Source organism: Chelonia mydas, chromosome 9 (genome assembly GCF_015237465.2).
Source record: "Chelonia mydas isolate rCheMyd1 chromosome 9, rCheMyd1.pri.v2, whole genome shotgun sequence".
Taxonomy (NCBI): Eukaryota; Metazoa; Chordata; order Testudines; family Cheloniidae; genus Chelonia; species Chelonia mydas.
The window spans coordinates 79,222,286-79,482,798 of NC_057855.1; the positions used below are offsets into that span (position 1 = coordinate 79,222,286).

At 43.4% G+C, this 260,513-nt stretch overlaps 4 protein-coding genes and 1 long non-coding RNA gene across 16 annotated transcripts; 2 read left to right on the top strand and 3 right to left on the bottom strand.

Annotated features, from left to right (window-relative positions):
* Positions 1–49,706: 49,706 nt before the first annotated feature.
* On the bottom strand, positions 49,707–56,878 carry LOC122461796. Its single transcript, XR_006283983.1, has 3 exons — positions 56,592–56,878; positions 52,409–52,535; positions 49,707–52,296 (listed from the first exon to the last, which is right to left on the bottom strand). It is a non-coding gene; the product is annotated as an uncharacterized LOC122461796 (long non-coding RNA).
* A 1,839-nt stretch (positions 56,879–58,717) lies between these two features.
* MTMR8 (myotubularin related protein 8) lies at positions 58,718–227,654 on the top strand. 8 transcript variants are annotated; one of them, XM_027822609.3, is made up of 15 exons: positions 190,403–190,502; positions 192,079–192,140; positions 195,498–195,620; positions 196,551–196,723; positions 200,752–200,909; positions 202,462–202,590; positions 205,483–205,617; positions 207,757–207,889; positions 209,825–209,934; positions 211,191–211,316; positions 212,572–212,621; positions 218,568–218,768; positions 219,199–219,327; positions 220,312–220,438; positions 221,375–227,654. In XM_027822609.3, exons 4-15 carry the CDS (start codon positions 196,660–196,662, stop codon positions 221,666–221,668), a joined length of 1,656 nt encoding a protein of 551 aa, XP_027678410.1. In that variant the 5' UTR covers positions 190,403–190,502; positions 192,079–192,140; positions 195,498–195,620; positions 196,551–196,659; the 3' UTR covers positions 221,669–227,654. The 8 variants fall into 8 exon arrangements, with proteins under 8 accessions (XP_043378839.1, XP_007060242.1, XP_027678408.1 ...); XM_043522904.1 differs by lacking the exons at positions 190,403–190,502; positions 192,079–192,140 and adding an exon at positions 58,718–58,968 and having other exon boundaries at positions 196,551–196,713; XM_007060180.4 differs by lacking the exon at positions 192,079–192,140 and having other exon boundaries at positions 190,314–190,502; positions 196,551–196,713.
* C9H8orf48 (chromosome 9 C8orf48 homolog) lies at positions 76,156–114,384 on the bottom strand. 3 transcript variants are annotated; one of them, XM_037909156.2, is made up of 7 exons: positions 113,877–114,384; positions 109,538–109,601; positions 103,126–103,394; positions 100,004–100,129; positions 82,416–82,648; positions 79,622–79,774; positions 76,156–76,956 (listed from the first exon to the last, which is right to left on the bottom strand). In XM_037909156.2, the coding sequence occupies exons 3-7, from the start codon at positions 103,337–103,339 to the stop codon at positions 76,852–76,854; spliced, it is 831 nt and encodes a 276-aa protein (XP_037765084.1). In that variant the 5' UTR covers positions 103,340–103,394; positions 109,538–109,601; positions 113,877–114,384; the 3' UTR covers positions 76,156–76,851. The 3 variants fall into 3 exon arrangements, with proteins under 3 accessions (XP_037765084.1, XP_037765083.1, XP_037765085.1); XM_037909155.2 differs by having other exon boundaries at positions 109,538–109,681; XM_037909157.2 differs by lacking the exon at positions 109,538–109,601.
* Positions 157,938–160,314, bottom strand: LOC119567013 (protein shisa-1-like). The gene is made up of 2 exons (XM_037908092.2): positions 160,047–160,314; positions 157,938–158,626 (listed from the first exon to the last, which is right to left on the bottom strand). The coding sequence occupies exons 1-2, from the start codon at positions 160,312–160,314 to the stop codon at positions 158,133–158,135; spliced, it is 762 nt and encodes a 253-aa protein (XP_037764020.1). The 3' UTR covers positions 157,938–158,132.
* Positions 227,655–232,474: 4,820 nt separating the features above from the next.
* ASB12 (ankyrin repeat and SOCS box containing 12) lies at positions 232,475–243,025 on the top strand. Of its 3 annotated transcripts, none has more exons than XM_027822610.3 (3): positions 232,475–235,184; positions 237,780–238,624; positions 240,590–243,025. In XM_027822610.3, exons 2-3 carry the CDS (start codon positions 237,835–237,837, stop codon positions 240,721–240,723), a joined length of 924 nt encoding a protein of 307 aa, XP_027678411.2. In that variant the 5' UTR covers positions 232,475–235,184; positions 237,780–237,834; the 3' UTR covers positions 240,724–243,025. The 3 variants fall into 3 exon arrangements, with proteins under 3 accessions (XP_027678411.2, XP_037764189.1, XP_037764190.1); XM_037908261.2 differs by having other exon boundaries at positions 232,475–235,160; XM_037908262.2 differs by lacking the exon at positions 232,475–235,184 and adding an exon at positions 235,191–235,259.
* Positions 243,026–260,513: the final 17,488 nt, after the last annotated feature.

The window sequence follows — 260,513 nt, forward strand, 5'->3', positions numbered from 1 at the left end:
AGATTGTCTTTTTACATGGAGGAGTGTGGTCAAATCACAGGCCTGTTGGGGTCAACTCGTCAATGTTTACAAATGGCACATGAATAGTGCAGTGCTCTGTCCACTGGACAGTTATTTCCTTCATCACGTGCTTTTTAGTAGTCTTTTTGAATGAAATGAACAACAAAAAAATAACCAGATATGATCCCATTGAAACCAATGGTCTCAATGGGATCAGGATGGGGCTTAAAAGAACAAACATAGACGCCAATAACAATGCAGCGACATACAAGTTAAACATGGGTCAAGTAGGCTGTGTTCAGATCGGGGTCGGGTTTTGGCCATGGACTGAATTGGAGTCTGAATCAGGAACAGACTTTGGGATCAGATTCAATATCATCAGTGCCTTGCATAATGACAGGTTTCAGAGTAACAGCCGTGTTAGTCTGTATTCGCAAAAAGAAAAGGAGTACTTGTGGCACCTTAGAGACTAACCAATTTATTTGAGCATAAGCTTTCGTGAGCTACAGCTCACTTCATCGGATGCATACTCTGCATGTTCTTCTGTATTTTCCACAGTATGCATCTGATGAAGTGAGCTGTAGCTCACGAAAGCTTATGCTCAGATAAATTGGTTAGTCTCTAAGGTGTCACAAGTATTCCTTTTCTTTTTGCGAATATCATCAGTGTACTGTTCTTGCGAGATCTGGGGTGATTTAAATGCCAACATGGTGAAGAACGGGACGTTTCCTGCCCCTCTCTCTCTCCCACCCGCCCCCCTTTTTTAAGAGGGCAAATTAAATTCAAAGAGATCTGGGCGTTTCATGAACTATGAGACTGTAGTAGGGGTTAAGGTCAAAGAACCAAGTGTTTTTTCTAACCATCTAAATTTAGCTTCCAGGGCCTCTCTCCTACACGTCCCTATGTCACTGGTACAAATATGTACCATAATCACAGCCTCCTCCCCAGCACTTGCTAGAAGTCTGCCTAGATGTCTTGGGAGAACTGTTGCTTTCACACCCAGCAGGCAAGACCTTGATTGGTTCTCATAGCAACCACACACCCATCTACTGATAGTGCTAATGACTGAATCCCTTCTCACCAAAGCCCATCTACAACTCACTACTGTCCCATGAACTGCTTGGTGCAATAGGAATGGCCAGTCGCCTCCAACACTACTGGAATGCAAACCCACTAAGGCTCTCTCACCAGAGCAGTGTGTGGGGCACAGAATATATTGGATGGCCTGTTAACATTCAATGGAAAACCAATATCCAATCAATAAACTGTTGGCTGCATTTCAGAGACTGAATATATGATACTTCAGTGGTATGCACATTATAAATGTAATAGATTAATTTACCTATGAAAAATCCTGTTTTGTACAGCCTATCCTACTGCACTGATCTCCACAGTAGCTTCTTTCACACTTACCTAACACACAGCCTAATCCTGTGAAGTACTGAGCATCTTCAACGACCTCAAAGGGTATTTCTATCGCAATAAAACACACATGCTGGCCCATGTCACCAGACTCAGGTCGGGGCTGTGGGGCTATAAAATTGCAGAGTAGATATCCAAGTTTGGGCTGGACCCTGTGACGGAAGAGGGTCCTAGAGTCCAGGTTCCAGCCCAAGCCCAGAGATCTACATTCCAATTTTATAGACCCGCAGTCCAAGCCCAGTGAACCCAAGTCAGCTGACATGGGCCAGCCATGGGTATTTTATTGCAGTGTTGATATACCCAAAGGGCGTTGAGGGAGCCTAGCACCTTGTAGGATCAGGTCTTTCTTAAAAAAAAAAAAAAAAAGGACACAAGCAATTTTCTAGTATTTATTTTAAATCACCTGCTAGTGTACGATACTTAAAGGGCAGCTTCCAGCTGAGAGGAACTCAGCACGGTCCCTATTGTTTGAAGAAGATGCCCCTTAGTTCTGCCTATGGACCACAAGGCTCCTGCTTTGAATCTCATCTGCAGCAACATGTAGGATGAATGTGCAGCATCCATTGCTGTACGGCTTGTTTGCTTCATGTCTAGCCAGCAGATACTACAGCTGAGTATGCTCTTAACACAAACAACTGCAAATGTATATTAACACAGGGAACATGCTGTGGCAGATTTTCAAAGATACACTTTCCTTGCATTTGTAAACTGCACATGAGGTGCACCCAGGGGCGGCTCTACCAATTTTGCCACCCCAAGCAGTCGCCGCCGAATTGCCGCCACCATAACAGCGGTGGAGCTGCCGCTGAATTGCCACCGCGGGACATGGACTGCTGCCCCATTCTGAATGCCACCCCAAGCACCTGCTTGGAAAGCGGGTGCTTGGAGCTAGCCCTGGGTGCACCCATAAGTTCACCTTTTGCACAAGCAAATGAGCATGATCCTGGGTAAAATGGTTAACTGCACATTGCATTGTCAGCGTTACATGGGTGCAGCAGATGTGCATGCAGATTTGTGTAGAGACAGCTCAGATACCTGCACTTGAAATTTTGTCTCAAAATTCAAGTGACAGTTCCTATTTTTAAAAATCCTATATTCACCTACCATTGTTTAAGGGCCTAATATCGAGCAGGCTATAACACCTTAAAGAGTTATAACTGAAAACGTTATACAAAGTGGTTATCAGCTAAAGTAGATTATGCTACACAGATGTGGTCAAATGTGCATTTTTAAAGGACACTGCCCTTATGGTAAAGTCCTATGCAATTTAGTAGTGAATAAGAAACTTTCTATAGACTTTATAAACTAGCCTACAGACTCCTGTACCAGGTGAGCTTTATGTCCCCTTTCCACCCTCCATGCCAAACTACACAATCTGCTCTTAGGCTGTATCTGAGGATCTAAGCCTATGAGGCTATAATACAAACCCAGTCACATCTGTATTGTCCAACTGAAAAAAAAAAAACAACCAAAGAAAGAAATTGGAACTAGTTAGTATTGTAATGTGTCAGATGTTAGATTTAGTGTCATTCAAAGACCACAGGCAACAGAAGAATGAAGAAAAATGAAGCAAATTTGTGGCTTAGTATTTATTAGCATTTAGATAATGTGCCCCATCCATCATACACAAGGCATGTTTCAAAAGTACCAGTGCCCCTGTGTTCTGAGTACTGGGAACCCTTGCAAATTAACTTGCTCTGCTCATGAATAAAAACACATTCATCTGGATGCGATCTCTGCAGGGGATGGGACATCTTTTTCTTTGTAATGGATATAAAGATAAATCATACTAAGGAGTCTTAAGAGTAAGAGGCTGCAGATTAAGACAAAGGAATTCACTCCTTCCCACTAACATATAAACCAACAAGAACAGCCATAGGACAATGGGAATAAAACCACTGGCTGACATTGACAGGGTCTATTTCAAAGCACCTAAAAACATTCAGCCATATGGATCGCTCTATTAGCTATGTTATTTTGCAGCGGTGGGGAAAGCCATCTGGAACTATGCAAAGGTGCTTCTATAGGGGTCCCAGAACATTCTTTCAGGAGTTTGATTCCTGAAACACCTATACTCTGGTCTCTGTAGTATTGAGGACTGAGACTTTAAGGACTGAGCTTCCCAGAGAGTTTGTGTGGAACACTGTGAAGACCGTGTTATGTATAGCCAGCTGGCATCGGACACAGAATGAAGCAGATCTCTTGCAAGCACCATAATCACTGAACACCACAGTGCCTATCAGTTTAGCTAGGGATCAGAGGCTGTGTATTGTGGAGTGGAATTCAGAGGACATTCTAAACTGGTCTAGCAACAAAGTTTGGGGCTTCCAGATTTGCTCCCAGGTGATATAGCCAGCCATTATGCCTAAACTTCAAAAAGGTCTGAGGTCACGTCTGTACTTCAAACTTTGGTGGTGTAAATGTGGCGTCAAATTATGTTGGCATAAATCTGCCAGTTAATATGTTGCTCTTGTGCATGCATTCTTGGCTGCTTGCACTGGCACTTCACATACTCACCAGGACTACTAGTGTCGATGCAAAGTGCAGTGCACTAGGGGTAGGTATTGTATCACAATGCCTTTGGGGGAATTTTAGCAATGCACAGAAGTTGTGCAAGGGGTCAAGTTCCCATCATACAACTTTCTCTATTCCTTAATGCTATTCCTATTGCATAATTCTCATCTTTTTTTAAAATCCTACAAATGCACACAGTCCTTGCTGCTCTCTGAAGAATGGAGCCTGTACAGCTCTGCACAATTATAATGAATATTGCAAATACAGGACGAATGATCTGGTATTTGCAGAGCTGCAGAATGTATCACAGTAATGGGGGACATGACAACTTATTTGAGGACAGTTTGTTCAGGGACAGAGGAAAAACCAGTTCAAACTTGCTGGTGACATTCATGGTCAGCAGCTGCCGGTGGTGGAGCACCACTTTTGGCCCAAGAAACGAGCACTGACTGGTGGGATTGCATAGTAACGCTGAGCAGTGGCTGTAGAATTTTTGATGTGAAAGGCTGCATTCCTGGGTTAATTTAGGCTTGAATAGAGACTGGGAGTGGATGGGTCATTACACAAAGTAAAACTCTTTCCCCATGTTTATTCCCCCCCTCCACCCCCCACTGTTCCTCAGACATTCTTGTCAACTGCTGGAAATGGCCCACCTTGATTATCACTACAAAAGATTCCCCCCCCCGTCCCCCCACTCTCCTGCTGGTAATAGCTCACCTTAAGTGATCACTCTCTTGTGACAAAAAGAAAAGGAGTACATGTGGCACCTTAGAGTCTAACAAATTTATTTGAGCATAAGCTTTCGTGAGCTACAGCTCACTTCATCAGATGCATTCAGTGGAAAATACAGTGGGGAGATTTATATACATAGAGAACATGAAACAATGGATGTTACCATACACACTGTAACCAGAGTGATCAGGTAAGGTGAGCTATTACCATCAAGAAAGCAGGGGGAGGGGCAGGGGGAGAAACTTTTGTAGTGATAATCAAGGTGGGCCATTTCCAGCAGTTGACAAGAATGCCTGAGGAAGAGTGGGGGGGGGGGGGAAATAAACATGGGGAAAGAGTTTTACTTTGTGTAATGACCCATCCTCTCTCAGTCTCTATTCAAGCCTAAGTTAATTGTATCCAGTTTGCAAATTAATTCCAATTCAGCAGTCTCTCCTTGGAGTCTGTTTTTGAAGTTTTTTTGTTGAAGTATTGCCACTTTTAGGTCTGTAATTGAGTGACCAGAGAGACTGAAGTGTTCTCCAACTGGTTTTTGAATGTTATAATTCTTGACATCTGACTTGTGTCCATTTATTCTTTTACGTAGAGACTGTCCAGTTTGACCAACGTACATGGCAGAGGGGCATTGCTGGCACATGATGGCATATATCACATTGGTAGATGTGCAGGTGAACGAGCCTCTGATAGCGTGGCTGATGTGATTAGGCCCTATGATGGTGTCCCCTGAATAGATATGTGGACACAGTTGGCAACGGGCTTTGTTGCAAGGATAGGTTCCTGGGTTAGTGGTTCTGTTGTGTGGTTGCTGGTGAGTATTTGCTTCAGGTTGGGGGGCTGTCTGTAAGCAAGGACTGGCCTGTCTCCCAAGATCTGTGAGAGTGATGGGTCGTCCTTCAGGATAGGTTGTAGATCCTTGATGATGCGTTGGAGAGGTTTTTGTTGGGGACTGAAGATGATGGCTAATGGTGTTCTCTTGTTACAGTGTGTATGGTAACACCCATTGTTTCATGTTCTCTATGTATATAAATCTCCCCACTGTATTTTTCACTGAATGCATCTGATGAAGTGAGCTATAGCTCACGAAAGCTTATGCTCAAATAAATTTGTTAGTCTCTAAGGTGCCACAAGTACTCCTTTTCTTTTTGCGAATACAGATTAATACGGCTGCTACTCTGATTCCTGGATCTGTGTGCTGAGCTCACCCCAGGCCTCCAGCACGTAGCTGAGAAGAGAGTGTTGATTGCTCTGTGGAACCTTGTAATGCAGGACTGCTACCAGTCTGTGGGAAATAATTCTGGAGCTGGAAAATCCACAGTCAAATTGTCATCAAAGCGTGTAGGGCCATTAATTGTATCCTGCTGCACAGGACTGTGATGCTAGGCAACATGGCTGGATTTCCAGCTATGGGATTCCCGAACTGTGGCGGGCAACAGAGAGTAGGCGTATCCCTGCTTTGGCCCCAGCCCAGCTTCCACAGAGCACAGGAAAGGCTACTTTTCTTATCACATCCAATGAAGTGAGCTGTAGCTCACGAAAGCTTATGCTCAAATAAATTGGTTAGTCTCTAAGGTGCCACAAGTCCTCCTTTTCTTTTTGTGAATACAGACTAACACGGCTGCTACTCTGAAACCTACTTTTCTATGATTACACAAGCATCAGTGGATCACCAGGGGGGCTTTACTGATATCAGTGTGGCAGGTCAGAGAAGGTGCATGATGCTCACATCTTTAAGAACACAGGACTGTTCAGAAAGCTGCAAGCTGGACATTTTGTCCCCGACTGGCAGATTACCATTGGTAATGGTGAAATGCAAATAGTGATCGTAGGGGAACCCAGAGGACCCTTTGCTCACGAAGCTATACACTGGCCCCATTGGCAGCTGTAAGAAAAGATTCAACTCCTGGCTCAGCAGGTGCAGAATGACAAGTGAAGGTGCTTCTGGCAGATAGACGGGGCATTAACAGTGTTTACACACTAGATTAGATCTCAGTGAGAAGGTAGCCCAGTGGTTATAGATGACTGTTGTGTCCTGGATAATATCTGTGAGGTAAAAGGAGAAAAGTTGCCACACCGCGGGCTGACTGCTGACTTTCACCAGCCAGACACAAGGGCCATTAGAAGAGCTCAAGGCAGAGCTATGTGGCTGAAGGAGGCCTTGAAAGAGCACTTTAATGATCAGCCACTGTAATGTCCTGTGCTGGGCAGTGCTCTAGGGCATGTCTATGCCACAGTTAAAAACCGGCAGCTGGCCCGTGCTAGCTGATTTGGGTTCGCAGGCCTTGGGCTAAGGGACTGTTTAATTGTGGTGTAGATGTTCAGGCTTGGGATGGAGCCAGGGCTCTGGGACCCCCATGAGAACGGAGGATCCCAGAGCCCTGAACATCTACACAGCCATTTTTAGCCCTGTGGCCAATAGGCGGTGCGTAATAGAGGCTAGGGGAGGCCAAGCCTCCCCAAACCTTGTGCCACTAGGGAGGCGGGGCAGTGATGGATTATGGCATGGGCCCACAGGGCTCAGGCCCAGGGGCTCCAGCCAATTTGGGGGCCCTAGAAAAATCTCCTCCCACCACGGCCCTAGGGCTGGAGGAGCTCTCGCTCCCTGCCCTGGCCCAGGGCTGCGGTGGGAGCACAGAGCTTTTCTGGTCTCGGGGCCGCAGTGCTGGTGGGGTGGGGGTGGGAGAAGGGGATGTGGAAAGGAGAGGGCATGGGGCCTCGGAGGGAAGAGGCAGAGTGGGGAAGAGCCACAAGGGAAGGAGCAGAATGGGGTGAGGCCATGGGTGGGGTGGTGGCCATGGGGTGGCACCGTGGTCCTGGCCAGGGCCAAGAGCTGGATCCCAGCCATGGCTGAGCTCTCAGTCCCCTTCCATGGCCGTGACTGAACTCTCACCACCACCACCCCCGCTCTGGGGGGAGGGACCGACCTCTCAGCCGTCCTTCAGGGCCACGGGGGTTGGGGGGTGGTGGTTTGAGAGCAGCAAGCAGGGGTGTGGCTCGGCTGAAGAGGTGGGGCAGGGGGGACTAGCCTCCCCAAGGGGGAGCTTCACCTGCTGCCCACGCTGAAGCCTGAGCCCTGTGAGCCCGCGTCAGGTGACCCAGGCCAGCCACGGCCATGCCACAGATCTTTTATTTCAATGTAGACATACCCCAAAAGTCTGCAACATTTGAGTTTGCTGCCTGAGAAGCCCCATTACGTACTGATGCATCTCCCTCTCCTTTTGCAGCTGAGGATTTCTCCTGTCCACTCTTTCCTTCTCCAGGCTGTAGCTAAGGGCATGGCTACCCTTGCAGATGTAGAGCGTTGTGAGTTAAACCTGCCTTCGTAGAGCGCAGTAGGGAAAGTGCTGCAGTCTGTCCACACTGACAGCTTCAAGCGCACTGGTGTGGCTGCATTTGCGGCACTTGCAGCGGCATTGAGAATGGTGCATTATGGGCAGCTATCTCAGCATGCAAGTGACTGCAACGTGCTTTTCAAATGGGGTGGGGTGGAGTGTGACAGGGAGTGTGTTGTGTGTATGTGGGAGGAGAGAGAGTGGGTTTTTGGGGTGCTGAGAGTGTGTCAGCATGCTGTCTTGTAAGTTCAGACCCCATCTCCCATCCCCACACCACCTCTCTCTCACTCACTCAAAGCAAACAGTAAATGGTTGCTTTTTCTTGGAGCTGATAAGCAGCCGGCTTCTGCGAAATGGAGCTTCAATGGGCATTTTCGCATTCCTGCAGTGGATTTCACATCAATGACGAGAGTGGCCAGTTGACTTAAGGGGATTATGGGATGTTTCCAGAGGTCAATCAGAGCGCAGTAATGCAACACCTCGTCCACATCGGCGCTGCGGCGCTCCAGTGGGGGCGCAGCAAACGTTGTTCCACTCGCCGAGGTGGAGTACCAGCAGTGCTGTAGCTGCGGAGTCAGAGTGCTTTACGTGCCTTGTCAGTGTGGAAGGGAAGTGAGCTAGGGCGCCCGGGGCTGCTTTAGTGCGCTGTAACTCGCAAGTGTAGCCAAGCCCTATATTCACCCTCCAGGTCCTCTGTTCACAGTCTAACGCAGCACTGGCATGCAGGATCTCAGTGAACATGTCCTCCCTCGTCCACTGCTCTCTTTTCCTCCTCTGAGCCAGGCACTCCACAAGTGTGGAGGGGGCACCCCTCAAAGCTGCAATGGCAGCAGCTACAGATAAAACAGACATGTATAACTGTAAAAAGAAAAGGAGTACTAGTGGCACCTTAGAGACTAACCAATTTATTTGAGCATAAGCTTTCGTGAGCTACACGAAAGCTTATGCTCAAGTAAATTGGTTAGTCTCTAAGGTGCCACAAGTACTCCTTTTCTTTTTGCGAATACAGACTAACACGGCTGCTACTCTGAAACATGTATAACTGTATTTACAGTCACAATGGAAAGCGAGAGTTAAGTTTCAGAACTTCCTTCCCTTATTTCCATAAGAATTATAAATAAGATATGCTTATTGACACTTCAGCTTCAGAGTGCCTCTGCATAGCAGCGCTCTCCAGACACAGCCATGGTGAATATGGCCCTCTGAGGGGGTGTGGGGAATGAAGAGGGAATTGTTCAGTTGCATACATCAAGAAGATTTCAGCTCCTGTTTCCATGGGTATGAGTACAGGGCAAAGGCACGGACTACTGGAACTATTTTCCACAGGTGGTGGCGACTGTAGCTGATCTCACTCCTGAGGGTCACAAAGGCACAGAACATAGCTGCTGTTGGCATCCCAAAGCCATCTTTAGCCACATGCCCCTGGCCTGTGCACTGCAACAGTCCCTGGTGAAGTGATTGCAGAGTGGTATGGGAAAGTGTCCTACCACAAAGAAATAAGGCAGCCATCACCAGAAGCCGTCAGAAGAGGATTGCAGAGTACTTCCATGAAAGTTTCATCAAGTTCTCTTAGGAGGATTCAAGGGACATCACTATGTACATAAATTGCTTCGCATGCCTCCCTGCCTCCACCGCCTAACCCTAGAGGGGAATGAAAACCAGGTAACTCTCCCTCTGTTGTATCTCTACATCTTCTTGCACAAGACAGACAATGAAAAGTAGATATCTGTGTCCTGCTAACTTGGGGTTGGGCTGGGCACATTATCTACATTTAAACATTTAAAGGGAGAGTGCATACACGTTTCCCTGACTTTCCTTACCCTGCATCAGGCTTGTCTGTGCTCAGCTGTCAGTACTCACTAGACCAGGGGTGGGCAAACTTTTTGGCCCAAGGGCCACATCGGGGTGTGAAACTGTATGGAGGGCCGGGTAGGGAAGGCTGTGCCCCATAAACAGCCTGGACCCCGCCCCCTATTCACCCCTCCCACTTCCTGTCCCCTGACTGTCCCCCTCAGAACCCCGACCCATCCAATCCCCCCACTCCTTGTCCCCTGACTGCCCCCTCTTGGGACCCACCCTGTCCCAAACCGCCCCCCTGGGATCCCACCCCCTATCCAACCCCCCCTGCTCCCTGTCCCCTGACTTCCCTGACCTATCCACACCCCCGCCCCCTGACAGGCCCCCCGGAACTCCCACACCCTATCCAACCCACCCTGTTCCCCAACCTCTGACCGCCCCAGAAACTCCACCCCATCCAATCGCCCCCTGCTCCCTGTCCCCTGACTGCCCCCTGGGACCCCCTAGCCAACCTTGCCACCACTGGGCACGCGTGCGTGCCGCCGCCTCCTTACCATGCCGCTTGGAGCGGCAGGAGCTCGCTGCCCACACGGTGGCATGGCTGCGGGGGAGGAAGAACAGCGGGGGAGGGGCCGGGGGCAAGCCTCCCGGGCCAGGAGCTCAGGGGCTGGGCAGGATGGTCCCGCGGGCCGGATGTGGCCTGCAGGCCATAGTTTGCCCACCTCTGCACTAGACTATGGTGGAGTCTTGAAAAGATCCTGGCTCACTACATAGCTGGACCCTCCTTTTGTCCCCCGCTGCATGTCCCTTCTCCTCCTTGATGTTCATGGCAGGGGTCTTTGTCAAGGGCTCCACTGAGGTATCCATGGTTGTCTGCGGGGTGCTGGTGGGATCTCCACCAAGTGTGATGTACAACTCACTGTAAAAGTGGCAGGCCTGCGGTTTGACATCAGATTGACTGTTGGCCTCCCTGGTCTTGGGATATGTCTGCTGCTGTTCCTTCGTTTTCACATGCCACCGTTGCTGATCCCTGTCATACCCTTTTGCCTGCATCCTGTGTGAAATCTTTTCAGAGATGTCCACATTTTTATGACTGGTCCGTAGCTGTACCTGCACAGCCTCTTTTCCGCATAGGCCCAAAAGATCCAATACCTCCTTTCTACTCCGGGCAGGTGCACCTCTAGAGAGTGTAGCTGGCGTGGTCGGTTGGGCAGTTTCAGACAACAAGGGAGTGATGTTAGGTGTACTCACCAAAATAAGCAACCAGGAAAAGGCATTTCAAAAACATTCGGTGGTTTTAAACAGGGAAGGGGTTTCTCAATTGGTCAAAAACAATTTTTTTGTGGAAAAGGATCACTTTCAAATTTCCTGTCTTGAAAAAAAAATGAAAAAAGTTTCAAAGCTATTGAAACATCCCATTTTGATGTTTTCTAAACAAATTTTTCCATTTTTGGGGTTCAAAATGGCTTTTTGTTTTGAAAGTTAGCTTAGAGTAACATTAAAAAAAGAGAAAGGTCAAATTTGAAAAGAAACATTTTGAAATCATGAAAACAAAACATTGATTGACCTGAACTGAAGGTTTTCTGGATTTTTAGTTCACAGAAATCATTGTGATTTTGAATTTTTGTCCCAATTCAGAATGAGAGAATTTCTCAAAATCCCAATTTTTTCCACAAGACAGGGAAGTCATTTCCTGTCCAGTTCTAATTAAAATATTTCAGCTGTGGCTCCAGACTATCTCTCAACAAGAGGGAAGTTGGTCTACAGATTGGTCTAGCAGCCGTTAGCTTTAAACAAAACAACAAACCACAACCCACTCTCTATTCATAATCAGCATTTATCTATAGCGGTTATGTTGTTAATTGATTAACAAACACCTGAGTTAATATTTCCAATACAGGCACATAATGGCTTAAACTATTTATTTATTTCATAGAATATCAGGGTTGGAAGGGACCTCAAGAGGTTATCTAGTCCAACCCTCTGCTCAAAGCAGGACCAATCCCCAACTAAATCAGCCCAGCCAGGGCTTTGTCAAGCCTGACCTTAAAAACCTCTAAGGAAGGAGATTCCACCACCTCCCTAGGTAATGCATTCCAGTGCTTCACCATCCTCCTAGTGAAAAAGTTTTTCCTAATATCCAACCTAAACCTCCCCCACTGCAACTTGAGACCATTACTTCTTGTTCTGTCATCTGCTACCACTGAGAATAGTCTAGATCCATCCTCTTTGGAACCCCCTTTCTGGTAGTTGAAAGCAGCTATCAAATCTCCCCTCATTCTTCTCTTCTGCAGGCTAAACAATCGCAGTTCCCTCAGCCTCTCCTCATAAGTCATGTGTTCTAGTCTCCTAATCATTTTTGTTGCCCTCCACTGGATGCTTTCCAATTTTTCCACATCCTTCTTGTAGTGTAGGGCCCAAAACTGAACACAGTACTCCAGATGAGACCTCACCAATGTCGAATAGAGGGGAATGATCACGCGTCCCTCGATCTGCTGGCAATGCCCCTACTTATACAGTCCAAAATGCCATTAGCCTTCTTGGCAACAAGGGCACATTGTTGACTCATATCCAGCTTCTCATCCACTGTAACCCCTAGGTCCTTTTCTGCAGAACTGCTGCCTAGCCATTCGGTCCCTAGTCTGTAGCAGTGCATGGGATTCTTCCGACCTATGTGCAGGACTTTGCACTTGTCCTTGTTGAACCTCATCAGATTTCTTTGGCCCAATCCTCTAATTTGTCTAGGTCCCTCTGTATCCTATCCCTATCTTCCAGCGTATCTACCACTCCTCCCAGTTTAGTGTCATCTGCAAATTTGCTGAGGGTGCAGTCCATGCCATCCTCCAGATCATTAATGAAGATATTGAACAAAACCGGTCCCAGGACGGACCCTTGGGGTACTCCGCTTGATACCGGCTGCCAACTAGACATGGAGCCATGCTTAACCTTTGATGGTAGAGTCAGTTCAGATTATCTGTTTCTGAACAAAAGAGCAATTCTGATGCTAACAGCAGACACAAATATTCAAATAAACACTCTGACAGAAGAATTAACTCATATTTGACAAACAGAGGATCCTCAAACCCTCCTGTGGCCTCAGAGGATATGTCTATGCTGCAATTAGACACCTGGAGCAGGCCTGTGCCAGCTGACTCAGGCTGACGGGACTCAGGCTAAGGGGCTGTTTAATTGCAGTGTAGACGTTCGGGCTCAGTCAGATGTTTGGGAGTGACAAAATTGCACTTTCAAAAACTATCATGAGATCTTCAGTTAGTGCAAGTGGTCAGGACCTTGATTTTATGCCACATTTGAAGGACAGTACCTCTCTCTAACCAGTACTTCTTACTTGCATGAGCTATGAGAATAAACAAAGATTGCTGCCAAATGAATCGTCGGTACTAGTTCCTGAAGTCCCTACATTTTTCTTGGCAGTCTGCCACTAAGAACTGACTGGGTCCATACCTTCTGAGCTATTATTATTAGTGTTATTAAGAGGTGATGTGGCTCCCATCTCTGAGGGTGTGGATATAGGACACAACAGTGTTTTATCATCTCCTAGGACACCTCCATCTAGGGCTTATAACCTAGAGGACAGAACTTTATTCTACCCAGTCCTTTGCCTCCACCAAACATGACTGAACCTTTGGATCCGTTTTAAGCGTTGGCTTATCCCTGTAACATCAACTGACTCCTGACAATATTGGATCATGTAACTTTTTAAAATAACTAAGTGACTGTAAGGCCCCTAGTCTGGGCCTGAATACTGACAGTGAAACAGGGCTTTTTGTCAGGGGATAACCAGCCCTTGCCCTCCTATGAGTGGGGCACAGGCTCAGCTACTGCTCCCGAGATCAACAGACTCTGAAACAAAACCAAAGAAAGACGTAACTGGGAGCAAAAAACTGTTTCCATATGCCTAGCACACAAGCAGCTATGGACACAATCACACAGAGGTACATACATACACAGTCCAATACACGCAGACACAAGTAGACATAACAGCATACACACAGATGAGTATATGAAATTAAACACACAGATACATACCCTGCTCACAAACACTGGACAAATACAACCACACCCAAGCAGTTAACATACACTAGCATACATAACAACATACACGCAACCCCTTCACCTCACCCCCAGATCCATATGTTGGTGTAAATGAAATGATTAATGATTAAAAATGATTAAAAACAAGTTGGCAGATGGCACTTCAGGTGTTGTGCAGAGATGGCAACTCAGGGACCATACCAAACCAAGTTTTATATTTCTTACACACCACAAATTAGCAATTCAAACCAAAGCAGTGGATTAAACAGCTGAATGAAACAAATGATGATTTGTAATAGGCTTGAAACTAACAGCAGGCCCATTGCCAAGGGCAGCCTATATCAGAGGGGGAATGTGAACATTACAGATGAATGCTCTCTCCCATTCCAAATACTCCTGCCTGCTAAATAAATTAGTAATGTCATCAATAACAGCTGGAGCAGCAGCAGGGCCTCATGTATTCAATGTAGGGGCTGGCTTAGGGAGGTAAGAGTGCCTGTAGCAGCTGGTCTGAGAGCAGACTGGGAGGAGAAAACATTGCTGCCGACAGTTGCTTCATCCACTGTTCCTGCTCCTATTCCTACCCTTGCCCATGCTGTTGCTCTTTCTGAATATATTTCTGCACTGCTGCCACTCATGAATCTGCTCCTGGCTTCTGCTGACATTTCTGCCCCTCCGGCTGCACAACCCCTCCATCTGCCCCTGCTGCTTCACAAGCAGCTACACACACAGGTCAATGATATATTGTTGACATGACAAGCTACACAAGTATGGCAACTTTCAAGAGAGAAGCAGAACCTTCAGGAATCTTTCAGTTGCAGGTTCAGTACACTCAGGATAGGACTAAAGGAGTCTGGTGCATATTATTGTAATATCATGTGAATGTTACATGTAATGACACTAAGCAACAGAAAATTCCGTTTTCCTGGATTCTCAATTTCCTTTTTAGACAAATCTGAAATGGAACTTGAAGATCTTTTTAAAAATTACTTTTTGTTTCATGCCTTCCCTTACTCTGCATTCATTGTGTAACTGTTCATTATATGCCCATCTGCAGACACGTCAGCCTTTCTATCTCAAGTTTTGGAACCTAAATTTAACTAAGCCTCATCTTTTCCCCCCATGAATGAGTGTAGCTTTGTGTTACTCCTTTGAAAAAAGAAAGGCGATGCAATGCATTAAAGGCATTATATTAGCTTGAGTTATATTATACTGTATCAATTCAGGAATCTCATCTAATAATCATAGTTTTTAAGATGCACCTAGGAGATACTTAAGGAAACCCGTATAGGCATTCCAGACAGTGTAATTGCCTGGAACAATTCTATATACCTGCTGCATTGATAACCAAACATCAAATTTAGGGTATATAGGCTTCCTATTTCCACTCAACTGCATCTGCAAGTTATTATTTCAGAAAGAAGTTTATGGTTCTTCCTGAATTACTATATTTTTATTTATACACAAGTGAGAGTGACCAACCAGAATGAGGCTGTGAGGAGAACAGAGTGTGAAGGGGTCCCTTAGGGAATGCAGGAGATGTTCAAGATCTTTTTATGATGGAGGTTTAATGGTCCACCCTCCTGCTGATGGTTTGGGGATGGCAGGAGGCTGCAGTAACATGTCTTTACAATAAGAGAATACTGTAGCGATTTTGTCTAAATTACTGACGGCTCTTTCAATGGAATTAGCATTTAACAGACTTGATGAGTTTATTGTCCCTCCCACCTCTTTCTCTTCCCTTCTCTCTTTTCCTCCCTATTTCTCTCTCACTCACTCTTTCTATGGGTGAACAAAGACCTCACACAGAGAATTCCACGTTTCTCCTGAATCACTGGCCCCAGGGAAGGATCCAGCAATAATGGTACAGTCCTCCCAAAGGTGAACTGCTCTCATAGCCCCTCCATCAAATTAGCAAAGCAATTAAGCAAATGCTTAACTTTAAATCCATTTCAAATTAATGGGACTATTCCTGTGCTTAAAGTTAAGTAGCTGCTTTAAATGCTTTCCTAGATCAGGTCCTTACTGAATTTTGGGAATGTGCTTTCGTGTTCACTGACATGAATTCACCATACAAATCTTCATTTAAAATAAGTATCACAATTAAAGTCATTCTGAACAGTGTGGGACCAGTACTGCAGCGCTCACTCCCATGGGAGTGGCCTTGTGTCTTGTATGGAAGTGGGGTGCTCTTTAAGGAAAGGAAATGTTTTATTAAAATTAGCCTGTATAGTGAGTTTCCACTCTGAATCATTTGTTTTTGGAAGGTAAGGGGATGCCCTCCGCAATACCTTCATTTCCTCCCACTTTAAAAAGTCCCTTTCAAAGGCTTTTCATACTGACCTTCCGTCCTTCCTATTTGTCAATAGAGTTCTTCATCAGAAATGGCTCCCCCTCATGGAGGACCCCAGGGATTGAGGCCTAACGGTACAGGACATCAGGACCCAAACTCAAATCCTGCATGAGGGCCAGATAAATCTTTTTCAGAGCCTTTCTTCATGATGAAATTTGTTTGGTAATAACACACAAGCCCAAGGAAAGGATGATTAACACCCTTAAGAGGATGGAAAGGACTTCAGAAATCCCTTAGCTTTGAATAATGGGTCTTTTGAATATGAACCAAAGTGCACTTTGTGACAGACATGGCAATGTCCTGCATATCCTTAGGACCTTATTGAATCAAGTTTAAGTATCTCTAGGGCCTAATCTATTAAATGCAAAGTTTATGTATTATTGTGGGAGGGGATTGCATATATCCTGTCTAAGGGGAAGATGTGATGTGAGGTCTGGGAGTTCAAAGGACTATACTGAAAGTGGGCTAGATAAGAATAGACTTTTGGGACAATAAGTATGAAGTGGCTTTCCGGACAAATACCTAGGGAGAGATTAATGCAAATTCCACACCTCTGGTTATGCAAAAATCCAGCCTTTTGAAGCTATGCCCTGAGAAGTGGATCACTGTCTGCTAATTAACTGTTCTCGGAGACCAGAAATCAAAGGCCTGAGCAGTATAAAGAAGTGGCTGAACTGCCCAGCTTGTGTTCTGGTTCTGAATCTGAGATAATTATGAACTTGTAATCATGGGGAAAACTCAGTTGCGCGTTTTGAAGGACTGACATCTACCAGAACCTAAGGTTGGAGCTGGGGTGACCTCTGCTAAGTTTATTAGCATGTGTGTATGGTTTTATTATTTTTAATACATTTTCTCTGGAATGCTTTCATTTTAAGAATAAATGAGCTTACTTAGAAAGAGCTGTGTGGTAACTTGTAACTGCTGGCACTTACACAGTTCATACCCTTCAGAGAGAAAGCAAAATATAGATGCTGGCTTCTTTAGGCAGTTGGACTTGCTGGGGAATATCTGTGTCAACAGGAAACTGTGCAGCCTTAAAGATTCCCTTGTCAGTAGGGAGAAAGATGTGGGTTTTTCTCCCATGAGAAGTGATGTCTTGAAGCCAGAAGTCTAAAAGTGGGTGCCCTGGGTGGACTACTGAGGGGGAATAAAAATGCAGTTGCCCTGAATTGTGACACTTGCACCTACTAGTGAACACTAGGACAATTAGACAGGTCCAGTAAGTCTCCTGGTCCATTTCTGCTCCTAGCAGTTGTCTGATAATTGAAGGTGACAACCTGGTTTTGGTCCTTTCCTAAGCACCATGAGCAGAAAATGTCAGCCAAGACCTGACTCCCCTCCAGGAATGAGGGGAGAAGACAACAGGGCAGGAAGAAGGCAGACACTGAGGAGAAGGTGGAGGTGGCCAGATCCCACAAAGTCAGGAAAGAGATGGGGTGCTTGGCTTTGCTTAAAGGGGAACTACATACACCCGAGACTAAGGCGGGGAGCATAACCCCACAAACCTGACTAAGAGGGGGAACATTCTGGCCCCTCCCCTCAAACACACCCACCTGGCTATGAAGGGTCATTCAGCACATAAAAAAAACAAAAAAAACCACCTGAGCACTACAATATTTACAATTGTTTTCCATTCCCATAAAGTCCCTCTGTCCTGCTCAGCAAATCCTAAATCCCTAGACCAGTGGCTCTCAACCTTTCCAGACTACTGTACTGCTTTCAGGAGTCTGATTTGTCTTGTGTACCTCCAAGTTTCACCTCACTTAAAAACTACTTGCTTACAAAATCAGATAGAAAAATACGAAAGTGTCACAGCACACTGTTACTGAAAAATTGCTGACTTTTTAATTTTTACCATATAGTTATGAAATAAATCAACTGGAATATAAATATTGTACTTACATTTCAGTGTTTAGTATAGAGAGCGGTATAAATAAGACATTGTCTGTTTGAAATGTTAGTTTGTACTGACTTCACTAGTGCTTTTTATGTAGGCTGTTGTAAAACTAGGCAAATATCTAGATGAGCTGATGTATCCGCTGGCATAGGCGGCGCGTTATATGGGCTCGTGGAGCCCTGGCACCAGGAATATTCAGAGCCGGGGGCCCTGCTCCACCAATATTTGGAGCTGGGTCTCTCCCACGGCCCTGCTGGAGTGGGCCCTGGCCCCCACCTGCCGCCCGTGGCCCCGGAGCGCCCCGCGCTCCTCCCCGAAGCGTCCCTGCCGCCGGAAGGAAAGCTTGCCTGCCTGCGCGCGCAGCTACCAGCTGCTGTTGCCCCTGGTAACAAGAGACGCCGGCAGCAGTTTAAGGCAGGCAGCTGACTGCTGCACCAGGGGAGGGCTGCCAACCACCACGTGCTTGGCATCCCTCTTCCTCCCCCCCCAGGAGGAGACACCGAGGGGACTTCCGGGAGACCTGATCATCCTGAGGGGACCTAACTCACCTGAGCAGCTCCTGGGGCTTCGGTGAGTATTTGATCCTGTGATCTGCCCCCCCCACAGCCACCACTCCTGCCCCAAGGGGCAGCCCCATCCTCCACCCCCAGTGAGGCTACGGTGAAGGGCAGCAGGCTGCAGCAGGGGAGGAAGGAAGCCACATGTGATGGCAGTCCCCTCCCCCCCTCCAGCACTCACCCACCCACCCACTGCAGGGGAGACGGGGTCGGGGGGATTCCTGAACCTGAGCAGCTGGGGCTTGGGTGAATTTTGAGACACCCCGCTCTCCCCCCACCCCGCCCCGCAGCCACCACTCCTGCCCCACACTGGGCAAGGGGCAGCCCCATCCCCCACCCCCCGTGAGGCTACGGTCAGGGGCAGCAGCATAGGAGGCCACACATGATGGCAGCCCCCCCGCCCCCCAGTACCCACCATAGGGGAGGCGAGGGGGCTTCCTGGACCTGAGTGGGGCCCTAGGAGCATGTGCAGAGTGAGTGTGCTGCGGGGTGGGGGAAGAGTAGGGGTCCCTCACCCGGAGCTCTCTGCTGCCAGTGGGGTGGGGGACGGAGGGGGGGAACAGTCCTCTCTGACCCTAGCCCTGGGGCAGCCTGTCTGCATCCCAAGCTCCTCGTCCCCAGCCCTGCCCCACCCCAGAGCCTGCACCCCCACCCTCAGTCCCAGCCCTGAGCCCCCTCCTCAGTGTGAACCCCTCATCCCCAGCCCCACCCCAGAGCCCTCACCTGAGGGGAAAAACACGCAACTTAAATTTGGTTTCAGAGTAACAGCCGTGTTAGTCTGTATTCGCAAAAAGAAAAGGAGTACTTGTGGCACCTTAGAGACTAACCAATTTATTTGAGCATGAGCTTTCATGAGCTACAGCTCACTTCATCGGCATCCGATGAAGTGAGCTGTAGCTCACGAAAGCTCATGCTCAAATAAATTGGTTAGTCTCTAAGGTGCCACAAGTACTCCTTTTCTTTTAACTTAAATTTGGCAATCAGTTTGGGGTATGATCGTGTTTAGCACAATACTTGATTATTTTACACGCTTTAAAGTATATAATTGGTTGTATACAGGTGTTATGAAGTGGGAATGTTCTTAATGTTTTCTCTGAATACTGTGTGGGTGCCTCAGTTTCCGCTATGCACTTCTTAAGGATCTAGGTGGTGGGATAAGGGCGTGTGATTGTTGTAGAGCCGTAGAGGGCCAGTGTGATGCTATCTACAGAGAGAATGGCCGACACTCTGTCTCCTGGCAACTGATGGCCTGGGCCCCTCCCCTGCAAGGTGCCAACTGAAAGTGTTGGAGAACAAAGAGATCAGGTGGCCTCCTTGTCCAGAAAAGACACAAAGGTCAGAGGAGGGGCCGGAGGCAGTGTCAGTTTGGAGCTGGCTGGGGAAACGGGGAGAGGCCCAGAACTTGGATCTGGGCTCCCCACCCCCCAAAGTTGGAACTGACTGAGGGGTCCTGTTTTCTGTAACTACAACAAGCTCTGTTTTATACTGTGTTCCTTATGTTTTACCGGCTGGCTGAGAGTCACGTCTGACAGTGGAGTTGGGGTGCAGGGCCCTCTGGCTTCCCCAGAAGCCCCGCCCGGGCAGATTCGCTGCAGGGGGTGCACGGTGTGGCAGACAGCATCACACACCCTTATCCCACCACCTAGATCCTTAAGAAATGCACAGGGAAAACTGAGGCACCCACACAGCATTCAGAGAAAACATTAAGAACATTCCCACTTCGTCACAACAGGTACAACAAAATATAATATATTGAAGCAGGCGAGTGCTGCTTCTGACTTTCCACTTTTAATTGACTCTTGAAATCTTGTGGCGCCGGCATGTTGTAGCTTCATTTTATCTCAGCAACAAATTCTTGATTTGTAGGACCACTAACAATCAACAACCCTAACCTTAACCCTATATTTGTTTTACTTTTAGAAAGTATTTGCTTTTGAGGGTTGTTGATCAAAGAGTGCTTGATGGTTTCCGTATTCAAAAGAGTATTAATAACGTTGATATTCTTAAATAATTTTTTCTTACGATGGTGATATTATGCAATAAAGGGAAACTGTTAAACGCTTACAGTTTCCAGTCCGTTTTTACATTATTTAATAAAATACATATCGGCTTATAGGGCGGGTGGGGAGGAGGGGGGGACTAGACCCTTTCTGGGCACCACCAAAAGTTATACAAACCTGCCGCCCCTGCCCATTGGAAGACCTCAGCGTACCTCGAGGAGTACGTGTACCCCTGGCTGAGAGCCACTGCCGTAGACTGTATCATTCTGTGAAACAGTGTTACCACGGGGCCAATGCTGATGCATAGAACTGGCCCCAGAGGGGCGGGGGGAAATCAGGGAAATGGATCTTTGCAGAATGTGTGATTTTAAAGTTTCTATTGAAGTATGGAGGCACAATAATCAGAGAGAGATCCTGAAAGGAACGTTTTACAGTGGAAATCCTAGCACAATCTCAGCTAGAACGATACTGATTAGTAAATTGTGTTTTAAACCAGCATTTACCAATTTGTATTCTGTTATCATGCTTGTTATCAAAATGTTTGGACCCTGATACAATATCCAAAATGACCTTTCATGACATCAAATAAAATATTTGATGACAGTGTTTTCTAATTAGCAGATGTAATTCAGATGGGAATACATCTGCGTGGGCTGTTTTCCCATCAGAACAATAGGACCACTACACAGCCCCAGGAAAACACTGTGCTTCAGTCTGGATCAGTTTGAATTAAAGTGCCTAAAACCAAGCAGAAGCGAAGAATTTCCCATTTGGTGTGTGTGTCTCTCTTGTTTTAGAATCTAATATAGCTGCATCTGACTCTCCTTGCTGGGCAGGTGAGTGAACTTTAGCCTCTGTTACTTTCTGAGGATGAAGCAATTCATTCTATCCTATCCTAATGCTTTGTAAAGGTTCATTGGCTGCTGACAGGTTTCAGAGTGGCAGCTGTGTTAGTCTGTATCAGCAAAAACAATGAGGAGTCCTTGTGGCACCTTAGAGACTAACAAATTTATTTGGGCATAAGCTTTCGTGGGCTAAAACCCACTTCATCAGATGCATGGAGTGAAAAATACAGTAAGCAGAATATATATCATAGCACATGAAAAGACAGGAGTTGCCTTACGAAGTGGGGGATCAGTGCTAACGAGGCCAATTCAATTAAGGTGGAAGTGGCCTATTCTCAACAATTGACAAGAAGGGGTGAATATCAGAGGGAAAATTACTCTTATAGTGCTAACAAGGCCAATGCAATCAAGGTGGATGTTGCCCATTCCCAACAGTTGACAAGAAGGTGTGAGTATCAACAGAAGGAAAATTACTTTTTGTAGTGACCCATCACTCCCAGTCTTTATTCAGGCCTAATTTGATGGTGTCCAGTTTGCAAATTAATTTCAGTTCTGCAGTTTCTCATTGAAGTCTGTATTTAAAGTATTTTTGTGGAAGAACTGCAACTTTTAAGTCTGTTATTGAGTGTCCAGGGAGGTTGAAGTGTTCTCCTACTGGTTTTTGAATGTTACAAAGGAAAGCCCAAAGGAACTTTCCATTGGTTGGAGATCCCAAGAGTACAAAGTGCTGCAGCTCTAGCCCTGACATGCCCTCTTGTGCCCAGGAGTACGTGTTATAGAGACAGTTAGAATGACTTTCTGCTACTGGGGATTCCCCAAATGCCCCATTAGGGTAACTTCCTGACTGCTTTGCACTGCAGCTGGGTAGAGGGCTGAGAACCAGGTTACAATCATGGTTCTGTGATGAAATGAGGATAAGATGAGGCTTTTTCACACAACCTCTCAGGAAATGAGAAACTGAGATACAACCTACAATGTTCCCTGACAGTGACACTTTGACAGTGGCACAGGAGTGCTTGGTCCATGTTAAAATGTACCCCACTGCAACAGAGCAGCAGCTGCAGTTTATCTTGATGAGCACCTGAAAGAGGCAACCTGTAATTGGGGGAAAAAAAAAATCTCTCTGCTATTTTATGACATTAGGTGAACCCTGGAAGTTGCAGTAGCATATAAGGAAAAAAATTTAATAGAACTTCTGTGTCTTGGCTGGTGCTTGCTAAAGATAACAGGCAATGATGCCACATTCTTCTGCTCCTGTGCTTCTGAGTAGTGGCAGAAGCAGTCAGGCAGAGGGCTGATGCAGCCATTTGTGTCTCTTTTCTGATAAGATCCGACAGTGCTAACAAGACCCAGGGAACACTGGTTATGGTGGAAGATCAGAAATGGCCTCATTTGACTCTTTAATCCTGACAGCAAAAATTGTAGAAGTGGCAAAAGTATCACACCAGACCGAGGGGTGGTGGCAGGAGATCTAATTACAATCCACTGCAGATTTGAGACACTTCTTTACAGGGACTTGCTATCACATTGTGGTCAGACACTTCATCTATCATACACTGTCTGATTAAACAGTGATATTCTGTTATTAATGTGTTGTCCACTAGTATCTACTAATCAATATCTCATGCTCTTAATGCTATATGCTAAAGCTTTAGAGTCCCACAGAATCCTCACTGAGGTGATATTTCCCATTCTAACTGCTTTTTTTTTTTTTTTTTTTTGGTTACTGTGTTGAGAAGGGACTCAAACAGCGAGTGTTTCTCAGTAAATCCCTTCGAAGTCGATGATAAGGCTATCTGGGATCCTAATGGTACATCCTAAACTTAGATTCAAAAGCAGAAAATCACTAATGGGCTCCTGTGAGCAGAAGAGACTCGGCTCTTTTTAAAGGCTTTAAAGCTCCCTGCAGTGGATTGTGCCAGTTTGGTCCTTTGACAGGCAGAGGCTGTCAATCATCTCAGTCAGTGCCCTCACTAAGCAAGGCGTTTCATAAGCAACATGACCCAGCCAGCCAAGACATGGAACATGGAAAGGCAACAAGTTGCTTAGATCTGCAGAGCTTTATTAGGTTGGAAGTGGGAGCCTATAGGGTTTTACACACAGTCTCTTTTTCTGCCCTCACTCCTTCACATTAGTGTGAAAGGGAATATATCAACAAAGGGAAACTTTAGCAAGACTTTAAACAAAGCTGCACACAAAAGAGGCTTGAAGTCAAATCGTGTCCTGTTAAAATGTTAAGGAAACTTTAAGGTCTATTGCCTGACTCACCTGGAACTCATTTCAATATATTCCAACCTCCTTACCAGGCTAAAATGATGGGCCCAATTCTCCAATGTGCCAAGCCAGTGAGAGAGGAGAGTCAGTGTCAATGTCTAGTCCTTGTTTCAAGTGGGATATGCTGCCATTTGCTTCATTATTTCAGTGCTTTGCTCACATAGATTTGCTCTCTGCCCTTTACAGAGGAAAGACAAGGTACTTTTTCTTGCCTGCAAAGGGTCAGAGCCAAACCAAAGGCAAGATTTCTCCTGACAAAGTAGTTGTAAACATCAAAGAGTGCTTGTTGGTTCTCTCAAGTTCACATCAAAGCAGAGAGGGAAAGAGAATTCTTGAGGGCAAGTCTGATGTGCCTTATTTTCCAGTCTTTCAGTTATGAGTTATACTCGGCAATGAAAAGTGTAGGAGGTTGGGAGTAAAATTGTTGTTTAGTTCTTATAATGCTTTTACAGCCAAGGATTCTAGATATACTGGATATAGTATTGTTCTCCATGTGGACACACCAGAAAGCAGACTCAGTACTGCCTTTCTAATGGCACCATAAGAAATGGAACCAAGTGACTTGAAGTATCTGATGGCTGCTCAGTGGCCCATGGGAAGTGAGTGATGGATCTCAGGCCAGTTCTTAGAGAACAAAGTTCTACTTCACAGATTACAAAGTTCTACGTCACCATGATAATCATCACTAACCAGCTCCCTGGTTCGCAGTCTCATCAGAGTCCAAAGATGGGGCTGGCATGGAGCCTGAACTCTGTTCTTACCCTCTCTAGCCAGTATGACTCATCCTTGGCCTGTCAGGGGATGCGAGGAAGCGTGTATAACCCACTGGTGAATAAGTGTTACAGGTCGCCCTCAGTGCCCGATCCATACAGGATATGAGTTTGTTACATCCCCAGTTAAGGAGCTGTGGCTTTTTAGCTCAAATTGTAGCAGTGTTTAGCTCTGGAGGTCCCTGATTCAATCCCTCATGTGTTGGCCAAGAAGACGGCAGCATAGGAGTGGAGCTGCAGGGGTGGAGCCCTGGGGTACCCCAATGGCCTTGCCTTGCCTTAATCTGTCCATGAATTTATGAGTCTGAAAGCTCCAGAATTAATATTGTACTCTAGCCTGACCCCTGCTCTCGTGCCACAAAGAGGCTGGTAAGCAGGCAGGTTTCCCTAGTTGGAGATTACTCATGTGAAGGGAAGGGGCATAGGCAAGTGCACTGGGCTCTGGCAGTTCCTATATGGCCCTTTGGAACCACAGCCAGTCAGTTCTAGTTCATAATGGCTTCAGTATCAAGGAGCCACAAAGGAGCAATTCCTTGAAGCAGCTGAAGATTGAGGCCTGGGGTTACTGTGTATCCCTTTAAGGCTAAGCCATTTTCATACATAAGCAGTTCACCTTTATGGCATTAGTTACAGGAGAAATCTTGAGACCAAAGAATCTCTCCGATTATGCATATCTGAGATGAACCTGAAGCGAATGATACTTCCTTCCAATGCCACTATAATAGCACTTTGAGAAAACATTTCCCACAGAAGCACTCCATGTAGAATTTATCAGCCTTCCCAAGGGAGGAAACATCCATTGCTCTGTACATCCAACACTCTCCTTCGCTCAGTAAATCAATAAGACACCAGGTTTGGCAGAATTAAAGAGAAAAATGGGCTGTTCATATGAAAGGGGTTCTAGGTGGATAAAAAAAATCTCAGTGAATAGGAATAAAAAAAGCAATACATACAGAGTCTAAATATAAATGAACATTTCATCACCACTAATATTGACACTGAGATTCAAGTCCAGAATCAGATACAGACTTAGGCCATAACTTGCTCTATATCCAGACAACCACACATAGCTTTAGCTTTTCTCGGAGAGGCAGGGTTAATAGTTTGGTGCCAGAGAAGCCGCAGCATGAAATTCCTATTGAGAAAGAAAGGAATGAGAGGGGCAATGCAGAGAGCACAAAACCCTACTGACTGGTCAACAGGATGAGCTTGAGGGGTACACCATTAAGGAGGGAAGTGACAGTTTGGAGGACAGAGTGTCTCCCTTCCCCAACCTTCTTTTGTTTTTCTAACCTATTGCAATATAGCGTGTCTGTGTCGTAGCCTTTGTGCTGCAGAATTAACAGAGATTCTCCTTTAGATCAAGAGGTAGGTGTCTGAGCTTATCTGACTCCTATCCTCATCAGTGCCACAAAGTTACAAGTGGATACAGTGCTTGAAAAATGGTGAGGCCTGTAGAGTCCCGTATATCCATCGATCTACTCCAGTGCAATTTTCCTGAAAAAAAAAAAAATGTTTTCTGGATGACACGGCTCCAGTGACTCACCTCCAGTCCGTTCTTTGGCCCTTAAGTGCTGGAGATTCACCATCTGCAGATCTTCAAATGCCTGTGGACGCATCCTCTCTCATGATGCTAGAAGAATCCATGTCCCTTTAAACTGATCCAGACAACAGTTTGGGAACAACTTGTCTTTTTACAACTTGTAACAATTTGTAAAGACATTCCTACAAACAATGGGGATTTTAAAGAGAAGCTATTCATTCCCAAATCCATTACCAAGGAAAAGAAACAAAATCTAATTTCACCAAAAACTCCTGACTAGAGCGCTCATGGATTTTTTGACAAAACATTTTTTTGTCAGAAAATGCTGATTTTCCAAAACTTAAACTTTTTATGGGAAAGTGTCAGTTTCAATTAATTTTGTCCTGAAAAAAAGTTGTTCAAATGAAATGTTTTCACATTATCAAAATGAAAAATTCTCATTTTTCATTTCAGAATGTTTTGTTTTGAAATTTAAGCAAACTACAGTAAATTTTAAACAAATTAAAAATGGTCAATATTTAAATGAAACATTTAAAAATTATCAAAATGAAATGTTTTAATTAAACCCAACTATTTTTCTTTCTTTTTTGATTTTCAGTTCATGAAAATTTTTCAGATTTGAACTTTACATTCCAATTCAGAACAGGAAATTGTTTTGATATCTCAAAGATTTTCACAGGACGGAAGAAAAGTTGCCTGCCCAACTCTTCTCCTGACAGACAGATAAGGCAGGAAAGAAAAGTTCTGCTGTCAGGACTCCAGGAGAACTTGCAGCAGCCAATCAATATTTTTTTCTCCTTTACTAGAGAAAGTTGGAACAGATCCATTGGGAACAATAACTAAAAACAATGTGCGATTCTCAGAAAAAGAGCGCGAGCTCGCTCGCTCGCTCTCTCTCTCTCTCTCTGAAGACATGCCTTTGATCTAATGGAGTGTAAGGCCTAGGTAACTATTGACTATATCTGCTCTCCAATCCTGTATAGAACATTCTCAGCTGAGGGTCATATTAGGGATGAGTCCAATGTGGTCTTCCACCTGTAATCATTATGGTGGTGGGAAGCAGATGAAATTTCAGAAAACAAAGATTTATATATATATAGTAAAACTATCATGCTGTTTTGTTACTTTCCTTGATAGCTTTAACTTTTTGCCCTTCCTTTCTGGTCCCCTAAGAGTTTCATGGAATGTTGCAGAGAATCGAACTGTCATTTGAATAGCAAAGTGTCACATCCTTCCAAAGGAAAGTGATGAAAGGAATAAGATGGAAGGAAGGGAGGGAGTGGGGAAGGAAGTAAAACTAATTATGCTAAATGGCAATGTTTGCATTCAGACTTAGTTGAACAGCAACATCAAAGAATTTCAATCTCAACTGTTTACCCTGTATAATATAGATTTAGCTATATAATGGGCTCATACCCATTGATGCGGCTACAAACAGAAGTAATCATTACTAAAAGTGGGACTGTACAATGCTCATTTCTGCAATGCACTTTGGCAGAGAGGATAAAGGCACACCAAGCAATCTGGAAAGTATAAAACAACAAAAGTGCCATGTAAATGCTTATAAAAGATGAAATAATGTAAATGCTTAAAAAGAGCTCTGCCAACTGCTCAGGCTGCTATAGGTTGGTGTTTGGTTTCTTTGCCTTTATATCTTTCAGCATAGTGAAATGCTCTTGCATCCCCCTGATGTCAAGTCCAATAAATTAGTAAGCGGCTTATCAGGCATTTGCTTTGTTATGTTTCAGCTGATTGCCAAGGAGTGTGCTTCAAGTGGCAGGCCAACCGGCCCTGGAGAGAGAACTGCATTCAAATTTATAACACACTTTTGGTGATGAGAGACCCACATCTCCAGAGTGCTATATGCCTGTTCTCTTTTAGTGATGAATAATTTGTACCAAGGAAAGAGCAGAAAGTCAGGAATCACTATTTTTTAGAAGCTGTTTGTGGCACTTGTGAAACTGTGAAATGCTTTGGTTTTGAATACAGCACATATAGCAGTCCAAAGTTAAGAACATGATCCTGCCAGGTGCTGAGTCTCGCTTTTGCAAAGTACTGGGATTCTTCCACTCCCAAAAAGCCCTTCGTGAAGATGTGGAGTAAAATGTAGAGTTAAGTACAGTGCCACTCAGACAAGGTATTTCACATAGTTTTACATAATAATGAGTTAAATATCAGCAGCTCAATGACTGTGCAGGCAGTTCGAGAAACTCTGACGTGCTTAGCCTTCACTCAATCACAGATATCTTGAACATTAGAACCCATTTTGCTATAACTGGGGATGATGGCCACATTGGCCAGGACGCTGAGGTTATCCCCTTCTCTCTTTAAATGAGTCATGGGGTTTCTGACTCCCACCTGGAAGGGCCAGGAGAGACAGACAGATGTGAAATTGAGATTCCTTCGGTCTGATGGGAGGACAGTACCCAGTGATTTAATCATTGGTGTCATGTGTATATTTTTTTAAAACTAGCAGTGAACTGGAGCATTTCACACAATATGCTTTCTGTGTGATTATCTGTACAGCACTATAGGTGTGCATGGCAGGAACACAGGAGTTCCTCAAGGAGTTACAGATAGACAGAACATAGCAAGGAAAGGCAATAGGGTAAGGGTGGATGGGAAGACAGGGATACTGCAGTGAAAGATCACAAGAAGCTTTGCTTATTTTCTAGGCATGTTGGTAGTTCTTTAAGTATAATATATTAAAACATAGGACCTAAAGCTGCTTGAAACTCAGAAATTCCATTGCATGGGAAATTTTGACATTTCAAAATTTTCTTTCATCCTGGATCTGAATGAAAAATTGAAATTTCAAAATTTACTGCAAAATGAAAATTCAGAAAAATTTCATTTAGGAAATAGTGAAAGGACCTTATCAAAATGCTTTGTTTCAACTTTATCATTTCTTATAATAATATAATCAATACATAGTGAAATCAATAAAATTGAAATGAAGTCGTTTGACTTTATAGAAACAAAATGTTTTGATAATTTTTCATTTAAAATTGAAACTAAATTGATACAATCTCGTAAAATGGTTTGATTTAACTGAATCAGCATTTTCTGACAGAAAAGTGTTGGAAAATTTTCAACCAGATTGTAGTGGGGTAATTACCCTGCTCCTAGGGGAAAAGGGAGGCTGACTGGGGAGGCGGCCACAGCTGTGGCCTGAGTGGGTGTAGCCACAGCTGGCCCTGATATAAGGGCTAAGGGAGGAGCTAGGTCAGGCTCACCCTAGCCTTGGAGTGGGAAGGACTTGGCTGCCTGGGAGCACAGGGTACCAGAAGCAGAGCATTGCTCGAGAAGGGCAAGAGGAGTGGGGCAACTCACCAGGCTGAGGCCTGGCTAAAGGCCAGGGGGGGTACTGCGGCTGCAGGGAAAGGCAGCAGGTCCAACGTCCTTGCCAATGACGAGTGGCCATTACAGACTGCAGTTTGCCCCAGTGAGAGGGGGCTAGATGATGACTGGCAGTAGCCACTGAGGCAAGGTGGGCATAGGAGGAGGGGGTTCCCCTTGGAGGGGAGACCCAGAGTGTGGGGGGTATTACTGCAGGGCAGAACCCCAAGGTAAGGGGCACCAGGGTCTGGGAGGGACACCGGCCAGCAGGAGGCTCTCTGAGTGCTGGAATGGAACTAATTTCCAGATGACCAGCAGGAGGTGCCACGCTGGTGAGCTACACAGCTCTATTAGGGTGATCTCCAGAATGCAGATTATCAAAGAGTAGGGAGACAGGGAGGAAATTCCAGGAATAGGATACTATTTTTCATTATGACAGGTTTCAGAGTAGCAGCCGTGTTAGTCTGTATTCGCAAAAGAAAAGGAGTACTTGTGGCACCTTAGAGACTAACAAATTTATCTGAGCATAAGCGTTCGTGAGCTACAGCTCACTTCATGCTCAAATAAATGTAGAAATCTATTAACTTCATGAAAAAACTCGTACAGATACAGACTTTTTTCCACTGAATGCATCCGACGAAGTGAGCTGTAGCTCACAAAAGCTTATGCTCAGATAAATTTGTTAGTCTCTAAGGTGCCACAAGTACTCCTTTTCTTTTTCATTAGTAGAACATATGAAGGAGAGAGGACGGTGTTGTGATCAAAGCACAGGACAGTCAGGAGATTTGGGTTCTATTACCAGGTCTGCAACAGACTCACTGTGTGACCTTGGGTAAGTCCTTTTACCCACACATAGAGGTTTGTGTGCTAAGTGGTAAGGTTTGCTTTTGATGGCCAAACAGCAGAGAAACAGAAATGAATTGTTACTGCCCTGCAGAGATGGGTCCAAACCAGAACCCCAGGCACAGAGCTGTTTTTGGAGGCAAGTTGGCCACTCCAGTGAACAGGTGCCAGCTTCCTCTGGGTCCCAGGGGTGCTCAACTTCTGCCCCAGCCCCATCCTTTGCCCCAAGCTCCTGCCCAACCTCTTCCCATTCCTGCTCCACCCCTACCCTGCCTCTTCCTGCCCAGTTCCACCCCCTCCCTCAAGCATGCCCTGTCCCTGCTCTTGCCCCCCTCCCCCCAGCGCCTCCTGCACCCCACGGAATAGCTGATTGTGGTGGATGGGAGGTGCTGGGGGGAGGGGGAGAGCTGGCTGCCGGTAGGTGCTCAGCATCTCTATTTTTTTTCCATGGGTGCGCCGCCTGTAAGTTTCTGGCTCTTGACTCTGGCTTGACCCCTGGCTACTGACTCCAACTTGACCCTAGACTCCAGCTATTGACCTTGGTGTGGCCTTGGCTACCTCAAGTCCCACTGCCTGTGGTTCTAACCACTGAACCTGACCATCCATGCTTCAGTTCCTGACAGAAGGCCTCGCATGTGCTAGAGATGTCATTGGCTGAGGCCTTGTCTACACTGCCACTTACAGCACCGAAGCTTTCTTCGCTCAGGGGCGTGAAAAAACACCCCCCCTGAGCAATGCAAGTTTCAGCGCTGTAACGTGGCAGTGTAGATAGTGCTCCCAGCACTGGGAGCTATTCCCCTCACGGAGGTGGTTTTATCACAGGGCTGGGAGAGCTCTATCACAGGGCTGGGAGAGCTCTCTCCCAGCGCTGGAGTCGTAGCTACACAGCCATGTTAAAGCGCTGCCACGGCTGTGTAAATAATACTCTAAGAGTAGCTCCATCTCCGGGGCCCATTCTGTTCAATTTTCTCTTGAAACTGCCAAATAAAGGGTCATTTGTAATGAGGACACCTCAGGAACTGAAGAGAGATCAGCCACTCATTGCACATAAGATATCCACCAGCCACAAAATGGTAATAAGTTTTACCTTCTGAGGATTTGTTCCATAATCGATTAACAAAGCCCTGAATCAACCAATCTTCCCCAGACATCATAACTGAGCTTTGGAAGCTTCTTCCTTTGCCTAGTGTTTTACAGGGAACCAAGCAGACATCAATCAGTCACATTGTCCTTCCTGCCGAAGGAACAATCTGATTACTCAAGGAAGAGAAATGCACAGACAACTTCAGATGCTGCTCTGAGGCACTTAGCAGAAAACAAACTGGTTGGAGCATTTATTTATGAAAATTCCACCCCATTGGGATAAGCATCTTGAGATGTCCCATACTGCAACTGAGAGGGGTCCCAAGCAATTAAGTCAATCACAGTCACAGACATGTCAGGCAGACCTAGCAAATGCATTCTGCAGGAGAAAAACTAAACACTTCCACAGTGAGACACTTATCAAAGCCCAGTGGACAATAACTGCAAAATGGCTGTGACCTGCTAATGGGATCTGTGACTGGAAAGCTGGTACAAGAAATTATGACTCAGAAAGGATGTAGCTAAAAGGCTAACGCAGGGGTGTGGAGAAGGAGGAAAGACAGGTTGGATGGTTCCAGCGAATCCTGTCCCCTTTGAATGTTATAGGAATGAGAGTCCATTTACTCCCATTCCCAGGGTGCAGCAGGGCTGCTGAATCTCCCTGATTTGGTGCCTTCTCATTTCTGCTGCCTATGGAGAGCACTCCTGCTATGTCTGCCTGTTAGGGGGCTTATTCCTTCACCCCCTCACTTCCCTGGTCCTTCTCGCATGAACAGAGAGCAACAATACCCAAAGACCAAAGGTGCAAACAATTCAATGTTTATTGGGGTGAACTTCCAGCAAGCATGATTCCAGTTTCCTTCCTTAGTGTCCCCCTTCCCAGCTCTGACACCACAGAGCCTTACCTGTGTCCCTGTTCCCATTCCCCCCCTTAGCAAAACATGATTCCAATTTCCCCACCCTCATTCCCTGTTTCCATTCCCCCCCCTTCCTGATTGACTGCAGACTATATAGTAAAACTTGAGTTCCGCTTAGCTATACCTTAACCAATCATTTTACTGAAATTTAACTAACCAATCTTAACATATTGTAACATGATTATTTAACCAATTATATCCCACCACCTTAATTAGTTTACACCCAGCAAAATTAATTATACAGCAGACAGAAACAATCACAGAACCAGACAGAGACCATACAAACAAGCAATAACAAAGTGGGAACTATAATGACAAAACAATACAGAAGTGGGGATTTCACAACTACATCTATAAAGACATAAGGGTTTCCCAGCTGTGTCTATTGATAAGTGAGTTGTTGCCAGACAGGATGCTATCAAACTAAGTTTCCTTTTACATCTTCTAGGCACTTCCCTTTCTCTGGAGGCGATAGGCATTATCAGGACAGGTTTGTATTCCTAACAGCCCAATAGCACCTTATTTCAATGTGACTAGTTTGGAATGTGAGGATATGACCCTTCGCTTCCCAGCTTATGGCTGCCTCTGCTGCTTAGCCAAAGGCCTTAGCCTAAGAACAGGGCCTCAGACTATCACAGTAAGAGAAGGCCCTTACACTGGCAGACAGTGATTTTGATTCTTTCTTTTATACCTCTATAACTAGCTAAGTGATAAGAATACACCTAAATTCTTAGAGTATAGGCCTTTGCAGACAGGCTTGAATATCTATATCCTAACACTGCCCATGGAGGAAAGTCCTGATTGTGCGAGTGTGCAAGAGTGTAGTGGATGGGGTGGGGAGAATGCTTAGCTCCCTGCCTATGGAAAAAGCTAGACATACTTTTGTAAATCACAGAGGGAAAGAATCATGAATAAAATATGCCTACTACCTTCCATCCCAGGATTTCAAAGTACTTTACACACTTCAATAAACTGTACCTTGCAACACCTCTGTGACACAAACAAATATTCTTTACCCATGGGGACACTCAAGCACATGGAGGTTAATTTACTTGCTCAAGATAAGGCCAGTAGTATGTGACAGAGCCAGAGTCATCACTCTCAGCCTCTGATTCCAGGCCTGATGCTTTAACCACAACACCACCCCTTCCCCTACTTAGATGTATGCTCCTGATGTGTCTTGGCGGATGTGGACGAGGGTATGCATGAAAGCTTGGGAAGTGGCAATTAATTCCTCTCAGCAGGGTGAGCTACATGTCTGCGGAGAGAGAGTGGAGCTGCATCGCATTCACTGTGCACATAATCTTGAGTCAAAAGTTGGCAGGTGGCCATTTCCCTCGGGGATGTAATTAATGTTATCTGAACTGTGTAAAGAGCGCCACAAAGTGCCAGGTGTCCCCTCTCTGCAGCCATCTGTGAGAAAGCAGGATACATTTGATGCCTTTCCCAGGAGCCAGGAAAGAGCAGAATTAAGAGGAGGTAAGAGAACCCTTAGGTCTGTCTGTAAGGGCTACGGAGATGACAGGCACAATGACCAAGAGACAACTGTGACCTTTCAAAATCTGCTGTGATTTAAGATGTTTTACATAGATGAAAGAAAACTGATGTCCCTATGAGGTGGAGGATTCTGATGCCCAAAGGAGGGGAAGCAGCAGCAGAGCTGGCACTGGGAGGAGACAGTAACAGTGGGAATTCTCAGCAAATGGAGGGCTCTTTCCCTGCTGCCTGTGCAGCTGCACAGGAAGCCACCTGCCTCTTCTCCTCCATCATTCTCTTCATCTCATGGATTGCTTCCCTAAGTTCCCCTCCCACTACCAATGTAGGTGTACCTCAATAGCACAATCTGCCCCTACAAAAGATTATTTGCCCTGGAAAAAGCCTGGGCCTGCTAGAGACCCTGCATCCTCCAGGGATTTAGGATTTCCCTCCCCCCAAGTCTGTCCATAAGACACCAGGAAATGCCTTTGCTACTCACACACCAGCAGGCAGAGCTTGTTCACTCCTGACTAATCCAGCAAAGGGGCTCAGCCACCGGCTTCCTCACCCTTGCGTGAAAGGAAATCATTCTCTGCTCCCTTTATTGGTGTGACCACAAAGTGCTCCACCGAGATGGGAAGAGCCAGAGGACAGCTCACATCCATTTCAGATCAAAGCAAATGGATCAACAACACACTTGATATCTGAAGCTAACAGGCTGAGCTCCCTGTTATGCTGCATGGGTAAACAGGCTAAACTATAAAGTGTACAAAGAAACTGATACTCTTGGATAGCAGGCTAGTTCTTCACACACAAAAGTGCTTGAAAGTAAACTTGAAAGGATTTGAACCAAACCCCTGGGGTGTTTGTGTGTTGTGTCCTGCAATCACTAACACCAAAAGCAACTCAGTGAACTGCACTCCTTCCTCTGAAACCTTTTGTTCCCCACTGTATAACAGAGCGATGAAGTTAGGTCTAAAGTGGTGACATTTCTGTTCCATCCCCTCAGGGAAACCTGTACTGCATGGATGCATTGCACACTACTGTGTACACTAGCAGCATGGCTTACAGAAAACAGGAGCTCCTGAATTGCCACTAGGACTTGTCCAATCTATCTAGACCCATTTATCTGTGGTTCTTAACTATGCCCATCATCATGGTATCTGAGAGTCTGTTCTTGCTCATCTCATTGCAGGGAGTGCAACAAAGACTGTAGCCAAGGGGTAGAAGTAAGTAGCATTCCTGCCCCCAAAACAATAGGATATTTATACTGATGTAAACCTGAAGACTCTGTTGAGCTATGGGCCTGATCCTGAGAGTTGCTGGGCACCTAAAACTCCTGTTAGCTAAAGTGGGGATTATGGATGCTTAGCAACTCTCAGGATCAGGCCCTAACTAAGCTTTAGCTCTGCAGTATGTGGGACAGAGAGATCTAATAGCAACAACACAACCATAAAACTCTGCAGAGTCAGTGGTGAGGACCCTGGCTGTAAGGTAACACAGCGTTCTCTTTTCTGACTTTCCCTTTCTCTGTGTCTTTTGGACTGTGATTCACTGAACTTTGGTCCATATTCCAAATCAGTAAACCTTTTCCTTCTGTTTCTCTCTCTACCTGATGAAGTTCAGATTTAGGAAAACAAAATCACCTCTCCCCATTTCCCACCTCTCCCAGGAAAATCAGACATGAAAGGGCTGTTTTTTTCCTATGTTTAAAGAAGTGTGTATGGGGAATCTTAAAGGTGTCTGGTTTTCTCTGCTTGGATCAGGTCTCTGGCAGGTCATGGAATAAAAGGAATTACTGGGTAAATAAAAGGTCAGCCCTCATCTCCATTCTTCTGTGCTTTTCTCAGGGGGTGAGGGTGGGTAAAAACTTAAGTGTTGTTTTGGGCTTTGATTTCTAGCCACTCCTGCAGCCACCCCGATGATTTCTGGAGAGGAAGCTATAACAAAGAAATAGGCCCAAGACTCTTATTCTGGATCTGGATCCAAACTTGCCCAAAGCTCTGGGATATTTGGCTTGGGGGCCCAGTCCAGCTATGTTATTCTGACAATGTTATTTTAGGAATCAGTCTGTGTTCTATCCATCTCAGACTTTGCAGGGGAGAGAGAACTTGTAGGAATGTCTCTGTACTCCTGAGGCTTCACATTTTTGGAAAACCCTGCCTTAGAAAGAAGCTCACAAACACCTGGTTGATACGATTCTTACAGTTCTTGGATTTTACCAAACTGACCAGCAAGGCCAACAATTCAGGAGTGAGACCCTTGCTGAAAAAAAAATTGGACATAGTGCTCATGTCAGATAATCTCACGGCCTAAAGACTCATTTTGTATTCCTGTGCCTGTGAAATGAGGATAAGACTCTAATATGTACAACAGAAACATGGTGTAATGATGCTGGGTCTGGCGGGACTGTCAAGATTCCTTCCCCACTCTGAACTCTAGGGTACAGATGTGGGAACCTGCATGAAAACCTCCTAAGTTTACTTTTACCAGCTTAGGTTAAAACTTCCCCAAGGTATAAACTATTTTACCCTTTGCCCTTGGACTTCCACTGCCACCACTAAACGTTTTATCCAGATTTTATTTTATTAGGAAAGAGCCCGTTTGGAAACGTCTCCCCCCCCAAATCCTCCCAACCCTTGCACCCCACTTCCTGGGGAAGATTTGGTAAAAATCCTCACCAATTTGCATAGGTGACCACAGACCCAAACCCTTGGCTCTTAAGAACAATGAAAAAAGCATTCAGTTCTTGAAAAGAATTTTAATAGAAGTAACAATAAAAAGAATCACCTCTGTAAAATCAGGATGGTAAATACCTTACAGGGTAATTAGATTCAAAATGATAGAGAATTCCTCTAGGCAAAATCTTAAGTTACAAAAAGACACACAGACAGGAATATCCATTCTATTCTGACAGGTTTCAGAGTAACAGCCATGTTAGTCTGTATTCGCAAAAAGAAAAGGAGTACTTGTGGCACCTTAGAGACTAACCAATTTATTTGAGCATGAGCTTTCGTGAGCTACAGTGCACAGCTTATTTTCTCAGCCATTTAAAGAAATCATAATCTAACGCATATCTAGCTAGATTACTTACTAAATTCTAAGACTCCATTCCTGTTCTGTCCCCGGCAAAAGCATCACACAGACAGACCCTTTGTTTTTCCCTTCCCCCCAGCTTTTGAAAGTATCTTGTCTCCTCATTGGTCATTTTGGTCAGGTGCCAGCGAGGTTATCCTAGCTTCTTAACCCTTTACAGGTGAAAGGATTTTTCCTATGGCCAGGAGGGATTTTAAAGGTGTTTACCCTTCCCTTTATATTTATGACAGGGACTCAACTGAGAGTGCTAATTCAGGACAAATTGCTTAAAGCAGGGAAGTTACAGCCCAAGGCTGGGGTTTCTGTGCACACCAAGGAAAACCAAACCAGCCAGACAGAGAAGACTTTGGTTTTACCCCACTGGCTAACCACAAGTCACACAAGCAATTGCCTTAGACACTCCAGTTTCCCAGTATCACCACCAGTGCCACTCATAATGGGGAAGATGGTTATGAAAACCAATACCCCAGTAAAAGAAAAAAGGTTCTCTCGATCCCAAAAGGACCAAGCCCCAGACCCAGGTCAATATACAAAATCAGATCTTACCCACAAATCACACTGTTGCCAATCCTTTAGAATCTAAAGTCTAAAGGTTTATTCATAAAAGGGAAAAGAGATAGATGACAGTTAGAATTGGTTAAATGGAATCAATTACATACAGTAATGGCAAAGTTCTTAGTTCAGGCTTGTAGCAGTGATGGAATAAACTGCAGATTTAAATCAAGTCTCTGGAGTACATCCACAGCTGGGATGGGTCATCAGTCCTTTGTTCAGAACTTCCATTTGTAGCAAGGTTCCTCCAGAGGTAAGACGCAGGATTGAAGACAAGATGGAGGAGCTGCAGCAGCTTTTTATAGTCTCTTGCCACATGGTCTCTGCTTTCTTTGTCCCAAAGACAAGCTGTCCATCACATGTCATGGAAAAACCTCAGAGTTCTGTCCATAGGCATGTCCCTGCATACCTTGCTGAGACACAAGGTGTATCTGCCTTTTCAGTGGGTCAGTTGTATAACTGATGGTCCTTAATGGGCGATCAAGCAGGCTAGGCAGAGCTGACACCAATTTTTCTGGGGTGTTGCCCAGGTTTGAAATACAGACAGCATAGAGCCAATATTCATAACTTTAACTACAAAAATGATACACATATACAGATAGCATAATCATAACCAGCAAACAATAACCTTGCCTTAGACACCTTATTTGACCCCCTTTATACAAGATTTGGTGCCACTACAGGACTTTAGTTGCAACAATGATCTATACAGTCCCAGTTCATGTCAATAACGTCACACACGGGAGGTAGGGATGAGTGGTAATCCTTGGGTTTCTTAAATTCCATGCAAATCTCCCATTTCTTGGATGAGGGCTGCCCCTTGCTGTTCAAAAAAGCACTCTCAAACTCAGCCCATGCTTCCTGCATTAGTAGAAGTTCTGAAGCATGGATCGGAGAAAAGAATTCCATGACTAGAACATGAGTCAACAGCACCATTTTCAATGCATGCTTTACCAGGCTGCTTTGTTAAGGGTTGAATATTGCAGCTGGGAGAAAGTGAGATCCCCATCTGGGTGACTTGTCAGAGTGGCGAGAAGCCATTTCCCCTTTTCTCTTGGGCAACAAGGGGAAACAGCTTCTTTTCAGGAGTGCAGAGCATCCAGTAGGATATGGAATTCAGGTAGAAGTTGGAAGCTGGCTTAACTCTAAGTGTTAAAATCACAGTGCTTAAACTGGGCCTGATCTCTGTAGTATACAAGATCCTATTTGTTGGCAAGTCCAGCATTATCTGAATAGTTTATCACGAAGCCCATGTTAAACTGTACAAGATAAATAACAGATGTGTCTTGTTAGAAGACACTGTAGTGAAAGCTCTGTAGTGCACATACTTAATATGGCTGCCTCAGTACTTGTTAAAATAACTTGGTATAACTTAATGCAACAACAAATTATATAGGAAACAGAGGTGTTGGCAGCACAGTGATTTGAGTCATCCCCCTGTGGTCACATTGAAAAAACAGTAGTTTAGGAACACACATGGCACAAACGAAACCTTGATTTCCTAATAACACTGTGTTTCAGTGAAGGTATCATTAACTTATGCAGTGATTGGCATCATGTGGAGAGAACAAAAGAGGGGTTCTGTGCCCATGAATTGCATTTCTGCTGCTTGTTAATTTGTTGCCACAATCCTGCAGTAATGTCAATAATGTAAATTTACTATTACTTTCAGTCTGTAAAAGACGGGGTCCCCTCATCTCTACAGCAGCTTGTTTAGCCAAACTCTTTGAGGGCAGCCAGAGCATAGCTATCAAAGGAGGATGCTCATTACGACTGACCGGCTAATGAAACATTACCAAGCTACGATTTTTTTTACTGGAGTGTCATTACATTCTGCGGGCTGCAAGGGTGCTGCCTCAACATGTGCTTTTGTCGGTCGAGCTGTTGCATAGCAAAGAGGTCATTGATTACAAATACCGGGCACGAGCTGCCGCTTGTATCTCTTTGGGCCCAAACCTGCACCAGTCTTACTGCAGATTTCAGTGACAGCAGAATCAGGCTTTGCACATAGTGTGTAGAGTTAAATCTGGGTTATCTGCTTTGCCGTAATTGGCCCCCAAGTATCCAAACTATCATACATCTGCTCTATTGGCAAAATAATTTCATTGACGAGGAGACAGTATCCCTAGCCAGCTGCCCAGAATTCCACTAGCAAGACTAGCCTGACTAGGGCTGGTGGATTGGATAGGTAGTGCAAATGCCTCATGAATTAGGGCTTGTGTACACTTAAAAGGCTGCAATGACACAGCTGCACTGGTGCTGCTGTAGCACTTCAGTGAAGATGCTGACAGGAAGGTTTCTCCTCTTGGCGTAGGTAAGCCACTTCCCCGAGAGGCAGTAGCTATGTCAACAGAAGAAGCCCACCTGTCAACATAGAGCTGTCTACACCAGAAGTTAGGCCAGTGTAAGAGCATCACTCAGGGGTGCGGATTTTCCCCACCCCTGAGTAATGTAGTTATACTTGTGACGGGTTGGATCCCCATCTGGGATGCCACCTGATGTACTAGGGTTTCACTGAGCCTCTCCTGCTCCACCAGTCTGGATTCCCTCTCTCTGTTTTGCTGAATTAGGCTCTCCAGCCATTTGCAGCACATGCATGCACACACGTAGGGCCACACCCCACTGCAGACACAGACTGAAGTCAGTTCTATGTGAGAGGACTCACCCAGCACTCACATGCACATCCCTTTTGGGAGATAAATCCGTATACTGTCTTGTGCTGTATACCAAAATCTACAAGGTGCAAACGCATAAAAATTCGCTCTCTTCCTCAATGTGAAGAGAGAGATGCATAACTTCTTCCCCCTCCCATTTAGAAATTGCACAAACTGGGTTTAGTAATAAACAAAACAAATTTATTAATTATAAAAGGCAGATTATTAAGTGAATATAAGGGATAGCAAACAGAACAAAGCAGATTATTAAGCAAATAAAACAAAACACGCAAACTAAGCTTGATTCACTAAAGAAATTGGCTACAAATAGTAATTTCTCACCCTAAATATTGTCACAGGCAGATTACAGAGAGTCTTAAAGGCAGCCTTCAGCTTGAAACTTCTGGTATTATTACTAACAAGCTAGATGCTCTTCCAGCCTGGGTTCAACTCTTCTCCCCTCAGTTCAGTTCTTCTTTCCAGGTGTTTTTCAGTGTCTCTTTGGGTGGGGAGGCAGAGGAGAGACAAGATGATGTCACTACCCTGCCTCATATAGCTTTTGTGTATAGCAGGAACCCTTTGTCTTCCAGTGGAAAAACACTGGCATTCCAATGGGGGAAGGGGGCGGGTCCAGTACCAGGTGGCTCAGTCACATGTCTCGGCAGGGTCTTAGCAGCTATTACTCGCAGGCTGTCTGGAGTGTCCATGGGAAGACTAAGCTCTTTCACAGTCCATTGTCTTTGCTGATGGACCATCAGCCCTGTCTAGCTTTTTCATTGTTGTACCTGAAGGGCTAGTTGTGGGTGTCACCCAAAGTAACACATTTGAAATACAGATACATGGTCAATATTTCTAACTTCAGATACAGAAATGATACAGGCATACAAATTAGATAGTCGCATTCAGTAAATCACAACCTTTCCAATGATATCTTACACAAGCCATCTTGCATAAAGTATATCTGTTATGCCATATCCATACCATAAGCATATTTCCATAAGGAATATGGAGTGTAATGTCACAATACCAACATAAGTTGCTAGTGTAGCCCAAGCCTTAGGCTTTCCATCCCTGAAAACGTGGATTCAGATCCATCTTAGGTTCCAGCTAAATTCATAGATTTTTACAGCCAGAAGGGACCATTATAATAATCTAATCTGACTTTCTGCATAACAGGCCACAATTTTGCCTTCTATATATGAATATAGGGCCTGATTCGTCTCTCACAGTGGTGTAAATCATCTCTGTTAGAGCTGTAAAACCACTGTGAGAGGACAATCAGACCCTTGCTGATTTCATACTGGTCTGTCTACATCACACAAACCACCAACCCACCCGGTCTTTGCTTAGGAAAGGCATAAAGCTCCAGTAAAAAAGGATCAGAAAGTCAGAATTAAGATGCATTTCCACCTGTGCAGGGAAAACTTGCACAGCATATCTGACCACATCAACTGTGGAAACATGGTCCAGCTATAACTGCACAAGATTAGAGCCAGGACTCCTGGGTTCCATGGTTGGCTCTGCTTCAGTGTGTGGCCTTGAGCAAGTCGCTTGGATACTTTTGAAAATATTGGTCTAGTAATCATGGGTTCTTCTGTTTCTGATGAGCAACTTTTAGACACCGAGGATCTGATTTTTAGAGACACTGCAAACCTGCAGTTCCCCCTCAAGTGAATTGGAATTGTGGGTGCTCAGCATCTTTGAAAATCGAGCTCTAGTTTATTAGATTGAGCACCTAAAAAGTGAGAAACCCCACAATGAATGTGCACTTTGATAATGTAGGCCATAGTCTCCCTGTACTCTAGTTCATTTACCTGTAAAGTGAAGATAAAAATGCTTGCTTCATGGGGCAGCTGAGGGGCTTAATTAATGTTTGTAAATCACCTTGAGATCCTTGCATGAAAGGCACTATAATATTAATGGATTTTTTAAAAGAAGAAAACTGACATTCTTGTTTCATATAAAGTAAAATTGCAGTGTATGGGTTTGAAAGTGTGAAAGAGTGTCTGGCCCCTCAGAAAGTGACAGTGAAGCTAGAAGCAATGTGCCCAAGCATTCAGAAGAGAATGGACTTTTGGTCAGCAAGGGACATCTTGTTCTCTATTCTATTCCTCCTTGATGCAGTAGACTTTCACATCAGGCACTCAGCACCCAACTCCATAGTAGGCAGATGACACAATGTGAAAGGTTTGCTGGAAGAATTCTGACAGGTTAAATTCCATTATAACCATGTCATGTTACATTATGTTGGATCCCATTCCAGACAGCGCAATCAAATGTAACCCAAAGTGACAACCTGCACTGAACCGTGACCTAACTGAGAGAGACAGAAATGCAAAACTCAAAGGGACAGAATCCAAGAGATAGTATTGTGGAGAGGTGGGAGGAGCAAGGTGGAATTAGAAAATATGCTACTCAACATAGGCATGGAATGCTCAGCTGTCATTCACTCCCTCCTGAAGTGCTGCGGGCTGCAGTTTGTGTGAAATGTGCTTTTGTGAAGGCTCCCCTTTCCTTCCCATCGGGGACTAGAACACAAGAGAACTGCTCATCCCCAACCAAGCAGCTCTAAACCTACCCAGATTCCCAGTCGAACATCAGCTCACAATCAGCATGCTGGTGCAGAGTGATCCACTGAGACCTAGTGAGCTCCTTCCACTAATTTTCTTTCTGGGCCTATTTTCAATCTTTTTATAACTAAAATGTCTTTTAATTTCTTTAGTAAATACGGTACTGGTAATGGTTACCAAACTGAGAAACCTCCAATTATCTGATCGAATCTATCAATCCAATTTCTAATGCACCCTTCACATGGTATCTAGGCAACATTTAGCCACAGAACAGTTGCAGTATAGGCTTCAGCAATGCAAGCTCTCCTGTTTGGCTTGCCCTTGTGACATAGGGCCCTTCTGATCTGGAGGGACTCTATGAGACAAGCAGAAGAGCATACAAGCTCAGTTGCTGTATGGAGCTTGATGAGGGAGGACTGGGTGCCTAGCTGGCCAGATGAGCAACAGGACATAGACATCTCACTACACAGAGCTCACCAGGCAGAACTGAGCCCAGGGAAGGCTGCTAAAGACCAGATGCCTGGCTGGCTGGATAGATAGAATAGTAGCAGGACCATGAAGAGGTCAGTGTGGGCAGGGTGAGCTCAGGGGACTGAGCCTAGGACCTGGCCAGACCAGGCAAGGGTACTGAGATGGGCCCTGCTGGTATGGTTGCAGACTGAGCCAAGGGAGGGCTGCTGAAAAGGACACCAGTGGAGGGTACTGAGATGGGCCCCAGCTGGGTGGTTGAAGAAGGCAGTGACTTGGGGAAAAAGCCTAAGAGCTATGGCCCCATACCAGGGCTGAGAAAGAACGTGGGCTGTATACCCTGGAAGGGGGGACAGCGTGTATGGCTTGGCTGGAGGGCTGAGGGGCCAAAGACCAGCTAAGAGAACCAGCAGCTTATGAGAGGCAAGTGCCACCCTGATGTAAGACCAAAAAAATAAAAGCAGGTTCACACCTAATCGAGAAAAAGGGGGCCTTCTATGAGAGATAGGTGGACCCCCTGCTGCGTGAAAAGAACTGTTTGCAGGCACGGTTGGCCAGGGGAAAGGGCACACATGAGAGGCAGGTGCCACCCCATTACAGGGACAAAAAGCTAACAACTTTTTCAAGCTTAAAAACCATTCAAGTTTGAATTAAATTTGGGACAAAGTCTTTTGAGCTTATGCAAACTGGTGTTCTCATCCTGAATTACACAGTGCATCTACTGAACTGATCCAGTGATTCACAGACAAACAAACCTCCAGGTCCATTTTATGTCTTCTAATTTTGCAGCACTAATAAGCAGGGCAGTCCATGTCTGCAGAAGGAAGCTGTTGTAGCTTCAGGCAATTGAAAGAAGCAGGAGTTAGTACATGCAATACCTGTGTTGAGCAGATGCTCTTGCTGTACTGCCAACTCCCACAATTTTATCACAAGCTGTGATCTCTGATTTTGGGATATCGGATATTTTTCTTAAGGCCCCAGATGCTGGAGTTGTGAGAATCTCATTTTCATTTTAAAAAAAGTGTTTCTAGCCCTCATGGCTGTGGAGAAAAATCTGGGAAACATGCATTTAGGGGTTTATAAACAAGACGACAAATAAAAAGAGCACCAAACTTATTTTAAAAATCTCATGATTTTTGAATGCTTGGGATTGGCAAGACTTATTGTTATGTACATATGTGAGGTGTTGTTGCAGAGACCAAAGGCCATGCCTCCATTTTGGAAGACAGAGCTTAGGACAGAAGAGAGCCCAGAGGATACAACCAACACCAGTCTCTGGTTGCTACTGTTTTACAGTTATGTAATGTTTACAATAAAATAATCAAGTGTTAAATATAATCTCTCCCTGCATTAATAAGGAGGACACAAAGTGTTTAATAACATAAGCTGCTTGAGAACACTAGTAGGAGCCAAGACAAGAGAAAAGATGGAGGCCCAAAGTCAGGATGGAAAGTCATTACAAGTTTTGAGTTAGCCTTAAGTCTGGTTATGACACTGCACCCCATATTCCTCAGTGATATTATGATAGGATTAAGCATAATTATGATGTATTTTATGTAAGATAAGTCATGTGAGGTGTCATTGGAAAAGTTATGATTTGCTGAATATGAATATCCTATTTGTATACATGTATTCTTCTTGTGCCTGAAGTTATAGATACTGTGTATCTGTACTTCAGATGTAGTTACATCGGTGTAAACCCCACTAGACAAGATGCTTTCAGTCTAGACAGCTCATTGGGAAGGGCCAATTCACCATTTGGAAAAACAATAGGCCTTAGGAGAAGCTTATCTCCCACCTGGGGAGCCTTCCTGAGAACACTCCAGACAGCCCGTGAGTAATGGCTGCTATGATTCTACAAGGACATGTGACCAGGCCACATGATTCTGACTCCATCTTGGGATGTCAGTATTTTTTACACAAACTGGTCTAGGAACCAAGTTTTGAAACAAAGGGTTCCTGCCATATGCTAATGCTATATAAGGCATGGAATGACATCTGTGGTTCTTCACATCCCACACAAGACAACTCCTAGAACGATCTGAAGAACAAAGACTGACCTGGGTGAAGCGTTGGACACAGACTAAAGGGATTTCTAGCCTGTGTATGAAACATCTGGGGATTCAAAGCTGCAAAACAAGTGTAGCTTGTGCCTTAAAAATCTACAAGTCTGCCTGTACCATCAGTTTGGATATGAATAGCAGACTCACACCCTAGCTATCTCATATATTACACTTAGGTTACATTTTTCTTTATTTGCTAAGTAATCTGCTTTGATCTGTTTGCTATCACTTGAAATCTACCTTTTCTAGTTAATAAACTTTTTGCTTTATCTAAACTAGTAAGCTTTGACTGGAGTGCTTGGGGAAAATCTCAGTTTCGTTACCACAAGTGTGCATTGTTTTCTTTAGATTGAGGGAGCGGCGGACCGTGTATTAAACCCATATACTGGCCAGATTTGCCCAGGACAGGATGGTTCTGCTGTAGGGTCCAACCTGAGAAGCTGGTGGTTCGAGATCCTGTGTGTAATTGCAGATGGGTGTGTCCCTACCTGTATGAATGCTCATGAAAGTGCAGGCTGGAGGCCTTTGCAGCTTGTCACAGCAGCACAGTGTGAAAGGGAACCCAGGCTGGTGGGTCAGAGAGCTCAGTGGTACCCCAGTTCAAGGTGAGGGAACCTATCACAGTGGTTCTTGACTGAAAAGTGGCTAAAAATGTCATAACAGGCTTTTTTTGCACGTTGATTGTATCTTGTGTTACAAAACATGCTCAGAAAAAAATAAAAATGCTGTTTTCTAACTCTGTAAGGTATCAGAAAGAACCCAACTCAACTCTCTCACATATTAGCAGCAGCAGTAAAGGTCCTGCAGGCTAAATTAAGCACTCATTCACAGCTGGGTAAACACATTGCAGTCCATGGGTTTGCACAGGTGAATCAGATTTGAACTTAGTATAATGCTGTTGCTCAAGAAAGAAGACTATCCAGCTCAGTCTCCCAAGGTGGCGCTGGCTCATTAGGGCATATGAGACTATAAAGCAGTAAAAAAGTTATTTCTGTCAATGAATGAAGCAGATATGACTTAGTATGCACAGGGAACAGATCTGCCAGGCTTGGCCATTTGTACACTGTCACTTTTGACATAAACTGCATTAGAAATAGAATGCAGTACTATCCTTCTCATTACCAGCTTTCTTCTGTCAAAACACAACCACAACATATCCACGGTATGTGTTTTTTTTTTTTTAAATAAGCAGAATTCAACACAACATCCCCCACCCACCCTCCTGTTTAATTCATTCTCTCTCATTTAAGCCTTTAAAAGTTATTACATTATTAGCACTTCAGGATTCATTTTACAGCCACTTGCTTTGATCCTCAGCTTATTCAAGTCAGTTCACACTGAGCTGGTTCATAACTTGTTTAATAGTTAATTTGTTTGGACTTCATTAAAAGCACCATAGCTCCAGGCAATGAGGAGGTGCCGATTAACTTGTCAAGTGATTTAAAGTTAAGAGGGGAAGTGGGAAGAGGTTCAGAGTCTTGTAGCTCTTGCAAGGGAGAAACATGAAGAGAACAGGCTACTGTCTTCCTTTAAGCAACAGATGGTCTAGAATCCCACAGATACAGCCTCAAAGACATGTATTTGTGGATCATTTATTCTGGGTGTTCAGCAGTTGCTGAGTGTCTGGGACCTGAAATGTGCATGTGAAATATCAACTTTAAGCAGTTCTGTCATTATGAAGACAGATTTAGCTGCTAATAAAACTTAAGCCACTAAAACAGAAGGTTGGAGAAACAGCCTTCTGAGAAGTGGCATATTTGACAGGGTTTTTTTTTTTTTTTAAATTATTAACGGTCTTTTGAGGGAGCTTTCCCACATTCCATGTACAATACAGAATCTACAGCACAACATAGCAGAATTTCACAGCACTTTTAATCATACCAAAAATATTCTGAAAAATTGGGTTTTAGGCCTTGTCTATAATAGGAAGGTTTTATGGATATATTTATATATAGTTAAAGCAGCAAAACTCTCTAGCATGAATGCTGTTACAGCAATATAAAAATGCTTATGCTGGAAACCAGCATAAGCTACGTTGGTGTAAGCACAGTTATACCACAACTGCATCTATAGTAGGGTTTTTACCAGCATGGCTATATGAGTTAAAAAAAAAAAAAAAAAAATCACACCTCTCACTGACATAGGTATGCCAGCAAAACTTTTAAGTGTAGGCCAAGCCTTTGCTGATGGCTATAGTACAGAAAATGACAGCTACTGAATGGAGGGTTAAGAGAGCCATGAGATCCAGTAGCAACTGGCTGGTAGAAAGAAGGGAACAAAGCCCTCCTGAACCAGTTGGAAGAGCAAGAAATACTAGGGTCTTTGCAATGGGAAAAGTGACAGTGCTGTGATCACATATGAGTAAACAACTTTTCACAAGTCAACACTAAATCACAAGCTGTTTTGGGAGCTAACCACGTGATCTCTATTTTTTCTGGGAGCAAATTCATTTTATTCACAGGAAGGAGTTATGATTCTGACTACATAGACCAGGGCACATATGTGAGCTAGGTTCAGTGTACTGTCAGAAGAGTTTAGTTTCTCCTTACTTAAAGAGCATCCTCAGTTCTGGGAGCGGTTGAAACTCCACTAATAATGGAGAAACTAACTGCTAAGACTTAACCAACTATGTACATCCACTATATTGGGAATTATATACAAATAACAGAGAAACAAAGTCCATGGAGAAAGCTTGCAAGAGCAAGGAGAACAGTTTCAGTGATTATCATGGTTGGTAAGTAGGAACTGAGGGGCCGTGGAGTTAGCCAGGCTCTTTATACTGGTGCTATGCACATGCAGGACCAGAGGGTGCCAGAGCCAACATGATGGATACCATCAGAGAAAATTTTCCTGGGACTGTGCTTGGGACGTGCACACACCTACATTGGAAAGGATATGTGCAATCACTTGAAGAAACTCTGTGACCTGTATATAATGTCAGGAAAAATAGGCCCAAACTAAAACTCAGGGTCCGACCCCCCATTGCCAATATTCAAATCGAGATCCAAATTATCCCTACCTTTATAATGCGCTGAGCCAAAATCCCAAGACAAGATACTAAAGAACTTCAGATTCAGGGGTGGAGTGTTTGAAATCCAGATCCAAATTTTACAGCTTGAGTCCAGCTAGGAAAATGCTGAAATGCCATGGAATCAAAGCAGCAATAGAGGATTCCTATAACTGATACAGCTATTAGGTTAGATGTATTAGGCTATGGAATAATCTCCCAAGGGAATCTCTGAACGAATCAATGCCTGAGGCTTTTAAACTAGAATGGACAGAACACTGGCACCTGGGAGTGGACTGGATAATCTAATAGATCTCTTCCATCTCTAAATTCTGCCATTCAGTAGGCCATATAATCGGTCCTCAGGTGTTTAAGTACAGGATTGTTCTCTGCAGTATATTCTCTAGTGCTCTGTCCAGTCTAATGTGTGATAGGGAACTTTATTTCCATTGTTTATTACGTGGGGAACGTCTGGTTCATTAGTTGAGTACTCTTCAGATGGATGGAGGTTAGACCAGGCAAAGTGACTGATTTCTGAGAGAAAGAGAAATCACAAGTCATTCTGCAGTCCTGCCATGTTTTCTTTATTTGGAGGGAGCTTTGTTTATTCTGCCTGTATCAGAAGGCATGTGTTATATTTGCTGCAGGGTCTCAAAGTGTGATACATGAGCTATTTGCTGTGTAAGTCTGCATAGTCAGGAAGTAGTCCCTAACATCACTAAAGAGGTACCTTAAAATGTGGTTCTGCTCTGAAGTGTAAGTAAAAACCACACTTTCCTATTCAAAAGGCCTATTCCCGGTATGTATTCAAACATAGATTTGCTCATTTAAATAACTAGTATACATTTGCTATTTTTTTTTTTTAAATTCTAGTTAGCAATGCAGAGCCCATCCAGAAATGGAAGAGGAAGCTAGATTGTATTCTGGCTCTAGCATTAACAGAATAATTTTAAAAGATTCTGCAGTCAGAACTTAGTTATTGGTGATATGTGACAAAGCAGAGCTCAGCTTGACTCTCAGATCCCATGCTGTGTTTGCAGCTGGCAGTCATGAAGCGGTGGCAGGGGGGAGAAAGCATCTTTTTACTTGTGAACTGGGCACATTTGATAGAGACATCAGAGACACATTAACCACAAAACCCCACTATGGCATTTTTAGAGTCACTTGTCAGAATAGCAGCATACCTCAGAGTGGGTTTTTTTGTATTTTGCTCTATAAAATAGAGTGGAGAAATGGTGGGAGGAATCCAACAGGCCAACAAAGATTCCATTCTGTGTAAATATCTCACTCTACCCACTCAGTCCCTAACCTTGAAGGATTCCAAAGTCCATAGCTCATTTTAGCATACCAGCTGCTTCCACTTTGAATATGGTGACAGCAGGCAGTGTGAAACTGACATGATTTGGAGACAAGCCAGTTTTATTATAAAACTATATATATACACACACACACACGGAGATATTAACAGAACATTATTCAGGTTACAAATTCAAGCACTCAAAAAAATTAGGAAATGCCATAAGTTGCCTGTGCAAACTTAATTTGACCCCCTTGTGCATATGCTCTGTGCTACAGTCTTTAATTATATGATTATACACTTTTCTCCCCCACTGAACCACTGTATCATGCAGTGCACAGAAAGGGAGAATGGGGGACACATGATGCCCCTGACAACTGGTAAACAGGCCCAACAAGTTCAACCACCTGAGTAACTGTCTATAGATCAAAGACCCAAGGATCTCATTAACACCTCCCAGCATAACAGTACCCCACATCTCACCTCTGCCCATTTTCCCAGTATAGTTTAAAAGTTGACACCCTGAATGACTTATCTCCCAGACTAAAAGAAAATAAGAAAGGTGGTAGGAAGAGGGAAATGAAGGCACATGGAACCTCTGCCCTGAGGGGGAAGAATAGGGGGATGTGGGGAGTGAGGACGGTCACAGCCACTGGCATGTGGTGGAGGCAGGGCTGGGAGGGCACAGAGAGCTCCTGCTAGGGTAGAAAAGGGGGAATGAGAAGGCACAAGGAGCCTCTGACATGGGGGTGGGAAGGAGAATGAGAGATCCTGGAAGGGGTGAATGGGGGGGACACAGGGAGAAGGGGGCAATGGCAGCACACACAGAACCCCTGGCATCAGGGGAAGAGGGCAGAGAAGGGTACAGGGGAAGGGGGAATGTGGGACACAAAGCCCCAGGCATGAGGAAGGGGATGAGGTGTGGGTTGCAGGGAGTCCCTGAAAGAGGGGAAGGGAGGGTACATACAGGAAGGGAGCATACAGGAAGCTGGGGGTGGGGGGGGGGAGATGGAGGAACGTAAGGAACCCCTGGTGTGTGTAATGGGGTTGGCCTACAGAAGCAACTAAGTGTTTGACCCTCCTATACATGCACAGGACAGGAGTAGTCCAGAGTGGGGAGGCTAAACTGATTTTAATCCACTTTTGCATCCTCCCAAATCTAGACTGTTCTGGGAGCTGGTGTGGCCCTCACTGCAATATATGTAACCCTTGCCCAGCTGCACATAGGTCACAGTACTACTCACAATCTCCACTGCACTATGCACTGTAGCCCTCTCCCTCCCATCCCCAACAAGCATCTCCTGTCCTTATGCCTGTCCCTCCTCCCACAGCACACTACACCACCTTAAGTCAGAATCAGCAGAAAATAGGTGAAAATAAAAGTTTGTTTTAAAAATCAGGATTTCATAGACACTCGGGCTTTCTTCCTGAACCACATTAAATTCAAACTGGCTGCTATCAGAACCAAAGGGGTTTAGATTTTACTGGGTGAGATGGTCAAATCCAACCTTGAGTTTGGGATTCTATATTAAATAAAATGGTTTCTAGTAGCTATCAATGTGTAAATCAGAAAATAGTGTGAGGGTGGAGCATGCATCTCTATCATCACATATATAGAGGCACAAATACACACATAACAGACATTTTATTAGCACACTACTACATTTTGCTTTGAGTAGGTGTATATGTATATGCACTCTGAGAGCAATAATATTTGCATGTATATGTTGCAAGTTTATCTAAGGGCATCAAAACAGGTTACAAACTTTAATGAACAGTCTCAACACCTTGTGGAGTGGATAGAAAATGTTAATTTCCCTGCAATTCTATCAGACTCTTGCATCTACAGTTTCTATTTTATTTCACAATGCAGTTGTAGACAAGGTATGAAGTACTCCAATTTCTAACTGACCACAAAAATGTGTTAGAGAACACATAAATTGCTGATGGAAACAGAAGGCTGAATACACTTCAAAGAGCCTAATTCTCAGAAGGACTTTACTCTTCAGGTAGCTTTCTGGAATTCAGTGAAACTACTTGAGAAGTATGGTGCTACTGAAGGTAAGTCTTCACTAGCCAATTGCAAATTAACTCAAGATATAGTTACACATTTGTACCAGCTAGTATGGACATACTCCACACATTTCATCCAGGCTACAAACGTTTGGGTTTTTTTATGCTAGGGATCATCATAGGGTAAAGAACAAAAGTTTTTAGTGTGGTAGACCAAACACGTGGGGAGTGTCCACACTAGCTTTTACAAACATGTTAACTACCTTGAGTTAACTGGCAGTCAACTGCAAGTACAAAAATCTAGTGATGACGTACTCTATGTGAAAGTGTGGCAGAAGCGGGCCCAGAGTGTTCTAGTTCTTTTGCTAAATGTGTGCATCACAGGCACTCAAAAAACATGGCTGAAAGGTCTAAAGTACACTCTATGGCTGTAAATTGAATGTTCTTGCTGAGAATTCACTAACAGGCTGATTTATGTAATGACATCACAAGCTGTTCATGAAAAATGTGGCTCTCTAAAGAGAAGTGCAATCCAACTATTTGCTATTGCCTTCCAAAAATTCTGGGTTGTCAACACAAGCTGATTTGTGTCAGCATGACACGGCTGACGCCACCAGATGTTATGGAACATAATGACGATGTGTTAGCCAAGACAAAAATCATACACAAACAGTCTGTAGCTTTTGAACAACAACGATACGCTCAATAGGGAGTTTTACAAAAGTATTTCTTTTTGATCCAGGGGAAATGAATGGGTTGTGTCCCATGCTGAGGAGAGCATATAACAGGTCAGGAAAGCCAAGGTCAGGTAAAGAGCAAAGAGCCTAGGAATCTGGGGATTCGAATAAAGGAAGTCAAAATGTTGACCCCTTGCACTCAAATACCATGATGGGTGTGAGACAGGTAGAAAGACAGATAAATGCAGACCATAGCAGCAAACTTACCAGAGCTTCCTTCTCCTACAGGAGGATCAGACTAGGTAATTCCCTGCAGAAAAGCTCAGGCACATTCCTCCATGGATAAGCTTCCAAGCAATCCCTGCAGTAAAGACAGGCAGTTGTTGTAGCTTCCCTATTGAAAGAAAATGAGTCTGTTAACCTTAGAGCTGCCAACTGATGGATGGGCCCTTCCTCCCCTCTGAAAGCTTCTGATTTTCATTTAAAAAAGAATAGAGAGGAAAAAGTCAACTGCAGATACAAAACAAATGGATACGTACAGTGCCTGAAGCTTCATTTACAGGAAAATGCTTTTACTTCTCTGTGTAAAGTGAGAGTTGCCATCCAGAGATGATGAAGTGAGCTGTAGCTCACGAAAGCTCATGCTCAAATAAATTGGTTAGTCTCTAAGGTGCCACAAGTACTCCTTTTCTTTTTGCGAATACAGACTAACACGGCTGCTACTCTGAAACCATCCAGAGATGTGATCAGTGTTTAAATTTAACTGGCTCTCTGAGAGTCAAGACAGACAGCAAAAGAACCTCCAAGAAATGACAAGGTTGGTGCTGGCAGATATCTATTCTGAGATCACTGGGGGTTATTTTGAAAGCATGTTGGATTCTTTAACAATTCTGACCTTTGCAATACAGCAGTGTAAAACAAGACATACCTATCTTACATGGATTAGAATACTCTTATTAGATTTCTGTTTTCCAAAATCTTAAAAAAAACTGAAGGAAATATCAAATAGTCTTCCCAAAGCAGCATTGATTTTGTAGCCAATAATATCGGGCTAGAAAATTATGCATGTGTACATTCATACAGTTGCATCCTAGTATTTGACTGCAATGGAGTTACTCAAGATTTATATGGATGTAACTGAGATCAGAGTCTGTACTTTTGTCTGGGAGAGGTGACAGGTGATGCAATAAGGAGAAGCCAGAAGAACCATTTTTATGGTAGGCACATAGGAATTGACTCAATGGATCTGACTAGTGGTCCGTCCAGTCCACTATTCCTGATGGCCCATCTAGTCCATTGGCCATGAAACAGGCCAGTTTGACACTTCAGAGGAAGGTGAATTAAACCATCTAATGGAAAATTAAAGACTAACCGGCTCAAAGAGGAGATTTCCTTCTAACCCTGTCAGGTAGTGGCTGTAATATGGCCTGAAGCATGAGGGTTTAGGTCCCCTATACATTTTTTTTTTAAATTACCCTATCACATTATTATATTTAACTATGGATGCTCTCATTCCCCTATGAACGTTGAATCCTACTAAGCTCAAGACCTTGGTGCTATCTTTGTAGCAATGAGTTCCACAGGTTAACAATGTACTATATTAAAAAGTATTCCCTTTTAGTTTTAAATATATTGCCTTTCAGTTTCATTGAGTGCCTCCTTGTTCTTGTATTCTGAGACGGGAAAAATAGGAGCTCTTGATTTACCTTCTCTATATAATTCATTATTTAATTTACCTCTGTCATGTCCCTTTCTCATTTGTTTCCTTTCTGAAGGAAACAGTTCCCAACTTTTCAATCTGCTGTCATACAGAATTCTATGAATATCCATGTACAACATTCCACCTGTTGGTAGAACAATTTGCTGATAGCGCTAAACAATTTATTTGAAATCTACTTTCAAACCTCTGTTTTATGAGCAAGTTAAAGTTAGTGATAACAGTATGTATGGTGAAAGCACTGATGTGAGCCAGTTTTGTATTATGTTCTCTTCCAGGAGTAAAGTATAAACTGATTTTTCAATAAAATAAATTTTATGTCTAATAAAAATCACACTTTTTTGTATGGACAGAAAGAACAAATATAAGTCCTTAAAGCCTTTTACATAACAATGAAATAAAATCAAGTTTGGCAAAAAAATGCCTCTTTTCATGCAGTCAAGTTATAACTTCACCACATGAAGAGGAGATCTGATGGCCTGTTTTTGATGAGAAATTTAGCTTTTAATCACTATATTTAAGTCTGTTAAGTTTTAGATTCCAATAGTTTCCATATTAAGCAGAAATCATAAGTAATGCTACATTCCTCTCTCTGTAGGAAGGTGAAACAGTAATCATTACACCTAAAGGGTTTTCTGCTGAAATTTTTACATAATGAGATCACCTTGACAACAAAATAAGTGCTGAAGATAAGATAGGTATTGCTTTTGAGGTAATGTTTTACCCTATATAACTTACCTATGCCACACAGGCAGCGTCAGGCTTAATGTTTATAAAGCACTTTAAATCCTTACATAAAAGGCAATCTAGAGGTGTGAAGGATTACTAATTATAATTTAAGACATGTAGCCAATTATCCATTTATTCTTTGACGTTATGATCAATCAATATGTTATATCATATATCTTCATTGTATGTTAATTAGAATGAATTTGTAGAATTTCAAGAGTATAAGATGGTTCCTCTAAATACTGATCAAAGTATTAGACATGGGTAAGACAAGCTGAAATGAAAGAATCTATAGGTTGAGGCCTGCAAGACTTTAGCTTAGCTATTTTAGGCCTTGGAGACAAGAAATGATGACATAAGTGACCAGAAAATAACCTGATGCCCTAAGATTATGGGAAAAGAGGTACCAACTGGTAAGATTGCAAAAAATTACCTAGAAGATAATTACATCATAAAGATACTGTAAAGTCACATCTGTCTCCGACGTGTGTCTTAACCACAGGATACACAGTCAATGCCAATGAGAATAAAGGGAACTTACACAGCCTATAGAAAATTGGGGTCCCTTGAGTTTCCAGGGGACACAGACCAGTAAGAGAAGAGAGGGTTGACACTTTTATGGACATGCATGGAATGTAGGTACAGACAGAAACATTATAAAAAGGGGATGCCCAGAACGGGAAAATTGAGCTCCCTATGGGAGACTCCAGCAGGAACCATCCCTCTACTGATGATCAAGCCATGAGAGACCCATCAGACCCTAATGCTATTGTTAAGGATGTGAGTATAACTATATTTGTAACATGTGCATAGGTCTATATAGAATTTCTATATGCTTGGGTAATCATAACTTCAATTGTAACTTTAATAAAACTTGTAAAACAGTCTAGACCTTGTACTTGTGAATGTATGTGTGGTCACTATCTTTGTTCTTGATGTTCCTAGAGACTAACTCTGAAGCAAGTAGCAGAGGTGACTTTCACTCTGTTAAGCTTGAAACTGTAGCCGCCAGAGCCAAAACCACAGTGGTGTAATACATCATTACAAAATTCACTTTGAACAAAATAAAATGCTACAGACACAATGAGCAGTTGAAATGTCAATAATTTGATTGGGATGCCAAAGATTTGCATGATAAACAGTATTTCACGGCAGATTAGGAGAGACGCTCTCAATCCATTTTTCAGTGCCTGAAGATCTTGTTAAGCTGTTTGTTTTCAAGCCTTCATCTGTGAGAAGAGAATATGGTCTTTCCCCTGACTTCAATGGGCTTTAGATCAGGCCCATGTCCACTGTGTCTTGTCACAGGCACAACTATGATATAGAAGATTTATTGCACCTTTGGATTTCCTAAGATCATCTTTCTGAAGGAGACAGGGTGATGCCACACAAATACCTTTTCCATATTGTTCTTTTAGTGGGTCGATAGTCTTTTACACAGTGATATTCTTCAGGTTGGCCAGATACATGACTTGAAATAAAGAAAGTTCAGCAAATAGCAATTCTGATGGTCTGCAGACCATTTTAGCTTGTTAGGCATGTTGCTAGACTAAAAACAAATGTTGTAGAAAATAAGATTCTATGTAGTATAAAAATAATGAGAATACTTTCAAACACTCCCACAGATACAAGGATCTCCTCCCTTTGCCCAATAGTATTCAGAGGCAAAAAACCCACCTCTTTCAAAAAAGTGCATGAGGGGGAGGGAAGCCTATAAAATGGAGAAAAAACTCACTTGCATTAATCCAACCTACTAGAAGCTTCAATTGTTACAGCTTTGAAGCTGGTCACACAGCTCTTTCAACTGAAAGAGACGTTTCAGTATAAGGTGTGTGTATAACAATAATTTGAAAAAGGGATTAGTCAATGCTTCAGTGTAACTGCCAAAGCTGGTTTATTTTCTGCTTGTAACAAGCAGAACTCACCACCACAGCACCTCCTGCTGGCCATCCTGAAAATTAGCTCTCAGCTCTTCCAGTCCACCTTCAGCTAGTGGCATCACACCTGATGTTACTGCTGTCTCCACTGTTTGGACGCACATCGCTCCCCGGACTGCAGCATCCTCTTCTGGGCACTGTCCTCCAGCTGTGCCCCCACTCCAGTATCTCTCCATTCTAGTGGACCAGCAGTCCTTAGTCCCACCACTTGCCTCAGCATCCAACTGCAGTTCAACATCCAGCCCTTCATTTCAGGGGTAAAGTGCAGTCTGGATACCAGCCACTCTCCTCATTAGCAAATGGGGTGCAAGGGGGTGGAGGACCCAGGCCCACCCACTACTCTGGGTCCTGACCCAGGCCACCTATAGCCAACAGCCACCTACTGCCCCTGCCCCTGCCCCTGCCCCTGCCCCTGCCCCTGCCCCTGCCCCTGCCCCTGCCCCTGCCCCTGCCCCTGCCCCTGCCCCTGCCCCTGCCCCTCTTCTTCAGGAAACCAGTCCTCCTCTCTTGCCTTCTAAGGAGAGACTCCCCTCTGCTTTGCTGAGCAGCCCTTTATATATGGCCCTGGCCGGCCCTGATTGGCTGGTCCAGCAAGCCTTCCCCCTATTGCTGGGCTCAATAAGCCCTTTCCTGATTACTGGGCTCTGTGCAGCCTCCCTGGTGCTGCTTTTAACCCCTTCTTCTCCCTGTGTAGGGCAGACGCCCTGCCACACGGCTAGTTTGGAAGAAAGAATGCTACTCTGTGGACAGTCACACTCTGTTGGTTGGCAGAGTCATTTTTTGATGTTTGGAGTGCATAGCCCTTTCCCAAATAATTTTATTTTAACAGAATATATGCTGATCATTTTGGCTTTATGGTACATCTTTATGGTTAACTCCCTGAGTTTCACCAAAGCCTGGTTTAATATGGGGGCAGGGGGACGGGGGGATGATCAGGTCTCAGTCCTACATATCCATTCCCTTACTGATTTCCTGTTGTCTGTATTTTGTTTTTAGAACCTGTTTGGGACAGGGAATTTATTTCAGCACACAAAAATGTAGCCTGATTTTCAGAGGTGCTTAGCACTCTCCTTTTCCATTGAGTTTACAATCTAAAATAAAATGGAGACAAAGGGAAGGTGGCATGGGGAAGGGTGCAAAATAAAAGCATATTGAAAAAAGGAGCAACAGTTACTCAGCATCTATAAATATCAGGCCACTTACAGAAAGCAGGTACCTAAATATGTTAGGTTCTTAGGTTCCCAGCTTTAGGCATCCAAGTTTGAACATTTTGGCCACTAAGTTTAATTTATCTAAATGCAATTTATTTAAGTTCATACTAGATTGTGTGCGGTTTTGAATGTGTATTTGGTGGTGGAACAGACAAGGCAATGACATGTCTGATCATGCTGTTACAAATCCTTTAGAACTGATGGATAGCTCTTTTCCTAACTATGCTCCCATTGAAGTGTCTGCAGTGTCCTGTATAGAACAATGGCCCATGGCCACCATCTTCCTCCTCCTGTTGACTTCAATGGGAGCTTCAGCCAATGGGACAGTGTGATCTTGGCTATCAGGCCTCTCTCTTTTGTTTGATCAACAGATGTAAATTGGGAATTGGAATCACGGACACCATTGTAAAAATGATATTATTCCCTGTGGGATTTTGATATGTTTTGGGGGTGTATCTGTGACTAGATCATACAGGAAACCCTCCAAATATGCAGGATACAGACAAAGGGATAGAGGAGGTAAATAATTTTGAGTCCTTGCTTAAAAAAAACCCCTGCCCAAAATAGAACAAACCAAACAAATAAAACCTGTAAAAATCTTTAACTAACAGCCAGTAAAACAAACAAACAAACAAAAACCAAGTGCCAACAGCACTTGGAAGGTGAAAACAGTTCTTTCCCATTCTAATTTTATTTTTAACTAAATGAGTAAAAGTCACCTGTTAAAAAGAGCAATAGATTAGCCTGATAAATGACATAGACACGAGAGGAAAACAGCGATGCTTTTAATTCCTGTGAGTATCTCCTGGCTTTGTCTCAGCCTGCTTTATATGCCTGGATTATGCTAACACGATTCATCTTTGTGTCTATGACTAAGTCCTGGCTTTTGATGTTAGTGACCTGATTTTGCACTACCACGCTCCTCCCAGCTTGGGGAAGCGCCTCACGTGATCCATTCTCCCTCCTCAATAAAGTTGAACATTTTGGCTGGGCTCCGTGAGTGCTGCTGGGGTGGCTGGTGTCGTGGCAGCGATTCCAGCCTGGCAGGCTCTGCAGCGCGACCCGCCCGCGCACTCTCTGCCTCTCCCTCGGAAAGACCGCGGCGGATGAGCATGGTTAGTGACCACTGGGGCAGGCGTCACGCGTGGGGCTCCGTTTCGCCAGCCCCACAGCCCCTGACAACCCTCCCTCTCCAAAGCCGCCCCGGGTGCTGAGAAGATGGGGCCGGGCCAGGTAAGTGCTGCACGGTTCCGAGGAATCCAGTTGTTTCCTGCGGGCGGCGCGGCGGGTTCAGTGTTTGGGGCTGTGTTTAAACACGTTCTAACCCCTTTATTGTCCTGTTGTGCCATCCGGGCAGAGGGCAGGGGTGGCCTGTGCCCGGGAAAGCTGTCTCAGGGGCTGGTTTTGGGACCACCTGGGGATTGAAGAAGGGGGAAGCGAGAGGCGATGGGAGCGCTGACCGATGCACGCCCCAGCCGTGCCTTGAGTCCGGAGGGGCAGGCGGCTGCATCGCAAAGCGAGCGGCGGGCAGGGAGTTGCAGTGTTGCGTTTTGCTTTAGTCAGCTACCGCAAGCCGTCGCCGCTTCGCATAAAACCGGCTGGAGCGAAATTCAGCAGCTGGACAGCTCCAGACCGGCACGGCACAGCCCTGCCCTGGCTTGGAGAGACAAAACGCTTCCGATGATGGCAAAGCTACGAGGCAACCGTGGCGGTTTGCTGCACTTTGAGCGGTTTAGTGGACGCCTTTTATGTGACCCAACTCTGTATAAACATACATGATGCATTCACACACATGTAACGTGCAGTCCCTTCCCACCCACATACATACACACACAGAGTCCCTTGCCCATTCACAGACAACATGCACCCCTTTCACACATACATGCCATGCACACGCCCCTTCTTTACATACATATAACAGGCACCCTACCCCTCCCACACAGGTAATTGTCCCCCCACCCCTTCCACACACATGCACTCATCAGGAACTCCCTTCCACACATGGAACATGCACCCTTCTTCCACACACAGACACATGTAACATGTAGCCCACCCTTACACACACACACACCATACCTTCTCTTCCGCACATACCTATAACACGTAACCCTCCTTTCACACGCCTACACCCATACATGTAACATGTAACATGTAACACACACTAATATATGTCATGCCCACTGATCTGTAATGCAGTTCATATAACTTCGCAGTTCTCTGACTGTGCTCTTTCAAGTTAAAGGCAAAGTCAGCCCCCACTAGAATATCCAGAATGTCAAAGGAAAGTCTGTCTCCCTCTCCTTCACTGCATTGCTCTTCAGCCTCAGCTCAGACCCAGCCCAACTCCACTGCACCTCAGTCCTTCTATCCCCAAAAGGAGATTACTTCTGTTTTAAAGTGCGGGTGGGGGAAACAGGAGGCTTGATGCTTTTCCTCCTCTATCACCCTTTATTGTTAGGGATCCAGACAACACTCAGCCCACGGATGGGAGTGGGGCGGGGGGGGGGGGGGGAGAGAGAGAAATGTGAGCTCCTTCCAGAAATCCACAGACACTCTGCATATACATCCAAAATACCATCCATCACTGCCCCCGCTCCACTTCTTCCCCCCAACTTGTTATTTTTCCTGTACATCTTGGAAGGTGCAATTCCCACAGTGCTGAATACATTACAGTGTTATGCCGGATCTATTCATCCAGAACAGGCACACTGGCTGGTATGTGAAAGAGTCTTTCTTTTCTAAATGAGTTATATGAGCAATTGAATGTTCACAACATTATCTTCTGCTCTTTGGCAACTTCAAAAAATATTATCCCTGTAGGAGTTTCAGTCTTGCCGTATCTCATTTTCATCTAAAATCCATGGAAACATCCCATCTATAATTATATTTATCATGAGCATGGTAAAGGAAAAAAGGGAAGGGTGGGGGAGAAGAGAGACTCATTCATTCATTTCCCTTTTACAACCAATCCATTAACTCTGAACCAGAACCTTCCTGAATCTGCAAAGAAAATCAGAAGTTAATGGAAAGGGCAATGAAGGTTTTGAGATTTTAATTTATTTTGTGAGGATTCTGCTTCCGGTTTAAAAAAAAAATTCAGTTCCAAGCAGCTCTCAGGTTTTCAATCCATTCCGCAATTTACGGGTTGACTAAAACAATCCACTTGGATCTGGGCTGGTGAGCATTTGCTCTGACTCTGAGAGATGTAAGATGAAGCATTGGGACAAACTGATCTTTAAAATATTTAGCATACATTCACTGAGAGATTTTAAGCATTGGATGTGCCAGTTCGGAGAGACATTAGGGTCAGCTTTGAATTCAGAATTGTGTTTTCATAGAATAATGTATCATACAAATCTAGACCATTTATAGATCTCCTAGGCTGCTTGATAATTCCCCCTGATTTTGAAAGATGAGAGAGGTGGGAATCAGTGTCGGGATCAGGTATGGAAAGACAAGAATGTGGAACTAAAAGAAGAAAAAAGTTGTCCAAAAAGGAAGAAAGGACGCGCCTGGTTGTGTGAGGGACATTTTGGATCTGATTATGTAAGACTATTTTTCTGACAGGGAAAACAAATTGTGGCTTATCTGAAAGATGCATCCTTTGAGGGAAAATATATTGTATGTAGTTTTGAGACCAGAAATATCAAAACAATTTTAACAATGCACTGAAGCCTACTTCCAACTGCATAGGTTAAAGGAACAGACCTGTTCAAATGCTCAGAGAATAAAATTACAATACAACATAGTTCTCCATATACTGGTTTCCTACCTTGTATTTTAAATACACTGAATGTGGACACCTAAAAGGAACAATACCCTATGATAGTGGCTAAAACTCTGCATTACAGCCCAGATGGGCTGCTATAGGTAAGGGTTATTCAACACAACCATTATCATCATCTAATCCTATAGGTTCACAACTGCACTGTAAAATATTGGCAAACAGGTTTCTCAGAGGTTAAGACTATCAGCCACCCTTTCACCCCAACATACACACTAAAGTTAAAATAAGTGTTGCACATGTATAACTGGAACAGCACTGATTTGGCCATTAATCCAGACAAATATGCAGTGCATGAAAGATAGTAATCATGCCTAAGAAGACACTGATGTGTATTAAGTCATAGCTGCACACTGTACATGTTAGACCACCACAGCTGAGAAGAAACCATTAAGGTCAATAAGATAAATATGAATGTCAAGAATAGGTGAAACACAAAACAATAAAATAGGTCTGTTGCTTCAACTTTCCTGTACTTTGGGATTGGCTAGTTTAAAATAAAAAAAATTTAAAAATCAGAAATGAATCCTTAAGAGTTTTATATAAACCAGAAAAACTGGTTCAGCAATCCTTAACGTGTTCTATTTTGCCTAAGATGAGCAGCAAATATGGTGCATAAAAACACATATTAGCAACTTCTGCCATATATAGGCAAAAGAGGCCACATGCTGAATAGTGCTGCACTAAATCTAAATCATTGGGTATTGTGTGCGCTTAGCATCTCAGAATTCAGCTCACTGAGCTATCAAGAACATTAGAATTGGAATTCCAAAAGGAGATTAGACTTAGAAAAGGTACAGAGAAGGGCAACAAAAATGATTACAGGTATGGAACAGCTTCAGTACCAGGAGAGATCAAAAAGACTGGGTCTGTTCAGCTTAGAAAAGAGACAAGGAAGGAGAGATAAGACAGAGGTCTATAAAATCATGAACAGTGTGGAGAAAATGAACAGGGAAGTATTATGTACCCCATCACATAACACAAGAACTAGGGGTCATCCAATGAAATCAATAGGTAGCAGATTTGAAACAAACAAAAAGAAGTACTACTTCATACAATGCATAATCAACCTGTGAAACTTGCTGTCATGGAATGGTATGAAGGCCAAAAGTATAACTGGCTTCAAAATATAATTAGATATGTTCAGGGAGGATAGGTCCATCTATGGCCATTAGCCAAGATGGTCAGGGATGCAACCCCATGCTTCGGGTGTTCTTAAACCTCCCATTGCCAGAAGCTCAGATTGGATGACAGGGGATGCTTCAGTCTAAATTGTCCTGTTCATTCCCTCTGAAACATCTGGAACTGGCCATTGTCAAATACAGGCTACTAGGCTGGATGGACCACTGGCCATTTTTATGTTCCTAAGGACAGTGTCAGTTTCAGCTCTGAAGTAACTTGCTTTTGTCAATTTAAATCTGTCCCTAAAAGCTACCTGAACATACTATAGTGTTTTCTTGGAGAAATTAGTCTCACTAGAGTTGGTGTCTATAGGAACAGACTGGGTCTTCAGTTGAGTTCATGAATCTCACACCAATGCTCAAAAGAGTATTATGAGCAACACTAAAGCCTGCAGCCTTGTTTTGCAGTGGAGAAGACAACAACACAGAGAAAGAGAAAGGAAATAAACACTATCCTTCCACAAAACATAACTATTAAAACAGCTAGAAAAGCAAAGTCATATTTCAGAATACAGTTTAATGAAGCTAAACAGGAGTCACCAGACCGAAAACTGTTAAAAGCTGAGTTCTCTCTCCCATTAAGATAAAAATAGGGTAAAGTATGCTAAGAGATCAGGGCTGGAATTTTATAGATTTAATTAAAGAACTAATTGACTTGCTTAAATCTTCATCTAAGTGTCCTGTTATGTCCCAGGACATAATAGCAAAGGGCTTTTTTATGCAAACTGTTCTTTTTGGGAGGGGTGTGTGCATAAATGTAAGTCTGGTATAGCACAGGTTGTGGCTTTGCTTTGGGACACAAGATCAGGAAGGTTAAAATAAAAGTGCGTGGTATTTCTGGACTTCTCAACTAAACTGATCAGGTGTTCATTCCTACACTTAGTGACATCACAAGCATGCCTTGATGAGGCTTCTGCTCTGTAATATCCCCAAGTTTACTTTTAAATCCTGATCTTAAAAGGCGTCCAGCACCTCCTGTGATGTACGAACCACTGTCAGCTCCCTGTGACATTAGTGGGAGTTCAGGTTCCTCAGCTCTTCGCATGTTCAGGAACGGAGGGCCAGTTTTACAAAGGTATTTAGGTGCCTAAAGATGCAGGCAGGCACGTAGTGGGATTTTCAGAAGTGCCTAGGCACTGTAGGTACTTTTGAAAATACCACTAAAGTGCCTATCTGCATCATAGGGTGCCTAAATACCTTTAAAAATATGGCCATTGGTCCTATGCCGGAGACTATGAAAAATCCCTTGTACAACCAAAATTCAGTCGCCACCCAGAAACCTCATATTACTTGCTTCTTGAAGTCCTTCCCTGCTCCTTATTTGTTCTCTCTCTGGTTTTCAGCTGCTGTTTTGCATAGGAGTGTATTATTCATTGTCTTGTCACACAGGCTTTGAAGGAATAAAAGGTAACATTTACATATCTGGCTTACATCATGATGGATATATTTACTACAAATATCCCTACATCAAACAGATGTGAGTACAGAAAAACCAGGAACACTATTTCATAATACAATAAAACACAATATACCATTCAAAAGGCAGCAGGAAAATTTACAATGTATCTGAAGGAAGAATGACACCCTGTAACTAGATATACAAAAATCCCCAAATACATATTTATATGCTACAACTGCTAGAGGTAATACTATTTTATTTAAAAATGGAGGATGTGTATGTTACAACTCAGCGGCCAGACATCTTGCTTGTACTGAAACCAAAATGAATTTTGCCTCTGATTTCACTGGAGTAGAATTATAGCCCACCCCAATAGCCTTAGAGAAGATCTTTTGGCCACTAGCGGATGACACCACTTCTCACATTTGTTGGTGATTTATAAGACCCTCTAATTCATTCCTATTCAACTGATACAATTTGAAATTCAGACAAGGAAGATCTGGATCAATTACAAAAATGCACAGTATATATTAATAGACTCATTAACATTTCTCATACCTAACCTGAAAATTCTGGGCCCAATCCTTCCAATGGAGATAAGGGTCATCAGAACCTCACAGTATTCAGCCCTTCCTAATTTAACTGCAATAAAGATGGGTGAAACCTAGTTATACAAAAAGGAAATAGGAAAAAAAACATGAGGGAAGCTCTGTCTCCCATTCAGTGTTTAATTTTAAAGGATTCTGCAAATGAGTCAAATGCAAATTGTTAGTTTATTATTAAAAAGCACAGTGATAAATAGAGTAGGTCATATTCTGCTCTCACATACAGGGCAGACAACTTCCTACATGAAGTCACAAAGCTGCTGATTAACTTTAAACAAAGTTATCTTGTTTCCAGTTATAAATCATGTTATCAGATTCAGCTAATCTGAATTTATCTTTGTCTGAGGCTCTCTTTTATTTGGGGAGAGGGCAAGGTAGGGGAGGACCAAGAATGCTTTTCATGCAAACTATAATCAAACATTCCCTTCTTCTTCTCTCCCCCAAAACTGGAAGAAAATTCAAAATCCACCTGCAGGCTCCCTATTGGAGAATTCCATTTAGAAGTACGGAGAACACACTTCAGGAATGTATATTTGTTCAATCAAATAAAATTATTAGAGGCCAACACACAAGAAAAGACAATCCCTGCACTAAGGATCTTAAAATCCAGTTCTGCTTCCCTAACTCAAATTGAGTAGTATCATAGCTCAGAATAAGAAGATGCTACTCAACATGAGCAAGAGTGGCAGAATCTGACTCTAAGTTGTGATACATATTGTATCAATAGCATACTCTTTTGTTTGTGATCAACAATCTGAGCCACCTTATACATCCTTAGTGCAAGACATTCTGTCACCTTAAAATTAACAGGTTTTATTCACTCCATTGTAATGTGCTCAATATACTTGTTAAACGTTAATGGAATTTAGGTGTACACATTATTGGGGCATTAGATCTCTACGAAAGTGAACTCCAGCAATGCTTAAGCAAGAGACACCAAAGACATTTCACTGATACATGAAAACAACCAAACAACATAAGAAATAATTTGTTGCCCAATATTCAGAATGAACCAAATACATTTACATTTTTATTCCTGAGGGTCAACTTCAAGGAGGGACATTCTTGTTTTGTTTGAGCTTTTACTATGAAATACTTTAGCTTTTAATATATGTTCCACATTAAAGATTCTTTTGTCATTCAAAAGATGCATTGATAACTAATAAAAAAAACCCTCTGAAAACCATTTAATTTAGAAACAAATCTGCCTTTGTCTTTTTTTTCCCATTTACACTGTAATTAACTACCGCTCCTTGCTTGAAAACTCTCACTGATTTCAATGGAGCCAGAATTTCACCCTGAGTCTTTAAATTCTAAAAAGTTCAGTTGGTGAGAAACCAGCAGGGGCAGGCAAACTCTCCACTTGGAAGTGTTCTTTTCCTCTCCTCTGGTACAAGTTTAGCAGTAAAAAGAAAAGGAGGACTTGTGGCACCTTAGAGACTAACACATTTATTTGAGCATAAGCTTTCATGAGCTACAGCTCACTTCATCGGATGCATTCAGTGGAAAATACAGTGGGGAGATTTATATACATAGAGAACATGAAACAATGGGTGTTATCATACACACTGTAACTGTGCTCACATATCTATTCAGGGGACACCATCACAGAGCCTAATAACATCAGCCACACTATCAGAGGCTCATTCACCTGCACATCCACCAATGCGATATATGCCATCATGTGCCAGCAATGCCCCTCTGCTATGTACATTGGTCAAACTGGACAGTCTCTACGTAAAAGAATAAATGGACACAAATCAGATGTCAAGAATTATAACATTCAGAAACCAGTCGGAGAACACTTCAATCTCTCTGGTCACGCGATTACAGACATGAAAGTTGCTATATTACAACAAAAAAACTTCAAATCCAGACTCCAGCAAGAAACTGTTGAATTGGAATTAATTTGCAAATTGGATACAATTAACTTAGGCTTGAATAGAGACTGGGAATGGCTAAGTCATTATGCAAGGTAACCTATTTCCCCTTGTTTCCCCCCCCCCCACCCTCAGACGTACTTGTTAAACCCTGGATTTGTGCTGGAAATGGCCCAACTTGATTATCATACTCATTGTAAGGAGAGTGATCACTTTAGATAAGCTATTACCAGCAGGAGAGTGGGGTGGGAGGAGGTATTTTTTCATGCTTTGTGTGTATATAAAAAGATCTTCTACACTTTCCACAGTATGCATCCGATGAAGTGAGCTGTAGCTCACGAAAGCTTATGCTCAAATAAATTGGTTAGTCTCTAAGGTGCCACAAGTACTCCTTTTCTTTTTGCGAATACAGACTAACACGGCTGTTACTCTGAAACCTGTCATATTGCATCTATTTCCCCATGTTAAGTATCCTCACACCTTCTTGTCAACTGTTTAAATGGGCCATCTTGATTATCACTATAAAAGTTTTTTTTCTCCTGCTGATAATAGCTCAACTTAATTAATTAGCCTCTTGCAGTTGGTATGGCTACTTCCACCTTTTCATGTTCTCTGTATGTGTATATATATCTCTTCTTACTATATGTTCCATTCTATGCATCCGATGACGTGGGCTGTAGCCAACGAAAGCTTATGCTCAAATAAATTGGTTAGTCTCTAAGGTGCCACAAGTACTCCTTTTCTTTTTGCGAATACAGACTAACACGGCTGTTACTCTGAAACAGTATAGTTTGCACTTTTAAAATACAGACTGAATAAGAAAAAGGATGAAATTGCCTCAGTTGGAGGAGGTTTTCAGGTTCTTTTATATTTAAAAAAGGATTAAACACTTTGATGAATAATAATAATAATAATAAAAGTATGTGCCATACCATGAGCTAAAATAAAAGTCCAGAGCTACCAATACTCATGTTTTGAACATAAACTGATTGTAAAATACATCCTGGGACAATTCTGATTTTTCACATGTTGTCCCAGTGTCTGCAGGGATCCCTGAAATATCTTGTGCTTTAATTTCATCAGTCAAAACATTAATAGGGACATAGGAACTATCAGACTGGATCAGACCCGTGGTCCATCTAATCCAGTCTCTGACAATGTCCAGCACCACATGTTTCAGAAGAAGGTACGAGAAACCTTGCAGTCTGAAGGGGGCTAATCTGGTATTCTACGAAGGTCTCCTCCTGCTCTCTTAAAGTTTGAGATTGGCTTAAACCTTGAAACGTGACATTTTATGTCCCTTCCAACATTCTTTTTCAGCATTAACTTTTTATAACTCTGGATATTCTTGTCATCCATGAAAGTGTCCAATCTTTTTTTGAATCTTGCTACATCCTTGGTCTCAGCATGCTGTGGCTCTGAGTTCCACAGTCTAATTAAACATTGTGTGAAAGGGTATTTCCTGCAGGTTTTTATAATTACTAGGTGTTTGTTCCAGAGCTAGTTTTACTGCTATACATTTTTTTAACATGTCTAACTCTTCATATAAGGAGTATTGGCTTTGCTTCAACCAGTGTTCAGGGTCAATTCTTGTCATGACATGTCAGATGACAACACTGCAGTTTGTGTCTGATGAGTTGACGTTCCAGTCTAGGCAGTGCAAAAGCTCTGCTCCAGCTGGGAAGGAGGGCCTACCCTGTGGTCCCTTTGTCTCTCACTTCCCTCCTCTCTATGGTTGCCAGAAGCATGAATGGGAGGCCAGCAATTGATAGAGATGTGCAGGGGGAAGAAGCAAAGAAAAGCTTTTCTTTGAGCTACTCCACTGCTGCAGGTGAAGCAGATTATTATTTATCACTGTAGTGCCTAGAGGCCTTGACTGATATTGGGGCTCCACTCTGCAAAGCATGCATAATCATATAGTAAGAGATATTCCTCACCCCAACAAGCTTACAAATTGAATAGACAAGACAGACAAAAGAAGCATTAACATCCCCATTCTACGGATGGGGAACTAAGGCACCTGTTGTTTTCTTATACGTAATTTGTCCAAAATCACACAGGGAAACTGTGTCAGAGCTAGGAACTGAACGCTGAGACCTCCTGATTCTGATTGTCAATCCAGTTGCCTTTCAGATAAACAGATTCTAAGTCCGGAAGGGACCATTGTCATCATCTAGTCTGACCACATCCATAACATAGACCATAGAACTTCCCCTTAACCACAGGACCATTGTTACTTTTCAACCAAAGAAAGGAGCAAGAATTCAGAGCTCTATTTCACAGTCCTAAAATATCTTGACATAAAACCACCCCAATTTTGATTCTGAAAACATGGCCACCTTCACTGATTGTCAAATGGAGCCGGGAAGAATCACCACTCATCTTCACATTATAGTATTGTATACCTGGCTGGGTGTCTTATGAAGATTTTACATCTTTTTCTGACGTATCTGGTAAAAGCCAGTTAGAGAGGGGATACTATGTTAGATGGATGATTGGCTGGGTAAGGTATGACAAGACCTAATTTTTCAGAGGCACTGAGCATACTCCATGCCCATGGACTTCAGAGTGGGTGGTGGTTTTACAGCAACACTGAAAATCAGACAGGCAGTTCCTAATGGTCTTAAATCCCTTCATCCCAGTTTCCTGCCTTCGGCTGCTTGACAATGGTGCTGTTTGTGGAGCTGGATAGCATTATAATAACATTGTTGCTCAAAACCTCCTGAGATAGCCTTTCTGAACAGTGCAACCAGTAGACTTACTCATTAAAGAAGCTAGGTGTTCCCCACCTACAGTTTTCTTACATGCAATAAACTTGCAATCAGCTTTACCAACAAGTTTTTTATTGTCCTAAGCTAAACTAAATGCTGGCTTTTAAACTTTCTTTAAAATAGACATTTTTCACTCTGTGAACATATTGTTTCTAACTGGCAAGAACTGCTCATTTACATCTTATAACATCAATAGAATGCTAATCTATAGTAAACAGTCTTTATTACAGTCAAGAATGGCTTAGAAATGCTGTTAATTAGTAAAGCAGACCCTCAGTTCTCTGCTAGCCTGAGTGGGATGAGCCACAGATTTCCAGAAGCAGGATCTGTTACAACTGCCTCTTGTTATATGGAGACTCTTAGAACAAATGCTTGTGATGCAACATCTCCAAGACCTAATTTTGGCCTTGAAGCACTCGGAAGTCAGGTGGAGGGGGCTTGGAGCAATCTGTTATTTCAAATAAATAGGTCTAAAAATGTTCATCACTCTCCTTCCCAAAAGAAAATCTTATGGGACCAAATCCTGCTATCCTGACTGGAGGGAGAAAGAAATGACCTCAATGGCAGTTCTGCCAGAGTCAGGACGGCAGAGTATGGTCCCTCCTGACTTTAAACTGAACTTCAGAATGACATCTGAAGCACAATGAGGTTCTGATCCTGCAAACCCTTCCTCACACCAGTTGTCCTTCACTAGACTTGCCCCTTTTGACTTCAATGGAACTGCTCGCATGATTAAATTTTTGCAGGACTGGGCTCTATGCCAATATTCATGGCAAACAGAAATAAAACAATTCTTGTGGTTTTAAGTTATATCACAGTATACAAAATCAAGTCTTTAAGATTCTAGCGTTTAGCTCAGGTGACAGCTGACGAGAGCAAAACTCTGATCTAACCCTATGTCATTCTTAACCTAGGTAATTTTTCCAGACCCCAGCTTTGCAATCAGTGATGACATCTCTGAATTTCCAGTTTAAAAAGAACAAAAAATAAAATCTCTTCCAGACAAGGTGAATGTGAGAACAAATATTAAAGAAGAGGAAAGAAAGGCCTTCATTAGAATGAAAGATTTTTTTCTGTAACTGATTTTGTTAGAAACTACAATGTTAGAAAAACCAAGTCCGCCTCTCAGCAAAAAATCTGCCTTGGATTTTATTCTCTTTGGGGAATACTTTGGGGAAAAGAAAACACTCACTGTGAAGCAAATTCATAAGATGTAAACTGTGCTCATTGTAGCGCTTATTTTTCCTTTAAGCCTGAGGAGGAGCCCTGACACCACAATGTTACAGGAAAATTGATTTGATTTTCTCCAATTATCCATTCAAGAAAACAAAGATTCAAAAACTGGCAGTGAGATCAGCAGCTTTTTCTTCTGACAGAGACGACAGTGAGCACCAGTTTCTGACTTATACACTGTTTGGATATAGATGACATGCATTGTTAACTTTCTGACACATCCTCTTCCTTATAAGCTGCATGGCTTCATAAACAAACAATACTTCTGAGCCCCATCTATGCCTTGAGAAGCTGAGAAAAAAATTTCTTGTGGACAACGTGGGCTATGTGGGAATCCTAGTTCATGATTTTTCAGAAATTTGAGTGAGTGAGGGCAACTACTGAATCCCAATGAGGCCCAAGTTCAATGAAACTCCTGTACCTGCACTTTTGGCTTTGACGGAATATGAAAACTTTGCTAAGCTGAATGCAACAGGAGACACTGAAACTAAACAGCTAGAAGGGTCCCTCTCATCCACGGTTGCACTGATAATAGTGCTGATCATTATTTTCTCTTTGATAATGACATCCCTAGTGACCTACTGTTTCCACAAGTGGCAACTGAGGGGTAAAAGACTGCAGAAAGCGCAAGAGGAATATCAGCGAGACCATGAAAAGAGCATGTTCCAAAGCATGTCAGGACTTGTTTCATAAAAGAAATCAATCCAACATGAAATATTCCTGCATTACCTGAAAGTGAAAAATAACTAACTATTGGAAGTTACATATTGAAATATCCACCTAAATATATCCTGGTTTTACCTAATTTGTAAGAATTATTAATGGTTTGGAAATTTCCAACAGCTTCATTATAAGTCAAAAATATTCAGTTGTCTCATTTGTGCAAAGCAAAACCAATGCAACTATGTATTCTAATCTGCATTTTATTTATTAAAAAACAGTATGTCAAACCCTGCTGTCCTTACTCTATCAAAATTCCCATGGCAGTCAAAGGGCCAGAGTCTCAGCTCGTTCCAATCAACACAGCTGACGGGAGTTGATAGAGCGATGATGATTTGCATTAGCAGATGATCCGGCTCAAAATTTGAGAAGTTAATGGGAGCTTTATTTGAGTAAGGTCCACAGGATTTTACCCAATTACCACCCAGTCCTGAAAGCCTTCTGGGGCAGAACTCACAAAGACTTCAAGAAGAGTTCCATGCACAGAGGGCTTGCAGGATTGAGCCCTATGTTTGCTAGCAGACTGTATGTTGATAATCACTCAATTTATTTTGTTTTAGGGTCCAATGCTGCAAAGTTCTGATGGCACTTTACTTCTATGGGAATTGAGGGCACTCAGCACCTCACATGATGGGCCCAGACTTATTAAGGAGCATGCAAGCTGAACACACTTTTTTAAAGCTTGCAATTATTTTTAACCAGGCTTACAATGGTGTGTTTCTATTTTTGATGCCTGTAATGTTATGTCATGCAAAAGATGCCGACTCTATTGTGGGTAACATATGTAAGTAATATTTTCTAACAAAGTGTTGGATATAACATCAGTATAAGTAGCTGTTTTAAAATGTAGAAAATATGTAAAAAATGCAAACAAAAACCCTGCTCAAGTATATAGCTTGCTTGCAATTACCATTAGCTGGTGCTGTATGTATTTTTAAACAAGCTGTAATACTGTGATAATGCTGTACACTTGCTTCTGTAGGCAAAAAAGTTCAATTTAAAAACTGGCAAGAAGATTAAAGATGTAAATGTTCTTAACAGTGCTAACAACAAAAATATGGATCTTCATGGGATATTCTAAAGGCAGACTCTGTTACATGCTACAGATCTATTTTACAATGTATTTATGGATCATACACACTATTCAATGTGAGAACAAACAGTACTATTTTGTTACAAAATAAATAAATAAAGAAGCAGTGAATGCCCATGTCCAGAAGGTGGATAATGCTTTCATAGGGCCCCCCGATATATTTTGTTAGCAACTTGAAAGGCATGTTCTGAAAAGAACAAGGTACCCACTACCTTATTTGGGGAACGGGCAAAGTGGCATTCCCCCCACCCCCCCTCACAACTCATCAATCCCATTTTCGAGTCTGTGTAGGTAAAGACCTACAGTATATCAACTGCGTGAGAGAAAGGGACAGTAGACTGGGGAGGACAAAAATGAAAACCTAATCCATACATTATTGATATATACATTCGAGAAAATAAAAAAAACTCTGAAACATTTTACATTTTTAACAAAGTGCCCCTTACTATAACACCTATACTGTACGCAGCAGCAATTTGCGCATGTTTGTGTGCCCAGCTAAGTTTTTATTTAGCGGAGACAATAAAATAATTTAAATAATTTCTTTGTTATACCAGATAATATTTAAGTTATGACCTGAAGACACAGGGCACATTATTATTTAAAAAAAATATACATATTAGAACAACTTTCAAATTCGATACCAGGGTATATATCCTGGGTTAACTGCACTGAAATCAGTAGAGTTAGTCCAGATTTGCAGTGGCGTAGAATCTGGGCACTGTGTCAATATGATGATTCATCCCCACAGGAGGGCACTATTCTTTAAAGCAGTAAACCTTGCACTTCATTACCACCCGTTCAACGCTCCTGACAAACTTTCAATTTGAATGAATGGGATTGGACTGGCTTCATCGGCAATGATGACATTGGCTACAGAGAAAGGTGTCTCAAGGAGGGAAAGGTGAATTTGTATAAGATTGGCACCAATGAAGCTATGCAGGTTGTTGATCAGGGATGAGTTTCTGACAAGGCACGGGGCACTAGAGAGCTTGTGGCACTTCTAAACTTCTCTCCCAGTGAGTGTGCCTGCACACAATGAAGAAATTTAAGACTGCTATAAGGCTTACTGGTAAAGAAACTAGCCAAGCCGCAGATAGCACAAGGGATCGGAAACTGGATATACAGTTTTTCACCTCTGCCCTTGTTTAAATCCAGTCCAGGTCAGTAGCAATCGAACATCATTACCATCTAAAGGCATTGCACTGGCCTATGGGGAATGAAATGGACATTTTGGCCTATTTCCTAGTGGCAAGCATCCATATCATAGAGTCCACTCCTATAACTGGTGCTCAGAAAACAGGCTAAGGAATGAATGGGCTTGGAGTTAACTTCATCCCCTCAGAGGTGACCTCTTCAGGGATGAGGTGTGACAGTTCAGGGGGAGATTGCACTGCCATAGTAGCCAATGCTGTATCAGTCTGGTGCTACTTTCAGGTTAATAATCTTTCAGGTTGTCAGTTCAGCAACATTCATGGTGAGGTTAGCAACAAATAAAGTGCAGCATCACAAAAACCATTACCAATGAATATGTAAAATAAATCAGTGTATGCAACAAAAACAAATCACTTCTGCATTTGCAAGATGTTCATAGCAATAAACTCTAGTACTTCACAAATCATTCAGAGGATTAAAAAAGGATAACAGTGTGCAGTATGAAAACCAAAAAAGAAAAACTCTAAATGACACTTCACAATGGATGGACTAATTTGTTTCAGTGCCACATCTACTTACTGTATGACTCGCCCCTCATCAGTCTTGCTCCTTTTATACCCCAATGAGCACAGACAAGCAAAACAGATGAATAAATTTTTCTTGATCACAGTTTTAAAGATGTTTTTCCAGATCAAACCAAAAATCTCTCTCAGAAAAATAAATGGCTTGTGGGGAGTGTAAAAGGAAGAGCACTGATCTAGGCGCCTTTCTGTGGTCTCCATGTCAAAATTCTTTGGTTACTAGTCTCAGTCCCTACAGGAATATGAAATAAGTAATTTACAGGGCAAGCTCTCTCATTTGCTTCATACTGTACATCAGCAATAACTGCAACAAGGTAACAGAAAATAAGTGTTCAGATCCCAGAGTTACTGTTGATAAAATATGAAAGAGAAGAACTCCAAAACTGTTCTAAGCCTGCGGTACTGAGTAGCAGAAAAAGACACACACCACAGACCATACGGCTGGTGAATTTTTAAATGAATTTTCTGAACTGCCTCTCTAAATTGGGTGTGCATGGTGCACTGCGGGAAAATAAAATTGGTAAGTGCCTGATCCAAAGATCTTATAATTCAGTGTATTTATACAAAGAGTTGACAACTAAGAGTTAAAAAGAAATACTTCAAGATTTCCAGTGACAATCTAGACACCAAAAGCAGAGCTCAAATGCACTGTTGTGTCCTGTCAACATGTATTTAGAACCCAGAATCTAATATTCCTTGTTTTTAGTAGTGAAACAAAGCTACACAGATGTATTATTTTGCACTGTGTTATGCAAGGGTAAATTTTCATAGGGTCTTAGGCATGGCCTCCCTTTTTGTGTGTGTACTTTGCTACCACTGCTCCATAACAGAGCCCTTATGAGACCTTATGTTGAGTAACGGGTGAACTTTTGCTAATGGAGTTCAAAAAAGGTCAACAAAGAATTAGGCAGAGTTTGGGAAGGGAGGGGGAGTGGAGTCACAAGACAAATGGGGCAGAGATGGAATTCTAATGTGAACAGGGTTATAAAAGTGGGAGATAGGAGGGGGATTTTAAGATACCTAAGGATGGTGCATTAACAAAAAAATCTAGTGGCATCTTGTTCACCATATAAGATAGCTATATAAGTTGCAGTCGTGATCTAAAACTGAAAGTGATGCTAATGGGAGTTCTTAGGATGGGCTACTATGCCCAGAGGGTTGCTAAAAGGTGGAATAAGCTGCCAGTGAAGGAATGAGAACGGCTAGTATTAAAAAATTTAAGACTGCTCTAGAGATTCAGTGAAGGCCTCACCTACTCAGGCAAAAGTAATGAAATCGTTCATGGAGGTTATTCATACCACAAGATCAAGGATAATCTAAGTGAACCTCTAATTCCCTCCATCCTAATTTTATTTTCATGCTTTATATTGATGTGTGCATCGTGAAACCATGTGGCTAAACACACAACCCTGGGTACACTGATCTGATAACTACAGTACATAGTATATGTAACACTTACATACCTGTAGTTTGTTTAAACAGAACATCAAATCAACCCCATTAATAGATTTTCTTTTACCAAAAGGGAAAAAAATGCAACACCAAAGTACCATTCTAATGTCTTTACAAGCCACTGAACTATTAGGCAGTGATCTCCTTCATATACACATTTGATAGACAAATGTCTACCCAGATCCTCAATTGCTGTGGAAGGCCCAAACGCGCTGAAAACATGGAGGTTACAGAGGCCAGCGAGTCTGCAACTCATGTGGATCCACTGGCTACACATTGCCAATGAGGGATGATGGAATGTGCTACGGCTGTCAGTGGAAGCCATGATGATGACCATAGTAGTGGTCATGATTCTGCTGTCTACATGCCCTGCTTGGAGTGAGCAGAAGGACTTCACTGCTTCCAGCCCCCAGAGATCTCCTGTGCAAAGCCTCTTTACTTGGACTTCCTATGTAGTACCAGACTTTCACCCAGAGATAATCTCAATGAGATAGTGACATTCCTTTTCAGGAATTGATAGACAGTGACAATAAATGCATCAGCAAGTTCAGAAAACAGTCAAAATATTATCTTAATTGATATTTTATTCCAGTTTTATTCTGTATTTTGTTTTCCTTCTCTTTCTAAACATCCACCCCAGACAGGTTCTATGATTAATTTAATGCCATTTCTTGTCCTATTGGCATCCTCAGGGTTACTGATTTATTTCAGTTCACATTTTCATTATTCCAGTTCTATAAATGCCCAGTTTCATTTTATTCCTTTTACAGTTACTCTGCAACCGTCTCTTTCTCTCCTCCACCTGGGGCTCTAGCTTTCAATTTAACAGGAGGCAGAAGGCAAAGATTGAGCTGAAGCCCAATAATTACACCTCCCCACCCAGAAAAACAGAACCATCTATTTTTTGTACAGATGGAAGAAGCAGTGAGCTGCTCTGAAATCCCATAAGCAAACCCAGAAAAACAATAGTTATTCCTTGTCAGAATAATAATAAAAAAATGTCAGCTTCCATAATTTGAAAAATGTATTTGGTTGGATGACACTGTATTGCAGCTTTTGCATTCGGGAAGGACACATAGCAGGACTGTCGGTTGGAATCTTGTGCTCTGTGAATATCTGGTTCTACCTGCAAGGATATTTACCCACTGATCAGTTTGTCCTAACAAAACAGTTCTCATTAGGAGGCATTAGGCACATGAGTGTCACCAGAAGATTTTTGCCAGCTCTTACATTCTTTCATTAATGCTCATCACAACCAGGCCCTACACTTTCTGACCTCTCTCATTCAGTCTTTGCCATATGCTCCTTGGATCCTCTGAAAGCTTGGGGAGGTTTTTGTGTATTTCTCCTATAAGTGTGAGCGAGTCCTGAAATAAAAGAAAACTGCAGTGAGTATGCATCTGTCACATACTATAATGATAAGGGCCATCTTAAGGGCCAAATTATCCCTTGTGCAGAGCTACCCATAGAAGGGCCAGCAAATTTAATAAGTTATAGCTCACAATATCCTGAAGAACACTGCATCAGAGAACGAGGATTCTTCCCACATCAGAATGAACAGGATGTGACAGCCAGCAAACCAGAGAAATCCCAGCGATCTCAGGACATCTGAGATGGACAGGGACAGGGGCAGAGAGGCTCACTGCCTTTATTCAGCTCACTAGGTACATGTCATGGCCCATGCTGTCAGGGCCTACTGCAACCCACTCCAGATTACAGGGGCTGCAGGTTTGTATAATTTTTGGTGGTGCCCAGAACCCGCCCCTGCCCAAAGTCCATCCCCCCACCTGCCCAAGGGTCTGGGAGGGAGTTTGGGTGGGGGAGGAGGTCTGGGGTGCAGGCCCTAGGCTGGGGCAGGGGATTGGGATTCAGGGTGCAGGCTCTGGGAGGGAGTTTGGGGATGGGAGGGCGTGCGGAGGGAGGGGGTGCAGGTTCTGGGAGGGAGTTTGGGGATGGGAGTGGGTGCAGAGGGAGGGAGTGCAGGGGTGAGGGCTGCGGGGTGTGCCTGCAGATGAAGGGTTTGGGGTGTGGGAGGGGCTCAGGGCGAGAGTAGGGGTGTAGAGGGTGAGGGCTCTGTCTGGGGGGGTTGGGGTGTTAGAGAGGCTCAGGGCTGGGGCAGAGGGTTAGGGTGCGGAGGGATGAGGTCTCTGGCTGGGACTGGAGATGAGGGGTTTGTGGTGTTAGAGGGGCTCAGGGCTAGGGTAGAGGGTTGAGGGTGGCTGGGGGTGTGGGCTCAGGGGTGGGGCAGGGCTGGGGATGAGTTTGGGATGCAGGCAGGCTGCTCCGGGACATGGGCCAGAAAGGAGGACTTCGCCCAGCCCTTTACTGCCCCCCCAGCAGCACACTCACCCCCACCACTGTCACTGCACGTGCCCCTAGGCCTCTCTCAGGTCCAGGAATCTCCCTCGCCTCCCCCGTGGTGGGTGCCGGGGGGTGCTGCGTGCGCCTCCTCCCCTGCTGTTGCCCCTGACTGTAGCCTCACTGGGGGTGAGGGATGGGGCTGCCTCCTTGCCCAGCATGGGGCAGGAGCGGTGACTGCGGGCGTGGGGGGGCCCCTTGTGCTGGTGGAGGGTCCCGCAGGAAAAGGGAAGGGTCTGAGGTGGACGGGCAGGCTCAGAGTCAGTCTGCCCTGGCAGTGGAGATGGGGGGCGCTAGGACCCTGTGGCAGCAGTTGCTGCAGGGAGGCAGCATGGAGCTGCACGGCAGAGGCAGGGACACACTGATCCGCAAGGGGAGGCAGGGGACACTCATAGGAGGGAGCCCCACTCCTCACCCCCAGTGAGGCTACAGTCAGGGGCAACAGCAGGGGAGGAGGCGCACGCAGCAGGTGGGGCTGGGGGGGACACCCAGCCCCAAATATTGGTGGAGCTGGGCCCCTGGTCTCTGAATATTGCTGATGCCAAGGCACCACGTGGAGATATAACTTGCCGCCTATGCTCCAGAAGGCTTTCTTAGCATGAAAGTAGGAATCCATGGGACAGAATGCCAGTCAGGTCAACATTATCCTCCAAGACGAAATCCCTTTGGATTTGTCAAGGATGCTGTAGACTAACCATCTCCCCAGGCATAATACAGAAAAATAAAGTCTAAATAGCAGAATATGGGGTTGGAAGGGCTTCTGTAACACTGACAGATGGAAAGAGCATATTGCAGAGCCACTCTTCCTCCTCTTTCCCTGAGTCTATGGCCAGTTTTCACTAGGTCTAAGTCCCCTCCCTTACGTCAGGTACGCAGGAACCTTGATGATGAGCATGGTGTAAATACTTAGATAGTTTAGAATGAAGAGTAGTGGGAAAACTAGTAACTACAAAACTGGCTTCAGGTACAAGACAGGGTGATTTGAGAATCCATAAGATAAGGGATGAAGTGTGAATGCCAAGCAGGAGAATATTGTAAACGAAAAACCTCTGCATTCCAAATCTACAATCCACAAGGTGGCTGTCATCTTGAGCTCATTGAAGCTGTAAGGAAAAATAGACAAGGTCTCTAGCTGAAACCCCATGACAACACTTTTTATGGCAGCACCATAATACAGTAATGGTTAAGAAAGAGCAGAAGGAACAGCCTCCGCGACAGTAAAACTGCCTCTGCATCCATGCAATGCGGCAGTCACCTTGCACCCCATTCCTTGAAAAGCACGAAAATGGGACGGAAGTCTGTGTCGATGTAACTAGCAAGCATCCTAGAACAATGATATAATTTACTACTTTGTTCCTGGCTAGCCAATCAGAAAACAGATCATGGAAAATCAATCCAGACATGCTCAAAATAAAAAACCTCTGGAAAATGGTGAGTCAGATTATCAGCTGAGGTAAATCAGAGTAGCTCCATAGACATGATCAGCACAAGGTGAGAATCTAGCCCCATGCAGGTTAGTAACGACATGGGGCCAGATTCCACCCTGACTCACATTGCATGCAGGTCTATGTGACTGCATGGTCATAAATCAGGATGCAATTTGGCTCATGGATTCCTCAACTGCAAGTGTGTACAAAATGCACTGGAGTGTTTGTTTTAATAACATTTGCTTACTTTGACATAAATCTGTTCTTCTAATTTATCTTGGAGTAAAGCTTTCTCCACTAAAGTCTTCTTTTGTCTGAGAAAGGTATTCTTGGCCAGTTTTGTCCATTTTTTCTTACAATCATGGCATTGAGAAGGCTGGTGTAGTTTAGTTTCTGTCAGCTGTAAGATGAGAAGTTGAAAAAATGAACGAGTAAGATGATTGCTTCTATTAAAAAATAACAAATAAAAAATACAGATATTTTGAAGAGAAAGATTTGCTCTTCTAGGGAGCCATAAATTACTTCATAATCTTTTTCACAATATCATCTTGATGAGCCGGTCTGAATGACTTTTACACTAAATTACATTTGCTTTCCCCCATGTGCTACACTTTCTAGCAGCAGTAACTTTGTTTCATTTAAGGTTAATCTTATTTTTTTCAGCCATCATATCGCTGACTGGTAATACACCAGATTTTTCTTGTAGTAGGCAAACTGAAACCTACATGCCCTCTTTTAAAAGATAATAAATATCGCCACAACTTTTAAGAAGAAAAAGAACCCTAAAGCGATATTGGTTCAAATATGTATATACAGTTCTGAATTAAAACCAAAGTAAAATTGTACAAGCAGTTTCCTTTAAGTGTTGAATAACAATATTTATTAAAGTCTGTGTTAGTTTATTTAGCACAAAATCTTGAGTGTGCTTAAAGGCTTTATACAAATCTCAGGATATATATCTATATAGGATTTGAGTCTGATCTCATTTACACAGATATAAATCAGGACTAACTCCACGGAATCACACCGGAGTAAAACCAATGTAAGCAAAAGAAGAGGCAGGCTCAGAGACTGTAACAAATTTATTAGTAGCTGTTTTTTATTATATTTTAGTGTAGTGAAAGGAGGTAAGTAGCTGTAATTTCAAAACAGTTAAAAAAATGAAGCTCTCAATATCCCGGAACTGACTTTCAAAAACACCAAAAAGAAAGAAATAAAAAAACCCCAGTATTCTCTGCTCACTTGGCACAGGGTTAGCCAATGAATGGTTTAACAATTACTTTTACATGCTGTATGGCAGTAAATTAAAGCAAATGTATGTGATAGTAACTGAAGCAAAATACATGACTGCAATTATTATTCACCACTCATTTTTTTGGTTCTATCAAAATTATTCTCCGATGCAGACATGCTGTACCCATTTCAAACGAGGCACAGATATTTTCCAACACCAAGATTTATGGGTAAAGGCATCTGTAGGTGATGACTGTCACAGTAACATATTCAAACCCCCCTACAAATACAAAGTTAGAATTCAAGGATCACTGGAGAATAAACAACAGTTTTGTGATTCCTGACACACACAGAGTGGAAAGAGGCGTTGTTTGTCTCAGTGTGCGTGTCCTATGGGAAAGGAGCACTGGGCTGGCAGAAAAGAAAAGCCCTTCAAACTGTTAAAATGACACATGCACATCTTACCAAACTCACTGATGCCACCCAGATTCTATCAGGCACATTTCATTCTTTAGGCAAGTGTTAAAAATTAAAGGTTGGCAAAAAAAAAAAAAAAAGATCAGGCATTTAGGAATGTTTCTATTAAAATATGTCTAAATACTTCCTGTTTTTCGTGCAAAAGAGTGACAAATAAAAGCCAACTATTTGCCACGTAATCTTAGCTTAAAAGGTATTTTGCTAATGTGTCATTCACAGTGACAGGGGCTAAAGTCATACCTATGTGCTAAAATATTTTACTTTTGTCTCTGTGGATATTATCTTGTTTATCTAGGAACACGGATATCAGTTTTCCAATCAAAAGCTAAACCATGCCACAGGCCAGATACATCCATAGCCAAGTGACCAAAAGGTGAAGATCTATGCAGCAATATTTACTCTTCTGAAAAAACACTCCCCTATTGCCCACATTGATATATTCCCTAGAGAAGCATGACCTCAGGAAAGACCAGGGACTGCAACTGTGGCCGGCCCCTGTACCCGGGGCAGAGAAGAGGCATAAGGGGTGAGCTCTTTTGTGCCCTCACTTCTTGCAACCAGGCAAAATCTGGCTCAGAATGTATTATATATTTACACATATTTCTGTTTTTGTGCAGGTGTCCTGATAGCCAGTCCTAATTCCGGACTACAACAAAGAGTTTATACAAAAGGGGAGAGGCAGGGCTCTCATATTTTACTCTCCCAGGCTGCCCGGGAGGTTTCAGGCATCTACCACTTCTTTTGACTGAAATCCTATCAACTCTCTGTGGCTGAAGTAGCAAGGCAGCTTCTGACCTCTTTTGAGCAGAGCCAATGCCACTTTGTACATTAACCAACTGTTATAATGGGGATGCCAAACCTTCTCCTGGACAGTGAGCACGTTTCTCTGATGCTGCCCCCGGACTCCACAAGTCACTTCCAGAACAGTTCTGTACACAACGGGCAAGGGCAGCCTGACAAGCATCACTTACAACTCTACTCCCCAGTTAACCTAACGCTCATAGAGGTTGACAATAACTATCCACCCCTGCCTCTGTGAATTACTCATACTGTATGAAATGTCTCAATGAAAAATCAGCATTTTGTCAGTAGGCAACATTTTATATAATTTTATTATTTACGAAAAGCATTTCTGCAGCGTGGTCTTAATGAGAAAATCAGAAACACAAATCCTGCAGTCCTCACTAAGGCAAAACTCACAATGAAGTCAATGGGAGTTTTGAATGAGTAAGGACAGCAGGATTTGGCCCGTATAGTTTCAATTTTTCTTTAGCAGCCCTCCAAAACCAACCAACCAACCAACTGGCATGATTTATGTTTTGGTTAAGTACCTGTTTCATTGTCTCACTGATATTTTTCAGATGGATTCTGTTCACTAGCTGATCAGGAATAGTACACTTCAAGTCACCTGTCACAGGCTTCTCTGAAGTGAATCCATGCTGCAGATCTTTATGTTTGCTGCTGTTTGACTGCTTAGAGTTCAACTGATGATGGATCTGGCTTATTTTAATGGTGCAAAAAGACTGCAGGGCATCCAATTCTTCATCTGATACTTCAGTAATTTCTGTCAACATCAAAACAAAAATCGCAATTACTATATCAGAGAAGAGAAGAATCCCAAGTCTTCTAACTATTGTGACCTCTTATCATGTAGTTAAAAAAAAAACCTGCAACATCAGGTATGAAGGTATTTGTGTTCATAATAGCAATGCAATGTTTACATGTAAATCTGGTATAATCCATTTAGAAAAATGAAAAGTATAAACACCTCTATGATGCACCAAAAAGGAAACACAGTCCAAAAGGAAGGGGAGAAGACAAAGACCACGTGCAAAGAAAGTACTTCATGTAGAGCACACAAGACAAATTCAGATTTACTGAAGAGAAAAAGTAAATGTGGTAAATAAAACAATACAGAACTTACCCTTAGTTTAGACACTAAATACATTAATGGAGACCATATGATTGCTTAATTTGGATTTAACCCCTTCTTAGCAGGAACTGCAATCTGCTAGTGCAAAATGCATTACCATTTGAAGTAAGAACTCCAGATCCGATAGCAAACCACACACACATTTATTAGTTACAGTTCTATTAAAAGCAACTGCTGGAAAACACTTAAAATATATTCTATAATCTACAGTTCATCTTCACACATTTTTTAAGGAAAATGTTATTTCATTAGCAAACACGTTCCTCCCAAGTTTCAATGCTCATTTAATAAATTCTTTATTTGATTCTGTTTAAACATCATCTTTCACTCTCTCATTTCCTTCTTCCTTTCAGGTGGCATTTAATAATAAATAAAAAAGTGAGAAATTACAATTAAGATAGAAGCAGAATAATGAATTTAAGGCCATACCCAACACCCACTGAAGTCACTGTGAGTCATTCCATTGACTTCAGTGTGCACTGGATCCAGCCCATAAAGAACAGATAAAATGAGTAACAAATTTCTTGTCGTTACTATTTGCGTATTTCGTTAGCAGCATTGCTTTGTTGAGTGATGGCTCCATGCAGCTTTCATCTGTTGCACTGTTTTTAAGTGTTTTATGGAGGATAAAGAGTATTTCTGTATATCCACATTCCACTTGCTTTTCCATGATTGCCAAAACCCAACTGTATGGGATTAAATTCATATTATTCAGAAACGTCAAGCTGTGCCCTGCCAAGTCTATATGACAGTGTAATTGTACCACTGTAACAATTCCCTCCTATAGGCTGTTCCACTCCTCTGTAGTATCTTGTCTAAAATTTGATTGTAAACTCTTCAGGGCAGACACCAAGTCTTCCTCAGTGACAAACACCAAGATTGCAGAGCTACATCCTAGCACCTAGCACAGTAGTGCTCCAATTCTGTCTGGTGCCTTAGGGCATCCCCACAATACAAATATTAAAAAATAATAAGCTATCGTACAAAATTCCTCTTAAATATGTTGTGATGAATTTAATGTGAAGTCTACAAGATGTAGCTCTGGAATCATGGAAGCAAACAGAACATCCTTTCAGAAATGCAGCCTATCTTTATAAAGAACAAGCCATCTATATTTAAGATTAAGTGAAGTTGAAATCAGTAAGCCCTGCTTTATGGATGACAAGGAAAGTGAGTGAACTGTAACAGCCACAGTTCAGAATCAATTATAGCAAGGTAATTTATTCCTCCTTATGACTCAGTGTATCAATTCCACTAATGACAAAGCAAGACTGGTATTACTTCGTATCCCACTTACATGAATAAGAATGATCCTCACTTTAAAAGCAATACAACAAAATTGCCTTTTTCTTAGGTAAGATCATAGATGTTTGACTGGAAAAGATAATTGCAGCCATCAAGTCCTTTCCCCTACAAGTGCAGCACATAGGCCGTGCTACAAAGTTGGACTGATACACTGGAGAGGCATCGAGTTTTAATTACACTAATCAACTGTGCACATGTTCACATGTGCTGCACTCAGAATGGATAAAGCAAAAAAGAAAACTACCAGTGCAAAAATTCAGTACTTGAGTGTATTTATTTCACAGAGATACATATCTACAACATACCGTGAGGGATCACAGGCCTCAAACCCGAGCCCACAGGCAGCCCTCAGGCCACGACGGCCACCCAGAAGCTCACCTGAGTAATTAGGGAAGGGTCCAGGGAAGGACTAGCTCACAGAGGGCCCCGTCTCCAAATCTCCCGCTTGGGGGAAACATCCAGCCCCCCCGACTGGCTAAGGAGTACTATATAAACCGGGAAGTAACAACAGGAAATTGTCTGCACAAGAGGAACCTTTGGCTGGCTGTGATGTTGGACGCTTCCTGCTTACCTGTCTCCTGAGCCCTCCATTCCTATCTGCTTCTGTTTCCTGCTTCCCTGCATGCTCCTGGTTCCTGTCCTCCCATTCCAGACCCCCATCTCCTCCCAGTTCCTGCTGTCCTGTACTACTCCAGGCCGGGGCACCAAACATAACTGTGGGCCCCCATTGGGGAAATAAGACATGATGGGGGGCGGGCTGCAGAGCGAGGGGTCGGTTGGGGGCAATGAAGCGCTGCGCAGCGGAAGTGGCCCCACTTAGCCCAGCACAAGGGCACTGTTTACAAACCCACAATTGCTAGACGCACACTGGCCCGCCCAGCCCTGCGCTGCCAGCGTGCCCCTTCCACACTGCCCCCCGCCCAGTGCCCTGCCCTTATGCCCAACACCCCGTCACCCAGAGACTTCCCCCACAGATTCCTATGCCCAGCGCCCCTTCTCCCAGAGACCTCCCCCACAGATCCCTATGCTCAATGCCCCCGGACCCGCTATGCCCAGCACCGCCTGCCCAGAGACCCCTCCCGCTGACCTCCACCACAGCTGCACAGCACCCTTCACACCATACCCTGCCCAGCTCCCCCACCCACAGATACTGTCCAGCACCCCCTTCACAGTCCCACCATCACAGCTGTACAGAGCCCCATATTCCTGAGGGAATTCTGCATCAAATTCTGTGCATAATATTTTAAAATTCTGCAATTTTTTTACTTTTTTTTTACAATAAATAAATGTGGAAGCTCCACCATGGCAGTGGGGAGCACAGACCACTGGCTGCATGGAGGTGGGAGAATACCTTGCAGCCTCCCCCGCCCCCCTGGGACAGGGACTTGGCAGTGAGGCTGAATCTGACCCTGACACAGCACTAAGGCTATGCCTGCCACAGAAACACCCTGGGGCCCTGCCCCTTTTGCGCCAGGCACACCAGATGTGGGCAGGGAGGCTCAGCCTGGCAGCAGGATCCAAGTGCAAAGGGACTTAGTGTGGGGGGATCCAGATGGGGGTAAGAGGGTTCTGTGTGGGGCAGTCTGGGTGCAGGCACCTCTGTGGGGGATCTGGATGCAGAGGGAGATTCCCGGTGCAGGGGCAATGGGAGTCCGCAGGGGGGACCAAGTGAGAGTGGTTGGAGCTCAGCGGTGGGGGGGGGGGCTATTTGGGGGGGAATCCAGGTGTAGGTGGTTGGGGCTCAGTGGGGAGGGTGTTGGGGGGCTCATCAGGGTAGTACAGATGCAGGGGAGGTAGGGCTTGTCAGGGTGAGGGTTTGATGGGCCTGCTTAACGGGGAGTGCCAGCTGCTGCCAAGGGGATCCGCATGCTCGGCCCCTATTTCCCCTATCCCCTTCCCTTCCCCATCCCATGCCCCTTCTCAATCACTCCATCTCCTCTCCATCCCAACCGCTTCCTTCCCTACTGCCTCTTTCCCCCTGCCCCTGCTTCCCCTATCCCCTTCTCTTCCCCATCCCATGCCCCTTCCCCATCACTCCATCTCCTCCCCGTCCCATCCCATCCCCTTCCTTCTCCCCTGCCTCCACTTCCCCCATCCCCTTCTTTTCCCCATCCCATGCCCCTTCCCCATCACTCCATCTCCTTCCCATCCCACCCCCTTCCTTCCCCACTGCCTCTTTCCCCCTGCCCCCGCTTCCCCCATCCCCTTTTCTTCCCCATCCCATGGCCCTTCACCATCACTCCATCTCCTCCCCATCCCATCCCCTTCCTTCTCCCCTGCCCCTTCCCCCATCCCCTTCTCTATCCCATGCCCCTTCCCCACCACTCCATCTCCTCCCCAGGCTTGGGGGGCAGGGGGGAAACTGTCCCCCAGCACGAGCTGGCGGAGCGGGCTGGGGCCGGGTTGCTCCACTTCCTGCCGCCCGGTGATTGCCTGGCGGGCCCGACCCCGCACTCACAGGGCGGTGGGAAGTGGAGTGACCCGGCCCCAACCCGCTCCACTCTGTTCCTCTGGCTCCCAGCCTTGGGACTGGAGGGCAAGGGGGAACCGCCCCCCAGCACTCACTGGTGGTGGGGCTGGGAGCCAGCGGAGCAGAGCGGGCTGGGGCCGGGTCGCTCCACTTCCCGCCGCCAAGTGAGTGCAGGGCACGCCTGACCCCGCTGCAGTCCCCCAGGCCGTTGCTCAGGGGAAGGGCTGGAATGGGGGGCGGGGCTGGGGCAGAGCAGGGGTGGAATGGGGGCAGGGCTGGGGGCTTTGGGAAAGAGGTGGGGCAGTGGCAGAGCAGGGGCGGGGACAGCTTTCCTGGTTGGCTCAACCGGCCAGGGGATCGGGCTGGCCGGGGCCCCTTCTGACTCTGGGCCTGGAGCCATGGTAAACCCGGTACTGCTCCAGGCCCCTGCTCCTCTGCCTTATCCCGACGCTGTCTCTGGCTCTGACCCCTGGCTTGGCACCTGACTCCGACTCTGACCTTTGGCTTGGTACCTGACTCTGCCTTTGGTTTTGACTCTCTGCTCTGACCATTAGGCCTGACCCACACATTCCCCGGTCATTGCACATACTTTCTTTAACACATGTTAGTAAGGAACTGAAATTTTTTTACAGAATCCCAAATCAATAACAGATAGTATGTTCAGACTTAAAAATTACAAATTAACACAGCCGAAAGCAAAACAGTTGAAAACTCAGCTCTTCCTTTGATTATCTGCCAAAACTCTGACAGCATCATAAGCACCAAAAACACCATAAGGAATTACAGCTATTTCAGCCACTTTTGGAATTAATTCTACCATCACCTGATGGCAAGAGAAAAACAGAATCCTGAATGAAGTTTCTGAAAAGTAAAAAGTTCTTCGGGTCACTTTTAAGCAACTTCTCCCGAAGTCTATGTATATAGTCTTTAATTCTCAGTCAAGCACAGAATTTATAGGAAGATAGGAAATACCATGCCCGATCAGATCCCCCTAATCTGGTGTTGTGTCTGCCAATATCAAATGATTAACAGGAAGCTGCAAGTTTAAGGTTGATTTTGAGCCCACATGCTCATGGCTTAAGTCACTCGACCAAATTCTGGTCATGATCCTCAGAATTGCTGCAGGTGGTCAGCACCTCTCAGGCTCAAGCTCCCTAGAAGGGGTTTCTGTTCCAAACCTAGTTCCTTTTAAAATCAAGTGAGAGGTAACTTCACAGAACCTCTGAGGATCGGAGCAATAGAGGACTTTCTCAGGCAGGGCTTAAATAATTCTCAGGCAGGGTTTAGGGACAGAAGCACAGCCCATACACTTTTGAACATTTATTCCCTGTCCTAGGAATAGCTGCTACATCTTCTTTGCCAATATCTATTTATCTACTAAACTGCGTGGGTAAGGGGGAGTCTTCTTTTTTCTTTGTCTTTTTTTATGGGCATGTAAAATATATATTTTCATCATCATGTTAAGGCTGGGCAAAAAGATTCTGTGCACAGGCTAGTAAATATGCACCACTTTGCGAGGCTGCCCTAAAAACTTTCACATTCCTCTTAGAAGGAATATTCTAGGTGGGAGGTGGTGCATAGAATCATTGTCAAGCAATGACTAAAATCATGGCCTGCATGAATGCATATGGCTCATTTGAATTAAAATGGAATTAAATGTATTCTTTTTTTCAATTAAATGGCCTTCCATATGCCAGCTCTGTTGTAGCACTTTACCAAGTTATATATTAAATTTTAATAAAGTAAAATATAGGTGTTCAATCCACATCTCACCCCATTTTAAAACCAGCCTAACTTCATTAACTTAAATGGCATTACATCTGATTTGCATCAGCACATGTTAGTTCAGACTATGCAAACACATCAGCTGCCATGAACCCAGCAAAAGCTCATGCTCACCTGTGGATTTTTAGAACCCTGTAAGAGCAAGAACCAATGGCTGGAAGTTGAAGCTAGACAAATATGGATGGAAATAAGGCATAATCTTTTAACAGTCAGGGTAATTAACCACTGGAACATTTTCCAAGGATTGTGGTGGGTTCTCTATCACGAGGTATTTTTAAATCAAGACAATGTTTTTCTAGATGATAGGATCTAGTTCAAAAAGGAATTATTTTGAGGATATTCTGTGGCCTGCACCATGCAGGAGGTCAGACTAGAGATGATCACAATGGTCCCCTTCTGGCTGTGGAAACTATGACTCTAGAAATAAGAATCGAATGTATTGTGAGAAAGAAGGTTGGCAAGAGCAGTGAGACTGTCCCTTATTCCTTTAAATAAGCAATGGGATCTCTGACTCTTAGATGCACAACGTATCGTAAGTCACTGATTTAATGTCTCAGCAGACACAATCAATGTCAGACTATTTTTTAAAAATTAACAGTTGGAGAACCTTGGACTCAAATTTTACTGAAACAAGAGGCAGCTAATAAAAAGGAATGAGTGAAGTTATACACATTGTAAATTTGTAAAAACTGGTCTTCCATACCATTGTATATTGTTATTAATCTCTAATCCTTTCAGACCCCTACATATATGTACAGTATTTGCCTGTCTTTCAGATGCTAAGAAAGGGCATACACAGAGTGTTTGGTTTTAATACAATTTTTTTCTCTGTCTTTTCTCTCTTCTTTCCATCTTTGGACTAGACATGCTTGAATGCTCACTCTCCATTTGTGGTGGCAGACGTAAATGTCACTGTGTATCTCTCTACAGACAATCCCTGACAGTGCTGATTACTGTTCCAGAAACATGCTTCACTGATGCTTGGTTTCCCAGGACCCTGCATGTTGGGTCATCCCCAAGTCCTTATTTTCAGGGGCTCGGAGAAGGGCATCAAAATAGAACTGTATTTTACATACTTCATAAGATCATAAAACATTGAACATTAGGGAATTCAAGCCCAACAAACTGAATCACCCAGCCGCTCTCATTATAATGGCATTGAACACACACCAAGTAGATAAGCAAGTCGCTGTGTTTATATTTTAAACCCTGCTTTGTGGTTTATAACTCACTGACCTACATGGTTTTCGCTTTCCACATGGAAGCGCACTTAGAAAAAACAGTTTGAATGTTATATAAGTGAAAATAAAATAAAAGGAAATGTATAGTTTTCCAGTGTTTGATTTATTTTGCACTTTTTGTCATTCAAATCAGACTTTGATTTAATACTAGAAACTTGGCAAGCATTTTGTTGTTATTTTGTTCTACCAATTTCTGGTATTTTAAAAAGAGAAACTGTAAAATGGGTAAAGGAAAATTAATTGTGAAAAGCAGCACCCATGCTTGAATGATAAGTGCTGTTCAGAAAGATTTTAACTCTGCATATCAAGATAGATTTTCAAAATTTTCTGAATATGTAGACAGTTCAGATATGGATTAACAGGCTGCATGCCTAATAGACAAAAAAGGAGTTCACGTTATTTGTGTATAGTATATAACACAGAGCAGCTACAGGCTAGCTGGTAAATCAGGTTACTATTATTAAATATACGTATTTGATCATTTGGAGCCACATCTGGTAAGGAGTGAATGCCTGGTTAAGTTAAGGCTGATGTCAACAGGAATTGAGGGCACTCAGCACCTTGCAGGATCAAGGTCTTCCAGATGAGACATTACAAAGGTATTTGTCTTTGCTTTATTGGTTCTCTGTGGACATTAACGCTTTAGTAGCACTTTCCTTAAGGGTGAGGGTTCATAGATTCATAGATTCTAAGACCAAAAGGGACAACTGTGATCATCTAGTCTGACCTCCATTATAGCAAAGGCCATAGAACTTCCTCATTTTCCTTTACAGCCCATGGTTGTGCACTAGAAGTTTACCTCAGAGGCGGACAGATTTCAGTGGCATTGTACATATTTGTGAAGTGTCTTGGGATCTGTTTGGAGGAAAGGTGCCATATATTATTATTTTACCTGACAACAGTAAAATTGTTGAGCAAACTAATAAGAGGCAGATTAAAAGAGAAGACTGGCTCTGTGTTCTTAACTAGGTCAATTGTGTGCAGCTATTGCAGGGAACTCAAATGTATATATCCCTCGTGTTTCAGGGAACAAATTGGCCATGTTGGAAGGGGTAGGGTGAGTCTGGTCAAGAAGCAGATCCTTGAAATCATATTGCACAATCAAGAACATTATGAGAGGGACGCCTCTCCCTTCCTCTGAGTGTCAACTGTAAGCCAATGCCGTACAAAAATCTTGCAATTCAAACGGGAATAGACAGAATTCTTGCCCTGACCTTTCCAACACAGGGGAGCAGGTTGCTGGGGGCTCATGCAGTAATTATACACACACACACCCCACATGTTGCAGAACTGTAATCCATGGTGCTGGAGGTTTCGGAGAGGACAGTAGGTCCAGGTATGCAGCCACTGGATTTTGCCTATGTGTGATCTACTCTGTCCAAACTCTCCCTTCTCCAGTGCAGTCTGCTGCCATGCCACAGCTTCTGCGGGGGGAGGGTTCCATCACCAAAACCTGTCTCTTGAATCCCCTCCTATGACAAGCCTGTTTACTTAGGCTTGACATTAGAACCAGAATATCAGCCAGAGGCAATGTACCTGACTAGTTCACTCTGGTGTGACACTTCATATGTTTCTATGTATTCCATAACCCTTCATGTATTTGTCAGATCTAAGTACAACAGAATGGGTCAGCCTTAACTACTCTGCATTGTCTTGCTTTTCTTGGGAGCACAGAGAGGACAGGAAGCAGGGATGAGTTGTTACAGCAAAGGCAAAGTCCAAAGGTCTGGGATCTCTTTCTGGCACTACTTTAGGTTGTTGTGTGACCTTGGAAAGTCATTCAGTCTCTTTGTGCCTTAGTTCCTCTCTCTGTAGAATGGGAGCTAATACCCACCCACCACTCAGGGATGCTGTGATGTTTAATTCATTAATGCATGTTACATGCTGAGAGGTCCTCAGATGAAAGAGGCTTTCGACCAGCATAAGATGATCACTGTTTGCCTCTCAACCTTACAGCTCCTTAAAGCCTAGTTGGGTAGTGTGTTAAATATGTCAATAGTTACTGTCTTTGGGCATGTGGAAACCTGTGCACGCAAAAATGAAAAACTAGATCTATTCAGCGGACAGGACTATATGAGGCCAGGTTAAAAAAAAATCCTCAGATGCACAGAAATAGGTCTCTCCGTTCTCCTTTATGCAAATACAAAAACACATATACCTCACTGACAATAGAAGTTTACATGTACTCACTGCTTGTATCTATACTAGCCTTTTTTACTCTAAAATTTCCCTGTGTTGCTACCACTGGTGCAGCTCCATCCACACCAGTGATGGTGGAAGTGCTAGTGTTGACGTGTATTTTAACCACCATGTCATCAAACTCTGTTCAGAACAGTTCTAGACAACCCAGCGGCTAAAATGGATATATTAGACCTCTCGCTGTTGCTTCAACTGATGCAGTGGTACCATATGGGAGAAATTTTAAGAGAAAAAGCTTAGCGTAGACGAGCCCACAGAGGTGACATTAGACTTCTAAATTAAGCACTTGTCTAAACCTTTTTATTAAATTCTCCCAGTTGAAGTTTCAGAAATACAGACATCTGCAATTTAGGAATTGTTGCTTTTCGTGGTAAATTTTATAGTTAACGTTAGTCATTTTTTATAGGTCTATGACATCTTCTTATGTATAATTAGCATACAGTCACTTCTGAAGTGCATCTACTCAATAAAACAGGCTAAGGAGATAGGAAGGAAAGAATAATAAAGAGAGAAGCTTTCTTGTTTTCTTAAAGCAAATATCCCAGTTTTATCTGGAACCTGAAAGAAGGAAAACTACAACTTAAAACATAAAAGATTATTCCAGGGTATTCCCATAGGTAGGCATGTGATTTATTCATATCTAACAATGTCACTGGTAAGATCTGGAAAATTTTTGCTGCACTACCAGAAGAGTAATATTTCAATGTGTATACTGAGAAAATTTCACTAAGTTTACTTATGGGACATTAATTATACAGCAGTGTAGTACTAGATGAGCTCATCTTCAAATATGTAAAAAAACAATTAAGAAGTAATCAAGATAGTCTCCAAGTAGATAAAACAACAAGAGGCTCTCACGGCTACAGACTATAGCATTTATTAACTCCAAGAGGAATAGACATTTTTAGACCACAGCATATGAAACTCTTTCTCCCCCCTCGCTCCCGCCTCCTTTCATTTTTTCCCTTCACTGCACTGGTAATAATATAGTTATGGATGCAAAGGATTAAACCCTGAGGGGAAAAAAATCAAAGGCGAAAGATTTCCTTAATGCTATATCATTGTTTATCACTCCTTAAATGAGCGCAAATTAGTGGGCTCAGCAGTATAAAGATCTTTTTAAATGAGAAAATTATATGATTCTGATATATTTTAAAAACAGTGGTCTTAGAGGGATTCCCCAGATAAATCCTCAGTGCCTCTCCCCTACTGATGATATATGATCCACAAACCTGTGTATTTGTGAGTGTCTTTCGCAGGGTAGATACACCACGTCACACACCCTTCCCCTCAGGATAGGACCTGGCGAGAGCCCTCCCTCTTCATCCTCTCCTCCCACCTGGGAGAAAAAGTGTTCATTAGCATGGGCCCTGCCTGGATGATGTAGTACACTGAACTCTTAGGGTTGGAGGGAGAGGTGCCACCGCATAAACTGGGCATTCGTGTCCCACATGGTGTTGATCCACCAAAGGGGTGCATGGTCCGTAACGAGGCGAAAGGGGCTCCCTATCAGATAATACCTCAGGGCCTTGAATGCCCACTTCACCGCCCAGGCCTCGCTCTCGATTATTGAATATTTAGTCTCCCAGGAGAACAGTCTCTGGCTTAGGCAGAGCATGGGATGTTCTTTCCCATCCAGCTCCTGTGACTGTACTGCCCCAACTCTGACTTCTGAGGTGTCCGTCTGGAGGATGAAAGGTTTGAAAGTCCAGATGAAATAGGAATGGTTCCCGCATACCAGTTGTGGGGCTGCAGCAGTCAATCCATCAGCCATTGGAATGTGGCTGCGGCCCCATGCAGTCCGAACAGCATGGCAACGAATTGGTATAAGCTGAACGATGTAGGGAAGGCCATCTTCTTTCAGGATGTCGGGGTCAGAGGGCGAGAATCCCTTGGTCAAGCCTAGTGCTGATAAAAATTTTGTGCTTCCCAGCCATTCCAGCAGTTCATCTATCTATGGCATCAGGTAGACATTGAAACATGAGATGGCATTGACCCTTCTGAAGTCTATGCAGAACCTCACTGTCCTGCAGGGCTTTCACTCTGGGACTCTTCCATGACTCCCAGGGCAAGCATCACCTCAGGCTCCTTCCAGACCACTTCCCACATCTTTTGGGAAGCAGACGGTGGTGGTCTCAGACCTTCTGCCCTGTGCTGGTGGCTATATGATGGCTGGTTACACCCGTCTGCCTGGGGGAGATGACAACATGGTGGTGAAGGCCTGGGCCAGCTGTTGTAATTGTAGCTGTTGCTCCGGTCAAGGTCTTCCCAATCAAGCGGTCCCAGCTTAGGTTTGGGAGGGTAAGGGGTGATCAGCAGGCCTTCATACTCTTTCAGGAGCTTAACATGATATGTCCAGAGATCCCTCTGTCATCTCAGTAGCCAGATCTCTTAATCCACCGGTCCCACCCTCTGAACTACTTCAAACAATCTCTGCTACTTGGCAAGTAACTTGGACACTGACAATGGCAATAAGAGTAGGACCCTGTTCCTGGACTCAGAGGTCCACAGCTTGGGCCCCGATTGTACTTGACTTCTTAGGTTCATTGTGCCTGAAGTAAATTCTCCTGTGCGAACCCTTGAGCCTCTGGAGACATTCCTAAACCTATAAGGTATAGGGGATTGATCCCATGACCCTGAACTTCTCCCATGCTCTCAGAACAGGTCCAGGATTCCCCTGGGCTGTCTCCCATAAAGGAGAACAAATGAGGAGAATTCCGTAGAAGCTTGCGGGACCTCACGCACTGCAAATAACAGCGCGGGCAGCAGCTTGTCCCATTTCCAAAGGTCGTCGTCCACAAACTTCTTGAGCATGGCCTTCAGGGTTCCATTGATCCTCTCTACCAGGCCACTGGTTTGTGGGTGGTACACCATTTTGAAGGCTCAGATGTTTGAGAGGCGGCACAATTCTGCCATCATTTTAGACAACACATTTGTTTCCCGGTCTGTTAGTATCTCCCGGGGTATCCAAACCCTGGCAAAGATCTTGAGGACCTCAGCGACTATGGGGGGGGGCTGTGGTCGCACATAGTGGGACAGCCTCGGGTACCAGGTCGCATAATCCACAACTACAAGTATGTAACAGAACTCTGAACTACTCTTCTCCAAGGATCCCACCAAGTCCAGGCCGATTCTCTCAAAGGCATTGTGACCACTGGTAGTGGGATCAGGGGTGCCCTCAGTATTCCCCTCAGGCCGGCTTGCTGACACTATGGGCATGAGGCACAAAAGTCTCACACCTCCCTGTGCATGCTGGGCCAGAATGGAAGTGCCATTGTGACAGGGGCCGGAAAGGGTTAAGCAACTTGCACGCTAATTGATCCAGATTCAACCTTTAGAGACATATTGACAGATGTTTGTGGTTTTGTGTGTTTACATATATATTGTTAGAATGTAATCAAATAGTTCCTGTCTATTGCTGTATTCTCTTAATTCAGAGATAAAAAGAAGATATTAACATTTAAATGACATTAACATTTGAAGTATATAGCAAACCAGCTGCAAATGGCAGAGATAGGCAATTGCCTTATGTTAATCCATGTAGCTAATTACTGGTGATGCTTAGGAAATAGAAGGTTAATTTCAAAAGCCTATTGTTCACCCAAGCACTGCATGGGTCAAGAGGATGCCCGGAAAATGTATAAAGGGCTCTGGGACCTGATCCTTTCATCTCACATCTGCTTAAGCTTCATTAACGGGAAGTTTGAGTCGTAAGACTCCAGTCCCATCTGGACAACCCTGAAATTGAATATTTGGACATTGAACTATAACCTGATGAACTAATTCTAAAAAGGACTCTTAGCCATTCTAAATCTCACCATATCTGCTCAGAAACTAACCTAAGGATTGTATTAATGTCTGCATGTATAATGATCTTTTAACCAATACTCTCTCTCTCTCTTCTTTTTTTAATCAATTTTTGTTTAGTTAATAAGAATTGGCTGTAAGCGTGTATTTGGGTAAGATCTGAAATATTCATTAACCTTGGAGGTAATATGTCCGATCCTTTGGGATTGGTAGAACTTTTTATATGATGAACAAGATTTTCAATAATCCTCATCATATTAGACTTGGCTGTCTGGATGGAAGCCCAAGGCTGGGTTGCTTTAAGGGAACTGTGTTTTGGCTTCTGTGCAACCAGTAAGGTACTGTAAACGCTGTTTTGTTGCTGGCTTGGTAAATCCAAGTATTAGAATAACCACCAGTTTTGGGGATTGTCTGTCCCATTCTTTACAGTTTGCCCTAATTGAGCAATCTCAGTGTGGCTTCCCTGGAACCCTAGTCACAGCCCCGCATTACAAGTTCTTTTCTCACCCCACGTGCCCAGCCCAGGGCACCGAATGAGCCAGCCGTAACAGAACTTGTCGGAATCTCCAGAGGACCAGCAATTATCAGAGGTCCTCTTGTGTTTGAGGGTCCTTGGTCAGCCAGTAAAGGTGGTCGTTATGGACCTCAAAATGTGTCCCCTGGGGTAGCCGTTGGTGTATGCCCCCCTCCTCTTCAGGGTCTGTGACTTGTTTCGAGGCCTGACTTAGGGTAAGGTCTTCCCTCTTCTCCCTTAGGAAGTCCCTATCAACTGCCAAGCATTCCTGTTCAGCTTCATCCAATGTCTTGGTTTTGGCGGGGCATCATACTGGTGTTTCTGGCCAGTTCAGGGGACCTTCATTCAGGTCCCCCAGGGCCCAGAAGTCCCCTCTTTGCTGGCCTAGGGCTCCCTTCCCCTAGATTTGGTTTTCCCACTCACGCAGGACTTCTCTGAACCATGCCAGCCATGTCCCAGGATCACTGGGTACACCAGTGCTGGAGCTAAGCCAACCCAGCATACTTCACCGTGGCACCCTGCATGAAGGCACACCCTGGCGGTCGGGCATGGTGGTACATCCCCGTGCACTGCAGGGTGGACAGGAGCCCCCAGCGGGTCCGGAGACTTCACCAGGTTAGTCCAGACCAGTATCTGACTGCACCCTGAATCGATGAGGGCCGTCACCGGGGTGCTGTTCACCCATACGGGGACCAGGAGTTTGGATGAGCCCCTTTTCTGGACCTGGTGGCCTGCCACCCATGCCTGGCCATGGCTGCAGTCCATAAAACAGCAATCACACCGGAAGTGCCCCTCTTGACCACACTCATAGCATCGGCTTTTGGGTATTCCCATGCCCGCGTCAGGTCTCAGTACCCCAAGTCCACCTGATGGGACTCTTTCTCAAAGAAGGGTGGATGTATGGTTCGGCTCCCGCTGTGAGCTGGTTGGCAGCAGCCCAGGTTGTTCTGGGGCCTCTCCGTTTGGGGCCTATGCGTCCCTCTCTTGGCAGTCTGGCCCCTGCCCCTCTGAGTTCCCTTGTTTAGGGTTCTGCTGTTTGCCTTCAGTGGTCAGATAGTCCTCCATCAAGGATACCACCTCTGCAAGGTTTGCCAGGTGGTGACATTGCACCCACTCTTTTCCCCCGGTGGGGAGGATCTGGGTGAATTGTTCCCAAGGCTACCGCCTCCGCCACCTGGGCCCTAGTCAACTTCCCTGGGTTTAGCCATCTCCAGCAACAGTCCCGAAGGCACTGAGCCACTGCCTGAGGTCAGGCTCCAAGGGGAGAGGAGGGGTAGCATTCCCGGAAGAAGAGCTGTCGTTAGGTGTCAAGGCTAATGGTGGTGTGGCCCAGGATGATTGCCTTCACCTTGGGGTTATCCAGTGCCTCATGAGAATCCAAGTTACGGTGGGCAGACTGCGCTAGGCTGGTCAAATATGGAGACACCAGGGCTTCCCAGTGCTCCACAGCCATCGGGTGGCAGTGCTGACCCGCTCAAAGGCGACGAGGAATGCCTCTGAATCATCGCTGGGCTCATCTGGCCGAGTTGCACCGGTAACCCGCCAAGAAGTCCCCTGCTTCTGGTCCCGCCAGGGCAAGTCTAGGCAGCCTGGTCAGTTGCAACAGCGTCACCATCTGTTGAACCAGGCGCTCCTTCCATGCCTGGTGTTGGGCGGCTAGCTCCCAGACCAGCTGCTGTTGCTGCTCCTGATGCTGGGCCATCTGGAACTGTTGCTGGGTGGCTATCTGCTGGGCCTGCTGCTGTTGTTCCTGGGCCACTTGCTGCTGCTGCTGGCTCTCCAGCATCCACTTCAGGAGCTTCTCTGTCTCCATATCAGCCCATGAGGGTTTTGTCATCTGTTCCTCCTTATCTGGACCTTTTAGTAGGTCCCTATCGTTGCCAGCATTCTACACCAAGTGTCATAGGGTAGATACACCCCATCACACTGTCTTATATGGCATTCCTGAGCTTTGTACTAGAACAGTCAGAGCTGCAGACTGGAAGTCAGGAATTCACAACTCTGTGGCTACTGGCCACATGCTTAAGAGTGATTTTAAAACGATTTTGGGCTTGTGGCCCCTTAATGCCTCCCCCCCGTTTTTGTAGTTTTGTTTTGGGGTGGTTTTTTTTGGTTCTTTATGGTGAATAAAGAGGGTTTAAAAAGGGTTGGGGACCCAGATACCATAGGACTTCACTTTGCAGAGATCTGATTGCTGGATCAGGGACTTAGGGATGACCCACAAAACTTCTGAGTTCGTTCACTCAAGAAAATCCATTTTTACTTCAATTGTTGTTGGCAAAGTCCTTGCTTCATCATTTTTTTTTAAATTCAAAAACAGTGGCTCTGACCAGTATTCCCTCTAATTTTTCCCACCCATGTGCGGAATGAATTCTGTTATGTACAGCAATATGGAGGTGATGTGTGACATATCACCTTCATATCAGTGCACATAACAAAATTCATGTGGTGGGGAGGAGCCGAGGGGTTTGGAGTGTGGGAGGGGGCTCGGAGTGTGGGAGGGGGCTCAGGGCTGGGGCAGAGGTTTGGAGTGCAGGAGTGTGAGGGCTCCAGCTGGGGGTGCAGGCTCTGGGGTGGGGATGGGGATGAGGGGCTCAGGGCTGGGGCAGAGGGTTGGGTGCAGGAGGTGAGGGCTCTGGCTGAGGCTGTGGGCTCTGGGGTGGGGCTGGGCATGAGGGGCTTGGGGTGCAGGAGGGTGCTCTGGGACTACAGCGGGGTGAGAGCACTCCCCCCAGCCTTTTCTCCCAGCAGCAGCACCCGGTCTGGAGAGGAGAGGCGCCTCTCCCCAGCACGGCAGCTCCAGGTCTGGGGCTGCAGGATAGGTGCCCCTCCCCCAGGCTGCGGCATAGTTGGTGCCAGGGGGCCGCTCCGGCTGTGGCAGGTTGGGGGCTGGGCGAGGGGCACCCCTCCCCTGGCAGGTCCCCGGGCGGGTTCCCTGAGCACCTGAACAGTGCTTAATATGCTGCTGTGCGGCCGTGCAACCATGCAGCTTACAGGGAACTTAGGCTCTGACCTCCATAGAAAAATTTGAGAGGGACTTAAACACCTTTCCCTGAAGAGAGCACACTTATAGGCATGCCAAACACATACAAATAGCATTCCTCTCTCTCTATTTATATAATACTACATTGTCTTGGTTAAAGCTGTTATGTTGTTCATTTTAAAGCAAGAACACTGCTGCCTCCTGTAGTGCAGGAGAGGAATAAAAATATCACAGATTAGGAGCAGCTAATAACCATTGCAGGGGTGGGGGGAAATGTACATCTCATTAAACAAAATGTAACGGAAACAAATTTTTTGAAAAAAATAAAAACAAAAAAATTCTAACCCGCTCTATAGCTGCTGGTTAAAAAAAATGCATCAGAATTTTGAAGGTTTTTTTTTTTTTTAACTAAAACTGAAATTTTGTCAAATCTAAATTTAAAAAAGTCATGCAGCTCTAGTGACTAATGTGCCTGTGGGGTCTCTGATATCACTATTTCACAGATAAATTTATACAAGATGCAGAAGGCAAAGAGGTGTCTCTAAAACATAAACTTACAGGAGGAATGAAAGAAAAAATGTGGTTTTTTTCCATTTATTGGACAGACTTGAAAATATACATGCTAAAATATTAAAAATTCAGGTTTAAAAAGCAATGATTTTAATACAGATTTTGAACTCACCTGTATGTGTTTTGATGATAGATTTGCCTTGCTTAGTGTTATCTTCTTTATTTTTGAGACGGCTGATCCATTTTCCAGTCAACTCTTTTTCTATATTTGCAGACTCTGACAACTCAGACTGATCACCTATAAAAATAAGTTAGCTTAGAATAATGCATTGCTGAAAGAACAGAAGTGAGACAAAGTAAAACCAAATGGAGAAGTCAAAGAAATCTCTGCCTGGATGTTACTGAATTTCACTCTGTGAAATGGAACACTACTTAAATGTAAGAAAAGAAACTCAAAGCCACAGGAACATATGAAGGAAATCTGTGGATTTTCACCTTCAAAAATTACCTAATTTCTATTACAGACTATTAAGAACATCTTAAATTTTTCTTCTCTAAATACATCAGAAAAATCTGGTATAGGATACACAAAGAGAAAATTTCAGAGACTGAAACTTAGGGCCAAATCTGCAGAATGCTGAGCAGCTTCTGCAGCGTACTGAGTTCCCTTAAATACTACTGTTTTCAATGGGACTTGATGGTGACTTCAGTAGAGTTACACCACTTGAGAATCTGACTCAGCAGGCCCTCCCTTCACTACATGGAAAACACTGCAAACTAACCCTGCTTTAAAGTCTTGTCTACACTACAGACTTACACTGGAAAATCCACACCCCTATTCAATGCAGTTATACCGACCTAATCCCTGGTGTAGACAGCCCTATGTCAGAGGGAGAGCTTGTCCCATCAACACAACTATCAGCTCTTGGGGAGGTGGATTAACTGTGTCAACGGGAGAGCTCTCTCTCGTCAGTGCAGAGAGTCTTCATTAAAGCACTACAATAGCGCAGCTGTGCCAATGCAGCATTTTAAGCGTAGACCTGCCCTAAAACACGTATACAGCACAGCTGAAAACTGTCAAATCTTGCATATTTTCCCCCCTCTTTAACAAGTATTCTTTACAAGAAAAGGCTGTCTCACTTTTTATATGTATTCCTTTAACCAGTCAATTTCTTCCATATTTTACTTTTGTGTGCTGGATGATGATTCCTCTAGATATGCTGTTCTGGCTGTATAAAGAGTACTTTAAAAAAAAACCTTCTGCAGAAAAAGGAATAGTTTATTAAAATGTATACACTATGAAAACAGAGATCCAGAACCAAGTCACTAAATTTAACATATTAGACAATTCACTTAAATTCCATTGTATCTGGTCCCAAGGCTGGTTGAAAAAGGAGGAGGAATGGTGTCAGGCTGGCAGCTGGCTGTAAAACTGCCAAAGAAATCAATTAATTGAGTCCTTAATATGCCCCATATGAACTAGGGCTTTTCCCAGATGGAAGGACTAGAAGAGCTGACCCTAAACATATGGAACTAAGGCTAGAAGAAGACAACACTTATATAATGTGGCATAAACAAGTCACCAAAGCAAACGTTATCTCATTACGCAGATCTTTGACACATTGATCTATAAGGCTAAATTCTGCCCTTGGGTGCACGTGATATCCATTTAAGAGATGTGAATCCAAGGGCAATAATTGGCCTATAGTAAGGAGCTTTCATTCCTAAATAATTTTTATGCTGGATCCTTAACTGTAGCAGTGCAAATTACTTTTGTAGAGAGAAAGGTCAAATGTATTGTTGGGTCAGGGAGGGAAGGAAAGACACTAAGGGTACGTCTATACTGCAATAACAAACCCGTAGTCAAAAAAACCCCCAAATCTCAGAGCCCGGATCAACTGACTCAAGTTTACAGGGCTAAAAATTGTAGTGTAGATGGTCGGGCTTGGGTTGGAGCCTGGGCTCTGAGACTCACCCTCTCTAGGGGGTTTCAAAGCCCAGGCTCTAACCCCAGCCCCAGCTTGAACGTCTACACTGCAATTTTTAGCCTTGCAGCCTGCATCCCCCAAGCCCAAGCCAGCTGACCCAAGCCAGCCATGGCTGTGCCCTGGATCTTTTATTGCAGTGTAGACGTACCTTAAGGAGCACTAGGATAAAAGGCATATGTTAGCTAATGTTTTAAACTCACACACTTTAAAATTCTAGTTCAGACAGGGTTAACTATATTTTAACATTTGTTAGCCGGACAAGGTGAACCCAAAGTGGGAGGCTGGGTTATGACATAAATAACTACAAGTTAAAAAGCAACTTACTCTGTCTATATTAGTTTTTAAACATGTTAGTTAAACCACTTTAGCTAACACATTTTTTTAAAAAATTATTTATCTTAGAGTGGACAAGCCCTTACACCAAGAGAATGTGACAGGTTTAAAAATAGCAGCTGATCAACGGCTTGAAGTCATCATTGTATCTCCAAGACTAAACAAAAGGGTAGAAAAGGAGACTGCAGGAGGATGGGGAACACTACCAAAATGTAAAAGAGGGAAGACACCCCTATTAGGTCAGTTGTTTTATCCCCCTCCCTCTGCTTCTTTTACCCTTACCTGCTGTAGGTTTGTTAATGTTACATATAGTTTTAGAGTGACAAGGTGGATGAGGTAATATATTTTATTGGACTAACTTCTCATGGTGGAAGAGAGAAGCTTTCGAGCTACACAGAGCTATTCTCCAGATCAGACCTGAAGAAGAGTTCTGTAAAGCTCGAAAGCTTCTCTGCTCCACCACCAGAAATTGGTCCAATAAAATATATTATCTCAACCACCCTGTCTCTCTCATATCCTAGGACCAACATGGTTACAACAACAGTACATTTTCAGGTCTTTCTCCAGTCTACTTTTAAGTGTCCCTAGTGATGGAGCTTCCATAATTCTCTTGGGAAACTATTTTACAGTCTAGCTATTTTTCTGATATGGAAATTCAGTCAAGGTATCTTTAAGACTGATTTATCCTACCAATAACACTCCAGCACACAGGAAGATTGAATAAGGGCTTCCATACCTAAACAATCAATTTGGTACATTATACCTCCTCATATACACCTCCATTAAGTCTTGTTTCAGCAAAATTACAGATCTGGCTGAGGAAGCCAATGTTTTGAAGCTTCTGTTGCTGTGCACAGCAAGAAAATTGGATGTAATTTTAATTTTTTAATTTTATTTTTCCTGATCTGAGCCCTTCTGTGTAATTTCAAAATTGGATGGAGGACTGACTGAAATGCACAGAAACCTTGCGTACCTTCATCATCCTGGCTTGCTGACTGCCATACGCTTTCAGATATATCTGACACAGCAGCAGGCCACTCCGACTCCACTGTGGAATAATAAGATTCAAACGGTTCACTCTCATATTGCCTGCAGGCTTCCTCCTCCTCCTCCTCCTCACTGAAGAATTCAAATGTATCCTCAGAATAATCTGAAAGAGTAGTGCTGCAGCTCTGGCCTGAGTCCATCTACTCCTCTTCAAAGCACTGAGTATTCAATCCGGATGGTCACCGAAGTGGAATACTAAAAATAATAATAAGAAAAACCCATAACAGATTTGGTAACACATGGCTCTTAGAAATATTCAACTGGACTACTGGTCTGTAAATCATCAGTGCAATTTACTCAGTCAAGTTACAAATAGTTGTTACAGCCTTCTGTGTGTGTGTGTGCACAAGGTATAGTTCAGTCTCAAAATATTAGTCTGAAATAGTTATTTCAGGAATTTGCAATATATCAAAATTTAAGTGATTTTATTTTAACATCATTGCAGATGTACACTACCCTTTAACCTACTACTGCAGATAAGTACAGCTCATTACTTCAGCCATAACTGTACTAAATGTGGCTTATCACTGTAGTTGCTCACAAAAGATTAAACTATATACTTGAAGTCTATTGGTATCAAAACTACCATAAGAAAATGTCATTTAATTTCTAAAAATGTGCAGAACCAGACAATTTGTCAAATTAGCTAGATTTCTATTTTTAATACTTTTCACAGGCATATGAATAGACTTAGGCCAAATTATGAATTCCTTACTTAGGCAAAATTCCCACTGAAATCAACAGACATTTTGCCTGAGTAAAAACAGACAACCACATTTTACCAACCTTACTCATAGAAGCGCTATTCCTGGAGTAATGTATTACTCAATGTAAACAAGGTTGTAGCCCTAAGTAAGGAATTCAGGCTATCACCCTTTATGATGACTGCCTTCTCTAGCATAATTTTTGATAGTTTAGCTTTCATAACAGGACTTTAAAAAGAAACCACGCAACCGTGGTATTAAGAATTAATGTTAAGAATTTACACTAAATTGTGGGTAATATTTTTTCACATGAATATGAAAAAGTGACCAAGAAATTGAAATTATGTTGCTGTGTGGATTTTTCTCCCTCTCACTGGCCACTCAGAAATACAAAGTTTCCTTGGACTACTCAGCTTTATGTTTTGAAAATTAGAAAGAAAACATTAAAGACATCAACTGCTTGACACACTCAAACTAACACTTGATACACTCAAATTAATGGGGATTTATTCCAGATCTGAAAAAAGAAAATGAACAAATAGAAAAACCAACCCAAAAACACAAACTGCAGGAAGAAAACAATACTCACATACATAATTGGTCATTGATACATTTTAAATTATCAAATGTGCTTACTTTACCCTCTTTCATTAGGATTATGTATTTACCATCATTTCCTCTATTCTAATCATGGAAACGCTCTGCTCAATTTAGGTACTGTTATAGCATAGCAAACAGGGAATTAGAAGCAGCCTGATCAGAGTATTTTTTATGCCTACAAATGTCTCCACATGATAAAGTACTTACAGGTACTCTTCCTTCCCTAGTCTTTAATTTAGTTTGTTTAATAAAATATTAATCCCACTTTTCTTGAGCAATAAAAATTGCCATCCATTCTAGATCCAATTTACATTTCTTGTTCATTCATGTAAAACAGATCAGTTCCAAACTTCAAATGCCCAAGTCAAATAAAAAAAATAGGCAAATCTCTATTTAAATACAGCTCAAACTCCTATTGAAAAAAAGATTATAATTTAACAAAACAATTGTTCCTTGGAGAGAAAGTCATTATTTTTCTTTATCTGAGGCTAAAGGTTCTGAGGACAGGTACTCCCTTGTTAAAAATGATTTATTCTGTGAACAAAGTCTTTATAATGATGGCAACATCTGAAAACAGATTCACAAAAAATAACTCCTGTAAAGGAAGAATGCTGGAATGAATGACTAAGGCCCTAATCCTGCAAATTTGCAGGTGCTTAAATGTTAAGCATGAGTAGTCTCACGGAGTACGCAAAATACATACTGGAGCAAAGATTTTCATGAATAAGGAAATAGTGGGTAGGTCACTATCCTAGTGGAAGAGGATAAAATAAGCAAGATCAAGTTTTTAAAATGAATCCTTGACCAATTATGTATATAAGTGCTGTTTTCTTCTGGCACTTTTTTTTTTTTTTTTTAAGTCACCAGGACTATTCAGGTGCTTAAATTTATACACTAGCATTGGTATTTACAGGATCAGGGCCTACACTTGAACTCTACACTGCATACAAACATTAAGTTGGTACAATAAGAGAGCAAAACATGGATACACAACTAACACAGTGACACACAGCTTATTAGAATGCTTCAGTTTGCAGTACGTACATAAGGTGAAATCCTGGATCCATTAAAGCCAATAGGAGTTTTGCCACTGACTGCAGCTGAGACAGGATTTCACCCATATTATTTAACTTTGCATTCAGACACACATGTAACTGCCATCTTTGACCTCAATGGAAATTTTCCCTGCATAAGGACTGCAGGATCAGACCCCACGTAATCAACAGCTCACTCTTTTTTCCCATTGACAATTATAAAACTAAAGTGATCTTAGTAAACCTTGCTGAATACACACTCTCCCAATGCCATAAAGCAAAAGTCTGCAACACAGAGATTTAATTTCCAAATTATGTGTTGCATTCAATATTCTAAGTATACTCCTAAACTTCAGCTAACGTTGAACAGAAGACCAGAACACAAAGGGCTTGATCTTGTTCTCACTGAAGCTAATGGCAAAACTCCCACTGAGTTCCATAGCGGAGGATCAGGGCAAAAAAAAAAAAAAAAAAAAAGGATATATTATTGTTGGCTGAATGGTGTGACACATTAATCTGAACTTCGTCCAGATACAGGCATTTGTAATTTCTAAACAGAAATGTATTTGTAAATCCATTTTATATGGGTCATGTTGCAAGCCTATGGGTACAAGATCAGAGACTTAATACCCCTCTAAAAGTGTTACCTCTGTCAATGTTATCATGTACCTTGAACAGTTTATGTAAAAAAAAAACCAAAAACTTATGGGAACGGTGTATTGATAACATCACCTATGGCATTTTGTTTGAGACAAGCTGGATAATAATCTTTGTGATGTAAATCCTCTAGGATTCTTTCACCTGTCCTCAATCCTAAGTATACAGTTACAACATACATAAGAAAGTATCTGACCTGACACCAAGTCACATCCATGTATTAGCTAATATCATCAGCTTGCCAAAGTAAACACATACGAGTCTACCTCGACTCACAGACTTTAAGGTCAGAAGGGACCATTATGATCATCTAGTCTGACCTCCTGCACAACGCAGGCCACAGAATCTCACCCACCCACTCCTGTACTAAACCCCAACCTATGTCTAACTACTGAAGTCCTCAAATCATGGTTTAAAGACTTCAAGGTGCAGAGAATCCTCTAGCAAGTGACCCATGCCCCACACTCCAGAGGAAGGCGAAAAACCCCCAGGGCCTCTGCCAATCTGCCCTGGAGAAAAATTCCTTCCAGACCCCAAATATGGTGATCAGCTAAACCAGGAATTGGCAACCGTCGGCATGCGGCCCGCCTGGGTAAGCCTCCTGGAGGGCCGGGACGGTTTGTTTACTTGTCACTTCCACAGGTTCAGCCGATCGCGGCACCCACTGGCCGTGGTTCGCCGCTCCAGGCCAATGGGGGCTGCGGGAAGCCATGGCCAGCACATCGCTCAGCCTGCATTGCTTCCCGCAGCCCCCACTGGCCGGGAACAGCGAACCACGGCCAGTGGGAGGCGCGATCGGCTGAATCTGTGGACACGGCAGGTAAACAAATTGGCCCAGCCTGCCAGGGGACTTGCCCTGGTGGGTTGTGTGCCAAAGGTTGCCGATCCCTGAGCTAAACCCTGAGCATGTGGGCAAGACTCACCAGCCAGACACCCAGGAAAGAATTTTCTGTAGTACCTAATTAAACAAACCCTACATATCACTAAGGGCCAAATTCTGCCACTTGGGAACACACTGACTTCAATGGCATTGCACTGGTTTATGGTATGTGTCCCTGAATGACGATCTGATCAATAATAGCTGCTGCTCCTGTTCCCCCATACTTCAGAACACAAATGTCCACCTCCTGCAGCCATGTCTGTCATTATTTCTACTGTCAAATCTGAATGAGCTAATAATGCAAAAATAGTTCTAAACCCATAGATAATAAATTCCTGAGATACTATCCCCAAACATTATTTTAGCAGTCAAAACAGTTCTTATATTAGCTCAATATGGGACTTCTGAAAGTTCATATGGCAAGAAATATCTTTCCCTAAACTCTAAATGTTGTTTTAATTTTGCTGAAATATTTTGTTTGCTTCCTTTTAAAACTAAAAATCAGCAGAGAAGTAGCATGATCTAGGTGTGGGGATTTGTTGGACTTAACCATGGGTCTACAGGACTTCGGGGGGCAGTGCTTCCATGCTGCTAACAGGCAGACGCAGCAATGCTACTGTCAATGCATTGAAGAGGGGTTTCCTCTTAGGTGAATACTCTAACCACTGACTATATGGTATTCTGATGTGGGGACTCCCTCAGTCTCTCCTATTGACACTGTTCCAATGTCTCTAAAGAAAGAGAGACTGGAGAAGGGGGATTAGGGACTGGACTTTGGTCTCCCATTTCCCATTTGGCTGCCCTCACTTCTAGGCTACAGAGTCAATCTCTCTCTGCTCCACTGACTGTTCCACTGTAGATAAATACTTAAATAGTCATTAGACCAGAGAGAAAGAGAGTGAGAATGCCTCTGGGTATGGCTACACTGCAATAAAAAACTCAAGGCATCGCAGCCCAGAACTAGGGTCAATTGACTGGAGCTGCAGGGCTAAAAATAGCAGTATAGACATTTGGGCTCAGATTGGAACTCAGGCTCTGAAACGCTACCCTCTCATGGGGTTTCAGAGCCAAGGCTCCAACCAGAGTCCTTTGTGCCCAAGTCAACTGACCCAGGCTCTGAGACATGGTGCCGCAGATATTTTTATTGCAGTGTAGACGTATCCTCTGTAGCCTGGTGAGTAGGAAGCCAAGGCACCTAACTCAAGCTTTGTGGATCACAGTGCTGTCCCTGGATTTGTGCTGGAAATGGCCCACCATGATTATCATACACATTGTAAGGAGAGTGGTCACTTTAGATAAGCTATTACCAGCAGGAGAGTGGGTTTGTGTCTGTGGGGGGTGGGGGTGGGGGGGTGAGAAAACCTGGATTTGTGCTGGAAATGGCCCAACTTGATTATCATATACATTGTAAGGAGAGCAATCACTTTAGATAAGCTATTACCAGCAGGAGAGTGGGGTGGGGGGAGGTATTTTTTCATGCTTTGTGTGTATAAAAAGATCTTCTACACTTTCCACAGTATGCATCCGATGAAGTGAGCTGTAGCTCACAAAAGCTTATGCTCAAATAAATTGGTTAGTCTCTAAGGTGCCACAAGTACTCCTTTTCTTAGTGCTGTTCCTGTGAGTTTCTAGCTTTTAGGCACCAAGATGCTGAGTACTACATTGCCTAAGTCCCATTGTGGGCCCTAGTGTCTAGAGCAGGACTCCTGGGTTCTATTTGCAGTTCTGTATGCTTGACTCACTGTGAGCTTGGTAAAAGCCAGATTTTCAAAGGCATCTAAGCACATAAAGATGCAGTGGGATTTTTAGAAGTGCCAAAGCAACTTAGGCACCAAACTAGTATTAATTTCCACTGATGTTAGATACTTAATCTTCTTAGGTGCTTTCGAAAATCCCACTTAGGCACCTAATTGGGTATTAAAGCACCTAAATACTTTTGAATATATGGCCCTTATGGGCAGATTTTCAAAGATGCTCTATTTCAACTCCAACTAACTTTGACAGAAACTGCCAGTATTCAGCACCTCTGAAATTAAGCCCTAGGCTTTGGCCTGCCCATCTGTAAAATATCACATATGGAGGTTGTGAGGCTCAATTTAGGATGGTTTGTAATGAATTAAGCTTTAAGAGCTACTTATGGAAGTGCAAACTAGTGTTTCACAGCCTATTATCTACTGGATCTGTTAGTGGCTGCCATAATGATGAATAGGTTATGAAGGCAATAGGATAGGGTCTCAATGTCAGATTGTAAAAGGGTTTCTATTTTGCTTTTAGGCTGGTCCAACAATCAAAAGAACTTTCTGATCTAAACGTTTAATATTAATAAACATTAATGTAATTCTTCTGCTTGTTACGGCAGCATTAATGCAGGATTGAAACTGGTTGTTGAGTTCAAGACCACGGGAGGATAACAATAAGAAATGCAAGCTGGGAGTCAATTAGTACTCTAACACACACACTTACCTAATATCTTGGTGTTAAGTGAAGCTTCAGCCACAGCGGGCATAGAAGGTAGAAGGGGAAGGAACTGGAGGAATACAGCAAAAATGATGGATTGGCTGAGCTGGAATCACTTCATAACATCAGATGTAACCAACATCACCTTGTCTTTACAATACAAAGTGGTAAGTTACTAAACAAGTTGAATTAAGTATTAGCAGCAACCTTTCACACAAGGCTGGAATATACTGGAAAGCCAAAATTACAGCTAAACAGACTTCAGACCAAATTAAATGTGCTCCTACTAGAGCAGGTCTTGTGTAGTATAATGAGGATGTAGCAGATATATACTCGCTTTTGCAAACAGCAGGCTCAATTCTCTATTAAGGGCTTTGGGAGGAAGGAATCATGGAGGTGATATGGTTTGAAATGCTCTGTAGTAACTCCCTTGGCCAGCTACAGAAGTGACAATAAAAGGTGTTGTAACATGAGGCCAAAGAATATGGGAAGGATTCTAGAGGAAAACCCGAGGAAAAGAGGTGCTCTCTTCTCAGGCAGTAATACACACTACAAATGGGCCACCACATTCTCAAACTGTTTAAAGCACTAGCAAGTAAAATCAGGGAAGAAACTGTTCACTATGTAGATTAGTGTTTGAAATAAAGAAAAAGAAACATTCAAAGACTTTTCGTTCCTGAATTCCTGTGCAGGAAGAATTATTTTTTTTAAAGCTCTATCACAAACTATGATACTATAATTAGTATATTTTTCATTTGGAAATGGATTTCACAAACCACATGTTCTGAAGTAGAGCTATTCAGGAAATTTTTGATTTAGTGTTTTTAACTGAAAAATATTGATTTGTTGAAATCAAATTTTTCTTGCAGGAATGTACCAGCTTCAATGAAACACTCATCAGGAAAGGTTTTTCAGGTCCAGGATGGAATTTAACCCCAGAATAGCCAATTGTCTAGTGATTGGGGTACTCACCCGGGATGAGGAAGACCCTGATTCAAATCTCTGCTCTGTGTAATTTAGAGCAGGACTTGACCCAGGCAGAGCAGGGATTTGAACCAGGGTCTCCCACATACCAAATAAGTAGTTCCTTAACCAGTGAACTATTAGCTAATGAGTGAAGGAGGGTTTCTTGTTCTTGTTTTTCACAAAAAGCTTCTAAAGATTTCAAGTTCATTCCTACGTAGAATAGGAAAACTGTTTAGCACCCAGCACTACTCTGGACATCTCTTAGCAACACCGTTCTGTTGGCACCAGCACCGGGACCACTTGCAGTCTTAGCGGCAGTATGTTTCCAATGATGAACTACTGTCAGCAAATTAACTTGTACAGTCATAGACTAAGGCTATGTCTGCACTAGCACTTTTGGCAGTATCACTTATGTCGCCGAGGGGTGTGAAAAAACACCCCTCTGAGCGACATAAGTTACACCATCAGTGTTGCCCACACGGGTTTTTCTATCTTGGCGGGAGAAGCTCTCCTGCCAACACAGCCACTGCCACTCACTGGTGGTGTCTTAATTATGTCAACAGGAGAGCTCTCTCCCATCTGTACAGAGCAGCTACATGAGCAATTGCACAGCTGTGCCGATGCAAGCTCACTAGTGTAGACATGGCCTAAGTGTGTTCTGCTTGCAGGGTATGTAACTTGTTGGATGGAAGGGAACAAAATTTACATCACTCATTTCAGTCTACTTCCTAAGAATATAAGAATGGCCATACTAGGTCAGAACAATGGTCCATTTAGCGCAGTATCCTGTCTTCCAACAGTGATCAGAGCCAGCTGCTTCAGAGGCTAGGAACGGAACAGGGCTATTTATTGAGAGATCCACTCCCCGTCAGCTAGTCCCAGTTTCTGGAAGTCCAAGGCTTAGGGACACCCAGAACTTGGGGTTACATCCCTGACCATCTTGGCTAATAGCCACTGATGGACCTAATCTCCATGAATTTATCTAATTCTTTCTTGAACGTACTTTTGACCTTCATAATATTTGATGGCAACAAGTTGCACAAGTTGACTGTACATTGTGTGAAGTATTTCTGTATGTTTGTTTTAAACCTGCTGCCTATTAATTTCATTGGGTGACTTCTAGTTGCTGTGTTATGTGAAGGGGTAAATAACACTTCCTTATTCACATTCTTGACATGAATCATGATTTTATAGACCTATATCATATCCCCCCTTACTTATCTCTTCTCTAAGCTGAAAGGTCCGTCTTTTTAATCTCTCCTCCTATGGAAGCTGTTTCATACCTCTATCATTTCTGTTGGCCTTCTCTGTACTTTTTCTAATTCCAATATATCTTCTTTGAGATGGAGTGACCAGAATTGCACACAGTATTTAAGGTGTGGGTGTACCATGGATTTATATAGTGGCATTATGATATTTTCTGTCTTATTATCTATCCCTTTCCTAGTGGTTCCTAGTATTGTTAGCTTTTTTTGACTACGCTCTCTTTTCCCTTGGAATTCTAGTAGTGACATCTTCTTTCAAAACACTCCCTAATTTTATAGCAAAGGAAGGTTTTACAAAGATCACATTTTTGTTAATTAGGCTTATCTCACACATAGAAATAAGAGCTCATCACATAAGTTCACAAAGACATGGAAAACTGGCAACTCATTGTGCATTAAGATGTTCTTTACAAAAACCAAAACACAATGCAGAGGTACCATGTGGTGAGTTATGGAGGCCATAGTTTTTCCTTGTGTGATATTGGTGACATTGCACCTGGGATATTGTGTACAATTCTAAACACCCCAATAGAAAAAAGACACTGACAAAGAGCAGAGGAGGCTGCTTGTGATCAGGAGGACTTGGACGTGTCAGGATTTGGTAGTATGGCCGTCAGCAATGAGGATGCTTTCTACTGGTTAAGTTGGTGTTGTAAGTTACCATCAAGAATATACTGGATTTAGGGGGTGTTTGTCATTAAGTGTTGCAGAAATGTTTAGTACCCCTGGGCTGAATTAGGGCTGCAGAACTGTTTGGCAGTGCGGAGGTGGTTGAGAGATAATTACATTAGGCATTGTAAGAAGGTTTGGCAGCTGAGAGAGGGGAAGAACAGAGTTGGGGGCATGTCATGTGGGGGTGTTTCCTAGACACCCCTGTAATCTGTCAGATAATGATGTTTCAAATATTTTTTTTATCCTATGTGTGCAGGGGAAAACAACCCATATATTTGCATGTAATAACAGCTACTAAATTGTCACTGAAAAATACATATTAGGGATCTATAATTCTGATTACTCAAATTCTAGCTGTAGTTCTTATTAGAAATAAAAAGGCAGCTATTAAAAAGGGAAGGAAAAGATTGAAAATTTCAGTGCATAATATATACTTTCTCCAGGATCCCAGAGCAAACTATAAGGGGATCATTTGCCCCATGACTGAAAAAGCAGCCAACTCTGGGGTGGCATAGGGCAATTCACAGCTAAATTATCCAATATTTTAGGACATGAAGTGATAAGCACTGTACTCTATTGAAAGTGAAGGGAAAATACAGGGAGGCAGAATGCAGTAACCCAAATTGGAAATTGATCAGGAATACATTGGTGTTACCATCCCAATTCTTCCTAAATGAGCTGAAGGATCTTTATATAGCATAAATATTCCTGAAAACTGGAGAAAAGCACAAAGAAAGCACTTTGTTTGTGGAAAATACAGTGAAGTACAGCAAGGCCGAGGACACGAGGTTTATCAAGCTCAGGATAAACTTCAGAGCCTCCTCTGTCCACGTAACCAAGCAGCCTACATCCAGTTGCTTCAGAGTGCAGGAGTGAGGAAGAAATAATGAATGTGGCCTGCTGCTCCCATCCACTGCTGGACTTAGACCAGCAGTGTGTACTCATGCTTTGCATTAATCCTCTTGTGCACATCCCAACCCGCTCACACCCCCTTCCATAAGCAGCACTTCTAGAAGGACACAGTGAAGGACAATACCGCAGTGAACTGCCAAGTGCTAACCCAACTTCCTGCAAACTGGAGTGTTGCCTTGCCCACTTTCCATTTAAGTTCTAAGCCAGGCTTGATCCCACTGGGCATGAGAGATGTAAAAGGCCAGCACGTACTGTGGCAAAGATGCATCCAATGTTATTGCAAAGGCTCCTGCACTAAAATCCCCCCTCCACTAGCAGAGGAAGCCCCCAGAACCGGGAGAAGGGCTCTGTGTGCCCCCCCCGCCCGGGGGGACCCCAGACCTGGGACAGGCGCTGCGTACGCCCCCCACCCCGGAACGCGGGGAGACCCCAGAACCCGGGGAGGGGCTTTGGGTCGACCCCCCCCCGCCCCCGCACGGCGAGAGCCGGTCTGGGGGACCAGACTCCGAACTGGGAAGCCCCGGCCTCACCTCCTCCTACAGGCCGCTCCCGTTGCCCCGGCAGCGAGGCCCGGCCGCTCTCCCGGCCCCGGGTGCGGCGGCGGCGGCGGCGGCGGCGGCGCCCCCCCACAGCCCGCACTTGGGTTCCGAGCGCGGCCGCTGCCCGCGGTTCTCCAGCCGCCCGACTGGCTCCGCTCCCGCTGCTGCTGCGGGGCCAGGGGGCCCCCCGGACGCCGAGCCGGCCGGCGACGGACGGAGAAAGCGCCTGGGGCGGCCTGGGGGGGGCGCGGGCCCCGGCTGCCTCAGCGGATGGAGCTCGGCCTCCGTCTGCCCCCGCTGGCTCCGGGGCCGTGTCCGCCCAGGCCTGACAGCGCCGGGGCTCCCTGGAGTTGGCTGGCCGTGAAAACCCGCCCTTGGTTTGCACGTAGCTTTAGTCAAGACAAAGCCGAGGGGTGCGGGCCAGGAGGTAGGGGTGGGACAAAATACACCCCCAGATGCTGGATTTCTGGGGGGGCCCTGGCCTTCTGCCCCCCCCCAGCATGTCGTTGGCGTGTTTCGTCCCGATGGACGCTTCACGCTGCGTTTGGCTTGCGCGGTTGGGGTCACGTTTAGACTGAGATCCTCAAAGTAGGGACCTCGTCTTCGCCCATGTTTGTCTCGCCTTGGGCACCTTTTAGCGCCCTGGGGCCCTGATCCTGAAGGAAGCTTCTGGGCATGGCTGTAATACAAAAGAGTAATGTACAAAAGACAGGTTAGCCACTGTAGATCAGGATACACAGTGTGGCTAATGACTGCATAATTGGAGAGAGACAGTACAGAGCAAGATGGAGATGGATGGGCAATGCTTTGGAGCAGTGGTTCTCAGGCTCTGGGACTGCAGAGCGTTTGCTGGCATGTACAGAGAAGCTGGCTGCTCACACTGTGCTGGCCCTTCTCTCCACTCAGCCTGCCAAATCAAAAAAGCGACACCTACATTACATACTTTCGTCGTATTATTTTTCCATTTGTGAAATTGCTAAAGATGCTACAGAGATTTTGTGTGATTGTGAATGGGAGGGGAAATAATCCATGTGACAGGAAATGAAAGTTGGTGGTGTGACAGTGAAAGGAGAACACACACATAATTGTAGTCCACTATGAGAAAATGAATATATATATATATATATTCAGAAAGGTCTGCCATCTATATGAAGAAAATTTGTACCATGTGCTAATACATCTCTAATCCAAAGATTCAACTATTATTTATTGTTGTTTTTCCATCTCAGGAGTTTAGTGAAGCTAACAGCATAGCAAGATTCCAAAATGAATAAGAACACAATCTGGAATAATTTAAGATAGGCTTCCTGTTTTCTTGCTCTGGGACATAAATCATCACCAGCTTAGGCCAACCTCTTCACAGTTTCTTCCAGATCACTAATTAAGATGTCAAATAAAACAAAAACTGATAGATCCTTACAGTTCACCACTAAACACTGTCCCCCACAATTCAACACTTTCTCACTGATCATTACCTATTTTTATGAAAATAGGTAATGACTTTAGGTTACTAACTTGGTCAGAATTTGAATTGATTTCCTAGAGATGAAAGATTCTGAAGTTTCATTTCAATCTCCTGATCTACCCAATCCCTTTTAAATTCATAATTTTGGTGCATGAAAAATATATTACTCTCACAGGTTTATTCCTTTGACATTTATTCAGGGAAAGTATGGTCTTCACATGGTTTGAAGTCCAGGATACAAATAATTTTTATTTATTTCATTTTTTTTTGTCTTTCTTAAACAGGTCAGTTTATCATTGTAATGTACCATTTGATGCCTAGGAAGTTCATATTTTGAACAGCATATTATTTGAACTGGTATTTGTTTCTAAAGGATTTGAAGATGCTAATGGATGGCCCAACCCAGTTGTGTCAGAGGATATTAAGATTTGCTACCACTAATGTACTGGAGTTGTTTCCATACAGAACCATAAATAGTGTTGTGTGAGAAACGTTGACAGGCTTTTACTGCAGCTCATCTCTTCATCATACGTTATGTTAAAATTTAACACAATTGTTGAATGTCTTAGTACAGGCAAATGCTTTCTGATGTCTCTATCCATTAAAACTGCAATATCCCTTTTAACCATAGGGCTGCATATGAATCCATACTTGATAGGTGTGTGCATTTCCTAGGTAACTGTAATCCAGTTAACTTTGTGGATAGAACTAATTGGGCTCTCATAATGAAATTCATTACTGTGGTGGACTGGCCTTATACCATACTCTGATGATGGGTAAAATTTATGTAACTCATTAATGAAATATACGCAGGTGTTTTCACCCAGAAACTTTAGAACTCAAATATTTGAAATCTGAGAAATAAGTGTTTAGAGTTAAAAATATCAATACTTTTTTTCTTTATCAGCACAGACATTGAAAGTGCTGCCAAGTAGCACCCAGACTCTGTAAATCATTGAACAGAATGCTTAACTTAAAAATATTGCCCAGAAAATGATATGGAATATGTCCCTCTCTGAGGGGTTACTGCAGAGGGCTTGCTGCATTTGAAAATGGTGGTTTCAATTCCCATTAATCCATATCTTCAATTAGGAAATGGACTGGTCTGCGGCTTAGTGCTGTTTGAGACTGGCAGTTGTCCATGGTGGATCAGAAGTTGTGCACACAAATGAAATATTAATAGCCATCATTATTATACAGGTTTAAGTAGACAGGAATTAAATGGTGCCGCAAGATGAAATGGAACAAAAATTTTACAGATTGGTGTTTGTGAGAAACTGAAGAATTTTTCTAATGGGTAAACATTGAATTTTATAGAATTATTTAAATCTTGAAAATAAGGAATTATTCATAATCTGGAGGCTATAGAAACATGCAGTTTATGTCATCTTGGCTGGACTATTTGGCTGAAGGACATGCTCCTTGTTAAAATTAAGTGACTTAATTGCATAAGTATTTGGTGCCAGGCAGAAGGGAATAGGGACTCCATGGTAAAAAATATTTAGAACTCCAGTCATGAGCCACTGCACATAAAAAAGAATCATTTTATTACAGTAAAAGTAATGGAGTGACTAGCAGGTGTCTGTTTTTAATTATGCTCTGCCTGGCAGAAAGAAGACACAATAGGGTGCTACTTCCCTTGAGCTAGAGCAGTGGTTCCCAAACTTGTTCTGCTGCTTGTGCAGGGAAAGCCCCTGGTGGGCTGGGCTGGTTTGTTTACCTGCCGCGTCTGCAGGTTCGGCCGATCGCGGCTCCCGGCCAACGGGAGCTGCTGGAAGTGGCGCGGGCCGAGGGACGTACTGGCCGCCACTTCCACACACTCCCATTGGCCTGGAGCAGCGAACTGCGGCCACTGGGAGCTGCGATCGGCCGAACCTGCGGATGCGGCCCAGCCCGCCAGAGGCTTTCCCTGCACAAGCGGCAGAACAAGTTTGGGAACCACTGAGCTAGAGAATGGGATGGGGGAGGGGCTACAATATTTTGTGAAAAAGGTAAACTTCCTTTTTAGAAGCAGCCATACTGTCTTGTATTGTGATTGTGCCAGCTTTTATAGGTGTCATAAATATAAAGGGAAGGGTAAACACCTTTAAATCCCTCCTGGCCAGAGGAAAAACCCTTTCACCTGTAAAGGGTTAAGAAGCTAGGATAACCTCGCTGGCACCTGACCAAAATGACCAATGAGGAGACAAGATACTTTCAAAGCTGGAGGGGGGGAGAAACAAAGGTTCTCGCTGTCTGTGTGAGGCTTTTGCCAGGAACAGAAAAGGAATGGAGTCTTAAAACTTAGTAAGTAATCTAGCTAGATATGCGTTAGATTCTGTTTTGTTTAAATGGCTGATAAAATAAGTTGTGCTGAATGAATGGATATTCCTATGTTTTGTGTCTTTTTATAACTTAAGGTTTTGCCTAGAGGGATTCTCTATGTTTTGAATCTGATTACCCTGTAAGGTATTTACCATCCTGATTTTACAGAGGTGATTCTTTTTACTTTTTCTTCAATTAAAATTCTTCTTTTAAGAACCTGATTGCTTTTTCATTGTTCTTAAGATCCAAGGGTTTGGGTCTGTGTTCACCTATGCAAATTGGTGAGGATTTTTATCAAGCCTTCCCCAGGAAAGAGGGTGTAGGGTTTGGGAGGATTTTGGGGGGAAAGACGTTTCCAAGCGGGCTCTTTCCCTGTTATATATTTGTTAGATGCTTGGTGGTGGCAGCAATAAAGTCCAAGGGCAAAAGGTAAAATAGTTTGTATCTTGGGGAATTTTTAACTTAAGCTGGTAAAAATAGGCTTAGGGGGTTTTTCATGCAGGTCCCCACATCTGTACCCTAGAGTTCAGAGTGGGGAAGGAACCTTGACAATAGGCAAAGTTAGATCAGTCTTGGTAAGTATGTGGATGAGAGACTTCCAAGGAAAGCACTGGTCCTGAAGGAAGTGCTATGATAGATCAAGTAATTAGCATTTTTTGCTCCATGTCAGTACAAATCTGTTGCCTCCATGTGGTGCTAGAGGACATTATGCTGCTGAAAGCGTTGACTATAGATGAGACTTAAAACAATAAGATACTTTACCACTTTGATCACTAAGGATTCCAAGTCTGTTTTTACAAGGATTTGGGTATTAGGCTTGGTGAGTAGCTCCAGATTCCAAGCTGAGTAATTATATCGTGCTTTCCTAATTTTAATTTGCACTTTCAAGTGGATATATTATTTACTTTTTGTCCTAATGTCCTATATGCTGTTAAACAGCTGACACACATGTTCATCCTCACAGTTGGCTACATTTCAATGGGAAGGGCATATATAGACTGTAAGATGCTTTTGGATCCTTCTCATCTTACGATTACAGTGTAATTAAACAAAATATGAGACACAAAGCAGATCATAATTCAAATAAGACAGTCCTAAAATTGGTTTGAGGAGCTCATTAAAATCCATAGGAAAGTGCAGCCACTTCCTCCCACCAGCACTCCAAAATGATGATGGACTCGCCTTTCTGGATGAGGAAACATAAACACACCATCAAACAATTTTTTTTTTTTTAAACCTTGATGGGAAAATAATGGGCGGGGGGAAAAACATCTGAAAAAGGATGTTTTTCAGAGAGTGGTTTTAATGGTAACGCTTGTGAGCTCAAGAATATGTAATGCAATGTCAGTGATTTTTCAGGTTTCAGAGTAACAGCCGTGTTAGTCTGTATTCGCAAAAAGAAAAGGAGTACTTGTGGCACCTTAGAGACTAACCAATTTGTTTGAGCATAAGCTTTCGTGAGCTACAGCATCGCATCCGATGAAGCGAGCTGTAGCTCACGAAAGCTTATGCTCAAATAAATTGGTTAGTCTCTAAGGTGCCACAAGTACTCCTTTTCTTTTAGTGATTTTTCAGCATCCCAAACATTTCCAGAAAGTATGATGCCTTCTTCTTTTGGAAATTGCATAGTTAAATTCATGATGTTCATGCTATACATTGTATCAATTTCTCTGGCAAGTTCAGTTGAAATCTATATGTCATCTGTTTATCAAGCAGCAACTGGCAACCAAACGGGGTCAATAACAAAGCACAGTGAGTTCCCTGTTCCAGTATTAAGCTGTCTTCAAAATAACTGTCTCTGCCTGCACCTCCATGTCCTTGGGATCCTTAGGTTTGAGTCTCCTCTACCTTACACTGATATAATTCCCCTAAATTCAAAAGAGTTACTGCTTGTGACAGACTGAACAATATTCTGTAACATCCTGGACAAATCTTATGGAATTAAGATAAACTTTACTGAATTAAGTTAAACCTTATTGAATTAGGTTTAATACCTTTGGCGTCCATTATATTAAAAATGCAATTGTGTATGTGTTGTGGATTGTATGTAACTCCTCTAGAAGGAGGGGGATGCTAATACAAATTGCTCTGGTTATCAGTGCCTTTGAAGCCAGCCCCTGGAGAGGTTCACACATACTAGTTGAAACTCAATTCTCCAGGGACCAACAGACAAAGAAAGGATTTTTGGATAAATAGCCTAGTTTTATACAGGCTCAGGTCCTTCTTCTTGATCCAGCACAGAGGGCCCCAATCTTTAGGGAAGTGTTGGAAGGAGTGGCCCTACTGAGGCCATATAAGACTGTATGCTTGTTCTGAGCTGAAGTTGTGAGATACTTGGAACCACAAGGAAACCCTTTTGGGTGGGGTTTGGAAGGACTGCTCCTGCCAGAGTACATGTTAGGGTTGGGGTGATCTCTGGTAGGCTTATTTGCACGCATGTAGGTTATTTTATTGTTTTTAACATGTTTTCTCTTAATGCTTTTACCTTAAGATTAAAATAGCCATGCTTAGAAAGAAGCGTGTGGTTAACCACGTCAGAATAGAAGCAAGCAGGCCTGCTCAGGCAAACTGTCATTTGCTGGGGATAACACAGTGAAGGCAGGGAACTGTACAACCTGGAAATACCCTGGTCAGAAGGGAGAGAGATGTTGGTCTCAACCCAAGAGAGGAAATGGCTATGGAATCCGGAAGCCTGAGAGTGGATGCCCTTGCAGGACCACTGAGGGGAAATACAGGTGCAATTGCTCTGAAATGTGACACTCCACATCAGAGCTGTCCCTAGCTATTCTGGGGCCCTACACAGCCCCCCTGCGGGGGGGGGCTTCTGAGTGGGGGGGGCAGGGTGGAACCACACCGCAGCACTCACTGGCAGCGTGGCTGGGGCCGGGTCGCTGCACTTTCCGCCACCAGTGAGTGCAGGCCCGGCCCTGCTGCAGAGCTCAGGGGAGTGGGGGCGGGGAAGAGGTGGGATGAAGCAGGGGCAGGGGCCCTGGGGAAGAGCCGGAGCAGGGGCTGGAGCAGCATGCAGCTGCGCAAGGCACGAGGAAATCTGGTGCCCCACACAGCTACTTACTTTGCGTATGGGTAAGGACGGCTCTGCTCCTCATTTACACCAGTGGGAGAACAAAATCAGCCCTCTATCTTTATCTTATTGTCTGTCTTCCCATTTTCATCATTTTTAGATTTCTTCCCAAATACAGAATGCTTTAATTAGCATGTGGATTTTTAACCAGTTGCCTTCATGTGTACCTGTTTGCAAGGTAATGTGCATTTTTTCCCAGTGCAAAATAGTTAGTTTGCAAATATCGCAAATGCTTTTTTGGAGATTCTTTGCATATCAAGGTGCTTTAATATAGTGCATCTGTAGTTATGTTTCTTTAGGCGGGTTGTGTGTATCCTTGAAATTAGTCAGAGTTTGAAAGAGAAGTGAATCCAGAACATATATAGTAAATGCTTGAGTTTTTTTCCTTTTTTATTATTTTCACTCGGGATTTTTCCATGGACTTTTCTGAAGCACTCCCAGCCTGCTGCTCCAGGGAGAGCTTTTCAAGGGAAAGTAGAGCTCAACATAGGCTTCGCACGGATCAGAACTGGAAGCAGCTAATCAGCTTTCCTCAATAATAGGTTGGCTCCCTTTTGGACTTTGTCAGACTCTGTTTCAAAATGATGAGCCATTTTGACACTTCAGTAAATACCTCCTATTAGAAATTGAAACCTTTCCACAGAAACACTGTGTTTTAACTTATCGCTCTACCATTTAAATACAATATTTAACTAGGTTTTTATATCATGCTTATCACCGTGTTATCTAAGAATTTTACAGATTCTAAAAGCATTAGCAAGGATCTCTGTTTCTCCCCTCCCATCCCTCTGTTGATTGGATACTATCATTATTAGAGAAATCCAAGCTGAAGAAGTGACTTTGTATGTTATTTCAAAGACATTGAGAGTCATGGTCTTTCTAATCTCTTGTTTAAATGAAGAACACAATCACAGACCAGTTTCTGAGAAGTCTTCTGTGAGCATGAGTCTCACCCTTGTGGTTCAGCATTCCATTGTTCCAGAGGAGCTGCGGGAAGTGGTGGCCCGGCCCGCACCTCTTCCACTGGGAGGTGCAAGCGGCCGTACCTGCGGACGCTCGGGTAAACAAAGCATTTCGCGGCCCGCCAAGGGCTTACCCTGAACAAGCCACAAACCAAGTTTGCCTGGCCAGAGGAACAGACTAGCTATTACAGATGGTCATAGTTGTGGAGGAAGAGGCAATTTTTTAGGTAGCTCGGGCTTATCCCATCAGAGCTTTGAAAAGTGGCACCAGAACCTTGAATTTGGCATCTGGTTTCTTTAGTTAGAGCAGGAGTGGGCAAACTACGGCCCGGGGGCCACATCTGGCCCTTCAGATGTTTTAATCCGGCCCTCAAGCTCCCGCCGGGGGGCAAGGAGAAGTCCAGAGTTTGCCCCGCTCCGACACGCCAACCGGGGAGCGGGGTCGGGGGCTTGCCCCGCTTCGCGCATATTGTGGCTCCACATGGCTCCCCGAAGCAGCGGCATGGCCCACCTCCAGCTCCTACGTGTAGGGGCAGCCAAGGGGCTCCGCTCCGCATGCTGCCCCCGCCCCAGGCACTGCCTCTGCAGCTCCCAATGGCTGGGAACCGTGGCCAATGGGAGCTGCAGGGGTGGCGCCTGCAGACAGGGCAGCATGCAGAGCTGCCTGGCCGTGCCTCGGCTTAGGAGCCGGAATGGGGACATGCTGCTGCTTCCGGGAGTTGCTTGAGGTAAGCGCTGCCAAGAGCCTGCACCCCGACCCCCTCCTGTGCCCCAACCCCCTGCCCCAGCCCTGATCCCCCTCCTGCCCTCCGAACCTTTCAGTCCCAGCACAGAGCACCCTCCTGCACCCCCAACTCCTCATCCCCAGCCAGAGCCCTCACCCCCTCCTACACCCCAACCCCCAATTTTGTGAGCATTCATGGCCCGCCATACAATTTCCATACCTAGATGTGGGCCTTGGGCCAAAAAGTTTGCCCACCCCTGAGTTAGTGTGTATGTGTATGTCAGTACATATACACACCCTATAGGGGGCATGTCAGGGAACAGGCAATAAACTCCTGATATATTTTTATTTTTGGGTGATAGACTAAGGTAAACATTCCAGACATCTGATATTCTGTCTGTATGTCTGTCTAGCTCTGTATTCATTACTATATTATCTGTTCACTTATCCTTCTCTCTCGTGATATGAATGGCAGTTCACTAGAAACTGAGCTGATGCGACCAGCTCCTTTTTGATAGCTAGCTGTGGCCATCAGATATCAATAAGATACCTCCAGCTCCTCTTTTGCGCACACATTAATGGCTGTTAATTGAATGGTATTGCAACCACCAAGCAGAGTTGTCATTCCCTCAGATGCATTTTAATTGCTTGTAGGAAAAATTGAGATAGTTGGGGGAAAAAATAACTTTAAGTGAGTTCCCATTAGCACCAGGAATTTGAAATTCATGTAGCTTGATTATGGAATATATATTAATTTATTAAAATATCTAATTTCTTACGGTTTAGGCAGAGTTCATGTGATGCATACTGTCATGTATTGTTCTGAGCAGATTGTACATAAAAAAGCAACAAATGTATAGATATTGGGCCAAATTCTGCATTGAGTCATCACAGAATCTCAAAGCAGATTTGAAACATTAATTAAATTCTTACAAAACATGTAAGTTAGACACTGTACAGAGAGGGAAACTGAAGCACAGAGGTTAAATTATTTGCCCAAGTTCGCTCAAAAATAGAATCCAGGAGTCCTGACTCCTCATCCCTTGCTATGACAAGACACAGATCCTTCATACTTTCATAACATTCCTAATGTCTTCATAAAAATACATTCCCATTTCTGGTTTTCTTATTCCTTTCACATTGGATACATTATCATGCAGGGTGAATCACCATACCATAGAGTTCTTGAGTACATAGCAGGATAAGCCCTCTAATATATATATCTTATACTATTTCTCACAATGTAATATGATGGATATTTCTGAAGAATAATTGCATGTCTTTCACTTTACTGGGTCTCAGAACCATCTACAGGAAGATGGAGATGGCAGAAAGCTAATACTCAGTTGGCAGACAGGTTAAATGATGAAGTGCACCGGCGGTTGCCAATGTCTGTGCATGAAAGCAATTTTCAGCATACCTAAAGAGCAGCTCACAAATCCTGTTAAATGCAGTTAATGTCTTGTTATGTCAACTGGAGAGATTCATCATCTTTCTCCGTTTTTAGATGCTTCTTAAGCATTATAGTCTTTGTGACACGGCACCATACTGATCTCTGTGCAACAGGTTTCAGTGCTATCACTATACTACATCAAAAGGGGTGTATGGGGGAGATAGTATCCTAGACTTAAAATTCAGTTGTCTGAACTTGGGGCACCATGTACATTTGGAATGGATTGGAAAACAGGGACCAACTGGCTGAATTACCAGAGCTGTCTTATTGCCCTGGACTCCCTGTGGGCTTGAACCAAACCCCTCCAGTTCTGTACAATTCTTAACTTTGGGAAAGTTTGGTTCCAGCTCCTCTGTTATTGCAGTGTGTGCATGGGCTTATGAGATGCAGTAATGGAGTATGGAACTTTTCCCCTTTGGATTGCGAATCCATGTCAGAGCTGTAGTAACCTAAAGCCACTACCATGTAATACTGTTACTGGTTCACTTGTAGAAGTGGAATGAATTGGTGGTCTGCGGCCAGTCCCTTCCATAAGTGATTAGTCTAAGCTATGAATTTAGAAGACATTTTGTGGTGACATTAGGCAGCCACAGTGCCTGGGTCCAGCAACTTCAGTGAAGAATCTCCTTCATATTCATTACAACCAAGTCCAGTTCTTTCCTTACTATGAGGCATACTACCAGGTTTGCATCACAGAAAACACCACTAACTGGCCCTCCTGTGGGCAGTTTCTGCAGAGAGGCTAAGGACTGAATGAGCCATGGAGACTGAAATTCCCTTTCATCCCTAGAGGGTCATGAATCATGTTAGGGTTGAAGCCCATTAGATGGCAGGAAGCAAAGCTTGCACAGCCATTGCCTAATCTGGTGATAGATGCAGGGTTTCCCGGCTCTGTCCTAGGCTGTCAGCTTTTTCCAGCACTAAACTTCCTATATAATTTTTTAAAAAGAAAATAAATAATTTTTTAATGGTAAATATGAACTTTTTTCTAATTTGCATGCAACTTGAAATAACTGAGAACTCCATTTATTTCCAGTGTCTGGAGACTGGCCCCCTATAATTTATGTAGTGCCATTTCCATTTAAGTTGTCCTGTGTTTGTCAGGGATTTCCATGTGACTGGCTGACTGTGGCAGCTGTTTACAGGAGCACAGTTGCCATCTGTGGCAATTCTGATCTTCACAGCCATCAGTAAGGCACATACCCTGACATTTAGTGCTAGTCTATTCAAGCATATCATACCTGTTATCACTTCCTTTTCCAGGCATTTTTACACTGTTACAACAATGCAGCCTAACTGTCACTCCTGCACACTAAGATGTGTATTTTTAGTTACAAAGTAGAAAAAAAGATAGTGTCAAAAGATCAAAAATCCAGAAAAATCTCTGCATGGAGTGCTGCTTCTGGACAGCAGCCTCAATGGCCTCGGATGCCTGTTTATTATTTAATTTGCATAGTCCTAATACGCTTAATGCAGATTTTTAAAATTTCCTTACATATTGAGGCATCACTACTGCACCATCTTACAGTCCCTGTCAGAAAAAAAGGCCATTTTGTGGACTGAGTGAACTGCAAGTTTATTTAGTCCATACACCAGCTCATGACAGACAGATCCAACTGTTCCCCATTTATATTCAGTTATATCATGTATAATGTGGGGTTCTTGAGATGTGTTGATGGTGACATATGAGATCCTAAATTGTCAGAAGTGAGAGGTCTTGCTGTATGTCCTTAGAATAGTAATTTCCCCTTCATCTGCAATTAGGCCTCCGATTTCACCTATGGTTTCAGGGGTCTGGTTGAATTATTAGCAAATAGTTTGTTCAATGATTGACAGGGAAGAGATAGTGAATAATTTGGTTGTTTGACAGTTTAAAAATTAATCCTCACAGACAATGAATTTGACTATTCGAGCAGCTCTAGTCATCATTTGGGCATTCTTATTATAACCCATTCCTCTGATAGGTACCTTGACTAGCATCTGCTTTTAGGTGGGCTTCCAAGAGTCCCTGGTTTCTTCATCTAATTCTTCCTCCGTGTCCTCAAAGGCTCCACAATGAGATGGTCAGATGAGGAGGGCTGATCACTGGGTTATCTGGGAGAAGTGAAAAGCAGTGAGCACGCTGAATGCTGATGTTACAGGGAGTTTGGCACTAAATGTGGGAAACACAATTCACATCCCTGCGCACAATGGCCAACAGACTTGCTGTGTTAGAACTTATTTAAGTCAACGCATGATGAAGTATTAGCATTACCAGTGGCCATCAATTGTTTAGGCTTTCAAGTATTCAAGTGTAATTCGAGATGTGGTGCCAACTCTGATACTCATTAAATTATAAATCATGCAGTATAGCAAGGGTGGCCAAACTGTGGCTTGTGAGCTACATGCGGCTCTTTTAGTGTTAAAACGTGACTCTTGGAGCTCTGCACGTCCTCACCTACCAGACTCTGGTGGGGAAGGGAGGAGCTTGTGACCTCTGCCTTGCAGCAGAGTGGTGGGGTAGGGGCTTCTGCCCAGCAGAGAGGTGGGTCTTGGGGTTTTAGCCTCACAGGGCATGCCTGGCGGGACTCGGGGCTTCAGCAGGAGTGGGGTTAAAGCCCCACAATCTGGCAGGTGCCTCCCGCGGGGCTGAAGCCCTGAGCCCTGACAGCTGTGCCTCGGCTCTTGAAATTCTGAAGATTGTGGTGTGTGGCTTGGAGGGTCAGTAAGTTTGGCCACCCCTCCAATATAGTGTCATATGCATCTGTTGTACTATGAGAAAGAAGGCAAAATGCAGAGCAAACTAGCAAGAGTATTGCTCTTGGGTATAATACAGTGCTAAGTATCAAACCACAGGAAGATGCACGTGTCCCATCGCCCTCGCAAACTTTGCAAGGGTAGAAGACTGAATATCTGTGGATAGCATATCCACAATTTAAAAAGCACCTGACTTTTCTGAGCACTTTACTGTGCAGGATCAACTCCTATCAGAGCAGCAAACTCCTTGTATATTAACCCAGGTTCTGGATGAATAGTTATGCTGGTGGATTTGAGAACTTCTTTTGATGCTGTGCTGACCAGGCAATCCTATTAGAACATCTATATCTTTATGCTGAAGCTTTCAACTTCTTCACATCTTACCTGGATAGTAGACAGCAGCAAGTTTCTTTTAATAAAGGGACTTTATTCAAACCCCTGCTCCTAGTTGCAGATAGAGTTCTCCATGGCTAAGGAAGTGGTATGATATTCTCGCACAGGGTAACACTGAATAGCAGAGAATGACATGACAGAAATGTCTGTGAAGGTCAGAATTGTAATAGATAGCAGTTGAGCTCCTGTCAACTGCTGTCACCATCATCCAATCAGCATGGAAATCCGTGACACAAACAGCACAACTTAAATGGAGATGGCACTGCATAAATAGAAGTAATAATAGCTACACAAGACAAACAATTCTTTTTGTAGGTCTTTCCCAAATAGGTCAGTTTATCATGTCCCACTTGGTGCCTAGGAACTTCATATTTTTAACAGCTTAATTCTTTGAACTGATATTTGTTTTTAAAGGATTTGACGGTGCTAATGGATGGCCCACCCAGTTGTGTCAGAGACTATTAAGATTTCCTAACACTAATGTCTTGGTGTTCTTTGCTGCACAGAACCATAAATAGTGCTGTGCGAGAAGCACTGATAGGCTTTTATTGTAGCCCATCTCTTCCTTTGTTATGGTAAATTTTAAACACAATTGTTGAATGTCTTAGTAGGTGTGAACACTTTCTGATTTCTCTTTCCATTAAGACTGCAATATTCTTTAACCATAGGGCTGCATAAGCATCTGTACTTGATCAATGAGTCCATTTCTCAGTTAACATTGTAGACAGAATTAATTGGGCTCTCTTAATGAGATTTATAACCCAGTGGTGGAATTGCACTTAATTCTTCAAGTACTGTAGACAGTGGACTTCAGTTTCCAGGGCTGTCAGTTTGGCTCCTTTTACCATAACTAAATTTACTCTGCATATGTATATTTGCAAACCAAAATAATTATGGTTCTAAAACTGTTACATGTTTTTTAAATCTCACCATAAGACATCATTGATTTGTTTAGCTTTTGAAATGAACACTCCTCCCTTCCTGTAAAGGGCCTTGGGATGACTTTTTGCTTGTAAACAGCTCACTAAAAATGTAAAGTTGTTGTGACCCAGCTGCACTCCGATAGTCAGAGATGAAAAGCTGGTGGTGGCCACAATCTCTATCTCCTACTGTTATGGCTTTGCCATGACTCTGATGAATTTCCAGAGCATAGGCTTTGGCTGTGATCAGTATCACTGGTCAGTGTCACTTGAAGGTTTCACAAAGGTTCAGTAATCTCTGGTCAGTAATGTAGACCGAAGAATCCATACTGCAGACATTTAATTCTGCTAACGTTGTCCCTGCAATTGGGTCTTGCAGTGCAAATGACACTGAGTCAAAATTCCACAGATTTTTTTTTTAGAAGACACTAAATAGCTTAAAGAAAAGGAGTACTTGTGGCACCTTAGAGACTAACCAATTAGATAGAATATCCCAGGTCGGGGTTCCAGGGGTGTGTCTGTGCGGATTTGATCTTGTGCTTTTTCAGGAAGTTTCTTGAGCAAATGCTGTAGTTGCTTTTGGTAACTCTCAGTGGGATCAGAGGGTAACAAGTACTCCTTTTCTTTTTGCGAATACAGACTAACACGGCTGTTACTCTGAAACTAAATAGCTTGTAACCACATTAGTATAGACCCTATAACTTCATAGTGATTACAGGCTGTATTGACTGTACCTCATAATTATGCAGAAATTTACCAGATAACCTCAAGAACAGTTACAGTGTTCATTGCAATGTTTTAGAACATTGCAATGTTATAGAATTACAACAATCTAGTGTAGAAGTAAATATCCAGTCCCCACACATTGCATTTCATTTTGTTACGATGCAGTTACAAAGAGAGTTTGTGCTATTTTTATGATTGATAGAAAATCAAGCAACATCAGGCTTTTATTCAGTATTGAGCAGAAATTTAGTATTTCTCAGGAAATATCTGCTGATGGTACTATGTAGTTGCTGTATGAGCAAATATACCTGGCTCTTGCTTTTTAACTGAGATAACACTTAGCATCCTACCAGAGGCCTGGTGTCCTGCAGATACACAGCGCAAGGGAGCATGCCAGGCTTGAGGGAAAGGTTGAAGGTATTATTCAGTCAATGGAATGACAAAAAGGTTTAAGGAGCTATTGACTGTACTGCAGCATCAAACTAAGCCTGTGGTGCCAAGGGATGACGAGACTTTTAAAAATGTTTGAGTCAGGGAATGATATATCTAGCTCCTAATCCTGCATGGCCAGTACATCCAAAATTCCTGCTGCATGGGAGTTTGGGGTGTATAAGGAATGCAGGATGATGCCTTTAATGAGCAGCATTATGGGGTTTAATAAAAGAGAATTTTAGCTTTCTTAAATATCTTTCATAGGGTATCCAGAAATGAGTTGCACAAAAGACTATAAGCAGCACAGAGTCTAGGGACTCAATTTTGCCTGGAGATATGCTGATGTAAATGGAAGGGGGCACCTGTGTATCTGTGGGCAGAATGGTGGCCTGTGTATACAAATAGAGCAGCCGTCCCATCACAAGCTCAGCAATATCCAGAGATGGAATTCAGCTGCTGGAATGAAAGGATGCCCCCTTTCATTGAATCTCACCTCCTGTCATGACAGGCATCATGGCTCTCTCTTAAACTACCTGCCATAATCCCAACACTTGATCTCACCCTGTAGCTTTCACTAAGAGAACATAAATATGTTGGACAGGAAACTGGGGTTATCCTCTTTTTCTTTTGGAAAAGTAACTTGGTATCTTTCTCTTCCACCCAGATCACAAGAGTGCAGAACAGTGCCCGAGCACCAACAGCAGCTTGCGGTGGCCTAAAAGTGTTGCCTGCAGCTGCCCTCTCCTTCTATTGACAAGGCAAAGAGTAAAACAAAGCAGATCAGCTGAAGCTGCTTATTGCCAGTGACTCCTGTTAACTGAGGATACAAGTTCAAATGAATAGGCATGTTGCATATTTTTACTTTTGATGTTTAAAAAATGCTAATTCCTGTACAAATAAGGTGTCGCATTCAGGGTCCTAGCAAGCTGCTAATGTGGTTTTGGCATGGCAAAGTTTGGGTATCTATCAACTCAGTAGAGAATCACCAAAGGAGCACAAGACAGACCTTCCTTTAACACTTCATCAGAAGGGTGCTACTTCTCCCCGGGCTTTTCCCCCGCACTCTTTTACTGCCATTCAGTGTCCATATTTTATTGCTCTTTTGCACAGTAGCAAGTGGTCTGTATGTTCACTCTTTGCAATTGAGTCCCAAGTTACCAGTAAATTGTGAGGAGATGGAGCTCACACGTGTAACAGCTGTCCTGCAGGCTGTGTGTAGGTTTTGCAGGGGACTGAGATCAAGCCCGTCTGTGACTTCATACTTAGTCCCACCAGGAGGCAGCAGCTATTTAAAAAGAATCCCATTTAAAAGGAATACTGTCTTTTGACTGTTTTAATTTTTATTCTAACACCAAAACACATTAGTGACCTAGGAGACCTGTAGCATGTGATGTTTTCAGTCGAAGTCATAGTAGTGTCCAGCTGCCAGTATTTTAACAAGGGACTTCTACAACCATTGCCCCCTTTGGCCTAAGATAAACTGTGTCTAGTAGGAGAGTGTGTGCTGCACAGGGGAGGCTGAAGGGACTAGGAAATCTATTAGTTTTCAGTGTTCCCTTTTAATAAAATATGCTTTCTCACTACCACAGCCAAGCACTGAAGCAATACCACTGGGCAAATAGTTACATTAGCCTGCATTTTATTCCTGAACAATGTGCCAAGAATCTTGTTAGTTTAGCAGAATGCTCAATCTCAGAGGTGCTGGAACAATTTTTATAGGGGGGGTGCTGAAAGCCATTGAACCAAACTGTAAACCCTGTATGTAATGGAAACCACTTCAAGCCAGGGGGTGCTGCAGCACCCCCTGTACCCCTAGTTCCAGCACCTGTGCTCAGTGTGTAAGATTTGAAATGGGACAAGGGATGGGGACTTTTTTAGGGCAGTCTGGGGATGTCCTTCTCCAGGAAGGTTTTGGTGCAGTCCAAACCACTCCCAATGCAACATGTTTGCTCTTCTGAAGATCTTTGAATCCCAGGATAGGGTTTTTAATGAGTTCTCTGGCAGAGTTGCTTTGGTCGGTATGCAAAGAAGGGGTAGGGTGACCTGACAGCAAGTGTGAAAAATCGGGACAGGGGGTGGGGGTATTAGGAGCCTATAGAAGAAAAAGACCCAAAAATCGGGACTGTCCCTATAAAATCAAGACATCTGGTCACCCTAAGAGGGGTGACTCCATCACGGAGTAGGTAAATCATCCCTGCCTTCCCATCAGTTTGGTGATAGAAATTCTAAGAGAGACCCCTATTTTCTGAGTCAGAGAAAAGAAGCACAAACTCCTATTCAGAAAAGCACCAGTGAAGGGATCATTCTGCTCTGATTGTACTCAGTGGCAAAATGCCAATTAACAGAGACAAGATTGGAAGCAGCAAACCAAATACTCTGCAAGCAACCCCCCTTATCCTCCCATCACTCAGTTCACAGCACAGACTCACTGCTCTGAGGAGGATCATTATTGTCTTTTGTCTTCATTAAAACAGCATTAATTTTTGCTTTTTGGAGGGTGATTACTTGCAGCTTATTTGGATGTTTCCAAACAAAGGTACTTTTAAGTTGTAGGAGCATAAAAGAGATAAAAGTGCAGTACTGTAGTTGTTAGCTCATTGAGGCAATTTAAGGGTTAAGTCAGTAAGTTTTATTATCCCTGTTACCCCTTTTGACCTCAGTGATTAGCTCATATTCAGGGTCTGGTGGGTTTCTATTAGGAGGAGAAGTTGATGATGGAGTCAGATATTTCCTTGGTACAATTCTGTTTATTTACAAAAAATGAACACAAAGTCCTGTTTCCACAAATACAGTAAAAAAATCAAACCACCCAAGGTAGTTCCTTTGCTCACAGTTCCAAGCCTCTTTCCATCCAACACTGCCCCAAAAGCTCTCCCTCTTGGCTTTCTCTCATGGCCACATCACCAGTGTTTCTCTTGCTGACTGCTTCTGCTCCCAGACACACACAGCTCCACAAGCACTTGCATTCAGCCCTGAGGGAAACCCTCTGCAAACACATAACTCAGCTTCTGACCAGCCTTGCATGTTGTCTGTGCTTGGGCAGAGGTTGTTATTGTTTCAGCTATCTTATTCTAAAAAGAGCTTAACTGCTGCTTACATTTCTCCTGAATGAAAGGTGACTGTTATGCCCACCAGCTTTCAGTGAAGTTCCATTCAACTTCCAGCATAGCAGCCCCACTTTACAGAGACATAAACTGAGGCAGTGAGTTTAAGGATGCGATCCATGAAGGCACTTACGTGCTAAGGCATGACTGCGATCCTCAAAACTCCAACTTAGCTGCTACCTAACCATGTAGGTATCTAAACTCACCTGGCCCCTAAGTTTTTGCCTCTGGGCATGCAGACCACTGTCTCACTCTAGGTATCCAGGTGCCTCTCTCCTGCCTCAGCCCCAGAGTGATTCACAAATGTGGGAAGACAGGTGGCCAAATGCCTAAGGTGTTTGTGGGGCCCGATCCAGAAGGCATGCTCAGAAGTTACCTGCTGGATCAGACCCCTCAGAAGAGTTCACACAAAATAGCCAGGTGAGTGCCTTAGCCACTAGGGTATGATATATTCTGATGTCCTTCAAGCTTGCCTATTGAAGTTGTTCCACTTTTAATGAAATAGGTGAATAATTAAATATTGGGCCAGATAAAGAGTTAGAATGACACTATATCCTAGTGGTTAGGGCACTCACCTGAGAGGTAGCAGATCGCTGTTCAGATCCTTTCTCCTTGTCAGGCAGAGGTGCGGGAATTGAACCACAGGTCTTCTACAGCCTGAGCGAGTACCCTATGCACTATGCTGAAGGAGAGCAGTTTCCTCCACCTCCTTTTTCCATCCTCCTGGCTGTTTTGTGTGAGCTCTCCTGAGGTCCCCCATCTGGTAGGTGGCCTCTGAACATGCCTACTAGATTGGGCCCTGCACATGACTTAGGCAGCTGAACACTTATCTCCCCTGGTCTGTGACTTTTGGGCAGAGACAGGTGCCTCCCTAAAGCCCAGACTTAGGCACCAATCTCTGTGAGAGGACAGGGTTTAGCATGCATCCCTCTTGTCAGCACCTTCCATTCACTAGCGTGATGGTTTGTGGATCTCATTCCTAGATGTCTGTCTCCCCATTCATTGTATAGGAGCTTAGGTGCTTAACTTGGGTTTGTGAATCACAGTGTTGTTCCTGTGATTTTCTGTGTGCCCAGAAGTTAGGTGCTGTGATGCTCAGTGTCACAATACTTAAGTGACTTACCAAAAAGGCCTAGAGGGAGTCATTAGCTGAGCTGGTTTTAGAACTCTGGACTTCCTGGCTTCTCATCCTGTGTTCTGACCACAGGACATACCTCTCCAGCAAACATTTCTTACTTCTGTATCTGAGGAACCACAGCTTCAGGGGTGTTTGAAATCCAAAACTGGATTCAGATCTAATTTTGCAAACAGTTCCTATCTTCATAAAGGGCTGAAGTAAAATCCCAGATCTGGACACCTCCAAACTTTGTGCTATCCAAAATCCAGATTTGAATTTTATTGCATGAATCCACTTTTACTTAATATATACAATACATTATACTTCTGCTCAGCTGCATATGTTCCATCCAGTGTTGGAGAAATTGGGTACTCTCAGTTTGGGTGAGACAAGAGGCTTTGGACTATGCTTCATAATCTTTTAAACTTATATAAGGGCACCTACAACAGAGGCGAGATTGAGAGGTGTGTGTGTGTTTGTATATACTACTGAAAAATAAAGATGTTAAATTCAGTCCTTCAGAAAGTAGGCTGCAGCCCTTTTTTAATTATCTCACAGTTGAAGCCTTCCTTATCCTTAGGACATTGTAGAATAAGAAACGGCAGACTTAATGAGAGTAATTTATCAGAAACCGTATAACAAAACATGACGCTGACCTATTGACCTAGTCCCTGTGCTTACTGTAACTTCAACAAGTAATCAAAAGGAAGAAAAGCAATCATGATGGAGGTTAAATGCCTAGCCACCAACCTCAATGTGAAAAGAAATATAGGCCATTTTGGGTGATTTGGTTCTTCAAAGATAAACTGCAAAACACACACAAAATGTGTTTGTGCTTCTTGATCATGTATAAAAGTGAAATTGTAAAGCCCAGGAGGATTTTAAAAAATTGCTTTAAAAAAAAAAAAAGGGAATGACCCCTGTCTTTTAGGAGGACTTAGGTAAGAGCTATGGAAGACTTGGATGATGCCATCACAGGAGATTGAAACTTGATCCACAACTCTCTCAGGCTCCATTATGGGAATGGAGTTGATGTAGGAGCTGTCTACACTTAAAATGCTACTGTAGCACAGCTGCGCCACTGCAGCGCTTCAGTGTAGACACTGCTTATGCTGACGGGAGGGATTCTCCTGTCGGCGGAGATAATCCATCTCCCCAAGAGGCGGTCTACATGGGGTCTTAGGTCAGCTTAATTACACCACTGACGGGTATGGATTTTTCACACCCTTGACTAATGTAGTTAAACTGACGTAATTTTCTAGTGTAGACCAGGCCTTTAGGGTATGTCTTCACTGCAGTTATCCCAGGCTCTTACTTGGCTATTGCCCCTAATTCCCTTTCTACCCACACCAAAACCTGTCACCTGAGTTAAATAGTGCTTCCAGCTCAGGCTAGCTGGCCTGCTGCGGGGGTTGGGTTAGAGCCCGGACTCAACTTTCATTTGGGTTGGTAACCCACTCATTTTGCAGTGAGAACACAGGCTAAGCACTCTTCCAATGCCTTTCCACAATTCCCTCCAGCCCAGGGTGCCCAGTCGAGCAAACAAGTTCTCCCATAATTCAAAAGATTCCTATAACTCAGCTTAGTGTAACACAGAGACTCCAGAAGTTCTAGCGACACACGCAGGGGAGTTTAGCATCAGTGAGGACACAGTTACTTAGGCAGGGCATTGGAATGTGGCTACTGACATCTAGGCTAGGCTAATGCAGGTGCTCAGAATCTGGTGCCAGTCACCAGATGCCAATTCTGCAGGATGACAGTCCCACACAGTTTTACACTGTAGGAGCAAAGGGAGAGTTTTGTTGAACATTAATGGAACAAAGAGGTTCTGTTATCTATACATATTTTATAATTGCCATGCTGAAACAGATCAGTAATCTGGTATTCTTGGACAGTGACCTGTGCTAGCTGCTTCAAAGAAGCAGTATCTGCTTCACCTCCAGAATAAGCCCCACTGGGCAGTAACTATTCACTGAAGAGAAGAGGAAGCTGGAACTGACACAAGCTGGAGATCAATCTGTGACCTCAAGCCTGGGTATCAGTACCCCACATAAATTGATCCTAGTTAACAAATGTCATTATAGCGCTCTTCCAAAGGGGCTTTTGCTTTGCTAAAGGAATGGAAACCTCTAAATATATTACAACATTGTCAAGAGCATGAACTGAATCCTCTTTCTATTTATCCACGTGTGGTTTATAACATAAGGGACTCTCTGCTTAGCCATCTGAAAATGCTCAGCAAGTTTGTCTTCAAAACTTGACTTCTCCCTCTGATTCATTAAAAACAAAAACCCTGACTTTCTCAAATGCCTGATCCTGATTTTGTGGTGTCCTCGCATAGGAGCAATGTGCTGCAGAGGACAGTTACTCATTCGTCACTCCTTAGGAATATTTTTTTTACTGCTTCATAACATGGGGGCCCATATTGTATTAGTTGAATCTTGCCACAGAAGGGGAGTTTAGTCTCACCAAGATAAACCTGAAGCAATGCTTTCTCTTTTGAATAATGCATTGGATCTAAACTAGTATTGCAGCATATAGTAGAGGAAAAAATCCCCGTCCAATTTCTCTTTGATTGCTGAGTAATTTGAATGTAACCTGGTCATGCATTAAAAAGACACAAAACGCAGAGTTTCTGTTTATTACTGTGTCTGGGATTTACAATAAGGATGTTGTCTTGTTGCTGGGTTTTTAATTCTGATGACATGAACTTTGTTATTTTAAGTAAAATCCCTGTCCAAGACCAGCAAATCCTCTCTGGCCTTTCCTGGTTTAATAACGTGATTGCAGATGCTTCTTAAAAGAGTTTAGTAGGATGGCTGGATGCGATGTTGCGACACAGCAGTTATTATTAATGACTCATGTTCCAATGGATCAGGGATGGGAATTTCAGTTTAATCACTGCAGGTTGGAGTTATGAGGTTTTGCAAGAACAAAAGGTATTTTCAGTTATGTGAGTGAAGCCTTTTGGGAAGAGTACTCTATTCAGATCTAAAATTTACCTTAAAATATTATTGGCTGTTCATGCTCTGACAACAGTGGAGAAGGAGAAGGGCAGTTCTTAACTTGCACTGCAGGATCCCTCACATCAGGAAGCCAGGCACCGTAGTGGTAATTTGATGGTTTGGTTCAGATGTGACCCAAAAATTCAGATATTCTACCTGACCTTCTCTATTTCTCTTGGGTCTGCAGAATTGAAGCCAGATTGTACCATCATGACATAGGCCCATGTTCCAAGTGATGGAAGTGCAATTCCTGCTATATCCCTTTTGGAGGATGAAGCAATGGCTCATCCCTGCCGCTGGCTGGTATAGAGAGAGGGGACAGACCCCTGGTCCATCTCCCTCCTGACCCTATTAATTGTAAATGTTTCTATTTCATGGAGCCACTGGTGCTTTCCACCTGCTTCCACCTCCATTCACTCTGATGTGCTTGGCAGGTTTGGTTGTTTTCCTTTCTTTCTGACAGTTGTATCTGGAAGAATGATCAGGCCACTAAATCAGACTTGGAATTAGGAGACCTGGGCAGCACTCTGAGCTCTGCCATTGCCTTACTGAGTGACCTTGGGTAAATCACTTTACCCCCATCTCTCCATCTGTACCTTCACCTTGCTTCCTTCAGGAGGGCCATGATTCTTAATCATAATGGTTCTAAACTGCTTTGAGAATGCTTGGCCCCCGGGTCTGGAATTCACTCCCACAGACATCAGGATCACCATGAACTTAAGCAGCATCTTCAGAGCAAAATGCAAATCCTACTTCTTTGAGGAGCCTGTCCACGCTAACGCCTCTGAAAAGAAAAGTAAGACCAGTCCCTGCTGTCTGAAAGGAAGGAAGAGAAATATTCTGTTACAGGAGCATTTCATAAGTTTGGGAGGCACTGAGACACTACAATAATGGGCACCATGTGCTCTTCAGATGGAAGGTTCTATTCTTTTAGCACTATTTTAGATGAACCGCCACACTTTTGCAGATTTGCTTTCCTACATACATACACAGCACTGCAGAGTTAAGCTCTGGTAAGCAAAGCACTAGGGAAAAGAGGCATCACTTAGAAAAGATTAAATTCCAGTGGAGAAAAACATCATTTGTATTTTTCTTGCAGGACACTGTGCTCTGTTCCCACACACCTCAGAATATGAATAAAAATAATACTGTTGAGGCAAATAGTTTAGGAACTTTCAAATAAGGATTAAACAATTATATGAATAAGAAGAGCATCTACAGTGACAACAGGTAGGATAAAAATACACATGCCATCAAACCTGCTGCTTCAGGGCATGAATAGATCACGAGCTAGGGTAAAGAAGCAATCCCACAACCACCGCTAGCCTGGGGCAGGTGTATACATGGCCCAAGATTTTCAGGTATAACAAGTCACTTGGGGTGCCTCAATTTCTAGGGACACAACCAGAGACACCTTAAAGGGTCCTGCTTTCAGAGGGCTGGGTTCTCAGCACTTTCTGAAACTCAACTCCCTTTAAATGTGTTAAAAGTTGGACACCCAAAATTGATAATCCTTTTCAAAACTCTTGGCTAAAAGGTGTTAAATATCTTATGAGACCAGATATGGGGCAAGTTGTGCCGAGAATAGATTTATTCTTATTTTTGGAGCTCTGGTAATGTACAGAACCTGGAGTAAACAAAGCACCCATTCCAAGGAGTTTATAATCTAATAAAACAACAATAGACAATAAGGATTAGATGTGTTTAGTGTTACATAACGTTTTCCCCCTTAAAACATTGATTTACATTGGAACAAACCTGCAGTCACCTGGGCACTTTACGGTTGTCACTATGCTGTATACTGAGGCTACTTGAAAAGAAAAGGAGTACTTGTGGCACCTTAAAGACAAACAAATTTATTTGAGCATAAGCTTTCGTGAGCTACAGCTCACTTCATCGGATGCATGCAGTGGAAAATACCTTTTCTTTTTGCGGATACAGACTAACATGGCTGCTACTCTGAAACCTGAGGCTACTCAGAACTTTATGGTGTTGGAGTTTGTATCCTCTGCATCTAAAACACAGATCCTTAACACCTGCGCTACAGGAGAATCTCCATTAGTTCTTATCAATATAGGACCTCTGACACACATCTGAACAGTTCTGATTCAATCCAGCAGAGGAAAGTGGTGCATATATACACATACCATTGCAACTACAATGTTGTTACCATTATGTTTGTGAAATGATTGTTACAATGAGGATAAATTGGGAACATGCCTTAATGGGAGTATGGGGAGAAAATATATCTTCTTTATCTAAATTATCAGCAGAGAATTTCTCTCTCTCTCTCATTTCATAGCCCATTGACTAGAATTCCCATGCCACAATCTTTTAATAGAAATGAAAAATGTCCTCCTGGGCAAGGAAAAATAAATGAAAAGATGATTTGCTTGGACAGATCATCTGGAGAAGGGAAATCACTTGTGCTTGTTTTCAGCAAAAGAAGCCGGGGAAACAGTGAGGAAAAATGACTAATGTTGTCCCAGGAGATGCATCACACTTTATTTGACAAAATGCATTTCATACGTATTATGCCTCTATTTATGTTTTTTGTAGTCAAGGCAGTTAAATAAATGTTTTTCTCTTGTAATAATCAGCTCTGTTATTACTGCCCGATGGGACTTGTGTGTGTATATGAGGATTGTGGTTTGGGTATCACTGCTATAGAACTCATCTGGGGTTAGAACTGAGTAATCACATATGCTTTGCCTCTGTAAAACAGAGGCAAACTATCTCACCGATTAGTGAACCCTACTGCCTCCAACTACAGGACTGTCTCTCATCACTTATAGGGATACCTCTGACAGATGTTGCTGAAAATCTCTGCTTCCTTCAAGATGCTTTTGACTCCCCTTCCTACAGTGATAAATCTTGTGGCTCGGATTGGCCTGCTAAACCCGGGGTTGTGAGTTCAACCCTTGAGGGGGCCATTCAGGAATCTGGGGCAAAAATTGGGGATTGGTCCTGCTTTGAGCAGGGAGTTGGACTAGATGATCTCCTGAGGTCCCTTCCAATCCTGATATTCTATGATTCATAGCAATGTACTGTCAATTCCATTGTAGCTCCCAAGGAAAAAATTATAAAGAGGATGCAGTACATTGTCAGTGAGACCATTTACAGGAATGGTCACTAAACCTAGGCCCAAAGCAGATCTTCTTGGATTCTGTAGCTAATCTCCATTAAAATGCTGTGATCATCCCAGGGGACCTGCACAAATGAGGCCTACATTTGTCAGTGGTTGCCACTGTAAATTAATCCACAAAAAGAGCAATGCAATAGCCCCTTTTATTCTGAATGACCTCAGCCATTCTGCAAATTAGAGGGAAGAGCTATCTAATTTATCCATCAGACTTAGGTTTTACTGTGGCACCACTCACCATAGTATCTAAGCAAGGATTCATAGCTTTGCCCATCACCATAGTTCAACCATCTTTTGGGTGGATAGTGACAACTTTTTAACACCCCATAGCAATACCACACAACAGTTTAGGGCAGACAATAAAGCAAAGAACACTGTATACCAAAAAGCTGTTTAGGGAGACAGATTGTAAATGACCCTAGTTGCTGTTTGGCTAGGATACTGGGGCTAAGATCCCCAACTCTTATGAAAAGTTCTGTGGGATCTTTAATGGGAATGATTCAGGACCTTGGTTTTACATTGCATCCAAAATATAATCTGTATTCATGATAGAAACAGACAGGTCTTGGGCTCATTCATCCTTTGAAAAGTTGGCAGAATCCTATGCAGTCCTCCTGGAGCTTCAGCCCTGAACTCAGCACTGGGCAGGCAAACCCAGGAGGAAGCCATTTTCAAGCATTTTGTTATAAAATGTATTTGTAAATGATCAGTCTATGCACAGATTCTATAGCTTATCTGCAAAAAGAACAGAAGTACTTCTGGCACTTTAGAGATTAACAAATTTATTAGAGCGTAAGCTTTCCTGGGCTACACAAAGCTTATGCTCTAATAAATTTGTTAGTCTCTAAGGTGCCACAAGTACTCCTGTTCTTTTTGCTGATACAGACTAACACGGCTGCTACTCTGAAACCTATAGCTTATCTGGGGCTCTGTAGCAACCAGACTCAATGCTATGGGAGGAAGAGAGAGGCTGGTGGGAGGAGGTGGCTATTCTCTGTAGCACCATTCCCTGTCCCTGAGACAGCAGGTAAATGGATGCTAACCCTGTCAGGATCAATTTACCTCTTGTTTTGTGAAACCCAAGGATCAGGAGCCCTGTCCAGCATAGCTGCATCCCCCTGCTGCTTCTTCAGGGCTCAGACTCCCAGGGAAGAAAGTTAAGGAAACGCATCAGGCCTGATTCTTCACTGCCTCACTCCTGGTTTTATTATTTCACCTGTGCAGAATGGGTGTGCAATGCTTTAACCCAGAATCTACCACTCACTTTGCATAGGTGTACATGAGGACACAAGGCTCCCGTGAATGAAAACACAATGCTCCTCAAATAGCTTTTTGTATTTATTTTTGTTTTAATATTTCAATTGCCTATCTCTCACCATCAGCAGTAACAACAGACTTTTTCCTTTATGATCCATTGTTTCACATTATATTGTGTCTTTTTTAATAAAAGAGGCTCCAGAATAGGGTGAGGGCACTAAAATAAGAACCTAGATAGCTAGCTGAGTGATCTATAGAACCACATTAGCAGGAGGTATTCAAATCATCAGCGAGTTTCAGGGTTTGAGAACTGGTGAAAAGACAGGGAACAAAGGGTAGGAATAAATGGTACATTTTCAGAATGGAGAGGGGTAACTAGTGGTGTTCCCCAAGGGTCAGTCCTAGGACCAATCCTATTCAATTTATTCATAAATAATCTGGAGAAAGGGGTAAACAGTGAGTTGGCAAAGTTTGCAGATGATACTAAACTGCTCAAGATAGTTAAGACCAAAGCAGACTGTGAAGAACTTCAAAAAGATCTCACAAATCTAAGCAACTGGGCAACAAAATAGCAAATGAAATTTAATGTGGATAAATGTAAAGTAATGCACATTGGAAAAAATAACCCCAACTATACATACAATATGATGGGGGCTAATTTAGCTACAACTAATCAGGAAAGAGATCTTGGAGTCATTGTGGATAGTTCTCTGAAGACGTCCACGCAGTGTGCAGTGGCAGTCAAAAAGGCGACCAGGATGTTAGGAATCATTAGAAAAGGGATAGAGAATAAGATGGAGAATATCCATGGTACGTCCACATCTTGAATACTGTGTACAGATGTGGTCTTCTCAGCTCAAAAAAGATATACTAGCATTAGAAAAGGTTCAGAGAAGGGCAACTAAAATGATTAGGGCTTTGGAACGGGTCCCATATGAGGAGAGATTAAAGAGACTAGGACTGTTCAGCTTGGAAAAGAGGAGACTAAGGGGGGATATGATAGAGGTATATAAAATCATGAGTGGTATGGAGAAAGTGAATAAGGAAAAGTTTTTCACTGTTCCCATAATATAAGAACTAGGGGCCACCAAATGAAATTAATGGACAGCAGGTTTAAAACAAATAAAAGGAAGTTCTTCTTCACACAGCATACAGTCAACCTGTGGATTGGCCATAGGAGGTTGTGAAGGCTAGGACTATAACAGGGTTTAAAAGAGATCTAGATAAATTCATGGAGGTTAAGTCCATTAATGGCTATTAGCCAGGATGGGTAAGGAATGGTGTTCCTAGCCTCTGTTTGTCAGAGGGTGGAGATGGATGGCAGGAGAGAGATCACTTGATCATTACCTGTTAGGTTCACTCCCTCTGGGGATCCTGGCATTGGCCACTGTCGGCAGACAGGATACTGGGCTGGATGGACCTTTGGTCTGACCCGGTATGACTGTTCTTATGAGTTGGCAAAGAACTAAACCTTTGACCTGGGAAATATGTTTGTACTCTGCTCAGTCAGTGAACAGTGAAAAATCTCTTGTTATCTAGGACCACCAGGAATGTGCTTGTGAAGATACTAAAGAGAAGTTAACTAGGTAATGAATTATATTGGTCCCTGGCTGATTGAGTGTTTTCATCCAGACATATCAATGCACAGCTTTTCCCTGGAGGCTTAAGCTCACCAATTATCCTTCCTTTGGTCCATGGTATTGATTTAACAGAGGCTTGTTTGATATATTTTTGTATTTATCAGAAAACAAAAATTCCTATGGATTGTATTTATTTATTTAGCCTGTGCATAGTCGTCTAGCCAAGCGATGGCATCTTCAGGGGCATGATACAATTCTTCCAGGCCACCGCTGAATCTAGTTGGTAGGCATTCCTCAACAATGTGCGTCATCATCTGTGTTGCATCACAGCTGCACAAAGGAAGTCCCACGTTCTTAGCTGTAATGGCACGTATCCTAAAAATGAGTTTCTGAAAGTTCACAAAGTAAGTATTGTAAACATCTTAAATGGTGCATGTGCGTACCATTGCTCCCTACTAGATAGACTCAGAACTGCTCCTCTGCGTGTTCTAGGCCGTATTCTGTTAACAACTAATAGGGATTCTCTGTTTGCTCAGACTGTCAGGGGCCTGTGATCTTAGAGCAGGAGGTTGAGTTTTAGCCCCGATGATCCCATTAGATTCTGAGAGGCCTTGGTGCACAACATAATGACATGTAAATCCAAAGTGGCCACAGATTTGTTTGTTGATTTTACTGTGTTGGAGTTTAAGAAGCAAAGCATCTAGAATTCTCAGTTACTGGTTGTTAGATAAAGCATTCCGCAGCCATCTTCATCAACATGTAGCCATCCAACTAGCATGTCGCTACCGGTCCCAGCTCCTGTGCTCAAAACCCAGCAGGTTTGTAAGGTGGCCACCTCTGACATGTTATGCCCATAAAGAACACCAGGTGAAATTCTCATCAAGAAGGGGTTTGTTGGTTTGTTTTCTTCCTCTGAGTCTTTGGGCTTGTCAGCTGGTTTTCTTTTGGAAAGTGTGTTTACTTTGCATGATTTGACTTCTCATAGAGTTAATACTGAACCAGCAACCCACAGCATGGGGTCAACCAGCAACCCTTCCGCTGTGCTAGAGGAGGTGCTGTCTTTTGGATGAGTCCTAAAACCAAGTTCCTTAACACTCATTAAAGATCCCATGGGACTTTACACAACAACAGGGGATTATTCTCAGTACTTTGGCCAAATTTTAATTGGGGAATATTACACCCTGCCTCCCAACCTTTCAGCTGGATACAATGGACTAGATCCTCAAGTGCACGTGAGCAGCACTTGGCATATCTGATGGCTTGTGGGAAGGGGAAAGCACAGATGTCTGTCTCCCATTTCCCACCTTCCTTGATCCTAGGAGCAGGTAGGGTGGGTACCCCAGCCTAAGGGCTCTAGCCGTAACCTTTACTGGCAGTAAAAGCCTGCTACTACTAGCTCAGTATTGTTAAAGCACAGCCCTCTTTAGTCAGCTCCCTTTGAGTTCCCGACATCTCTCTGCGGGGAGATGCCCCCTACACCAAGTGGGGCCAGGATCAGATAGCTTTATGCTACTTGGAGGGGCGACTGCACAAGGGGAATCTGCAGCTGACTGTTTTAGCCAGTTTTCTCTCTGGCACAAAGGGGATGGAGCATGGTCAAGGATCTGGCTCAGTATTTTTCACATCTCCAAAGATGATGTAGTTTCAGCTTCAGACAATAGGGAAGTATTTTAAAACCCTAGACAATATATTTTGTTGCTGCTGCCCTCCGAGGCAATCTATATGTAACTTATAACAACATGGGCACACAGCATGAGATCTGTAGGCCTTCACTTTTTACAATTCTACTTTCAGGTTTAGTCCTATGAAATACCTACCAAGCTATATTTTCTAGGGTACTTTCTCTGCACTTTTAATTAGATGGGATATATATTGTACAGGTTATTGGCTTCCTCTCCTTCTGAGGCTTCTCTTAAAGTCGATAGGAAGCTGCGGTATTGTCAGGAACCCAGCTGTATGATTGCTCCGCTCTATCCATCTTAGGTATTTACAGAGCCCCAAGCTCCTGAGTAACTAGGCATCTGCCAAATTACAAAAAAGGTGGTTATTTGAAATAAAATCCTCAGCATAGGACTATTGGAAGTGGCTGTGTTCTCCCTCTGACCTGCACAGGCTACCAGTCATTCAATGGCTTTACCACAAGGTCACATTGTTGATGTACAAAGTCATTATCTAGGGCCAAGTTACTTGCAGGACTATCCCCCTGTGTCCCACCAATATAATGGAGAACACTCGGATTATACTTGTGCTTTGGGCTGAAGCTCACACAACAGCAAGGGTCACTCTGGGAAACTTTCTTCATGTGGACATCCATCGGAGGCCTTCATTGCTGATCAGCTGGCTACTTGCTCTTCCTGTTTGCATCAGTTTTTTTCAATGCCACTTAATATCACCTACCTTTCTGCATTGTTAACCAATGGCTTTTAATGCACTAGGTGGGATGTACCATCTACTTACAAACTACCAGACCTACACTGAAAACTATCTAAAGGGGCTGACAAAAAATTAGCTGCTTGACAGAGGCAGATTTTCTACTGCAAGTGAAGAAAAATTGTATTAAGTCAGGTAGGGGATTCTCTAGTGCAGTGGTTCTCAAAGCCAGTCCACCGCTTGTTCAGGGAAAGCCCCTGGCGGGCAGGACCGGTCTGTTTACCTGCTGTGTCTGCAGGTTCAGCTGATCACGGCTCCCACTGACTGCGGTTCGCCGCTCCAGGCCAATGGGGGCTGTGGGAAGCGGCGCGGGCCCAGGGATGTGCTGGCCGCCCTTCCCGCAGCCCCCATTGGCCTGGAGCAGCGAACCGCGGCCAGTGGGAGTCGTGATGGGCTGAACCTGCGGACATGGCAGGTAAACAGACCGGTCTGGCCCAGCAGGGGCTTTCCCTGAACAATCGGCAGACTGGCTTTGAGAACCACTGCTCTAGTGTGTTCTAATAAGATGAGAAGATGCCTAATAAGGGTGATCTTTTACACAGACTTCAGTGTATTTTTTGTACATGATGCAGTGCTAGACAGCTACCTGTCCACCTGGTTGCCTGAGGCACAATACTTTAGCGTTTTAGAAATCCATACACCACTCCTATCAAATAGAGAGAGAAAAAAAGCTCCCACAAGTGCAGATTCCTCACGAAGTGATAGGAGTCTTTTCACAATTTATTCAGTTAACCCCCTGCAGAAATTATTTCCCACGGGAAAAGCTTGGTGTGGAGACTGTGGGTTTTTTAGTTCAAACCTTGAGTATGGTCACTGCATACCAAACTATACCAAATAATACATTTGTTTAGATTATTATACTTATAAAAATTCTCAAGGTGAGCATGTTTATTCCTACTAAAACCAACAATATAATTTCCAAAGCACCACGAAGGGCTTCATTTGTAGTCCAGTATTTTCATTTGTTAACTTACCTAAATTAAGGGATGGTATGGCCCCATAGAGGACTGCTGAGTTCTAATTGGAAATCTGAAATGGACCCTCTACCTGGCAACTCACTTAAGATCCAATTTTCATAAGTGGCTTCTGATTTTCGGTGTCTCTATTTTTGGGTGTCCAATCTGAAACACCTAGCACCTGACTGTCAGAGGCACTGGACACCAACAGCTCCCATTCACTTCTGCTGGAGTTGTGAGTGCTCAGCATCTCTGAAAATCAGACCCCAGGCATTTCAAGTTGGACATCCGAAAATGGAGACCCCCAAATATCAGTGGCCACGTCTGAAAATTTGATCTCTCTGCCTGACTTTCCCCATCTATTAAACAGGGATACAGATATTAACAGCGGTCATCATAAACAGATCAGCATTTGCCACCAGTTACAACAGTTTCCTCTGTGTGTAGTGAAGGAAATAAGCATGATCTGTTTGCACATGTTGATTTTTTTAATGGTGACCACTGTGCTTAACAGGAATTTTGTGAGGAATAATTAATGTCTGCCCCAGGGCATAGGAGCTGAGTGACGAGTAAGGAGGGGGCTTGGCAGAGCTCCTCAACTGGCACAGGAGCCATTAATGTTCTTATGTCAGTGGCACAAAAAGTAGCAGCTCGAAGTGGTTTCAGGGCCAGGGATGTAACTCGCAATCTGGGAGCTGTGAATGGTGCTCGGGCAGAGGAGAGAACCTGGCAATAAAGTATCATATAAGCCCTAAGTACATTCAACTCCTCTTACCACAGAACGGGTCAGCTACCTTGATTGACAGGCACAAAACATTCTACTGCTAAAAAAAGGAAAAAAAAAAAAAGTCTTTGCAATTCTGCTGTCATTATTCTAATGCTCTAGAGCTCTGGTGCATATTCTTCCATGCATTGCTCTCTCAGCTCTCTCTCTCTCTCTTTCTTTTCAGTGTTGCACTTGTGTAGCAGACATGAAAATTATATCTTCAGGTGAAAGATTAATCTGATAGCCAGAGAATGTGAGCAAACAGCCCAGGGAAATTAAGAAAACCTTCTTTAATGCAGTTAATTGAAAATTATCCATGAAACCTTAGGAGAAATGTCTTTACTTTTATCTACACATTTTTTTAAAGAGGCACAAAACCCCACCAAAAAACACCCCATCCAGCAGGTTCATTCTAGGTCTGTGAGGCAAAGAGATTTTGACGAAAACAACATGAATTTGTTTCTAAATCTGTCTTTCCTTTATCTTAATTTATCTCTGAGCCCCAAGTGTGATAGGATCACAGAAGTGGGCACTGCAAAGATTTTGGATTAATTTTCTCAGTGGTTAGGGCAGCAGCATATGCAAAGAATCTTAGGCTCTTCCAACGGAAGCTTATCATGCAGGCTCTTTATGTAATAGCCTGCTTGGAATCCTGATTAGAAGGCGCTGTTTATATTAAGGAGATGAGGGGGATGGAAAGAAAAGCTTAAAAGATGAACATGGCATATATCATAAAGTCCATTGCAAGTTGGAGATGGGCTTGAGTACCAGGGGCTTGAGCACCAGGGGCTTGAGCACCTCCCTTTTATTGGGGGAAGGGAGGTAGCCAATTGTAGAGAGAGGAGCTGTTTTTTCCCCATATACAAGTAGCAACCATATAGTTTCACTCCGAATGGCTTGCATTATAGATTGAGACCAGCAAAACATGAAAGAACAAAAGTAAAGTCTCCATTACAGAGCAAGTAGTGTCCCAGTCTCTTGTGTGACAGTCTGTATTGAACAGATTACAAAACAGCTGCTGGCATGTCTGCAAACAGCAGAGTTTTGAGGTTAAAGGGGAATGTAACAGGGTGGTCACAGCTGAAAGACTGGGGCTTGCCAACTGTGATTCAGAATGAGCCACTCCAGGGACAGAGCAGACCGCTTCCCCTATAAAGAGCTGCAGGAGGTTGCAATGAAGCAGGGAGCGTGTTGAGTTTTGTCCAGGTAAAGCCTGGGAGTACTGGGCCCAGTTCCTACTAGAGACCCTAAGTGGGAGAAGGGGTTGGGGGCCTGGAAGGCATACGGCTGAGCTCCAGCCAGGTAAGGCCTGAGAGACTTTGAAATGGGAAGAGGAGCTGGAGATTCCCTGCCTAAAGGGAGAGAGCAACTGAACTGGGGTTGGCACCTGGATGTAAGGACTGAATAAATAGGACCCCAGGAGGGGAATGTTTTAATTGCCTGTGGATGGTGAGTTATTCAGGGGCCCTGCAGAGAAGAGAAATGGGTAGCGGGCACCACGGAGTGAACTCTGGCTGTGAGGGCCTGCTAAGTGAATGTCCAACCTAGCACAGTGCCGTGTAGAGAGCCCCAGGTGTGACAGTTACATGACAGCACACAATCCAAGGGCTCTTTGTGAAGTTCAGATCTGGATCCAAACTTCTTCAAAACTTGGGATACATTTGGGTCAGAAGACCTCTCTCTAGGCTGAAACAATTATCTCCAGCTATAGTGGCATGTCCATGAGATGAATATTGGATCCTGGTGCTATCTCACCAACAGTGTTCCCCAGATACCTAAAGATGAAGTACAAAGGAACTGGAATTATCAGCCACATCAGATGGAGTTTAGCCCATGCCCTCAAACATTGTTAATCTATCAGGTGGCCTGAGAGAAAACCTCTTGGATTAAGTGCACTGTCAGATCCATACAGGCAAAGAGAGCACAAGCTCCTTGGGGCACAGACCATTGTTTTGTTCTGGGTTTGTACAGAACCTAGCATAAACAGGTTTCGGTCCATGACTGGGGCTCCTAGAGCTTACAGCAATAGAAATAATAATAAACATGGACCCCTGCATTTCTGGGCTTTAGCATTTGAGTGGCAGATAAATCCATTCCTTTCAAATACTTTAAATACCAACATTTTGATGGCATCTGACAAAATAAAAACCTGGCTTAGTAAAATGCAGCATCATTATCTCTATGTACAGCTGCTTCAGGCTGAGACATTTCTATTCAGGCAGTGGAGACCTGAAGAGTTCTGGAGGAAGAGATGGGTGTGGTGTCTGTGCACCGAAATAATCAGCAATTGAAATGATAGTGAGAGAGCCTTCGACCTGGGTTCTGATCCTTATCCGTCCATCCCAACGAATCCCATATCAGTACATTGGCGTCAGTCTTCAGCCTATGGTGTCCCATTTATTTTCATGGAAACTCACTCCATTAGCTCAGCTTGCAATCTCTGTCCAGTCCTATTTGTACTACAGATAGAGCCATGTCCATTGTAACCGTTCTCTGATGCATGGCCACAGCCAGCAGAATCCAGCACCTACCCACAGCAGCAGGGTTCCTGGCCATGTCAGCCGGTCCATGCCTGTGTTTGCATCAGTGTATTCTGGTGAAAACTGGGCAGCTATCCCATAGTGCTTTGAGGTCAGAGGGCTGGGGGTATTTTTCACATGGGGCAAATCCTTTGGGATGTACTTCTGCACAGACACATAGGAGGCAAGAACACTGCCTAACCCAGTTACAGAGGCATGGTTAGATGATGACCTTCCGCAGAAGTGTAGTGTGAGAACCTGATACAACCTGACATTTGCCCTGTTCATGAGCGGTGTTAACCTATGGTACTCCCACGTGCACCAGGTCTACAGTAGACACTTTTGCTGGTATAGTAATGTTGGTTAGGAGTATGGGGGGGGGTTTTGTATGAGGTTCCGATACTGTCAAACACCCTAGCCTTCATGCAATTATACCAGCATAAAAGTCCATTTGCTGGTATATTTTATTTTGCTCTGGGAACCAGTGCAAGCTACACTCTTTTGCCAGTATAAGCTGCATCGGCACTAGGAGGGGGTGCCAGCACAGTTATGCTGGCAAACCTTTTCTACCGTAAAATAGGCCTTGTTTAGGAGCCATCTGTCATGCTACTATAACCAAGTTAGGTGACCCGGTTGCAACACAGTTAAAAGTTGTGGTGTAGATGGAACCTACACAGCATTAAAAAGATGTGGCTGAGTCTGATTTACACGACAGCTTTTAACTATATTGTAACCAGGTCTGCTGTATTTCAGAAAGGGCCTTAGGAACCGGGTGCCATAGGTGCTGACTCCGTGGGTGTTCCAGGGCTGGAGCACACTTGGAAAAAAATTAATGGGTGCTTAGCACTCACTGACAGCCAGCTCTCCCCTCCCTCCCAGGGCCTCCTGCCTGCTACAATTAGCTGTTCCGCAGCGGGCAGGAGGTGCTGGGAGGGAGGGGGAAGGAGTGGGGATGGGGTACTCTCGGGGGAGGGGACGGAACTGGGAGGGGAAAAGGTGGGGTGGGAGTTTGGGCGAAGGAGTGGAGTGGGGGTGGGGCCTGGGGCCGAGCAAGGGTTGAGCACCCCCGGGCAAAGGGAAAAGCCGGCACCTGTGCCAGGTGCCATGTTGTCTGGTGGCACAGACTATGTATTGTTACCGCTTGGTTCAGAGTGGATAAAAGTCTGCAGTGCTGATGAGCTTTCCCACTCTGATGGCCTTTGACCCTTTGCCAGAAAACCAGGCGCTGATGAAAAGTGAATCAAGGCAGCTGTCCCTGGAAAATAAGGGAGATGTCTCATTTCAGCTGATGTTTGAACCAACTTGATTAAGACAAATTGGTGCAGATGGTACCCCTTTGAAACACTGAATGTCAACATGAAAAGACAGATATGGCATCAGCAGCATTCAGCTCTGCCGCTTTACTGTGTGACATGTAAAGAATTGTAGTAATGATGAATAAAAGTGAAGCTGTCAAAAAAAATTTAAAAAAAAAGTAAAATGCAAACAACTTAATACTAGGCAGATACCAATAGCTGTTTATAGCAAGTGGAATTTATTATACCGTTTATACCAATAAGGAGGGTGCTCTCTAGTGTTTAGAATATGGAGCCAGGACTCCTGGTTTCTCTCCCCAGTTCTGCCACTGACATCCTGTGTGGTCTTGGGAGAGTTACTTAACCTCTCTGGGACTCAGTTTCTCCAGCTGCAAAATGTTGATAATATTTACCTCCCGCACAAGGGGGTTGTGGGGTTTGGAAGAATTGTGAAACCTTTGGATTATAGGAATGAAAGTGAACGTTAATATTATTATAGGTTTTATTAATAAAGAATTGATTGGTTAGTGCCCTGCATTGTTTCTGTACCATGATCGAATACACAAAAGGAATGAGTTAGTTATACGCTATGGATTTACTTGGACCCACACAGAATTGCACTGGTTTAAGATAATGGTTTATTTTTAAACCAATTTAGTGAAACTGGTGCAAAAAGCTGAGGCTTGGTCTACGCTAAAAAGTTAGGTCAACCCAGCTACATCGCCCAGGGGAGTGAAAAATCCACACCACTGAGTGAGGCCTCAGAGAGGTGGATTACTCTGTGCTGATTGTCAAACCCCATCCTGTTAGCATAGGTAGTGTCTACACTGAAGTGTAACATTCAAGTGTAGACAAGCAAGTGGACACTCTTATTTTGGTTTAACCCAGGCTTATTGTTCTTTATCTTCTGTCAGTTTAGATAAATCAAAATAAGCCTCTTCAACTGAAATAAGTGTCCACACAGGGGGTTGCACCAGTTTAACTAAGCTGGTTTAACTAAAGCAGTGCAATTGTGTGTGTAGACAAGGCCTATACTTAAATGTAGGGATTCTACCTAAGGGTATGTCTACACTGGAAACTTCAAAGGGCTTTGAAGTGTGAGAGTGTTCGTGCACGAGTGCTGGGAGAGAGATCTCCTAGCACTCCTGGTAATCCACCTCCACAAGGGGATTAGCTCTGAGCACTGGGAGTGCTGCTCCCAGTGCTCGGAGCCTGTCCATACTAGCCCTTTAAAGCACTCAGACTTGCTGCGCTCAGGGGGGTGATTTTTCACCCCCCTGAGCCAGCAAGTTAGAGTGCGATAAAGTGTAAGTGTAGACATACCCTAAATTGATTCTAAACTAGAATTTGGGGGAAGGGGTGGAGTTATCATTAGTCAAACAATAGAAAGCACTTTGGTGCCATAGGTGGCAAATAGACAGTTAGATATCCCAGCTTTCTAAGGATATGCTAAGCCGAACAGCAAGACTTCCAAAATTAGTAAGGGGTGGAATCTCCACAAAAGACACTTATGTTTCTTTCTCCAAGCCTCGTGATTTGATCCATTTTTAATGCAAATACTAATTGGGTCACCGAACCATGCCACAGTTTACAAGGCTGCTTGGTGGAGGATTTTTAAAAGTAAATTGTCTCTAGGAAAATGTTGTGGTATCAGTGTTGATCCCAGGGTATTAGCGAGACAAGGTGGGTGAGGTAATATCTTTTATTGGACCAACTCCTGTTAGTGAAAGAGGCAAGCTTCTGAGCTCCAGAAAGCTTTTCTTCAGGTCTGGGGAAAGTAGAGTCACAGCTAATTACACTGTGAAACAGATTGTTTAGCATAAATAGTTAACACATATTCTATGGGACAATTTAAGGTGAAGTGGCTGGTTAACACTCTTGCAGTCATAGGCCAAAGTGGGGGTGGGTGGAGGGACTAGTGGGTTATAGAATGTTGTAATAAAGCCATCCAGTGTCTTTATTAAGACCATTACTTTTAGTGTCTAGCAAAGTTATGAATTTAAGCTCAGGCTCGTCTTTTGAAGGTGATGTGCAGGTTTCCTTTGAGGATGAGGACTGAAAGGTCAGATATGGAGTGATCTTTTGTGAAAAGTGTTCACCCAAGAGTGCTACGGTGTTTTTGTCTTTTATAATTTTTCTGTGCGACTTCATTCGAGAGCGTAGTGATTGTCTGGTTTCACCCACATAGTTGTTATTGGAGCACGTAGCACACCACATGTCGTGATAGGCATGTGTATGACTCATGGATCATGAAAGGTGTGTTGTGGGGGGTGCTGATCATTGTAGCAATGGAGCTATGTCTGCAAGTTTTGCATCTGTTGTTATGGCAGGGCCTGGTGCTGCTTTGAGTTGGTGGGTCCTGATCTGTGGGGAGTTTCCTGCAGATGATGAGCTTGGTGAGTTTGGGATGTTGTTTGAAGGCCAGAAGAGGGGGTTCGGGAAAGATTTCTTGCAAGTATGGGTTGCAATTGTTTAATGATACCCCATATGGAATCCAGTGTGGCATGATAGATGACAACTAGGGGTGTGTGGTAAGAGAGGTTTTATTTTCTATATTGAAGCAGGTTCTTTTGGCCCCCTCCCCCATCACTGCAGAGGTGTTAATGGGCACTTCCCCTTGAATGGTCCCTTAGCAGATGTGTTAACTACTCATGCTAAACAATCTGTTCCACACAGTGGGTATGTTTACACTGCAATAAAAGTCCACAGGGGTGGCTGCACCTGGGCTAGGTCAGCTGACTTGGGCTCACAGGCTGTGGGGCTATAAAACTGTAGTGTAGCCATTCAGGCTCTGCCTGGACCCTAAAGGGTTTCAAAGCCTGGGCTCCAGACCAAGGGCAAGTCTACACTTAAAATGCTGCATTGGTGCACCTGCCGCAAGCTATGCCGCTGTAGTGCTTTAATGAAGACACTCTGTGCCGATGGGAGAGAGCTTTACCGGCTGTGTAGTTAATCCACCTCCCCAAGATGCAGTAGTTATGTCGACAGGAGAAGCTCTCCCACCGACAGCGCTGTATACACAGCGGGGTTAGGTTGGTATAACTATGTCGCTCAAGGGTATGGATTTTTCACACCCCATGAGCGACGTCGTTATAGAGATACTGGTTTGTAGTGTAGCGCAGACCAGAATATCTATACTGCAATTTTATAGCCCCACATCCCAAGCACCATGCACTTAAGTCAGCTGACCTGGGCTCTGTGACTCATTGCCACGGGTTTTTTATTGCAGTGTAGACTTACACTCTGAGTCCCTTTCCCGGACCCAAAGAGCTCTCAGGGTACCTCAAAAGCTTGTCTCTTTCACCAACAGAAGCTAATCCAATAAAAGATATTATCCTGCCCGCCTTGTCTCTTGGAAAATACATCTCCTCAGGGTGCTGGAACAATTTTTATAGTGGGGGTGCAGATGATGGAAACCATATATATATTGTTGTTGTTATGGCAGCACCTCCAGCACCCCTAGTTCCAGCACCACTGCATCTCCTCAGTCTTCGGAGAGAAAGAAATGACATTTGCTTCCCTTGTTCTCTCTCCTGGGGCATAATTTTTTAAATAGAACTATTAGAAGCGATCAATTTGTTCAAACCAAGCATTTGCCTTTGCTGTGTTGTACTAACTATGCTGACCAACAAATATGTGTCCGGCTGATTTACTATTCATGGGGCCTTTTCAAGAACGTACAAAGCATTTTATTTTCTGCTTGTTATCTATTTTTTCCTTCCTATTTGGTTATCATCTTTCCTCTTCCTAGCATTTTCTGCTTGGTACTAGTAAATGACACTGAACACTGGAGTCGCATTAGATGTCTCATAAGACTTGGTCTAACCTTAAAAAGTTATATTGGTATCCCTGCATTGGTCAGGGGAGTGAGACAACCACATCTATGACTAACATAGCTATGCCAAAATCCCCAGGGTAGATGCCGCTACGTCAATGGAAGAGCGCTGCTATCAATGTAGCTGACATTGTTCAGAGAGGCAGTATTCCTACGCTGACAGAAAACCTCATTCTGCATCAACATAGGCTCCATAATGTAGACATAATGATACCCCATCATTATGGAGGAAGCACTGTAGTCAGGAGTCAGACATTCCTGACTTCTAATCCCAGCTCCAACAGTGATTATGTGTGTATTCTTGGGTAAATCACTTTGATGCTCTGTGCCTCAGTTTCCCTATCTGTGAAACTGATAGTGACACTTACCTGCTGCCTTGGTAATCCTAAATGAGGATTAATTAGGTAATGTTTGCAAAGTGATTTATACATAGCAAATACTAAGGGCAAGTCCATGCTACAACATTAAGTCAACCTAAATAGTGTTGACGTACAATTTAAATCACTTTTGCATGTCCACACTTGGATCAGCATTTGTTTTTGCTTTCTTGGCTTCCCTGCATGCTTTGATTTTTTTCCAGCCTCCAAAGACCAAAAAACTGCTGTTAAACCTTTTCTGTGTCGCTGAAAGTGTGGCGAATTTTGGTTTCCGTTAGTTTCCAGTGTCTTCAAAGTCTCTTTCATTTTTAGTCTCTTTTGTTCTCATTTCCAGACTGACCTCAAACTTGTTAACACAAAGGATGTCCTGGAAATATGTGAAAGTTATGAAACTGCAGAAGCAAACTTGCGGGGGAAAATACAGCAGCAAAATTTTTAAGTTGATAGTGAAAAAATAAGACGTTTACTTAAATTTTTTAATAAATTCTACTGTAGGTTGCACTCCCAGCACTCATCCCAATGATGGCAAAGCACTTCATGAATATTAGCGCATGAAGCCTCACCCCAGACCTTTGAAGGAGGGACTATCCTCACTTTGCAAATGAAAAACTTGACCAAGTTTGTGGCAGAGCTAGGAACAGAAATCAAATCATCCAAGACTCTTGTCCCTCTCTTCTTAGAGAGATCATTTGCTATTGGGAACTGCCTTCAGAAACAAGGTTTGTTGTTTCAGGGCAATATTATAATTGAGAACATACACCTGTGTTGTACATCTTCCAATATTCATTGTTTTTCTTAAACCCTCAGTTTCTGAAGTCAAGTGATCACAGTGGAATCTCAGCTTTCAGTAAAGAGAAAAAATGTCTAGCCCTCGTGCTTTTTGAACTAAATCTTGAAAACATGAATCACCCGTACCCTAAAAGCTCAAGAGTCGGCAGGCAAATAGAGAACCCACTTTATTTTTTTTAAAGTCTCATGATCTTTAAATCGATCTTGTGATGGGACTGACTCATATTTTTAAATGCTTGAGGGTTAGCAATACTTATTGACTAAAATTAAGTTATAATCTGAGGAGGCAGGGTATATAATATCACCAGCCTAAAACAAATGTCTGGCATGTACACACTTGATCAAATTAGAAAGGTAAATACACTCTATGCTCCCTTGCAGTGACTGGTAGCAATGCTTGCTGCCAATAAGGTGCTGTTTAACACCCCTGTAAGCTATGCATTCTGTTAACACTTCACAAAATGGATCTGGACCCTAAAACTAAAGCTATAACATCCATTTTCATTGTAACGTACCTTTGTATCTCTAAACAGGAAGGAACAGGGCAGAAATACTCCATAAATAACTGGATTTAGGTTCTGTCCTCATGGGTGTTAGTCCTTATCTGATCTTTTTATTAAGAAAAAGGACATGAAATTCACCAAAATGTGGGACCTTAGACAACAGTTCCTCTAAAAATAGGCATTTAGTTAAAGCAAATGCACAGCTACCTGTTACCATTCTTATCACACCAGCTCTGGGTGCTGTGAAATCCAATCCATAGTACAAATAGGTCCTCAATTACTTTCAGTGACAGGGCATTGAGTGACATGACAAACTAGGCTCAGTCTCCCTCAGCGCAGTTAAGCTTTGGTCGGTACTTTACATTGGTGGTCTCCCGTCTTCATCCTCACTTAAAAAAAAAATCAGATAACTAATTTTGAATAAATTCAAAATGCTTCATGTCATGTAAATATGTATTACTTCTTTCCCTGTGCAGCACACAGGTTGGCCCAAAGTTACATCCCTGACAGCAAACTTTGATATATTGGGACCAATTTCCCCTTTTGTTACACTACTGTAAATCCATTAATTTTAATGGAAATACTCTTGATTTACGCCAGTGCAAATGAGCAGAAAATTGAGCCTATTATTTTACCAGGGTGCATTGCTTCCCCCACTGCAAGCCAGGATACTAAGAAATGTGTGCCCTTTTTAGCATCTATATGATTGGACACATTACACAATAGCATTAGATGTGAGACGCCTCCACATCAGTACAATAAGAATACAAATATTCTGATGGATTTTATGTTTACAGAATAGATTATTTAGCCCCATCTGCTTCCCAGGAAGTCATCAAAGCCTCTTTATTATGCAGATTTTAAGCTCCTGACCAATCAGCTGAAGATTAAGTTCTTGTTCTTTTACACATACAACTTTAATCCTTGGCACCTGCTTCTACTGGCAATGTCTGTGGAGTTATTTTAATGTGCCTCTGGTAGTAATTACTCTCCGGTTTCTTTGACCAAAGGAAGTGTTCGACTCTCCAGCAGCCGGGATCACCATATTTTGTCAACCTCTTCATATCAGCATCCTGCTGTTAACTCCTGCTGTGAAGGATGGCTGCAATTAGGCAATGCACATCTGAAGATAATTCCTTGTTGAGAGTGTAAACAGTGTTTTAAGTCAAAATAGATAGGATTTTCTTCTCTACTAGAAGCTAAAGAAAAAGGAAGTAGTGTTATACAGGTGGAGGTTCTCGCCACGTTTCACTCCTTTTCCCCACCCAGTTATAAAAAAGCCTTTTCATAATGTCTTATAATCAGTCAGCAGGTCTCTTTTTGTAGATGTTGCATAGCGAGAGCTACACTAAACCATTACAAGATAGGGAGCAACAAATACGCCATCACAAAGTTATTTTCTCCAATAATCTGCACAGACACAAAGTACATTTTACAAAAAGTTTTGGCCTAAAAGCTGCTCCTGTAGCAGGACTTAACTGACAGCTCGTCAGCAGCATGTTCAGTCTTAGAGTCACCATCAACTTGACATCCAGTCAAAAAAAGGTAAAAAGTACTTTCAGATACTCCACCTGCCCCCTAGCCCTCTGCCAACTTTTGCTTTTACAGTCATTCACATTTTCTGAATGTTATTTTGTTCCCTGTCAGTATGGGCCCACACAAACAACAGTGAAACTGACTATGTGTGATGCTAATAAATGCATAGTATAGTCACAGTAAGAGAGAAAAACAAGACTTTCCATTCTCCCTTCTGATCCCTTTTGCTTAGAATAAGCTTGTTTTATAACAGTCAGATGTAGATAAAAATTCAGGCAAAGACATGATTTGACAATGTCCCTTTAAGATAAAACCACTAGTTTTTAAGCAGGGAAAGTACTCTACAAGCCATTTAAAATATAATGCAAAATTAGTCTTGTCAAGATTGCGGAATGGCTAAGGCATTTGGTAATGGGCAAGAAAAACCTCTAGGTAGCTGGGTTCAAATTTAACCTAAGTTAGTAACTGACCAGGAGTGCCAAGATCTGCTGGCTGTTCACTGCCTATGGGAAGGAGTATGGCAATATTGCTCCAGTCCCCAGTGGGCAGCTGTCCACAATTAAAACCCCCACCAAGATTAGCCCTGCCAGGAGAAAACATGCCAAGAAATGAATGAACCATGGAGACTGAACCTGAGCCCCAAGGTAGTACAGTACATACTAAATTAACTGGTTAAACAATTAAAATGAGACCTATTTTTTCCAAATAGATATAAAGACAGGATTCTCATTTCACACATGCTAATGATTTCAGAAGTTTGTATTACTTCCTGTTTGTTAACTTTGTCCAAAAAGCACCCTACATTTTTACAATATGGAGTTCTGCAGTTACAGGTCATCTTAGACATGAACGCCTGAGTACATTGTTTGGTCACCATGCATGGCACTTACAGGAAAATTATAGTAAGAAGTTTGTCCATAGACTGCTCTATTAAGGAAAGATGCTGGAGTTGTTATGATAGTATGCTCAGTTGGTATTCCGTAATTAGTACATGCAGGCTGCAAAAGGGGTCCATTGGTTAATGTAGGAGGCAAGAACTGGGCTCCTTGAGAGGAACCTATGATGGGAAAAGGTGGAGCCATGCTCAGGCAGATGTTACTGGTCTGAGGAAGACTACCCAAGGAGCATCTGGTGGCTGAACTGGAGCTGGAACTGGAGAACCAAGGAGGAGCAGCAGCTTCCAGCAGCCGACTCTGGATTGGTGCAGGCCCATGTTGCTGCTCTTCATCCTGGGATTTCAGGCATCTACAGCAGCAAATACCAATGAAGGCCCCAATGACAACGAAAGCCACAAATATGGACCCAACAAGGAGGAAAGGTAAGTACATGGGCACTGGAAATGGAGAATACAGAGAGATAAGTCAGTCATTTAGTATTTACTAAGGTCATCATTTACAGATATTTCCCTAGCTATATCATGTCTCATACCGAGCAGTTTCACTAAATCTTTAAAGCATCACCACAAAGTCTTGCACTCTACCCATTAACTCTCCAAATGAATAGCAGGACCAAGATGGACTCTTGCCAATGAGAAACTAGAATGAAGTCTTGGCCTAAGCCCAGGTAGACGGTTAGAGGTGGGCGCCATTACCTTTCCAAATTATGATAGTCATTTACACCTATGCAGAGTGCTTTTGAGACTAGTATTCTGATCTGGCAGCATTTCACACCTATTGTTTTCAGGTATAAGTGACAATACAAGATGCAAAGGACCAGAGAATTGAGCCCATAACTTGTTTACTTTATAGAATTAGTGACGAATGCCATGTAGAATCTACCTTTACAGGACAGGAGTTTAGATATGGTCGCGAAGCAGCTCTAGATCTTGCAATCCCAATTTTTACAATCCCAAAGTTCACCATTTTAGGAAACTTGTAAGGAACCAGAGGCCTCTGAGCACCCAGCACATTAGCAGTCACAGCAGCCCACATTCTGCTTTCTTCACCTTGGAACATAAATCCTAGAGCTGTGGCTCAATGGTGCCTGATCAGTCCTTCGCATTTACATTAAGCCCCCAAATGCTAAATAAGAAGAACCTCAGCTGAAGCCTGGTTTCCACCCCACATCATCCATTGGCTCTGACCTGCAGCACTAGAATTTAGTCTAAGGCATCCTGGTTACATCACACTCAGCTCTGCTGATAGATCACCCATTTCCCTTCTCCTTCCCCAACAGTACCTTAGGGCTTGTCTGCAGTTGGAAGGTGTTTCTGATTAAAGCAGGGTCTGAATTTAAAGTGCAATGGCTATTCCTGAATGATTCCAGGGAGTTTGGGTTAATCTGAACAGAAACAAGGCACTCATTCCAGAATAAGTGTGCCCACACACAGAGTTTAGAGTTAGTCAGGAGCAGTTAACTCCATGAATGGACCAGCCCTTAATTAGCATAGCCTAATGCCGAGGCAGTTTTCTGCCAATACCAGCTATGGGCCACTTTGCATTCTACAAGGGAACTAGACTTCCCTTTTAAAACAATAGGGGAGGGGAGCCCAGAAATACTCTTCTTTACTCACTCCCCTTTAAACAGGGTCCCACTGTGGGTCAAGATGTCTAGAGCTCTAAAGGGGGAGCAGGCTTGAGTTGAGCAGCTGGAGCTTTGAAGGTGGTGAATGGGGGGATTAGATGTGGAACTGTAAAGGGAGAGTTTTGGGGTGATGGATCTAAAATCATCTCAGCCCCCTACAGTGCACAGCAGAACCCAGGTCTCTGATGAAGTCCACCCCCTATCCTGCAGGTGCAGAAGGAGCCTGTTACCTGATGGAGGCTTGGGACTGGTCTGGTGATGGTCACTAGGACACAAGCCTTGGTCCAGCCGGGCCTCTCTGGTTGAGCAGCAGTAGCGCAGGTTGCAGTTGCCGCAGCACAGAGTAGCCTCTGGGCTGTCATAGTGCTCCGGGCACCGAAAGCCCCTGTGCCCGAGCTGTGAGCTGTCCGCCCAGCCATGGCAGTACTCTCCATCCTGCCCAGAGGTGCCCCCCAGAGTCAGCAGCAGCACCAGGACACGCAATGGCCGCCTCTCCATGGCACAGACACCTTCGGCGTTCCTGCCTTTCGCCCCCTCCTTCACAGGGCTCAGACTGGAGACCCCCCCTAGCCTGTCACTTGGTTAGTCCACATGCTCTGAACTCCCCAGTCGCTTAGGGCACCCCCTAGCAGCTCAGACCAGGCTCCCTCCCGATTCTTTTAGCCACCAGGGTACCTCTGCACCTGCAATCAGCCCACCAGGATGTATGGCTGCCACCTCCTCCTCCTGCCAGTCTGTGAGCTGTTTCTACTGCCTTCCCACTGGCCCTGGTGTAAAGCTCTGCTCAGCTCAGGGCTCAGGAGGTTTTATCCCCTGTCCAGTGACCTGCCTCCAATTCTCTCTCCCCCTCCCTCCCAACAACAAACAAGGAATCACTCAATTTGAAACCCTTCTCAGCTCCTCCTGGCCTATCTATCCCACCCCCTCATTACCCATCCTAAACTCCAGCAGGGAAGAGCCTCTGGTTCCTGCTGGAGACGGCACATCTCAAACACTTGATTAGCCATTGTCCCAAACAAGGGCACAATTAGCCAACACTTAAGAGCGTGGGATGCAGCAAGCACAGGGCTAGCCTGGTACCAAAGATCCATTCCCTTAGGGGCAGGCAGATGAGCTGAGGTGTCAGAGGGGGGCAGCTGGGGAATGAGCAAAAACAATGCGTGATGACAAGTGAGAAATTAAATTTCACAAACAGAAGGAAAGCACATCTACTGCCAGCTTCCAGAGGGCTCTTTAGTGTAATTGCTACAAATTGCTAAGGGACATTTGTATAACACAATGGAAGATAAGCCACTGTTTGCCTTGTTTAACATGGATAATCAAGTATGTGAGTATACAGAACAGGATTTTGGTGTAAACGTTTTGGCAAAATACATCTTGAGAGGCCTATATTTCCAAATACTACCCAAGCAGTGCTGTTTTCTGCGCATAGTTAAAGGTGTGGAGGCTGAAACCTGCGAAGAGCCTGCCACAAATCTGCCTCACAAAGCTCAGAGCAATCCATGAATCCAAAAGCACATTCAAGGGAACAAGATGCATATTTTAAGAAGCCCTTGGTCATATTTACATAGGAAAAGTCACTGTGTTGCCAAGACCTTTTTACAACACAGGAGTGCCTGACACTGTCTTTCATTGTCAATAGGAAAAGACCAGGCTTTGCTTCTGGCACGTCTTCATTGAGATTTTAGCGTCCGGTGGCGCTACACTGATGTAGCTCTACTAGAGCAAACCCTGGTATAGAGCATGGGTGTAAACCTCTTCTGTTTGGGGACCAGTGTCCCTGCAATTACATTTGTAGGAAAGGCCCAGATCCGAAAAGGTATTTAGGCTCCTAACGTCCATTGATTTGAATACATTTGTAGATCCCACCTAAATAGTGTAAACAAGATCTATGTTCTTGAACAGTCCTAAAGCCCTGCAAAACTTCAAGGCCCTGATCCTGCAAACACTTAAACACATGGTCATAAGTGAGGAGAGAACTAGATGGGGCCAAGATCCTGAGCACCTACAGTTCCCATTGACCTCAGTGGAAGTTGTGGTCAGTGGTGCTGGAACATTTTTAATCGTGGAGCTGAAAAGCCAGCCCCTCTCTCCCGCCCACCATTCCCCGAGCTGGGGCTGGGAGCAGGGCCGTGTCTCTGGGAGGAGGAGACCTAGACAGGGGTAAGGGGGCCGAGGCTAGGGCCGGCAGTCGGGACCCCCAGGCGCAGAGCTGGCGGCAGGGGAGCCCCAGGAGCCAGGCCCCCGTGTGCAGAGCCAGGAGCAGAGCCCGGGCGTGGACCCAGGAGCCGGGCCCCTGCTTATGGGGCTGGGCGCAGAGCCAGGGGGTACTGAAGCATCCCCCGCACCTCTAGTTCCCGTGCCTATGGTTGTGGTGCTCATCACATGAGAAAATCAGCAGGTAAGGCAACATCTTTCACACCCCGATCAGAACAATTGGCAGCAGTGTTTGCAAATTGCTTTAAGATTCCAGGATGTAAAACTCTTTACAAATGCAGCATTCATTAATGCACATAAAAGCTGTTCTCATTGAGTTTAAAGGGAGTTTTGCCATTAATTACAGATAGTGGATACAGAACAGAGTCCAGTTCTGCAAACACACAGAAACACAGCACAAAATGATCTCCCTTCTGATTACTCCTGTTATAACATTACAGACCGGCATGCATATTTATGCTGTATTGACAATTTCATAGATTCAATTGAGTCCTATTTCCAATCTGCCAAAGACTTCAGCTCTCATCACCTCTGGCAGTCTGTCACCTTTCATGCATCACTGTTTAATTGGCTCTTTGGCAAACATGTTTATGGAGATTCCTCTTGTCTGTTCAAAATGTTAAATGAAAACTCTATTTAGATTTCAGTTTTCAGAGTAACAGCCGTGTTAGTCTGTATTCGCAAAAAGAAAAGGAGGACTTGTGGCACCTTAGAGACTAACCAATTTATCTGAGCAATAAATTGGTTAGTCTCTAAGGTGCCACAAGTACTCCTTTTCTTTTTAGATTTCAGTGTAACGAGATATTTCCAAACGCTGCTCAGTAAATGGAGATATACTTTCTGCCCTGCTGCATCTTAGCTTTGCAAGAGACAGGTTGACTGATTTGCAAAGGACCTCATCCTGCAAAGTGCTGAGCACCCCCTACAAGGTACAGAACAGAGTCTGAAGACAATGGGAGGTGAGTGAGCACAGCACCTTGCAGGACTGGTCCCATAAACAACTGGGAAGATGCTTTATATTCTGTCCAGTCACAAGCTGTCAGATTTGTCTTAAAGCAAATGATGGTTTATTTAGGCATAGACCCCTAGCTATATTAAACCAAACTAACTTCCATCTTTATTATTAATGATTAAGAACAGAGTAAATGCTGAGAGGGTGCTTTGTCGCAATAAAATAAACATCAATAATAATAATCAAATTAACCTCCTACACCTGTTACATTGAAAGTACACTATTGAGGTTGCGAAATCAAGCACTCTGAAGTTAGGAAATGCCTGAATTAAGGTTGTCTGTGCAACCTTGGTTCAACCCCCATGTGCATTATGACAGTCATTAATTACATGGTCATGTATTACTTTTTTTCCTCAGGTCCCCTGCCTCATTCAGTCAACAGGTAAATCCTTAAAACCTGAGCTCACATATGCTCTGCATGGACATGAACATCCCAGAGCATTTTTTATAAATTCAGGGGGCTGCTATAGTGCCCTTGTCCAAAATCTCCCCTCTTCACATGGTTGTGCAGTGGACTGTGCTCTCATCGTCCACCTGGCTGCTGCCACAGAGCCGGCTGCACCACAGACGTGGTGTGGATGGTCCAAAGATTGTATGTTGCATCCGATGAAGTGAGCTGTAGCTCACGAAAGCTTATGCTCAAATAAATTGGTTAGTCTCTAGGGTGCCACAAGTACTCCTTTTCTTTTTGCACATACAGACTAACACGGCTGTTACTCTGAAACCTGTCATATACAACTTGTGAACTACTTTGGGATCCTTGCACCTGAAAAGCTCTATACAGACAGACTGGGGTGCTGGTTGCAAGTAGCTGTAGTAAATGTGAAATGATAACAGTTTCCATTCTATTCTATTCCATTCTAATTCCCTGAAAACAGTCACTCACAACATTCAGGATTGGGCCCATAATAAATACATGGTACTGCATGAGGCATAATAAGTACATTAATAAGAACATTCTCTATTAGCAGTTGTCCTGCAGCAGCAATGAAATGTGTTTTGACAAAATGCCCCTAAGAACTTGTGCCTACGGAGAACTGTCTCACTAATTCCCATTCAAATACTTTGGGAAATGTCTTTGGTGCCCTGCAGTCACTGAGCTCTTTACATTTCATGAGTGCAGTTATTGAATACATTTTGCCTATGAGAAATTATACAAAATTCAATTATAGCTAACCAGTCACATACCACCATGTGTATCTGTATATGCACACACTGTAATTCAGCCCATCTCGTCCCATCCCATGTTGGCTGTGCACAGAGGTGAAAGTAAGCCGGTACGCCCCGGTACGGTGTACTGGCAAGAGCCGGTGCACCGTACTGGGGCAGCCCGGCTTCCCCAGGGGGCAATTTAAAGGACCTGGGGCTCCAAGCAGTGGCTGGAGCCCCAGGCCCTTTAAATTGCCTCCGGAGCCCCGCTGCTGGAGTCCTGGGTAGCGGCTGCAGGGCGCCGGCAGCTATTTAAAGAGCCCGGGGCTCCCCTGCTTCTACCACCCCGGCCCTTTAAATAGCCGTCGGAGCCCCGCCGCCACTACTCCAGGGCTCCGGGGGCTATTTAAAGAACCGGGGTGGTAGAAGCAGGGGAGCCGCGGGTCCTTTAAATAGCCCCTGGAGCCCTGGGGTAGCGGGGGCTCCAGCTGCCTCTGCCGCCCCAGTCCTTTAAATAGCCGCTGGACCCCCCACCCCCGCTTCCCCAGGTCTCCGGCAGCTATTTAAAGGGGCGGGGCAGTAGAAGAGGGGAGTCCTGGGCCCTTTAAATAGCCCCCGGAGCCCCGGGCTGCTGCTGCTACCCCAGCGAGGGGGGGGGCACTTACCTTACATGGTGGGCTGGGGCTGGCTCTGACCCCCTCCACCCCGCCCCTTCCGGGGGCCAGAGCTGGCCCCAGCATACCGGTAAGTCACTCAACTTACTTTCACCCCTGGCTGTGCACCACTAATGTCATCTGCCTCACTTGCTACCCACCAGGCGGGGCGCTCACTACAACTCACTGGTATACTTCACGATGCTGCAACACCGCCATCCTTTCTGAGGAGTTGAGATTTAGTGTTGATGAAAGTGCTGCCTTGACTGCCTTGGACACTGGATTTTTTTGCTTAGCTAAAGAACAAGTGGAAATACCGCAGGCTTCTTCTTCACTGATCTGCCAGTACTCCTTAACTCATGTTGAGGGGTCAACCCATGAGATGAGGGGCTAGTTCAGAGTCCAGGTTTAATTACTGGGGCGAGAATAGGCACTGGAGCAAGTGGGGATGGTGAGACAGAGACTGGACAAGGAGCCTGGCGGGGGCGGGGTATGAGGGAGGGGGAAGACTGGGACAAAGATGGGTGATGACTGAGATTGCATGAGGAACATGAGTTGGGGAGAATGGGACAAGGTGCCTGGAGAGGGAAGGGGAAGTGGGGAGATTGAGATTGGATAAGGAGCCCAGGGGGAGACTGGGACTAGCTGAACAAGGAAACTGGCACGGGAAGCCAAGGTTGAGGAAAGACTGGGACTTGGACGGGTGGCCTGGATGGGAGACCGGTGCTGGCCATGCAAAGAGACTGGGATGGGAATGCAGAGCCCATGAGGTGGAGACTGGGATTGGTTAGGCAAGGTTTTCACCATGGGTGTGTCCAGTGTGTGTGCTTTATGGGCACTGAAGAGCAAAGCTGTCTAGCTGGCCTTGAAGCTTTTGTATCTAAAATCAGTTCTGAGCAGTTTCTGGTCTCATTAGGGAGTTGGGGCCTGGTTCTCACTCATTTACAGTTGAGCAACTCAGCTGATTGGAACTACTCCTGATTTACAGTGGTCTAAGCAAGTGAAGAATCAGTATTCTTAATGATCTTAATTATCACACTGTAGAATGCTTGAGGACAAGTCAGAGTTATTGCTTTGGGCAAGGTTGGGTCTGTTAATGCAGGTGTCAGAGTATTAATGATGAGGATGGCGCTTATGACATTATTATTCAAGGAAAGGATGCTGGCAAATAAACAATAACAAAGAGGCAAGGTGGGTGAAGTAATATCGTTTATTGAGCCAACTTCTGTTGGTGAGAGAGACAAGCTTTCGAGCCTCAAAGAGCTCTTCTTTATTTCCCAGGCCTGACAAAGAGCTCTGTGTAGCTTGAGAACTTGTCTCTCTCACCAACAGAAGTTGGTCCAATAAAAGATATCACCTCACCCACCTTGGTCCTCTAATATCCTGAAACCAACACAGCTACAACTACACTGCATAAAACAATAACAATGCAAGCTAAAACCCAGGAGGCCCATCTGATGAGACGACAGGCGGGTATACACCTCTTTCTGCAGATCATTAGCTGAGGTTGATTAGTGAAGGGGCTTCATCTTAGGAGAAGGAGGCATGCTGTGGATAGTAATTTAGCAGAGCCCAAGTGCTGCTCCTTTAATGAAGAAGCCACAGGACAAGCTGATAATCGCTTCCTTGCTCCATGTAATGTAGAGGAGGAGGAGGCAGCATGTGCCATTCTCTGAAGAAACGGATCCAATCATGTTGTCTGATTTGCTTATGTCTCTGTGTCCCAATTTCCACCCCCTCCCCTGGAGCTCACTGCACATGGTGCCAAGCTATTCTTACACTGGAAAAAAAATCCCTCAGCAAGGAACAGATTTTGTTTATTCTGTAAATGCCTCAGTCAGGAACCAGGTGAAAGTAGATCAGAGAATCAACAAGACACAATATCTGCCAGTGTGGCTCTTGGATCAGAAGCAGAGTGAGAGCAGGCTGATAAGGTTATTAGTTTGGGAAAAGGGGATAGCATGGAAGTGGGGCACGATTTCCTGCTTGTTTTATACCCTTACATTAATCCCTTATTAGACACCTCCTGGCTGGCTTCACTGTTGTGTGTCTAGGTGAGCAGCCTCTTGCTGGTGCCTGGCTGTGTTTCATCGGTGCAATTGTGGATAATAATGCCAGAGCAGGGACCACATTCAAACATTAAGAACACAGAGCCCTGATGTGGAGTCACTGAGATACCATAGGCTTGGAGCTTTTTTGCAATACACATCATGTCTTTGTTGTAGCAGCAGGAGATGGACAAAGCTCTCCCCCATCCCGCAGGTAACTCTGGTGGGGAGAGTGCAGTGGCCCCCACCTTTTCATTGTGCCCCTCCCCAGAATCGGCAGGCACGAGTCGTCTCTGCAGACCTATGGAGGAAACAATGAGACAATGCTGGTCAGCGTGCCAGGCTGTGATCACTGTATGCCAGCCACCATTGTCTGGTTTTTCAGAGGCATCACAAAAAGGAGAATTTGAAGGAGGATAATGAGGTAGCTTTGCAGATGTTTACAGGGTGCTCCTCTTAACTGTGAGGGAGGCAAGGAGAAAGCACCAAGGTGCTTGTTTGAAAATTTAACAAGTGGGCAAGGGCTGACTGGTGGCAGGAGTTGACATCTTAATGGTCAATGAGAAGTTAGTTAGGGTGGGGATAGGACATGAAGGGCCTTGAAAGTGAAGACAAACCGTTTATATTTGGTGCAATACAGAAGGGGAGGCCAGCAAAGGATTCAAAAAGAGGGGTGACACAGCCAAAAGGATGGGCTAGGAAAACGATCTTTGCAGTGACATTCTGATTGCGTATGTGTGGGGCAAGATTGCATTTGTCAAAGCCAGAGAAAAGGTGTTGCAGTAACTGATACATGAGATGAGGAGACCCTGAACAAGAGCTTCCCCTAAGAATACTGGTGGAAGCCCCATCACACGAGACATTGAAAACTAAGTTAGAGAAAGCACTAGAAAACATAATGTAGGGACCAATCCTGCACTATTTTCTGGGGAGGTGAGAGTGGGTGCCCTAATAGGTCTTTTCCATCTCTATTGTCGAAGATTCTATGAGATACACCATCTACAGGGCAAAGGGATGAAGTAAATGGAGCTTTGGGGCTTGCCATCCACAGATTCTAGGTCTCTTTCAGCCCTGGTGAAAGGGAGAGCAGCTCCTGACACATGGTCTAGGTTTGATAGCCAGACGACAAGAATTCAAAACACAGAGGGTCAGTGTCTTTAAACAATGATATTGTCTGAGTTATTGCAGAAGCATTCACCAGAACGGAGTTGATGTACTTGGTGACTGACCCAGGACAGTACTGCTTATGGACAGATGCTGCAGTGAAGCACTCAGCCCACAGGGGCTTGAATGAAGCAGTGATTTAGCAGATGTCAGCTGCAAACCTCAAACTGATGTTTCTTGGTATGAATCGTCATAGTGTTTTCTGTTTACTGCTTTTTTTCTCTCTTGAAATGACTTTGGTGTCTCCTGAGATCTTTTTGCATGACATTTTCTTACATGCTGCAGACACAAGTAGCGATCTACTTGGCAGTTCTGGAATTGCTTGTTTGAGAGCTACTTTGCATGCCAATCAGTCACCTTATAACAGTTTTGAATTTACTGTCAGATAATGCTCCACTCATAGATTCACTATGGAGTTCAGCTGTATCCTCATTTGCTTGTGTTTTTGTGACCACTTGTCATAATCCATCATTTTAATTCCTTTTTAATGATTTCCCTGATAAGATTTATCACAGCACAAAGCTTAGCCTGTGTTGACTGCAATGAAGGCTTTAGTCTGTAATAAAAGAAACCAAAAGCGGCATGTGGTCAGAGTGATTGGAAGACTCAGGGAATAGTGCATGGAATATGGTCTATAGAACCTTACACCTCTACGTCACCAGTTCAGATGGACCCAGAGTTACTTCTGAGCAAAACCAGTCAAGCTGAATGAAACTCACTTCTTCAGTGTTGAGTTATAGCTTCACCATATGGGTTTAGACGAAAGCAAAACTCACCATAATACAAAACCATGTGAGCAGAAAAGACTAAATTCCTTCCGGATGCAATTCCATTGACTTCCCCAGAGTTACACATGGGATGAATTTGGCACAAATTGCTTTAAAATGCTGACAAAACCCACATGAACTAAAATCAGTGAGTTTTGCACAGTTCTAGTCACATGATACTGTGGTGAGGAACAATTCAAGATGGTAGAGCAAGGAAAGGGCTGCCAGCTGGGAACAGTATTAAATTGCAAGCAAAAACATCTAGATTAAAACAGAGCATTTGTGATTCGGGCTGGGAGAGTGATTTGTATGAAATAAACATTGATCCAAACTGTTGCCCTAAATTCAACTATCCCATATGAACTAAAATTTTCCAGAGGTTTGGAATAGTTTAGTAACCTTATTTTCACTATTTTTGCTTTTCACTGAATGGGCACAGTAAAAATCCTGAGTAATAATCATTCATAGAGTAACAAAATCAATACACATGGCTTCCAGCTGGGATGGGAAGCAAAAGTGCCAACGTTTAGTTGGTCTCATATTTCTCACCTGTGCAAAAGCAGGAGGTAGTGAAAATTACTCTAGAAATTTGATTTCCATCCCCCCGAATAGAACCAAGAGGTTTGGTCCATTCAGAGAAGCATCCTCACTTTTGGGTGCTTAATGAAAACAAACCTGACCTCAGATCCTTTTCCAGTTTGACCATTACTTCTTATAAGTGATGTTTTAATTTTCCTCCACAGCTGGTATCAGAGATAAGAGACTAAATCCACCAGACATTAAAATGCCGAAGAGTTCTGTCATGTGTAACTTTGGTCTTATTCTCAAAGCCTCTCTCTTCTTCTCCCCGACTGATCTCAGATATAATGCAAAATAATCTGTGAGCTAAAAAAAGTGAGCAATTTAAACTGCTCTTTTGAAAGCTCAGTCCCAGTTCCCTTACCGCTGTTCTTCCTTTTCTAGCATCTTGGGATGTGTCTTCACTGCAGAGTTAATTTGGGCGTCACCCCTAACCCCCTTCCCATCCACACACAAAAAACATCTCATCTGAGTTTGATGGTGCTTTAAACCCAAGCTTGCTGGCCTGGCTGGATAAGCTAGAGCTAGGGAGTGAGTCACTTTCATTTGGGTTTGTAACCCACCCACTTGGCAATGAGGACTCAGGCTAAACCATGGAGGTGTTGATTGTCCTCCAACGCCTTCCCACAATTCCCTGTGTGCCCAGAAAGACAGTCAAGTTCTCCCACACTTTCACTGGGAAAGAATCATAGAGCAGTTCAGCTTACTGCAGTACAAAGAATCATGGGATGTGCCCCCAGAAGTCCTAGCGCCACATGGGGCCTGCAGCGTTGACCTAGCCTAGCTACATTGCTGTAAACACTGCAGTTCTGTGTCTCCACGGGGATTTTACAACAGGATAGGTAACAAGTGTTAGTTATCCTACTGTCAAACATCCTCCCCCCCTAACCTTTTACACCTAATTGGTGTAGTTGACAATGACTGCTATAGATAACTATGAGTTGTAGGTGGCAATCCATGATCCATTATACCTGGGGAACCCGACTGCTTTTAGTGATCCACCTCTCCCTCTTTTAAGGATTTATTTTTTAATTTAATATAGAATCATAGAATATCAGGGTTGGAAGGGACCTCAGGAGGTCATCTAGTCCAACCCCCTGCTCAAAGCAGGACCAATCCCCAATTAAATCATCCCAGCCAGGGCTTTGTCAAGCCTGACCTTAAAAACTTCCAAGGAAGGAGATTCCACCACCTCCCTAGGTAACGCATTCCAGTGTTTCACCACCCTCCTAGTGAAAAAGTTTTTCCTAATATCCAACCTAAACCTCCCCCACTGCAACTTGAGACCATTACTCCTTGTCCTGTCATCTTCAACCACTGACAATAGTCTAGAACCATCCTCTTTGGAACCACCTCTCAGGTAGTTGAAAGCAGCTATCAAATCCCCCCTCATTCTTCTCTTCTGCAGACTAAACAATCCAAGTTTCCTCAGCCTCTCCTCATAAGTCATGTGTTCCAGACCCCTAATCATTTTTGTTGCCCTTAGCTGGACTCTCTCCAATTTTTCCACATCCTTCTTGTAGTGTGGGGCCCAAAACTGGACACAGTACTCCAGATGAGGCCTCACCAATGTCAAATAGAGGGGAACGATCACGTCCCTCGATCTGCTGGCTATGCCCCGATTTATACATCCCAAAATGCCATTGGCCTTCTTGGCAACAAGGACACACTGTTGACTCATATCCAGCTTCTCGTCCACTGTCACCCCTAGGTCCTTTTCCGCAGAACTGCTGCCTAGCCATTTGGTCCTTAATCTATAGCGGTGCATTGGATTTTTCCGTCCTAAGTGCAGGACCCTGCACTTATCCTTGTTGAACCTCATCAGATTTCTTTTGGCCCAATCCTCCAATTTGTCTAGGTCCCTCTGTATCCTATCCCTACCTGCCACTGTATCTACCACTCCTCCTAGTTTAGTATCATCCGCAAATTTGCTGAGAGTGCAATCCACACCATCCTCCAGATCATTTATGAAGATATTGAACAAAACCGGCCCCAGGACCGGCCCTTGGGGCACTCCACTTGATACCGGCTGCCATCCAGACATGGAGCCATTGATCACTACCCGTTGAGCCTGACAATCTAGCCAACTTTCTACCCACCTTATAGTGCATTCATCCAGCCCATACTTCTATAACTTGCTGACAAGAATACTGTGGGAGACCGTGTCAAAAGCTTTGCTAAAGTCAAGAAACAATACATTCACTGTTTTCCCTTCATCCACAGAACCAGTAATCTCATCATAGAAGGTGATTAGATTAGTCAGGCATGACCTTCCCTTGGTGAATCCATGCTGACTGTTCCTGATCACTTTCCTCTCGTGTAAGTGCTTCAGGATTGATTCCTTGACGACCTGCTCCATGATTTTTCCAGGGACTGAGGTGAGGCTGACTGGCCTGTAGTTCCCAGGATCCTCCTTCTTCCCTTTTTTAAAGATGGGCACTACATTAGCCTTTTTCCAGTCATCCGGGACTTCCCCTGATCACCATGAGTTTTCAAAGATAATGGCCAATGGCTCTGCAATCACAGCCGCCAACTCCTTTAGCACTCTCGCAACGCATCCGGCCCCATGGACTTGTGCACGTCCAGCTTTTCTAAATAGTCCCTAACCACTTCTTTCTCCACAGAGGGCTGGCCACCTACTCCCCATGCTGTGTTGCCCAGCGCAGCAGTCTGGGAGCTGACCTTATTCGTGAAGACAGAGGCAAAAAAAGCATTGAGTACATTAGCTTCTTCCACATCCTCTGTCACTACGTTGCCTCCCTCATTCAGTAAGGGGCCCACACTTTCCTTGGCTTTCTTCTTGTTGCCAACATACCTGAAGAAACCCTTCTTATTACTCTTAACATCTCTTGCTAGCTGCAGCTCCAAGTGCAATTTGGCCCTCCTGATTTCATTCCTACATGCCCGAGCAACATTTTTATACTCTTCCCTGGTCATTTGTCCAATCTTCCACATCTTGTAAGCTTCTTTTTTATGTTTAAGATCCGCAAGGATTTCACTGTTAAGCCAAGCTGGTCGCCTGCCATATTTACTATTCTTTCTACACATCGGGATGGTTTGTCCCTGTAACCTCAATAGGGATTCTTTGAAATACAGTCAGCTCTCCTGGACTCCTTTCCCCCTCATGTTATTCCCCCATGGGATCCTACTCATCAGTTCCCTGAGGGAGTCGAAGTCTGCTTTCCTGAAGTCCAGGGTCCGTATTCTGCTGCTTACCTTTCTTCCCTGTGTCAGGATCCTGAACTTGACCAACTCATGGTCACTGCCTCCCAGATTCCCATCCACTTTTGCTTCCCCTACTAATTCTTCCCAGTTTGTGAGCAGCAGGTCAAGAAAAGCTCTCCCCCTAGTTGGCTCCTCCAGCACTTGCACCAGGAAATTGTCCCCTACATTTTCCAAAAACTTCCTGGATTGTCTGTGCACCACTGTAGTGCTCTCCCAGCAGATATCAGAAGTCGCCCATGAGAACCAGGGCGTGCAATCTAGTAGCACATATATATGGAGATATATCTATCTCATAGAGCTGGAAGGGACCTTGAAAGGTCATCGAGTCCAGTCCCCTGCCTTCACAGTCCCCTGCCTTCACAGCAGGACCAAGTACCATCCCTTATTTTTGCCCCCGATCCCTAAGTGGCCCCCTCAAGGATTGAACTCACAACCCTGGGTTTAGCAGGCCAATGCTCAAACCACTGAGCTATCCCTCCCCCACATTTTACTCTTAATAGTGCAAGTCCTGCAACCCATCCCCACCTGCTAGGGACACATACTGCTCAAATGACAATGGAGCTGGCACAGTCTGGCAGCCCGATGGGAGAAAGTCTGTACAGATGTTGAGAGCCTGTACAGATGTAAGGCATCCACAGCCTCTGCAGGCTGCAGAGATATGCTCTTCCGGAGGCGCCATCAGTTCATCTACAGTAGCATACGCCCAGGTGTTGGAAATAAGGGAGGGGCAGAGGTGTGAACAATGCATCCTTAATTATGCAGAACCTTCAGCAAATTCCCTCTCCCCTGCATTAGCAGCGGTGTTGTGGCACAGCTTTTTGCAGTTTTGGGGCCTCAGTCCCTGCTGAGCTCTCTCTTATAAAGATGGCTGTTCTCCTCTCAATATGTGCATGTCCGCTCCCATTAGCATCAACAAGGGTTAGGCATATACTGAGGAGAAGCTAGACTTTAATCTTTCTCTTGGATTAATACAGAACCAGTAAACTCCCAAGTCTCATTATCTTACAAATCTTCTGAAACACACACAAGACAGCAGAACCCTAGGGTAAATAGGGAAGGCTGTAGAAAGTGAAACTGATGTATCTGCTGGTTGGTCAGTAACAACACGCTGTAGCTCACGAAAGCTTATGCTCAAATAAATTGGTTAGTCTCTAAGGTGCCACAAGTACTCCTTTTCTTTTTGCGAACACAGTAGGAGTTCAGCAAGATCTGCCTTTTCTTAGTCCAAACCTTTCCTTCCAGGCAAGGCTCTTTCTGATCACGCATTTCAACAATGAAATCCTGCGGGTGTTGTGATCCACCAGGGGGAGCCATTGATTGAGAGACTGGGGACCACAGCAGTAGCTTGCCAAGAGGCTTGGGCTGTGACCCATATGTTCACAAGCTTCCAAAATAAAAAAAAATGATGATAAAAAAACAGCCATAATAGTTGTTTATATTTACAGCTTCCTCACTACGAGGAGAGAAATTGCTTGTTGGCTGAGTTCACTGGCTTTGACAATAAAATACCAAAGCAGTCACAGAGCCATTCAAGAGGAACAGCTGGCTTGGGTCTCTGTTCTGTTCAAATCATTAGTTTCCAGGGGCTGCAGCTCCATATTTGTGATCGAGTGAGCTGGAGAACAGTCCTCGGGCGTATTTTAGGACTCCACAGTTCACATCTGTCATGTGGGAATCCACCCCCGATGAATCTGTTCAGGTACCACTGAACTATTTGAAATTAAAGGTTCCACTGGGTCTTTTTTGCAGTGCCCTGGGAAAAAATTAAAATTAAAGGGCCAGATCCTCATCTTGAGTAAATCTGTATAATCTGATTTACCTCAGATGAGGATCTGGCCAGATGGCCACTCTGAAAGCAAATGTAAAAGTGGCACCTTTTCACTTGCCATATTTATTTTGCTTGTATATTCAAAATCACACCTGCTTGGCTTAGTGACAAAGGCATGTTTTTACTACTTTTTACTCCTGCTAGCCATTCTGAGCCAACACAGCTTTGGGAGAATGAGCTAGAGTCTCTTTTGGCTTGTGCATTTTGAACAGATATGTTAACTAAGGCTTAGTCTACACTACCAAGTTTTGTTGGCATATCTATTGCAGCTGGGGCTTGTTCGAGGGACAGGTGAGCAGGGCAGTTGCCCTGGGAGACAACTTCCAGGAGGTGCCAGAAGCCTGTACTGCTTGGGTTTTTTCCCCCTTCTGTTGAATGGCTGATTGTATGGGGCGTTTGGTTTTTGGTTTTGCTCTGCTGCTCAAGGGGCACGTGAGGGTATGTGGGGAGGGAGAGCATGCTGAAAATGTTTTCTGCCCTGGCCAACCAAAATGGCTAGGGCCACTCCTGATGTCATATAGGAGTGTAAAATAGCTATGCCAGCAAACCCCATGGTGTAAATGCAACGAGCTGACCGAAGAGTACTTCTGTTGACTTAGCTAATGTCATTCAGAGACGTGGTTTAGCTATGCTTGCAGAACTCCTTATGTCAGCTTATGCTGCGTCTGCACTAGGGGGCTCTGCCAGCATAGCTAGAAGGGCAAAGGCTCAAATTCCAGTTGCAAAGCAACTTGTGCAGTCCCCTTGTCTTCAAATCCAGCCACCAGTTTACACTTGCGGTCTCTCACTAAAAGCAGTAGGGTTCCCCATGTGTAATGGATGGCACTATTTGGCCTGCATATGTTTACTAGTGAGGATCCATGTGCAGGAAAGAACCCAGATTGACTGCAAAAGTTCAGGCAGGGTGTGCAGGACTAGCAGGTAGGAAACAAATACCCTTTTACTTGCTAACTGGCAAGTGTGATATAGAATTATTGAGACACAATGTACGAGTAACTCCGTGATGAAGTTCTTTGTTTTTTTGTTTTGACAAAGCTACTTTTCAGAGTGGAATTGCACTTCAGAATCTTAATCAGATCTTCTGCATTACTCTTCTGAAATAACTGCATTGGGTGACCATATGACATCCTGTTTTGGCCAGGACAGTCCCTTTTTAAAGCCCTGTCCCAGATGTCCCAACTTATTTGGCAAAAGTGGGCATTTGTCCTGTTTGCTCTTGCCAACGTGATCAGTGGGATGCAGAGGAATGTGCATGGGGGCGAGCAGTGATGCCAGCTCTGTGCAGGGGGGGAGGCTGGGCTCACACAGGGCTCGGGCAAGCAGCAACACCAACCCTGCATTGGGGAGGGAACTAAGCCACCACTGTGCACTGGGTGGGGGGGGGGGCGGCTTGAGTGAGCAGCTGGTGTACGGAGGGGGCATGGGTGAGCGGCTTGGGCCAGCCCCATGTGGGGGAAGGGGGAGGGCTCACGCTAGCCCCTCACAGTGTCCCGTTTTCCCTTTGGGAAATATGGTCACACTATAACTGCTTTATAGACAATCTACCAGGGTATGAGATAGGGAGAATTGGCAGAGATAACTGGTATCATGGTCCTAAAGAATCAGTTTTAATCTATGGGAGACACAGTTTAAATGAGGCATAGCCACATAGGTCACATGGAAACTAAGTTTTGAGTCTCAGTTGATGTTTTCCCAAAACATAAAAGTGTCAGTAAATTGGAACAGTTCATCAACAGTTGGCAGACTAAACAGGAGAAGTCCTGGCTGCAGTAGCAGGTGATGTTGTAGGTCAGGACTAAAATGCACTGTTGAGCCTCAGGACTGGAATAAGGGTTGTTGCAGATCAGGATGGAATTGTATTGGCAGAGCTGTGTTGGGGCAACTTGCACATTGCCTTACTGTGACACAGAGCACAACATTTGACTGTATTGCTAATAACTCTGAGGACGTTTCTAACATGAACATTGGGTGTTTGAAAACCAAATCTTGCCAAGTCCTTTTTTCAACTTAGGTGGATAAACTGAACTTGGAACTTCCTGCAGTTTTACTAAATAAAAACATGTCACTGGTAATTTGTCTCACATAATGGGACCCAGGGTGGCAGACATGACAGGACAAAGGGAAATCGAAGGACAGAGGAATAGGTAACCCTAATGGTCCCATTTCACTCTGCATTAAGGTTGCTTTGTGGTGTACACAGGGTAGCCCGAAAGCCAGAGTAGCCAGAAAAAGATCACCCAATTTTAGAGCTGTTGTAGTGGTTCCTATACTACCTCCTCCTGCTAGAGCATGGCTGGGTTTCCCTGTGTCAAGCCTTGCTGTCATGACAGTCCTTTTGGGGCAATTGGTAGCTGAGGCAATTTACAGCAGCCTTCAGGCTACTCTAACTTACAGTGGGGGACTGGTTGGAGCACAACCAGCCCAGGATTAGGGAAGTGCAAAGGTTGATTTAAAGCACACTCCTTCTTGGGCATGGCAGAGGATAGGGATCAATAAAATAGAATCACATCATACAGTCAGAAAAACTACAGACAGAAAGGCCTATTGGGTCATCTCTCTTCCAGAGTAGGATTGTTTCCTACAGTATAATGTCCAATGCTTTGCCTGTAATTCCATGCAAGATGGATGAAGTTTGATATGTACAGTGAATCAGAAGAACTATTGTATTTATTGACTTCCGGACTGTAACATATGGGTTATTGGTCAACCTAATACTGACATATCTGGTAGTCTCTGTGGAATCCTTGTTAGTGGTTCTACAAACTGGATGGAAACTCAGCCTCACACAGACCACACACATTGAATCATCACTCAAACACAGGTCTACACTAACATGCAATAGTCCAACGTTTGTAATCTGATTTCCTTCCCCTCACTCCCCAAGTAGGTCTGGTTTGGGGTCCTATGGCCAAAATCAATCAAGTGATAAAATTTGCAAGAATGCATAGTAAAAAACAAATATATAGTTGGAGAGTAAAAAGAAAGTAAGAAATTATTCTCATAAACAAGAATAACAGGATTGCTACAGGCAGTGTTAGCCTTAAAATTCTGGGCTCCTCTAGCTATGTTAATCTTGGGCTATCCCATGCCCCCACTCAAATCTCTGTCCATCCTTTCAGATGTAGGTAATGATAATTTATTATCCCCATTTTACAGACAGGAAAACTGATGCACACAGAAGATAAGTGACTTACACAAAGTGATTACACAGCTAAATAGCAGGAGAACATGCAACAGAACTCAGGAGGCTCTAGATTCACTTCACAGGGCTAACTTCTCTCCTTGACTGCAAAAATTCCAAGAGAAACCAGAGCCTGAAATAAATCTATGCAACTTGGGTAGGTAGATGATTTCCTATATGTATGAACTGGCTGCCTCATGTCTTTCACCATTTATATATGCTCTCAATAAAGTTATCCAATTTTTTTTTTCTAAAGCTAGGAAAGCCTGAGGTTCAATTATTGCAGGCCTTTAATAACCCTCAAATTAAAAATAATATTGTACAGTTACCCTCAGAAAAGGATAGCTATTACTGAGAGGCTTGGAATAATGGAAAACAGAATTTTTGTGAGATTCAGATGGAAAAAGAGACGGCTCCAAATTAAGTCTTCCTATTCTCCTCTAGAGGCCAAGACTGGAAATACACACTTAAACCCTGATCCTGCCATTAACAGCATGTGGATGAACAGGAATTGGTCTCTGTCCAGATGCAGCAGTCTACCCAGATACTGACAGTTGCAGGATTGGGGGGGCCTTTAATATGGCAACACTGGAGAGATGGACTTGACTAATTGGTAATATCAAATAAGGCAACTCCATTTACTCTAATTACTTAATTAATTTGTTTGCATCTGAGAGTTTAAATAATTTGGAAAGCAGCACAAATTGTTACAGAACCTGCTTTGAGGATGGAGAATTTTTTACAAAAGATCATAACATAAGAAATTGAAAAAACTTCATAATTACCCTTTCTACTTTTTCAGTTATGGAGTTTTGCCACGAAATAAATAAATAAATAAAAGATTAATTGACTTAGACAATATCATTCCTGGATTCTCAATGGAACAGGATTATAGATGGAATATATAAAAATGTACACAATCTGAATAAAATTAACAAAATAATTTATACTGATAAGAGAGGGGAAAGCTTTTGATTTCCATTTGGAAGAGGAAGAATGGAATGAGATAATATAGTATACCAGCAGTAGGACCCCACCTACAGCTTGAGGGGAGCTCAACATAAATTATATGGATTCAGTTGTACAGGCTATTGTCCATGAGATGACACAAGTGGTGCTGGAGAAACTGCAATGGAGAACGGTCCTTAGAACAAACCACCCTTGATCCTGTAAAGAGATAATCCTGAGCAGTCCTGGAAGTGTCCCACTGAAATAAATGGGATTTTGCACAGACATAGGGCTCTGGATAGGTTGATGACTTTGCAGGATCATGGTAATCATTTGGTATTGCTCCAAAATACAGAATTATTGGCAGAAAAATTACAAAAGTTATCAAAAATATCATTGAATGAGAAATATTGAGTTCTCTCTGCAGGTGGAAGTCTCAAAATTAGATGATATTGAAACAGTTACGCAGAGCCACAAAGCGGCAGATTTTCTCCTATGCCCAAGATCTCCCTGGTACTAGAGAGTGGGGAGGAGAGGCTATCAGGGAGTTGGTTACACACTTCACAAATAAGGGGCAGAAAAAGGAGAAGGCCTGGTTAATACACAAACTGAATGGACCTCGGGAAAAGGGAAGCAAAACTGTCAGTGTCACAAATGATTTTGGTCATCTTGGTAAGAGGATTTAGGGCTTGTGGATTATTTTTGCCTCCCAGTTCAGCTTTATTTCTGAAATAGCCAAATTCCTCCTACTGTTTCTCCAGTGAATTCAGTTCCCCAAGGAGGGTTTGGCATACATTGCACCATATCTGATGCACTTAGCAGAGGGCTAGAATTACCTTTTAAACAGGACCGTCCTTTGCTTGATTCATTTTTTTTTAAACTGCTAGTCAGCCCTGATACCTGCTCCTCTTCCGGGCCCATAGAGAGTGACAGAGTTGCATGAAACAAGTATGTGATAAATTGCCCTTTCTTTTATAAAACCTACACTTTGACTAAAACAAGAAACAGTTTTAGTTCCTATGAACAATAGACTTTATTAGTCCCCGCCCCCACGCACATTTTGTTATCTTTAGTTATTAAAAAGCCCTCGCCCATGGGCTAAAAGGTAATTTTTTCCAGTACCCTGCTACATCCTTTTCTTTTTTAATTAAATCTTGCAGATTTGCCTATATCCTTTAAGTCAAAAAGGGCAACGTGCTCTGTCCAGGAAAATTAAAGGCAAGCAGCAGACTTTCTTGCCTCCTTTGCAGATGGGAAATTGAATGGCTTTGGCATTTAAAGATCTAGCTCAGGTTCACAAAAGGCAATGAAACAGAGAAAACAGAATGAAGAATATCTGCAGTGAAGACCAACGGGGAAGCATTTGCTCGGCAGTACTGGGTCGAATATGGGCACCTGATACATAAAAAGATAATTAAGGTCTGAGTGCTAGCTGTATTCTGTTTTCCAAGACCTCATAATGGTCTCTGGCTTCTTCTAGAAAGTCTATGATCTCACCAGCATTGCAAAGCTGTAGTTCCACAGATTTATAAAGTACAGTGAAGAAAGATTCTAGCTTCAAGTGTCAGGGCAAATTCCGTTACGCCAATAACCTCAGGAGAGGGGAATTTGGCTTTATGTGTCTACTTTGACAATAAGAAAAGGAGTACTTGTGGCACCTTACAGACTAATAAATTTGTTAGTCTCTAAGGTGCCACAAATACTCCTTTTCTTTTTTGCGAATACAGACTAACACGGCTGCTGCTCTGAAACCTGTCATTATACTTTGACAATGTTTTCTTACACTTGCCTAGTCAGATGCTTTACCTCCTCCTTACATTGCCTCCATTAATGTGGGATAACAACTGGCATGGCCATGTTTGCACTCTCTTGAAGTATTTAATATGGGAAGTGATCAGCAGTTCTGATTTTTCTAAAAATATAATCCAAATACCAGACTGATAAATAGCAGGGTGGTATGTGTTGATATTCAGGTAAGCCCTACCCCACTTGGGATCTAGTACTATTCTGTTCTGTACAATCTTCCATAGGCTTGTTGTTTAGTGTAGTGGCTGAAATTCAGTATTAAAAATGAAGTGTGTGATGAGGGGTGGGGTGGATAGGTGAGAAATGGGGGATTTTCCGTGCCTCTAGTGGAATTTGTCCCCCTTTTAAATGTGCATCTTAGAGCAGCCCCCTACCTTGCCTAAATGATGCTGCAGGCAGTTTTGGCCCCTGCAGCATCCCAGAGTGGGAGGACATAAAGGGGGCATAAAGGTTCTGTGCTGTGCCTCCTGGGAGTGTGGCACCAAATCTGACCATGTATCTTTAAGAAATGTTGCATGCAGGAATAGGAGCATGTGGCATTCTGGTGACTGACTTCATGAAGACTAGAGACCCCACCGGAGAGATCATATCTGCTGAATGGCCTGTGAGATGCAAGACAAAACAAGTATAAGTCAGATTCTTCTGTCTTTGAACTTTGCCATGACTTCAGTAGAAGCAGAATTGGGCCCTTTGTACACAGCTGCCTGGGAGGGGAAGGGAACTATGCACCCAGGACTCCAACATCACTGCTTTATGTCACTTTCACATCTTGACTATACAGCACAGTATTTTACATCACTTCATGTGTTCTGAGCATACCGCCCGGTGTTGATGATAAATGACCTGCAGTTGTTTATCTTTGTGCCCTAAGGTGTCTTCTGGAACAATGGAATGCTTCTACTCAATAAGGCTCCCTGGGCAAACACATCATTTGCCAATGAAATAATCAATTACTTAAAAAAAAAAAAAAGAGAGAGAGAAATTTATGCAGCCACCTGAAGGGGAAAAAATAGGTAAACTGTAGCCTATAATTCTCTTTGTTTACAATCGGAAATGAAATGTGAGTAATGATGGCTACAAGTGTAACTAGTAAACAGAACCAGGTTCACAGATATGCACAACAGAGAGAGAGAGAGAGAGTCTGGAGTCTAATATACAACAGTTCCATAGTGCCTTTTGCATTGTAGGCACAAAAGAAATCCCCCTTGATTTAGTCTTTAACAAGCTGCCATCTCCAGCAGTCCTTTTGTTCAGCTCGGGATGAGGTGTGGGCCTCTGGTAGCACTCCCACTAGAGAAGATACCACACTTGGAAGCCATTCTGGAATTTAAGCTTCATTACAGAAAAAGAAAGACCAATTATCTGAATGTGGCAGGGCAAAACCCTAGAGGAAATTCTGTTTCCAGCCACATAAAGCTAGTGTTTGGCTGTAGGCCTGAATTATGTCCCCTTCTGTACCTTCGCCAAACAGTCTCTGACTCAGTTCTCCAAATGATGCCAGTGTTCTAATATAATACTGCATTTCAGTACCCACACCTCTTCACGACACAGTGCCATCTTTGGCATGTTTTCAATAGCTTCCCTAAACTCACATCAGAATTCACTTTGATAAGTTTCAGTAGCTTGCCGAGAGGCAGATAATCCATCCTTTGTCACTGTGGATTGAGTCCTGCCTTTGGAAAAAGTACAACCCCATATTCACCCAATGAAAAATAAAGTTAATAATAAAACTGCCACTGCTGACAAACTCTTTTAGGTCACAGTTTTGATTATTGGAACAAGCAGCTTACGAGTGTAAAGCTTGTTGATATTGAAAAAGCTATTGTATTTGAGACAGTCTCTCTACAACATCCTGTTTCTTAAGCACTGTACCTCTTCTCTTTGGTTAGATGGTCATTTATTCTAGAGAAAAATCACGAAGAGTGACCTGCCAGATCAATATGGAAGTGCTTACTTGTTTTAGGTCCAATGCAACATGATCTCCTTTATCCACTGCTGTAAAATGGCTCTGAAGAGTCCTTTACCCATAAGTGTTACCTCTCTGTTTTCAGATGTAACTAAAAATTGTGAGCCAAATTCAGCCCTCACCTACCCGAGTGCAACCAATGGCAGAGCTAAAAGAAACACAAATCATCTCTTAACTCACAGGAAATTCATTCAGAGATTAATGAGAGCAGAGTCCCTCTGCACTATGGAATCTCCTTTAAGGAAGGGTTCCAAGGAAACCATATACACATAATCCTCACCAAAGCCATAGGGACCAGAGAGGATAGATGGGCATCCCCAGGGAAAATCCATGATCTGTGGGGTTTGCGAACTTAGAGGTGGGAAACCATTGCAAAACATTTTCGGCAGAAATTTGTTTGAAATCATAAATGTGTGCACTCTGGCCTTCCTCAAAATTCTTTTCCATTTCCATTCCATGAACGTTCCTGAAACTGAGTTTTAGTAGCTTGAACATTTGCAAAGAGTGCATTTCATATGAGCATGCCTGATAATGCTCCTGGAGATTGAATCTATTCAGGAAATAGAAACAATACCATGTAACATATGGGATATCAGAAATATATATTAGAATTGGAAAAGGTGCTGAAAAAGGCAATTAAAATGATTAGGGTTATGAAACAGCTTGTATATGAGGAGTGATTAAAAAGACTGGGACTGTTCATCTTAGAAAAGAGGGGGGATATGATAGAGGTCGATAAAATCATGAACAGTGTGGAGAAAGTGAACAGGGAAATGTTACTGATCACTTCACATAACACAAGAACTAGGTAGGGGTCACCTAATGAAATTAATAGGCAGCCGGTTTAAACAAACAAAAGGACATACTTCTTCACACAGCAATTGTGGAACTCGTTGCCTTGGAAAGTTGAGAAGACCAAATGTCTGACTGGATTCAAAAAAGAATTAGATACGTTCACGGAGGACAGGTCCATCAGTGGCTACTAGCCAGGATGGGCAGGTACACAAGCCAATGCTCTGGGTGTCCCTAAACCTCCAACTACCAAAAGCTGGGACTGGTGGACAGGGATGGATCACTCGATAATTTCCCTGTTCTCTTCAATCCCTCTGAAACATCTGACACTGGCCACTGTCACAGACAGGATACTGAGCTAGATGGATCATTGATCTGACCCAGAATAACTGTTCTGAGGGTCTGACAATTCACAACTAAGCAACACAGCTCAAATTTTGATTAGTAAAACACTGAGTTAACCACCTTTTTGAAAATTTTATGGAATAATTTTGAATAACCAATGAACCTAAGAAAATCACAATCTATTTGCAGATCTTCATAGGAAAAGGGACGAAACTTCGCTGAATAAGCTATCCATTATAAAATTATTCACTTAGCTCCAAGTGCAACAAACTAGATAAAAATAGATCACAAACAAAGGGTTCACCAATTAGCTTCCTAAACTCTGCTGGAAGTGGATCAAGTACCAGGAGATTTCATCTGAGTGGCTGTTGATGTCTTTTGTTTTCTTTCCATTAAAAATACCTAGCCACAGCAGCTATAAAAATAAATACACTCATCTGAACATTTTCCTCCCTGATAGCCCCTTAGTGATTTTCAGTCTCTGCAAGCGATGACTTATTTATCTGAAAATCCTCTGACTCTGAGCAGGTTGGAGGTGCTGTGCCGCAGCCCCATCACAGCATGTCTAGCAGATTATCAGTCTGAAGAAAAGCAATTGGGGAGTCTAAAAATACCATGAACACCTGAGCCCCCCATTTGACTGTGCTGCATTTAGCAAAGGGGTGGTCTTTTCATGCAGTTTGCGTGTTGCGCATGTGTCTGCATTTGCAACCTCTTCTGCAGAGTGAAACAGTTTGAAGGTGGGAGTCGGGCCTGCATAGGGCTCTATTTAAACAGCACAATTATTGAGTGACTTTAGGGATAAAATCTCAGATAAGCAGAGCATGCTATGTTAGATGTGTGACTCCTTAAATTAATGAGAAGTGACCTACAACCCAGCATCATGTTTTGGAAAAGGTAACCCTTAATGTCACGAGACTTCATTTATGAAAATCAGAATCTCAGTCCCATCAGCCAGTAGAAGGTCTTTGGAGCCACTGCAATTGACGCGGCCATCTTGTACTAAGGAAGTGGCCAGCTAGCAAAAAAGAGGGACAAACACTGCAGGTTTCTTAACACTACTGATCCACTTAAAGCTTCAGGGGCACCGGTGGGAGGGGGCTTTTCTTTAGAGGATTCCCAGAAGTTAAATAGCAATAGGTGTCTTTTGTGGAGGGCTGCCCTGAAATCATACAAAGCCTCATCAAAACAGAGCTCTGGCACCTGTTAAAGCTCATGCCTTTTTAAAACCTGCTTCCACCAAAGATCCCTTTAGAATAATGGGAACCCCTGAGGTCACAGCGTTTACAGGTATTTATACCCAGCTCTACCTTCATGCTCCTGGGTGGCCTCAGGTTTCCTGGATTGGGCTACTTCCTTTTAAGAAATTTTCTCCTCTGGGAAGCTATGTAAGAATATATGTGTGACAGTCAAAATCCTAAAATATGAGGAAGATATCCAGATTACTTTGTCTCCTGAGGCACTTAAATCTCCTGGAAAGACAGATATTTCTTGAGTGTCATTAAAGTGGGGGAAAAAATCTAAGGCCAAATTCATCCCTGGTGCCATTCCTAGGGTTGCCAACTTTCTGATTGCAGAAAACCGAACACCCTTGCTCCGCCTCGCCCTTCCCCGAGGCCCTTCCCCTGCCCCGCCCCATCTCCATGGCTCCGCCCCTGCTCACTCCATCCCTCCTCCCTCCCTCACTAGCTCTAACCCACCCTTGCTCATTTTCACTGGGCTAGGGCAAGGGGGTTGGGTGCGGAAGGAGGTGGGGTCTCTGACTGGGGGTGCGAGCTCTGGGGGGGAATGGGGGATGAGAGATGTGGGGTGCAGGAGAAGGCTCTGGGCTGGGGGATGGGGCCGAGGAGTTCAGAGTGTGGGAAGGGGCTTTGGGCTGGGGTAGGGGGTTGGGGTGCAGGAGGGGGTGAGGGCTCCAGCTGGGATATGTGGGCTCTGAGATGGGACTGGGGATGAGGAGTTTGGGGTGCAGGAGGGGGCTCCGGGCTGGGGCTGGGTTCAGAGTACAGGTGGGGTGCGGGCTCTAGAAGGGAGTTTGGTTGTGGGAAGGGGCTCAGGGATGGATCAGGGGACTGGGGAATGAGAGGGAGTTCAGAGTGTGGACCCCAGGGAGTGCTTACCTTAGGCTGCTCCCAGAAGTGGCCGGCATGTCCCTGCGGCCCCTAGGTGGAGGTGCGGCCAGGCGGCTCTGTGTGCTGCCTGCCTCTCAGGGCGGGGGCAGCATGTGGAGTCTCCCTGGCACCTGCACCTACATGAGACATGCTGGTCACTTCCGGGAATTGTGCAGAGCCAGGGTAGGCAGGGGGCCTGCCTAAGCTCCGCTTTGCTGCTAACCGGACTTTTAATGGCCCGATCAGCGGCGTTGACCGGAGCCACCAGGATCCCTTTTCAAGCGAGCATTCTGGTCAAAAACCAGACACCTGGCAACCCTAGCCATTCCACTGAATTAACTGGCATTGCACCTGTAATGAAGTTGGCTCCTAAATACACAAAGTGTGTCATATTGTTAGTACAGATCATGTTTCATGCACTTGGTTCATTTCTGAAACGAGTGTCTTTCAAAATGGCATTTCAAAAATGCATGTGACTGCAATACCAGGATCAGCCAGGCAGAATCAATTAGGTGGGGAATTTTGTTTCACAGCAAGAGCAGTTTTTGCAATGTGCTGTCCACTTGCAAAACTACAGAACCCAGCATCTCCTCAGCACTCAGAGCATTTTCTCTGAAATTGTTTCTTTAATCCCATCTAAGCACATTGTCTTGATGTCAGTATTTTTGGCAACTTGCTCCTGCTACCTGCTACCAGTGTTAAATCAGGCTCCTTTTGTCAGCAGCTACTTGGACATGCTTTACAAGAGTCGGAAGAAATAGATGTCTGAAAACTACCCTCTTGTTTTGTACTCCATAAAAATGGCATCATAAAATGCTTCCTGAGTGTCTCCTGCACAAAACGTAACTGGTCCAATTACCCCAAACCTGACTGTTATATTGATGGGCTTATGGCTAGTGTATGTAGCAAAGCTTAGCTTTTGCTTATAAGATTCCCAAAGTATGGGCATGTACATTGAAAATGAGGTTACAGGCATTTCACTGGAGAGTAACATACTGTAGCCAAAATTAATTCCAAGCTTACCCCCATAGTAAAACAGAGATAGTCAGACTGAATGCCAGAATGTGGAATGGCCATAGAAAACCACTTCAATTATTCAAAAAATGCAAACATAAAGACTCCTAGGAAAGGTTAGCTTGATCTATACTTAAGGCCAAATTCATCCCTGTTGTAACTCTGTGGAAGTCAAGGATTAATAATGTGAAATGCAGGATTAAAATAAAAATATCAGTCCCATATGAAGATTTTGTAGGTCTTTCCTAGGATGCAAATAGCGTGCAATGGTGATTTCACAGCACAAAGCGTGAATGAAGCCTTAAGGGAGAAGGGAAGGATTTGTGTTTGAAGATGCTATAGTCTGAGCACAGGACTGGCTATCAAGAAAGTCGAATCATGATTCTGATACTGACTCTCTCTGTGGCCACGGCCAAGTCACTTAGCTGCTCGGTCTTGGTTTCCCCATCTGTAAAATGGGAGTTATAGTACTTATCTCACTGGATCATGAGGCTCAATTATTTAGGGTATATATGACAGCCTTCCCCCGGCAAAACACCCATTGAAGCTAGTTTTGCAATTGACTTAAGTGTGTGCAGGACTGGACCCTTAGACACACCTTAAAATGATTTCTGTTCTACTGTGACATTGCAGCCCTTCTTTGGCGGAGGATATATTGAGGTGGCATGTCTCCCTTTGCTCCAACAGCACGATGGCCCTGCTTGGAACCAGGAGGCCTCCACTAAGCATAACTCTTGTTCTAAAAATAACTTTTCTGGCAGGCACCCTGAAACTCCAACTATTTCTTTCATGATCATGCCTCCAGTTCATCTCAACATCCACATTATTCCTCCTTAGTGAGCCAGTGCTATGATGGATTTAATGCAGATTAGATCTCAGGTTAATCTTAAGAAACATAGCTCAGCCTTACCTCAGCAATGAGTTTCATCACGTCCTTGAAAGCCTGGCTTTCTAGCAAACTAGCGAAGCCACAGGTGAGTCACTGTGTCAAGATCATATTTTGTCTAACCCCTGGTCATCTCACACATTGACACTGTAATCTCCTCCTTCTTCTCATCTTGTTTTGCCAGTGATGTCAGCCATGGTCAGCCACCTTTGTGTTTTCTCCCATGCCACTACACACTAATGGGAAAAAGCTCCCAGTCAGAATTCATAAAGCCATCACTTTGTCCTCCTGTAAATCCTTCCCCCAAACTCACCTCTACAACCTGATAATGAATAGGCAGGTGGTGAGATGTGATAACTGCTGCTGACTGGCTAAGAAATGTGCCCATTCTGTGATATTTGTAACCTATTTCCTCTGCTACGCATCCCAGTCTGCTTGTGTGTCTCATTCTCTTGTAATGTCTCATCTTTTAGGTTGTAAACTTCTTGGGACAGAGACTGAAATTTATTATATGTTTTTGTAGAGTACCTAGCACAATAGGGACCAGCCTGGTTGCAGAATTTAAGTGGCATTAGTACAAATGTTTATTATTAATAATGATAAAAGATAACACCACCGCAAAGCTCAGGATTGGGTATAGCAAAAATAGATTTGGATTGATCTACGGCACCATTTCCAAAACCCAGAGAAGCAAGAGGAGATGGGAGATAATGGTTCACATTCATCACTGAAGCCAAGGAAATTACACCAGAGATTAATTTGGCTTAATGTATTTTCCTTGTTGGAACATCAGTATGCTCACCTTCCCCCACCCCACACCTCTCACAGCTAGGTTGCCAGATAAATAAGGTAGATTACAATTGCAGGGGTTCCCATCTGTTTTAGTCAGGAAGGTCCTGGACTCTTGTCAGAGAAACTGGAAAATTATATGGTATTTCAGCATTTCTCCTTTAATTAAATCACCTGTGACTTAGATTCATGCATAGCAAAAGCAGTGAGGAAGTAGAAAAATTCAGTCCTTTACCTACTTTCCAAAGGTGCATAAAAAAACCAAAACCCAACAATAACAAAAAACAAAACAAACAAAAAAACCTGAAGTTTTTTGCTTCTAAATCTTTCAACTCAGCTGGCTCATTGATCAGAAGAGTTGCTAATTTCACACTTGATGTAACCATTTCAGGAAATGTAGGATAGATACAAGGTTATTCTTCCTGAAGTAACTTCTCAGCCAACTCAATGTGGTTTTGTCTTACTAGGAACACTCCTGGGAAAACTTCACTGTCCTTGAGTTTGCAAGGTATCATGAATACTGATTATGGAGGCAGCACAGGGTGAATGGTAATCACAGTGGTTCTCTAGTATCAAATCTGATTATCTAAGAGAGCAAGAAGGCTACATGCTATGTATTTAAAAGGAAACAAATGTAAAAACAGGTAAAAGCAATTTTTAAAATGAAGTATATAATTAATCTGTGAAATTTGCTGCTGTAGAATACTAAGGTGAATAGCTTACTAAATTTAAAAAAATGATCCATATAAATAAAAGCAGGCTCTGCAGTGCCACTAACTAAGGTAAGTTTATAAGGACTACGAGCTTCTTTCTTCAGGGATGAATATGAGCACTAAAGGGGGGGTCAAAAAGAAATCCTACAAACATAGTGTGGGACAGTTAAGTGAATTATGGGTTTTTATATCTTCCTTTGAGCATCCAACTTTCACTACTGTTGGAAACCATAACTGAAATACTGATTGAGATCTTTAGCTAAGAGACCTCCAGGAAAACATCTGTCAATCTAACATCTGGATTTTGTAGATATTCTTTGTAGAGATTCATTTGGTTCCCTACTAATTCTCTTTCTGGAACGCTCTTACAATGAACAAAATCTGTGAAGGATGAAATCTGCTCACCGCATTTTAGCTACAGAATTGCAAATATTAGTGTTGGTCATAAACATATCCATTCCTGTTTGTCAAGCCAGGTAATGACTGCTATTAGACTGGGCTACGCTGATGTGGCCTTGCATCTTGAAAAATTGTATCTGTGTGAAATAAAATCCTAAATACAGCTTTTAAAAAAAGAACACCTTAAAACAATGCCCTGAGTAACAATGAGAAACAGCTTTATAAATAACTTAAAAACAGGCAGTGCTGTACCAGCATCATGACAGCAGGAATAGAAAGGGTTTGAATCCAGGGCAAAGGGATACAAAATGCTTAATTTAAGACATAACAAAGGTTGTACCAGCCCATCTGGCCTGGGCCCTTGCATAGACTTCTCTAGACATGGCCTTGTTGCAATACTGCCAATCTTGAGCGTTAACAAATCATGAGTCGGAACCTCAAAACCCATGAGACTGGCACAAGACTTTAACAACAATAATGCATGGACTCCCGACTCTGGCATCAAACGTGCCTGATTTTGAGCTGTTCTCTACCTATGGTTGCCAACTTTGGTTGGCTGTATTCCAGGAGATTTCCTCACATCACACAATTTTAAATTACAGATTAATCTTTAAATTCCTGGAGACTCCAGGCCAATCCTGGAGGGTTGGCAGCCCCATCTCTACCACATGGAGGGCTGGAGCCCCTGTTTAAAATGGCCGCTGGGGCTGTCACAGGATCCCTTCAGAACTGCTCTAAGTCATGGGCGTTGTTAACCCTCCTGGTAGCCCTAGTTATGTCTCTGCCCAGCTATGTCTCTGCCCAGACCGGGGTCCCCTCTAGTCTAGACTCAGGCCCCTTTCGCCTAACCCCTACAGCTTGTGTCATGGGCCCCCAGCAGCACATGTATGGGCAAGTTGCCCTCTGCCAAGATGGCGGCCTGGGCTTCATGCCGGATTCGCGACGGAGTCTCGCGGTGTTTGAGCGGGAGGGGCGGGATCGGGCCTGTGCAGATGGCGGAGGAGGTGGCGGGGTTGTGACCCAGGGTGGCTCCGGAGTGAGGAGGGGAGCGGGCAGGTCGGGCCGCGGCCATGGAGCACATCACCACCCCGAAGGTAGGACAGTCGGTTCCAGCGGCAGCGTCCCGCCCCTTCCGGAGACTCCGCCGATACAGGCCCTGTCCGCGCTACCTGCCCCCCCCGGCTTCCCCAGTGCCCCCCAACCCGGCTTCGGCCCCCCAACTCTGCTTTCCCGCCCCCCATTCCTTCCCCCCGGCTTCCCCAGTGCCCCCCAACCCGGCTTCGGCCCCCCAACTCTGCTTTCCCGCCCCCCATTCCTTCCCCCCGGCTTCCCCAGTGCCCCCCAACCCGGCTTCCGCCCCCCCCTACTCTGCTTTCCCCAGCCCCCGGCTTCCCCAGTGCCCCCCAACCCGGCATCTGCCCCCTTCCTCTGTTTCCCCGCCCCCCCATTCCCTCCCCCCCGGCTTCCCCAGTGCCCCCCAACTCGGCTTCTGTCCCTACCTCTGCTTCCCCAGTGCCCCCCAACTCGGCTTCTGCCCCCTACTTCTGCTTCCCCCCCATTCCCTCCGTCCCCCGGTGCTCCCCTTACCTCTGCTTTCCCAGTGCTCCCCTATCCTGTCTGGCTCCCCACTCCCCTCCCTGTCTTCAGCCACCTCCCCCAGCTTCCCCAGTACCCCTCCATCCCCTATGGCTCTGCTCCTTCTCTCCCTGCCTCCTGCCCCCTCTTCCCCAGTTCCCCTCCATCCCCTCGGGCTCCCACCCCCTGGCTTCCAAAGTGCTCTCCCTGCTTTTAAAATATATCTGAAACTGTTCTTCCCCCTACAGCTTCCTCAGTGTCCCTGAAAACCTCTCATCCTCTCCTTAGATTCCGAAACCCCATTTCCCAGCCTCCTAAAACCTCTCTCTGTTACTTCCCAATCTCTGTTCCCTAAAACGCTCTAAACTATTCTCTCCCTTCCCCCCCTCACTCCAGCTATCTTCTTTGTGACAGTCTCCCTAAAACAGCTTTTCCACTTCTCTTCTTCTCAGTTGCTTTTAGTCCCAGGTCTGATCATTTCCATTCTTGGGCCTGGACTATAGATTTGGGGTTCTGAAGCTTCTGTTTTTTGACATGCCCCATTTTTCTTACCAGGTCTGTGACAGATACCTAGTAGCAACAGTGAAAATTCTCTAGACTATCAGAAATCAGTCAAGATTCCCTGTTACTAGTCTAGTAAAAATAATAAAGCTTATATATTGTATATGATATAAAGATCTCTATATGTCCTCTGCTTCTCTGAATTCTTGTTTGCTGGTCAAAATTGTATCTGAGTACTACATTGATGGATGTTCTATGAATGCATAAAATAACGTGACGGGTTAACAGATCTTAAATTGCAATCTGGAGGGCTCATATTAGTAGGATGTGTGGGATTAAACCCTTGGTATAAAGAACATGATTATCTGTGTGATGGTTTTATTGTTTAATTATGAGGTCAGAGTATCTGTTTGCTCTTGAGTTACATATGTGGGAACTTGAGAATAGTTCTTATAATCTGTGCTTACTGCACTTTTCTGTTGTGATCTTTAAAATAAAACCCATAATGAAAGTTTTATTTGCACTAGATGATGGGATGCTGTGTGCCCACAGGTGTTTTCACTGATCTAAGTGTATTTTATTGCTACTTTCAAGGTCTGAAGTTGCTTCATTGAGAGCAGATGCTTTTAAAAATACTAATGAACATGTGATTCAAGGTGAGATGAAATGACTTGCTCATTAAACTTTCAGTTTTTTAGGGATGAGGTGGGTATCCTTACCCAGGATTTTTTCATTGGCTCTTGAGTTGTTTTGATGTGTTGGACAAACAGATGAGTTATGGTTGAGAGCTACCAAGTGTCTTGGATTCAGACAACTAGACTAACTAGTTTGATTTTGTTGTAGTCTCCAATGTGTTTAAACAAGAACTTCTTTTCATTACATCAAAAGTTATGTTAGTGGCTTTGTTTGTGGACTATCATGAGCATTGTGTATTTTTTTTGCTTTAGAATTTTGGTTTTTGCTACTCATGAACAGTACTTATTATCTGATACTTTGTTACTTGCGGTATGTCTACACTTGCCATTTAAAATAGAGAGAGTCCTTTATTTTTGCGCAAAAACTGTGGGAGTGTCTACACTTGCCAATGACTTTTTGCAGTGAAACTTGGAGTTTCACCACAGAAAGAAAACCACCTCCATGAGAAGCATGCAGCTCTTGTCAGTGATGCTTTTGTGGTGATGTGCAAATGAAGACATGTTCTTCCTGTTTATAGAACTTTTAACCTCTGCAAGATATCCCAGAGTGCCTAGGTGACCACTCTGGCCAGCAGCTCTGGTAAACAGACATCCACCCCTCACCCTGTAAAGCCCCTGGAACTTTGAAACTCCCCTTCCTGTTTTCTTGGCAAGTGCTCACTTATCTGGCTAGGTGACAATGCCTACTCCACAGACCAAACAGTCCCCTCCTTGGAGCAATGCTGAGCTACTGGAGCTGATCAGTGTTTGGGGAGAGGAGGCTAATTACAAATTAGTTTCTCAGGCTACTCTAAAATATGTGATGTTGCTACCTTCTAACTTCTTTTAAGGTGAGTAGTGTTTATGAAATGCCCCTAGAAGTATTTCGCTTATGTTTAAAAGAAGGGGGAATACATTGATTTGTTAAAAAAAAAACCAAAAAACAAAAAACCCCATCTTATTTAGGTCATTAGTGACCACAAGTCATGGTTGGTTTTTTTTTTTTTTTTTTTTAACTGTTCATTTTGGGATGACTTGAGGATTGGCAACCGGGTAGTTGTTCACTTGTTTAAATTGAACTCAAGTTGGTAGTAACAAAGCTGCCACCTAGCTATTCGGTGACCTAAGAGAAGTAAATTTAACTACATCAATCAAGTTTTAACTGATGATATGCACCATGGCCTCCATGATTGGTGCTAATTGATGCTTTACAGTTCTATAGGTGATCCATTTAGGCTATGTCTGCACTAGCACTTCTGTCAATAAAACTTTTGTCCGTCAGGGATGTGAAACACCCCCCCCCCTCCCCCCCCCCCCCCCCGACTGACAAAAGCTTTTACCAATTAAAAGTGGACAAAACTTCTGCTGCTTGTTGGGGTGGTTTTATTCTTCTGGCAGGAGAGCTCTCTTCCGCCGGCAAAGAGCAGCTACGTGGGAAACCTTACAGTGGCACAGCTGTACTGCTGTGATACGCAGTGTAGACAAAGCCTAAGATGAAAATGGAGTCACATTGGTGGGATGTTGTGGATGAGCTTGAACTGCTGTTTCCCATGTTGTAGTCATTGTGACTAGAACTTCAGACCTAGACACAGTCAAATAGAGCTGTTTGGGAAATGTATTTTATTTCCCACAAAAATAATCTAAGGTAAACATTTTAATTTTCATCAAAAAAATTTCATGGGATTCTTTGGGTTTTAATTGGAAACAGAAAATACCAACAAATAAAAAAGCATTACTTTTGACTAGCTCTACTTTCCTGGTATGTTTTGACAGGATTGATTCAAGCTTAAAACATAAGTTTCTTCCAATTAATGTTCTGTGTCTTTGCCTTCATTTAAAGAATGCATATTTTTGAACATCCGCACATTTGTTTAAGATGTCACTAACAGTTGTTGTGTATTTTCAGTCACTGACATGTGACACTTCCCCAGTATAACTGGTTGTAGCAAGTGGAATTTTTCAAGGATACTGGTCCATGAAGTGGTTAGAGTAGGGCTCTTGTACATTTTAACTCTGTCGTGTTCCAGAATGCTCCACCACACTGGTGTGTGTGTGTGGCTGAAATCAGAGGGCAACTTAATAAAACAAAATATAAATCACTTTCAAAACAATGGGTAATCTTGCAAGTGACATTTGCTTGGTAAGCATATCCTGCCAGCTGTTAATTCTTTGATGTGGCCCTTTCAGTAAAGTTAACAATTTTTTTTTTCTTTAGTTATAAAATGTATTAAACACTAGGTCAAGTATGTATTGATAGGGATAATTAAGTACACTTGTACTAGGCACTTTATCAGTCCAATAAGGAATAGCTGAATGGACATTAAAGGGCCACTATAGTGCTTATTGCTATCAATTTAAAAATATATAATGTTGAAATGAGGCTTGTGTTCTAAACCTCCCCTTTCGGTTGCTTAGAATTTTCTTACCTTTCTTTTTGGCCTGAAATGTTCCATGCTTTCTCTCAGTCCAATGGTGACTTTTTACTTTTGGTTTTTATTGGGGGTGTGTGTGTGTGAGAGAGAGAGAGAGAAATACTTCCTGTATACATTCCAACTAATTTTTTGCACTATTTTTTGCTCATCTGCTAAAACAAAATTATTTTAACTACTCATCGAAGAAGGATATGAGCCTGAAGAAAATCCGTTCAGTAATTTTAAACTTTAAGCATAAGTTCACATTTTTCACAGCATTGTAATTTTCTATTAACTCTATGGGGTTATCTTAATGTGACTTAGAAAAATGGGTGTTCACATTTAAGAACTCTGCTATATAGACAGTTACCAGTACTTTCTTCTTCTCTTTAAGAAACTACATACTCGGTAAACTAAGTGCAAAAACCAACATGAATGCAATGTTAGAAATGAGAAATCAAGCATCCAGAAGTATAGGAAATTCCAGAGGGCTCTTTCTACCACAATATTAACTTGGTCATGTTACACTTGCAGCATTTTTTCCTTCCTTTCTTTTCTTAAATCTTAAAATATCTCTACAAGCTTGCAAAATGGCAAACTTTTATGACCATCTCAGGCACAAAATCTACTTGCCTGCCTTTCACCAATTACCATAATGCTTGATAAAGAGAGAACTAAAATGTTAGTTGCCTGTCAAAAATTAATCATTTGGGGTGAATAGCCTTGAAAGAGTCTATCTTTTATTAATCTGTAGCATAAAACATACAGGATGTGCAATGTGGCTGAGTTAATGTTGCAGGAGAAACCTTTACTCAAGCATCCTTTCTGAGCTGTGCATTGAACGTTTATATGTGCTGCAGTTCAGATGTAAATTACAGACCTTTCAGCTGTAAGTTGATTTGCTTTTCCTCCCTTTTCCATATTGCAGGTAGAAAATGTCAAATTACTAGATCGTTATACCAATAGGAAGCCAGCAAATGGGACGTTATACCTGACAGCTACCCATCTGATCTACGTAGATGCTTCAGCTGAAGTCCGGAAAGAAACATGGGTATGTTGTAATGTGTGGAACTTGTAAAAATATTAATTAAAATTTCTGATTCTGGTTGTGTGTAATTGTGGTTTCATTAATTTGGAGGTCATAATAATAAACTTTTATAGCACTTTCATGTAAAGTGTCTTACAAACATAGAGACAGTGTTAGATTCAGGAACAGAACCCTGCTTGCTTGACTTCCACCCCCAAATTCAATACACTAGACCACAATATCTTAATTTACTGCATTTGGATGTATGAAGAGTTGAAGGCAGCAGTACCTCAATCTGAGGGCAAATCTACGTTACGGTGCTACATCGGTGCAGCTGCACTGATACAGCTGTGCCAGTGTAGCATATCTGGTGAAGATGTGCTATGTGGTGTAGCAGACTTATACTCTGTATCTGCAGAACTTTTTAAAATTTAAAATTTCCAGGAACTTGTTTCTTGTATTTGTTTTCATTTGAGAATAAGATTCAGTATCTTGTGGGTCATCTTTTTAAAAAATTACTGCAATTCAGTGACTAATGTATCATTTCCATCCTAGTTAATGTTGGCATTAAGCAATGCAAGTGTGTGTCCATGATTTTCCCCCAAACGGAGGTCGTTGCCAGCACCAAAAATAGACTGATCAATAGCTGTTATAATTGAAAAGCTCTTATTTTCCTTTGTGCAGTTTGACCATGCAAAGGAAATACATTTTTTGTTGTCCACCCCTTAGTTAAATAACCCAATTTGAGGGGCTATTTGGATTTTTCATGTTTGCTAGGTAATTTGTCACTAACTAGCAAAGAAGGAGCTTGTGGTGTTAAACGAGGTGCTGTAAGGAAATGATTAGATAAACAGAAACTTCTCTCAAATATTATTGCAGAATCATACGTATCTGGTTATAATTGTCACTTGTCAGCTGGTGCAGAAAGATTTAGTCTCCCTTCCTGTTTTTCAGATTCTACATCATCATATAGCTACTGTGGAGAAGTTGCCTCTGACCACATCTGGATGTCCATTGCTTATTCACTGCAAGAACTTCCGTGTGGCACACTTTGTCATTGGACATGAACGGGATTGTCATGAAGTGTATACATCCTTGCTTAAACTTTCACAGCCAGGTACTCAGGAGTGAGTCTCTTTTGAAATCTAAAGGCAACTAATTGGCAAGTATGTTTGTGCAATGGGGAAAACCCTGGTTATTAGGCTGTTGGCTTTCCCTAATCAGCACAGGAAGGAAGGATTTGAACTCTTAAGCGATTTCCACCACTGTTGAGCTGCTGTTTACTTAGCACACTGTTCTAGCACAAAATTCTGGCCCTCAAAAGAGGGCCGGTAGCTTGCAAGTAAATGCAGTATTTACTGGGGCTGTCAACCAATTAAAAAGATTAACCACGCAATTAATCGCATAGAGAAACAAAAATAGAATACCATTTATTTAAATGTATTGGGAGGTTTTCTACATTTTCTAATATATTGATTTCAATTACAACACAGAATACAAAGTGTACAGTGCTCACTTTATATTTATTTTTGATTACAAGTATTTGCACTGTAAAAAAACAAAATAAATAGTATTTTTCAATTCACCTAATAAAGAAATTGCACTACAGTACTTGTATCATGAAAGCTGAACTTACAAATGTAGAATTATGTACCAAAAAAATGCATTCAAAAATAAAATAATCTAAAATTTTAGAGCCTGCTAGTCTACTCAGTCCTATTTCTTGTTCAGCCAATCGCTCAGACAAACAAGTTTGTTTACATTTGCAGGAGATAATGCTGCCCATTTCTTGTTTACAATGTCACCTGAAAATGAGAGTAGGCATTCGAATGGCACTGTTGTAGCCGACGTCGCAAGACATTTACTTGCCAGATGTGCTAAAGATTCATATGTCCCTTCATGCTTCAACCACCATTCCAGGGGACATGTGTCCATGCTGATGATGGGTTCTGCTTGATAACAATCCAAAGCAGTGTGAACCAATGCATGTTCATTTTCATTATTTGAATCAGATGCCACCAGCAGAAGGTTGATTTTCGTTTTTGGTGGTTCAGGTTCTGTAGTTTCTGCATTGGAGTGTTGCTCTTTTAAGACTTCTGAAAGCAAGCTCCACACTTCGTCCCTCTCAGATTTTGGAAGGCACTTCAGATTCTTAAACCTTGGGTTGAGTGCTGTAGCTATCTTTAGAAAACTCACATTGATACCTTCTTTGCATTTTGTCAAATCTGCAGTGAAAGTGTTCTTAAAATGAACAATGTGTGCTGGGTCATCATCCGAGACTGCTATAACATGAAATATATGGAAGAATGCGGGTAAAACAGAGCAGGGGATGTACAATTCTCCCCCAAGTAGTTCACTCACAAATTTAATTAACGTATTTTTTTAATGTGCGTCATTAGCATGGAAGCATGTCCTCTGGAAGGGTGGCTGAAGCATGAAGGGGCATATGAATGTTTAGCATATCTGGCACGTAAATACCTTGCAATGCCAGTTACAATAGTGCAATGCAAATGCCTGTTCTCACTTTCTGGTGACATTGTAAAAAAGAAGCGGGCAGCATTATCTGCTGTAAATGTAAACAAACTTGTTTGTCTTAGCGATTGGCTAAACAAGAAGTAGGACTGAGTGGACTTGTAGGCCCTGAAGTTTTACATTGTTTTGTTTTTGAGTGCAGTTATGTAACAACAAAAAAATCTACATTTGTAAGTTGCACTTTAATGCAATTTCTTTGTCATGATAGTACTTGTATGAGGTGAATTGAAAAATACTACTTTTTGTTTATCATTTTTACAGTGCAAATATTTGTAATAAAATAATATACGCTTTGATTTCAATTATAACACAGAATACAATATATATGAAAATGTAGAAAAACATCCAAAATATTTAATAAATTTCAGTTGGTATTCTATTGTTTAATAGTGCGATTAAAACGGCGATTAATCGTGATTAATTTTTTTGAGTTAATTGCGTGAGTTAACTGTGATTAATCAACAGCCCTAGTATTTATTACTGTGTAAATGAGATGGTTGGGAGAGTCTTAAGGCAGAATTGTTGATGCCCTCTGAAATGTGTCTAGTCTGCTATCCCAGAAGAACTTTATGATCCTCTTTTTTTTTTTTTTAGTACTGGTGAAAGATGCTAAACTGACAGCCTGGTAAAATGAAGTCCTTTGTACAGATTCAGTGCAGACTTTACCCACGCTGTCCCAGCAAAATGCTTGAACCCTGGACTAGGTTTGAACTGATGACTTAGAGGAATATAGTATGATAAAAACTTTCATTTATCTCCTGAGCTATTCAGTCTCCTTATTACAGTATTAGAATTAAAACTTTGGAATCTGGCATATGATCATATACAAGTTTCTGGTGATCTGTTAATGGCTATTACTATCCTATAGCTATGAAATATTACAGATACTGTGGTAACTGTCACTTGCAGGAAATAGAAAATTTCTATTGCCCTATGGCTGCATATGTAACTTACTGTAACTATTCTGTCCTATTCATGGGTTCTCACAGTTTACTCTTGTCAGTTTAAGATTTCTGTTTGCATGCCTGCTTCATCTGTTTTGGCAGAGCAAATAATTATTCATTATTTGCTAGTATGTGATTGACAGTTGAGGGTTACCTGTTTGGCAAGCTGGGTACTTTATCAGACTCTGGCAGGACTCAATCTGTCTCAGGAGAGCTTGCTGTCTTGAGTATCAACTGAGTGAGTTACTGACAGGATTTGCATTTTTTGAAGAGAAGGAATGAAATTGGAGGTGAGGTGTGGTGTGGAGGGGATGGCGGAATTACCGTTTCTCAGACTCAGCCTGAAGCTCTTGTTGGGCTGACAGTAATACTCCAGAGATCTATCAAGTTTTCCTGCAGGAAGGAGAGCACACTATTGAAATGGGAAGCTACAGGCTGATAAGAACTGTGTTGTGTGAACTCTTTGCAGAAGCTGTTAGTTTTAGTTGCTCTCTGCTGTTTATGGATTAACTCTTCATGCATTGCTGGGAAAGGCCAATGTATTCTTAATGGAACCTGTTAAGTAGGAAATACATTGCTTTAAGTCTAAAATTAAAATTTTAAAAGTTATTCATTTTAAAATGTTTGTTTTAGTGCTTGCTTGGTTTTATGGTGGATGTTTGTATTTTGTTTAACATCATGATACAGGCTACAGGTGCTATGTATGGACCTGATCTGGTTGGGTCCTGAGTAGAGGTAATTCCCAATGACTAAAATTATGAATCTGAATGCATCTCAGGATCATATATGTATATATGAATGAACATTATATGTACAGTTTTGGCCTTTAACATATTGCCCTTCATAAATATAGTCCTTGATCCTGAGAGGCGCTTAACTCATATTTTTGTCATTAGGCAGTCTATCATGTATCACCTAATGTGATTAGAAATGTTTTTCACTAACTTTCTTTTTTTATTTAAACCATACCTCTATGCTCTCAGGATGCCCTGAACAACATTTTGGTAGTGCACGAGAAGCAGACTAGATACCTTTTTCAGGCTGAATAAAGTTCCACAAGTGAACAAAAAGAAATGGTGAAAATTAAAGTAAATACTTCAGATTGTGTCAGTTTTCATCTATGATGTTGTTAGTAACATAGGTAAAGAATCTGTACAACATATATGATATTTTAAGTCATAAGGTGGTAATTTAGACCATACCTTCTGATGGACAATGTTTACAGGTTTTTCATCATTATGAGTTGGAGACTGAATACACGTTGTCACTAATAGCATGCATGCAAAGGTTTCCTCTAAAGAGAATGGAGGAGAAGTGCATAACAAACTACTAGCTAAACTATTAGTATAGTTGATTGTTCATGTTATAAAAGTACAAGTAACTTGCTGTATTTTTTTCTTCAGTCCCCTGGTGTGGTATAATAACATACATATGTTTCTAGGTCTCCCAATCATTCTTTACTGACTGCTTTAAACGTTTGGTATAATGATGCCAAAGAACCAGAAAAGGTTTGGTTCTACTAGCTTTCATTTAGTTGTAATCTAAATGCAGAACGGTGATTTGCCCTGTGTGCCTGACCCCAGGGACAATCTTTAGGAGAAAGTGTGGAACATTTGACTTTCTTTTGCATGTGTATTAAATTTTTCTCTCTATTTAATTTTTAAATTTCCTCTCCCCAGTGAAACCTGAAGAACTTTATGCATTTTCTTATAACCCCAAAATGCCTAAAGATAACCGGGAGATTGGATGGAGGCTGATTGATTTAAAAGTAGATTATCAGCGTATGGGAATTCCAAATGACTTCTGGGAAATAACGGATGCTAATAAGGACTATGAGGTAACTTATTGTGCAGAGTAGCCACTCAGTGCAACATCCTTTTATTTGTACTAATGACATGGAACAGCCATTCTACTGCTGCATAACTGATGCCTTGAGAGAAGTGAGCTCAGTCTGTCTAAAGTATCATCTTCTTGATATGAAGCCAGAGACCGTGATAGTGTAAAAGAGCAGAGAGCTGCAGAGTCTTCTTGATTTGCATGATCCCACTGGGAAAATACCAGATATTCATTTTCTAGAGAAGCATCAAACAAACTCGCCAGGAAACTAAGATTCCTTTAGCTTCCCTAGGTAAAAGGGAACCTTCCCAACCCCCTTCCCCATATATACATACCCAGGTGGGTATCTGATGTGTGGAGGAGCAGTGGAACCACTCTGCCTTTTCAGGTTGGGAGCAAAAAGAAAAGAACAAAAGCAGTAAAAAAGGACTGGCTCATTCTCTACTTGGTTTCAATCCTCTCTCAGAAAAAAGAGGCCTAAATCCCTGATTCTTCCACTCCTACTGAGCTGCTATTGCCAGTTGCCGCCTTCTCTCCTCTCTTTAAGCTCAGTTAAACCCAACAAGCTTTATGCCAAGAAAGATTTTAAGCATCACTTATTTAGACACCTGCTTTAAAATGTTCTCTATATTTCTTTGGAAATTGTACATGGAGAGATCCCTTTCCTGGCTAAAAGACAAAGCAGTCAAATCTGAGAAAGGAGGCAGTCTATTAAATTGTATTGTGTGCATAATTCTGCCACCAGGCAGTGGATATCCACCAAGGAACACAGACCTACATTTTCAGAAGTGATCAGTAATTTTTGGTGCCTCAGTTTTTGAACACCCAACCTGAGATCTCTGAAAGGTTACTCCCAGCACTTCCTGAAAATTAAGCCTCTTCAGTCATCTGAAGTTGATTACCCAAAATCATTAGTCACTTTTGAAATTTAGGCTTCAGTGTATACCTCTCATTCGGGATCTTTTTATTTTTAATTCCTCTAGTGTTTCCCAGTTTAGGTTCATAAACAACAAATCTAAGTAAAGCCAGGCTTTGAGAATAATTTGTGTCTGAAGTGTACACTGAAAAGACGCCAAGCCTTAAAAATTTTGGGGGGCTGAAAATTATTCGAGTATCAGCTCTGTGTGGTTGGAGCTCATTCCAAGATGCACAGGGCATTGGAGGGGGGGCAGTTATTTTATTTAACGTAAGAACAACCTGTCTTCACTTCTAGTCTTTGCTCCTACATGAGCCACGATCCTCAGAAGATGCATTTTATTAGTATAATCTTACTATTTTATGCATTGCTATTGTCTTGTTTCTTCAAGGACAAATTGGAATTAGTATATCAAATGTTTACTTAATATGGATGCACAAAACTATAGTGTTTCACATGTTTGAAAAACAGCATTAATTATTTTAATCTTTTGAAAGATTAATTTTGGTTGTATATCAAGCTGATCCATGGTTACTATTTATTAAAGCTAAGTAACAAATCTTTAATTATTCAGGCATCTTAATATCAAGCTGGCAAATTTAATATTTGGATTTTTTCCCCCCCATTTGTACTCTAGGTCTGCAACACGTACCCTCCAGAAATAGTGGTGCCAAAGGCTGCTAATAAAGCAACTGTGTTTGGAAGTTCAAAGTTCAGAAGCAGAGGGCGGATCCCAGTGCTTTCCTATCTTTACAAAGAAAACAATGTTAGTTATGCACATTCTGGTCGTCTTCTCATTATTTTTCTTGCTGCCCACCCAGCTTTAATATAGGGAAGGAATATGATCAAGTTGTTAAAAGAATTGGAGAGTTAGAACAGAAGCCAGGAGTTGTATCTCTGCCACTAGCTTGCAATGTGACCTGATATAATCCTTTGAGATATGGGTAATGCTGACCTATTTCATAAGGAGTTGAGGCTAAATTGTTTTTTAAAGCACTTGAGATCCTTCTATGAGCAATGTATATGCAAGTGTAACTATTGTTTTTTACATCTGAAGAAATTTCTAAGCAAACACGACTTCAGCTATCAGAAGTTGAGACTTTTTGTTACTTTCCCCTTTCCCCAAATAAAACAGTCACTTGGCAAAGCTTGTCCTCTACACCAACATAAAAAAAGTATGATCCTTTCAAACTTCCTCTTTGAAATCTCACTTGGATCAATTGTAAGAAATGCCTTTTTGGGTTTGTAAACTAAGTAAGTTACAATGGACAATCTTTAACAAATTGCAGCTTAACTCAGCTCAATTTTCTGACTTTTGAACAGAAGGAAATAGCTTGGAACAAATCCCTATTTTTTTTGTATTAACTCAGAATAAGTGAAGTGTGTTCTAACTGAAGAGTAGAATGCAGCTTTTTTAACTTTGTTTCAGCATTGTTTCAGGCACAGAGATGAGCAAAATCCTGTCACAGTTAACTTGTTAGGCTTGAGGTGCTTTCCTGAGGAAGCTTGCGTTGACACAACAAATTGCATGGAGTTGTGTTGTCAGAAACTACTGAAGTTTACAGTCAAATTCAGCATTGCTACAAGTGTGGATCGGTAATAGCTAACTAAAGTCATGAAGAGAGGAAGTCAGAACAAGGGAAGGGGAGTGGGGAAGGGGGACAGCAACAGTTGGGATATGTTGTATGTATTAGATAGAATAAATGGGCCAAACGTGAACATAGATAAGTCACTGTCCAACATTTAAACACTGTTAAACAATGTCTGGCTTTTATATAGAGACCTCAGCCAGCTGGGGTTGATTTATCGCGTCTCGTCTAGTCTAGACACGATAAATCGACCTACGAGCACTCTCTTGTCGACTCCGGTACTCCACCGGAGCGAGAGGTGCAGGCGTAGTCAACAGGGGAGCATCAGCAGTCAACTTACCGCAGTGAAGACACCGCGGTAAGTAGATCTAAGTACGTCAACTTCAGCTACACTTTCACGAAGTTGCGTATCTTGGATCGATCCCCCTCCCCTAGCGTAGACCAGGCCTTAGTTGAGTTGGGCTGGAGATCCTGTTGTTGTTAAAGACGAGGCTTAGAAAGAAAGGTCCCCTTGTTTGACAGTCTCTTAGATAGTATTGAAGATAGTAATAACTGTCTTTGCACGTGGTGGTTAGGATTCAGCTTGAGCTGGTAGAGATGGTAACGTCATTTGGGTCCTTCTCTTTCCGGCCCCTTCTGATCAAGACACCTCTCAGGATCAGGATGGTGAAGGCCCGGAGTCCCAGGAAATGGTGGGAGTGGCATCCATGATATGAAGCTCGCTCCAGTAGCCTTCTCTGTTCTTTCCATCTGTTGTTCATTTTTGGTCCTTTAGTACTTTTCCCCACAAAATATTTGTTTTAAGGACCCAAGATGGGAGTGATAGGTGGAATAGCCCATCCCCTCTGTGACGAGATCCCTGGGATGCAGCCTGGGACAGTGGGACCGCTCTGTCCCTTTCTCTCTCCAGCCTGGGCTGTCTCTCACAATGCCTTGCTAGTGACAAGCAGTAAGCCCCTCCAGGCGGTGTTATCACTCAGCAGCACAACCACATGTGGAGTCCCACACTCAGCTAGATTGCATGAATGCTTCCAGAGCCGCTCATGAATCACACAGAGAAAGGCATTAGCAAAATCCCACTAGCTCCCAGCACTTTACCTCAGGAATATACCGTCTTGCACTGCTGAAGATGAGCAGTGCAGATTTATTAATTGGTTCACCACTTCATCAGTGCAGGTGAGTCATTCATTGTAGCTTCCTCGCTGGACAATGGCTGATGTCTGTTCAACAGCACCCCCCTGGTTGTTGGTTACCTCCCTTGTCAATGTCTCTGTATAGCTGGTATCTGGGTGCCTCCCAAACCCACAGCATATTTTAGTGAAAACCATACAACACGATTCTTATGTATTGGTGATACACATATTTAGATAGAACAGTGTCTTTCAGCCAATCATAACCTTTTCCCTGCTACCTCCCATGGCATGCTTTATATGCAATATCACAGTTATGTACAGATGAGGAATACGGGGGTTATAAGACACTTCCCTAAGGTATAGTATGTCACACCCTCATTATGTTGTCCACCAATTAGGCCTAATATCCAACATACAAGCTTTGGCTCATTAATTTCCAGCTCCACATCTTCTGTTTTTAGTGAGCATAATTTCAACACAGTCCTTGAATCAGATCAATTTGGCCTTTTTGTTTAGACTAATTCAGTTATTCTATCTCCCTTTTGCATCGTTTGCCATCCACATTTGTTGTTATAGGTTATTATGGCATTTTATGAACTTCCACATACTTTTAACAGTTGAGTGCATGATTAAGGTAAATTTGGAGGCCCAATTATTACAACAGATAGGAGTCATTAGGCAGAAGAGCAATGCATTTGAGAGGAGGGTGGATAATTGTCTCAATAGAAGCACAATCCACTTGAGACTCCCAAAGCTCTTGAGAAGATTAGAAGCATGAGATGGAATTTTTCACTAATTTGTCCACTTGACAGAAGCTTTACAGTTAAACAGAGACCAGGCTTAGAACCATCCCCATCAAATTTTAGTGTGTCCCTCAGAGCAATAAATATTCCTGATTTTGATCTTTTCTGTACAGTAAACTATTGTGTGTTTCAGGCTGCCATATGTCGCTGTAGCCAGCCTCTCTCTGGGTTCAGTGCTCGCTGTGTGGAGGATGAACAGATGCTGCAGGCAATTAGACAAGCCAACCCAGGGAGTCCCTTCATGTATGTTGTAGACACAAGGCCAAAGGTATCACTTAATGGGATTTGTGGATGTTCTTAAAGTTCACATCTGTTATGTCAACACTGCTTCCAATGGATCATGGTTTTCAGATCTCTAACCTAGTATAGTATGAGGAAGCTCTGGTAAAATTATGGTGGGGGATGTCGGAGGCCACTCCTTCCTTCCCCAAGAAACTGGTGTCCACCTCACCACTCCTTAATGATAAACTCCGTGTCCAGCTGCTGTTCTTGGTCCTAATGTCTCCCCTCCTCCCATTTGTTCGTGTGAGATCAAACTGCGGTGATCATAGGGGCACTCGTTCCTAGAGTGTACCAGATTATCTGACGTTATAGTTAAGAGTAGCCCAACTTTAATGACCTTTAGTGGTTGACTGAGGCAGTGGAATGGGTCCCAGTACAGAGGTCAGGCCCCGAGTTTCTCATTGACATGGGAGGGGAGTTTAAAGTACTGGTTGCACAAATCTGAAGTGCTAGTATTGGTATGGTTCGGAGGCACAGTGGCATTCAAGGATTATCTGGTTTCATACAGTCTGAAGAAGTGCAGTTCCTGCAATGTTCTGACATAAAAGTAATTTTAATGAATATTGCAGTGGAGAGCATAAAAGTTGCTAGTGCACTGTGAAACCTGCCATTACAGTATACGGAGTTCCTTTTACCTCAGTAATGGCACTTCAGGGCTAAAACGTCACTGTTGGGATGTTGGCTCAGTAATAGCTCTGTCCTAGGCGATCGGGAAATGCTTGCATGAAGTTGCACTGAAACATCTAATGATTACATCTTGAGACATAAATAGCTTGAAAACAAGGTGAGATGTCTGCATCTGTTGTGGACCTATTCATGAAGAGTTCTAGGCATAAGGAAATAGGAACATGAGGATTTGCATACTATCCAACTACAAAAAAAGCAGCTCTATACTGCTGGCCATTTTGAATCTGAAGTAGTGAGCTCATCTACTATTAGGGGATATTGGCATGGCCTGTATTAGACTGGAAATGGGACACACAAGGTGCAGATCAGGTGTTGCCTCCAGGTAAACGTAGAGGATGTTTCAGCAAGTCTTCGGCTGTTGAGTATGGTGTTTCCTAGAGCTAATTCTGTTGTGCTATTTGTTCCATAATCATTTGTTTGTAGTAACATTGATCATAATACCTTCATCTGGCATTTGTGTGGCGCTCGTGTACAGGTGTTCCATCGACATTTATGATTAAATTAATGGCTATTTAGTGATAATCCACTCGATGGCAAGGGAGGAGATTATATTTAGCCACGTTTCTCCCTCTCACCAGCCAGTGTTTAACCTGTTTAAGGAGAATGAAATAACCTAGATTTATTTTCACTATGTGCTACTAGGCTTGTGTTTCTGAATCTCTCTACCTCATTCCTTTCCATGGAGGCAAACTACTCCACTTCCAAAATCCATGGATTTGGGATTGAGAGTTAAAACTGAGGTCCTATTCACTTGTGGCCATTCTAGATTTTATGGTAACTTTCGTATGGGCCTGGCTCAATTCCATTCTGGATAATCAACATCCCTTTTCCTTAACTTCTTCGTGCAACTTCAATTGAATACTGTATTCTTGCTGTTGTAAACTTACACATTGTTGCTGTTTGCTAATAAGCAGCTGCCATGTTCCAGCTCTGAGTTGGCTGCATTTTAGTGATAGATTAAACAAACTCTCTTTATTTATTTTTCAAGTGCTTTGGAATCCTTTTATTATTTTTGCAGCACCATGCACTTTATGGTGCTTTATAAAAATATTTCTGCTAGATGAAAGATGTGTTCAAATGTAACTATTGCTTTTATTTGTTGCTTTTTTTCTAGCTTCTCAATTAAAAAGAAAATGAATCTCAGTTGTGATAACAGTGAAACTTCTGTAGTTAAACAAGCTTTTGATACTACTTTGTGTTAGGCAGCTTGAAATTGACATCTAGGTTCTTAGGCCTTTGCCTAGTGTTAGTTGACTGCACACACATAATTTTAGTAAAACGATTGGAAACAATTCATGGGCAAAAATAACCAAAACTAACAATGTTCCCCACCACTCTCACTTTTGTGAACTTGCTTTGCGATGTCTGATGTCCTGGAAGATGAAAAGCATTTGTGAGCCAGGTTTGCTTATGCATTTTTTTCACTTGATTTCTACAGTTAAATGCCATGGCAAACCGAGCTGCTGGTAAGGGTTATGAGAATGAAGATAACTATGACAACATTCGCTTTAAATTCATCGGCATAGAAAACATCCACGTGATGCGGAGCAGCTTGCAGAAACTCTTGGAAGGTATGGCACTTGCCTTTGTCCCTGTGGTGTTGGTTGCCACCTATTGACGTAACTCGCACTCCACAATAGACACATCCTGTGTACATAACTGCATGTGCACTTCGGGGCATGGGACAGAAAAAAGATAAGGAGAGTAAATATCTGGCTTTGTGCTAGTCTTATAGAAAAGGCTCAAAGTGTTACAGTATTTTAGCTGATGTTAAAATGTTCTTTAAAAACTTGGTGAAAGAGACAAGCTTTCGAAGAAGAGCTCTAGGTAGGCTTGAAAGCTTCTCTCTCTCACCAACAGAAGTTGGTCTAATAAAAGATATTACCTCATCCACCTTGTCTCGCTAATATCCTGGGACTGACACGACTGCAACAATACTGCATACTTTAAAAAAGGATCTGATAAGAGGCATTGTGTTCAGTTTTACCATGCATCTAAAATAAAAGCTAATATTTAGCAAATTTTGTCATTAAAAGCAAACAACCACATACAAAAATAAAAACAAACAAGTAAGATGATCATAGCCTTTTACCATTAAGCTGATCATTAGTTAATTTATGAAATACTGAAATGCAATTGAAAGAAGTTATTTTTATTTGTGTTATTTTGGTATGAGCAATCTGTGATGTGAGAGTAGGTTTCAGAGCTCTCCTGCAGGAGAGTTAACAACTTGCACTATGTAGTTTTTATTTTTTTCATTTGTTTTTAAATGTGAATGTGCATTCTCAGGGCCTTGCACGGCTATTTGGGGTGAACTTGAGGGGATACTCTTCTGGACCAGTGGAGATTAGGGGTCTGATTCTCCTCTCATTTACAGTGATGTAAATTGGGAGCCATGCCATTGAAGCTAATGGAGCTGTTCTGGTCTAAAACTGAAAGGGGACTCAGACCCTAAGTGAAGAAAGAAGAGTGAGAGTATTGATACAGTACTTCCTGCTGGCTTATTCACTATAGTATTAACATCCTTCCGCTGGCGGAGGCTGGGGAACGTTTTGAAGCTGATACTATAAGTCCTTCTGTCTTGTTCCATTGCCTAGAATCATGAGGCATATAATACAAACATAGTCATTCAAAATATATAAGAGGTTAATATTTGGGTTGGCAATGTAATGCTATGGAGTGATCAAATAACTGATGCTCAGATCAGCTGGTCTGGTAGGATCCAGGGTTTGGTATTGGCCTTGGAGAAAAATCAGGCTAGACAGAACAGGGGGTTTGGCATATGCAAAAGTACTGCTCTAGTCAAGAGGACCTGATGCTGGATGATTTATTTTGGAGTGGGTGAAAAAGCAGAATAAATGTTAGTTTATTCCTATTTTATCACCTTGGCTAGAAGGCCTTGACAAAGATAGTATGTCTCAGAGGTTCTGAGGAACTATTGAACTATAACATTATAAGCATTTTCTACCATGCTTTTCACCATATTATCTGAGCCCTCTTCAAGGTTAGATACGTCATTTACCTCTAGAAATTAGAACACCCCATCTGTCTCTAGTCAGTTTCTTATAGTGATTATATGCTGGTGGTGTCCGAGTATGTGTGATGTCCTATAATGAAGGGATGGGTAAACACATAAAACCTTAAATCACCTGCCTTGGTTGAAGAGAGCTCTTTTGAAATGAGATTTTGATTATAATGGTGAAAGGAGGGAAAAGATACTCCAGGCTTAAATGCTAGAGCCCTCTGCAAGCTAAAGAATTTTAATTGTGTGTTTACACACACACACAATATCCATAGTGTGTGATCTCTTTAAAGAGAGAAAATTGATTCCTGTATTTCAGTATTCAGAGAACATTAGCTTTCAGGATCAACCAAGCTGTGTCACTATTATTCAGTGGAGGAGGGGAGGAGGATTAGCATTGATGGACAGGAGAGGTTGAGAAAATCATGGTTACTGTGCATTTCATTTGAGAAATCTCCGCTAATTCTTTTGTTTGTGTTTTCAGTGTGTGAAACAAAATCTCCCTCAATGAGTGACTTTCTTACTGGACTGGAGAACTCAGGCTGGTTACGGCACATTAAAGCTGTAATGGATGCTGGAGTCTTTCTTGCTAAGGTATAACTTTCCCCAAGAGAAATTTATTTTTTTATATACATACACACACACACACCCTCCTGTTAGTAATGACAGCTGTGAAATAGTTGCCCAAGAGAAGTGGGGGAAGCCCCATTGTTTGGACACTTAACACTAGATTGGACTCTCTACCCGAAAATGTAGAAAATGAGCCTGCAATGTTAAAGACTTTGACTGGGAGACCTAATTGTCTCTTTGTGTGTGTCTTGTGACTATAATATAGTGTTTTCCTACATGGATTGAAACTGTGACCTATCCAGTATATTCTAACGAGCAACATTGCCTACTGTTCATTTGTCCTCCTTAATTTTATTTTACTTCAATTTGAATAATTAAAAAAGATGCCTAGGTGCCCTGATGTGTAATTAATGTTGCAAACAACTCATAACTTTTCTTAACACTTTCACTAGTTAGCAAAAATTGTGGTGCTCTAAGTGAGGGTTTTTCTGAGTGTGTTTGTCATCTCCTGTCACTATATGCTATATGGATGGCATAATTTTGAACTTTTAACACTGATCTCTTTTTCCATGGGCAATTGTAAGGCGCATGACTTTTCTGCTGATCAAGTGGAAGGAGCAAATTTGCTGCCGCAAACAGATCTTCAGTAACCGCAAAGGGAATGCAGGAAATGATTGGTAGAAATCAATTGCCTTGCATAAATATTCTCTTCTCTGGGTTGCTCCATGGTGAATTCCTTTCTCTTGATTTTTTTTTAAAAGAGGAATGATTTTGTATTAGTCTTCTGCTACTGGTACAAAGGAAGAGAGACACAAATATGGGAGGAAGTTGGGGTGATGATCTTCCTCTGTCCCCTAATTTTCCTTGAAAATTCCCAGTCCCAGAGTAGCGATAGGGCAAACTTTCCTCATTTACATCCATCTTTAAGATTTCTTCCCCCATGATGCCCACAAGAAGTGTCAGCAACAAATATAAATATATATTATATGGATATGAATATACACATGCCAAGTAATTGCATGTTCATATTGCTGAAATCTGTGTCCTTCCTTATCCCGACTCTTCCTTGCTGTTTGTTACCTCCCACCAACTTGTGTAACATTTCAAGTTAAATTGAAAACTCTTAGAGGTGAGGGCCACGTCTCTGTATTTGTTCTGTAATGTGCCGTTTGGAAACTCTATTAAAGATAAATCAGACTTTGTGAGATGAAGGGATTATGTTCAGTTACCACAACTACCAAGCTGTTAAATTGTGTTCTGTTTTATTCTCTTCTTGGCAGGCAGTGAAAGAAGAAAAAGCCAGTGTCTTAGTCCACTGCTCAGATGGGTGGGATCGTACAGCTCAGGTCTGTTCACTGGCTAGCCTCCTCTTAGACCCGTTTTATAGAACTTTTAAAGGACTCATGGTAAGAACAGATATGCTTTGGGTTTTAAAAATGAAATATGCATTGTAGCGTTGTGAAGTGTTTGGAATATAAACAAGCCCTGATTAAACACTTTAGATCAGTGGTTCTCAAAGCCGGTCTGTCGCTTGTTCAGGGAAAGCCCCTGGCAGGCCAGACCGGTTTGTTTAGCTGCTGCGTCCGCAGGTTCGGCTGATTGCGGCTCCCACTGGCCACGGTTCGCTGCTCCAGGCCAATGGGGGCTGCGGGATGCGCAGCCAGCATGTCCCTTGGCCCCTGCTGCTTCCCGCAGCCCCCATTGGCCTGGAGCGGCGAATTCTTCTGATCAGGACCACTGGGTGCTAATATAATATAAGACATTTTTTTCATTTTTGTAACATCCAAAATGTACCTTATGAATCATAAAAGTGTAGTCATTCCCAGGTGAATATAATAAATACCCGAAAAAGATCCTGAAACCATTAAAACAAACAAAATAATGTAAGTGTATGGGTATCTTCTGCTCTTTAAATCCGTGGATGACGACTTCTGGGCTGACTATGTAATATGGTCTAAAAAGGTATGCCTTTAAGGCACCGATTCATTTATTCAGTGCATCACTGTACATGTCCTTGCTAAGCTAATCCCATACATTTTCTTTGATAAGGGTTTTATGCAGGTTCATACTCTTCTAAAATAGAAACATCTCAATTAAGTAAACAAAAAAATCCAGCTATATTTAAGGCCAGAAATTAAGGCCTGTACCATTTGATGGAGTACTCCTTACATTCCCATTTATATGTTCTTAAAAATAAAATTTTCAAGGTATTTTTGGGTCTCTTCAGAATGAAGTAGCTGTGTAGTGGAATAAACAGTGATGGTTCTAGCATATACCTCAAGAAAAATGTCCAGATGTCTGGTCTGTGGGGTTATGTTTTGAAAGGGTTTACTTGTATCCTGGGGGTAGTAATGTATTTATTGAAATTAATTCTTATGTTAATAAAGCAAAATCACCAGCAAAGTGACAGCACAAAGATTCTCAATAAGATTCAGAATAACATCCTATCCCAGCAATAGTCTGATACTGGTGATGGAGGATCGTTCCAATTCCATAAATCATCTTATAATTTTCATCAACCGTTTGTGATAAATAGGCAGGGTATGACAGATACTATCCACTAAGCCTAGCTAGAAGAATTCTGTGGTATTGAGGCATCATTTCACTTTTTTCCAAGCAACTTAATAGTTTTTCATTTACTTTCTCTCTTTGAAACTGAAGGTTCTAATAGAAAAGGAATGGATTGCGATGGGCCACAAGTTCTCACACAGGTAAAAGCAGATTATACTCGGGGTGGTAACAGGAGGGAAGGGTTGAAGGTAAAATGCAACCTGTATGTGCTTAGAGTAAGGGGCATTTGCTCTTTTTGAATTGGAGTCCTTAGGGTTCATCAACTCTTGGGTTTTGTGCATGTTTTCCTATATTCATTGATTTACAAAATGAGCAAATTATTTAACCTCTACGCTTCCATTTCTCCATCTGTACAATGGGTTGATATTACATTGATACTGGGTGTGAAACACTCACGTTTTGGAGGGGCTTTTTGCCTCTGATACCCTTCTGAGTTGACCGGGCTAGGGGCAAAACCCAACAAACATTTACAGAGTATTTGCAGCTTTAACTTCAGCCCACAATTCTAGTAGTAACCAATTTAAGACGTGCATTCCATGGGCTTATAAAAATGTTGCTCTCTAATTGATAGTCCATTTGCACTGTATGGTAATTTAATTAACAAATGAAAAATACAGAGATTTACTTGGTCCAGACTAACACTAGGAAGAAATAGTCTGATTATTTTATCACATTAAATGGTGAAGAACTGAGGTTCTGTACTGAAGTGAACTTTGTTTAACGATTGTCTCAATATGAAAATACTCTTGTTTAATAGTGTAGTCAATAAATATTTTTTCTTAGAGTGAAGAAAAGCCCATTTAGAGATCCACATAACGTTCCCTTATAAGGATTTATCCAAAGATGAACTGCAGCCCAAACAAACACATCCTACAGTTCTTCTCTCTGTGGGAAGAACTGTTTTCACCTTGTGTTTTTCTAAGACCAGAAACTAAATGTGCCTTTCACCAGTATTGTAAAGGAAGGACAGCATAAAATGTAAATTACTTTTTGCACACTTTGTCAAGCTCTTAGGGAAGAGTGAAATTTCATCATCACCTAGGAACATAGGATGAGATAGTTATTCTGCCTCTAGTCATGACTGGTGCACGATGCTTCATGGGAAGGTGAATTTCCCCTTTGTAATTTGGTTAGCTGCATGATACTGTAGATGGAATGAAGGAGTTCAGGCTGTGACTTTGTCCCCTGTATGTATTCAGCTTGCTCTCTGTAGCAGGAGACCATGTTGCCATTAGCTTGGGAAAAATAGTACTGAACAATTTGTTTGCCCCAAGCAAACTTGCAAAAGTTGCTACTTGTTTCTGTAGATTTGAAGGCAGTGTCCCTTTCCAACCCACTGGCTTTCCTGGCAGTGGTGGAAAGTTCAGTGCCAGAGTAGGAGAATTGCCTGCTTTGCTAAACTGTTGTGAACCCTCCTTTGTTCTCGTCCTTTTGTTTCTGGATATACTAAAAGGAAAAATAATCCTTTCTTACCTAGAAAACATTTTGCAAAATTATATGAGGTGTTCTGAGCCTCATCTAAGCAATAATGTTCTTTGGATGATTGTCCGTATGGATTCCAGTCTTCGTGTGCAAATTGGATTATTTTGGCCAGCAATGTCTGTTGAAGCCTGCCTGTGCCCTAGGTCCTGCGCACCCTCCATCCAAGGGCATAAAGTGCAGAACAGGCCCAATCACCCCTCAGTTTTTTCTTACCGCCCATTGCAGTAAGATGGAACCCATGCAGTATCTGCCCTTTCCCAGAGCACTGTGGTAGTGAAGTTTTTCACATGCCTAGTCACCCATTGGCAAAATATATATTTTAATTAAATACGTTTGTTAGTATAGAATATGGAGAGATGGGGGTGGTACTAGCTTCATGGCAGAAACTAAATCACCAGTATTTAAGATCTGTCCCCTGTGTGATTCTTTGCCTATTAATGATGGGTTCTCGTATTGCCTATTCTGCATTGGAGATGGACACATCGCAGAACCGTGTTCTATTTGACACTTTTTCCAAATGCACTCAGAGTAAGGGAAGCCTGTCTTAAGCTGTTCTTCTTGAGATTGATACAAGATTCCTCAGACACTGAGGCCTGGTCTACACTATGGGGTTAAGTCGAATTTAGCTGCGTTAGGTCGATTTTAAAAATGACCGCATCCACACAACCAACCCCGTTCCGTCGACCTAAAGGGCTCTTAAAATCGACTTCTGTACTCCTCCCCGATGAGGGGAGTAGCACTAAAATCAACCTTGCTGGGTCGAATTTGGGGTAGTGCAGATGCAAATAGACAGTATTAGCCTCCAGGAGCTATCCCAGAGTGCTTCAATGTGGCCACTCTGGACAGCACTTTGAACTCCGATGCACTAGCCAGGTACACAGGAAAAGCCCCGGGAACTTTTGAATTTCATTTCCTGTTTGGTCAGCATGGCGAGCTAAGCAGCACTCAGCAGCACAGGTGACCATGCAGTCCCAGAATCGCAAATGAGCTCCAGCATGGGCCAAAAGGGAGACACTGGATCTGATTGCTATATGGGGAGAAGCATCTGTGCAGGCAGAACTCCGATCCAAAAGAAGAAATGCAAATATATTTGCCAAAATCTCACAGGGCATGTTGGACAGAGGCTACATCGGGGACACACAGCAGTGCCGCATGAAAGTTAAGGAGCTCAGGCAAGCCTACCAAAAGACAAAGGAGGCAAACGGTCGCTCCGGGTCAGAGCCCCATACATGCTGCTGCTATGAACAGCTGCATGGCATTCTAGGGGGGGACCCTACCACTACCCCACCACTGTCTGTGGACATCTGCAAGGGGGGAGTCTCACGCCACACAGAGGAGGATTTTGTGGATGAGGAGGAGGATGAAGAGGAGGAGAATGCACAGCAGGCAAGTGGTGAATCCATTCTCCCCGGCAGCCAGGACCTTTTCATCACCCTGGAGCCAATACCCTCCCAAGGCGGGATCCCTGACCCTGAAGCCGGAGAAGGCACCTCTGGTGAGAGCACATTTGTAACTACAGTACAGGGTTTAAAAGCAATAGAGTTCATGGTCACCTGATTGAAATAGGGGAATTTTTGTAAGGGAACAGTAAAAGGACCCCATTCATGCTGGGCTGTTTGCGCTTGGCTAAAACGGATCATCCCAGAGAATAGCCACGTGGCGGGGGGGGAGGTGTGAAGGGATCATCCTGGAGAATAGCCATGGGGTGGGGGTAGGTGTGTGCTTCACATCTACCCGAATACTGCAGCCCCTTCTTTTAAATGTGAAACCCAACCCATTGCTTGCTCTGGGAAGGGAGGGTGCTGCAGTTTGAAACATTCTCACATGTTGCAGAGGTGTAAGAAGCCAACCCAGTTTTACTCTCCCTTATCTCCCCCCAGGTGCAAATGTTTCTACTCTTCCCCCATCATCTCCGTCCCTGAGGTTATCGCAGATTAGAAGCTGAAAAAAATGGACTTGCAATGACACATTTTCTGAGCTCATGCAGTCCTCCCGCACTGATAGGGCACAGCTTAATGCATGGAGGTATTCAGTGGCAGAGGCCAGGAAAGAATTAAGTGAGCGCGAAGAACGGAGGCAGGATGCGATGCTGAGGCTAATGGGGGAGCAAACGGACATGATGAAGCGTCCGTTGGAGCTGCAGGAAAGCCAACAAGAGCACAGACCCCCCGCTGCATCCACTGTATAACCGCCTACCCGCCCCATGTTCCATAGCCTCCTCACCCAGACGCCCAAGAACGCGGGGAGGGGAGGGCTCCACAATAGTTACTTTAATTTGAAGGGGAGAGGGTGGTTGGCTTACAGGGAACTAAAATCAACAAAGGGGGTGGGTTTGCATCAAGGAGAAACACACACAACTGTCACACCGAAGCCTGGCCAGTCATGAAACTGGTTTTCAAAGCCTCTCTGATGCACAGCGTGCCTTACTGTGCTCTTTTGATCACCCTGGTGTCTGGCTGCTCAAAATTGGACGCCAGGTGATTTGCCTCAACCTTCCAACCTGCCATAAACATCTCCCCCTTACTCTCACAGCTATTATGGAGTACACAGCAAGCAGCAATAACAATGGGAATGTTGGTTGCGCAGAGGCCTGACCTAGTCAGCAAACAGCACCAGCGCGCTTTTAAATGTCCAAAGGCATATTCTTCTACCATTCTGCACTTGCTCAGCCTATAGTTGAACTGCTCCTTACTACAGTGCAGGCTGCTTGTGTAAGGCTTCATGAGCCATGGGAGCAAGGGGTAGGCTGGGTCCCCAAGGATAACTACTGGCATTTCAACATCCCCAAGGGTAATTTTCTGGTCTGGGAAGTAAGTCCCTTGTGATCCACCAGTGCTTGCAGCACCATTGAGAAGTACCCCTTGCAGTTTATGTACTGGTTGGCAAGGTGGTCTGGTGCCAAGAAGGGGATTTGCGTTCCGTCTATCGCCCCACCACAGTTAAGGAACCCCATTGCAGCAAAGCCATCCAGCATGACCTGCACATTTCCCTTGATAACTGAATGTCAATGACTGCATTGGCTACTTGGATCACAGCAGCCCCCACAGTAGACTTGCCCACTCCAAATTGATTCCTGACTGACAGGTAGCAGTTAGGCGTTGCAAGCTTCCACTGGGCTATCGCCACTCGCTTCTCAACTGTCAGGTCAGCTCTCATCTTGGTATTTCTGCACTTCAGGGTGGGGGAAAGCAACTCACAGAGTTCCAGAAAAGTGGCCTTGCGCATGCAAAAGTTTTGCAACACAGGAAATTGTCCCATACCCGCAACACTATGTGGTCCCACCAGTCTGTGTTTGTTTGCCAGGCCCAGAATCGGAGTTCCACTGTATCAACTAGCCCCACTGTTGCCATGCTGTCCCAATTGCCACAGCCCGTGCTTTCAGAAACGTCTGTGTCCATGTCCTCATCAAAATCCTCCTCGTGCTGGTGTCTCTTAGCCTGGTTCTGCATATACTCCAGGATAATGTGCGAGTGTTTACAAATCTGACAACTGCAGCGGTGATGATGAGCTGAGTGGGCTCCATGCTTGTCGTGGCACGGTGTCTGCAGGAGAGCAGAGTTGCAGCAGAAGCAGTGGATGACGACGGTTAGCAGTCCTACTGCACCGTCTGCTGACAGCAGCACACAGGACAAAACAGCAGCGGTGACAGTGAGCTGAGCTGAGCGGCTCCATGCTTGACCTGGTATGGTGTCTGCACGGAAAAAAGGCACGAAACAATTGTCTGACATTGCTTTCACGGAGGGAGGGGCGACTGACGACATGTACCCAAAACCACCCGCAACAATGTTTTTGCCCCATCAAGCATTGGGAGCTTAACCCAGAATTCCAATGGGCGGCGGAGACTGCGGGAACTGTGGGATAACTACCCACAGTGCACCGATCCATAAGTCGATGCTAGCCACGGCAGTGAGGATGCACTCCAACTTAATGCGCTTAGTGTGGACATACACAATCGACTGTATAAAATGGATTTCTAAAAATCGACTTCTATAAGATGGACCTCATTTCATAATGTAGACATACCCTGAGAGGAGGGCTGTCGCTAGGCCTCAGCCATCTGGTCAGTCTATCTCTCTCTCTCTATATATATATCTCTCTCTCTCTCTGTTAGTGTCCTGGTGAATCGAGATTGCACCTTGAACTCCTGGGCCACCTGTACCTAGAGGCCTCATTTGTCTGCCACTACTACTCCAGAGATGAGCTAAGGCACAGGTCACCATCCTTGGCACCTAGCAAACTGAGACATGAATCATCAGATTCACAATACAGACTCATTTGTCAAGACCTTTCCAGTGTACTGGTATCAACCTCCAAGACAGGACATGTGATCCCCACTAAATTGGTGGACTCTGCTTCCCTCAGTACCAAATGCCTCGGTTATGTGTTCCCCAGAACCTTCTAACCTCAGTACTAATTACCTTGACAGTACTCTGTACCTCAGCACCAACTATCTCGGCACCTAAACCATACATGATATAGAGTGACTTACTGGGGTCACTTCTCCTAAAGATTTACTCTCTCTCCAGGTCACATGATGGTCAGAGTTTCTCTTGTTGTTGAATGTTATAGGATGCAACCTCGTAGCTTTCTTTCTAACTTTCCAGGTGTGGCCATCTCGATGGTGATGCAAAGGAAGTGTCCCCTGTCTTCACTCAGTTCGCTGAATGTGTCTGGCAACTCATGCAGCAGTTTCCCTGTGCATTTGAATTCAATGAGCGGTTCCTCCTCGAAATCCATGACCATGTCTACTCCTGCCAGTTTGGCAACTTCCTTGGGACTTGCCATAGGGAACGGGAGGCTCTGAAGTGAGTTGGCAGTTCATGGGGCAAAGGTCTGGAAGTCTCTTTAAACTCTTTTTTAAAAAATTTAATTGGAAAGGTAATCAAGGTTAAGGGATAAATTCTCTTAATTCTTGCAGGTGCTCTGCAGTGTGAAAGACTTAATCTCATCTATTGAGGAATGTATCCCCAAAACTCTGTTTTAAATAGCAACTCCACAGTAACTTACAGGTGTCAATTTATTCCCCTTCACTTTACTCCCTCCATTGTCTAATTTAAATTTTCAGCTCCCTAGGGCTTGGACTGGGGTGTGTCTGTGTTTGTAAGGTGCACTAATTGCACTATAGAAAGGATAAATATCTTCTATGCAGCCCTACTCAAATCTTGAACAGTGCAGCTAGAATTATACTAATACTGTTCGTAACTGTTAGTGATTAGATTTTTTTGTAATTGACAGGATCTTTGAGAAGACCCATTCCCTGTGGCCTTTCCTATTACAGAAGAAGCAGGAGTTCAGGAATCCTCTGTATAAGGGATTCACAGCTTACAAGGAGCTTAAGCCAAACACTCTACCTTTCAGTTTCCAGTAAGTCACTTACTGGAGGAGGGACACTTTTTTTTTTTCCACAGGAATGGAAGTGATAACTAAAATGCCTTGCCATGTGTCCTGGCATGAGTCACTTGACTTCTGCGTGCCTCCATTTCCTCATCTGTAAAATGAGGATAACCATGCTTTCCAACTAGTAAAGCAGTTTGAAATTTGATAGATATCTACTAAATAAGTGCAAGTACTATTATTTTAAATATTTGATCTCCAGATAGCCGCCTCCCTGTTACAGGAAAAAAATAAGAATAATTTAAAATATATGCCACTTCAGCTCTGAGAGCTTTCCTTAGAGAGAGTGGACACATTATTGTTAAAAATAGTGCCTCCTTATATATATATTTTTTAAAACAGGGATCTTCTTGTGTTAAAGTGCTGCTGATACACACAAGTATGCTGTTGCTGCTGAAATTGTTATAAAATCGAATGGATTTTTATTATTATTTATGCTGCTTGTTTTTCATCTTTATTTGCCTTGGGCACTACTGTACAATTGCATTGGTCAATTTCACTTCCTGTTTCTCAGTCACTAGTGCACAATGCTGTTTCAATCCACAAATCTCAAAGTGCTAAATATTACTGCAGAGTCAAGGTACTTTGGAAATGAGGGTATAGATGGGAAAAGTTAAAGGTATGTACATTAATTGAATTGTCAAAGCTCACAGTGCAATCCATTGCAGAGCAAACTTGGGTCTCCTCCTTGTCTGGTACCCTATTCTCTGGACCATGTTGGGCATGGTGAAGAATATGTAGATCCTCAGAACTTTTTATTTAGCCCTTCTAAAACTTCATGAAAACTTGTCTATTCCTATTAGGTTTTATAAAACCTAGGATTTTAGGTTTTTAAGTAAACGTGGAGCCTGAACTAGTGGAAAATCTCTTCTTTAAACAGGAACAACAATTGCTCCCTGTCACAAGCAACAAAGTACAGCAGATCTTTTAATTCCCTTTCCTTCTGTCCTTGAGGTTTTGGTGCGGAATGTATAACCGCTTTGACAAAGGGATGCATCCAAAGCAGTGTGTGTTGGACCATCTCCTCAACTGCATGAGCCAGAAGATAAAGTTGGAGGACAATGCAACTGACCTGGAAAACGTGAGTCCTGCACGTGGATAATGTACAAAACTGCATGATGATCTGAGCAAATATGTCTGAGACTAGGATAGTGGCGCCATATATCTCTAGGTGACTGGTGCAAATCCAGCGCACGTTGGAATCCCAACACTTGTTTGAATATATCTAGGTAATTGACATTTACAACCCGATTACAATTGACTCCCTCATATCAGAGGGACCAAAGAGTAAATGGGTCACATTCTCTTCCCCCCGTAGAGTGGCCACTCCTGAACAGGGATGAGGTACATGGGAGAAGCTAGCACTGTTGCTGCGTGTGCTGTGCCACCCCTGGAGAACAAAGCACTAAAATCTCTAGTATAATTAATCCATCTCCTTTCACCAGTAACAAAAGAAAATTTTGCTAAATATAGAAGTGTTTTCTTTTCTGTGACCTGTTGTACAGAGAAAAATGAGGATGCAAATTCACAAGGCAGAAAAAATAGTGTAGATCCACTGTTTAAGATCTGTAGCTTGTACATAGATATCTCTGTTCTATACAGCCTACAGAAAAGAGCAGTGTGGCTTTTAATTGCTAAATTGCAAAATTCTATGCTTATGATTTCCTTTCTGTGCACATGACTAGACATCTAAAAATAGACTAGTGAGGTGGTGTTTGAGTCCTTTGTTAGATTAGTATGAATACTGAAAATTGTAGAATTGCTAGCTCAAACACACTGTTTTAAGAAAAGCCATTTTCCTGATACTCTTACAAATGCTATGTTGCATACAGATTGTGCATAAAATATTAGAGTGCTTATTGCAAAAGAGGCATTGACCTAGGAGATGCATTGCTCAGGAACTGGTGGATATGAGAGTGTTTTCAAGACTATTAACATTTGTTCAACATAAAGCCCTGGTGTCAGGGTGTCTCATCTTTTGTTAATCTTTTTCACTAATTCATTTCTGCTGGTATAGAAGCTGCCCTTCCTAGATGGTCCCCTGCCAGATGAAGTTTGCTCCTTATCTAAAATTGTTAATGCCTCAGTTGAGTCTTCGAAAACCCCAATGCTGAACACTCCCCAGGATTACGAAAGTGAACCACCTGCTCTGTTGACCAATGGTGCCATAGTGGAAGAAGTCAGCATCATGCCTGATCAGGACCAAAGGAACAAAGAGAACCTTGCTAATCACCATGTGCTTCCTGACCTTAACAGCACCACGGAAGTTATAGAATCGGACGCTAAAAAAGAGAAGCTGCAGCACCAGTGATTAGTTCTTATAGTGTAGTCTGTGTGAGCCATGCAAATGTGGCAGTAAGGTATGCAAAATCTGTGCCCTGTGAAGGCATAGCTGCCTCGACCATGTACAGCCAAGTGTTAATGTGTGTGTGTGGAGGGGCTGTTCTTTGTGAGGTGTGTGAACAACCTAGAGAAGGGATTTTACCTTTAGTTTGGATTGCATCACCACAGATTAAAAGATGAATGTGCATGCAGAGCTGCCTAAAGGCTACCTTGACTGAGAGTATAAACCTCATTTTCCAGTGAAAATGTGGTCTCTCCTACCAGGTTTTAAAGATGACTTCCATTACTAGGTTTTCAGAGTATAAAGATGCTTTTGGTCACTTTGATATGGAGGGTTAAAAGCCACACAGTATTTATAACTGGGGTAGGAGAGATGTGATTTGGGTTTTGGCAATGAAAGGATGTAAATGCCATTTTAGTTCACCTTAAAATGTGGATATGCCTAAAAGGCTTTTCTTAGCTGTTTAATGATGCTCTGCATGGAATCCTACACTGTAGCAGAGGCTGATTAATTATTTTCATTTCCTTTGCACATTTGTAAGGAACTGTGCCTTTTTTTTATTGAGACCATCTTAATGTCCAACCGCGACAATGTAATTTTTATTATTGTAATATGCAGCTTTAGTACATGATTCTTTTGTGGTCAGTGTTTTTAAAACTCCGTTTTGTATATGTCCCTGCTGCCAACTTTCCTAGGATCTCAGATGGTCACCTGAGTCACTGGCTTTTCTTTACTCCCACATGTCTAAGAATATCCTATCCCTATTTGATTTAATGTACTTGAACCACACAAAAACATACTGTAGTATTTGCATTTGACAGTGGTGAAGACGTTTCCCCTAAAATCCTGTGAGTTACAAACCGGAAAGGAGGGAAATGTTTAACTTTACCCCAGAACTTTTCTTGTTTTATCCTGCCAACGTGGGTCTTGCAACAAGGGGATAACTTTTTGTTCTGACCTAGAAATGTGCTTTCTCTCAAACCTAGAAACAAGGCAGCAACAACAAATGCAATGTATTTCTGTTATTAAAAACGAAGGCTAAAAATGATGGCCTCACAGCACATCCTAAGTGCCAATTGAGAATGTAATAGTTGATCTTAAAACATGAATGCAAATTCTGCTCACTTTGCATTCCGTTTCCAGTTAAGACATTCAAACTCATTTCCCCCCCCTCCTTTAAAACAAAACAAACATTTCATTAATTTCAGTAACAGTTGCAGGTGCTCAGCATCTCTCATGATCAATTCCATTATACACAAAATACTATGTATCAGCTCCCGTTCTGTTAAAGCCAAAGAGGGATGATCCTACTGCTCATAGTCTCCATTCTCACTGGCCTACCTTTCAGTAATTTGCATTCAGACAGGCAACTTTTTAAAAAGATTTTTGCTTTAGACCATGATAATAAACAGCACCTCTCATGACAGTGGACTTTTTGATTTTGTAAAACAGGTGAAAAATGTTATTGGGGATTGTCATCTTGTTGTTTGGGGGGGAAAGAAGGAGAGGAAATCTCCCTGGGTTGTAATTCTGGCTGAGTCATGGACTCACTGTGGTGTTTGCCAAGTACTTGACTTCCTTAAATCTCAGTAAATTCAGCTGGAGAAATTGGGTAAAAACACACACACACAAAAACCAGCAATAAGAAGAAACAGGTGTTCCATCAGTACTGAACTTTTCTGGGGAAATATATTACAAAAAGGAAAATATCTCTGAGGTTTCAAATGGCCTCTTGTGTATATTCAGTTGTCCTGAAAATATTTCTGCTTCCTCTGGTTCAAGTTTTAGAGTTTGTACTGGTCTTGAAACCCAGTTTTAGATGTATGGAAACCTAATTCAAATAGGAATGTTTTCAAAGTTTTAAAAAATATATTATTTCAATAAATAGTTCAGACGTTCCCCTGTGGTAATATGAAATATAGAGCCCTCCTTGTAGAGCATACAACCTGAATGTGAAACTGACTACAGGCTATTTTTAGTGTTCAAACTGATCAGTGTGTAGAGACTGGGGAAGTAAAACTATGTAAATAGTAAGAAGGAAACTAGCTCTGGTTTTATGCTGACTGTATTACTCTCAGTATCTCGTTTGCAGTTTGGGCAAGAAAATACCCTGTTATGGGTCACAATATACATAATGCAAAAAGGTGAATGGCAGAGAATGTATAGTGCCTAAAATGGCAATGAGGACAAGCCTTTTAAGTCTTTTCTTTTTTTTCTTCATTTGTGGATTTTTCAGTTTTTAAAGCAAGCTGGTTTTAGTCTGATTTAAAAATAAAAATATTTGTTTTCAGGATATGAGGGAGATAATTACATAGTATCTAAACGGTGTAAACACTGTAATAAGCACATCAAATACAGAACTCTGATGGTGAAAAGATCGGTTAAGGACAAAAAAGCCACTCTTCTACACATGTTAAGTTATGGTATACACCAGAAATATTGCATCATTTTAAATGATTATGCATTTAATATCTTGGTGTTTAGTTTAACACTTCTAAATGCATTATTTCTGTGGCAATGAATCTCACATCTCAAGAGAAGAAAATTCACTCTTGAATCCCTCTGCCTTAAAGAGAAAAGGGCTCTGCCCAACTCCTAAAATCAAAACTAACCTGTATGCTAACCTCTTTTTTCATGTTTGCCACACTAACATAGTCGTTTTACGTTTAAAGGAAACACCTTTAATCTTAGTCTGTTGGTCCAGAATTCTAAGTGTATGCATGGCTCAAAATGATTTTTTAGATTTCTATGGAAAACTGTATTTTAATGGGAACTTCTTTTCCTTCTGCCTCTCCCCAACAGTTTCCATAAGAGATTAATTTCACACTGGCAGTTTTTGCTGGTTGAGCCCTTCTCAAAAGGATCAATAGATGTAGCTTGTCTTTCCTTTCTGGACAGGAGCAAACGTGTATTAAACCCTACATAGGCCTTCCTGAAATTGAGAACTTTTAAATTGCACATGAGGCCAGTAGAGGTATTCTTCAGGACCAATTATATTAAACTTCAACACTCTTCTATGTGATCTTTAATGAAAATTGTGTACAGTGCTGTGTGTATAAAAACGATTTCCACTGACTACTGTTGGATTTAGCCATACCATTAATCTTTGTACAAAAGCATTTTGCAAAATGTTTTTATAAAGTCTTCATACAGTACCTTGTCTTCTAAACCGTCCATAGATTTGTTTTTTAAAAAGATACATTGTGACCTTTATTATATCTAGAACAATCTGACATTTTGACATCTTTGCAAATCCCTTGTATTCTTGTCTTGACTATTGGTATGTGCATGCAGCTCTGGCAGGATTACTCTACATACTGATAGTGATCTTTGCATTTAATCTTGTTTTTGATTTCAGTAACAAAACTGTGCATGGCTGTAAATCTTCAAAATGTAAAACTCAACTGAAAAGGGAAACTGTTTACAACAAAGTTCATCTTGTTAAGATGTATGTTTGTACAATTGGAGTGTGTATCAGAAATCATTTGTACTATAGTGCTAATCAGAGTGCAGTAAAGTAGTAGTCATGGGAACGATTCCATAGTTCCTTGGGATACCGTAACATTGTTGGACTATCTGAAGACCAGCTAGTTAGAAGCTTTTCATTCAAGAGGAAGATTTTCTGTTTCAGAAATAAAAGGCAGTTGAAAGCACTGCAGCATGTCCTCTGGACTCCTATCGACTAGCATTGGCTTCCTACTGTTGCTTTCAAAATGGTTGTAGAAGCCTATGTTCTGTTTATAATGTCCTGCCTGCTGATAAGATGTTGAGTGATTTGATTATAGGGCCACTACTAGTGTAACAGGAAATCTAAAAACTGTTACGAAGCAGTTGTCTTAAATCCACCTTATAGGAGACAAACTACTGTAACTTATTTATCCAGAGTCAGTGGCCTGCATGTATTGGGTCAAGACTACTTTTATCTGGAGCTGTAAATGGAACAGTGTTACATGCCTCTTTCCATTCTGACTTGTATAACTGGAAAATGCGCTATTTCGAGTGGGTGGTGTCTTGTTGGTATAAATGTTTTCTCTCCTGGGGTTTTTTTGTGTGTTTTGAATTAGAAATTCTAATGATTGCACATCTGTATATAGTCTCTCACTTCACATGCTACAATCGATAGTGTTACAATGTGTGTGGGTATCTGGTTGTAAAATGTATTGGTCCTAAGGAAGCTGTCGATACTCTAACATGCTTTAGAGGTTGAGATGGAAGAGGTGCAATATGGCTTTATTTTTTTCACATTCTTCAGAATATTTTAATGAGCTTCATATTGCTGGAATCTTAAATTATGCTTTGTCTTGCAAAATTGTTCTCTACAGTGGTGCTCTCTCCACTGCTTGGCAGAAAAAAGGGAATGTTTAATTGGGTCACAGCTGCTGTAGTTCTGGTTGGCCCTTTTTAGAGTAAACAAAACACGGTTTATACGCTCTTTCCCCTGGCATTGTCTAGCTGCAGTGTATTTCAGCTGTAAGGGAATTCCATCCATAAAATGCATAGGAAAAAACACTCTTCGAGTGGGAAGAGGGTGAATATGAGTGCTTGCTGGTTTTGCTCTCCAGTCCTCCTGACTAGGGAAGGAGACTGCTAGTAATAGCTGGACATTTTTGTTTTTTTAAACTTTTATGGGTCCAATTCCACAAAGTGTAGAGTGCCTCCTGGATTTGCTTGCTACCTTCAATGCCTAATGATATCCTCAGGGAGCTGAGAGAGTTTGGCTCATTGCAGGATCATGACCTATACAATTGTCTTTTTGCATTTGAACTGACTCTCGGTCACAGATGGAGATACGCTTTGGACCCAGTCCTCTGAGGTGCTTAGTACTTCCAGTTCCCACTGAGGTCAGTGAGCATTGGGCACTGTGCACCTTGCAGGATCAGACCCCATTCAGGAACAGTTGGTCTTCCAGTCAAGTTTTAGAGCTGGTGACTTATGCAATAAATTAATTTAAAAATCTGGTTTTTGATACTATTCAATAAGAAATATATGGGGGATGACCATTATGGTGGGGCTGGAAGCAAAAAAAGATTTTTTTTTTTTTTCATTTTTAATCTCCCCTCCACCCCCAATTTGCAATGAGTGACCAGATTCTTTGTGTGGAAATGACTAATGCACATTGTGAATCGGAAGCCGATCCTTTACCTTCTGTTCCCATCACATGCAGGCACATTCTCTATGTGGGTTCTGCTGGGGAAAGCCCTCTCCGAATGTAATAGTTTTGCTTTAATTAAAATACTTTATACATCACTCAATTAACACAATTAAGCAAATTCGCACAACAGGCAGTGTTAAAACCCTTGTTTTCCTAAATATCTGTAGTATTAATGGTACCCAACTCAGTACCAATTGCAGTCAGTGTGATTTGTTAGGTTAAGTATTAAAACCACACGTGCTGCTGCATCCGTTGGTGTCTTCAAACTGCAAAAGCAATGCAGAAAGACACAGTTAAAATGTTTGGCCTATGTCTGTTCTCATACCATTCATTCATGTGTATATAGGCATCTGTATTACTGTAGTAGTGTACTAATGGTGCACTTCATAGCACTGGATCTAGTCATCTGTAAACAGAGCACAAGAAGTACTTTTTTCTTATACTAGCCATGAGCTGGTCTTTGTAGGAACTTCTCTAAAATTCTGTGTTTTAGTCAGCTCAAACCTTTAAATGTTTTTGCTATTTCTGTAAGTCGGTTGGTATTTTGTCTTTAATGTACTTCTTGAGGGACAGTTGTATAAAAATGTGTATGATTAAAGCCCATGTGCTGTTTTCCTTGAAGCTGCATATGTATAATCAGCTGCGTTGATTCACTGCTGAACGTTTTTTGTACCATGTCTAGAGCAGCACTGTGTTCTTGTCTCAAACGGCATTTGGTTGGCTCAAGACACTTCATTTGCATTACAATTTTATTTTTATTTCCTAAAAAAATAAAATGAAAAATTGCATTTTTAAGGTAAAGGTTTGTGTGATGTTTCTCTCTTTGGTCAGTTTTTTTTTTAGCTTGTGAATTCCTGCCATGGGTTAAAATTTAAAATATTAAAATGCCAAATCAATGCAGATGGCTAGAAATCACAAACGTTACCTTAACTAGAGTGTGATTTCCCTCCCTATACCTCACCCCCGCTCATGCTGACTAGTACATCACTCCACAAGCAGTCCCACTGGCTTCTGTGGCACTTACTTGCAGAATAAGGTACTACTCAATGTCAATAGAGGTCTCAGTCTGATCTGTGGTGAATGATACTAATGAAACACAATTAACCATCACAATACATGCTGTCCATATTTTCATGCTATCCCAGAGTGATGCTCAGCTTTCCCCTCCATATATTAGAAGGAAACACACTTTTCCTCCATCAAAAACAACCTTCCCTTGACACAAATGACTCCCTAGAAAATGGCATTTCGAATGACTTTCAGCAAATTTTTAGTAGCAGCTCTCTAAACTCTGGTCTTGTCCCATCCTGGCAGCTCATTTCCCTGGATCTCATTGTAAAACAGGTCTCTTTAAAAAATGTTGTATTTCTGCTCAAAGAACTAGAGGTTTGATCCTGCAACAACTGGGGTCCGCATTCCCAGTTCCACAAGGCCTGGATCTCTGAATAGCAGTTCTTCTGTCAGTTGCGGTGTATTGCTCCAGTGGCCACTGTTCAGTGATAGCTGAACTGCTGTATTTGAATAGATTTGGACATCAGTTTGTGTATAACATTTGGAATCTTTCTGATGGAGGTGCTATTTACAGATAATTATATCAACTCCTTTTTAAATTTTAAATCCAGTATGGGCTCTAGGGCTTTTTCCGTCCTCAGTTTCCAGCCCACAATTTTTGCCTTGCTGTCCTAGGCAAGAATCCTGTATAATAGCCAGTGCCTCTTAAATTCTCTCCACAGGTGTGTAAGCTTCTGTAGCTTTCTGCAGATACCAGCTTTCTTTCCATCCCTACTGTGTTGTCTGCAGATTCGCACTTCTTCACCTGCTGTTTTTTCCTGATCAAGTAGTTACTATTTTCTTTCTGAAAAGAGATTTCTGAACTTAGGGTTTCTGAAACCTGAGATGCATTTAAATCTTAGAAACTGCTGCTTTGGATGAAGCTAATGACACTGCTTTAATTGAACAGCCCTTCTTAAATTCCAAGAATCCTAGAAATAAGAAGTAGAAAAGCCTTAAGTCAGTCCATTTTCTTTCATACACGTACATTCCGCAGGGGCAGTGTAGGACTATTCTCTGTAGAACATCCTCCAGAGTTTTGTCCAGTATAGTTTTAAATTACTTGAGCAATGAAACTTCCACAAGGTCATAAATAAAATCACACCGGCATGCAGACTTTATTGCGGGCATGTTAAAATTTGTTAATTTGTGGCAGGTATTAGTAGAACATATATTATAGTAACAAGCAATGGGCATGGTTAAGAAACAGCAAAGTTTGTGTATAGTGGGATCCTACTTAAAGATCATTTTTTCTTTAAGTAGAAGACTGGAACCGTAGAATATTGCTGGCCTCAAACACTTTTTTTTTTGTTTATAAAACCTGGCCTTCAAAAAGTGGATTTTGTCTTTCATGCTATTTAAAAATCTACCCCCTTTGGAATTGTTTTGATTTTATTTACATGACAGTTTTCAAATAGTTTATTCAACTTTAACAGAAATGGATACAAATGAAATGAGGCGGAACATTCAGTTAACTTGCTGATCAAAAAATCTTGACAAATGTTCCATTAGTGAGTACACTTATAGCCCCCTAAATTTATGTGGAAAACAAGATCAGAATCTGAGAAAGATAAAACAATATAACACTTAAGTCCAGACTTTTAAAGGTAGTTGCAACACCTAATTGATTGAGGAGCCTAACCCTCATTTACAAAAGGGATTTTAGTACTTCGCCTAAATCCCAATGAGCACAGCAGCATATAAATACCTTTTAAAATCTGGACCATAGCCCTTATTTAATGCTTTTCAACTATAGATCTCAAAGCACCTTACAAAGGTAGGTAATTTTTATCCCCATTTCGCAGATGGGGAAACTGAGGCACAGATATGAGATTATTTCCCCATGGATATACAGCAGGGCATCAGCAGAGCTGGGGATAGAACTCTGGTCTCTAGCCATTAACTAGGTCATACTGCCTCAAAGAAACACAAGTATGAGTGTGAATTGCCTCAACATAGTCCTGCCACCCCAGTCAAAGACGCTGGCTAAAGAGAAATGCCAAAGGTAGATGATTCTCAGAAATGTGCCCAAGGCCACTTTGTGTTAACCAGCCCAATGGTTAACCCAAATGATCAATGGTATCAACTGCTGTATGGAAATGGAAAGTGCAAATTCTATTTCTGTATCCTAAGGCAAAAATGTTCCTGGCAAGTGGAAGTTCTAAATCCTTGCAGGCTTCTAAGATTTTTCTCATTTTAGTAATCTTAAATATTCCTGACAATGTCAATGAAATTCTTCATTTGCCTACTTTTAGGTTTTTCTTAGGATCTGTTGAATTGAATTGAGTCTATAAGGCTGTAATTTACATGTCAGGGAAGCTTATTGTCTATTTGACAACTTTGGTGTGGGTGATTTATAATTTCCCTTCACCACTGAATGTGATCTTAAACTTTGAGGAGGCAGATACCATTTTTAGATGTTGTAGGTATGTTGTCAAAGCCTTGTTTTTCCTATCAGCTGTTAGGGTGAGTTGATTTCTCCTAAAGATACCTTGCATTAACTAAAAGTACAGCGATTAGTAAACTTAATTGAAACTTAATTTTTTAATTGAAATCTGCTGTTTTCTGTCAATACAGCACATTAACTAAATCTGAGTTGAGATGAAAATTACTTGAGAGGGAAGCAGTTAAGTTAAATAAACCACTTAGAATATCATGGTTGGAAGGGACCTCAGGAGATCATCTAGTCCAACCCCCTGCTCAAAGCAGGACCAATCCCCAATTTTTGCCCCAGATCCCTAAATGGCCCCCTCAAGGGCTGAACTTACAACCCTGGGTTTAGCAGGCCAATGCTCAAACCACCTTAGTTCTTAAGATTTTTTTGCCTATAAATTATCCAAAATCTTGTGACCCATTTTGTTGAATTCTCTTTGTGTGGTCTTCACAGTCTTAGAGCCTTTAATATTCCTCCTCTCTTACTGTAGTGTAATTTTTATAGGGATTCAGTGTTCGATTTAAATTTAACTACTAGTGGCCGCAGAGCTACATGACAAGTGTAATGTTAAGGCTCCGTGACTACATAAAATGACAAACTGATACAGTGTTAAAGGTTGAGCTACAAATCTTTTAGCTGGCAAATGTGAAGATCTCAGATTAGTAACAATTTACATGCAGAATAAAAATGCATAGAAACAAATATTTTGAACGTTCATTAAGTGTGGTGGGGTAGTAGAATTGAGTTCTCAGTGAAGCTGTCAGCTGTTTGGAGGAGAAACATGGAATCCTCAGCTTGGAGCTTCCTGGAACAGTGAACAAGGGGTTTGTCACAAACTCCTTTGCTCAGCAGTTCATAGCATTGAGTAAAGTGCAGTTCTGTTCTGAACAGTGCTTCTCTAAAACTGATCCATCCTGTTTCAATTTCTTGATCAAATCTGCTCAGTTTACAAGTTCCAATTTTTTCTGAGAGCCTGGGCTTTGGAGTTTAAAAAAACACTCCCCCTCCCCCATATGTCAACACCAGTAACAAATGTTCTATGGGCCAAATGAGATCCTCACTTACCTGTCTTCAGTGAGTTTGCATAGGTGTAGCTGAGTGCAACTTAAGAATGCCATTGATACACGAGAGAGAACGGATTTCAGTTCACTCTTCCATAGTTGTGTTGGTTAATCAGAGATGATACAAGTAAAGAACTAGAAATTATTTTTGTCACTGAAGTCAGCAGATCTGTGGCATGAGAAGGTTCTATTTTTATATAGTCACTCTTCAGAGTAGAACTGCACTTCAAATGGAACACTTGTGCAAACTAGAGGCACAAGCACTCCCTTGAAATAATAACACTTAAATGTAATGTGAGAGGGATTGCGTGGTGCTTTGTATGGTAATTAAGGACAGCCCCTGGGCAAGGCACTTGCAATCTAAGTTGAGCATCAAAAAGGCAGGATATGGGGGGAAATTTATATCAGGCAAGGGGGAAATGGAGAAGTGTATAAAATAAGACGGTAGAATTGCTAAGGTGTCTTAGGGCTTGGCTACACTTGCAAGTTACAGCGCAATAAAGGAGCCCCGGGCGCACTAGCTCACTACCCATCCACACTGGCAAGGCACGTGAAGCGCTCTGACTCCGCAGCTACAGCGCTGCTGGTACTCCACCTCGGCGAGTGGAATAACGTTTGCTGCTCCCCCGCTGGAGCACCGTGGCACCAGTGTGAACGAGGTGTTGCATTACTGCGCTCTGATCAGCCTCTGGAAATGTCCCATAATCCCCTTAAGTCAAGTGGCCACTCTTGTTGTTTTTGAATTGCTGCAGGAATGCGGATATGCCCTTTGAAAGCTCTGTTTCTGACAGCCGGCTGCTTATCTACTCTGAGACAAAGCAAACCATTAGTGTGGAATGCTGTGTGTGAGAGAGGGAGAGGGGTCTGCTGCTGTCTGAAGTTACAAGACAGCATGCTGACATGCTCTCAGCCCCCCAGAAACACACAACACACTCCCTGTCACGCTCCATTCCCCCTCATTTGAAAAGCATGTTGCAGCCACTTGCATGTAGGGATAGCTTCCCATAATGCACTGCTCCCAATGCCGCTGCAAGTGCCGGAAATGTGGCCACGCCAGTGCGCTTGAAGCTGTCAGTGTGGACAGACTGCAGCGCTTTCCCTACTGCGCTCTCCGAAGGCTGGTTTAACTCAAAGCGCTCTACATCTGAAAGTGTAGCCATGCCCTTAGTTTTGCCACTTGACTTCAGTGGAAACAAGACCAACTCTTATTTTGTACTGATGAATGAACTAGTGTCATCTGCAAATTTTATCATCAGTACTTTTTTATTTACCTCATGATCATTGATAGAAATGTGAACAGCATCAGACGTAGTTCCTGCAGAACCCCATTAGAAACACTCCTATTCAGTGATGATTCCCCAGTAATGCTACATTTTGGGATCTGTGAGTTAGCCAGTTCTTAATCCCTTTAACATTTGCTTTATTGATTTAGTATGGTGCTAATATTTTAATCAGAATGTGGTGCTGTACTAAGTCAAACACCTTACAAAAGTCCAAGTATATTACATCTACACAGTTACCTTTATCAAATAAACTTGTAATTTCAGTGAATGAAGTCAGGTTTGTTTGACAAAAACTATTTTCCATAAACCATGTTGACTGGCATTAAGTATATTCCCATCCTTTAATTCTTTATCAATTTAAATCCTATATAAGCTTTTTAGTTATTTTGTCACGGAGTGATGTCAGACTAATGAGACTATAGTTACCGAGGTCATTCCACTTGCCCTTTTTGAATATTGACACAACATTAGCACTCTTTCAGTCTTCTGGAATTTTCCCAGTATTCCAAGATTTATTAAAAATTAACATCAGCAGGCCAGAGATTTCCTCAGCCCATTCTTTTAGTAGTCGTAGGTGCATGTTATCCTGGCCTGCTGATTTAAAAATGTTTATCCTAGTAGACATTGTTTAACATCCTCCTTAGTTATTAATGAACTAGGAAGTACTTTATCATCCTTATGTGATACGAATATAATATCCCACTTTATTTCAAATGAATAGTATATTGAACACTTCTGCTTTTTTTGTCATTAACATTTTTATCATCTTTACCTATAAATGGCCTATACCATTCCTAGGATTTCTTTTGTTCCTTATATACTTAATGTCCTTCGTGCTGCCAGCTATATATAGTTTTTTCCCTGATCTCTTTAGCTTTCCTTATCAATTTTCTACACTTCATAACTTATTTGTATTGATTGCTATCCATTTCCCCCATTTATGTTGCTTTTTTATTTCTAATTTCTTCCTTTACTACTGAACCAGGATATGCTTAAAGCCCAAGTTATTCTCTTTCCTGGTGTGGAATCATGGCTTCTTGGTCATCCAATAAACTCTTCTTAAACAACTCCAAATTTTCATTCACATTTTTCTTTCTGTTTTTCCTCCCAATCAATTTTGTTCACAATATTCCTGAGCTTTGGGAAGTTAGTCCTTTCCAATCAATAGAATCTGCTTTATATCCTATTTGGAGTTAGTGAAATTCCAAATAGACTGAAAGTCTACACATTTTTCAATGCATTTCAAATTTCCTGTGGTAATTATCTTAGTGTTGCATAACAGTTAACAATTTTCAAAGTGTTGCACAAACTAATTCTGACTCTGCCACTGGTGGAGGGTTTAAAAAAAAAAAAAAACTTCCTTTTTAGAGTGCCCCATGATTTAGTTCTTGTATTTGGAGATCTTTCTCCTGGATAATTTGGTTTATTTCTTGATCTCTCATAGCTCTGATAATGCTGCTTCAGACTGTCAGACAATTACTCCCCTCACCCCCAAAAGGTTTAAAATGAACTGGCTAAGATAAAATTACACTGCTGCCTGCTGACAGCCGTTGATAACAGTCCAAACACCGCTAATCCTCCTCCCAAGGTACTGGAGATTTTTTGCCTTGTTGCATGCTACTTAATTTTGTAATACCAAAGAGGTGGTTGGGAAGGAGGGTGTATACTGGTCCATATGTCTGAACACCATCTTCAGTAAAGCATAATGAAAACCGCCTCTTATGAACGAACACTCGTACACACACAGAGCATTCTCCTTTTAGAAATGAGGGCAGGCCAATTGTCAGCTCAGTCTCTCCACAGGTTAATAATAAAACAAACTAAAAGCTTGGAAATTAGTGGCACGTTGCTCTGAAGGTGCAAAAGATGTTGGGGGAAAGGGGAGATTAGAGGCTGAGAGAACATAGGTTTGAATGGTAGGAGAGCATGGAGCAAGATTCAGAGATCACAAAAACTGCCAGTTTGGGTGTAACTAACACAGTAGTAAGTATGCTGCAAGTCCAGGGCAGGAATCTGACCAGTGTTCTAGTTGTTAAGAAAAATAATCAAGTCTGCATAAAATTGACTGACTTTGGAAGGGATGTAATGAAACCAATGTAATGCGTGTCTGATCTGTGCTCATGTTCTGGTTCTAACCCTCCATAGCATCTGCCTGATTGTCTCCCTCTCCACCTCCCATCCCCTAAAAGCATCACCATCCCACCCCTCTATATTTACCCTTCTCAGTGAGAACTTTCCAAGAATGGAAGTAGTAAGATACAACGCCTGTGGGGCTAAAATTAGCCCGAGCGCCCTGGCCTTTATCCCTGCTAGTGGCATTTCAGCTGTGTGCCTGACGACCTGCGTTGCTCCAGTTCTACAGAGCTGGTGCCCCATTCCTGGGTGAGGTTTCTCCTCCTGGGAAGATCTCGTCTCTCCCTTTTTGTAAAAGGTAAAAGAGAATTAGCACTGGGACAAGCTGCCTGCTTCACAGCACTAGGTGAGCATCAACTACCTCACAGAGGTAAGACAGCAACATAATGATGGCCAGGCAGCTTTGGCAACTTTAAAGTAACCTGGTAACCACAGCTTTAAATGTGTAAGTATATGTACTATTGGTGTTAAAGTCTATTAACTGTGACCAAACTCTCTCTCTCTGAAGATCAAACATGCACATGTTTTGCTTCAATCTATAGACGATTATCTCATTTTTGGCTATTCTGATCAGTAATTATATGAAATATATGTTTCTCACTACAGGTTTTACACTATCAAGAGTGTCACTGCATGGATGCTTTTGCACACTATTCTAATACACTGATTTGTTGTTAGTAAATATTACAGCTGTTCTTTGTTTTCAATATCTTTTCCTTTAAGTATAGCTGCGCATTCCTTTCAAATCAAGTCCTATGTTTAAAAAATCAGTTGTGTATAATTTTATGATGTTTCTCTTCTCAAACTCCAAGGCTTCCTTGCTTAACTTAGGGTAATTGTTTGTTTGAAACAAGTTTAGAAGATACAGATGCAACAGATTCATAGATTCACACACTGCCACAAAACTGATTCAACTAATTCAGAAAATGTAGCTGCTAAGATGGAATGGTACATGGGAACTTCCTTAGATGGGGGCATAGACTAGTTTTTTTTTATTGGAGCTTTAGTTAAAAATAATATAACAGCTGTTGAATGTCATTTTAATGTGTAGTTTTGGATCATAACTAAATTTGTCTGCTTTTAATAAAGTGAGATAAATGAGCTTCTGTTCCAAACTCAGCGTTTCCTTTATTAATACAGCCCCTAATTTTTTGGGGGGTGGAGGAGGGCGTGCTAACCCCCCTCCCGTCTCCAGTTGTTTACACCTAAGTGGATACACTTCCTAATACAAAGCTAGTGGGTATCATCCAATTGTTAGCATCGTTCTTGTCAGAGATGTGTTTGAAGGAATAGACTAGATGCATAACGCAGCTAACTTGACAAATAGAGAATTTCAGCTCCTAATAAAAGTATTTGCAGGAATCATTTAGGAGAAGGAACGGATAGAGCTGTTACTGACGCAGCTTCTGTTAGAGGAAATTCTAGATGCTTTGGGATTGGAATGTGTCAAGAATTCCTTCTGCCCTTCCCTAAGTTATAGCATTTCATAGCTGGTCAGGTGGATTGTGGGGGATTTCACATTCCTCAGAAGCATTAGGAATTGGCCAGGGCAGAGGCTAGATACCAGACTAACTGGATCAATGGACTGATCCCATATGGCAAACCTCCATATTCCATTACAGCTTCTGGGTAAAAGAAACAATTGTCAGACATTTCCCCTGCCCATAAGACAAATGTAAATGCCGCTTGGTTCAGCTGCCCTGCTCAGGGATAGGGAAAACTGCTCTGTAAGACAGTAGTTCTCAACCAGGGGTCCAGGGCCCCCAGCAAGTTTTGGGGGTCTGTCAAGCAGGACCAGTGTTAGACTCGTTTTGGCCCACGGCAGAAAGCTAAAGCCCCACCACCTGGGGCTGAAGCAGAAGCCTGAGCAACTTAGCTTCATGGTGTGCCCTGTGGCATGGGGCCCCAGGAAATTGTCCTGCTTCATACCCTTTAATGCCGGCCCTGGCTTTTATATGCAGAAAACCAGTTGTTATGGCACAAGTGGGCCGTGGAGTTTTTATAGCATGTTGGGGAGGCCTTGGAAAGAGAAAGGTTGAAAATTCCTGCTGTAAGAGATTCAGCTGCTTGCATATTTAATTCAGAAAGTCCCTTACGATCCTTTCTGAAAATCCTTAATTAGAATTGCATTTTTACTTAGTGCTACAATTCTCTTTTAAATAATAATAATAATAATAAATAAAACATGGCTTTTCCAGTCACTTAAAAATTGCAAGACAGACAGGCTGAATGTCCAGGCTGGTTGTCTATTGTACCTGTAAATGTCAGTAACACTGCCAGCTCCTAAACCTGCTTGAGAATGTTATCTAGGTCTCTAAGTGCTTTGCAAAAGTGGCTGTTGGTGAATCATTATTATTCCCATTTTACAGATGGTGTTTGCTGAGGCACGGTGAGTTTAAGGGCCAGATTTTCAAAAGCATTCAGCACCCAACAACTCTCATTAAGAAAAATGGGAGCTGGTGAGTTCTGAGCCCTGTTTAAATTTAGCTGCCTACTTTAGCAGTTGGATGCTGAACTTTTCCAAAAATCTAGCCTTAAGTGACTTCCCCCGAGGCATACAACAAGATGGTACTGAAGCCAAGTCTTGTGAATCCTAGCTCCATGCCTAATCCAGTACCCTCTTCCTTCACCCTCAGAAAATCCATACAAAACCAGGATAAGGATTAGTAGTATGTGCCACTGTGATTGTTGCTTTTTGAATACCTACATGGGTGTAGGCAGATTGAGGTTTCATAGCCCATGCTCATACTGGAGCATTGGTCCAGATCTTTTTGTCATAAAACTTTGAGTGTGGTTTTCCTCTGACCTATCGGTGTGGAAATAAATGTAAGTGTTTGAGAAGGAATGACTATAAGATAATCAATTATTTTGTCCTGATGCTCCTCCACTTGAGTATGAGATTCCCCAGAGCAGGGAATGAGACTGTTTTTAGAACTAGTTCCTAATCCTGTTTCTTGTTCCATAGATCTCATGCTTTACACAGTTCATGATGAGAGTTGTACTTAAGAGACAAACCAAAAATGAATCTAGTGGATATAACCAAAATCTTCTCCATGCTCCAGCCCCGAGAAAATGAAGATGATAATGGAGAAAGACAAGAGCTGAACCAAGCAGCGTCCCAGGATGATTATCAAACTCTTGATGAACTCTTGTGCCAAGACAGATACAAAACATTTATTAACTGCAGAAGTGGTTGGGGGGTACCTGGGACCCCACTTCGCCTAGCAGCTTCAAAGGGCCATCTGCGAAGTTTAGAAGTTCTCTTGGCCCATGGAGCAGAAGTGGACAGCCTAGATGTGAAGGCGCAAACTCCGCTATTCACTGCTGTTAGTAATGGCCACCTAGATTGTGTTAAAGTGCTATTGGAGGCAGGGGCCAGTCCTTCCGGCAGCATCTACAATAACTGTTCTCCACTGCTCACGGCCTCTAGAGATGGAGATGTCAGCATTCTGCAAGAACTCTTAGACTATGGGGCGGAAGTCAATGTTAAAGCAAGAGTCCCGGAGTGGGCTGCCAACTCTGCAGCTTGTTCTGGCCCTTTATATCTCTCAGCGGTCTACGGACATCTGGAGTGTTTTAAAATGCTGCTGCTTTATGGAGCAGATCCCAATTACAACTGCACTGATAAGAAAATGATTGCACGAATCAAGCAGCCCAAGACGGTGCTTGAAATCTGCCTAAGACATGGTTGTGGGAGTGAATTCATAAAACTGCTCATTGATTTTGGAGCCAATGTGTACTTACCAAACATCGCAGGAGATAAGATTTCACCGAATAGTGAGGCTTTGGCGCTGCTGATCAGGGAAAGAGGTAACTTGTATGCACTGCCATAGATTTGGAAACTTGCACTAGACTTCCAGCTTTGATAGTACATCACTTGGGTAGTACGCCAATTTCTAAAAAAGCAACTTGAGATCAATTTGAGTAAGGGCTTTTTGCTAGCCTAAATTTCCTTGGAGTTTCAGGTGGGCACAGTATTTTTTCACTTCCTGTCCTAACCTGTTGGGTGGTGGTGCTGGCGGCTATTAACTGCTACTTTTTGCCCCAGAAGTGGTTGCATTCTTCAGGATAAAAAACTGAACTGATGCTAGATCTATTATCTGCCTATTGGTTGGTCAGGTTAAAACACACAATGTTTTAACCAGACCACCTTTAGTAGCAGCAAGTTTAAATGAATAAATTGCATGGTGAAGAATGAAGAAACTTGCTGCTACTAAAGGAGGTCTGGTTTCGAGATAAGGCCATTGGTGACATAGCTGTCAGTGTAGATCACCTCACCTCACTGTCACCTAGAGTTTTCACATTAAGAGCCAATGAGCCTGTCGTAGCTTCACCACAAGACTCCTCTGCATTCAAGGCTGCTTAACTCCCTTCCTTCCTTCTCCCACCACCAAATCTTCAGTACATGGAGTACCTAAAAGGAAGGTTACTTTCCTCTCCTTCATCAATATAGCCTGATCTGAAAGTCTCCACTGCCACAACCCAACTGAGTTGACTGCAGAAAGTGTTACTGCAGCAAGGAGTAAGAGAGAGTCTTGAGGGAAGAAAAGACAATCAAAGTCAGTATGGCCAGGAATCAAATCAAACTGATACTCAGGATTCTCCTTCCTTCCCCCCTCCTGTTATCAGGTACCAAAGTGGGGGAACAGGTACGGTGATCTCAGCAGTTTGGTACAGACATTAGATCAATTAGTGTCTTGTGGAGGAGGCACCAGGAGGAGTAGAAATATGCATAGGAACAATTAGTATTTTGGTCTTCCAGAATCTGAAAGAGAATGTGGGAGGAGAGGGAAGGAAGATGGGGGTGGGGGAGAAGAGGATGGCTAGACACAATTACTTCATCCTCTTGATGTTCTCCTCAAAGTGCTTCAGAACAGAATTTGCACCAGTGCAGCTCCACTATTGATAGCCAGTGTGGGAGGACTCGTGTAGACAAAGCTCTGGTACTTCTACCAAGCTAGCATGCTCTCGGCAAAGTTAGGTGACGCCAGTGGTAATGCTAGTGGCTGGTTCTCCCACTGTTGTTCTTATCCCACAGAGCTGCACTTGTACTAGTGGGAGACTGCCCTAAAATTGTCATTATAGGTGCAGCCCTTTTGAAACCCCCATAGCTAAGCTCATCATTTCACATGCTAAGTAGCTCAGCCACAGCAAGGAGCTTGTCCCATGCCCATGCCATTGAGGAAAAACCTCAATGAGGAAAAAGCTATATCAAGAACTTTCCAGAACAAGTTGCTCCTGTGTCCATAGTGCCATGGAGATGCAGTACCTTAATGCCAGGCAGATGGCTCAGTGAGCTCATAGGTGTGTGACCATAGGACCGGGGGCATGAGAATGTGGCTAAAGGCTGTATCCCAGCAGCATTTGAATTTTACCTACCTAGAGCAAAATGTCATTGTCATGGATGATCGGGTTGCTCCAGTTTATTAAAATTCACAACACAGAGAGAGGCAGATTGCATTATGTAACCTGAACCGCGCAGGCCCATCTGCTTTCAGGAATGCCACCGTGAAACAGTATCTCTCATCATTCGTGATTCGCCCAGCGATATGGCTCCCAGGTGGCATTGCACTGCCATTTATTCGTTTAAAATGTTGCAGTTGCCTGTCCCTTTACGGCTGGTCAGAAGCCAAGCAGAATGTGCATCACAGTGAATGAGGCGTGTGCTGTGAGAGAGACTCCTTCTCGGTGCTCTCTTTGCTTAAGGTAGAAGATTTTGAATGTCCTGAAAGTTTACAGTCTTTTTTTTTCCCCCCCTTCCCTCTTCTTGTGCAGCTCATCCAAAATCCTTGATGTCTCAGTCTAGGCTGGCTGTCAGAAAGCTTCTGAAACTGACCAACAGCGCACGTGCCATAGATCAACTGGGGATCCCACCTGTGCTAGTGAACTACCTCAAACATCAATCTTAAGGGAAGATCAGAGCAAGTTTTGAAGACAAAGTTCTATGTAATGTGTTGACCACCTTGATAAAAAGCCATTGTGGAGTAGCAATTATGCAGTACATGGTAGCCAGGATTCAGCCATCATTACTTGCTGTGGGTGTGTTTGCTTAAATTACATCTCCAAAAGGCAGCTTGGCCTTTATTGAAACGAACCGAACCAAACTGGTAAAAGGTGATAACAGTAGAGGAAGATGGAAAAGAACTTGCCTCTAGCAGTGCATTGAATGGACCGGAGAATGTTAGAAAAAGTCTGGTTTCAGTTTTTTATATCATTTTGGTTTTATACCCTCATAACTTACTCCTCTTACACCTTCTGATTTGTTACAATCAAATCCAAAAATGTCTGTATGGCTATGCCAGAACCTGAAAGGCAAGGCTGGTTTTCCCTCCTACTTTTATGAGGGAGAGGACAGGAGGTACAATAGGGTAAAGAGTGTTGGTCTTTGCTCCGTGCTGTGGCTTTAGTTGCACGTAGTTATCTGTCTTGTTTTTTAAAAAACACCTCTTTCCTGGAAAGCTATAAAAGTGCACCGCAGCCTTTCTGAGCTGGGACTAAGAGCTGCAGCTAGACTTGTGATTTACATCAGAATTGTGTGGGGGTGAATTTAGAGCTGGTGAAGTTTGTCAGACCTGGAGAGTGGAGCCCTCGGAGCACCCTGCAAAGAGTGCTGTGGCAAGGTGGATGGAGAACAGCAGTGCAAACTAACATACCCTACTCTTAGTGATTCCCATGGGGGTCAGAAGGTGGCCATTCAGTCTTTGGCCTCTGCTGAGACTGATAAACAGGGGGCTGATCAGTACCTGATATGGACAACTATCTCACTAGCTAGGGCTGTGATTGTGTTGTCTTCTGAATCTTGTATAGCACTGAGAAAATGCTTAGTAATATAGACAGTAATCATTGTCCATAGAACAGCCATCAACTGGTAATAACTTCCAATCCTGGGCTGGATTTGAAATGGTGACATAGAGGCAAAAGACTCTGTTTCATATGCAGTCCCCTGAGCCCTCCTCCCCTCCCATATGTAAATTTTTAAAGACTCAAACACATTGTTCAATCTTCTCCTTAAAGATGGCTCAAGGCAGGATTAAGGGGAGAGAATTTTCGTACAATCTGTTGTGTGCATATGAATCTACAGTTTTAAACAAAATGTATATTATTGTTGTGATTAAACAATTCAGGCCTGTTTGGTGAAATACTATTTCATTGTTAGTGGAAGAGACAGGAAGCCCTCTTGGTGCTTTATGTAAATCCAAATTTGGCACAATATCAGTTGGGAACGCGACTCTGGCTGATAACACAAAGGTCCAGGCTTAAACTTAGCGAGGCTCAAGTCGGCAAAGCAAGTGTTCACGAACATTCACCCCAACTCCAGATAGCTCTTTGGTTCAATCTCATTCAGGCCCCTTTTATTCACTAAAGGGTTTTGCTCACATGCTGGCTGCTGTTCATACAGTTACCCAGATTTGCCTGTGAGCAATGGTACTGGTGCATGAACAAATGTATTCAGTATTCCTATTCACTACCTTTGTGTTTGTTTGCCGTTAATTAGTCTCTTGTTTAAAAAGCTTCAGTCAGCCAATCAAAGAACAAAGTCAATCACCCTATGATGAATCTCACACAGGCATAGGATAAAATGTGTTTACAAACACTATTCTGTAAACCATTACAAATAATAAATACATAAAAATGAGCCTGCTGGTGAACAGAAAAAAGGGCTAAATTTACTGGCAACCCCAATTTGACTGCCCACAAAATATATATACTAGCTCATGCAGCGAGAAAGACGTAGTCTAACAGACTAAGCATGGGACTAGGATATATACAAGTTCTCATTGTGGCTCTAACAGTGACTCTTTTTGTGGCCTTGGCCAAATCACTTAACCTCTTTGTGCCTCATCCCTGTGTGAGAAATAGGGATAATGCTAATGTACAACATTTTAGCTCTCTAGGTGCTTTACAAAAGTCAGTACGTATCATTATCCTTGGGGCACAGAGTGGTGAAGTGACTTACCCAAGGTCACTTGGCAAGGCTGTGGCAAAGCCAAGAGATGCCATTGGCATGTCCACACGACTCGCTTCTGCCAGCATAGCTGTGTTGTCCAGGGGCGTGAAGAGGTGTGATTTGTGACCTACGTGCTCTGCTCTCAAAAGCCACTATTGTGAACATAGTTCTACCAGCCAAACTGCACTTTTACCACTTTTTACCTACAAAATTCCATTTGATGATAAAGCCATTAAATGTGTGTTGTGAAAAACAAAAGCATCTAATACTATGGGGGAGGGGCGTTTTTCCTCCCCTTTTCTAGTGAACCTTAGTTCGTGAGGCTTTGTCTATGCTAGAAGGGTGCAATAGTTCAGCTAGTTTTTTTTATCATTACTATTTTAATTGACTTCATTCAAGTGCACTTTTCTAGTGTAGATGAGGCCTTAGATTTAATTCACTCCCAGGCTCCTCTGCCACGTGCTGTGTCAGCTCTGATTGAACTTTGATGCCTGAGTACTGAACTGCTGGAAAATGGAGACTTATGAATAACGTTCTAGCCCATCCTCAAAATGAGAGGTGCCGAGCAGACCAGTGCACCACGACTAATTGAGGTGCTGTCTGCTCTGGAGCTGAAGCAGAGGATGTAATTTCCAGCTCAGGTACGCATACCTGCACTAGCTTTGACTGAGCTACCAGAGTAAAAAATAGAAGTGTAGCTGTGATGGTGCAAGCTGTAGAGTGGGCTAGCCACCCTGAGTACAATCTCATCTGAAACCTTAGATACGTACTCGGGTGGCTAGCCTGTTAGACTGCTTATGCTGCCCTGACTACACTTCTATTTTTAGGTGCTGGCTTCATCAGAGCTAGCATGGATACCCTACCATAGCGAAAAATTACTCCAGCTCCAGTGTAGACGTACCCAGAGAGAGGTCGGTGCAGAGTACATGGCATTGGACAAGCAGTTCTGATCATATAAAAAGCTGGCTCCACTTCAAACCAGACCTGGACCAAAAGGAACCTTTCCTGATGCTAGAAACAATTCTACTAACACTCTCCCCCCTGCCCCCACTTTTGCTGCCTCTGCACTGCCAGGGTCTGGTTGAGAATGGAAATTGGAGATGCTGGATTATCTGGAGAGTGGCCACTTCCATGCTACTTCTGGCTTGAGTGGAAGGAACAAGCCCTGAAATCTCCTGAGAGCTTCTTTTATCCCAAACATGCTGCAGATTCAGGTGTCTTAGACCAGTGTCTGGACTTCTGGGTGCTTATCCACCTACCTTTCCTGATTCCCACTCTTTAAAACATGAGATGGGCCTAGCCTCACACCCTGGATGCAAACATGCCAGCATTTGGGGAAGTTCAGATCCATCTCTACTTGCAGCCAAAGCCTCGAATGTCACCAATATTTAAACCTTGCTTTACAAACACTCGTCTCACAAAGAGTGTATCTATCTGTCTGAGGTATCTTATAAGACCCTTGCCTTGCTTTCTAAATTCTGTGTAAATCAAGCATAGTGTAAGTGGTTACCTGTGTTAGCAAACAGTCTGAGACACCACTTAAAAAGTTTGTGTGTCCACACCCCAGAATCCTAACTGAAACGGCTCTTTGAAAATTCTACTCAGATAGCTCCGTGTGGCTGTCTTTAAGCTGGGTCTGCTACTAAGCCAACAACTGACTGAAACGGGAAACTAAAACTACTCATCACTACTTAACTCCACCCCACAAATTATCAGCTCAGACACCTATAACATTATCTGGATTCATCACATAATGCCCGCCCATCACGACTGGCAGAAGTTCTGTTGACATGAACATACAGCTGATTTGCTCATGGGTGGAAGTACTAACAGTTCACTGTGATGCAATTGTTTTTAGAGGCTGGACACCACCAGTAAAGCCTTTAATCTTTTATATTACCCACCCACTTAGTCTGAAGCCACATTGTGCTAGGGGCTGTAACAAAACATAATTAATTACAGTCCATACCCCAAAGTCTAGAAGACACCATAGGTGGATGACACAAACAAGTGGGCCAGGAAGGGTTGAAGGAGATGAGGATTGAGACACAAATATATGTAGGATATTTTAGCACAGACTGGCTATGTGCACAAAGCCGTATTGTGGTATAGATGTAATCACAACTTGCAACAGTAAAGTCTGTTCTCTTTGGCCTTGGCTGCAAAAGAGAAACCTGGAATGTTAATCACCAGCACACCAGTAATACAACTGGCATGTCCACATTAAAGTGCTCCTTTGGGTGTACGTTTGTGCCAGTGATGCATTTGGATTACTTGCTTTCTGGTTAAGAATACTTTCTCTTAGGAGCCCACACAAGCAAAAAACCATGATATGATGCCCAGACATTATTAATGATTTTAACCATGCCCAACCATGTTGGGTGCCTCCCAAACAACAGAGTATCTGCCCCAGCAAGCTCCCAAACTAACTGTAGACAGGACACAATAAGGCAGGGTAATGAAAGAGTAGGGGGACAGCGGGGGAAGAAACAGGGAATATCAATACGATTACAAGGTTACTCGGTGAGACACAGCATGATGGAACAAAGTTTGTTTTAAAGAGCACATAGATGGGTAAAATGATCTAACAGAAAACTACCTGGCAGACTGTTGTTTATTGTTGTAGCATCCAGGACCCCATTGTGCTAGGCACCGTACAAACACAGAACACAAAGTCCCTACCCCAAAGATCTTACAGTCTAAGTAGTTTGGTTGTAAGCTCAATCATCCACTATATGCCCTATTTCATGAGGCTTCCAGCTCTGCAGTGTGTGTAATCAAACACCGAGGACTTATTACCCTCAAACCCTCCCTGGTGCATGAACTAACAATAACAGCTCCCAGATGTTTGAGTTAGAAATCATTGTTGCAAAGTGTTGTGATGAGGTGATTTCCTAACTCCTTTATAAGCTAAATAAGTGAAAGTTGCCTGGTTGGTTCCTCCTATTGGAAATGTGTTCAACAGGTAAATGCTCAGAGCTGGCATTATATGCAGATACCCATTACACTCTTAACAGATGTTGCAAACAGCAGACGGTTGCTATACACTTGGTTTTGTATTTCTGCCTTTAATATGTACAGTGAAATAGTATTCAACCCTTCAGAGGTGCATGCTATATGTGGTACATCATGCATATAGTAGCAAAGAGCTGAGGAGTGAATGGGTTTAGGAAATGCTGAGCTATGTTTTAATACAAATATTATTGCTTAAGTGGTATAGAGCAGTGCTACTCAAAGTGGTGGTCCGCGGACCGTGCCATCGGCTGCCGGTCTGTGCGCACATTGGGGAAAAAAATTGCTGGTCCCCCACATCAGATAGTTAGAGAAGCACTGCTCTAGAGTATGACAGAACACCCCTTCCAAATCTGCAGGGGACACTCCCCTTAGAATCTTGCATAATGACAGGTTTCAGAGTAGCAGCCGTGTTAGTCTGTATTCGCAAAAAGAACAAGAGTACTTGTGGCACCTTAGAGACTAACAGATTTATTGAGCATAAGCTTTCATGAGCTACAGCTCACTTCATCGCGAAGTGAGCTGTAGCTCACGAAAGCTTATAGTCAAATAAATTTGTTAGTCTCTAAGGTGCCACAAGCAATCCTGTTCTTTTTCCCTTTAGATTCAGAATCACAAGGTGTCACTGTTCTCCATTCACAGCCAGATGGTTGTGCATTTACCTGGCAGGTTAATGTCTTGACTCTTAGGGCTTTTATTCTGTGTCAGGATTCGGCAGGATATCTCCTGTGTTCATGTTATGTTATATTTGTATCCCAAACCTCACTGTTAAATAAGTACTGGGTAAGATCGACACAACCGAAAGCTCTCAAGATACCTACACATACAAATCACCATGGTAACCGCACACATGGTTTATGATGCCATCAGATCCTCGGGATGTATAGCAGCTCTCTTCAGTTTCCCTGAGTTGTGTTTTGTGTAAGATATAAACAACTTCACTAGCTCCTAGTCTTTACTGAAATATTATGCAAAATGTCCCTGTGGTGTGGGCTTCAGTATGATTATATTTGTTTGCGAAACACAGACAGGAACAGAGCAAAGTTTTGCATTATTTATAGGCTTACAATCTAATTGTTATTTCAAGGGTTATGGAATCTATTACTCAACATCTATTAGGCTGTGAAAGGATCTCCTAGGGGAAACATTAGGAGCCTCCTAGCTTGGCATATTTAGACTGGACAAAAAAACCAGAAAATATACTGTAGGGAACAATTGTGTGTTGGCCGGGATATGGGGTGGATGGTCTAATAGGCCTTGCCCATTTCTAGATTTTATGAAGCAGTCTGTTGTTGAGTAGTGGGGTAATGACTTAAAATATAACTTATTCACCTAGTTACTGACTTCAGTTTGTTTGTACACTGAAGTCCTGGCCTTAAATACTGTGCCATTTGCCATATGTTTTCTCTGCACACTGTAAACCAATCCCAGCTATGCCATCATAAAGAGCCACTAAAATAGATGAGTGCATATTTTGTACTCGTATCAATGGCTGCCAGTGCCAGAGGAGAAACCCAGCAGCAGTATCTTTCAACTTGCTGTTAAGGCCAAACAAATTCCTACTGAGACATGTTTCTTGGCAGCCTGCTGGTGGCAGGTAACACTGTCACGCTGTGCTCACAAGCCGATCCTTTTGTGATGCTAAGTCTTCTGATAGGCTTGGTGATGTATTGGTATCATTGAGGACAATAATGCTATTCAGACTGTGAGTTTAGTTATCTCAGTCTGAGTGAAAACACCTACTGATGTCCTGGGAAGATTAATTTTACAGTGGGGATTTTTAAACTTGTGGTCACTTTGTAATGACACAGTCAGTAGCACATACAAGCAATTGCCCATTCTTCTCAATGCCCTAGGGTGGATCAGCCCCAACGCGTCTGCAGATCAAGACCCATTTCACCTGTATAGAAGCTCCTATCTGGTCTTGCACTTTATTCTATCTCCTCGCCTCCACAGGGTGTCCCAGCACAAGATAATGCCCACCTCGTCAGTATTACTTTGTGGGGTCTGAACCAGTGTCCAGCGACAGCTGCTTCTCCTGATGAAGAGGGAGGTGGTGGTTTCAGGAGCAGTAGTCAGTAAGGGAAAGCAAAGGAAGTAGTTGGTTGGGAGGTTAGCAGAGAGGCACAGGCCCTCAGTAGATGGCAAGAGACCTGTGGCCTTAATGGGTCAAACCCCTGTCTATGTCCGTGGGGAGAAGGGAGCCCAATCCCACTTACCAGGACAATTTTAAGAAAACTTTGCTAGTAGGAACTCATTGCATTTGCTTTCTCCCATCCAGGATTTTCTTGCATAGGGGACAGTAGGCCCTTAGCAATAATATTTGATGTAGCCAGGTAGTTCGAAGATGAGGGCCTTGGAAGATGGAAGTTAGGAGCCTATATACCTTTTAGAATCGAGGACTGAGTACCTTGTTGTGTTTTGCTCTCTCCAGGACAATGCTACAGGTGAGGAGATAGAAAGAAGTAGTTTGCAATCCCATGCTGCACATCAGGTACTTGGACAGTCAATACTGCTAGGTGGCTCTGTTTTGTCCCTTTTTTGCACTGAAATAAGCATCCGCAAACACTGAGAGTCAGATCCTTAGTGTACTTCAGCGTTGCTCTGTTGACTGCCATGGGCCAATTTACACCAGCGGCAGATCTAGTGCTGTGATTTCCTTCAGGCTTTTGTTGGCTCTCAGATTGCACAGTGACAGGCAAAGTATAAAACCCCAGAAAGTATTCTAGCCCTTCTGTTCTATGTGAGCAGAACTTTCCAAATAAAAAAGGGTTGAGCTAAAATTTTCCATGTTTAGTCTTAGCCAAAGGTGAATTTGGTTGGAGAGTTTGAGTAAATTATTCTGAATTGTGTGTGAATAAAATAGCCTTTTTCAGCTGTGAAGACATTAAGATTTTTTTAAAAAAGTTGCACGGACACAGCTCAAAAATTGCTGAACTTTACAAGTTGGGACCTTCTAGGTTTCTAAGTCACCACTAAAGTTGGTCTCTAGGCTCATGCAGTAAAATTTACATTAAATGTAGAGTTACAAATAATAGAAACTAATAATAATAATAACAGTATTATAACAATATTGGAGAGAGTGTGGCCCAGTGGACAGACACTGGCCGGGACTGAGGAGACCTGGATCCTGTCCTCAGATTTGCCAGTGGCCTGCTGGGTGACCTTGGACAAGCCATTTCACTGCTCTGTGCCTCCATTTCCCCATCTGTACAAATGGGGATAATGATACTTACCACCTTTGTAAAGCACTTTGAGATCCACTGATGAATATCAGCTGTTGAAGTGTGGAGGTGTAGAGTGAAATCAGTAAAAAACATGATGTCTTTATCTTCTTTTTAAAAATTAAATTGGGAAATTAAATACTAAATGTTACTCCAATATTAAGGTTACAACTTTTAATACTCAAAAGCCAAGAAGTTAGCGTCAGCACACACACATTACACATCTACAACCCAATTTTGCCTCCAATACATACATGTAACTCCCACTGAAGTCAGGGGGAGCTGTTCATGCATATGTGAAGGCAAAGTTATGTCCATTCCTTATTGAGGTGTACAAGGAATCATAGTGGAATCTCCATCACCCACTGGGTCCTTGGCTTCTCTCTGGAGAATGCCTACAAGAGGGCATACTATGGTGCTTTTTGTGTTGTGGACACCTTCCTGTGTGTGTCTATCCTCTCATAACACCTTGGCCACTGAACAGCTATCAGAGGATAATGACTTTCAGTCCCTGCTGACCTGGGCTGGATTAGAACCTGAAGGGAAATGTAATTTGTTAATACCTGAATGGATGAAAAATTTCATTTTCAAAGTAATCAAACCAAACAAGTACCAGCTGGTGTCTCCACTCACAGCTGCACATATATATTAATTAATGTAAGTTTCATGATTAGGAGCAGTTCTCACTCTTTTGGCCTAGCTCCAAACTGTGTGGGATCTAAAGAAGTCAAATCTCTGAGAAAACAGTAATTTGTATGTAAACAAGTGAGAACTATTGTAGGTGGTTCTTCAGCAAGGAAGGACTAGTTCAGGGGGTTCAATTAGCTGTACCCAAACAAAGAGGCCAAATCAGTACCAAACCTGACAAGAGGCGCCTCAGAGGAATGTGCTAACCATTTTGGATAAAATAGGAAATGATCTGAAAAGCCAGCCCAGACCCAGAAAGATGAGAACTTTTCACTTCCATCTGCTTTTGAACATCCAGTTTCTAGTCAGCACCCATCATACGAGGGCTGAGCTATCATGAGAGAAGCTGTTCTCTGCTATTTCTGGTCCAACTGGCAGTACTTGATATCTCATGAGAGACCCTATTCCAGAGATTTCTAGTCTGATTTTATGGTTCTAAGAGGTTCAAGTAAGGTTTGGAGAAATCTTAACTTAAAACAAACGACAGTATTTGAAGTTTGCCCTGAGGTTTGAACTGAGGGTCTTTGACATTCAGAGACAAGCAAGCCACTTTTCAGCTAGCAATAATCCTTTGCCCTTCTCCTGTACCTTTCATCTGGAGATCTCAGTGGGCTTCACAACTGATGTAAGCCTCACAACACCCCTGCAAATTATTATTAGCCCCATTCCATAGAGGGGGGAAATTGAGGAATAGGCAGTTGAGTGACTGGCCTGAGGTCACACAGTGAAATAGTGTCAAAGCTAGGAGTCCAGACACCCAGTCTCAGGCTTGGACCTATGTAGCCACACTTCAAAATGCAATGGAGATCAGTTCACTGACTGAGTTTTCATGACAGTGTTTGCTTTGGTCAAAAAGCCATTTTTTGTCAAAAAAAAAGTTTTGATGAAAAAAGTTGGCTCAGCTGTAGTCATCTGTTCTGTAGACAACAGAACCCTGACTATCCAGAGGAGGAGAAATGGAAACTTTTGGTGAGTGGAGTTTGGATAGTGTGGGGAGTTTGCCGGCAGGTTTTCAAATCTCTGTTCTAGAGCCCAGACAGCAAAGCCTGCTGCCCTGCTCCTGGGGTTCTGATCAGAATGCTACAAGCTGCTCCCTTGGAACAGATATGCATGTACCTTCTCACCCACATGCAGCCTGGCCTCTGGATCACTAGGTTAATCCTTTGCACTAACTGTTTGGGGCCTTTTCTTCTGATGCATTGTGGTAGGATCCTGGGATGCATCTGGTACCTGAGAAGGCATAATATCTTCCCTGACCAAGGGCTGAGGCACTGAGAACCCTGCAGGCCCACTGAAGCCTTTAGGAATCTCTGCTATCTATTTCCTACTGCATGCTGAGCAAAGTGGATGGCAAGCTGCATCTCCGGGAGGGTCTCTTTCCTGTGATTGCATTGAGCCATTTTAATATTTTACCTCCTGTCCTTGTGTGCAAATTTCTAGTTCATGCTGCTCATGTCTGTACCCAGCCTCCAGCTCGTCTATGAAATTTAAGCAACCCTCAGATACCCTTTGTCCACACATTGACTCATCTGCTTGCTTACTGCCTCCATTGCATCCCCCAGATCTTTCCCACACTCCCCGTCCTTGTCCCCGTCATCTCTATGCACCTTTGATTACTCCTGTGGAAGTTAGAATGATTAGGTGGGTTTACAACAAATGAGAGTCATGCAAATAAAATAGCCTTAAAGTTACCATAATCAACATAGATCTTTATAACTTGGAAGAAAGACTTAGTCAAAAAGCTGATGGCATATGACCTCTCAGTAACATCTTCCAACCATGATCTGTACTTGTCTATAATAGATTGGCTTGTTTTTTTGCAGACGAACAACATTCACTTTAAAATGATTTATTGTAAATAAACATTTCCTTTCCTATGTTACTAATAGCAGAGTAGATTATTAAAATGGAAAGAATCTAAGGACTCCAGCTGGCACATTTTCATCATTTGTGTGTATCCTTACTTTTTCTCTCAGCTTTGACAGGAAAAATCAGTGAAGTCTGTTTCATTTCTTGGTGCTGTGATATTCTAGATTGATGAGCACTGCGAAGGAGTTTGTATTTGTAAAACTGCACTCTCGATTGGCTCAAAACAATCAAATAAAGATTTCTTTTGATCTTACCTTTTGGGAAAAGCCTGCTAGGACTAAGTTGGCGGTGACAGCTTGTGTCCTTTTAACATCCCGTGCGTCATTTTTTTCCAGGGAAAATATGACAGAGCATTTCTTTTAATGACTAAAAAGCTCTAAGGAAGTGGCTGGAGTATTTTACAGGTCTGGTAAGTAGAACTGAATGATTTGAACCTGGAAAAATCAATCAGGGATGTATTACTGGTTGAGAAAGGGTGTTTTGTTTTGATACTTAAGGGTTAATGATAATACATTTTATTTATAAAAGCCCCCCCCCCCCCCCCCCCCCCGCAAAGGGACTCAGAGCCTGGTATGGCAACACATAAATGATGAAGATATAAAATACAATAGCAATGAAAAGTCAGCAGCTTGGTAAATGTTATCCTTTTGGTGAGTGGAGTTTGGATAGTCTGGGGAGCTCGCCAGCAGGTTTTGAAATCTCTATTCTTGAGCACAAACATCAAAGCCAGCTGGAGCACAATGGAACTAAGTCTACGAACAACCAGTCACCAAAATGGGCTGTAAATGCTTTGATTCGATCAGGTTCCTTTGGTGTTACCCAACTAAAACCACTAGGTGTCCTCCAAAGCTAATCAAGAACAATTTTCTCTTGTCCCTCTATCTTGCTGACTTGTTCCCTGGCTAGTGTGTGATTCTGTGGAGTATTGGAACAAACTACTGTACTCTATGAAAATTACAGTCCTGGAATCGTAAAACCAACATGATCGTACAACCAAAGGAGGAGGAGAAGTGATGTTCTGCTGGGGTGAGCAGAACTAAGCACAGAACAACTTTAAGATTACTGATCCGGGAATCTGAGCTGTAATTCAGCTTCAGCAGGAAAACACTAAATTATAAACAGTTAATCTACTGAACATAATGGAAACTATGATTATGAAGCAAATGATTATCTTAAAACAGTAACAGGAGGAGGCATGTAAAATAGGCATGATGAATGGAAAATAATATGATTTCAAATCATTTATTCAAATCTTTCTTAGTTCTTAGTCATATCTCCTACTTTAAATGAGAACATAACAATGCAATCTTTCCCGCTAATGTGACTAGCTATGCAAAGCAAACCCCTCATTACTATTTACATGTATTCATTAAAAGCTAAGAAACAGGCTGCATTTTTGTACATTTTAGTTGGGGTTCAAGAGTGATTTTTGTCCCATTAATGTGTATTTTATTTTTGTATTTCTGTTGATTTAATTGTATCTCACATTTATTTCAGGTACTTATATGGCTCCCATTGCCGTAGTATCTGAGCATCTCTCAGGTCTTGTCTTCACTGATAGCAAAAGGTATGTTTTTATCTCAGGGTAACTAATGCACATGAACTATCCCAAGGTGAAAACCCAGTGACAACAAGGCACATTAGTTTTACCACAAGATAAACTAGTCGATGTCAGCACCATACCACTGCCTTACCTAATACATTTTGTGACCTTCACTGTGTTTTTACCTCACATGTTAATTACGGAGGTAAAAAAAAAATCCCTCTTTCCAGCAGTGAAGACAAGGCCACCATCAACACTTTTGTGAGGAAGGGAAATAGGAAAATCCCATTTTACAAATGGGAAATTGAGGCACCAAATGACTTGCCAAAGGTCACACGGGAAGTCTGTGGCAGGGCAAAGAATTGACTCCAAATCTGCCCAGGTTACACCCAAACCACTGGACCATCCGTCCTCTCCAAAGAATGACTGTTGGGGATTGGTGACATGCCTCTCAAATGTCCCTCATTTCGGTCCCGAAGTTATCTAGATTCCATATAAAATTTGTTTTTTGTTGTTGAAAATTATTTACTTCAAAAATAAAGAACCATGACACTGAAGTTATGAAAGCATTATTTACACCAAGGGAAGGTGTTTCACTGTATTTTACATTTCTTGCAAAAATAATTTGCTGTGTCCTTCATTTTGAGTCTTTTTCATGTGTTATGTTCACATTTGGGCCTGGGCTGGTGGAGTGGACAACAACAGTATTCAAGAAGTTGCACAGCCCATTGCCTGCACCGGATAGCTCTTGTGGATAAACAGAGGGCTTCACTCCTATCTAGCCACAAGATCTACACAGCACAAGCAGCGGCCATTCCAAATCCTCACACGCTGCCCTGAAAATAGTGCCTCAGCCTTGACTTGAAGGGACCACTTCTAGGGTTGGGAGTGGCGTTTAGTGTCCATGGAACTTTCAATATTTGACCTTTCTACTGAGACTGTCCACAAAGAAGACAGCTCATTCTAATTGTGGTGTGTCATTTGTCCACAAAGAACTGGTTTTAGACTCACTAACTCATTACACATACATCCCTGAAGAGCCGTCAGATGGCAATAGTGTTCAAACTCCTGAGTCAGGTCCCCCAAAATAATGATATTTTTACAATTAATATGATTTGAGTTGTTTTTGTTTGCTTTATGGTTTTTGAGCCTTTAGGATTCATGTTTTCAAGTGTTGCTTTGCAACTATGAGAGCTAGAAACAATCTTTTTTGCTTCTTTTTCTTTTAAATTCTTCACTTGAATCCAGGAGCTGGGCCTTTACGAAAAACACCAAATATTGCCAGTCTCCTGGCAAAGTCACGAGAGCTGGCAACACTGAAAAATTTTTTGTACGAAACTGAGACATTTGTGCAAGGAAAGGCATGAAAGCACCTTGGAAGACTTTTCAATATCACGGTGATACAAAATATATCTCTTATATTAGAATCTGGACTTAACTAGGAGTGGATCATAGGCATGGAGATTCAGGTGCCTGCAATGACCCCAAATCAGATTTCAAGTAAAAGGCGCATAGACATATAACAGGAATGATTCTGCATTCCGTCCCCCTGTTGCTTTGTTCATGCATGTTTAACCACTTGAGAATCATGTCTTGAATCTTCTCTTTCAAAGGAGGCTGGAATCACTATTCTGAAGTCCTAAGACTCCGAACCTTGTGCATCACAGGCCCCATCAAAGTTATAAGGAACAAGAAGTACATTGAGCAAAAAAGGGGTGAGGATTGTTCTCTAGTCACAAAAGCTGGAGATGGAAAAAGCCTGACAGGTTCCACCAAGTTCTTACCTCAATGTCCAAAGTTGGATTGTCCCCTGAGATTTCCAGTGCAGTTTTAAACAGCCCAAGGGATGAGGTTGCTAACATATCCCTGGGAAACTATTTTAATTCAGACCTCACTTCCAGAGGTCAGGTAGATCAGCAGTTGAACATGAGCTCCCAGTGCCATGTTGTAGCTAAGATAGCTAACAGATCCTTATGTGTATAAACAGGGGAATATCAAGTAGTGGGGAGGTGGTATTTCCTCTTTATATGGCATCAGTGAGACCATTATTAGAATACTGTATCCAGTTCTGGAGTCCACGTTGCCAAAAGGACGTTGAAAAATTGTGAAGCTTTCAAAAAAGAGTTACAATAGTGATTCAAGGTCAGGGAACCATGGCTGGCAGTGAGAAAGTTAAGAATTTCAATCTATTTAGCTATCCAAAAGAAGGTTAAGAAGTGGCTTGATCACAGTCTACAAGTACCAACATGAGGAAGATATTCCTAATTGTAGACAGCTATTTACTATTGCATAAAAAGGCATAACAAGATCCACTAATTGGAAGCTGAAGCCAGACAAATTCAGGCTAGAAATAAGGGGCAGTTTTTTACACTGGTGGTAATTAACCATTGGAAAAAACTTACCTAGGGACATGGTGGAGTCTCCATTACTTAAAGATTTTACATCAAGATGGAATATCTTTCTAAAAGATATGCTCTAGCTCAGACAGAAGCATGGGCTTCATGCATGCATTACACAAAGATTCAGAAGAGATTATCATCATTTTTTTTGCCTTAAAAATCTACGACATCTATTAATCTAAACACATTGTCAAGGACCTTCAGCATTAAAACCATAACTCCTCTACAATGTTTAACTGTAGCAGGCTGTTATAGTTGCTTGTGTGAATGATTGATTATAGGGGGATATGGTAATGTGCAGTAAACGAGTGTACTACATGCTCCCCAGAGTGATAGTCTCAGACGTCTATACATCAGGGTGATGTATAGAAGTAAGGTGTTATTCCCCCTTGCCAAATGGCAGGGGCATGTGCCTTTGGTGCTGAAGGTTCTGGGTTCACTCACCAATGACAAGCCAGGTATCTGCAGGTGGATGCAGCCACAGCAAACTACTCTACATCACTAACATGCTATATATTTGATAGCAAATCTGACATATATGTTCAGATCCTGAAGTCAGCTGTTTGTTGATCCCAGGAAGATAAATGGAGCTTCATGCAGTCTACTGTATGAGGAAACTTCAAAACCAAGATCCTATCTGCTTTCGATTATTATTTCTTTTTTATATGTTGGTAGTATCTGGAGGCATCAGTCAAGATCAAGGCCCCATTGTGCTAGGTTTTGTATATTAAGACATGGCCCCTACACTAAAGAGCATACAGTTGTGGGCCATGATCCCACAAACACTTATATACACGCTTAACTTTACTACTGTGAGTAAATCAATAGTAAAGCATGTGTATGTTAATTGTTTGCAGAATTGGGGCTTTGGATATTAAAGATCCCATGAGGCAGGGTTGCTTTTGTGTTAAAAATAACTAATGCATTTATATACAGCACCCTTCATCCAAGGAATTCAAGCCACATTACAAACATTAATTAATTAAACCGTACCACACTCGTGAGGTAGATACTCTGGCAATTGAGGTTAAATGATTTGCCTAAAGTCACACCATAATCCCATGTCATTGTGGCAGTCAAGAATAGAATCTAGGTGTTCGAACTCCAGTTTTCCCTGAACTAGCCACTCGTGCACCCCATTTCCCCTTTTGATCAAAATCTCCCTCCAGCCACACAGCTGTTGTACTCCGCATTCCACCCCAGCAGTAGCGGTATTTCAGTGGTGCTCTGTGTCTATAGTTTATGAAGCACTTTGAGGTCTTTTGAGATGAAAAGCACTTTAGAGCAGGGACAGCTGGAGTAAGGACATGTAGGTTCTACTGTTGACTCTCCCCCTAGATCAGGGGTGGCCAACCTGTGGCTACGGAGCCACATGCAGCTCTTCAGAAGTTAATATGCGGCTCCTTCGATAGGCACTGACTCCGGGGCTGGAGCTACAGGCGCCAACTTTCCAATGTGCTGGGGGGGGGGGTAATGCTCAACCCCCTGGCTCTGCCCCAGACCCTGACCCCACTCCCCCCCACCCCCCAGCCTCCTGCACCCCACGAAAGAGCTGATCAGGAGGTGCAGGGAGGGAGGGGGAGGCGCTGATTGGCGGGGCTGCCGGTGGTTGGGAGGCGCTGGGAGCAGGGGCGGGGGGGAGCTGATGGGGGGGCTGCCGGTGGGTGGGAGGCGCTGGGAGCAGGGGCGGGGGGAAGCTGATGGGGGGGCTGCCGGTGGGTGGGAGGCACCGGGAGCAGGGGTGGGGGGAAGCTGATGGGGGGGGCTGCCAGTGGGTGGGAGGTGCCGGGAGCAGGGCTGGGGGGAAGCTGATGGGGGGGGCTGCCGGTGGGTGGGAGGCGCCGGGAGCAGGGGCGGGGGGGAGCCGCTGGGGGGGCTGCCGGTGGGTGGGAGGCGCTGGGAGCAGGGCTGGGGGGGAGCTGATGGGGGGCTGCCGGTGGGTGGGAGGCACTGGGAGCAGGGCTGGGGGGAGCTGATGGGGTGCTGCCGGTGGGTGGGAGGCGCCGGGAGCAGGGGCGGGGGGAAGCTGATGGGGGGGCTGCTGGTGGGTGGGTGGCGCCGGGAGCAGGGCTGGGGGGAGCTGATGGGGGGGCTGCCGGTGGGTGGGAGGCGCCGGGAGCAGGGCTGGAGGGTAGCTGATGGGGGGGCTGCCGGTGGGTGGGAGGCGCCGGGAGCAGGGCTGGGGGGAGCTGATGGGGGGGCTGCCGGTGGGTGGGAGGCGCTGGGAGCAGGGGCGGGGGGAAGCTGATGGGGGGGCTGCCGGTGGGTGGGAGGCGCTGGGAGCAGGGCTGGGGGGAGCTGATGGGGGGGCTGCCGGTGGGTGGAGGCGCTGGGAGCAGGGGCGGGGGGAGCTGATGGGGGGGCTGCCGGTGGGTGGGAGGCGCTGGGAGCAGGGGTGGGGGGGAGGCTGGTGGGGGGGCTGCCGGTGGGTGGGAGGCGCTGGGAGCAGGGGTGGGGGGGAAGCTGGTGGGGGGGCTGCCGGTGGGTGGGAGGCGCTGGGAGCAGGGGTGGGGGGGAAGCTGGTGGGGGGGCTGCCGGTGGGTGGGAGGCGCTGGGAGCAGGGGTGGGGGGGAAGCTGGTGGGGGGGCTGCCGGTGGGTGGGAGGCGCTGGGAGCAGGGGTGGGGGGGAAGCTGGTGGGGGGGCTGCCGGTGGGTGGGAGGCGCTGGGAGCAGGGCTGGGGGGAGCTGATGGGGGGGCTGCCGGTGGGTGGGAGGCGCTGGGAGCAGGGGCGGGGGGGAGCTGAGGGGGGGGCTGCCGGTGGGTGGGAGGCGCTGGGAGCAGGGGCGGGGGGAGCTGATGGGGGGGGCTGCCGGTGGGTGGGAGGCGCTGGGAGCAGGGCTGGGGGGAGCTGATGGGGGGGCTGCCGGTGGGTGGGAGGCGCTGGGAGCAGGGGTGGGGGGGAAGCTGGTGGGGGGGCTGCCGGTGGGTGGGAGGCGCTGGGAGCAGGGCTGGGGGGAGCTGATGGGGGGCTGCCGGTGGGTGGGAGGCGCTGGGAGCAGGGGTGGGGGGGAAGCTGGTGGGGGGGCTGCCGGTGGGTGGGAGGCGCTGGGAGCAGGGGTGGGGGGGAAGCTGGTGGGGGGGCTGCCGGTGGGTGGGAGGCGCTGGGAGCAGGGGTGGGGGGGAAGCTGGTGGGGGGGCTGCCGGTGGGTGGGAGGCGCTGGGAGCAGGGGTGGGGGGGAAGCTGGTGGGGGGGCTGCCGGTGGGTGGGAGGCGCTGGGAGCAGGGGTGGGGGGGAAGCTGGTGGGGGGGCTGCCGGTGGGTGGGAGGCGCTGGGAGCAGGGGTGGGGGGGAAGCTGGTGGGGGGGCTGCCGGTGGGTGGGAGGCGCTGGGAGCAGGGGTGGGGGGGAAGCTGGTGGGGGGGCTGCCGGTGGGTGGGAGGCGCTGGGAGCAGGGGTGGGGGGGAAGCTGGTGGGGGGGCTGCCGGTGGGTGGGAGGCGCTGGGAGCAGGGGTGGGGGGGAAGCTGGTGGGGGGGCTGCCGGTGGGTGGGAGGCGCTGGGAGCAGGGCTGGGGGGGAAGCTGGTGGGGGGGCTGCCGGTGGGTGGGAGGCGCTGGGAGCAGGGGTGGGGGGAAGCTGGTGGGGGGCTGCCGGTGGGTGGGAGGCGCTGGGAGCAGGGCTGGGGGGAGCTGATGGGGGGCTGCCGGTGGGTGGGAGGCGCTGGGAGCAGGGCTGGGGGGAGCTGATGGGGGGCTGCCGGTGGGTGGGAGGCGCTGGGAGCAGGGGCGGGGGGGAGCTGATGGGGGGGCTGCCGGTGGGTGGGAGGCGCTGGGAGCAGGGCTGGGGGGAGCTGATGGGGGGGCTGCCGGTGGGTGGGAGGCGCTGGGAGCAGGGGTGGGGGGGAGCTGAGGGGGGGGCTGCCGGTGGGTGGGAGGCGCTGGGAGCAGGGGCGGGGGGAGCTGATGGGGGGGCTGCCGGTGGGTGGGAGGCGCTGGGAGCAGGGCTGGGGGGAGCTGATGGGGGGGCTGCCGGTGGGTGGGAGGCGCTGGGAGCAGGGGTGGGGGGGAAGCTGGTGGGGGGGCTGCCGGTGGGTGGGAGGCGCTGGGAGCAGAGGTGGGGGGGAAGCTGGTGGGGGGGCTGCCGGTGGGTGGGAGGCGCTGGGAGCAGGGGTGGGGGGGAAGCTGGTGGGGGGGCTGCCGGTGGGTGGGAGGCGCTGGGAGCAGGGGTGGGGGGAAGCTGGTGGGGGGCTGCCGGTGGGTGGGAGGCGCGGGGAGCAGGGCTGGGGGGAGCTGATGGGGGGCTGCCGGTGGGTGGGAGGCGCTGGGAGCAGGGCTGGGGGGAGCTGATGGGGGGCTGCCGGTGGGTGGGAGGGGCTGAGAGCAGGGTGGGGGGGAAGCTGGTGGGGGGGCTGGCGGTGGGTGGGAGGCGCTGGGAGCAGGGGCGGGGGGGAGCTGATGGGGGGGCTGCCGGTGGGTGGGAGGCGCTGGGAGCAGGGCTGGGGGGAGCTGATGGGGGGCTGCCGGTGGGTGGGAGGCGCTGGGAGCAGGGCTGGGGGGAGCTGATGGGGGGCTGCCGGTGGGTGGGAGGGGCTGAGAGCAGGGTGGGGGGGAAGCTGGTGGGGGGGCTGGCGGTGGGTGGGAGGCGCTGGGAGCAGGGGCGGGGGGGAGCTGATGGGGGGGCTGCCGGTGGGTGGGAGGCGCTGGGAGCAGGGCTGGGGGGAGCTGATGGGGGGCTGCCGGTGGGTGGGAGGCGCTGGGAGCAGGGCTGGGGGGAGCTGATGGGGGGCTGCCGGTGGGTGGGAGGGGCTGGGAGCAGGGCTGGGGGGAGCTGATGGGGGGGCTGCCGGTGGGTGGGAGGCGCCGGGAGCAGGGCTGGGGGGAGCTGATGGGGGGGCTGCCGGTGGGTGGGAGGCGCTGGGAGCAGGGCTGGGGGGAGCTGATGGGGGGCTGCCGGTGGGTGGGAGGCGCTGGGAGAAGGGGCAGGGGGGAGCTGATGGGGGGGCTGCCGGTGGGTGGGAGGCGCTGGGAGCAGGGCTGGGGGGAGCTGATGGGGGGCTGCCGGTGGGTGGGAGGCGCTGGGA

Bases quoted from the DNA above. Each gene is read 5' to 3' on its own strand.
- MTMR8 (XM_007060180.4), top strand. From the start codon at position 190,479: ATGGAGCACATCACCACCCCGAAG. The intron at 211,317-212,571 runs GTAAGAACAGAT...TTGAAACTGAAG, and splicing joins GAACTTTTAAAGGACTCATG to GTTCTAATAGAAAAGGAATG. The intron at 218,769-219,198 runs GTGAGTTGGCAG...TGTAATTGACAG, and splicing joins AGGGAACGGGAGGCTCTGAA to GATCTTTGAGAAGACCCATT.
- ASB12 (XM_027822610.3), top strand. From the start codon at position 237,835: ATGAATCTAGTGGATATAACCAAAATCTTCTCCATGCTCCAGCCCCGA. The intron at 238,625-240,589 runs GTAACTTGTATG...CTTCTTGTGCAG, and splicing joins GCTGCTGATCAGGGAAAGAG to CTCATCCAAAATCCTTGATG.
- LOC119567013 (XM_037908092.2), bottom strand. From the start codon at position 160,314: ATGGAGAGGCGGCCATTGCGTGTCCTGGTGCTGCTGCTGACTCTGGGG. The intron at 158,627-160,046 runs GTAACAGGCTCC...CTCCATTTCCAG, and splicing joins CAGTCCCAAGCCTCCATCAG to TGCCCATGTACTTACCTTTC.
- C9H8orf48 (XM_037909157.2), bottom strand. From the start codon at position 103,339: ATGGACTCAGGCCAGAGCTGCAGCACTACTCTTTCAGATTATTCTGAG. The intron at 100,130-103,125 runs GTACGCAAGGTT...TTATTTTTATAG, and splicing joins AGCAAGCCAGGATGATGAAG to GTGATCAGTCTGAGTTGTCA. The intron at 82,649-100,003 runs GTGAGTTCAAAA...TGATGTTGACAG, and splicing joins TATCATCAAAACACATACAG to AAATTACTGAAGTATCAGAT.